Below are 288358 nucleotides of genomic sequence, written 5' to 3'. Positions count from 1 at the left end.
AGGAGTAAAAGACCAAATATTACTCATATTAGCAAAAGATGCTCCTACACCCTTATTGCTTAGGAAATTACAATGGTTTCAGGAGCTCTCTGCTAGAAACCAGGGTGGGGCAGGGCAGAGACCAATATATATTCTCCTATGTCACAGAACCGAAAAGGGCTAAATTCTTCATTTGGGGATTTGGAAGAAGTGAGGATTAACAATGAGGAAAACCAGGATTTATGAGTAGTCCATGGAACATGTATCTGAGACTTGACTACTGTTCCCTGAAGCCCTGGTTTAGCCCTGGGGTGAAAAGGAGTAAGGTGGATAAATCAAGGACATGAAAAAGTCACTGGAAAACGTGAGTAAAGAAGCATTTAAAATGGGTGAGCTAGATGATATGTACTGATTACATAACAGATAAGCAAGTTTCTTGGGATGGGGCCCAGGATGAGCTCAGTGAAAGTTTTAAAAACTAATACTGAGAAAGACATGATAAAGGCAGAGTGAGAGCAGCAATGGAAGAAAGAAAATAATACCCATCTACCTAGTTTAAGAAGAGAGAAGAAATACTCTGTAAGAAAAGAGATTGAAAGCTTAAGAACTTAAGATGAAAGTCTAACCTAGAAATCTACTAAAAATAGTTTAAAAAATGGAGATGCATTCTTATTTGGCTGGTTTAAAAATCAGTCAATTTATACTTATTTATGAATCAGACAGAGTAAGTGGGCCTGAAAATTCAGGTAAATTGATGGATAATGATACATAAATACACAAATAGATAGCAGAAGAGATAATTTAAAAGAACATACTGCAATGACATTCACAAATAGTTATTTGATCCAAAAAAGTCATTAAAAAGTTTAAAGCTAAAAATAGGTATAAAATAAATTGGAAACATACCTTTAAGCCTTTGGGAGTCCTACTGTACAGCTGTATACGATATGGGATAATCCAGCAGGGAAGACCACTGACGAGTGTGGAGGACTTACAAGTATAATTTTCAAAACCCCCTTCAGATGACAGACCCTATTCTGCCCCAAGCTCATGTTCATTTGTGCACCTTACACAATGAAAATAAGGACCAAATGGAAGCTGACATTTTAAAGGTTTTAAAGGTACTGTATGGTGACTAATGTAATGTAATAAAACAAAATTATTTTTTAAAGAAAGGTTCACGGGAGACATTTGTAGGAAGAAAGGAACCATAGTTAGGATCTGGAGATGAGAGCTGTTAATAATGCGGTTTCTAAATTTATGAATTCACAAGAAGAAAGAAACATTTAAAAATACCTAAAAAAAAAAAAAAAAAAAAAATACCTTTGGAGGGGACGCCTGGGTGGCTCAGTGGGTTAAGCCGCTGCCTTCAGCTCAGGTCAGGATCCCAGGGCTCTGGGATCAAGTCCCGCATCAGGCTCCTTGCTCAGCGGAGAGCTTGCCTCTCCACCTCTGCCTGCCTCTCTGCCTGCTTGTATGCTTTCTCTCTCTCTCTTTCTGACAAATAAATAAATAAAATCTTAAAAAAAAAAAAAAAAAAAAAGGGCTCTGGAGGTAATACTACCAGGAGAATAGTTATTAAGTCCAAGTGGATTTTCTGTGAATGGAACACTGTGACAAGTTCTCCTTGCCCATACCTTCTCCCATTCTGGCAACAATACTAAGTCTCTGCCTTGGTCCTGGCCAGCAACAGCAACATGGACTTATTGATTTTGTATTGATAGTGAGTTGACCTACTGCTTTTTGCTCCCATCTGTCACATCTGGTATAAAAATAAAATAATTAGGACTTTTTGCATTTTTCAGTCTTCATCATGTGGATCTGCCATCCAAACAGATCATTATAAACCATATTCTTCAAAAAAATACTCTCTTTTCATGACAGCCATTACATATGACGGTGAAATATCCAAACCACAGCAGCAAATAATTAATGGTTAAGGCACATTTATTACTTTTACTCTATAGGTTACCTATTTTCAATGTATACTGGAAGGAGCCCCAAGATGCTCAAGTGATGAAATAATCTGCATTAAGTCTAAATGAAGCTCTTTCATCTGAGAAAATGAACTAAAAGTTGATAACAGAGGATCTCGGACATTACCTTTCGGAACTTAAATGCAAATTAAAAGGAACTATATTTGTTTGTTGTTGTTGTTGTCATCCCCCACCCCCACTGGGTACTTAATGAATGAAAAGCTACTCAATTGTATGGCACTTGTTGAGACACTTCTCCATGAGTCTCTCATATTCCAGGCCCTCTTCTTGGGTACATTTTGACTTCAAGGCCCAGACTTCTCTTTGTCTGGACCACCATTGTGTTTGTGAGGAGCAACCTTGAAGAATGAAGTAATGTTTCTCTGCAGAAAAGAACAGAATTACTAACAAGGAGGCTATAAAGCAGTGGGATCCCCAGGCTCAATGTTCCCCTGTAATACAACTTACTCCGTGTTTGGGTATATAGCCTGGTGGTACTCAACTAGAATGATTTTGTTTCCCAGAAACATTTGGGAATGTCCGGAGACATTTACTATGGAGGGTTTGGAATACACACACAAGCATGCGCGCGCGCGCGTGCGCACACACACACACACACACACACACACAGTATTCTATATGTACATATACCCACCTGTATGTAACATAATACACACACAGAGAGAGTGATAGCAAAAAGTATATTGTATAGGGGCACCTGGGTGGCTCAGTGGGTTGAGCCTCTGCCTTCGGCTCAGGTCATGATCTCAGGGTCCTGGGATCGAGCCCCACATTGGGCTCTCTGCTCAGCAGGGATCCTACTTCCCCTTTTCTCTCTCTGCCTGCCTCTCTGCCTACTTGTGATCTCTGTCTGTCAAATACATAAATAAAATCTTTAAAAAAAAAGTATATTGTATAGATGGACTCTAGTAATAGCTGTTGTTCTTAAAATATGTAATATTTGGTGACCTGAGTTTGATACCTTGAAACAAAAAAGGACCACACATACTCTGTGCCCAGCCACCAGTAACCCAACCACGAGGCATTTTCTGGAGGCAGTGATAGCACTTGCCTTACAGTATAAGACAAAACAAACAAAACACTTACTGAACTCAAAATAAGATAATTTATTATTCCCTCGATAGTTACTTCTTTTAATTAGCAATAGTCTTAATTTATTAGATTTTATTAAGAAATAAGTGGGGGAAAGGCACCTCCTCCTACTTCCTTGCCATCTTGTCCCCCCTGATATCCAGGATCTATAATGAACTCCTCAAACTCAACACACACAAAACAGACAATCATATCAAAAAATGGGCAGAAGATATGAACAGACACTTCTCTAATCAAGACATACAAATGGCTATCAGACACACGAAAAAATGTTCATCATCACTAGCCATCAGGGAGATTCAAATTAAAACCACATTGAGGTATCACCTTACTCCAGTTAGAATGGCTAAAATTAACAAGACAGGAAACAACATGTGTTGGAGGGGATGTGGAGAAAGGGGAACCCTCTTCCACTGTTGGTGGGAATGCAAGTTGGTGCAGCCACTTTGGAGAACAGTGTGGACATTCCTTAAGAAATTAAAAATAGAGCTTCCCTATGAACCTGCCATTGCACTCCTGGGTATTTACCCCAAAGATACAGATGTCATGAAAAGAAGGGCCATCTGTACCCCAATGTTTATAGAAGCAATGGCCACAGTCGCCGAACTGTGGAAAGAACCAAGATGCCCTTCAATGGACGAATGGATAAGGAAAATGTGGTCCATATACACTATGGAGTATTATGCCTCCATCAGAAAGGATGAATACCCAACTTTTGTAGCAACATGGACGGGACTGGAAGAGATGATGCTGAGTGAAATAAGTCAAGCAGAGAGAGTCAATTATCATATGGTTTCACTTATTTGTGGGACATAACAAATAGCATGGAGGACATGGGGAGTTAGAGAGGAGAAGGGAGTTGGGGGAAATTGGAAGGGGAGGTGAATCATGAGAGACTATGGACTCTGAAAAACAATCTGAGGGGTTTGAAGTGGCAGGGGGGTGGGAGGTTAGGGTACCAGGTGGTGGGTATTATGGAGGGCACGGACTGCATGGAGCACTGGGTGTGGTGAAAAAAATAATAAATACTGTTATGCTGAAAATAAAGAAGAAGAGAGAAAGAAATGGGGAAAACTAGTCTTTAAAGCTCTTATAATAGCTAATTTTATATGTCATCTAGAATGGGACATTCTAATTGTTCCCAGATATATGGACAAACATTATTCTAGGTATTTCTGTGAGGATGTTATTGGATGATACTAACTTTTCAATCTATGGGCTGAATAAAACTGAATGCTCCCCATAATGTGAGTGGGCTTCATCCAGTCTGATGAAGGCTTGAACAGAACAAAGGTTGACCCATGAGTATGAGAATTCTCCAGCCTAAAGATAACTTTTGAACTGGAACACTGGCTCTTCATGTTTCTAAAGCAGCTGCTGGCATTCCTTCAGACTCAAACTAGAGTGTGTGTGTGTGTGTGTGTGTGTGTGTATAAAATTTATAAATAGGATATATGTATCACATATATCATACATATCTGTCTATGTCATATAAAATGCATCTTTGATCCATTTGGTTCTGTTTCTCTGGAGAGCCCTAACAGAGTTCTTTATACATTAAAAAAAGATTTTTTTTTTAAAGGAATGATCTTCTTCCTTATGTTCTATGCTCTCCTTTCCTTTACACTTGCCTTGATATCAGTACGTATCTCACAATATTTTGACTACTTATGCATAAGATATGAGATAAAACTGTGTCTTATTTACTAAAACATTTCCAAGGTTGCTGATATCTGCTGCACATGTGCATTAATGGTTTTAGCATTATGCCAGTATAAATGAATGTGTAATTGGAAACAAATTAATGCCAGGATTATAATTCTTAATTCATTCTTAAAAACATTCAAATAATGCCTATAGTAACAACAAGTATCATCAATGGGTAAAAAGTCATTCCATTCAATTCTAAGCTGAAAAATACGAAATGAATCATACTATCAACCAACATTTTTTTTTTTTAATTTTACCTATTTATTTGATAGACAGAGACCACAAGCAGGCCGAGAGGCAGGCAGAGAGAGAGGAGGAAGCAGGCTCCCTGCCGAGCAGAGAGCCCGATGCGGGACTCGATCCCGGGACCCCGAGATCATGACCTGAGCCGAAGGCAGTGGCCCAAACCACTGAGCCACCCAGGCACCCTCAACCAACATTTTGAGAAACATAGTTTTGCTGTCCACAATTCCAACAAACATAGTGGTCCATGGTGTATTTTTTTTTTTCTTGTTTACTGCTTTCTGAATAATGTATATTGTGAAAACTTAAAAAATAAATTCAACCATTTCTGGGATTACCTTGATTCTAGCCCAGATTATTTTTGCAATGCCTGCACTTTTGTCACTCTTTCCAAAATTTTCCATCCAGTAGAGGAATCAAACCTTTTCACTCTTTCATTTCAAAATCCTAGAAGGAATTTCCATCACATTTTCAGGTAAGAAAAGATGGTCTACACACCCTACTTCAATTTTTCTCAAACTGCATTTATATTAAGATAACCTGGACAGCTTACCTACTCCCCAGACCTATCCAAGATCATATACATTAGATTCTCTGGGGGAAAGGTCAGGGTAATCATTTTGTTTTTATAGCTCCTCAGGGTTGAAAACCACTCTCCTGGCTCTGGCCATGTCTTTCTGAATTACTTCCTTAACATTTTCCTCCTTGCTTAGGTAACTCTAGCCCCACTGGCTTTGTGTGGTTCTCTGAACAAGCCAAGCTTGCTTTCAACTCCAGAACCTTCACCTGGTGTTTGCCTGTGATCCTCACACCCTCATTTTCTTGTTTCTCTTGTGTCTCTGCTCAAGAAAAATTCCTCTTGCTCTCTATCATGCACATTGGTCTACTTCATTTTTCTTTATAGCACTTATCACTCTGACATGCATGTATGGTATACGCTTCCGTCTCTCTCACCGGGACACAGAGTTGATAAAGGCAGGATCGTTTTCTGTCTTTTCCTTGATCACCTTTCAGGCTTAAAACTTTTAATGTTTTAAACTTTTAACATTTAAAATATAAGCACTTTATAAATAATACCAAATGGAAGAACGTATCAACTGGAAGCCCTATACGAAAGATTAGTGATAATATCAGAAAATGTCTGATGACCTAATATACGTCCTTTTCTCAGATTATAATCTACCTGGCAGCAAATATAGGGGCCTCTGAAATCAGAGGGAAAAAAATGGAACCAGGGTATTAAACCGGGAACCAATTTTGTAGGCCTATAGACTGCTTGCTGGTATGGTCCAGTAGCCAGACCAGCTTCTGATAAAGATAGTCTGTGATACAAAAATATTTGACACATAATCCAGCATTTTAGCATTTCATTTTCTCTTCCATCAAGTTGAGAATTAGACTTACTTTCTTATCTCATATTAGTCTTTCATGGAGAGCGGGGGTGGACATTTCAGGAACACTTCTCTCTTGAAGATGTGAATTATACAGAAAACAAATGTACAGGGTTTTGAAGTAGCATGAACTTGAGACAGGGTCTGATTTTTGCTAGTAATTCCTTGGTCAAAAATTCATGGATATCATGATTGACGTACAGCACATCTGACTTATTAGGAATATCATTAATAAGAGGAAAGGAAGAATATGTAACTTTTACTTGCTTGTATACTTCCTACAGATAACTGTGGCTCCCCTCCCTGACACAGTTCCTCTGAGAATCTGTTCTGCTCTTTGTTTCATCCCCAAATGCCTGCATTCATTCATTCTTGTTTCATGTGATTAGTGTGAGACGGGTGCTGTGTGTATTTGCACATGGATTAGCATTTCTAAGTCAATTTTCTCTAAACACTGGCCAATTCGAAGCAATGGAAATCTCTGCTTAGCTCCAGTTATAATCTTTAAGACAGCACCAGCTTCCCTCAAATAGCTTTACTTTTACATGGGTAACAATAAGTATTTCTTTGCTTTCTGTTTCTCTTCAACTGAATCCCAAAAGGTTTTGCTTGCATTTCCGTAACCAAAATTAGTTGTGATGCTTCATAAAGGGGACATTGCATATCCTTTTTTTTTTTTTTTTTTAATTTAAATTCCAGTGCAGGGAGATAGGGGTGCCTGGGTGGCTCAGGTGGTTAAGCGTCTGACTTTGGCTCAGGTCATGATCTCTGGGTCCTGGGATGGAGCCCCCCATGTAGGCTCCATGCTCAGCCAGATTCTGCTTCACCCTCTCCCTCTGCTCCTCCCCCTTCTCATCCCCCTTCTCTCTCTCTCTCTCTCTCTCTCTCTTAACTAAAATCTTTAATTTTTTTATTTCAATGTTGTATAATATAGTGGTTCAAAAATTCCATATATTACTTAGCACTCATCAAGATAAGTATACTCTTTTTTTGTTTGTTGTTTGTTTTTGTTTTGTTTTGTTTTTGTCACCCTGGGGCTTAAACTCACAACACCGAAATCAAGAGTCTCACGCTTTACCAACCTGAGCCAGCCAGGTGTCTCAAGATCAGTGTACTTTTAATCCCCTCCACCTATTTCACCCATCCCCCCCCCACTCCCCCTCTGGCAACCATCTGTCTGTTCTCTGTGGTTAAAAGTCTGGGGGCGCCTGGGTGGCTCAGTCAGTTAAGTGTCTGACTCTTGATTTCAGCTCAGGTCATGAGATATACAGCCCTGCATCAAGCTCTGTGTGGGGTGTGGAGTCTTCTTGAGATTCTCTCTCTCCCTCTTTCTCTGTTCCTCCCCCCGACACCCCCGCCATCTACACACCCCTCACCTCCGCCCAAACATGCTCTCACCCTCTGCTCTCCCTCTGAAAAGATAAAAAGGAATCTGTTTTTTGTCTTGTCTCTATTTCTCTCCCCCCCCCCTTTTTTCATTTGTCTTCTTTCTTAAATTCTGCACATGAGTGAAATCATATGGTATTTGTCTTTCTCTGATAGGCTAAGCATATATTCTCTAGATGCATCCATGTTTTGGCAATGGCAAGGTTTCATTCTTTTTTACATCTGAGTAATATCCCTTTATATAGAGATGGATCTATCTATCTGTCTATCTATCTAATCTCACATCTTTTTTCCATTCATTTATCAATAGCCGCTTGGACACTTGGAGATAGTGCCTGCTCTTGAGGTGTGTGTATTGTTTTCTACAGCTTTGCATTGTGGATTTTAGCTGCAACATCTTCAGCACGTTTGGCAATGTTAAGTTACTTGCTACAGGACATGCTTTTCAGACATGCCACCCTGGACTTGACACACTGATTGGCTACTGAACACCACTTTCAAAACTAGCGTCTCTGATTCCATTTTCTATCAGTCTGAGCTCAATATGAACAAATGTAAGCCTTATATATAAAACATTTCATAAATTGAAGGGGACTTCAAAATCCTCTATGACAGAAATGGAGCTCTTAGAAAATAATTTTGCCCCACTACTTCCACAAAGCCTCCTGAATGCCACGTTAATCACTGTTATTTGCCATATTATGTCAGTGAAGTCAAAACAGAGGTAGTGATTTGCCCATAATCTCTGACTACTAAGTGAAACAGATCTCACTCCAGAATCTCCAGACAACACCCCTCCTCTAAAAACAGTGTTTCTTTTATTCTGGGCTTGATGGAAAATTTCCCCATCTGAACTGACATGCTTTTCATGTGTTTCAACATGAAGCCATACTTATGCCTGGTGGATCACACTTCTGTTTTTCCATAACTATACTCTTTCTCAGAGAAAAAGTGCCCTCATATTCTAATGCACCATATCCCTTGACTCCCTGAATACCAGCTGTTATATACAGAGAGCTATCTTCCATTTTCTTCCTTTTCCTATCTTCATAACATGTGCATATTTCATTGAAAACTCACAAACCAAAATATAAGTAGCCAGTCCCACAAGGCATATTTAAGTGAGGATGATCTAGAGACACCTAATACAGCACAGTTCCACCACATGTCAACTTTGTTACCTTCTCCTACTATGAACATATTTGTGGTTGAATTTATAAATTGTTAATGTTTTCTATAATAGTATGAATAAGACCAAAATTAGCTGCTATAATAATTGGATGAACAAAATAAACTATATATAGAAAATCACAATATTAACCAAAAGCACTTTTAGAGTGCATAGGATGGTCAACTGTCTCAACTGTTGTTTCCACTGTACTTGGAGACTTATATCACAATGCTTTTTATGTACTTTATCTTCTAGCTAGGGTCAGGGCTTACTTCTCACACTACATGGGTACGGTAACTCCTGAAAGATGAGACTTCTCTCCAGATTGGAGCAAGACCTAGCATTATTCTGAACACAAAGGGAATGATCAGCCCTAATCATACACTTCCTCTCAATCACAGAGAATTTCTCATATCCTGTTCCATCTCCTCAGAGCAGCAAAAATCACAAAGTTTGCATATCTCTGGTTTACAACCAAGATGCACTGTGACTGTGAGACCCAGAATTCAGCAAGCAATTATGTCTTCAGAAAAGTACACATGAAGGTCACATAGTTCTGTGAAGTCAGTATTACCAGAACACTTTAAGATTGGAAGAAAATAACTCTGAAGTCGATATTCACTCCAGGTACCTTGAATAAGTGATTTTGAAGAGGTTTAATGTGATGGAACAGGGTTGGGAGAAACCAACCTCTTGGTTGAATTTTAGCTGCTGATTTTTTTTTTTTTAATTAATTGAATTGATCTTCCCTTTGTTCTTCTACAGTACCTTTGTTTCATCCTCCATAATCAAGGGGATTTATCGTGCAGAAGAAACGTTTGCAAAGGCTGTTTTTTGCCTTTGTCTAATGTAAAAAGGCATCACAAGGATTTCAACAGGGCAAACGGAGGAAAGTGAAAGGAATAACAGACGCTTGGAGAAAGCAGTGTGCAGACTACAGAGTAATCTAGTGACCAGAAAAGGAGGAGGCTCCTTACTCATACACTCTTATTTGGCGGAGACACCAAGGATTCTCATTCCTATTAGTTTAAAAACAGTTCCTAAAATTCGAACAGTTCACCTATTAGCCTAAAACCGTCCCAGAAGTTAAAAATAACAACCACAACAAATTTACTCCATTAGATTAAAGCATCTAGTAAAACATAAATATAATATCTGGCAGTTTTCTTACACTGACGCAGACTGTTAGTATGTTATATAAATTACATGACGTTGGCATATTTGAAAAGCGTAGCTAGCTTTGTAAATGGAAAGATCATCATTAGAATCTATGAATTTGAATTTTAAGATAGTGTATTTTGTATGCAATAAGGAAGACATATTTAAGTTCTGGAATTGTCTAAAAATGGGGGGTGAACTGTTGTTTAGGCAAGCAGTAGGCTTTTGTCATTGCAAATGTTCAGTCTGTAATTCATACTGCAGAACAGCCCCGTCTAAAGGAAACAAAATGTGAACCAGAAATGTGAGCCACGTGTGTAATTGTAAGTTTTCTAGTTGTCTCATTAAAAGGGAATTTAGGGCGCCTGGGTGGCTCAGTGGGTTAAAGCCTCTGCCTTCAGCTCAGGTCATGATCCCAGGTCTTGGGATTGAGCCCCACTTCGGGCTCTCCACTCCTCGGGGAGCCTGCTTCCTCCTCTCTCTCTCTGCCTGCCTCTCTGCCTACTTATCATCTCTGTCTCTCAAATGAATAAATTAAATCTTAAAATAAATAAATAAATAAAATTTTAAAAGGGAATTTAAAAAGTAGAAATTAAGTAATGTATTTTATTTAACCTACTATATCCAAAATTTATCATGATACCACACAATCAATATAAAATGAGATTTTTAAATATTTTTACATTAAGTATTTGAAATCCCATGGGAATTTCAGTTATTGAAACTATTGAAAGAGTTGAAATTCAGTATTGAATCAGTCATATTTCAACAGTTACTTATGCCCTGTGGCTACTGAACTAGGCACTGCAGTTATAGAATTTTCCCCAAATAGGACAAAAGATCTATCCTCTAAGGTTATTTGCACTTTTAATATTTATTTTTTATTTATTTTTTAAAAAAGATTTTATTTATTTATTTGACAGAGAGAAATCACAGGTAAGCAGAGAGGCAGGCAGACAGAGGAGGAAGCAGGCTTCTCCCGGAGCAGAGAGCCTGATGTGGGACTCGATCCCAGGACCCTGGGATCATGACCTGAGCTGAAAGCAGAGGCTTTAACCCACTGAGCCACCCAGGCGCCCCTTAATATTTATTTATTAGATGGTTTAAATAGTCAAATTGCATGAGATGGACTTCCAAGTGGGTGGAAGAACTTCACTGAGGGCGTTTTCAGCTGGGTACAGGGAGGAAAAGCTGCATGGAGGGCACAGGTCATTTTTAGGGAAGGAGGACAACAGAAATTGACTTTTTCTTTTCCACAACCTTGAGCCAAAAGAAAAGAAAAAAAAAAGCTGAACTAAAGGAAATTGGTGAGACAAAGAAATGAGCTTACTTCAATCCATATTTATTGGCAATTGGTTTTGTGCACAACATTATAGAGAAATCAAAGTCCATACCCTCACAGAGCATATTATGAAATGTGAGGAGTCCAGACACAGACTCACACAGAAAACTAACTAACATTAAGCAGTGTGAAAGAGTGCCAAAGAAATCCTCTAGGGAAAGAGTCCTATAAAAATTCATGGAACAAAAATCATTATTGGCATTTAGAGGAAGTTTCTTGATGAAACTGGCAGGCCTGAGCTGAGCCTCTGAGGATGGGCAGTGCTCACACAAACCACAAACACAGAGGAGAATATTAGCAGAAGAAATGAAGTGAGAATGTACTAGGAACAAGTTTGGATAAGCAAAAAATAAGGCAGTATGAATTTGCAAGAATATTATTGCTTTCCATTATTGTTCACATGTTATAAGCACAGCTATCTCATTTGGGTGGTGGTACTTTTCAGATTTAATATCTATGAAAAAGGAATTTTTAAAAATGTCCTTTGAGGGGCGCCTGGGTGGTTCAGTGGGTTAAAGCCTCTGCCTTTGGCTCAGGTCATGATCCCAGGGTCCTGGGATCGAGCCGGCTTTGGGCTCTCTGCTTGGCAGGGAGCCTGCTTCCTCCTCTCTCTGACTGCCTCTCTGCCTACTTGTAATCTCTGTCTGTCAAATGAATGAATAAAATCTTAAAAAAAAAAAAAAGGCCTTTGAATCTTGTACCTTAATTGCATTATCTGTTTCTTCCTAATTTCATCCTCACTGACAAAAATGGGCATTTATTGCTGATAATGGGCTACCTGCAAGTTTGGTGCAGGGGGCCTAACTGAAACTGTTCCCTGTACCAAACAGCAGCACTAGATGTGTCTTGGATAAAGGAGAAGAGATCAGGCTAAAAGGGGAGACCAACTAGACAGGCTGTATTTCTAATCGAGAGGATAAAATTAGATGGTTCAAATTAGACACACTGAGTTTAAGATTTCAAATGCTCTTAATAGGTAGCATGGGGTCAAATAGACCATGGGCACTTTAGCTGGCAATCAGATACAACTCTAATAGGGGATACGAGGAAATGCGGGGTATTGAGGAAGAGGTTTAAAAAAACTGAGAACAAAAGATGCTTCTGGTGGTTCAGGTCAAAAACTTTGGTCTTCTTCTTTTTTTTTTTTTTAAATATTTTATTTATTTATCAGAGAGAGAGAGAGAGGGAGAGAGTGAGCACAGGCAGACAGAATGGCAGGCAGAGGCAGAGGCAGAGGGAAAGGGAGAAGCAGGCTCCCTGCCGAGCAAGGAGCCCGATGTGGGACTCGATCCCAACCAACTGAGCCACCCAGGCGTCCCTGGTCTTATTCTTAATTCCCCTTCTTCCTTCATAGATCACACACAATTTACCATCAAATACTTACTTTCAAATGTATCTAAGTGCCGACCTGTTTCACCACCAAATGCTGCTACCACTCTGGCCCAGCATACCTTCATCTCTTACCTTGACAACTAGGTATCAAGTGTTCCAACCAGGTCCTCTTCTGACCTTCTCCCTTTGCAGTCTCTTCCCAGCAGAATGGGATCCTCTTAAAACATGAATCAAATTATATAACTCTTCTTTTTCGTTTTCCCATCTCACTCAAAATAAAAATGCATATGTGTGCTCTAAAATCCCATGGGTGCCTTCCCTTCACCCCCTGCAGCTGCCTCTCTGACTTTATATCCTTTATTCTCTTACATGCTCACTCTGCACGCTGAGATTCTTGTTTCCCAAAAACTCCAGCTACAGCTCACCTACAGGACTTGGAACTTGCTGTTTCCTTTATTTGATATGCCTATCCCTAAGCTATCTGCTTAGCAAGCTCACCTGCCTCATTCTCACCTTCCAGTGAACCCTCTCCAGTCATCACATTTAAAAATTTACCTGATACCTCCAATTCTCATTTGGTGTCTAATTATTCTCTTCTTAGCATGTACCCCTATTTAACATACTGCATATAATTACTTATTTATCATGTTCATTATCTTCCTGTTGACACTGAAAACAGAAGCTCCAAAGAGGAAGAAATTTTTTGCTTTTTTGCATTCTGCTATATCCCCAGTGCGTAAGACAGTATTTGTAACATAGTAGGCATTGAATATATTTGAATGAATGGATGGATGCAGCAGAGAGAGACAGAATATGCACGTGTCTTGTTTGACAACAGTAGACTGTAGAGCAAAAGTAATGAATAAGCGGTAAAAGTGATTATTTTTTTAGCAAGTCAAAAGGTGGCAGAGAAGGCTTCTGGTGATATACAGCATGGCTAGAGGTAACGGAGGGGCAAAGGAAGAAAGTAGGCATCCCTATGAAGAGGAATCTGGGAGCAAAAGTGGAATACAAAATAAATACAGTGCAGATGTTATTTTCACAAGTCACAGACACAAATGTACAATAAGCACGACTTTTTAAAAAATTAGCCTATAGTTCAGATTAACTTATATCTCAATCACTTTTGCCTACCTGAGGGCAGGTAAATGAATCGTGGGCACACTGATCAAGACTCAGAAGTGGACAATGCATTCCATGACACTACTTTAGTTTACCTAAGCTTCAGAGTTAGACTCAATGCAAGTGAAGGGAGTGAGAGCAAAAATAACCTGAATACAAGTGAATTTTAAACCAGAAATGGCAGTAATCAGTGAACCTTAACCATGTTACATGGAATTTACATGGTATAATCTAATTGTCTATATATATATATATATCATCTGTTTGTCTGTCCATAGCTGGACCAGATTTATATATAGGCCCTCAATATCAAGCTTTGGGAATAATTTTTGCACAGGAAGAAGAAGCTGTGTGCAAGAGACCCTCCAGCAGCTGTCCCGTTTACCAGAATAAAGGGAGGTAGGATGTAGTTAAGAGCTTGCCCATGCAAGCTGTAATGCCCATGCATAATGCCCATGCACTGTATAAATGGGCTGAGATGTCCCTTGTATATTGGCCCTATGTTGTTTACTTTTTCACAGCAGTTTAGGACTATTAGCTCAAAAGCCCACTCGTGCCAGACTCGAATTTTTATGCCTCCAAATGCTTTAAAAAGAGCCCAGATAAGTAATTTCAGCCATTTAGTGCCTGCCTACCTTGTGTAAAAAACAAAACTGCACCCAATCTCTGCTAGCCATAAATAAGACAAACCTATAAAAGCCCCAGGCCATACTGACCTCTTCTGAGCTCTCTGACCCATCATGCTGCTGAGTGACATCCCCGAGACTTAAACCCTTCTCTAATTCCACTTTCCCTCACGAGCCCTCTCACCTTTTTTGGGTGTCTCTGGAAGGTCTTGTTATGTCAGGGACTTTCTCTTACATGCAAAGGGAAGTTCCCCTGTCCAAGTTCACCCAAACAACTGTGTGTTTGCTGTGTGTTTCTGCCACCACATAGTCTCATGATTTTCCTTGATAAGCCCCCAAATCCTCCAACTCACTGGACAAAGGAGCATCAGACTGTTTGCTGGTAGGCACTAGATGACCTTCAAGACAGGGAAGCTTATTCTGCTCTGACCTGAGAGTTTTATTCTGACCTGATCCCTCATCCATTCCTGAAATGTACATAAGAGTAAAGCATTTTGTCTTCTTTCTATTCCTCCCATTTGCTCATCTTTCCAAGTAATTTCTTCTATTTTTTTAAAAAATCTCTAAGCCAAACTATGGAAAGAACCTAGATGTCCATCAACAGATGAATGGATCAAGAAGATGTGGTATATATACACAATGGAATACTATGCAGCCATCAAAAGAAATGAAATCTTGCCATTTGCAACAACATGGATGGAACTAGAGCGTATCATGCTTAGCGAAATAAGTCAAGCAGAGAAAGACAACTATCATATGATCTCCCTGATATGAGGAAGTGGTGATGCAACATGGAGGCTTAAGTGGGTAGAAGAATAAATGAAACAAGATGGGATTGGGAGGGAGACAAACCATAAGTGACTCTTAATCTCACAAAACAAACTGAGGGTTGCCGGGGGGAGGGGGTTGGGGAGAAGGGGGTGGGATTATGGACATTGGGGAGGGTATGTGATTTGGTGAGTGCTGTGAAGTGTGTAAACCTGGTGATTCACAGACCTGGGGATAAAAATATATGTATATAAAAAATATATGTTTATAAAAAATAAAAAAAAAAAAAAAATCTCTAAGCATATAGATACTGGTATTTCATTATTTCAATTCATTTTCCTTCCCTTTTCTCTTAGGAGAACACAAAATGATCTCTCAATGCAATTAATATAGAGCAGCAAAGTCAGACCAACTTTTCTCCCAACCTGTTTCCTCTGTTTTGAGGGCATACACAGGATTTATACATAGAATAAACATCAGCCCTCAAGAAGTAAATTTATTAAAGCAAAACAACCAGAAAACTGAAGTTGTATTTTGCCTTCCAGCACACGTTGTGTTCTCAGTATAGCTTATCAAGTTTACCCCTCCCACCCCCAGTCTTTCTCTCCTAGGCCAAGCATGTTTTTTAGTTTCTCTGAAAGCTCTTGATCCCTTACCTGACCTCACTTCTCTATTTTTCTCATCAGGGATACCAGTCTTGAGATATGAGGACCTCCATCATCTATCTTTGTATGTCAAGCATTTCTTTAATTAACTCCCTGTTTATGTAGGTTTATAATCCATTCTCCTTTCTGTTTTTCATATGGATCTCATCGTACCCTTTTTTCTTCTTATTCTTTGACCATACCTATAGCATCACTCAACCCTCACAGGGGAAAAGTCCAAGTAGTCACAGTGAACAGGCTGTATGGTATTTTTCCCCTACAAAAAAAAAAAAAAAAAGACATTCTGGATAACAAAAATATTTTTATCAATATCATTTTCATTTAGGAAAAAAATGGAGTATATTCAAGAATAAAATAATAAGCTATTAAGCCATAAAAATATGGAGGAATGTTAAATGTTTTTTTCTTTTTAAAGATTTTATTTATTTATTTGATAGAGAGAGAGATCACAAGTAGGCAGAGAGGCAGGCAGAGAGAGAAGAGGAATCAGGCTCCCTGTTGTGCGGAGAGCCTGATGTGGGGTTTGATCCCAGGACCCTGAGACTACGACCTGAGCCGAAGGCAGAAGCTTAACCCACTGAGCCACCCAGGCACCCCTAAATGCAAATTTCTAGATGAAAAGAGCCAGTCTGAAATCATACTGTATGATTTTGACTATGTCGCATTTTGGAAAAGACAAAACCATAAAGACCGTAAAAAGATCAGTGGTTGCTAGTGACTCAGGGAGTGGGGGTAAAGGATGAAAAAGTGAAAATGAGGTTTTTAGGGAACAGAAACTATCCTATCTGAAAATTTAATGGAGGATAATAAGCCTTTGTCAAACCCATAGAGCTGTATACCACAAAGCGTGAATCATTTTTTTTTTAAGAGGTTGAGAGGCAGAGGGAAACGGAAAGAGAGAATCCTAAGCAGACTCCCTGCTGAAGATGAAGCCCAACATGGGGGCTCCATCTTAGGGCCCTGCAATGATGACCTGAGCTGGAATCAAGAGTCAGATGGTTAACCAACTGAGCCACCCATGTGCCCAACATAGAGTGGATCTTTATGTTACGGACTATAGTTAATAAGAATGCATTAGTTTACTCATTTTAACAAACCCTACCAATGAAAGATGTAAACAATAGAGGAAAGTTGGGGGGTAATTTGGGGAGATGTATGGAATTCTGTGTACTATCCACTCAGTTACTCTATAAACCTAAAACTGTACTAAAAAATGAAGTCTAGTAATAATTTAAAAAAAGAAAAGAAAAGAAATACCCAGTTTGATATACTCAGGGATTAGAGACTGAAGAACTTTTCCAATAGTAATAGGTTTAAAGACCAACAATAGCCATAGTTAGCATGTTTACTGCTAATGCAATTGTAGCAATTGTAAATTGACTCTTATCACAAATGGCCCTGCACATTGTAAAATAAATCCCATGGCTTTTATGTATGCCAAAAATGGGTTCTTAACATGTAAATGGGCCCTGTATATCACAGTATAAATTCCATAAGATTCTATTGATCTTATAAATCAAGTAGTGCATTATTAGGAAATACTGAAGTTGCAATGGGTTTGTTGGTTTTCATTTAAAAACCTCCTAAAGGAGAGATGTAAAATTAGAGAAATTAATTTAGCCACTGTCCAGGACAGTCTTTCATCCTGTTAATTGCAGCAGGGACTAATGCTGTTGATAGGCTATGAGATAAATGTCCTCTTCCTTCAAAATATAAATCAAAAGTCCCATGAATGAGTCCTCACATGTTTGGATATGTGAGTGAGCAGGCAGCTTGAAAAGAAGGGTCAGTACCTGTTTGAAGGATAAATCTGTACTACTGAGAGTTTGTTTTTCTTCTCTCTGTTCTTGATCCCATTCAACAAAATCTGGTGTTTTTTTTCAAATCACCCCTCACCCAGGCAGAACAACTATAAATAAATAAACAACAAACTAACAAATTTATTAACAAGCAAACACACCTCTACCACGTTGTCTATTTCCTAAGATTAGATTAGGTGTGAAACCCTGCCTCTATAAGAAATATAAAAAAAATATCAAATATCAGTAATGTGGCATTTCTGATTTTGCCACCTATCTGGAGGTTATATAGTACACTTCCAATTTCTAAGGCAAGACAATCTAGATAGAGAAGGCATTACAGCTCGAAATGTTGCATCCTCACACAGGAATATGCTTATGCCCAGATGAAAGCTAGTTACTCTTTCAAAAAAGAGGAAACATAAATTAATCTAACTCCCAACTCGTTACAAAATTTATAAATTAAATAGTAAGAATGTAAATTATTAAAAAGAAAAAGTGCCATAAAGCTTTCGACATCCTTCTGACCAGCCTTCATGTGAACCTCATCAAACAATTCCAGGAGAGTACTAACAGAATGGATACTCTGGAGAATAACAACTTATTTTCTGCCATCTCACCCACAGACATACTTGACCCATCACCCCCCTCTTCTTTATCCTCTCCATTAAAATGAAATTGTAGGCTCTGCACCCCAAAATTAATATATTTTAAAAATTAATGTTATTTCTACCTTGGAACCCTTAAGGAGCTTCCAGTTCTATTAGGATTAAGTACAATATCCTTAGGCTGGCCTACAAGGCTTGAAATGGTATGAGTCTTACTTTCTTTTTCAACTTCAGTGGTAATATTCTGCACCTGTTTTACAATCTTGGTCTCAACCACACCAGTCTATGAAGTTTACATACTGTCTTTATCTCAAGTGCTGTGCACATGATCATTACCTTTGACTGGAATACTCTTCCCAACTATCCTTTTTTTTGCTTGACTTCTTTATACTCTTTCTTCAGATATTATATTAGACACTGGCTTTAATTTTTTTTCATACATTATCTGATATAATTACTTAACCATCTGTGTTCTCCAACTAGAATATAAGCTCCATTAAGAGCAAGACCATTGAATATTTCATTCAATACTTTATCTCTAAAACTTAGAATAGTTCCTGCCATACAATAGTGGTTAAATAAGTATTTGTTCAATGGGTGAATGAATAAAAATATTTCTTAAGGTAATTTTTGCTTGATATTACTGGATTAAGTTAACTCCTCTTTAAAAGTTCATATAGTATGCTATTACTAATCTTGATACTCCCCATCTCCTCACCCTGAATTTATGCATTTCTGTTACTTAAAAAATATCCTATAGATCCTTCTTATAATTAAGCATGCAATAGAGTTTCAAAAGCATAATTAATGAAAATACCCAACTATCTCTCTGTGTATACAAATCTTCTCTCATTGATTTACGTCCATTAACTTTTTTCACTGGCTGAGAAAAGAAGTAGCATTATTTTGAAATCTACAGTACATTTTAATAACTTTTCAAAATGTATTAAGGTGCTTTACCATGTCTTTGTCAAGTCTCTTTCTCATTATGAATGATGTTCCTTTTTGTAGATGGCAACCCTATTCCAGCCCATGTTTATCTCTTTACTAGTATATGTTACATTTATTATGTACACTGGACAATTTTACATATTAAAACAATGCAATAAATAAATGATTTTATATATTTTTTGTATTTATAGTATTAAACTCCTTACCTTGCCAAATAGGTATTTAATTAGATTGTAACTATAACAAGGGCTAGAAGACTAAGAAAGGTCTTAAGATTCCTAAATTAGGGTGACTAACCTTCAGACAAGTTTCTTCTTGATTATAGCTTTAACTTTTTCTTAGAGAATTAACTGTTGAAAACTTATAACTGCAAATTGTTTCTCTACCTTTGTGAGGTGAAATCTACTCTCAATCTCTTGCTAGTTTTAAAACCAAGTTTGTCTTTTTTAAGGACCCGATATGCATCCCTTTGCAGTATAACCATAAAAAAAAAGGTAGATTCCTACCTCCCAGATTCTGTGGGAAGGTAGGAACCTAACTTTGAGCAAGTGCCGGTTAGCAAACACAAATGGCCTAATCACACTGACCAGTCTCCACCTGCCTCAGTGTCTTTCCGTGCACTTGGGCTAGCTCCCCCCATTGCTTAAAACCTCTTTAGCCTTTTGTTTCAGCAGAGTTACATGAATTTCTCTGACCTATTGCAACATTTTTGAAAAAAAAAAAAAAATCTGTCTCACCTATTTACCTGGCCCAGAGATAGTTTTCTTTGATAGGTGCTCTCTTAAGTCTGCACTACATAATCTACGTTCAGGAAAGTCATTCACATTCTAGGGATCACTGACCTTATCATTAAAACCAAACCAAACCAAACAAAACAAAACACCTTGTATTAAATTGCTAGGAGTGAGAGAAAAAATTAGCAAGAAAGATAAAGTTGTGTTTATTGTAGCAACTGCATTTAGTAGAGGAGACTGTTACTAATGCAAGGAAAGAACAAAATTAATTTGGAATGTACTCAGAAATCTGAAGTCAATAAATATTATCAAAATGACTAGTTTTGGAAGATTCTATTTTTGATAGGTATAATGAAGAATTTTAATCTAAGGCACTGATATGTTAGGTAAGTTTGAAGAAAGTGATGGGTCAGTCTAGTGAGAGAATTCTAGGCTAAGAAACACAAGGTCCTGGGTGGAAGATAGCCTAAATTCTTTAACCCGATTCCCAGTAAGAGATGGGATTTTTTTTCCTCTATTTTTGAATCTGGGCAGATTCTGTGATTGCTTTGACCAATAGAATCTGGAAGAAATGATGCTAGCCAGTCTACTGACCAGGCCTATGAGACTGGAATGTTCCATTTCCTGCTTCTTGAGACATTTTCTCCTGGAGCCCTGGGCTACCTTGTAAAATATCAGACTATCTAACAAGAAGGCCTAGGTGGAGAGGCTCTACAACAACATGAAGAGAAAGAGGAACCCAGCACATTTCTGCCAACCATGTCTAGACACTAGACATATGAGTAAAGCCATTGTACACCCTCTATCTAGGACCATCTACCAGCTGAAAACTACCAAGTAGCCTCAGTTAATGCCACATGGAGCAAAAAAAAAACCATCCTGTTGAGTTCTGCCCAAATTCACAGCAAAACATTCCTCAGGTATAATACAGTTTGTGATAGTTTTTTACATAGCAATAAATACTTGTTGAAATTAACTTATCATCAGAATTGTTCAAAACTAGAACTAGATATAGAGCATGAGAGGAAGGTGAGCTGAGACGATACTGGGAGATGCAGGCAGAGGGAAATGATGCTGTTTTTAGTCACAGTAGAAAGTCTGGAATTTATTTAAGAACAATAGGACACTATTAATGAGATTCTAAAAGAGGAGTGACAAAATGTTTTTATACTTTGAAAAAAAAATCCCTCAGATTAGAGGGATGGACAGATTTCAGAAAGATAAGAGTGAAAGTAGAAAAACCAGCAATGCTTAAAATTATGCAGGAAGAAGATGATAGTAGTTTGGCACACGAGGCTGACAGTAGAGACAGAACAGACACACTTGAAATATATTTTGGAACCAGAACTAACAAACATTTTGTAAGAAGAGTCCCTTCATGGCTGCCATTTGGGTGGCAAAATGGTGATATGTTATTAGACACCTCCAATGTTAAAGGGTAAAGGAAGAATTCTACAATGTGACTTGACATGGATCCAGGGACAGACTTGAATGGTGAAACTTACAAAGGATAACAAATGATCTGGATGCAGCACAGCCCATATTGCCTGCCAGCTTTTCAGGGGTGTTTGGGAATACCAACTGCCCAGCATACATTCACCTTGAGAACTACTGAAAATGACAATCCTGTTTAGGAAAGGAAAACACAAGTCCATTCCTACTAGGAGAAAAAAGGAATCTTCATTGGCATATATCTCATTGTCTTGGATATGCAGTGTGAGTGCCTAGGTCATTTTCTGTATTTCTGTTCCATTCATCAAAGTAAAACTTTCTGATAAAATTGATTATAGCATTTTGGTGCTGAAAAGAGAGAAATCAAGGATAAATTCTAAGTGTCTGGCTTGACACCTAAGAAAGCTAGTGCTATCCTTTACTAATGCGGAAAATTTGAGGGATGGACAGTTTTGAGATTTTTCTTTTAAAGTCATAATTTGTTCTGTACAAGATGCATTTGGGACTACCTCTGAAGAATCTAATCAGAAATGTTGATAGCAGGTGTCTGAATATATGAATCAAGATCTCCAAAGAGAGATAAACCATGGAAAAATATGTCTTGGAGTCATTAGTATGTAGATGGAATTTAAGCCATGGGTGCAAATACATTACCAGAATAAAACAAAGAGAAAATAAAAGATCCAGGGTCTCCATGTCAGCACACTCCATATTTCAGAAATTAAAAAGTAAATTAGCCAGTGATCCTAAGATGGACTGTATAATAAGAAAAGAGGGAACCAAAGAGAGTCCCAAGGGTCAATATTTATAGGAAGGAGGGAATGAATGAACTAAATGCTGCTATAGTTCAAATAGGAGGAAGACTGAGAAATGACCATTAGAATTGGTATATGACCCTCATTATCTTTGACAAGAGCAATGCCAGCGGAATGAATGATAGGGATGTGAGACTACAGGGAGGATTGTAAGAGATGAAAGGAGAAGTCTGGGAGAGCACAAGTGTAATGAACACTTTTGAACTACTTTGCTCTAAAGGGGAAAGGACCAATGGCATGCTGGCTCACATATTTATCGTTAATGTTTTCTTATAAAAATGTAAATGCCTTTACATATTCACTAAGAAAGCTGCAGATGCAGGGGGTACTCTGAGATGCTATCAGCTCTAAAGATGGGATAAACTTGGATTATATTCTCCAGTTAAGCACCAGTCTCCAAAATTCTAAAGGGCACTCAATCTCAGTAAGTAAAAAATCATAGTATATCTATCTATCTATCTATCTATCTATCTATTCATCCATCCATCCACGTTTGCTATAGTTTTTTTGAAATTTGCTCATTTTTCTCATCTCTGCATCTCCAAAATCTATTACTATTTACTATTACTAAATATCTATGAATATATCATGCCAGAAAAAAATAATAGAGATAAATGCTATAGGATTTCTTTTTTTAAAGAGACATTTCATTAAAGGATAACATGATAACACAACACAGTGTATTACCACAAGGCAAACATACCATAAAAACTTTTCCCAGGTCAAGAAATACATAAAGGCATCCAAAAGTCTCTACAGTGCCCTTCCCAATCACCATCCTCTTTCTCAGATAGTACACTGACTTCTAATATGATAAATACCTTTTGGATATTTTTTGGCTTTTCAAAACATAAAAAAATACCCAATACATACAAAAGTAGAAAGAAAGACTTAGTGAAGCCTCCTACACCTACCTCCTGGCCTCAATACCCACCACCTCATGGGCACTATTATTACGTCTGTCCAAGGATTCTCAAAATATGGTGCCTGTGCCAGCAACATCAGCATCACCCAAGAACTTGTTAGAAAGGCAAATCTTGGGGCACCTGGGTGGCTTAGTCAGTTAAGTGGCCAACTAGGGATTTCTGCTCAGGTCATGATCTCAGGGTGGTAAGATCCAGCCCTGCATCAGGCTCTGTGCTCAGCAGGAAGTCAGAGCCTGCTTGAGATTCTCTCCCTCTTCTTCCGTCCCTCCCCCTGCTTGTGTGCATACACATACTATCTTTCTAAAATAAATAAATAGGGGCGCCTGGGTGGCTCAGTGGGCTAAAGCCTCTGCCTTCGGCTCAGGTCATGATCTCAGGGTCCTGGGATCGAGCCCCACATCGGGCTCTCTGCTCTGCAGGGAGTCGGCTTCCTCCTCTCTCTGCCTGCCTCTCCGCCTACTTGATATCTCTGTCTGTCAAATACATAAAAATCTTTTTAAAAAAATAATAAATAAATATACATTTAAAAAAAAAAGAAATGCAAATCTTCAGGCTCCATCCTAGACATACTCAATCATGAACTCTAGAAATGGAAACTGGCAATCATCTTGCAGGTAATTTTAATGCATAAAAATGACTGAAAACCATTCATCTAGATTCAGACAGATGCCCTTCCTCTGCTAGATTAGTTTGATGCACATTTTATGTATCTTTAGACATCTTCTGATTTCTGCCATAAATATTTGAACAGGACCCCTAATACAAATAACAATACATTCTGAATATCAATAAATATCCAGTCTGTGTTCAGACTACCTCACATATTTTAAGTTTATTTGCTTGAACCAGAACCCAGATGAGGTCTCTGCATGGCACTTGGCTGAATATATTTATTACAGGTATTTAATTTATGGTTTCTCCCTTTAGTCACAGTCTCTCTTTTCTCTCTCACTCACTCACTCTCATCTATGCAATGGAATTGTTGAATAAAATTAATCATTTGTCTGTAGAATTTCTCAGAGCCTGGGCTTAGCTGACTGCATCTCAGCGAGTATGTGCGTATATATGTGTGTGAGCACACACACACACATATTACAGGCTGATCTACTCCTTGAGTTTCCTGAAAATTGGTAGTCAGATCTAGTGACTTTTTTCATGATTAGATTACATTTTGCTGAAAACATTAAGAATTTTTTTTCCTTCTATGTCCTGTTGCCACTGCAGTTTTAAGGAAAAGGAAGGACCAAAGAAAGAGGTGTTTTAGAAGTTACAGCAAAAATACTATGGGGTGTAGACTGGAATGGGCAAGGAGACAGGCTAGCTGAGAAGCCATGAAATTGGCAAGAGTGCAGTGATTATCCCAGGTTTTGAGCTGTTGGTAGGAAAAAAGGAAAATGGGAAATAATTGAGGGGTAAGATTTAAAAAAAAAAAAAAAGATAGGTTTGGTGACTCAAACAAAGACAAAATCTGGGTTTCAGTTCTGGTAGCTTGAGACTGACATCATTCACAAAATATCATTTGGAGGACATTTGTGAAGTAAAGTTTTGCATTCAATTTATACAAAATACATTTATAATGGCTGTTAAGTAATCCAAAGGAAGCTGAAAAGTTGTCAGGTATGACTGGCTATATTTTCCTTTTCTTTATGTTTTATAACAAGAGTTCTGCAATATTACTTCCTCAATATTACTTCACCTTTATAACCTGCTTAGATATGAAAAAAAACCTCTGAGTCTCCCAGTAGTCTAGAAAGAACAATCTTTCTTCCATTGTTTCGTTACCTTTCATTTGCTTTTTAAATAGTATCAACCTCTTGTTGTAAATATTTTAATGTTTCTATTTTGTACACAAAATAAATTTCAAATTATTAATTAGATTACAGACTCACAGGGTTGCTTTTGTGTCAGACCCTGTCTCAGGACCCTTTTCCTGGGACGAAATGCCTTATTTTATCCAAAGGAGTTCCCCCCTCCTATCCTTCCTCCACTCACATGATACAAGAAGGAGTCTTTAATGAATTATATTGACATGTTTAGGGGGAAAAAAGTAGGTGGAAGTAATCTTAGACACATTTCACTGCTTATCACAGATAATTTATATTTCTGTATGATGTGAAATGAAATGGTTACCTGCTTTGTAGTAATCCTACAAATGGAAGAATAATCATTCTACTACTTGAGGAATAAGTAAGATAACACATTAACAACCTAATATATAATATTAGGTAAATGCATTAAAAAAGAGGGAGATTAAGTAAAGTTTCCCGGCTGACTCTAAGTGAACAATGTAACCTGTACACTTTTTTGGGCATTATCTGCATAGAATGAAGAATTCAGGGAAGGATTCTTTTTCCTCCCTGGAGCTCCATTCCAGAGGTTTTGTAATTTATCTATTCAAAAAGAGTACTACATAGGAGGTTATGGGCTATATTCCCTGGCAGTGTCTCCTGTTCAAAAATTGCTTTCTCCCTCTCTGCATCAATACTTTTTTTTTTTTTTAAGTCAAGCTCTTAGAGAATAATAAACCACTGAAAAATACATTAAGACCAAAGGATTGAAAATACACCTTAATAAGTTACTCATCTGAAGGGGAGCTAATTAAAACAAGGAATGTAAACATCTTTGAAAATAATTTTTAAAAATAAGTATCACTATAGATGCTCAACTCAGATTTGTAACTAACATACTGCAAATCCAAATAATCTCTTATTGAATTCCAGCACCAAGCACATAAAAGTGGCAATTCAAATTAGTTTTTTACATATATCTCAAGAGCCTTGTTCATGGGGAAATAATTCATACATGACATTGTAGACTACAAAAACATTACTCCTGCTTTAGTTTTAGTTATTGGGAAGAATAGAGGAATCTCTTTTCTTCCTATCTTCTTCAGGCAGTTGAGGAAAATGATAGAGATGAAAAATTCAAGCATCAAAATCAAGTATTCATCTCTTATCTTTATAAAGCTACTTGTCACAATTCATAGTAAGTAGAAGGTATTTAATACTTCTACAAAATCAAACATAAAAGTGTATGCTTCAATGGAAATTGTTGTCATATCAGAGCTAGTCCTCATTGCCTTGTATGTTCAAAGTCCGAACAAGTCTTTCATTATACTCATTGACATAGATGCATTACAAATTTCCCCCCGGGGTGGGGGGGGGGGTTGTCTTAGCACCTTTATGTATAAAAGCAGCAATCAAAAACTGAGCATTTTTTAATGAAACCAATGAGCTCACCATTGGGAAAAATATACCTAAAAGGATAAAGAAGAAAGTACCTTTATTCTGCAAATAACATTGATATGTTCGAAGTATTGACCAAACATGGTACATCAGATACGTCTATGTAGTTCAGTAAATGCTGAAAATTAATTCTTCCTTTGGTAGGGATTTTGACACATTAATCCTATTATTTTAAATATTTTTCTTCCTTGGAAGTTGGATTGTATCATCCCTAAACACGTTTCTAATTAAATTTCTTTGAAATTTTAAACCTGGACCTATCAGTAGAAATTGAATAGATTCAAAGTAACAGATTTGTAGGCTGTATAACTAAAGGATATGGAAGTCATTTTTAGTTCCTTGAGAAATGAAGCAATTTTGTGTTCAGCAACTGCAAAGAGAACTTGGAAATTGGTTCTCAAGGTGGAACTAGGAAGCTGCAGTCATTTCTAAATGGGTGTCATTCCTGAATAGAGTTGGTTCTGGTGACTTATTTGCATAAATATCTGACCCATAATACTTTCCCACATACTTTATTGACTTCCTTTTCTATTCTTTCTTCCTTTTGTTTTCAAACCTTCTGAAAAATATTAAGGGCAGGGCACCTGGTTGGCTCAGTGAGTTAAGCCTCTGCCTTCAGCTCAGGTCATGATCTCAGGGTCCTGGGATCAAGTCCCGCATTGGGCTCTCTGCTTGGTGGGGAGCCTGCTTCCCCTCTCTCTCTCTCTCTCTCTGCCTACTTGTGATCTCTCTCTGTCAAATAAATGAATAAAAATAAAATCTTTGAAAAAAATATTAAGGGCAGGGAGAGCAAATTTAGGCAGCTGACCAAAGCCCTAACTAAACTACTCAGGGCAATATGGTAATTAATTTCTATCCCTACCCATTCTATGGTTTCTTCAAGAGAACAATACCAACGGGGGAAAAAAAAATAAAAACAGGCAAGTCATTACAGGTACATACTTAATTTATTTCCTACACTGTTCTCAGCAGTATCTGTGGGAGGAACAAGTGATCGGCAGTACTTAAAAGCTCTCATGAGTTCACTGAACCAAGATAGCTCTTTATATATATTTTGTTCTTTACATTCATTTTATCATTCTTTACTTATAATTTCTCCCAGGATATACTAAGCAGAAATAAAAATATGGACCTTTGTGTTTGCATATGAAATAATAATATTGATTCAGAAGATGGAAGGATATTTCATGTTATTTCACACAGAAGGAAAAGCTTAGGGGAAAATATGAGAAAAGCTGAATATATTCAGGGAATGGAATTTATTATACTGCTCTGGGTAGCACACAGTTCTCAGAGAAATGAGTAAGCTAGAATAAGCCAGACCTAAAATGTCATGTTAACCATCTTTTATTTTACAGCTAACAGAAGATAAGAGACAATGAAGCCATGTACAAAGGCTGGCCAATCAGTTTTCTCTCATGCTCACCACCCTTCTGATGGAAACAGCCTCGCCTAAAGCTTCTCTATCAGGGAGCATCCCTGGCTGATTCCGTTTTTGTAGGAAACCAAGCTGCTTCCAGTGCCCCCAATCATCTAACTATGGCTGATTTGAAGAGATGGGAACTCTGTGTTTATGAGGTGGCTGGGTGGAAAGGGTCCCTTCAAACTTAAGTTGATAAGCAATTCTTTAAAATAACTGAAATGCCTGTGCCCAGAAATATGAAGAGGTGGTACCAGGAGACAGAAAGTTTACAGCAGGCATGGAAAAAGGGAAGACATGGAAGACACTCTGAAGAAGCAAGGACAGGGAGTGACTGAGCCCCATTTCCGGACAGGCACTAGCAGTGGGAATTAGCAGACCTCTGCCTGGCACGGAGCTCTTGAGGCGTCAGCAGAAGTCACAAAAGCCAGGTGGCAAAGCCTACGTTCTTATTCTATCTTTGTGAAAGAAAGAGGAAAATACCCATTCATGTTTGCTTATAATTTCACAAACACTCAAAAGTCCATAAACAAAAAAGAAAAGGATCTATCTCTGGGAGTAAGAAGATGAGGTGAAGTGAAACAGTAAGAATGGAGATGGGGGTGAAAGCTAAATTTATTTTCTCTCAACTGCAATTATTTTTAATATAGAAAGGACTTTATTTCCAGTTATACACACCCTTGTAAGATCGTAAAGCCAAAAAAATTTGTCTCGGGCTTTCCCTGTCTGGAATTCATTCTTTTCTACAGGGAAATCACTGACTGAGTCCTTATGAAATAATTAAGGGTAGGCTTATGCCCTGATGTACTATAATCCCCAAAAAGGGATTCAATTTTCTCCCATTCTTATTATTCCAGTTTCTGTGATAAAATGACCTGAGACAGTTCGAGCTGGAATCAATGGATGGTTTCTGCTCTCCCTTCAAGTTTGCCGTAGGTCCCAGCAAGGGCCTTTGGCAAGAAATAGCATTTTTTGGAAGAAATATCAAAGACAGTCAGCCTTACGGTCTTGATGAAAAGGACTGCGTCAGATATTCTCAGCAAATGAGGCCTCAAGGAATAGACTCTGGGATGCATACTTCCCAGCTATGACTAGCTACTATTATACTAGCCAGCACGAGCAAGCAATCACCTAATGGACTGTATGACAAGCCTTAAGCTCAGGATTTCCAGGAAGCAGGTAATGAAAATAATCACTGTTCCTAGAACAAAACATAATTGTAAATTTTAAGGCAATAAATAATGAAGGAAATCCGATTGTGGATTTTTTTAGGAATATCTTGAATTTTTTTGGAATATTGTGCTTTTTTTACCTTCTTAAAATGAGCTCTTTAAAGAATAGGTTTCATTTTACAGAAAAACTACAAAAATAATGTGGACAATTTCAGTGTACCTCATATCCAGTTCCCTTATTGTTGACATATTACATCCATATGATACATTTGTTAAAATTAATGAAACACTATTGATATATTATCTAAATATAGTTCATTTGAATTTCCTTAGTTACACCATAACGTTCGCCGTTTCAGGATCCCATCCATAAAACCACATTGTATTTGGTCATCCTGTCTCCTTAGGCTGCTCTACCCTAGAATAACTTCTTTCATTTTTTTCTGATGACTTTGGCAATTTTGAGGAGTACTGGTTAGGTGGTTTGTAAAATGTCTCTCCATAAGATTTTGTTAATGTTTTTCTCATGATTAGACTGAAGTTACGGTTCTTAGGAAAAAGACCACAAATGTGAAAGACGATTATCTTTACAACACTCAAAGGTACATGTGATTAATATGACTCATCATTGTTAATGCTGATCTCCGTCACCTGTCCGAGAGTGTTTGCGATGTTATTCCAGACTTTACAATGTTTCCCCCCTTTCCACACTGCACTCTTTGGAAGTCATGACTTAAGACCATTTACTTGTTTGTTTGTTTTTTTAAACTTATTTTGTCATTTATTTAAATCATTATGGAAGGATGAATATTTATTTTATTACATCAGTTACAGTCTAATACCACATTTTTGTTGTTGTTATTTGTATATTCTTCACTTTGTTGTTCTAATGGTTCTTTTTTGAGCAATTATCGCTTTGAACTAGAAATGGCTCCAGTCTATCTTAAACATTCCTTGCCCCAGCCACAGAATTAGCCATTTTTCCAAGAAGATCTCGTTTGTTTGTTTAGAGAATGGAATTAGAAACCAGGTCTTGGGTACTGGATCTTTCCACTGGTACTGGGACACCTTTGCTTCTAGGCTTTCTCAGTGTATATGTGTGTATACTAACCTACATTTAGTAAAATCTCTCCTCTAAAAAGAAATCCCTGTATTTTACCTATTTAACTGTTTTCCCCTCCCCAAACTGCCAAAAACTGGTTTTGTTTCTTTTCTTTTCTTTTTTCTTTTTGCCTTTTCTATAATGTCGTGTAAATGGAATCATACAGTCTGTAGGATTTTCCATTTGGTTTGTTTCACTTTGCAATATGCATTTCAAATTCATCCATGTTGTAGTGCATTTGCATTTTTTTTAATATTTGTTTATTTATTTGAGACAGAGACAGACAGACAGACAAGCAACCCGGAAGAGGTGGCAGAGTGAGAGAGAGAGGAGAAGCAGACTCCCCACTAAGTGTGGAGCCAGACTCTGGCTGTATCTCACAACTCTGAGATCACTACCTGAGCCTGAGCCAAAACCAAGAGTTGGAGGTTTAACCAAATGAACCACCCAGGAACCCCAGTTCATTCATTTCTATCAATGAATAGTACTCCACTGTATGTATACCTATACCACTGCTTATCCATTTACTTACTGAAGGATATCTTCGTTACTTCAATTTTAGGGTGATAAGGAATAAAGCTGTCATAACCATTACTTTCATGAAGGTTTTTGTGTGAACATAAATTTCCAAATCGGTTAGATAAATATCTTTGCAATATGATTGCCACATTGGATAGTGAGACTATAGGTAACTGCCAAATTGTCTTCCAAAGTGGCTATACCATTCCCCATGGAAGGAGCAATGAATGAGATTTCCTATCACTCTGCATCCTTGACAGCAATTGGTATTGTCAGATTTATTAATTTCTTTATTTTTAGGCAATCTCACAGATGTGTCATTATAGTTCATTGTTGTTATAATTTGCATTTAATTTCCATATGAAAAATGGTGTTGAGCTTTTCACATGCTTTTTTTCCATATGTATATGTTCTTTGGTAAAATGTTTGGATATCTTATCAACTTCTTAATTAGGTTGTTTATTTTCCTATTATTTAATTCTAAGAGCAGTTTTCTAACCTTACCCTTTGATTTTAATGATTTCCATAACTTTGCAGACATGACATTATTATTCATCTAGTTTTATATGTTGTCTACTTTTGTGAATAGAGCCCTTAACATATTATAGTTATTTTCAAGTCTATGCCTGAGAAATCCAACAATTGGATCATACTTATAAAAGTCTTGTTCTGGTAGATTATCTCTTCAGACTTTCTTTTTTCTGGTCTTTTCTCATGCCTTGGATTTTCTCTTTCTTTCTTTCTTTTTTTTTTTTACAATTTTAAGTAATCTCTATACCCAATGTGGGGCTCAAACTTACAACCCCGAGATCAAGAGTCACATGCTCTATGGACTGGGGCAACCAGGCACCCCATGCCTTGAATTTTTTTGCTAAAATTCAGACATACTTTATCAGCAAAAAATCTTAATAGGCTGTTGACAGAGAATTTCTATGCATCTGGCTGAGAGCTGAGCTGAGTTTATTAATATTTGTTATAGCTATTGGTACCAAAGACTTCAAATCCCTCTGGTGTCCTTGCTTTCATCTCCCCTTTTTGACTTAGGGCTTCTATAGGTGCATCTGCTCTGAACAAGTTGGTACTTTGTGGCACTTTCAGTTATAATCAACTGTTATCATTCAGGAGCCCTCTTGGGGGGATGGAAGTGGGTGAGAGAAGGGGTGTATTCTATAATCTGATCAAATTTCAGTATTTTAGTGGGAATGTGGGCTTCACAAGTGTTTCTTTCTTTCTATTTTTTAAGATTTTATTTATTTATTTGAGAGAGAGGGAGTGAGTAAGTGAGAGAGCAGGACAGGGAGTAGGCAGAAGGAGAGGGAGAAACAGACTTCCCACTGAACAATGAGTCCTACTCCTGGCTTGAAGCGTACTCCAGAATCATGACCTGAGCTGAAGACAGATGCTTCACAAACTGAGCCGCCCAGGCGCCCCTTCACAAGGGTTTCTGTTCTTCCTTCAGATATACATTTGTGACCTCTATGAAACCACCTTCTATTCCTTTCCCAATTGCAGCAAATTCCCAACATTATTTGCCTGATGTCCTGACCCTGGCTGACAATTTTTTCTTTTCCTGAGGTGAGAGAAGAAGGTGCTGGTTTTGTTTTCAACACGCTCTTGTACTTTTTATTCTGACACTATTTACTTCTAACATTGCTGAAACTGACTTAATGCCACTGACATTATTTTATTGCAGTCAAACTAGATAGTAAAGACAATATAAATACTTATTGTCTGCAATCTCAAAATCCAGATTTAATACCATTTTCTTGCTGTTAATCTTAGAGCATTTTATCTATGATAATTTATTTTTATATGTGGTCATATTATGTATATTGTTTTTTGAACTGCTTCCTTCAACCAAGAATGTAGTGAAAGAACTTTGTGTGTCTATAACTGTATTTCTATACTAGAATTCTAAATTTAATAAAATAAGTTTTATATGTATCTTATAATATATTTAGCAAGTCACCATTTGGTGACTATTTTGGTTGGCCCTATTTTGCTCATATAAAATATACTTCAGTAAATATCTTTATGCATGAATTTGTAAAATGTCTACTATTAATCTTTTTGGATAAATTACCTGAAGTCGTATTTTCGAACTAAAAACTCTTTTTATTTTAAGACTTTTTAAAACATTTAAAATTGTGGTTAAACACACTCTTTAATGGCTTTGATATAAATTGGCAATGTGATGTACTGAAAGTTAGTAACAATTTACTTCCCTACCAACACTATATGGCTGTCTATTGCTAAGTATTTTATATATTAGAAGAAGAGCATATCTCTCCTGGGATGAATTCTCCCAGCAAATTCTTATAGGAGTATAACTCTTTATTCACAGTCCATTTTACAAACATGGGAATCCTCTTAGGAAAACCAATGTTTATATTTATTAAAAGAAAAGGATTGGTCTTCCTGCTATTTCTGGGTCTCTTAGTCTGACAGTGTGAATAGATGAGTAAGTTTTTAAACATCTTATTCTCAGAAGACCACCTTCTATGTAAGTATTCACATGCTTGAGCTCCCACAGACATGACAGATTTTATTTGTTATTTTAGACCAGAGAACCTAATATTCCCCATATGTATGATAGGAACTGGTGCTAACAGAGAAACAGAAAAAAGTAATGAAAAGCTCCAAAGTCAGACTTCCCAGATAATATGGCTAATGAAGATCATTTTATTTTTTTTTAACATCAATTTTCTTCTTGGGAAAAAAAAAAAAGTTCAGCATTTCTTATTGTTTTTTTCATCTGGTAACTGGAAATAATCTCCAAAATTCTCTATCAGTGCTTCCGGAATCCATTGTGAACTGAAGATATTTGTTTAAGTGTCAGCTAATTTAATAGAACATTTAATATTGTAAGCAAACAAATGCCTCTTTTAAATGTATCTAAAAGGCAACTGGAGACAACTTGGGTAATTTGTGCACTTGTAATATATTATTGTTGGCTCTCTGTGTATTTTGGAAAGCAATTTTCCATGAAATTTGCTGTTACCTTTTAAATTTAAGATTGTTTTGTAAAATGCTCATTTAAGGGAATTACCCCCTCTGTATAAATATCATTCAGACTAACTACAAAAAAGGTGCTAACATATTAATAGATTTAAATGTATGGCTTAGGGGATAAAGGGATACTTTTCTATATTCTAAGTAGGAACTGATGATCATTTGGCTTAGAACATATTCCTAGCTGATTTATTTGGGTAATGCTATATTTGACCCCAATGACCTCAGAACATATAAGCCCCATTTCATACACTAGGGATCCCAAATGATAGCTAAATGTTAAATTATCTTGCTAATAAGCATCAAAAGAATTCGAAATCAAAGATATTTCAAATAACATTTTCCTAGAAATTATTTGTGGAAAGGAAGACTATCAAAACTTACTCATTATTATTTCTCTTATAGAAAAGTATGCATTTCTTATTCTTTTCCTGGGACCTGGAATCTTAATATTTCTTTTGGATTTCTAGGCCTTCTGTGGTATATCCCCATTTGAGTTTTCCATCTCATGATTGTAGATAAGCTAATCCTCTTAGCAATCAAGAGACCCCGTTTTCTTTCTTTTTTTTTTTTTCCCTAGAGAGGCTCCACCACAATTTGCCTATAATATTTCCATTCATGTATGAGAAAGTGTGATAAAGAAATCACATCTTTAAGAAGCAGAATCTCAGGGAAATTGTTGATTAGAAACCTGGAGATCACCTGAAATGTCTCCTGTGTTGGAAGGCTTTGTTTACCACATAATTTTGTATGTTATTCTCAGTAGTTTACTCAAAATACTTATATCCCTTTATTTCTCCTATGTTAATGTTCTCTTTAATTTCACAGAATAATTTTTCCAAATCTTTGCCAATCTTCTTATGCTCCCTAAGTAATCAACCTGTACGGTAACAGCGTCACTTTGTGTTGCCAAGGTATTCTAAAACATCACATATGACATATAGTTCAAGTCATTTACTGTAGAATTTGAAGTCTTCTATATAAAGAATGCTCAATTCTACCCCATTTCTTTACTTCAAAAAAAATTGCATTGGTTTTTTATTTTCCTTCTGGTTATTTAAAAACAAACTAGGTTGCTTTTTTTTTTTTAAAGATTTTATTTATTTATTTGACAGAGAGAGATCACAAGTAGGCAGAGAGGCAGGCAGAGAGAGAGAGAGGAGGAAGCAGGCTCACTGCTGAGCAGAAAGTTCGATGTGGGACTCGATCCCAGGACCCTGATATCATGACCTGAGCTGAAGGCAGCAGCTTAACCCACTGAGCCACCCAGGCGCCCAAGGTTGCTTTTTTTAAAAAAAAGATGTTATTTATTTGACAGACAGAGATCACAAGTAGGCAGAGAGGCAGGCAGAGAGAAAGGAGGAAGCAGGCTCCCTGCTGAACAGAGAGCCCGATGTGGAGCTCGATCCCAGGACCCTGAGATCATGACCTGAGCTGAAGGCAGAAGCTTTAACCCTCTGAGCCACCCAGGCGTCCCACAAACTAGGTTTTATATAATTGGGAGGTGCTAAGAAATGGAGTGAGCATTCTGAAAAAGACTGATGATAATTTTTATTTTATTTTATTAAAAAAAATAAAAATAAAATAAAATATTATGCAAAATATGAATTTTTTGCAAAATAAAAAAAAAAAAAGACTGATGATATGTGTTGAATTTCTCTTTAATGAGTAACCATTCCAGAAGGTATATGAATTATTGGAGGGAATATTATGAGGATAGCAAAAGAAAGCTTCAAGTAAGATAACAATGAAAGTTCATGAAAAGACAGACTACAGAAGGAACTTCATTTTATGTGATAAACCAGAATGGCAGGGATGCGTACCATGGCAGTATTAAGTGGGCTCACAATTCAAAGTGGAACTTTGATAACGAATTTTGTAAGCTCATACTGGTCTTGACTTTGAGTTTTGAGGACAGAATAGTTTAGGAATAGTCTGATGGTTCGGTGGTCTCTCTCCAGTTCTTTAACTTGACATCATCATCACTGTCTTCATCAACACTGCCACTCCGGTTAACAGTTTTGAGCACCTAATATTTACTAGAGTTGGCAATCAGTACTTTACACCCACAGTCACATGTGTGGTCAAATACAACAAGACCTTACATGATTTTCCAAGTTTAAAGGCTGAGATTTAAACTTCTGTTCTAAATCACTAGTCCATGTTCTTTCTAAAATATGCCATTGACTCTATCTCACTCATAAATGGCATTTAAGTAATTTACCCATGCTTTTTATTTTTAACCTCCCAACTGCTCCTTCATATTAGATTCTTATTAATGAAGAATAATCTTCCTGTCCTTGAAGAAAAACACAGGCTACACAGGCTATTTTTTTTTAAAGGATTTTGATCACTATCCACCTGACCCAAGGACATTGCTACATAACAAATGCTTACTGGTAAAAGACGGATTTTTAAGCAGCCCTGATGCCACTGTAGTGATTCCAAGCTCTGTCCTTACCCTCGATCTTATTTATGGACTTCTGCTTAAAAGGTGGTATTTTCTTAGTCTTTATTTCATGCTAAGAAGAGTAGCAGGGGCGCCTGGGTGGCTCAGTGGGTTAAGCCTCTGCCTTTGGCTCAGGTCATGATCCCACGGTTCTGGGATGGAGCACACAAGGCTCTCCGCTCAGCAAGGAGGCTGCTTCCCCCTCCCTCTCTGCCTGCCTCTCTGACTACTAAAAAAAAAAAAAAAAAAAAGAACAGTACTTCAGACTAAGTGTACTAAGAAGTATGGATGGTATTCAATGGAAAACATGAGATTTTTTTTTTTTTTTTTTTTTTTTATTTATTTTTTTTTTTTTTTATTTTTTATAAACATATATTTTTTATATACATATATTTTTATCCCCAGGTCTGTGAATCACCAGGTTTACACACTTCACAGCACTCACCAAATCACATACCCTCCCCAATGTCCATAATCCCACCCCCTTCTCCCCAACCCCCTCCCCCCGGCAACCCTCAGTTTGTTTTGTGAGATTAAGAGTCACTTATGGTTTGTCTCCCTCCCAATCCCATCTTGTTTCATTTATTCTTCTACCCACTTAAGCCTCCATGTTGCATCACCACAGATTTATTTATTTATTTATTTGACAGAGATCACAAGTAGGCAGAGAGAGAGGGAGAAGCAGGCTCACCGCCAAGCAGAGAGCCTGACATGGGGCTCGATCCCAGGACCCTGAGATCATGATCAGAGCTGAAGACAGAGGCTTTAACCCACTGAGCCACCCAGGCACCTCAAAACATGTGAGATTTTATGGAGTAAATGAACCAGAACCAGAGGGAAAAATTCTCTTGGCTTATAGTTGCTAGAGAAGAATACTGATTAAATTAGTAAGTAAGCAAAAACACTTAAGGAAACCTTATAATAATACTAAAATGAATTAAAAATATTCTTGTGAGGATGATGTTTATATGAATTTGAACACCATGACTTAATTAGATATTCGAGTAATGTTCAGAGATGTCTAGCATGTGATGAGAAAAGTTCCAGCAATACCTATACAGTTTTCTTTGGGTTCTCTACCAATTCAAAACCCCACTACCACTGCAAATGCTGATGGGGCTTCTGACAGAATCACTGTATAACCTGGAGCCCACTGATGACTCCCAGGCTGCCAAATGAGCTCCTCTGATCTCTCTCTGTTAATCTTTAATAATTAGAGGAATTGTAAATTTGTAGGATTTGTTGTCCATCTAAGGACCTCTCCTTTTCTCCTTATATAGGCCAAAGGAAAATGGAAAGTAAAAATATGAGCTTAACTAATTTAAACATTCCTTGTCCCTACATATAACTAACAATCTGAGACAGCTCTGTCTGAAGGCAAAATGCAACCCGAACAACTGCTATAAACCACCACTAATATTTCCAAATTGTGAATTAGAGTCTCTTATTTCAAAATCACTGATGACTACATTGTATCACAAGCAACAAAGGAACAACATTAATATTTCACTTAAGATCTATTTATTTATAAGTTGAGTATCACCAATAAAACTTGGATTGCTTAAGTTTTGACTTTAAAGTTAGAAAGATAAAAAAAAAAATCAAGTGTGAAATGGTTTACCTCATGCCAACATCCAGTCTTGAAGTTCCTATGAAACACCAATTCCTTCTCAAAGTGGATCTAAACTAGAATCACCTGAAATACTAGCTAACCCGCACATCCCAGTAAAAACATCCCTAGTAAAAACACTAGCTAACCAGATTAAATTAGAAACCCTGGGAGCTGGAACATGGCATCTGTATTTTCACAAGACTCCCAAGTGATTTCAATCACAGAGAGTTGAGAATCATGTTTTAGCACATTCCGGGTGATCTCTCATCAACCTTGTGCTTTTTGTTATACTGTCATGTCTCAAATTCAAACCCACATTTATATACTTGGCTGGTACAGAAACTTTGAAAATTACATGACTTCTCTGCCAGTGGCACCTGTTACACTGTCTTTAGAAGGCAGCAAAGGGAGAACGGAAGACAGAAAGAGGGAGAAGTCACATGCTCCTTTCTCTCTGCTTATTCCTGCCAGCCTCACCCCAGCGAAGCTTTTTTCACTCTGCAGTGGCAGTTTGTTCCCGTGATTTCAACTGATGATTCCCGTCTGCAGTATTTCCAACACTCAAAAAAACAGACTACTGTTAGCTAGGATGCCATGGGAAAGTACTCAAATCAGAGGGCTGAAAGCTGTCAGCAGAAGGTAAGGGGGGAAAGCAGGGAAGAAATGGCTTTTATTTTGCAAAACCAGCAGCTCCCACTAGGGAGACACCAAGTTAGGTGTTCCAACTGAGAGCCCCTAACTAGGTGGTTAGCCTCTGAGCCCCTTCTGTGAGCCAGTCTGAGCCACTTAGGAGCTGAGGACCTAGGCAGAAGCACTCCTGAGTTGTCCCAAAGTTACCTTTAGCTCATACAATTAAGATCTCCTATGGGAAGGACTTCCTGCCACTTTTGTGAACAAATGATATATGCACTAGCATGACCACATGCTAAGCATGAGCATTTGACCCAATAATAGAGCATTTATAAATTCCCTAATGCATATGCAAGCTTTCTCCCCCTGCCCACCCTTCCCCGCCCCAGCGGCATACTGAAAAAGCTTTCTGTACTAGCCCCACTGGGAAACAGGAGTTTTTGAATTATCTATCTCCTTACTTGCTGCAAGTAGTAAGAACTATTTGCTCAGACCAAAAGGACTTGGGCTGATCTACTGGCTAAAGCACCCAAATGGTGAGCCCTTTGTCACTGGTGACACTTCAGGCCTTTCCATGCCTTGCACTTCAATTATCTCTACCTCTTTGCTTGTTTCCTATTGCTCGAGGGATGGCAACTTTTTCTCTGAAAGTGTTACCCATGAGATACTTCTGTCACTGTGTTTTTGTTTCTTTGTCAGTTTCTTAATACTTGATTAAAATTCTTTGATTTAAACTCTGTCAAAATTAATTGACATATTTTTTTCTTCTCCCTAATAGATCCTGGAAAATTCAAGCTTCAAGGAAATAAATTCATAACCCCTCCCTGCATCATGAAAATTCATCACATCATAAGACAGCTAGCTCTCTTTCTTGGGAAGTTTTTCTCCGTAAGGACCAAATTCGGTTTCTCTGCCTGTGCAAGGCATCTTACGTTTTGGTACATAAAGGTGGGCACCTTGTTACAATCCTGGCAAAGGAGAGGCTTAATCATGTGTAACTTGATTATACTTTCCCTGAGATATTTTATTTTCTGTTCCAAAATAAAGTCATATATTATAAATGGGTGAATCACACCAATATAATCCGTTTTTAAAGTGTATGTTACCATTAATCCTTTCAATAAACATGCAAAGAAGGCTCCAGTACACTCATTAGAGATGTACGATCTCAAACCTGTACACATTAAGGTAATAACTAAGTTGTCTAGTGGTAATTTACAAGACTAGCAAATGAGAGTGATGTTTCCACCACACTAATTTTATGCAAAAATGCTTTTATGGCACTTAAATATCTTGTATTTTTATCTTTAATGATCCAAAAAGAAACAAAAAGTGTCTTGGCTAGATTGCTCGTTTTGGCATCTGACTGGTTCCTACAAGGCACTCACCTGCCAAGGGAGGAAGAAAAAAACGACAAAAAATATAGGAAGAAATAGAGAGACATCCTCAGGTTGAATGTTTATAATAGTCCTGCAGGTTTTTAAATGTTAAAATATTATATGATGGGCACCTGGGTGGCTCAGTGGGTTAAGGCCTTTGCCTTCAGCTCGGCTCATGATCTCAGGGTCCCGGGATCGAGCCCCACATCAGGATCTCTGCTCAGCAGGGAGCCTGCTTCCCTTCCTCTCTCTCTGCCTGCCTCTCTGCCTACTTGTGATCTATCAAATAAATAAATAAAATCTTTAAAATATATATATATATATGATAATTTTAGAGTTGGCAGTTTACATGTATATGTATTATATCCCTATTCTTTTTGTTGTAACTATGTTTCTGAAAATGTATCACTTTACTATTACTATTTTTGATAGTATCACCCACTATAATAAAGAATATATGAATCATTTATTTAGGAACATTTATCTTATTGTCCTCAAAATCTATGTGGTCCTATGGTATATAAAAATCAACACTGACAGAGAATAATTTAAACTGTTAGCTTTTCTTTTTGAATATGAATTTGTTAACATAAGCAGTAGTAAATACTGACTCCTCTTTCAACATATGAAATCAATTTTATCCTCTACAAAAAAAAAATTACTCTTTATGAATTCAGTAGAGTAAATAATTTTATATTTAAAAGTAAGTCAAGGGGCACCTGGATGGCCTAGTCAGTTAACCATCTGGCTCTTGATTTCGGCTCAGGTCATGATCTCAGGGTCCTGAAGGAAAGCCTCCCATCGGGCTCTGCGCTGAGCAGGGAGCTTGTTTGATTACTCTCTCCCGCCTCCTCTGCCCCCACCTCTCTCTAAAATAGCTAAATAAATCTTAAAAAAAAAAAAAAAGTAAGTTAATAAGGGCTAATATGTTTTAAATATCCAGGTAGCAGAGAAGTGCAATTTTCACTGGAAATAGCATTCAAAAAGAAAAAGAAAAAGAAAAAAAAAAAAAAACCCTCACACGTACACCCAATCTTTTTCTTCCTAAGAAAATTTATTTTTAATAATCATAGGAAATAAGAAACACTGATTTTGAGTTATAATTTACTCTAAAATTTTTAACTTCTTAGGATTTTCCCAAGCTTTTATGCCGGGGAAAAATATAAATTTCCCTTTAGTTTAGAACGGCATTTTCTGTATTGAGCATGAATGGTATGTTTGTTAATGCTAGTATAAATGAGAAGTGATCTGAGACACAGGCACTCACCTAGGTTTTGCAACTGGTGAAGACAATGTCAGTGTTTTTTAATGCTGAAAAGAAGCAACTTTATTCTTTAGTAATTCCAGTGAAATTTTTCATACTTAAAATTAATTCTAAGTGTGTTGGAAAAATATCAGAGAGCGTGGAGAGGTTACTTTGTTCCTTGGTCTCTCTTGTTTCAGACAGACAACTGAATACAGCAGGCAGGTTCCAGAGGGCTAATAACACTTCCCATCCTATGTTACTTCAGATTTACTGGTGCAGAAGACGCGTGAAATTTTAGTCTTCCAAGATTTAATCAAAGAATGAAAAAGTCTGAGCTCAAATTAATTGTTTACATCTTATTTCTCAATTTGAATGGGCTATAGGTGTTACATAATTCAATTTAGAACTCGGAGCAGAAAGACTGATTATGAATTTTCTAATGGATGATTACCTCACCTTGTTTAACATTTCCAGGATTTAATTTCTAATAAGGAGCCCATTCTTTTGTGATCCATCTTTAAGCTTTAGTCAATTTCTTCCCAAAACTTCCTGTAGTTGATACTAATTTTACCTTTATAACTACAAAGAATAATCTCAATAATTTTTCTCTATTGTATGCTTATAAATGTGTCATCAGCTATCATGCCCTCCAACGCTATGTTTGATTGTTTTGTTTGGCACCATCAAACATACTTCAGATGAGGTTGTTTACACCTCCTCACCATCCTCGCTTTCTTCAGGGAGTATTGCTACTTTTTGCACCACAGTATTATTTAGAAAACCATAAATCTACTAATAAGACAAAAATAGAAAAAATGTAAAAAGTCCAAACTGTGTTTCTATTAACAAGGAATGAAATTACAGGTGTTCTTCCTTATACTGAGTTTTGGGGCTACCAATGGGTTCACATTTTTAATTTATATTAATTAAAAAAAATTTTACCCACATTTTTTAATGGGGTAATGTTAATGCAGGTATTTCTTTTCATATTCTCATATCTGTATATTTTTTATCTAATTATGAAATTAGATAAAGTTGGGGAAATTGATCAATTTAGCATATGATGACGCAGCATGTCATTTAGCAAATGATGCAATTTGTTGAGCACGAAAAACTTTTCTGTAACTGTAGATATAAACAGTATCAGATAAAATAACTATATAGTATATATCTGTTACAGAGGGGAAATTAGAGAAGAAAAATTTTCAACTATACCTATAAGATCTTATCTTGCATTAAATAATACTACAAAGCTCTACAACTCTTTCCATATGAATACTACCCAACCACTATTACTAATCACCAAGTAATGGACCACACATTAAAGAAAGTTTCTTATACACCTTATCACATATGTATTGTTCAAAAGACCTAAGGTAAAGTGTCAGCAGTCCCGTTTAAGAGATGAGAAAGCAGAGCATCAAGTTAAACTATTTGTAAAGAACATGACTACCACAAAGCCAAGTCCAAATTCAAGACCAACTCTTTCTGAGTCCAAAGATAATTCATATTTCCACATCAGAAAAACATCTACTTTTCCTTGAATAAACACTCTAGGTATCACATATATTATTTACTTTGTACCACAAACACAAAGTATGAATAGTTGGTAAAGATGCATTCATAAATTGATATGTGCAGATCCTTCACATGCAAAACAAATTTTTAGAGAGAAACAGTGTCTAAAATTGTTGTACCTGTACTGTGATGTGCCTTCTTAGTAGTGTTCCTGGATCTGCTACTAAGCCATTGATCAAAGCCATGAGATGCTGCATACATCTTGTAGTATCATTACCCTGGTCTTTCAGCCTGGTGCAAAATTTAAATTAGTTCAATAAACACATGGATGCTAGATGTGTCACGCAACTGTGTTCCAGATCTGCACATTACTGCCTCCTTCTCATCATTTAGGACCATGTTCAACTACTTCCGCTTCTCTTTTTTTCTCACCAGCTCCCCCTTCCTCTCATCTATCTTTTATACAAGATGCAACTGTCAGTCATGTAACCCTTGATCTCTTGCTTTTATTTTTCCCCTTTATAATAATGACCACCACTATCTAAAATATAACCTCAGCTGTGTGTGTGTGATTGTTTGTTTTGTTTATATTTATTTTATCAGTTTCTCCACACTGGTCTACCCACTTGCAGAAAAAAGAGCAGTCATCTAGGCTGTTTACCTCTTCATCCTCAGTGTCTAAAATACATGGGAACTTTCAACACTTTAATAGATGGATATACATGTGCACACATATACATACACCGTGAGGTTTCTATTCTATCTTAAGAAAGTTAAATAATCTTTACAATATGTAAAGAACATTACACACAGCTCGATGAAATAACTCCTTCTTGGTAGCATTTCTAAGATTTAAAGATGGAAAAAAGAGTACTTGAAGTTTTAGTAGCATTAATCAATACAACTGGTTTAGGTTTAAACACATGAGGAACATAAACCATCTATTGCTCTTCTAAATACATGATAATAATTATATGCTGGTTATGCACAAATGCAAATATAACTTAGTATATTGTGTGTGTATATATGGTGCAGGGGTGGGGGGGAGAGTAGGGACAAGCAGAGAGAGAGAGGAGAAACAGACAGAGACAGACAAACAGACATTTATTACAGAAATTGACTCATGGTTTTGGAGGCCTAGAAGTCCTATAGTCTGCAAGCTGTAAAACCAGAAAAGCTGGTAGTATAATTCAGGTGAAGTCCGAAATCGTAAGACTCTGGGTGAAGTCAACGGCTTAAGTCTTGGTCTGAATCCCAAAACTCAAGGACCATAAACACCTACGTGTGAGGGCAGGAGAAGATGGATGACTCTGCTCAGAAAGTGAATCACCCTTCCTCTGACCCTCTGTCCTTATCTGGCTCTCATTGAACTGGATAATGTCCATCCTCACTGGTGAGGGCAGATCTTTCTGGGCCTACTGATGCAGATGCTATTCTCCCCCAAAGAGAAGACACATAGACATACCATGAAGTGTTTTACAGATTTCCAGGCATCTCTTTGTCCAGCCAAGCTGATGTATAAAACCGACTATCACATTTAAGGTGAGCAAATTAGTCTCAGGCTGCTTATTTTGTAGTGATATTGGGTGTGGTATTATTTACTACCACAGTCTCTATGCACATGGTTCTGGAAACACTTCAGGTTATATAAGGTCCTCTGCATCCTAATACACTCCTATAATCAAATAGCCCCCAAAATATGCTGATGCTTATAGAGGCTGAACTGAGATTTTATTATTATTATTTTTTGGAAGAAAACATAGTGTGCTAGAGACATAGAGAAAGAACTCTTATAGTTAGTGTTGGACTTGACAACTGACCTGTCTGTAGACGGACAGTGTGGGATAATGGTTATTAATTAATCTTCTCATTAGCATTTCATATTAAATAGTCATTTAAGAAACATTACTCAAATCTCGTTCTATATTTATCTGCCAATTTCATAGCTTATCCTCCAGGGGTCTTCCCTCTAAGTCAAGGATAAGTTCTAGCTACAAAGACTACTGAGTCAAGCTTACATGCAGTATTCTGCTTGAGGAGTGAAGCCTAAATTAAAAGAACAGGGTAATGTTCATTGCAGAGGGTGGGGGGGGGAGGAGATAAATCTTAGGAGGAAAAGAGCAAAAGGAAAACAATAACCGTAATTTCCTCAAATCTAAGATGGAGAGAACAAGAAAAGGGTATGATACCTGAATTCCAAAGATGAAACAAAATAAACAGCTCCTAAATATCAACTTGTTATTTTAAGTATGAAAATCACAAAGTCTTATAGGTAAAGCCCAATGCAAATAAAAAGTGCATGATAAAAACCAAAACACACTATCTCTTTCTCTGAACTCTGGGACCACAAAAGTATCTGCCATAAAATTTCTCTTTTTCATTCTGTCTTTTCTCTATCTCATACACATGTTATTTTTCAACAACTTGGAAAATAATACATGTGTATGTAGTTAATATTTATAGCCACTAATCTTTTATTATCTAAAAATAATGCTATAATGATTATGCTTGAACTTATATTTTATATACATAAGTCATAATTACAGTATGTATCACTTGAGGGTTAAATTGCTGGGACAAATGACACCTACTATAAAATTTCTTCCAAAAGAGTCTATTTTCATTTCCACAAACATAACACGAATCTTCTTTATCTATATGCTCACCAACACTGGATTTTATCAAACTTTTACAATGCTTTCTTCCAAGTCAATCTGGTGAGAAATTTCCTGCTATCTCCTCAAGTGACTTTATCCTAAAGACAGAGAAGAAGAATTCTGTCATTTGTTTACAGAAAATTATTCCTACAAAATCTGTGAACTTAATTGTTAATTCTGACTGTTGGCTTTCCTTTTTGTAATTGTTAATGAATATAATCACAGAATGTATTTTGTTACTAAAAAAGAAAAAAATACATTGTAACAAGGAGTGAAATGGGAGATATAAAAAGTTATAAATTTAGCTTGTAGATATGAAAAACACAATGTCAGAAATTAAAAGAACAAACTCTGAAAGGGTTAAACATATAGATACTGCAGAAGAAAAAACTGGTGAACTTGAAAATACAGAAACGGCCACTAACTAAAAAAAAAAACTGAGGGAAAGATATTAGGAGAATAAATGAAGTGAGGACCAGTAAGCGATGAGCCAACATTTGGCAACCTAACATGCATATAACTACATCCCAGAAGAAGAGAAGGAAGAAGAGGTCAGAATAATTATTTGAAGGAAAAATGGCTAGAATATTTTCAAATTTTCTAAAAATTATAAACCAATAGATTAATAGAGTTCAAAAAACACTAATCAGAAAAAAAAAAACACAGAAAAACACCAAGACACTTCATCATCAAATTGCTGAAATCCACTGAAAAAGGAAATCCTGGTGGAGCACAGAATGGAAGGACAGTCAGTGGCAGAGAATGAACATCTGTCTGCTTAAGTAGGTTTCAAGGCCCTTCTGAGAACTGTTACCCTTGAAAAATGTTGGTGACGATTCTTTCTTGCTAAAAATTACTACCTGAATAAATTTAGAAATATTTTCAAAAGTCTGGTGCCTTATATTTTGGTGATAAATATGTTTGAGTGTTCTTAAATAAGAAAATCTTTCTCAAACAACCAAATTATTACAATGAAAATAAGGCCAGTCTTAGTAGCTTGCTACTTATGTTTTCCTACTTATTTCTTTAACATTAAACCATGGAGGTATCTCACACTGTGCAGATATGCTGCTGCACATATACCCATGCATGCACACATGTGTGTGCAGTGCCACACCACTATATGTGTCTGACTTCATCGCTATTTTCTAGGAAGATCCATTTTATTCTTAAAGATATTATAAAAGACTAATGGTGTCTAGAACAGACACTAGATTCCTTACCAAAAAGGTATCACAAGAATATAAGATAGTATTGTGCTTTTTTAAAACCAAACCTAAAACTCTCCTACCAACTATTTCTACCTTAGCAACCAGTGTTATGTTCACCATTTCTAATAGTTTGTCATTCCAAAAATTTTACATAAATTTAATCATATAGTATGCAACTTTTACACATTAGCTTTCTTCACTCAGCATATTTCCCTGATTATTCATCCAAGTTATTGCATATATCTACAGTTCCTTCTTGGCATTATTTAGTGTTCTATGGTATGAATGTATTGCAGTTTGCTTCACTATTCACCAATTTGATGACACATCTGGGTGGTTTCTAGTTTCCAGCTACTGTAAGAAAACCTACTATGAACATTTGTTTATAGCTTTTTGTATGAACACAGATTTTCATTTATTTGGGATTAAAAACTGGAAGTACTACTGCTGGCTTGTATAGTAAGAGCATATTTAATTTTAAAAGAAATTGCCAACTTTTAAAAAAAATGACTGTATGATTTTATATTTCTACTAACAATGTATGAGATAAAGTTTCTCCTCATCCTTACTGGTATTAATGTTTCCACCTTTTTTTTTTTTTTTTAAGGAGAGGGAAAAGGTGTGGCAGAGGAACCGAGAGAAAGAGAATCTTCAGCATGCTCCATGTCCAGCACAGAGCCTGATGCAGGGCTCGATCTTACAACCCTAAGATTATGACCTGAGCCGAAATCAAGAGTCAGATGCTTAACTGACTGAGCCACCCAGGTGCTTCTGTTTTCACTATTTTTTTTTTAGATTTTTTTTTTTTTTAATTTGACAGAGAGAGGGAAAAAGCAAGTGAGCACAAGCAGGGGGAATGGCAGAGGGAAAGGGAGAAGCAGGCTCCCCACTAAGCAGAGAGCTGATGCAGGGCTTGATCCCAGGATCCTGGGATCATGACCTGAGCTGAAGGCAGCCCGACTGAGTCACCCAGGTTCCCCACTTTCTCTGTTTTTTATTTTAGCTATTCTAACAGGTAGGTGTATAGAAATACTTCATTGTTTTTTTTTAATTTGCATTTCCTTATGGCTAATAATGGTGAAAATCTTCTTACGTGCTCACTTGCTATCTATACATTATCTCTAGTGGAATTTCTCATGTTTTTTTGCCCATTTTCTAATTGGATTGGCAGAAATATTCAACACCTTCACTATGGTGGCAGATACATGAACCTACTACATAGGTGATAAAATTGTGTACAAAAATATACACACTTGAGTACAAGTGAGGCTGAGAAAGTCTGAATGAGATCAGTAGATTGTATTACTTTCAATATGCTGTTGGTATAGCATATAATTTTGCAAAATGTTACCGCAGGGAAGAAGCTAGCAAAGTATACATGGATATCTCTTTATTATGTCTAACAACAGCAAGTAAATTTACAAATACGTCACTAACATTTCAATTAAAAATAGTGTATTATTATGTTATGCCATCAACAGTTGAACATAGTCTCTAGAATGAGAGAAGAAAAATGCAAGCACTGATTTAATTTACCAACTTTTCTTTGCATGACACAAAATAAAATTAAAATGTAGGGTAACCAAGTGCCCCTCCATACCAGCATGTCTAAAGCACCTTTGCAAATTACAATTAGAAATTACTTGTTGTTCCACTTGTCTTCTCTCCTCCACTTCATGCAGGCGAAGAGTATCAGTGAAATAAAAATCCTACATAATTCTTTAGAAAATAAGCCTAATTTTACTCCACACAATTCGTCAAAAGTTATTTATTAACTGAAAGGTTTAGTCTAATAAGGTATTTGTCTTGATCTGACCCTTCTATGTGGCGAAGAAGGGGCTATGCATAAGCACAATAGGAGGCCTACGTTTATTCCACTTGACATGCATACACTCACACCACAATAATGTATATAAAGCATGGGAATAACACTAACACCAGCAATTTAAATCAGGCTGAGACTGGCAAGAATCCACTATTACAGAGGTCAAAAGTGGCGGGGGTGGGGAAGTACATTCAATGGAATGGAGGGTGCAGAGATCATCAGTGACTTTTCTAAGATTAGCTTCTATAAAATGTTGGGAATTGACCACAGATTGCAAGCTGCTGGGTAGTAAATGAGGGATGAGGGAATAGCAAAAAGTTTGAGTGTAGTTTGCTGCTGTGGATAAGAGATTGCGATGGGATCCTGAAAGGAGACTGGTGGTTTCTGGCCAACAAAGCCTATAGTTCATGCATTTAAATGTTCCCTTCCCTTCAAAAATGGCAATGATAATAGTAAATAAAAACGAAGTAAAATGAAATGATATAATCACAAGCAAGAAAAAAAATATATTTCCACAGATCAGAATATGAATAGCAACACGCTGTAGCAAGCAGAGGCTGAAGCTGTGTGCCTGCTGGGATCAAGGGCTGAATACATGAAGGAGGGATCTGAGGCTTGAGTTCCTGGATAACAGGGTCCAAAAGTACCGTAGGCATTACTGAGCATCAAAGTCTGGCTCACCTTGTGAAACCAGAGGTTGGAGCTCCCTACCTATTAACAGAGGCTGGAAAAAACTTACGCCAACTGCCTGAGGTTTGCATACAACTCCCTACCTTCGTTGGCTAGAGAAAATAAAATGACTGACAAAAGCACACGGGCCAACCTGAAACGAAGCTAGCCCCAACATGAGCAAGTGCCTCAGAAAGGCAGCTGACAACTATAAATCCCAAATCTGAGATGTGTACTCCCCGCTAATCTCTTTGAGGATGCGCCTGAGAATGAAAATTTCAAAATAAATGACAGAAACTATTATCAGGCTGATAGCCAACATTTGCCAAAAAGAGTTCTGTTAAGCAAAAATATAAACATGAATTATATTAAATTAAAATGAATTATATTAAAATACATATTTTTATATGTATTTTGTATTTTACTTTATTTATTTTATATGTATTTTATTTTATTTGTATTTTCTATTTTATGTATTTGTTTTATATATAAATAATATTTAATATTTATTTTATTTAAATATTTATATTATTATTAATTATAATATTTAATTATATTTAAATATTTATTTATATTTTCTATATACTTATTATTTATTTATTTTATATATTTATATATTTATTTTATATGTATTTTACATATTTTTAAATCTCTCAAAAAAATAGCTGTAGCAGTGACATGTATTATAACAATATGATCAAGGGAGAAAGATACTGTAAACACAGCTAATAATATGAATTACCAACAGATGTATATGAAAGAAAACATATAAAAAAGAGTAAGATGAACTGGAATTGGAATTAAGAATAATAAGTCATAGTTTGTAGGCTGGATACTCGTAAAGTTGGAATTTAAAAACAGGAAGACAATCCTGAAAAATTCACTCTGAGTCAGTATTAAAGATTTGATGGTTAGGAAAAAACAAAAATACAAAAAACCAAAATCTCTATTCTCACCTGGCTTAGTGATCAAAGGAAGAGAAGAAAAGCAGATTTCATCGTGGTAGGAAGGGGGTGGATATAATGGATTTATGTTTGAAATACTGAGGTTAGCATGAAATGGACAGTGAGATTCCTGCCCCCAACTGTCAATTTCAAATACAGTTGAGTTCACAGAGATTATGATTATAGATGTGGATTCTAGCATAAGAAAAGCTGATGTTGGGATGCCTGGGTGGCTCAGTTGGTTGGACGACTGCCTTCGGCTCAGGTCATGATCCCGGAGTCCCGGGATCGAGTCCCACATCAGACTCCCAGCTCCATGGGGAGTCTGCTTCGCTCTCTGAACTTCTTGCTCACGCTCACGCTCTCTCTCAAATAAATAAATAAATAAAATCTTAAGAAAGAAAAGCTGATGTTAAATGATGGTAAGACCACCCAAGACCAGCTTCTGAAAGAAGGAAGGAAGGAAGGAGAGAGATGGGAGGGAAAGAAGAAACAATCGAGGACTGCTGCACGGATGCCGAACAACAAGAGTCTCAGAAGAAGACAGAACACAAGAGCTGTGCTAGAGATCAAAGCTGTGCTAGAAATCAAATGGGGACAATAACCCCATAGAATGAGTAGTCCTCGATTAGATCAAACAACTGAGTGGATATGAATATGGACCACAGATGAGATGATGTTATGGAATTTCTACTGCTTTTGTTAAGTGTGGCCATGTTACGTTTGGCCACATATGAAGAGTGTGTTAATATGTAGGACACAAGATGAAGTGCAGGGTGCACGATGTTTGTAATTCAAATTAAATATTCGCCAGCAGCATATAGTCTATAGGTGAGAATGGAAAGTAAAACCTTAGCTTGATCTGCTGGGAATTCAGTCAAGATGATCTGAGGATGATTTCTTACTTTCTAAAAGTTCCTCTGTTTTTACATAAAAGAAAGTGGGGGCCTCTGGCAATAATCATAGTATAAAGATCCCAAACAGAGTATCAGAGATGATTGAAAAGTTCCCATAAGCCACATAAATTGCCTCTACTCAATCCCCCAAGCAAATGTGTAGAGTAATTTGAGTGGTTAGTTCTCTGTTTGCTGGGACAATATTGGTCTTAGCGCTGAAAATCCCATACCGCAAGAAACCCCTCCGGTAGCCAATAAACTCCAAGAGGCAGAAATATTATGGGAAACCTTGACTTTTTATGCAATCAGTGCATGAATATACTTATATCTACAACTTTATCTCCATAAATGAACTCTGTGTTCCTAATTGTTTCTATGGCCCATACATCTCTCGCTATTAATTCTCCAATTTTAAAGAAATACGATTTGCTAGTTCACTGACACAAATTATGGCTTAAGTCTTTCTATACACAGCTGCTTTAAAATATAAACTGAACATTAAGTATCTCCATAAGCCAAAAATATTTAATGAACAATTGAAACGTAAAGTGTAATTTCTTGATACTATCTCATATAGACTAGAATCCTAAAATTTCTAACTTTAGTGAAATCCTATATTAATTTTGTTTTTAAAACAGTCTTATAAAATGAAGATTCATATGTAAATTAATATTATAAAGCCCAATTTTAGGGAGAGTTGACTCATTTCATGTGAGAAAAACTAACAAATGTATTTGTACAAACTCTACCAATAACATACTTACTACAACATTCTTTCTTTACTCTTTCATTAAGTTAGATACAACAGTATTTCTTCTTGACAAGAAGTTAGCATTTTGTTAACCCACTATAAATATTGCAAGTAGTAAAATTAAAATAATGTATATGAAAACATTTTTAAGTACAATAATATTTTGCATGTGTTAGTTATATTTTTCTTTCCTGCAGAATTATATATTATATATTATATATAATATATAATATAATTATATATTAATTCCATTTATGATTTATCTAAATTACAACCATTTCATCTTGAAAATTCAGCCTTTTCTCTAGCACTGTACTTAAGTTTGTATAGGCATCATCTTCAATAATATAAACTAATCCAATTTGGCTTGAAAGATGATATGTTTTTCATTGATTTCCCCTTAGCACTAAAAAAATGTGACTGTGTACATATTCTCTCTTAAGAAGATTATAGCATTAAATATAATAAAAATAACTTTTTCTATTGCTCATAAGATGGTAAGTATTGTAATATTTATTATTGAGTTCCCAACACAGGGAAGTAGCTGTTTGTTTGTTTTTTTTTTTTTTCTTCCTGAACTTCTCTATTCTTTGATTCTTCGACTTCTGCTTGTTTCTGTATCTGAAATACAGGAAGTTACGCAGAGAACCAATAAAACTTCACAGGAAAATAATCCCATCAAAACTATTTCCAGCAACTCAATGGACACACCCATTTACACTAACTTTAGATATTCTCATTAGGATCTAATAAAGATAAAATACCTGATCATTATACAGCAAGAGACTATGTGCCTAAGGTATTGTCAAATCTGCCCAATCACGGGATGGAATGAGCACAGGCATAACTTATTTTATCACAGCAATGGTTCATATGAAATTGGATTTAACGATATAACGATATAAACGAGAGAAGTAAATTACATGATGAGAAAGTCCAGACTCCCATGCTGTGTCATCTGTCTCCACTGACCTATGTCATCTCTTCCTCAATTCATGCTATTTATGAGTCTTTACAATGCCTCTTTTCAGACGATACATTGTAAATCCCATTAACTACACAGTATTGGAACCAGCACTCAGAATTATTCTGAAACTGAGAAATGAGGTCCCTTCATGAGGGAGGAAATGACACAAGATGATCAGTGCAAATGTCAACACTAGCTGGGGAAGATATCCTACATAATTACAATCCATTTCAAGCATGACCTAAAACTTAATGATGAGGTGAAACCCAGTATCTGGTGGTAGAGGAGATCTGAGGTTACGGATACATCCTGAATCTTGGGTAGTGGGAAATGGCTACATGGTTTATTTAGAGGCCTAAAAGAAACAAGATTGCAAAAGTTAGGTAAAAGATAACTGAGAAATAGGTACCTATATAAACCTATGAATTTAAGAACAGAAACTACAGCCCTTTTTCTTTTTTCTTTGTGTGTGTGTGTGTGTGTGTGCTCTCCTATCAATGGTCAGTAGAGATAATTAACCACAGATAAATTCCTCAAAAACTGCACTTGCCATGCGTAACTCATGCTGTGGTTGTTGATCGGACTCCTGCCTTGATCATTCCTGTACTTGTACAATGTACTCATGGTCAGAGTAACCACTAGGGAAAGAATGGAATATTTGCATGAGACCCAAAATAGGGTCTTCCTTGAAAATGAGCTAGCTACTGCCACTGTTGAATATTCAACACCAGCAGCAGAGACCACTGATGAAATATTGATATGGTATCATTCTTCGGGGATCTCAACAACCCAAACACTGGCTAGTCAGTCTCATCAAACTGCTTCCATTTTGGCAGAACTAGACACTCAACTATATTAGAATCAACACTTGAACTGGCTATTACTGCCTCTGTGTGGTAACTAAAATACCAGAGAAAGGGGGCATCAGGGTGACTCAGTGGGTTAAAGCCTCTGCCTTCGGCTCAGGTCATGATCCCAGAGTTCTGGGATCGAGACCCACATTGGGCTCTCTGCTCTGCAGAGAGCCTGCTTCCTCCTCTCTCTCTGCCTGCCTCCCTGCCTACTTGTGATCTCTGTCTGTTAAATAAATAAAATCTTTAAAAAAAAAATACCAGAGAAACCCTGGATAATGTGCAGTTACCTATATCACTAGCTCAAGATTTATAGAATGCCCAATCTCCTGACTTGGTATCCCACACTATATCCCCTCTGACCCTTACAGAAAAGGAGCTGTGACAAAGGGCTTATACCTATGGTTTTCAGTGGTAATGTGCCACGTACTTGCTACTAAACAGGAGTGCTAAAATCTTAATTAATGTTCCAAATTGACAGCTACTTTTGAGACTGAACATCCTGTTTTCCAGGATGCAGTTTATGCACTGAATCAATGGTTTGTACAAAGATCTGTGTCCCTAATAAAATACATTGGTAATCAAGGAGTAGCAGCAGGATCAACATCTCACATAATCACTCCCATTTACCCACTTCTAGAATTTATACTACTCTTTCTCCAAATCATAGGATCTGTCAGGTAATTGTTTCTGCTTCCTGAGGGGAACATGGAGCTGTGCTCTTGCCAGGCAATATAGCATGGTAGCCACTGAATCCCCATCTGGAGTTACATTACTATTTTGGGCTTTTCTTTTGTGGGAAATAGTACAAAGGAAGGAGTCACACTACTAATAATCCATTCTGGTTATCTCAAGAGTGATAGTGGGGATATGTTTGCCCCATGGGATCCATCAGGCTTTCTTCTGATGCTGCAGTACACGATATTATATGAAAATGGTCCATTTCACCAACCACATCCACAAGGACAAAGGGCAAAGCACTAAGTGTACAGACCTCCATGGACTGAATTTGGACTACCCCTCCAAATAAGGAACCCACATCAGCCAAAGAGATGGTCAAAGGTGAGGGAAATCTAAAACAGATGGGACCAAAGAGAGATGGATATAAACACTCACTGACACCTGAATTTTGCTTAACCTTTTTATTTGACTCTTTTGGGAATATTTCAACTGGTAGTAACTTGAGGGACTAGATACGTCTCCAAATGAGGGCAACTTTCTTTCCTGCATGGTTTAACTGCATAAGAATGACACAAGAAATGGCTTTTGCTAAACTAAGTTATGTGCTACCCAAGATATGCTCAACCTCACGAATTTCTCCAACCTTGAATAGTATCTTGCTCCCATCGGCCATGCAGATGGTTCGAGCCCGTAATTCTGCATCGCATGCTACCACCACAAGAGAGCAAGAATCTCACCTGTGCAAGGTGACAACTGGAGACAGCTGTGTCTGTGTACTAGTCTCTGTGAATGCACAGAGCCTCTGCCATCCCCCAAAACTTAGGAAAGGGGCCAAGTAATGGATCCTGGACATACCCATTGCTACTGACCTCTGCCTAGGCTTTGATCAACAGGGAGTGGAGACTGGGAAGAAGTCAGCAGGTAACTTATTCTCTCAGACGACCTTCATGAAATTCCCTGAAATGCAGAAATTTTATTTGGGCTTTCTCAAGATGTCCTGTCATCAACCGTGCTTAGTGAGAACTAATGCACCTTCTCGTATTTGCTCTCTTTCTCTGTCACACTTCCTTCAACCTTCACTTTTGCTTTTCTCTGATTACAAACTCCTCTAATGTGATAGCATGGAAACCTTTGCCCTAGGATTTGTTTTCTTTGAAACCTCAAATATTAAATCATTTCATATTTGCATACTACTCATATTTTCCCTGAATATATAGTTCTTTTAACTCACCAATTTGCATGAGAACATTTAAGATGGAAAAATAAGTATGTGCTCTCAATAGTTACCACGAGGCAAAAATTTTGTGTGAATGATTACAACTAATTATGGACAAAATGAGAGTCTGGTAAATATCTTGACATTTCAAGGCTCCTTCTCTTAGTGTCTACCTTACCCCCAAGCTGCTGTCACTTGGTACCTAAAGAAGAAATAGTACATTCCTGTTACTATCACCATCCCATGTAGCATTGGCTCAGTTGTATTCTTTAATGGTGGCGATGATTTAATTAGATAAAATTATACCAAGATAAACTGCTAGGTATCAAAGAAAGAAGGAAAATACTGCAATTTATGAGTCTTTACAACACTTCTTTTCAGACAATACATTGTATATCCTATTAACTACATAGTATTGGAACCAGCATCGAGAATATTCTGAGTATATAAAACTCTGATTGGAATTTTATATGCTAGAGCACAATAATACATTTCCTCTTTGAAAACAAAGAAACACAGATACACCAATATCCTTTACTTGGCAGCCTGTGGATTTCCCTACCTAGGCAATATTCTATTCAAAAACCATAAATTCTAAGGTTTAATCCATGGAGAAATTAAGCAAGAGTGATAAAGTATTTGTCAGTCTCTAGATCCCTCAAAATGTCTCTTTCTTCCTCCAACCACTCATCCCTTTGTAGCATCCATGAGTAGCATTCATTTCTTTCACAGAGTTTATTCAACTAATGAAATCCCTAGAGTAACTCTCCTAAATTCTTCTCTGGCTTAAGCCTATGTCCCCACTTCTGTGGGATCAGTCTATATGGTGAGTGGAAAAAAAAAAAACCCTTACAAAATGAGGTTTTATAGGAACAAAAGGGTAACTATCTTTTATCAGGCAGAGGCATATAACCTTCATTGGCACATCAATATACATCCACTTATTATTCTTCTAGCAAATGCTAATGATTGATAAAATGGATCTTTCTTCTGTAATGTCATTTTCTTCCTTCGGAAACCTCAAATATCTCCATAAAGAAGAATGTATTGGTGTTCAATTTGCACAACACTGATAGATGCCATGAGAGTACACAGAATCACTTTAGGACCAGAATTTAAAGACCAGGCTGGTGTTATTTAGTAGCAGAGAAAACAGCTCCCTCTGATAGATGCCACCAGCCTTTCACTGTGTGTGTGGGTTTTTTTTTTTTTTTTTTTTTCACATTTGATCCTAATCCTCTAAAGTAGGAGTAGCAACTTTGTTTGGGGGGGAGGGTGGTAACATTTTGGGGCTGCTGGAAGGGATATAGCTAAAATAAAGACCTTGAATGGTGCTCCTCCTCACTGTCTTTTCCCAACCTCTTAGTAAATCCCACCACCTGGTTCATAGGCTTTCTATCTAATCCAGCTTCTATCACCATTTTTAGAGACCTTGTTACACAGATGGGCATCCCTTGATCTTATAAACAAAATTGATTTCAACATGATTTCATCTATATAAAATTATGGTTTTAAGATGTAAGACTTGTCATTACATAATACCCATACTACTTCAGAATACCTATACTACCTCAGAAATCTTCAAAGCACTTATTTAGCTTTGATTCACTGACACTGAAACCTCCCCATTCTCTCATTTCTTGTATTTTTTTTTCTTTTTAAATTTCTGGTCTTTTGTCTTTATTCTATCTTTAGTGCTTTGAGTTCATTGTTTTGTTTTGTTTTGTTTTGCATAGATCATGTTGTTCCTTTTTTCTTGTTTCAGACCTATAAGTGGATTGGACACTGTATTTATTAGTTTAATTATTATTAGTTATTAGTTATTATTTAGTTATTATATATTATATATATTAGTTATTATTTAGTTATTATTAGTTAGACATGTGACAAAGTATACAACTTACTGTAACTAACAATAATTGAAATTTAATACTGTGTGGTTGAAGGAATATGCAAATAAGGAACTTTGCTTCATGATTATCAATAGAACTTGATCAGCATAGCGAATTATTTCAATGAAACCCAAACAAAATCCTGTCAGTGAAAAGAACAAAACGATAAAGCTCTTGTCCTTAATTTTTAGATATTTGAATTTTTGGTTAGTCTGTGCAACTATACATGCATTATTGAGTATATCAAGAGTCCAGGAAAGATAAGATCCACTGCCCAGATCAGTTTTAGAGTCTCTATTACCTTACCTTATCTTCTGTTCACTGTAAATGTTGTAGAACTTTACAGATTTAAATCAATATAAATGTTCTGTCATCAATATCCAATAATCCTCAAAACAGAATTCACCATCTGTCTAAGTTCTGATAAGTGCCTCCTCCTGTTCTACTAGTTACCATTTGCAACTTTGCCACTTTCTTCAAAATCTAAACTGTTGTTTCAAATTTCCAATTACCTACAAAATTTTCAAATGTCTGTCCTTGGGGAAGAAAAAAATTCTTTTCCCTTTTACTTCTTTCTCCTCCTTCAGTCCAGATGGAATTTTTCAGTGTGAATGTAATTCCACCAATTTCTGTTTTTTTAGGGAGGAAAGTGTTTTGGCAATTTGTATGTATCTGGCTCCCTTCTATTTAATGCTTTAATAATATAAGCCACAGATGTTAAAACTAATTTAAATTCCAAGGGAGAAAGCCTGACTGGACCAGCTTTGCTCATAAACCCAAGTTTTGCCCAGAGAAGGCAATGCAATCTGGTTTTTTAAATTAAATAAATATATATAGTTGAGTATAGTTAACACATAATGCTACATTAGTTGCAGTTGTACAACATAGTGATTCAACACTTCTTTGTTTTACTATGCTTACCGCAATTATACCTACCATTTGTTACCTTGTAACACTATTACAATACCATTGACTATATTCCTTAAACTGTTCCTTTTCCCCCCCATGACTTATTTACTCCATAACTGAAATTTATACCTCTCATTCCTCTTCACCCATTTTGCCCATCCCTTACTCCTTTCCCTCTTGGAACTATCAGTTTGTTCTCTGTATTTACAGTCTGATTCTGTTTTTTGTTTGTTTATTCATTTGTTTTGTTTTCTGGACTCTACACATAAGTGAAATCATGTATTTGTCTTTCTCAGTCTGACTTATTTCACTTAGCATAATACTCTCTATATCCATCCATGTTGTCACAAATGGCAAGATGTCATCCTACTCTGATGGCTGAGTAACACTCCACTGTGTGTGTGTATGGATATGTGAATCTTTATCTGCTCATCTACTGGTAGAAAACTTGGATTGCTCGCATAATTTGGCTATTGTAAATAATGCTGCAATGAACAGGGGCACATATGTCTTTTTACATTAGTGTTTTCATTTTCTTTTGGTAAATACCCAGTAACGAAATTATTGGAACACATGGTATTTGTACTTTTGATTTTTTGAGGAGCCTCCAGTGTTTTCCATAATGGCTGCACCAAAGGAGACAAGATGGCAGGGAAGTAGGAGGAGGCGCCATTTCAACCTGTACCCTAAAGTGAGCTGATTACCTACCAAAGAACTCTAATCGCCCATGAAATCAGCCTGACATTAGAATTATACATGTCTGGATCTCTACGGGAGCAGAAGACACCAGTGGGCAGTGTTTCTGTGTATTTGTGTTTGTCCTGATAGTATATAAATCTTATACTTGGGGTTCTTTTTGACGAGGTTCTTTTTGTTTGTCTGTATTGCTTTTATAAATATATATATATATTTTTTTTTTTCTCTTGCCATATACTTTTATCAGACTTTTTGTTTGTCTGTTTTTGTTTGTATACTTCATAAATCTTACATTGGGACCCATTTGGGCTGAGCCTTCTCTTTTATCTTTCTTTTTTTTTTTCTGTTTCTCTCTCTCTCTCTCTCTTTTTTTCTTTTGTCTTTTGTTTGGGTGAGGACTCCTGATTGCTCAGAAGCATTCCAGGGTGCACCGTGACTGCACCATGGTCGATACATCCAGCTACATCCGTTCAGCCATCTCTCACCAAGATGACTAGGAGGAATGCCCAACAGAGGAAAAATTCAGAGGATGGGCCTTCTGCAAGAGAGCTAATGGCTATTGACATAGACAATATGTCGGAAAGGGAATTCAGGCTAACAATTATCCAGGCAATAGCTAGGTTGGAGAAAGCCATGGATGACCAAACTGAAAGCCACCAGGGATGATGTTCACAACGTTAGGGCAGAACTGAAAGCCACCAGGGATGATGTTCACAATGTTAGGGCAGAACTGAAAGCCACCAGGGATGATGCTCATAATGGCTATACCAGCTTGCATTCCCATGAACAGTGCCTGAGAGTTCCTGTTATTTCTTGACTTTTTTATTTTCACTATTTTCACAGGTGTAAGGTTGTAGCTTACTTGGTTTCCATTTACATTTGCATGCTGATTAGTGATATTGGACATCTTTTTCATGTGTCCATTGGCCATCAGTATATCTTCTTTGGAAAAATGCCTATTCAGGTCCTCTCTCCATTTTTATTTTATTTTATTTGTTAAGATTTATTTATTTACTTTAGAGAGAAAGACATAGAAATAGAGAGAACAAGCAGGAAAGGGCCAGAGGGAGAAGCAGAGAGAGAATCTCAAGCAAACTCCATGCTAAGTGTGGAGTCTATGTGGGGCTCAATCCCAGGACCCTGAGATCATAACCTGTGCTGAAACCAAGAGTCAGTTGCTTAACCAAGTGAGGCACCTAGGCACCTCCTCTGCCCATTTTTAAATAAGATTTTTGTTCTGTTTTGTTTCAGTTTTTTGGTGTTGAGTTGTGTAACTTCTTTATGCATTTTGGATGTTAACCCCTTATCAGATAATATCTTTCCCAAATATCTTCTCCCAATCAACAGGTTCCCTTTTGTTTTGATGTTTTTCTTCACTGTACAAAAGCTTTTTATTTTGATGTAGTCCCAACAGTTTGCTTTTGCTTCTGCTTCTCTGGCCTTAGGAGACATATCTAGAAATATGTTGCTGTGGCCAACATCAGAGAAATTACTGCCTATGTTCTCTTTTAGGATTTTTATGGTTTTAGCTCTCACATTTAGGTCCTTAATCCATTTTGAATTTATTTTTCTGTAAGGTGTAAGAGAGTGGTTCACTTTCCCAGCACCATTTAGTGAAGAGATTGTCTTTTCCCTGTTATATATTTTTGGAAAGCAATGTACTTTGATTGAGAGTGTTACCCAAGTCACATGTAATCACATAAAGAAAAATTAGTGTTGTGCCAGAAAAAAAAAAAAAAAAAAAGGCTGAGTCATAATTAGAAAGCCTTTCCCTATCCCAGATTGAATGGGGAACTCACCTATGTTTTCTGTTACTATTTGTATGGTTTCATTTTCTACATTTTCCTTCATTTCCTTGTACCAAATTCCGGGGTGGATCTGAGATATCAACAGGGTCTGTCTAAACCCAGAAGTCTATTTGCCATTTCATTAGCATTCATACTGCTTTCGTTATTTATTTTTACTCTTCTATTCACTTCTTTTATAAGTTGTTTTCCCTTACCGTATTTTTAAAAATAGATAAGCACGAATATTTTTTTAAAGTAATAGCCCTGATCTGACCCATTTCTTACATGCATGTACAACTCAAAGCCATTCTACTTCACAGAGAGTTTTGAAATACACCCTGTTTTAAATATCTGTCTATTGTTGCCTTACAATGCTAAGCAAAATTGGTTCCACCCTCACTACCCCAATGACAGGCTCTCACGAAGATCGCTGATTAAGAAATTAATGCTCTTGACCACTCCCTATTTTGAAGTCATTAGAAACATAAACTTTCAAGGCAAAAAGTAGTGATTCTGAAACTTTTGATAAGGAAACTGTCTTCACTGAGCCCCTATATCTTCATTAATAAGAACAGTGATAATAGTAATAGATACCCTGACATTCATGGCCTTTAAACTTTATCTTACTAATCTTACAATCAAACAAAAAGACGAGCTCCAGCCAGAACTGTTTGCTATATGATTTGCACAAGTATTTCCCAGTTTTTTTTTAATGGATTATAGTATTTTAAAAAAATTCCAGTCACTACTACATAGTTATCAACTTTTAATTCTGCACGGTAAGATTTTTTAGACTGTATATTCCATGTTGCTTACTGATGCTCCATTTAACAAAGAGTATTTTATAGAAAACAAACTGATAGTTACCAAAGGGGGGATGCATGGAGGGATGGGTGAAACAGACAAAGAGCATTAGAAGTACACTTACCATGATGAGCACTAAGTAATGTGTAGAATTGCTGAATAACTATATTGTACACCTGAAACTAATAAAAAAACACTGTGTACTAATTATAGTGGAATTAAAATTTTTAAAGAAATTTAAAAATTAAAAAAATAAAATAAAAAGAATATTTTAGCTATAAAAACAAAAACAGGTAATATAGGGGCTCCTGGGTGGCTCAGTCAGTTAAACATTTGTCTTTGGCTCAGGTTGTGATCCCAAGGTCCTGGGATTGAACCCCAGGTAGGCTCCTTCCTCAGTGAGGAGTCTGCTTCTACCTTTCTCCCTCTGCTCCTCCCCCCCTTATGGTCTCTCTCTTTCTTTCTCTCTTTCTCAAATGAATAGTGAAATATTTTTAATAACAGGTTATATATAATAAAATAAAGTCCTTTATATTAAATAAATTTAGCTTTCATAATCTTTTATTAACTGATTAATTTACCCTTGAATAAAATATCACATAGACAAATCTCTAGGTTCGGCATGTAGGTGATCTGTGCTTTTCCACCTGTGTGCCTAAGCGAACACTGTTCCTTATACCTGGGTTAGTCTGTTCATGCTCTGGGCCAGTCCTAGTCCTGCTTTTACTTTAAGGACAACACATAAGCTTCTTTGTGAAGCTATTGCTGAATCTCACCACCAAACTTTCTCTCTTACTCCAATCAGAATTAAAAAATAAAATCTAGATCCAGAGAAACCTTTGACAAAATAGCCTACTCATTTGCAACTGAGGCAACTGAGTCCTAGAGAAATGAAATGACTTATAAAATATCATGCATTCTGAGAATAACAAAATGTGGCCTAATGACCAGTGTTATTGTTAAGTCCAATTCTCTGCTTATGATTATTTCATTTTTAAAATTTTAACTGTCATTTTATTATTATTATTAACATATAATGTATTATTTGCTTCAGGGGTACAGGTCCATGATTCACCATCTTATACAATACACAGCACTCATCACAACATACACCCTCACCAATGTCCATCATCCAGCCACCCCATCCCTCCACCCTCCTTCCCTCCAGCAACCCTCAGTTTATATATATTCCATTGTGTATATATACCACATCTTCTTTATCCATTCATCTGTTGATGGACATCTAGGCTCTTTCCATCATTTGGCTATTGTGGACATTGGTACTATAAACATTTGGGTGCATGTGTCCCTTCAGATCACTATATTTGTATCTTTAGGGTAAATACCCAGTAGTGTAATTGCTGGATCAGAGGGTAACTCTATTTTCAACTTTTTGAGGAACCTCCATATTGTTTTCTAGAGTGGCTGCACCAGCTTACACTCTCATCAACTGTGTAGGAGGGCTCCCCTTCTCCACATCCTCTCCAACATCTCTGGTTTCCTCACTTGTTAATTTTAGCCATTCTGATTGGTGTGAGGTGGCATCTCTTCATTTTTAGGCTAATACAGGGTAGAGATCATGCCCAGGGTCGTCCAGTTGCTAAGTATTAGATTATGGATTCAATCCCTATTAGACCATATTCAATAAACCACTACCACATGTTTCACAAAGATAAATATTTATTTAATACACTGATGTACTACATTTAAGAAGAGATGGAAAGATTCCATTGGGTCATGACGTAATCAGAAATTCCTCTAATTGCTTATGGAATTTGAAGTCACTTTTATGACACTCTGTTCTATCTAACACACACCTAAACACTTCTCTGAAAGGGAAGAAGTGCAGTTCACCGGGAGACAGATGGGTCATTACACTAGAAAGCAAGGGAGGACTGTTAATGAGAAAGTCTGTGTTAGTGGAGGACACGCTCAGCTGTCAGTTAAGTGACTACTTAGGCATGGTATTTCTGAGGCTGTCACTCTCTCATCAAAAATCCAAATATCTAAATCCTCCCAACTACAGTAATACCATGGTCTGTTTGTAAACTGAGAGAATTATGCTTGTTTTTAACCTGGAGATAGGAAAGCAGTTTTCTCCTACACAACCCTGAACACTGTGATTCAACTGCCACTAATCTCCACTTGGGGCATACAAGAGCCTTAATTCTGATACCTTACTTAGTTCAGAAAACACAGTATGAGCTGAATCTCCACGTTGGTACAGGAAGGAAGAGGCCATTTCTACTCTGGCATGCAGGATATTTATGTGGCTGAGCTGGATTTTATTTATTTTTATTTGTCTTAAGATTTGTTTTACTTATTTGAGAGAGAGGGGTAGAGTAAAAGAGAGCATGAATCAGGAAGGCAGTGGGTGGGGGCAGGGAGGGAGAAGCAGACACCCCACTGTGCCCCACATGACTAGATTTTAAAGAAGGATTGAGGTGCCTGACAAGAAGAAGGCAGAGTGTGAGTGTCCCCAGACCAGAAACTTGCTCCGCACAGCTTTCACAGCCTGAGGCCTTGCATTAAATACGGCAAAGTCTCAACAAGGCACCATAATATTCTGAGTAAAGAGAGAATATAATTTAACAGAGCAGAGGTCTTTTAGAGTATTAGAGAGAAAAATTTAGTTAGAACCATCACTGCCCAGGTTTTTGCAGTTAATCTTTTCTTGAACTTTAATTTTAGGCAATCTTACTAGGTACAACAGATAAGGAAGGCAGAGCCGCTTTGCTTCAACAGAATAGGATCCTATAACCCTGCCCCTTATTTCCCTGATAACCTCCTGATGCTTCTGTGCAAAACCATTCAGACCCTTTGGACCACAGAGTGAGTATATATAAGCAAGAAAGAATACCTTAATCTTGAATGTCAGACTGAGAACTTTTTGAGGGCAGCTAAATAATATGTGAGAAAAATCCTAGTCTATCCCTAAACAAACATAGTTAATCAGATTTGTAGGAATCACAGAGCTTGCATTGGCAGAAAAACATTTTTCAGTCTACAGATAAGAGAGACTGAATAAAATCCTCTGGATTTCCCAGCTCTCAGCAGTAGAGATCAATGAAGTATAAAAAGCCAGAGCCACATAGGTAGGTCTGAGTTATAAGAGGTCACTCTATGGACATGATAATTGCATTCTCCATATGTGAATCAAGTCCCAGGCCCTTTGTACATAACCTCTCCTCAAATAAAAGAAATAGATATTATTTTTCCACTTACCTTTGCTCATTTCAGTAGGACAGGCCCTATGCCATGGGGATCTTCAATTGGAATCGGGCTGCTCACTGTCCAGAAGTCAGATATACTTTTATGCACAGCAATGAAAAAGAAGCCACTCTCTGGCATAAGGTAAGAATCAATGAAATAGAATCCTGTCCTAAATATATTCCCCTATAGAATGTCCTATTGCTTGACTTCATGATATCTGAGAATAATTCCTTCAGCTTTTAACATTTTGAAATGCATTGTTCTAGTGTTTCTTTGGGGTATCAGGAAATTTATGTCAAGACATAATCTCCCTGGGTTTCCACAGAAAATAAAATTCTTGCTCTTGGAGTGAGGATGTGATGGTTTGATGACAAATTCTTAGAGACTTTTTGCCAAGGACTCTATCTCCTTCTGCTTTCAGCTATTACAAACTCAAGAGAATAAGACCCAGCTGTAAATATGAATTCATACGAAAAGAAAATACGCTTTGTTTCTCAAAAGTGTTAGGCATTGGAGAAGAAAAATGAACTTTTCTGATGGTGGGACAGCAAACAAAAGCCCAGATTCATTAAAAGTTAATGATGTAGGATGCAGATAATGAGAAATAGAAATGGAATTCAAAGAAACATATTATCCTTCTGACGCATGGCAAAATTTAATGCATAATCAACATTACTCAACAGTCCCATGGTTTATTTTTATTCCAGTGCCTTTAAACCTCAAAATCCATTAAAGATTCATGATCCCCAAGCCATGTGTTCTCTACAGTTAGAAACAATTAGGTCATGTGAGTAAACTGGTTGCTAAGAGAAACACTTGCTCTTTTGCATTGTAATAAAGACAACACCGTTTTGTATAACATCACTCACTTTTTCATTCTGAAAGCACTAAGTGAAGGATACTAAAACTTGGTGTGCAAGAAAAGCAAGGGCCAACCTTAAGAGACTTGCATCTACCTTGAAAAAAAAGAAAAACATTCCGTATCATGTTAAATTGGAGAATACTCAAGGTTAAGAGAAATGCACTCATCAGCTGTCTCGGTCTTCCCAGTTTTATGGAAGAGGAAGTAACACTTTCACTGTCCCAGGGCCCGTAAGCATCAGAGTCCATGCATATCTGAAGTCGGCTTGTGTTCTTTATACCACATCCCATTTTATTTGCCATCTGAGAGAATACAGAGTATAATTTCAAGTTTGATGTTACACTTCTGCCAGAATTTCTGTATACATATTCAAAAGCCTTCTCCTCACAGTCTCAACTCCACAAAACATAGAGTTAGCATGGAAAATAATACCAGTATTGTTTTTCATAAAGCACCAATAATCAACAGGCTCCAAAAACTCAAAGTATGAGCAACACATTCTTTTTTATTTTTTTTTTTTAATCTGAGTTTTTCTCTCTAACTTCCCTCTCTTCTCAAGACCAGATGAGCATGTTCTGTTTTTCACTGCTATGATCATTTGGCTACTGTTTTTGTTCCCTCCATTAGCCTGGAGGACATTACAGCACACAAAGAAGCCCTTACTAAATTCACCCAGCAAGCCTTAAACGATAGCCAACAAAGCTTGTTTTTACTGAACACTAAAATATCCCTAATGAGAAAAGCTATCCTCCAAAACAGGATGGCCCTGGACTTTATAACTGCCTCACAGGAAGGCACCTTGCTGTTACTCAAACATAATGTGTTCATACCTGATGAGTCTGCTAATGGATCATCGTTATTAAATCACAAGAGAACAGAAGTGAACACCTGTGTATGGGACTTCATAAATCAGTGGTTCAAATCAGGGGGCTGGTAACGGAAAAAATTGTCAGTGACTGGGAAATCACTGTCTTAATCTGTGTTTTCTCTTGCATGCACCTATATTGTTGCTGTGGCATCCACGCCCCAATGCAGCAGAAGAGCCACCAAAGGAGCCACCTCCATGCTGGTAAAAAACCCCTGCTGACTACTCAGGCCATGTTGTGGAAGAGAGGAGCATGTGAGATTGTAAGAACCAGTCCAGGGGTGGGGGGGAAGTCATCAAAAGGATGTGACCAGCAACTGACCTCTGAGCTGCACAGAGTCGACTGGTAGCTCCTCTCCTACTCCCCGATCCTTAGTATGTGCATCCCACTTGCTTTCCCTCCTCTCAGAAGCTCTCCCAGCGACACAGTCTTGAGATAGTAATATGATGTTGAGATCATGTGGACAGTTTATGTGACTGAACCCAGTTAAGGCCTCTATAAATGTTTAAACTCTATAAATCTATAAATGTTTAAGATTCTGGTCTGCAGGTGTAGAGATCTACTCATTTGCAGCTGCCCATCTAAGCCTAGCATATAAGTTCCCTTGCTTATTAAACAAATAAAACAAGTAGCAAAATGGCAATAAATGTGTATCTATCAATAATCAGTTTGAATGTAAGGGACGAAATGTTCCAATCAAAAGACACAGGGTAAAAGCGGATTTTTTTTAAAAAGGCCTATTATAATGCTACCTACAAGATACTGACTTCAGGACGCCTGGGTGACAAAGTGGGTTACGCCTCTGCCTTCCGCTCAGGTCATGGTCTCAGGGTCCTGGGATGGAGCCCCACATCGGGATCTCTGCTCAGCAGGGAGCCTGCTTCTCCCTATCTCTCTGCCTGCCTCTCTGCCCATTTGTGATCTCTCTCTCTCTCTCTCTCAGTCTGTCAAATAAATAAATAAAATCTTAAAAAAAAAAAAAGGCACTCATTTCAAACCAAAGACATCTGTGGATTGAAAGTGAAGGGATGGAGAAATATTTATTATGCAAATATGAATGTCAAGAGAAAGCTGGAGTACCAATACTTAACATCAGACAAAATAGACTTTAAAACAAAGATTGTAATAAAAGATTAAGAAGGATAGTATATAATACTATATAATAATAACGAGGACAAACGAGGATATGACAATTGTAAATATTTATATACCCAACACGAGAATACCCACATACATAAAACTGTTAATAGCAAACATAAAATAATCAACAGCAATACACAATAATAGTAGGGTTCTTTAACAACCTACTTAAATTGATAGATCATCCAAACAGAAAATGTTTGGACCAGATGGATTTAACAGACATATTCAGAACATTCCATCTTAAAACTGCAGAATACACATTCCAAATGCACATAGAAGATTCTTCAGAAGAGATCACTTATGAGGCCACAACAAATCTCCACAAATTTAAAAAAAAAAAAAAAAAAAAAAAGTCAAGTAATACCATGCATCTTTTCTGAGCAAAACACTATGAAACCAGAAATCAAGCACAAAAAAAAATCTAGAAAGAGCACAATACATGGAGGTTAAATAACATGCTATTAGGGGTTCCTGGGTGGCTCAGTTGGTTAAATGTCTGACTCTTGATTTCAGTTCAGGTCATGATTGCAGGGTCATGGGATGGAGTGCTGTGTTAGGCTCTGTGCTGAGCATGGAGTCTTCTTGTCCCTCTCCCTCTGTTCTTCCCCCTGCTCCCACTCTCTCTTTCTCTTTCTTCTCTCTCAAATAAATGAATAAAATCTTTAAAAAATAATATGCCATTAAACAGTGAATGGATTAACCAAGAAATCAAAGAAGAAAACAGAAATTACATGAAAATGAAAATACAAAGGTACAAAATCTTTGGGATGCAGAAAAAGTGGTTCTAGGAGGGAAGTTTATAGCAATATAGGCCTACCTCTGAAAAAAAGAAAAATTGCAAAGAAACATTCTAAATTTACATCTAAAAGAGAAGAAGAACTAAAAAAATCCAAACCCAGCAAAAGGAAAGAAACTATAAATATTAGAGCAGAAATGAATGATATAGAAAATAAAAATAAAACAACAAATACCAATAGTAGAATAGATCAATGAAAGCAGGAGGTAGTTCTTTGAAAAAAATCAACAACACTGATAAACCTACAGCCAGACTCATTAAAAAAAAAAAAAATGAAAGAAAGAGAAAAAGAACCCAAATTACTAATTAAAGAGGAGAAATAACAACCAACACCACAGAAATACAAATGATTATAACAGAATATCATGAAAATCTATATGCTAACAAACTGGACATCTTGGAAGAAATTGATAAATTCCTAGAAACATATAACCTGCCAAACTAAAGCAGGAAGAAATAGAAAATTTGAACAGACTGGCTACCAGCAATGAAACTAAATCATTAATCAAGAAACATAAGTCTAAGACTAGCTGGCATCATAGGCAAATTCTACCAAATATCTAAAAGAGAGTTACTACCCATTCTTCTCAAACCATTCCAAAAAAATGTAAGAGGAAGGAAAAATGTCCCAATTCATTTTATGAGGCCAGTATCACCCCGATAACAAAACCAGATAAAGACAAAACCAAAAAAGAGAACTACAAGCCAGTATCTCTCATGAATACAGATGCAAAAATCCACAACAAGGGACACCTGGGTAGCTCAGTCAGTTAAGTGTTAAACTCTTAGTTTCAGCTCAGGTCATGATCTCAGGGTGGTGAGACTGAGCTCCAGGGTGGGCTCCACGCTTAGCATGGAGTCTGCTTATCTCTCTCCTTTTCCTCTCCCTACTCACATGCATGCTTGCTCTCTCTCTTTCAAAATTAAATAAGTAAAATCTTAAAAAAAAAAAAATTCCTCAACCAGGGTGCCTGGAAGGCTCAATCACTTGAGCCTTTGACTCCTGATTTTGGCTCAGGTCATGATGTCAGTGTTGTGTGATGAAGCCCTGTATTGAGCTCCCAGCTCAGTGCAGAGTCTGCTTGTCCCTATCCCTCTGCCTCCCCCCCACTTCACTCACTCACTCTCTCATGTTCTCTTTCTCTCACAAATATATGAATAAAATCTTTTAAAACATCCTCAACAAAATACTAGCAAACTGAATCTAAAAATATATTTTAAAAAATCAGAAACCACAGTCAAGTGGGATTTATTCCTGGGATGCAAAGGTGTCTCAATAGTCACAAAATAATCAACGTGACATATCACATCAATAAGTAATGATTAAAAAAAAACCCTTATGATCAGGCGACTGGGGTGGCTCAGTTGATTGAGTGGTGGACTCTTGATTTTGGCTCAGGTCATGATCTCAGGATCCTGGGATCAAGCCCCACTCTGGGCTCTGTTTTCTGCAAGGAGTCTGCTTGAGGATTCTCTTTTTTTCTCTCCCTCTGCCCCTCTCCCTGCTCACACACTCTCTCCTTCAAATGAATCAATCTTTAAAAAATATAAAATAAAATTTTTTATTAGTTTGCAAAATAACACACATATGATCATTTCAACAGATGCAGAAAAAGTATTTGACAAAGTAAATCCATTCCTAATAAAAACCCTCTGCAAAGTAGGTTTAGAGGGAACATATCTCAACACAGTAAAGGCCTTACATGAAAAATCCAAAGGCAACATCATATCAATGGTGAAAAACTGAGAGCTTTTCTTCTAAGGTCAGGAAAAAATAAAGTATGTCCACTCTTACCTCTTTAATTCAACATATTAGTGGAAGTCCTAGCCACAGCAATTAAGCAACCTTAAAAATGAAAGCCATCCAGACTGGTAAGAAAGAAGTAAAATTCTCACTATATTCAGATGGCATGATACTATATATAGAAAGCCCTAAAGACTCTGACAAAATACTACTAGAACTGAAAAATTATTTCAGTAAAGTCACAGAATACAAAATCAATGACAAAAATTTGTTACATTCCTATACACCACTAAAGAAGCAGCAGAAAATGAAATTAAGAAAACAATCCTATTTACAATTGCACCAAATAAAATACCTAAGAATGAACTTAACCAAAGAGGTGAAACATCTGTACTCTAAGAACTATAAAACTAATGACAGAAATTCAACACTATGTAAGGAAATGGAAAGACATTCCATGCACATGGGTTGGAAGAATAAATATTATTAAAATGTCTATATTACCCAAGGCATTCTACAGATTTAATGCAATCCCTATCAAAATACCGACAGCTTTTTTTCACAGAACTAGAACAAAGAAAACCCTAAAATTTGCACAGAACTACAAAAGACCACAAATAACCAAAGCAATCTTGAAAAAAACAAAACAAAACCAAAAACCCAACTGGATTATCAGAATTCCAGATTTCAAGTTATATCACAAAGCAGTTGTAATCAAAACAGTATGGTACTAGCATAAAAATAGAAAACATCAATCAATGGAATAGAACAGAAAATTCAGAAACAAACCCACAATTATATGGTCAATTAGTCTTCCACAAAGGAGGAATGAATATCCAATGGGAAAAAGACAGTCTCTTCAACAAAAGGTGCTGGGAAAGCTGGAAAGCTACATGCAAAAAAATGAAACTAGACCACTTTTTTTCACCATACACAAAATTAAAACTCAAAATGAATTCAATACAAAAGTGTGAGACCTGAAATCATAAAAATCTTTGAAGAGAGCACAGGCAGTAATCTCTTTGAAGTTGGCTGTGGCAACATTTTTCTAGAGATGTCTCCTCAGGCAAGGTAAATAAAAACAAAATAAACTATTGGGGCTACATGAAAATGAAAAGCTTCTGGACAGCAAAGGAAATAATCAACAAAACTAAAAGGCAACCTACAGAATGGGAGATAGCATCCAAAATATATGAAGAACTGATGACTCAATACCCAAAAAACAATTCAATAAAAAAATAGGTAGAAGATATGAACAGACATTTCTCCAAAGAAGACATACAGATGGCCAACAGATTCACAAAAAGATGCTCAACATCACTCATCATTAGGGAAATGCAAATCAAAACTACAACAAGGGTTACCTGGGTGGCTCAGTGGGTTAAAGCCTCTGCCTTTGGCTCAGGTCATAATTCCAGGGTCCTGGCATTGAGCCCCGCGTCGGGCTCTCTGCTCAGCGGGGAGCCTGCTTCCCTTCCTCTCTTTCTGCCTGCCTCTCTGCCTACTTGTTATCTCTGTCAAATAAATAAATAAAATCTTAAAAAAAAAAAAACCACATAAGATACCACCTCACACCTGTCAGAATGGCTAAAAACAAAAACACAAGAAACAACGGGTATTGCGGGGGACATGGAAAAGGGGGAACACTCTTGTACTATTGGTAGAATGGAAACTGGTGCAGCTACTCTGGAAAACAGCATGGAGGTTCCTCAAAAAATTAAAAATAGAACTAGTCTATGATCCATGAGTCATACTATTGGGTACTTACCCAAAGAATACATAAATATTAATTCAAAGGGATATATGCAACTCCTGTGTTTGTTTATTTACTTTTTTAAGATTCTTTTAATTTGAAAGAGAGAGACAGCAGGGGAAGGAGCAGAGGGAGAGAGACAAGCAGACTCCTTGCTGACAGTAGAGCCTAATGTGTACCCCCGTCTACCCCACACCAGTGAGGTCATGACCTGAGCTGAAATCAAGAGTCAGACACTCAACCAATTGAGCCACCCTGGCACCCCTATGTTTACTGCAGCATTACTTTCAATAGCAAACTATGGAAGCAACCCAAATGTCTACCTATTCATGAACAGATAAAGGAAAAGTTATGTATATATATAATACACACCTCATACATAAAGTGATATATTCAATATATAATAAAGATAATGAAATATTTCAAATATATACAAAATATATGCAATGAATTATGTATAACACATATCATAAAAATAATGAAATCTTGCCATTTGCAACAAAATGGATAGAGTATAATCATAAGCAAAATAAAGACAAATATCATATGATCTCCCTCACATGTGAAATTTAAGAAACAAAACAAATGAGCCAAGGAAAAACAAATAAGAGAGACAAAGAAACAGACTCTCAGCTACAGAGAACAAACTGATGGTTAGCAGAGGGGAGGTAGGCAAATAAGGTACTATTTTGAATAAGATACTTTTTTTGCTCTCTAACATACTTCTGTAGACTTTGTCTTAGGATTTCTCAGAGTATAAGAGCTATTAAATTGAAAAATCCTAGGTTTACCAAAATCAAGAATGATTTTTTTAAACTGCCACCTAATATCTCCTTCTTCAGTTGAATAAGATCACCCAGTAATTTTTCCTACCAGATTAATTGATAAAGTAGGTCTGGCCTCAAAATTATCTTGCCTTACCAATCCGATATGACCTCAAGTCTAACCTCATCTTGACTTAAGTAATGATTTCTTGATAATTTTCCTTAAAAGAAATATCTGGAGTTTATCTTATAAAAGTGTGTTTGTCTGAATCTTATCCAGTAACTCTGAATACTTTCTATAATTATTACTGGTTTTCTTCTCAAATATATCCAGATTATCTAAATACTACCAAGTTATTTACAGTAAACTCTAAAGTCAAAATATCAAATCATCTTGAAAATTAAAGTTTAAAAGTTCCAGGAGGACAGTCCACCTCCTCTTACTACAGAATCCTATGTGCAACATTAATAGTATTTTATTTTGGTTTATTATATGGACCGAGAGTATAATTAACAGTAAAGTCTACCTTGTAGAGCTCTTGGCTGGCGGAGGGTGAAGTAAGTCAGTGAATTTCCTGCTTATCTGGGATCTAAGTCATGTATCTATTGTTACGAGACTCAGTTAAGTGTAGTTTTCTTGGTAAATGCAGTGGATGCATGGGTGAAGTCCTTTGTTAACCTTTACTAACTCTCCAGATAGAATTGAACATCCTTGTTTTTGTGGCTTCCAAGAAACCTGAACACATATCTGTCAGAGCACCTATAATAAGTTATTATATTTATTTTCATGTCTTTTTTTTAAGATTTTATTTATTTATTTGACAGAGATCACAAGTAGGCAGAGAGGCAGGCAGAGAGAGAGGAGAAAGCAGACTCCCTGCTGAGCAGAGAGCCTGATGAAGGGCTTGATCCCAGGACCCTGAGTTTGTGACCTGAGCCTAAGGCAGAGGCTTTAACCCACTGAGCCACGCAGGCGCCTTGATCTCTTTATACTAGTGTCTGCTGTGTTAAAAATATCTAAAGGTTAGTATCAAATAGTATTAGAGTTCCTACTAACTCAGTTTTACAAATAGCAAAATATCTAAACTTACCTTGAGTCAATAATTGATCTATGATAATGTATTTATATAATATAAATTATAGTAATATATAACATATATTACTATATTATAGTAATATATGTTAATATAATGATATGATAATGTATTTTATATTTGACATATACATGAGTTATGAAGTTATGAAGTTTTTTTTAAAATTAGGTTTCAGGTTATATGTTAATATAAATGATATGATAATGTATTTTATATTTGACATATACATGAGTTATGAAGTTATGAAGTTTTTTTTAAATTAGGTTTCAGGTTTAAAGAAAACATAAGCATTATAACACATGTATCTTTGATTTTAGTGGTAAATGTTCAAGTGTATACTGGTATCAACACTAGCCTTTTCTGGATAAATACCCAGAAGTGGAATTATTGGATCATATGTTAGTTCTATTTTTAATTTTTTGAGGAACTTCCATTCTGTTTCCACAGTGACTACACCAGTTTACAATCCCAACAGTGCATAAGGATTCCCTTTCTTCCACATCCTTGTGAATATTTGTTACTAGTCTTTTGGATAACAGCCCTCATTGTGTTTTTAAAAATTTTTTAAAAATAGATTTATTAATTTTTAAATACCAGTATAATTAACATTCCCAATGTGGTTCTGATTTGCATTTCCCTGATGATTAATAATGTAGAGAATCTTTCCATTTACCTGTTGGCCCCCATTAAGTATTTTTTGGAAAAATGTCTATTCACATCATCTCCTCTTTTGGTATGATCATTCCTTCTTTCTACTGAATTGTATGAGTTCTTTGTATATTATGGATATTAGCCCCTTATTAGATATGTGATTTACAAGTACTGTCCTATATTCAGTTGGTTGCCTTTTCATTTTGTTGACAGCTTCCTTTACTGTGCAGAAGCTTTTTAATTTGACACAGTCCCATTCATTTGTTTTTGCTTTTGATGTTAGATTAAAAAAATCATCATCAAGATCTAGGACAAGGAACTTACCACTTATATATGAAGGTTCCTCAAAAAACTAAAAATAGACTTACCACATGATCTAGCAATTCCACTTCTAGGTATTTGAACAAAACAATCATATTATTTGAAAATGTAGATGCCCACCTATGTTTACTGCAGCATTATGTACAATAGCCAAGATACGGAAACAACCTAAGTGCCCATCAATGGATGAATGAATAAAAAAATCTGGATACATATACAATGGAGTATTATTTAGTCATAAAAATAAATAAATCTTGCCATTGGCAACAACATGGATGGACCTCAAGTACATATATGCTAAGTGAAATAAGACAGACTGAGAAAGACAATGCCATATGATTGCTCTTTTATGTGGAATCTAAAAAAAAAAAAAATGTAAAAGATAAACTCATAGATACAGAGAAAGACTAGTGGTTGCCAGAGGTGGGAGGGCACAGTGGGGGAGAAATGAGTAAACTGATTACGTTTTGTCTTATTTAAATAAACTGTATTCGCAACAAAACAAAACAAGTCAAATCAAACCACCATCACCACCAGAACAAAAATACTAGCCCCTTGCAGTAGATAGCTAAAGGAAGGAAATGGACTGGTAACTCTCACATTCTGTATGTCATTTTCCCTAACTACAGGCCACAGAGAGTACCTTGCTAATTAAGGATATCAATAACATATTTTCTGATATTTGTTATAGTTCCACTTTCCTCGAAGGGGTTCTGAGATAAATAAGTGGCTAACTTCTGTCCTTTCCTTTACAATCCGTACTTTTGGGTCATTTTTAAGAAATCACTGCATATTCCACGTTATAAAATATATTAACTCACATTCTCTAATAAGAATATTCAAGTTTATTTTAGCAATGAATTCTTTAATTTTTCTGAGGAGGGGATCACCTGTCATATTATTTAAATATAAATACTTTTTTAACTCTTTTACTGAAAAAAAGGTTTCTTCCCCTAACTAATTTTACATTCTGCTTTTGTCCAAATACCAAAATCCAAACCCCGTACAGGTCTATTTTGAGGCACTTATTCTAAATGCACTTATCAACTTGGTGATAGATATACTAACATCACACTTAATTTATCTTAATAAACACAATTTCATGATGTATTTGGCAGATAAAGTCTTGCTTTTCTTCTTCAGATTTTTGTCAATAAGATGGGCTTTTAAAAAAAAAATTAGAATTATGTAACTAAGTTCCAAAATCTACTGGGGATATTACTGAAATTATATTGAATCTTGTTATCGATTTGACATTAAGTAACAACTTTATAATCCTGACTTATCATTACTAAACTCTGTGTATCTTTTCAGTTAAAGTTGTTAATGTCATTTATTTAAGTTCTATACTTTCTGTACATACAAACCTTGAATATCTTGGGTTATAGACATAGATAACATATTTAGTGCTACTACTAGAAAATGTGTTTTTTATACTATTTCTTAATGTTTATTTATTCATTTAGGAGACTGCATGTACAAGTGCGGACAGGGGCAGAGGGAGAAAATCTTAAGCTGACTCGCTGAGCATGGAGTTTTAAGCAGAGTTCAATCATGACCCATGAAATCACAACCTGAGCCAAAACCAACAGCTGGACGCTCAGCCAACTGAGCCACCCAGTGCCCCTCTTTTTCTATATTATTTCTTGGACTTGTTAGCTTTCCCACTACATTTTCTTCTTTTTTTTTTTTTTCCATTTTATTTTTTTTTTCAGTGTTCCAAAATTCATTGTTTATACACCACACCCAGTGCTCCATGCAGTATTTGCCCTCCATAATACCCACCACCAGGCTCACCCAACCCCCACACCCCACTCCCCTCCAAAACCCTCAGTTTGTTTCTCAGAGTCCATAGTCTCTCATGGTTAGTCTCCTCCTCCAATTTCCCCCAACTCACTTCTCCTCTCCATCTCCCAATGTCCTCTGTGTTATTCCGTATGCTCCACGAATAAGTGAAACCATATGATAATTGACTCTCTCTGCTTGACTTATCTCACTCAGCATCATTTCTTCCAGTCCCATCCATGTTGATACAAAAGTTGGGTATTCATCCTTTCTCATGGAGGCATAATACACCATTGTATATATGGACCATATCTTCTTTATCCATTCATCTATTGAAGGGCATATCTTGGTTCTTTCCACATCTGGTGATTGTGGCTATTGCTGCTATGAACATTGGGGTATAGATGGCCCTTCTGTTCATTACGTCTGTATCTTTGGGGTAAACACCCAGTACTCCACTAATTTTTTTAATTTATTTTTTAATTAATTAAACCTATTTCAACACTTTTCTTGGGACTGGCTCTGCCAAATGTTTAATATTTTTGAAGTATTAACGTTTAAATATGTTGTATCATTTAAAAGCTGCACAGTAAGGCAAGCAAGTTTTGGAATTTTAAAAATTAACTGCATTACGTAGAGCATTACAAAGATTTTCTTTGGCCTTGAAGATAATGGTATTAAACACAGGCTAATTGGAATAATAATGTCTCTATATGTGCTTGCCTCAAATGTACTTTCTTTCACCCAAAGATACCAAAATGTATTATTGATGAAGTTCTAGAACCTAGGCGAGCTTCGGTAGGCTGACGTCCGGAGCCGATGACCAAGAAAGAATTCTTGAGACATCTTTGGTGCAAAATGGTGGTTTATTAAAGCATGGGAACAGGACCCGTGGGCAGAAAGTGCTGCTGCTGCACCGGGGTTATGAGGGATGGCAGGCTATGTACCCTGTGGTTGGGGGAAGGTGAGGGAAAGGGAGGTTTCAACGGAGTTTTCATATGCTAAAGAGGGCCTACAAGGTGCCTGGAGACCAATGTTGTCTTTTAGCAAGCCATTAACATCAAGATAGTTGGGAGATTCCTGTCTTGCAGGATTGTGATCTCTGCAAGTTAACTATTTTATGGAGGTCAGGAGTGGCTGAGGAATGCTATACATATTACCGAAGGGAGCGGGTGGAGAGGGGGTGCAATGTGCCAGTTTTTGCTTTGTCCTCGGCCAGCCTCCTGCTCCCTCATCATTATGAATATCCTTACTTCCTCCTGCCTTCCTTATGTCATTCCTTCATTTTTCTTTTTTAAATTTTAAGTTGCTTATTTAGAAGCCAGATAGATGGCAGAAAAGATTATAATTACCATCATTAGTATTTTGAATTTAAGACAGGTTTTTTTCAACCACAAGTTACTCACTTTGAGTAAAGAAATTAATTAGAGCTCATTTAATTTGGTAGAAGCTATTATACTTTCAGGTACCTTGGTGGCTTAGATGGTGAAGCATCTGCCTTCAGCTCAGGTTGGGTTGTGGGATCAAGTCCCACCTTGGGCTCCCTGCTCAGCAGGGAGCCTGTCTCTCCCTCTCTCACTCCCCCTGCTTATACCTTCCATCTCTGTGTCAAATAAATTTTTAAAAATATTTTAAAAAAGAAGCTATTATACTTTCTATCTAAATAGCTACTAATCAGTGTTTATAAATATTATGCAAACTATATAATAAACATCTTACAATTAAATGAGTAATGAGACAAAGTAAGATATTTATGCATATTGTCTTTTCCTTGAAAATCTTTTATACTTTCAAAATTATAACTTCAGCTTCTTTGCATTTATCAGATTTCTAGAAGGGAGGCTGTAACAATAAGGCTCACTGAGCTTATAAGAAAAAAAAAAATCACTGAGTCCCTAAATCCTCTTCTCGGCCCTTCCCTGAACTATAAATAATGGACTTTATCTTTCAGATGTAATGTATTAGATTAATTCAGAAACCTAATCAAAATTCCCATTAGATTATTTGCATATAATAAATCATAACATTAATTTGTAGTATATAGGTTACATCTTTATGATATTTATATTTACAAAAAAACCACAAATGATTATTCTTTTTAAAGGATTCCACAGCTTAACTCTAGTCTACTGGAGCTCTTTGTCTATGTTTTTCTCCTTACTAAAGAAACATCATTATAATATTCATATCTGAACAATTTAAAAGAAATATAATCTCTCCCTAAGAAGAGCACAATTATAAAAACAAAAGTAAATGAAAAGCTATTTCCCTGAAACTTGGTCCCATCATCCTCCAAGATGCAGATGATTTGGGAGGGAGAGAAATACAGCAATTCTCTTTAGCTCTATCTAATGCAAAGTCAATGCCAAAGTTATAAAACCTCTGTTTCTACTAATCTTAACATTTCCCAGTGGATTATTCTATAAATTAGGTTGGCCTCAAATCACGTTCAGGGATAAATACAGAGGATTTATATTGGGTTTAGGGAAGATCTGGATATGCCTATGATTTATTAGGAAGATATAGTGTGCCTATAATAAACATTTTTTAATCTGAACATTTTGATTGTATAGTGAGAACTGTAACCATCTATACTCAGTTTACTGTCTATATCAATAAAATTTTAATCTTTAGCTCTCTTTAACACCATTTTACAGTCTTCATCAGTATGACTTTGCTGTTCCAGGAAATTCTTGTCCAGCAAGATAAAAGTTATAAATAACATTCCTGTTTGTTCCAGAGAGTTTCTGAATAACCCATCTGAATATACATAAGATTGTTCATTTTTCAAGAGATGACATGAAACAATTGTTTGCTTCTGAAATGAGTGCCTTGTTATTCTAAAATATTATATCATGTTCCTTACTCAACCTAAATCCAATTCCTTCACTAAATTGAAGACAGATTCCCAAACCTTATAAATATCCCCTACTGATACTGAAACTCTCTCAAGGTAGGACTCTACCTTACTGCAGCATTTCATGAACCCAGCTTTGACTTATCAACATGTTGCCTTGGTGGTATTTCTCCGAAGGAGCATTTGACAAAAGACTGCTCTCTTAACATTTTCTCTTATTATGTGTATAACGTATGTTTGAAGGTTAACAAAAATTTTAGATTTCAGGGTGATATTTCTCCTAAGACTCATGTCTACAGACAATGTCTATAAATTATCATTAATTTTTTGTATAATAGTTTGACTTGCATGTTAAGCTTCAAGTCAGGAATCATAATAGGCAGGGAATATTTTAGGGAATATTTTATTATCATATTATCTTCATAATTTAATGGAGAAGGCTGATCCTGGGCAATAGATATTTTTCTCCCCCCAAGGTCACAAATCAAGCAAATCAAGAAACAAGGACTTAAACCCAGGTGTTTGGACAACTGTATCAGTTGTCATCTATCTTGAACAGGTGGTAGGCATTATTTCCATCTGTGGAATTAGTCACCCATGAAATTACTTTTGTCCATTTAAAACATTTAATCATCAAAAAGATAGACTCCTGTATTGCACAGATAAAATATAAGAATTCTCTCTTTTAGATTAAAATGTCTGATCCAAGGACACCGTGTCACTTTAGGGATCTGAAACTTCGACTGACTTTACCACTTCATTACAAATTATAAAATAAGAATAGTAAAACCCTGCATTTTATTGATTTAATTTCCTATTTGAGGCAATTTTTATTTGTTGACTTCTTCTTGATAGAAAATACATTGCAAAATAATGTCCAGCTCAATTAAGCTTGACTGTATCATTTTTCCACAAAAGATCATATTGTTTAATATTTGCTAAACTTAACTTTTTAGGAAATCATTTTTAGTTAAGCAAAAAAAAAATACCATCTTGTTAGAAAATAGCAAAAAATCTTTATCTTAAATTATGAATTACAGCTGTATGTCTGGCACAAGTCATGAAAACCTACAGCAGTTAATTTTTGGTAATTGTTAAATGAAGGGTGAAGAAATCTGGTTGTAGCTCTTCATAATACTAAGTCTATTTTTTAAATTATTAAAACCAATAAAATAATGATTTATCTTGACAAGGCAAGATGAGATAATGAATCTGGCAGATAGGTGGACTAACTATATTTGAGAAGGGGAAGAATTAAAAATGGATACTGAGATATTAATTTTTTTCTTTATTTTGTGTGTGTCAAGAGCATGCCTGCTTGTATTTTAATTTCTTAGCGTTGTGTAGTTACAAAGGCACTATCTGAGATTTGATGACAGCTTAAAATGTAGCTGCCCAGACTAGAAAATTGTTCAACTCAAGATATCTCTGGCAAATGAGTGCACTATTAAGGCTGAGCTAATTAAAATGATTTGTATTACTGAATGAGAGTAGAAGGAAATGACAATTCCTCTTACCTGTTAGTGGGACAATGAAAGAAACTGAAGATAAATTACAAGTCAGAAAAAGATATATTTAGTGACAATAGTCAGCAAGGTAAAAAGTTCCTTTAAAAATACCCCCCCCCAAAAACTAATGATATACTATCTGTAGGCTAATTGAATATAATAAAGAAAAATACCCAAACATTTTCAAATGTTTCCTCTATTGAACAAAAATAAGAATACCTTGAAAAATTCCACTCTTTAAATGACATGCTCCTCAAGTTTGATATTTCTTCAGTGTGTTCAGATTGTAAAGATGAAACAAATCTGAAGACAAAGAGTATGTTTGTTTGTTTTTTCCTCCCGATTTTTCTCACTGTGGCTGTAGAGCATCACAACCTATGAAGTAATATTTAGGCTAAGTTATATTCCAATTTTAAAATCGGCTTATGTACCTATTCTTCCCCAGCACAGCATTTTTCTCTACCTTCCAGAAAGAAGAGATGGCTCTTTTGTGGCTAATATAACAGACCTACTAATGAGCAGCACAGCTCATGCAAGGAGAGGGAAAAACACCACAAGATGGAGCTTGATAGGGAGTGAGGATCCAAGGCTGAGGACCTAAAAAACACTGCAGGAGCAATTTTGGGCTGACACTACAAATTTAAAAAAAAAAAAAAAAAAAAAAAGTGCCTGTGTTTGTGGAGTTATTGGTTATAAGTGTTAAAAACTATCCTGGTTATCTTAAACTAAAAACAATAAACTGACTGTACATAGCCCAGACTCCCAGAATGGGTAGTTGCCTGAAGAACCAGTGTTGGAAAATAGGTGGGAGGCAAGTAACCCTGGAAGGTCAAGAAACAGAAAGCTCTATAACTATCTCACATGTGAAACAAAACGTTTAAGCAATCCTATACAGACCTAAACAGAAGCAAACGCACACACTGAGCTTATTTGTTAATGCAGTTTTCTCTCTCATGATGACTTATTACAATTCCTTCCTCCCAGGTCTGGTCGACCTCTAATGCTTTCTTTTTCCATTGGCTACATAATATTCCACAGACCAAAACTTATTAATCTACTTCCTTCAGATGGGTATTCCTATCTTTTTGGCCTGTACTAAATTGATGTAATAAACATCTCTGTACATAAGTCTTTATAAATTGGTTCTTTTACTTCTATGGGCTAGATCCCCAATAATGAAGTCATTAGAATTAGTATTATATACATTTTAAATTTTCAGTATTCACTACATTAGTTTCTGAAACTTGTAACACTTTATATGACTACCATTAACTTACAAAAATATAAAAATATGCTTTACCTAATTCCCTCCCCTCCCCTGCCCCTCAAGCACTACTAGAACCTCCCTGGGTAAAGTAAACAAACACTTTTTGTTTCTTATCACCTAGAGTTCCAGAGTCTGTGTCTTGACTGCACCAGGTACCAGCCTCTTCTCTGCTAGGGACAGGAAGCATTTTTCTGTTTCAGCTTTCTTATTTTATAGCAGGTATTGAATCTCATCAATATCTATAATATATAACATGATGCAACAGATAGGAAGCTAATTTAAGTTCACCAATAGTGTCCAGCGAGGCTCTATCTGTTTAGAAATTTCAAATTTCCTAGAAGTTAAAATGGTATGTACCTACACCCAAACACCTCAGTCCTAGCACAGGGAATGTCAGTCCTTGAATTTTGTACTGAGTAAATCTTTAAAAAGATTTGAGGTAAGTAATGAAAATGTGCAGATACTGGATATGGCATGATCTCAGAGTTTAGTAAAAGCTGAAGCCACTGAGACAGCTGTGCTATTAAAAATAGCAAAATTTAGTTTAATTAACTGACCCAACTGACTCAACTGACTACAGACATCATGATTACAGAATTCTTCTGAGGGAAGTCCTGTGTATTACAGGCTATGTAACAGCAGTCCTGGCCTCTGCCCTCTAGATGACAGTAGCAGTCCCTACAAAGTTGCTCCAGACTAAAATGTCTCCAGATACTACAAACATCCCCTGGGGAGCAGGATTTTTACCTAATGGAGTACTACTGCTTATTCTAAATAAAAAGAGAAGATTAGAGTTTGAAAATTTGTCCTATAAGGCTAATCTATCTCACAATATGTCAGAGTTCAGTTATGAATATTGCTATATTTTGGGGTGGGGGTACAGCTTGTTAAGTGAAAATCTTACAGCAGTGCACTGATCTTTAAACAAGACAAGTGAAACAAACAGGTAATGATACTGCCTTGATTTTGTAAGGATTTTTATTTTCAACCATTTTGTTATTTCTTCCTCTGCAAGGTATTTGACAGGAAGATTCAGGTTTAAAGCATCATCACAAGCATGAATAATCTGAGCAGCTTTGGCTTGAAAGATGGCCAAATCTGAAGGATTTATAGTTACAAAAGTCAGAAGAGTAGTAACTCTAAAGTCTATTGTCAGCAGAATTTTATTAAAACTTGGCAATACATCTTGCCAAATACCTGAAGGGGTCGATTCTGTTGTAAGATGAAGACTCTATAGACAGATATTTATACAATAAAAAGTTGATGAGGAAGGCTAGGTGTAAATGAGAATAGTTTATCCCATAGTTTATCATTTTATATTTAAAGACATGCAAAAACAAATTTTAGTGTATACACACACACACATACACACACACACACACACACACAATTAACCAACCAATAGTTATTTACTAAAAACCTCTAGTAAAAAAAGTTCAGATCAGTATGATACCTACTGTTCTTGAGGGGTATAGGTAAGGGGCTCTAAGAAGATCTAAAATATCACATAATAGAATGTTTCCTAGTTACATATACACTGTCAAGATGATGTCAAATGTGTCTAAAGATAATGTATACTAGCCTTTACCATTAACTGTCAAATGAATGTCATCCAAAATTCTGATAGGTGGCTGATCTAGACTCCTTTGCAATTTCTTTTAAGTAAACATTTAATTCTTAAAATTTTTTTCTTGTAAGTAAATATTATTTAAGAAAATAAATGTGACCACTACATACGATCTATAATTACATTTACGTATCAGAAATTTTAGTTTTGTTATCACTAAAGCATTTGCCTTATCAAGTTTAAGTATTCCTTTATAATTATATTCTCCAACATAAATGCAATCAACTGGTAAATTCATAAACATATATACATACCTATTTGGTAAAATAATATATCTATATATGTAAAATATATATAATATTCATATGTTATACATATAATCACCTGATCTCCTGGTTTCCTATATGTACATTAAATTGTTAAATGCATATAGCCAGGCTCTTAATAATACCACACTTTTAATGAATTCAGTTAAGCGAGTTTGCTCACATGCAAACTTAATATCTTTTGGATGTGAGATGTCTTTCCTTTGTTTTATTATCCAAATTTTTTATTAATATATGTGTTAAAATCTATTAATAGGGTCCTTGTTGGGAAGATTATTTCAGAATCTGTATTACATTATTCTGAACTTTTATACTTTTCCATTCAAACACATTGGATAAATTACTTAAGAATGATGAGGCGGGGCGCCTGGGTGGCTCAGTGGGTTAAGCCGCTGCCTTCGGCTCAGGTCACGATCTCAGGGTCCTGGGATCGAGTCCTGCATCAGGCTCTCTGCTCAGCAGGGAGCCTGCTTCCTCCTCTCTCTCTCTCTGCCTGTCTCTCTGCCTACTTGCGATCTCTGTCAAATAAGTAAATAAAAAAAAAAATGATGAGGATAAAAATAAGACAATTATATAAGAGAAAATCAAATAGCTGGGGAATAAGGTAATAAGTGAAAAACTGACTTCTATTAAAAACATCACTTGGTTTCTAGCCAGGAGCCCCCACCATATTCTTTTTTAACTTCTCATCAGATTTTATATAGAGATGATATACAAAATGAAAATCCATCACCAGCCTGAACTAAAACTAGTTAGAAATGTATCATCAAAGTTCAGCAGATTATAGTATACAGTCTACCTGTATTAAACACTATGTGAAATGGTCTGTCAGATTAAGAAGTATGGGTGCCTGGCTGGCTCAGTTGGTTAAGCATCTGCCTTTGGTTTAGGTTGTGATCTTGGGGTCCCAGGATTGAGCCTGGAATCTGAAGTCCCTAGGGCTCCCTGCTCAGCATCGAATCTGCTTCTCATTCACCCTGTCCCCCTGGCTCATGCGTGCTCTCTCTCTCAAATAAATAAATAAAATCTTTTTTTTTTTAAAGAAATAAACTAGAAAGTAGTCCATTCCATATCCCCCCATCTACCACCTGGTTCAGAAACACAAGTCTTAATGGAATCGCATAGCTCCGAAATTGATTCCTAGACAAAAAGGCCTTTGGCCACCAGAAAGCCATCTTCCTTATCTCCTCACATGTGGAGCTCAGACAGTTGGATCAATATCCGGAAAATTGTAGGAAAGAATGTGTATGGGTCTATTTAGGACTGCAGATGTATCACAATCTGGGTAGTAAAATTTTTACAATTGCCACAAGCCAGGAAGGACGCATAACAAGAGTTCTGGCAGAGAATTAGTGACATTAATTATTGATTTATTTGTATGTTCAGAGTTAAGCAGTAGAAGTCTATATTTCAAACCAAGAGAATTACATTAGGTCAAAGACTGCTATAGGAACTTGGAACAGGCATAAAGTCATTAAATATCTGCCTGTCATCTCTCTGGATCTAATAAAGAGATCTGATCAGAACTTACTAATCAGAATTGTGCCAGGAGCAATAATCAAAGCCTGTTTATAGGCAAAATTGATGCAGAGGGTTGATTATCTTACTGAATGATGAAGAAACACCAAAAAAACCTACCATTTTAAGGCTCACTAAAAATGAATACAGATTGAGAAAAAAGTCATGTCACCATATACTAACCAGACGCAGATAACTAAAAATAATTTACCACAAAAACGAAAAGAAACTGTCTTAAAAAATTAAAAGTAACCTGGGCGTCTGGGTGGCTCAGTGGGTTAAAGCCTCTTGTCTTCAGCTCAGGTTGTGATCCCAGGGTCCTGGGATAGAGCCCCATATCAGGCTCTCTGCTCAGCAGGGAGTCTGCTTCCCCCACTCTCTCTCTGCCTGCCTCTCTGCCTACTTGTCATCTGTCTGTCAAATAAATAAAATAAAATCCTTTAAAAATTTTTTAAATAATCTAAAAATAATTTACTACAAAAAACAACAAATAAAAGACATATGAAGGCATCACCTTTGAAGAAAATCGCAAGTTGGAAACGAGAAAAAAAAGTCAAATAGGTGAAATGAAAAGATAAGAATAGCAAATTACAAACCTCAAAATCAAAATATAAAAATTTCTTTTCAACGCAAATCAGGAGTAAATTGTAACTAACATTTAGTAGTTGAATTTTGATTTAAAGAAAGATTCATTTTTGATGAATTTCTCCAGAAAATGAGCAGCGTGTCCTTGGTATGATAATTAACTACAAAAAAACAAAAACAAAAACAAAAAAACCCTAAAATCATCATCCTCATCAGTAATATTACTAAAAAACTTTCTTACAATTCCTGACTGTATCAACTAAAAAGGATTGTTCAAAAAGGATTGTTGAGAAAAATAATAAAAGAACAATATCTTATCATACCTCAGTGTTTTCAAAAGCCATTATTACAAAGATAAATGCCTTTAGATATCTGGGCATTAGAAAAAGAAAATCATCAAGTGGCTCATAAAGAAAAGAAAAAAAAAACTCAGCTGACATCAGACTGCTGATTATCACTCCATGTTGGGAAGTAACAAAGCATCTGCAACAGATTCATGGAGGAAGACTGTTAGTGTACCAGTAAGTTTTCTATTGAGTGACATTCTCTTTCAAGTATGAAATCAATAGAAGTGAATTTCTCAAATGACAAAAATGTGCCCTGTGTGAAATAAATTCTCAACGAAGTGAATTAACGTGATACATATGATAATAAAACAATACTGGAGAAACTATGAAATAAAATTTATCGCAGAAATGCCTCTTTTACTCCATTACTTAATCATGTCTTTAATATCCAAGCGAAAATGTTTAGAATGTCTGACATTATGCTTATAAAAGACCCCTGTTCACCTTATCTGCCATCAAAGTAAATGCGCTTTCTAAGGTAAGTTATGCCCATTATCTACATATAACCAAGCAGTCCCCACATCTCTGGAAATAACTTGCAGAATTTTCCCTTTTTGTCAGTATACTGCTTAACATGCTGTTATAGTCTGTATTAGAGTTCTCCAAGAAAACAGAACCAATAGGACTTATGGAGAGAGAGACTTATTTTAAGGAATTGAATCACATGATCTGGGAGGTGGGCAAGTCTGAAGGTTGCTGCACATGCTGCAAATTCTGCCAGCAGTCAGTACTGCAGTCTTGAGTCCAAGGCAGTCTGGAAGTTAAATTCCTCCTTCCTTTTGGGAGTCCCTCCGTCTTTTATGTTAAAGCCTTCAACAGACTGGATGAGACCTACTCATGTTATGGAGATTAATCAAATTTACTCAAAGTCTACTTATTTATGTGTTAATCATGTCTAAAAAGTACTTTCACAGTGACCTCTAAATTAGTGTTAGAGAAAAAAATAGGTACCACAGGCTAGCCAAGATGACACATAAAATTAGCTATCACATAATTAAATGATTCATATGGTCAATGTAAACTTGATAAAAGCAGACCCTGAGCTGGTTTGTTTTTAACACTCTACCCCCAAATTTGTATATCTCACATAATATGCTATAAATAAATATGTGTTGGTTGACTGAATAGACAGAGGTTAACTAAATGTATTGTCAGAGTATTTTCATTATGCTGTAATAAATTCATGGTAGACAAATGAGGATGAGTCTCTGAATGTAATTATATTTTCAATGCAAAAATTTAAACTAGAAAAAATTTTAAAATCAAGCCTCCAGCTTTGTCCCTATAAGCAAGAGAAGTCATATGAAGTGGGGTTTATTTTATATAAAGAAAATATACTCGTACACACACAACACACACACAATTTCCCTATATTTCAATTTGTGATCATTCTCAAACATTCATCTTGAGATATTGGCATTCTTCGGTATGTTCCATTTTGATGGTAGTCTTGGAAACAAGTTTACTTTTGGTTTCCATGAATTAAATTGAAGAATAAGGAAACTTGTGTAATATTTATCCCACAACTGTTACTGAGTGCAGGAAGAACAGGAACTGGTTTAAGAAAGAAAGCTTTGTGGTTTTTTTTTTTTTTTTTTTTTTTTAAAGATTTTACCTATTTATTTGACAGAGAGAGAGAGAGAGAGATATCACAAGTAGGCAGAGCAGCCAGCAGAGAGAGAAGGGGAAGGAGACTCCCTGCTGAGCAGAGAGCCCTACATGGGACTCAATCCCAGGGCCTTGAGATTATGACCTGAGCCAAAGGGAGATGCTTAACCCACTGAGCCACTCAGGCGTCCCTTTTGTTTTTTTTTTTTTTTTTTTAAAGTAGTCTCCATACTTCACAGAGCTAAAACTCACAACATGAGATCCAGAACTGAGTCAAGGTCAAGAGTTGGACACTCTATCAACTGAGCCACCCAGGTGCTCAAGAGAAAGGAAAAATACTAATGTGAATGTGGATACCTAGAATGTCTAGGAGCTTAACTGCTGGATCACATGGGAAGAGTATGCTCAGCTTTATAAGAAACTGCCAAACTCTTCTAAAACAGTGTATGATTTTACAACCACACCAAAAATGAATAAGGGCTACCACTATTCTGTGATCTCTTTGGCAACTGATACCACAGTTTTTAGAATTTTAGCCATTCTAATAATTAGGTAGTGGTACCTCATTTTAATTTGCATCTCCCTAATTGTAAATGATGTTGAGAATCTTCTCTTATTCTTATTTTTCTATCTTCTTCAGTGAAGCATATATTCAGATATTTGCCCCTTTTTTAACTGAATTTTGTTTTCTTATTGTTCAGTTTTAAGAATGGTTCGTACAGTTTGGGCACTAGTCCTTTATTGGGCAAATGCTTTGCAAATACTTTATCCCATTCTGTGGCTTCTTTTTTCATTCTCTTGCCTTACTAGAGAAGTTTTTTGGGTGTTTTTGTTTTGTTTTGTTTTAATTATTTATTTGACAGACAGAGATCACAAGTAGGCAGAGAGGCAGACAGAGAGAGGAGGAAGCAGGCTCCCCACTGAGCAGAAGCCCTGATGCAGGGCTCAGTCCCAGGGCCCTGGATCATGACCTGAGCCAAAGGCAGAGGCTTTAACCCATTGAGCCACCCAGGTGCCCCTGTAGAGAATTTTTTTTTTAATTTTTTCAATTTATTTATTTTCAGAAAAACAGTATTCATTATTTTTTCCCCTATAGAGAATTTTTTAATAAGGTCTCATTTATTAACTTTTAGGCACTGCATTTTCATGACAGATTTTTTTTTTAAAAGATTTATTTATTTATTTATTGGACAGAGAGATCACAAGTAGACAGAGAGGCAGGCAGAGAGAGAGAGAGAGAGAGAGAGAGAAGCAGACTCCCTGCTGAGCAGAGAGCCCCACGCGGGACTTCATCCCAGGACCCCGAGATCATGACCTGAGCCGAAGGCAGCGGCTTAACCCACTGAGCCACCCAGGCACCCCATTCATGACAGATTTTTAAATTCAAGACCAAGCCCAAGATCATACAGATTTTCTAATTTTTTTTTTATAGAAAGTCTATAGTTTGGTGTTTTACATTTAGATCTAGGATCCATTTTGAGTTCATTTTTGTGAAAGGCATAAGCTCTGTGTCTAGGTCTTTTTTTGCATATGATTTCCAATTTTTCTACCACTATATGTTGGAAATACAATCCTGTATCTATAGCATTGCCTATGTGCCTTTGTCAAAAATCAGTTCACTGTGTGTGTGTGTGTGTGTGTGTGTGTGTGTGTGTGTGGCTCTATTTCACGGTTCTCTATTCTGTTCCATCCATGCATGTATTCTTCCACTAAAATGGTATTTTGTTTGCAGTAGTTTTATAGTAAGACTTCAAATCTTCAAATCTTCTAGCTTTCTTCTTCTAATCAGTAATATACTAAGTAAGTGCAGATCATTTTTTAGAATAATTTATTGACATCTATGAAGGGTCTGAGATTTTGATTAGAATTGCACTGATGCCTGATGCCATTGATTGAGTCAGAAAAATTGATTCCTTAACAATACTTGCAATATATGAACTTAGAACATATCCCATTTATATCTCATTTATTTCATCAGTCTTTTACTGTTGTTTCTGCATACAGATAGATCCTGCACATATTTTGTTACATTTACAGCTAAATATTTTAGTTTTGTGCTGTTACCATAAATGATACATAGCTTTTAATTTCAAAGCCAACTTGCATACGGATTGCTGGTAAATAGGAAAGTGATTGGCTTTTGTATATTGATCTTCTATCCTGTGATCCTAACAGTCATTGTTTCCAGGAGTTTTACTATAGAATCTTTGGAATTTTCTACATAACCAAGGATGTCACAATTAACAAAGACAATTTTATTTTTTCCAATCTGTTTACCTTTTGTTTTTCTTGTTTTATCGTGCTAGTTAGAACACGCAGTACAATGTTGAATACAAGTACTAAAAGATAATTTCTGTGCCTTTTTCCCTGTCTTAGATGGAAATGTCTAGTCTTTCACTATCAAAAATGATGTTAACTGTAGATGATTTTACAGATATCCTTTATGAAGTTGAGAAAGTTCTCATCTATTTCAAGTATGTATATAATTTTTATCATAAATACGTGCTACATTTTGTCATGTGTTTTTTGCCTGCATCAACTGGAATGATCATATGACTTTGATTCTCTAGATATGGTATATCACAGTAATTGATTTCAATGCTGAACCAGCCTTGCATATCCAGAATGAATCCCACCTGGGGTATATAATTCTCCAACATTATTGGATTCAGTACTATTTGTGTGTGTGTGTGTGATTTTGCATCTATGTTCATGAGGAATACTGGACTGTAGTTTTCTTGGAATTCTTTATTTGGTTTTTGTTAGTTTTCTTGGAATTCTTTATTTGGTTTTTGTTAGGTTTATTTCCTCTATTTTCTGGAAATGACTGTAGAAAATTCATATAATTTTTTTGATAAATGTAGAATTTATAAGTGAAATCACCTTTGTTTTATGAAATGATATTAATTAGTGGTTTAATTTCTTAAATAGATACAGCATATTGAGGCTATCTATTTCTTTTTGTGTGAGTTTGGTAGTTTGTCTTTAAAGGAATTGTTCTATTTCATATAGGATATAAAATCTGGATACAGTTGTTCATAATATTTCTTTATTATCCTTTTAACGGCCATGGGTTGCACAGTGATGGACCCTCTTTCACTTCACTTTTTTTTTCCCCCCTTTGGTTAATCTACCAAGTGGATGATAGATTTTTTTCACTTTTCAACAGAATATCTTTTGGTTTCTTTATGTATCTCTGTTTTCCTGTTATTTATTTCCTGTTTTCAGTTTTATTGATTTCCTCCATAATTTTTACTATTTCTTTTCACTAACTGCTTTAGGCTTAATTTTCCCTACTTCATTAGAATGCTTAAAAAATCTTTATATATTTGGATTTTTAAGATATTGTAGGAAGGGGCACCTGGGTGGCTCAGTGTTAAATGTCTCTGCCTTTGGCTCAGGTCATGTTCCAGGGCCCTAGGATCCAGCCCTACATGGGGCTCTCTGGCGGGAAGCCTGCTTCTCCCTCTTCCACTCCCCAGCTTGTGTTCCTTTCCTCACTGTCTCTCTCTGTCAAATAAATAAATAAAAATATATTTTTTTAAAAAGTTACTATAGGGAATGAAGATTATTTATATTGATTATGGAAGAGCCTATTTTCTATTTTCTCTCTTGATGGAAATTGTCTGATTTTTAAACTACTGAATTTCAAATTTTTCTAAGACTTCTATTTTGAAATTTTAATTAATGATATCAAATTCTTTTGGATACTTGATCTTTTTTCCCCCAGCAGCTATAAAGTATTCTATACCCTTCTTCAAAATGTTAAGATGGGAGGAGTCAAGATGGCGGAGAAGTAGCAAGCTGAGACTGCTTCAGCTAGCCGGAGATCAGCTAGATAGCTTATCTAAAGATTGCAAACACCTGAAAATCCATCGGCAGATCGAAGAGAAGAAGAACAGCAATTCTGGAAACAGAAAAACAACCACTTTCTGAAAGGTAGGACCGGCGGAGAAGTGAATCCAAAGCGACGGGAAGATAGACCCCGGGGGGAGGGGCCGGCTCCCGTCAAGCAGCGGAGCAACCGTGCACAAAATCAAGACTTTTAAAAGTCTGTTCCGCTGAGGGACAGCGCTCCAGAGGCTAAACCGGGGCAAATCCCACGCGGGGTCAGCATGGCCTCAGGTCCCACAGGGTCACAGAAGGATCGGGGGTGTCTGAGTGTCGCAGACCTTGCGGGTATTGGAACGGGAAAGCTGGCTACAGAGACAGAGCCGACAGTAAGCTCCCAGCTCGGTGTTACCTTGAGCGGGTCGCAGGCTCGGTGAGCTCGGAGCGCGGCCGGAGGTCAGGCAGACAGGAGTAACTGGGCGCTGTTCTCTGAGGGCGCACTGAGGAGTGGGGCCCTGGGCTCCCGGCTCCTCCAGGCCGGAGACCAGGAGGCCGCCATTTGTATTCCCGTCCTCTGGAACTCTACGGAAAGCGCTCAGGGAACAAAAGCTCCTGAAAGCAAACTCGAGCGGATTACTCACCCCGGCCCCGGGTAAGGGCGGTGTAATTCCGCCTGGGGCAAAGACACTTGAGAATCACTACAACAGGCCCCTGCCCCAGAAGATCAACAAGAAATCCAGCCGAGACCAAGTTCACCTACCAAGGAGTGCGGTTTCAATACCAAGGAGAGCAGCAGAATTCCAGAGGAGGAGAAAGGCAAGCACGGAACTCATGGCTTTTTTCCTGTGATTTTTTTTAGTCTTGCAGTTAATTTAATTTTTTCTTTTTCATTTTTTTTTTTTTCTCGCCTTCGGGTAAAATTTTTTTTTTCAACTGTTACCTTTTTCTTTTTTAACGATTTTTTACTAGTTTATCTAATATAGATATTTTTTCTTTTTTACATTTTTCTTAGGTGTTTTCTTTTTTTAAAAATTCTTTTCTTTTATTTTCTTTTTTTTTTCTTTTCTTTTTGTTTTTTTTTTTCTTTCTTCCTTTTTGAACCTCTTTTTATCCCCTTTCTCCCCACTCACGATTTTGGATCTCTTCTAATTTGGTTAAAGCATATTTTCCTGGGGTTGTTGCCACCCTTTTAGTATTTTACTTGCCCCTTCATTTACTCTTATCTGGACAAAATGACAAGACGTAAAAATTCAACACAAAAAAAAGAACAAGAGGCAGTACCGAAGGCTAGGGACCTAATCAATACAGACATCGGTAATATGTCAGATCTAGAGTTCAGAATGACAATTCTCAAGGTTCTAGCTGGGCTTGAAAAAGGCATAGAAGATATGAGAGAAACCCTCTCGAGAGATATAAAAGCCCTTTCTGGAGAAATAAAAGAACTACAATCTAACCAAGTTGAAATCAAAAAAGCTATTAATGAGGTGCAATAAAAAATGGAGGCTCTAACTGCTAGGATAAATGAGGCAGAAGAAAGAATTAGTGATATAGAAGACCAAATGACAGAGAATAAAGAAGCTGAGCAAAAGAGGGACAAACAGCTACTGGACCACGAGGGGAGAATTCGAGAGATAAGTGACACCATAAGACGAAACAACATTAGAATAATTGGGATTCCAGAAGAAGAAGAAAGAGAGAGGGGAGCAGAAGGTATACTGGAGAGAATTATTGGGGAGAATTTCCCCAATATGGCAAAGGGAACGAGCATCAAAATTCAGGAGGTTCAGAGAACGCCCCTCAAAATCAATAAGAATAGGCCCACACCCCGTCACCTAATAGTAAAATTTACAAGTCTCAGTGACAAAGAGAAAATCCTGAAAGCAGCCCGGGAAAAGAAGTCTGTAACATACAATGGTAAAAATATTAGATTGGCAGCTGACTTATCCACAGAGACCTGGCAGGCCAGAAAGAGCTGGCATGATATTTTCAGAGCACTAAACGAGAAAAACATGCAGCCAAGAATACTATATCCAGCTAGGCTATCATTGAAAATAGAAGGAGAGATTAAAAGCTTCCAGGACAAACAAAACTGAAAGAATTTGCAAATACCAAACCAGCTCTACAGGAAATATTGAAAGGGGTCCTCTAAGCAAAGAGAGAGCCTACAAGTGGTAGATCAGAAAGGAACAGAGACCATATACAGTAACAGTCACCTTACAGGCAATACAATGGCACTAAATTCATATCTCTCAATAGTTACCCTGAATGTGAATGGGCTAAATGCCCCTGTCAAAAGACACAGGGTATCAGAATGGATAAAAAAACAAAACCCATCTATATGTTGCCTCCAAGAAACACATTTTAAGCCCGAAGACACCTCCAGATTTAAAGTGAGGGGGTGGAAAAGAATTTACCATGCTAATGGACATCAGAAGAAAGCAGGAGTGGCAATCCTTATATCAGATCAATTAGATTTTAAGCCAAAGACTATAATAAGAGATGAAGAAGGACACTATATCATACTCAAAGGGTCTGTCCAACAAGAAGATTTAACAATTTTAAATATCTATGCCCCCAATGTGGGAGCAGCCAACTATATAAACCAATTAATAACAAAATCAAAGAAACACATCAACAATAATACAATAATAGTAGGGGACTTTAACACTCCCCTCACTGAAATGGACAGGTCATCCAAGCAAAAGATCAGCAAGGAAATAAAGGCCTTAAACGACACACGGGACCAGATGGACATCACAGATATATTCAGAATATTTCATCCCAAAGCAACAGAATACACATTCTTCTCTAGTGCACATGGAACATTCTCCAGAATAGATCACATCCTCGGTCCTAAATCAGGACTCAACCGGTATCAAAAGATTGGGATCATTCCCTGCATATTTTCAGACCACAATGCTCTAAAGCTAGAACTCAACCACAAAAGGAAGTTTGGAAAGAACCCAAATACATGGAGACTAAACAGTATCTTTTTAAAGAATGAATGGGTCAACCGGGAAATTAAAGAAGAATTGCAAAAAATCATGGAAACAAATGATAATGAAAATACAACGGTTCAAAATCTGTGGGACACAACAAAGGCAGTCCTGAGAGGAAAATATATAGCGGTACAAGCCTTTCTCAAGAAACAAGAAAGGTATCAGGTACACAACCTAACCCTACACCTAAAGGAGCTGGAGAAACAACAAGAAAGAAACCCTAAGCCCAGCAGGAGAAGAGAAATCATAAAGATCAGAGCAGAAATCAATGAAATAGAAACCAAAAAAACAATAGAACAAATCAACGAAAGTAGGAGCTGGTTCTTTGAAAGAATTAATAAAATTGATAAACCCCTGGCCCGACTTATCAAAAAGAAAAGAGAAAGGACCCAAATAAATAAAATCATGAATGAAAGAGGAGAGATCACAACTAACACCAAAGAAATACAAACTATTATAAGAACATACTATGAGCAACTCTACGGCAATAAATTTGACAATCTGGAAGAAATGGATGCATTCCTAGAAACATATAAACTACCACAACTGAACCAGGAAGAAATAGAAAGCCTGAACAGACCCATAACCAGTAAGGAGATTGAAACAGTCATTAAAAATCTCCAAACAAACAAAAGCCCAGGGCCAGACGGCTTCCTGGGGGAATTCTACCAAACATTTAAAGAAGAACTAATTCCTATTCTCCTGAAACTGTTCCAAAAAATAGAAATGGAAGGAAAACTTCCAAACTCATTTTATGAGGCCAGCATCACCTTGATCCCAAAACCAGACAAGGATCCCACCAAAAAAGAGAGCTATAGACCGATATCCTTGATGAACACAGATGCGAAAATACTCAACAAAATACTAGCCAATAGGATTCAACAGTACATTAAAAAGATTATTCACCACGACCAAGTGGGATTTATTCCAGGGCTGCAAGGTTGGTTCAACATCCGCAAATCAGTCAATGTGATACAACACATCAATAAAAGAAAGAACAAGAACCATATGATACTCTCAATAGATGCTGAAAAAGCATTTGACAAAGTACAACATCCCTTCCTGATCAAAACTCTTCCAAGTGTAGGGATAGAGGGCCCATACCTCAATATCATCAAAGCCATCTATGAAAAACCCACCGCAAATATCATTCTCAATGGAGAAAAACTGAAAGCTTTTCCGCTAAGGTCAGGAACACGGTAGGGATGTCCATTATCACCACTGCTATTCAACATCGTACTAGAGGTCCTAGCCTCAGCAATCAGACAACAAAAGGAAATTAAAGGCATCCAAATCGGCAAAGAAGAAGTCAAATTATCACTCTTCGCAGATGATATGATACTCTATGTGGAAAACCCAAAAGACTCCACTCCAAAACTGCTAGAACTTATACAGGAATTCAGTAAAGTGTCAGGATATAAAATCAATGCACAGAAATCAGTTGCATTTCTCTACACCAACAGCAAGACAGAAGAAAGAGATATTAAGGAGTCAATCCCATTTACAATTGCATCCAAAACCATAAGATACCTAGGAATAAACCTAACCAAAGAGACACAGAATCTATACTCAGAAAACTATAAAGTACTCATGAAAGAAATTGAGGAAGACACAAAGAAATGGAAAAATGTTCCATGCTCCTGGATTGGGAGAATAAATATTGTGAAAATGTCTATGCTACCTAAAGCAATCTACACATTTAATGCAATTCCTATCAAAGTACCATCCATCTTTTTCAAAGAAATGGAACAAATAATGCTAAAATTTATATGGAACCAGAAAAGACCTCGAATAGCCAAAGGGATATTGAAAAAGAAAGCCAACGTTGGTGGCATCACAATTCCGGACTTCAAGCTCTATTACAAAGCTGTCATCATCAAGACAGCATGGTACTGGCACAAAAACAGGCACATAGATCAATGGAACAGAATAGAGAGCCCAGAAATAGACCCTTAAATCTACAGTCAACTATTCTTCGACAAAGCAGGAAATAATGTCCAATGGAAAAAAGACAGCCTCTTCAATAAATGGTGCTGGGAAAATTGGACAGCCACATGCAGAAAAATGAAATTGGACCATTTCCTTACACCACACACGAAAATAGACTCAAATTGAATGAAGCACCTCAATGTGTGAAAGGAATCCATCAAAATCCTTGAGAAGAACACAGGCAGCAACCTCTTCGACCTCAGCCGCAGCAACATCTTCCTAGGAACAACGCCAAAGGCAAGGGAAGCAAGGGCAAAAATGAACTATTGGGATTTCATCAAGATCAAAAGCTTTTGCACAGCAAAGGAAACAGTTAACAAAATCAAAAGACAACTGACAGAATGGGAGAAGATATTTGCAAACGACATATCAGATAAAGGACTAGTGTCCAGAATCTATAAAGAACTTAGCAAACTCAACACCCAAAGAACAAATAATCCAATCAAGAAATGGGCAGAGGACATGAACAGACATTTCTGCAAAGAAGACATCCAGATGGCGAACAGACACATGAAAAAGTGCTCCATATCACTCGGCATCAGGGAAATACAAATCAAAACCACAATGAGATATCACCTCACACCAGTCAGAATGGCTAAAATCAACAAGTCAGGAAATGACAGATGCTGGCGAGGATGTGGAGAAAGGGGAACCCTCCTACACTGTTGGTGGGAATGCAAGCTGGTGCAGCCACTCTGGAAAACAGCATGGAGGTTCCTCAAAATGTTGAAAATAGAACTGCCCTATGACCCAGCAATTGCACTATTGGGTATTTACCCTAAAGATACAAATGTAGTGATCCAAAGGGGCACATGCACCCGAATGTTTATAGCAGCAATGTCCACAATAGCCAAACTATGGAAAGAACCTAGATGTCCATCAACAGATGAATGGATCAAGAAGATGTGGTATATATACACAATGGAATACTATGCAGCCATCAAAAGAAATGAAATCTTGCCATTTGCAACAACATGGATGGAACTAGAGCGTATCATGCTTAGCGAAATAAGTCAAGCAGAGAAAGACAACTATCATATGATCTCCCTGATATGAGGAAGTGGTGATGCAACATCGAGGCTTAAGTGGGTAGAAGAAGAATAAATGAAACAAGATGGGATTGGGAGGGAGACAAACCATAAGTGACGCTTAATCTCACAAAACAAACTGAGGGTTGCCGGGGGGAGGGGGTTTGGGAGAAGGGGGTGGGATTATGGACATTGGGGAGGGTATGTGATTTGGTGAGTGCTGTGAAGTGTGTAAACCTGGTGATTCACAGACCTGTACCCCTGGAGATAAAAATATATGTTTATAAAAAATAAAAAATTAAAATAAAAAAAAATGTTAAGATGAACATTTCTTCCCATTGAATATGTATTGCTAAATAAATAATTCTATCATTTCCTGACTGATCTACTTGTATATATCTGTCTCATTATTCAACTCTGTCTTCAACATTCCTGCCAAAGTTAGGTCTACAATGAATTTTTTATTGTGGAATGTCTTTCTAACCTCTGGTCTCTGCCACACAAAGATTAATATCAAGTATCTTGTTATTGTATTGATATGTTATTATGACATTTCTTTTTAATATGTACCAACTACTCCAGTGTTGCCTCCCACTGCTGTGCATCATATACTGTTCAGCTATAATGAATGAATCACAATGTATACACTTGACTTTCACTTTTTTGACATTTCACATGTAAGACCTGAGGTATAGATATCTCTTCTACCCTCCCCTCATCAGCGGGTTGAATTTCATCACTGAAGAATTACCTCAAATGTTCCCTTATTTGTAAAGTACTCCCTAATCACTTTCTTCTTTGGGAAAAGTACTTCCTTTTCCTGATATCCAAAATATTTGTGAAAAATGTTTACATCTCATAGGAAAGCAAGCTCTTGTTTTGTTTCTCCTCCTTAAAGTGATAACTTCATTTCTAAAGTATGAATACTATGTGGCTAGTGATCATGGTACATATAATCACCTGTATTTAAAGTGGAATATTCCCTGAGTATTCATTCTTTCAACAGTGGTATTACTGCAATTTAGAAAGGCCTAATACAAATGATGACACAGTTTTATTACATGGGATATAATTAAAAGCTCCAGAAGGTTCTACTTTCCCTGAATCCTTCTAAATTCCTGATCAGAGTGAATGGAAAATCTATGTAAGTCACAAAACTATCTTTCAAGGATGGTACAGTAGTTAAAATTACATGGAAAGAGGGACTGCATTGACCTAATTGTGCATTAATTGGAAATTACCACTATAGATTCTTTGAGATAGGATACAGGGAAGAGAAGTAAAAACAAGAACTCCTGCAAGTAAGTGCACATATGGGGCACCAAGTATTTCTAGGTGATAAATGAAATAGTGAATCAGAGAGACAAAAGTTTACATGGTAATTTCATTGGTTATATCAGAAGAACCAAGGCTGAGAAAGAAGAAAGTATAATAGATTTTTTTTTTCTAATGGATTCTAATTCTTTTTTCTTTTAAGTACACATATGGATAATAAAAAAAGAAAAAACTTGGCCTAATATCAACATTCTCATTTCAAAGTATAAGAAAAAATGTTCAAAGAATTTAGTTGTTTTCCTTTTTTTAATAATAATGAAGTAACTCTTTTATTCAAATGAATTCTACACTTGACAATACAGCTCCTATTTCTAGTTATAAAACAAATGCAGAATTAGTGTGTGGTCATTTGTACCTCATTAGATTAGTCACTAATGCCTGTCCTTTAAATTAAAAGCCATATAATTACTGTTACCATTTAATGAAGTCACATAATATGTTAGTCATTCAATTAATATGCTTTCTGTTAAAATCACCAGGGGTTCAACATAAGGTATTCTGTCTCATTTATTGGAGAGAACACATGGTTTTAAATGGACAACTGTGGAGGTATGTAACTCAATGACCCTCTGTGTGGTCAATGAATTATTCATTGCAGTGGAAGAGATTACTTTAAATGTATATTAAATCCCATGGAAGGGAGTAAGGTTTTCAAAATACTTCACAGATGAAATAAGACTTCCTATCATGTCACTGGCAATGGCTGATTTACCAAGTGGCCTAAGAGATAAAAGTTGTCTTCATTAATTCAAGAACTCACTATAATGTAATTTCTGAAAGAAAAAATAATCCTCTTCCTGTTTTTGTATGTTTCTCATTACTCCCATCTAAACTCAGTTTCCTACATTTACAACATAAACCACACATTCTACAGATATTAATAAAAGACCTCTTCTCCATTCCTTTATAATTCCATTACTTGATAGTACACTATCTTCCCTCAAAACATAGGTCACCCATTGCCTTCATGATAAAGATTTCCCCATGAATACAATCAGTTTCCTGTCTTGTATATATAGATATGTTTTACATGTCTTAATGCATGACACATTGTAAGGGATAAATAAATGGTTGATAAAGGATTTCATCTACATTTTCTGCCAACTTCATACCTGTCATCTAAGGCATCACTTCTTTTTTTGTCTGCTCTTTGTGTCCACCCATTACAGTTCTATTAAATATACAAAGTTCTGGGGCACCTGGGTGGCTCAGTGGGTTAAACCTCTGCCTTAGGCTCAGGTCATGGTCTCAGGGTCCTGGGATCAAGTCCCCACATCGGGCTCTCTGCTCGGCGGGGAGCCTCCTTCCTCTTCTTTCTCTCTCTGCCTGCCTCTCTGCCTGCTTGTGATCTCTCTCTGTCAAATAAATAAATATAATCTTAAAAAAATATATACAAAGTTCTCTCTAATCATTAAGTCTTGTAAGAGGGAGGATGATCTAAAGAAAGCAAATGGTCTTTGAAACAAAACAGCAGACTGAATAATTTGACTCTATCCCACTTAATTCAGGAACCATGGTTCCTTAGATTTTCTGTCATTTATTGACCAATTGATCGATTTATCTCACCAGATATCCATATCTATCTATTACCTATCTACCCATAGAATAGACTTATAAGCATTCAGTATTTTAACTTTACCTTAGAATCACAACTCTCTGCAGAAATTAGGCTGAAAAAGCTACAAATCCCCCAAGAATGGTAATTTTCCAGTAATTCAGTAATTTTTAAGTGATCTTTTATCACAAAGAAATATAATGAAAAAGCAAGGATCTCTCAGAATGTAAAGTCAGAAGCATCAGATAATAAATTAATGGAAACTCCCTTTCAGAAAACACAAATACAATCTAATCAAGGAAACTTCTTACCTAAGATAAGGCTCACAAACTGCCCACTAAAAATCAAGAATTACTAAGGAGCAGTTACCAACTTATGTCTCCTATTCGTTTTTATAGGAGTGCATGCTAGAGTCATCTATGCCTATTATCACCATTGTGTATCATGTATCTGGGGAGGAGACCATATACCTTTAAAGAATTTAAGTCTCTGGATCAAAAGGAGCCACATTTAAAATTGATATGAAGACTACATCATGTCTAGACTAGACGAAATATTTATTTGCTGTTTTGAGGAAAGGACGAGCACATTTGCTTACAAGAAGAATAGACTTAGGTGATTTCTAAACTTGGAGTTAATGTATAATCACGTGATTTTCTTGGCTTGATAAAATGTTAACAAACATATGGGATTATACGGTATTCCTGTTTTTAATTTTTTGAGAGCTACCATACTGTTTTCCGTCAATAGTGAACAGGAAGTCCTTTTTTCTCCACATCCAAGCCAACACTTATTTTATCTTGTCTTCTGATTCTAGATATTCTGACAGGTGTAAGGTAATATCTCATTGTGGTTTGGATTTGCATTTCCCTGATTAGTAATGTGAAGCATCTTTTCATACATCTGTTGGCTATTTCTATGTCTTCTTTGGAAAAATGCCTATTCAGCTTCTCTGCCCATTCTTTAATTGAATTATTTGCGGTTTTTTGGTATTGAATTATAGTTCCTTAGATATTTTGCATATTAACTTCCTATGAGATAAATCATTTGCAAATACCTTTTCCCATTCAGGAGGCTACCTTTTTTGTTTTTAATGATAGTTTCCCTCATTGTGCAAAGGTTTTTTATTCTGATGTGGCCCCAACAGTTTATTTTTGCTTTTATTTTCCCTTGCCTTAGGAGACATCTAAAAAAAATGTATTTATCCAAAGAAGGCAAAAACATTAATTCTAAAAGTTAACTAAACCTCTATGTTTATAGGAGGATTACTTACAATAGTAAAGATACAGAAGCAGCCCAAGTGTGCACCGGCAGATAAAGGTATAAAGAATATATATATATATATATATATATATATATATATATATATATATATGTATCAGTCATTAAAAAGGATGAGATCTTGCCCTTATGACAACATGGATGTACCTAGAGGGTATTATACTAAGTGAAATAAGTCAGAATATGATTTCACTTATATGTAGAATCTAAAAAACATAAATGAAAAACAGAGAACTTATGGTTGCCAAAGGGGAGAGAAGTAGGAAGATGGGTAAAATGAATAAAGGGGAGTGGGAGATACAAACTTCCAGTTATTGAATGAATTAAGTCATGGAAATAATAGGTACAGCATAGGGAATACAGACAATGGTATTATAACAGCCCTGCATGGTGACAGATGGTAGCTACACTTACGGTGAGCACAACATGTAGAGTTCTTGAATTACTATGCTGTACATCTGAAACTAATGGAACATTGTGTATCGACTCTATATCATCTATCTATCTATCATGTCTGCTGATCGATATCTGTAGACATAAAGATAGACTGGATAGATATAAACAGATGTATTATGTTACCCCATGCAAATGCTTTAAAAGTTGGGGTGCTATGTGTCTCACTCTCACTCTTGTGCTTACATTCTCTGTCTATTGTTATGGTAATTACAGAAGCACAAGTCAAGAGGAAATCCAAGTAGGCTGAATCCTTGATGGAGTAAAATGAACAGAGCTAGAGGGTCAACTGCTGTTCAACTTGTGGTTTGAGTGGGAAATATATTCTGTAGTATTGTGGCAGTAATATTTTGTGGTCATTTGCAACATAACTTGGCTTACTGAGACAACCTCTTATACTTTTACAACCTGATCCTATCTATCTCCCATCCTGTTTTCTTTTCTCTTTAGCAGTTAACAACTTTATAACATATGAAGGATTTATTTTTAATTAAAAGTTTGCTTATTTGCTTCCCATTCTCCCTCTAACAGCAAAAAGAAATTGAACCAGAGGGTACACAGGCTATAAGGAAGTATTGGCATATAGGGAAATATATAAAATATACCAGGAATCTGCATAACTACTGACTGTAAAATAAATTTATATTTTCATTTAGTTTTTTTTTCCTCCAAAGAAAATAAAACTAAAGTTCAAGGCCAGTGGTGTCTAATAGACACACAGACAGAGACAGACACATGTGACACAGACACATGTGACAATTTCCATTTAACTACAACTAAATAAGATTAAATTAAAATTCACTGCCTCAGTCACACCACATTTCAAGTACTCAAGAGCCACATGGAGTCAGTCAGTGTCAACTCTATCAGCCAGATTGAAGATACAGACTATCTCCATCATCGTAGGGCATTCTATTGGACAACAAGTTCATGATAACAATAGAAGAGAGGAGATAATGCTTGGTCAGGAGTTGAAGCACCTTCATCATAAAGGGGGTGAGGTGTTGTAAGTATTAATACATTAGATTTCTACAAAATAAAATAGTTACTATAAAAATTGAGTACTGACTACCAAAAGAACAGAAATTACTTCCAAAGTGACAAATCCTCTTAAAATCAGAAACTTTAGAGAGATAGCATAAAACAGTGCTTAAACCATAAAATCTACAGTTATGAGTCTAGATACCAGCTCAATAATCTTTGGAAATTATATTTCTAAGCCTTGACTTTTTGTATGTAAACTGTGATGACGACAGTACCTATATCATAGGTTCATGTGAGGATTAAATGAATAACTATATGCAAACTCTTAACCAACTGAGCCACCCAGGTATCCCCTATATGCAAACTCTTAAAACTGAGAGCATCTTGATCTCTGAAGAAGACTGAAAGTTGTATATATCATTGCAACAGGATTAATAGATTTTTGATAGCATTAAATGGTTAATTCACTTTCCTCTGACTTTGTCCAAGCAACCTTCTTACAATATGTGAATGGTGAGTTGGTGTGATTATTCATGGCCCCAGATGAAGAGAGGCCCCTGTATTTATGAGGTCAGCAGATGATTAAGTGCACTGGGCATATCTAAGTGAAGAATAAAGAAGATTTAGCATGCAACATTGCAGTATTACCCATAGGAAGAGTGAAACAGAGACATACTAAGAATTTTGTTCAATCTTCGCAGTTTTCCAGACTACCATAAACTGAAAATACCACTCAATCTATCTTTTGAGCCAGTCAAATGATTTTATGAATCTATTTTAAGAGTTTTAAATAATTATCTCATTCATTTACTAAATACACAGGTGAATACTTCTGATTTAAAATGCATTGTAGTAAACACCTATAATTCCTTTATGTGAGCTTCTGATTCAAACCGATTTAAATTTGGAATAGAATCCTATATGTTTGGATAAATATGCTGTTTTGCAGTTTTTATTTTAGTTATTAGAGAGACTGGTACATTTTCTGTAGAAATTTCATTGTCCCTAGAGCTACACTCATGCAGAAATTTATTTCGTAGGTTATTTATATAGGGCAAACCCTTAAAAATAAGCACTGCTATTAAAACTAAAATTCAGATTTGAAAGAAATGTAATGTCTTTGTGTAGAAATCCTTATTTCTGTTGAACATAGGGGATAAAATAAAATAAGGAGCTAATAGTAGAATAAAATCACAACAGGGAATGTTGAATAGAGGCTGAATCTCCTCTGGAGAAAAAGTAGACAGCTTGAGGAAATATCTTATTTATCATCTCCTATTGACTACAAGAACATAAAAGCACACATAGTTTGTGATAATCACTCCTGCTTCCCACATATTTGGCTTACAAAGCACAATCATGGAGGGCAAATATACCCAACAATATATGTTTATGTCACACACTTCTTTCAAACATCTTTTGATAATGTGTCCATGTATGTAGAAGTCAATAATTTGAAATTGTGCATTTGTAAGCCTGGGTTGATACTAAAATTTTATATTTCCAGAGATTCCCAACTGAATGAGTTTTAGAATAGAATTACTGAATTTTATCACCCAGAAGGTACTGAAGAAAGACTACAGCTACTGCAGAGGAAATGTAAAATGCTTGAAACTTCTGGATATTCTGAACTCTATCTTTCCTGTCTATGATTGTCCATGAAGTACAAAAGAAAGACTAAACATTTATCAAGAATGATTCAAAACACACACACACACACACACACACACACGTACACTTACACACACCAGAACCAAAAATACCTATTATATTTCTAAGGAGAAGAAAGTTACTGGTTTTGATTATTCAAGTTACTCATCTGCACAACACACAATTGTTAATAGGGGTCCCTCTCTGTTATAGTCCACTGATATAGACATAAGTCTGAAATAAACAACTTTGCTGTTAAAACATATAATTATGTCTTATGGCTCAAAGTGAATTGACTTATTTCATATCCATTCTGTAATAATTTCTGGAAAATCAGACAAAGGTACAAATATGGGGAAAATAACACCATCAAATTATCTCAATGACTTAACAAGCATTCTGTCAAGTGCCTTTGTAGTGAACTTCAATTCTTGGTGAAAATATATTTAATTTAGTATTAAAATAGGAGTCCATCTGTTAGATTCTCCTGAGGAGTAAGACTAGTTAAGGTATAATGCTCTTTGTGTCAATGTTGCCACAGCTCTGGGGATGCTAGACATTTAACAATTTTGATGATTATGAAGATGAAGACAATGATATATCGAATCATAAAAGCAAATTTTGAAAAACTGTGTACATTTGTACATGTCAAAAGGACAAAGCAGTGCACGTTTGATTTGTGTAATCAAATAGTCATCAAATATTCCACAAATCATCTAGTTTTCCATTTCTACCAGGTATCTTCAGGTTATATATGACTCAGTAAAAGAAAAAAAAAGTCAGGGAAAGTATGTATTATGCTGCTAGAAAGAGAAGAATAAAATATAAGAGGAAAAGGATTGTATTTGGAAAGACCACATGTTAAAGGTAGTAGATAATGTGAGAAGTTTTAGAGATAATACATTACTGTAATTTCTTTTTTCTGAATACCTGTAATAATAAAATAGAATCTAATAGAAAGCTAAGAAATGAAAGAAAACAAGGTATTGGCTTCAATAAAAAAAAAAAAAGTTGAATAAACAGACTCAAATGAGTAAAACTTACATAGTTATAGATCTATAAGCTAATAATTAGATATTCAGAAATTATTATTTCCATAAGAATTTTGAAAGAAAGAATGTATATTTGGGGGGAAGAGGATCAGTTACAAGAGCTAAGTACCTCGCATGAAATAACAGTGACATTGCTTACAAACACTGAAGTAAGTACCATAAGCTGTCAAAAATATTGAAAGCTATACACGAGGATTTAGCTGCCAATTTCACTGCCTCCACTTCTACCCTCAATCTTTCTTTGTCCTATCATTCCAAAATAAGAATATAAACTTATCCATGTTGTCAATTGTAACTAGATTGGGAAGGAATATGGAATTCCTACTCTGATTTTGTACTTCTTACTGTTCTGCAAAAATTCTACAAAATACCTTAAAAAAGTAAAGACAAAAGAAAAAAATGGAATTTGAGTGTGGTAAATGTAGGCAGCCACGGACCCAGCTAGGGGCGAGGGATCAAACCAAGCCCTGACTCGTGCCTCCTGAATATCAGTTGAGTCGCGCTTGAGAAAGAGCCTAAGCTATGGACCCTAAGACTCGCTGACGTGACTGCCGGCCCGTGTTAGAGGCAAAACCAGGTTGCACATTTAACTGTTACAAGATTACCCTGTACTTGCACGGATTATAAAGTGCATCATTGTAAGCTCGTGAATTGCTAGTTAAAGATTAGCTAAGTAGACAAAAGTTACTTGCATTGGAGGGTCTGCTACCAACGCTTGGGAAATGAGTTTCATAAAAGCTTGAGAGGTTTCATGTGAATGTTACGTGTGTATGAGCAATCAACCGAAAATAGATACTTCCTTATAATTGTTTCTGTTAGCTATATAATGCCTCACAGCCTTGAATAAAATTGGCACTGCTTGGACATCCTCCACTGTGTCCCTCCCGTCCCCATCTCTTTATGTCTCGTCTTCCCCTCTCGACCCTGGTCGTGGTGTCGCACCAGCTGCGACAGGTAAACACAGTGTAAAAACAGCAAAAACATAAACAGTGAACGAAAACTGTAACTTCTTTTTAATAAAAATGAGTGCTTTTTAAGAAAATTTCATCAAAGTGAGTTCATGTGTGATTTAGAGAGGGGAACGTGCCAATGAAAAGAACAAGGAGATGACGTAAGCCAATCTGTAGAGTTGAAAAGTTAATAGGATTGATGGATGTAACTATCAACTCTAATAGCTGGTAAAACTCAGAGAAAGAAGACTATTTGAAGCAGCAAAGTCTGTGAGGAGATGAGAATGGAATGGCATGGTTGTAGGAGGATGAGTGGGTGTGCTGCTCACTTGGCAAAATCGGAGGAACAGAGACACAATATACTTAAGGCTGTAGGAGGACTGGCAGGTTGTTGTCTAGAAATTAGGCTGATATCCTCTATTACTCTTCTGGGACATATGTTTTGGAATAGTTTCTACAATAAGAGAGGAACATGTGATTATGAATGCCAAGAGAGGAGACAGAATCTGAAGACACCGTGCAGGCACAACTGTGGCCATCCTATGCTCTGTGCTCTGTTGTATCTCAAGAGTGTTACAGCTTATCTTGCATATGGATGTTCAGTAATGAATATGTAAAAGACCAAAACTCCTAAAGAAAAATAACTAAATTTGTCTGTGTAAACCCCATGGTCTGTTGACAACACTTCTTTACTTCCTCCATGATATTTGTTTCTATCTTTATATAGGTCTTTCAAATGTTCTGAAAATTAGAAAGAGAGGCTTGTCATTGCGGACATGCAATGTGTACACAGCTGTCCAGGATCCTGTGTGTGAGAAAGACTAGAACTTGATAAAATGTTCTGCTACTGCAGTCCTAAAATTCTTTAAAAGTGTTGTTGGTGGTGTTTTGTTTTGTTTTTTTTCTTTTGAACCAGAGGTCCCACATTTTCATTTTGCACTGAGCCTATAAACTATGTAGGCATTCATCATAAAGGGTTCAAGAAGAAACAAGTTTCTTGGTGCTCCTTGGGGTCTCAGTATGTTAAGCCTCTTATTCTTGATTGAGGTGCTAGTCATGATCTCAGGGTCATGAGATTGAGCCCTGGGTCAGTCTCTGCCCTCAGTGCAGAGTCCACTTGTCCCTCTCCCTCTGTTCCTCCCCTCTCTCAGTGCTCTCTCAAACAAATAAATAAAACCTTAAAAGAAAAAAAAAAAAAAGAAAGAAACAAGTTTCCTGCCATTAGAAGCTTCTTTCCTTATTGTCTACAGTTTTTTTTTTTTAAATACTATTTATATTAAATTGCTTAAAGATTTTTCTTTGTATACTTACCATTATCTTTCATTCTTGTTAACAAGAATAGAATGAATACTATTATCATCAAATGTATTTTTCTCCATTATAATGATGTTATATAATTAGAGGTTAAGGTCCTTCACTTGAACAAAGAGCACAGATATACTTGGACAATGTTTGAAGATTTCTCATTTTCTTCTTCCCCATCCATTTCCCTTACCTACCCAAAAGTTTGAATCTGTGTATCTGGACTTAAATTTTAACGTTTTGTTTCATGAGCCCTTTTGAGAAGAGGATTTAAGATAATGAGCATCTCCCTACATAAGTATGTACATGTATATGACTAGTATATACAGTTGACAGATCATATGGTGAACCCAAAACATGAATTCACATTCAAAAATTTCTAATCAGAAACATCCTTCTGATTAATAAGGATCTTCTGAAGGATCCTTATTCCTTCTCATTATGTGTTCTGCCCTATGCCATATTCACTCTAATTCTGTATTAAACTGAAAACAACTAATAAAATTGTGCCTAATACAGAACTTAATGAGAGGGGGACAATTCAGGTTATAGAATTGTTTCAAGTTATGAATCACAATATGCTGACTCAAAATAAAAACTGACAGGCGCCTAGTATCTATACCTTTTACATCTCTCTAGTCACTAACTTTTCACCACTTGTAAACAACTTCACTGAGTATAAATACACTTCTCCCCAAGAAACCTGAGACTTGGAACTGCTATTGTCTTGTAAAATATATTTCTACAAAGAGAATAAATTGGGGGGGGAGCTAAATCCTTTCTGAGGAACTGCATTTTGTCACATGCAATGATTTATTCTGTCAGGAAAATAGATTCTATGAAGTACTATAAACCCCTTTGGCAAGAAAATTCATTTAGTCAAAAACTTTAATCTATCCTGGTGACAAAATTCTCTTTTTAGTTTATTGCTTAAAAATTGAGTTTTATAACTTCCATGCACTTTTATGAAAAAAAAAAAAAATCTGCCATTTTATGATAATCTTACAGTGATCTTTGTCCATACAAAAGGAAACTGATCGCTATGTAGGAAGTGAGATTTTGTGTCTTAAAAAGGAGTGATTAGTTTTGGGGTAAATATGCATCTTTCTCCAAAATACGTGAGCACAGTAATTTATTTCCTATGAAGTCTTCTTTAAGTCTGCAGATCTCAAAACAAGCACAATGTCCTTAAATGGCATAATTGTCATTAAAGTTTTGTATGCTAAAATTAAGTCATCTAATTTCCCTAGAAAGAAAGAAAGAGAGAGAAAGGAAGCAAGGAAGGAAGGAAGGGAGAAAGAAAAGCTAGATTCTTTGTCAGAGTCACTTCTGTCCTGTATATCATAGTATTTTTATCCACAGAGTAACTTTCAAATGTCTTGGTCTGGGATTCTAAATTGGGTACAATATGTGAATCCTTTGGGAACTCCTGAGAGGATACTCACTTCACTACCTATCTCCAAGCTGTTTTAGCAAACTTGTTGCTCTTATCTTGGGGATTAAAATATATCTTAATATATTGTGTTCCTTTATAATCATACATTATTTTATTTGAAGCATTTTAAAACACTGAGAATAAGGGTCTGCAGGTTTTACCAAACTACTAGAAGAATCTATTTTAAAAAAATGATTAAGGACTGGAACTAAGGACTCTCTCTTGAGAATTAAGTGTATGACATGGCAGCTCTGCTTGTCCTTATACGGAGATAAAAGTCACTTACACATTGCATTGGGCTTATTTTTTCCCTTGGGCTAGTCAAGACCATATTTTTATGTGTGATATTATAAATCTATTATTTCCTTTTGGGATTTATAGCAATAAGCCTCTTGATCTTCAGTATTAATCTCCTAACTACCATCAAAACTCCCAGAACCCTAATAGCATACTCTATTTGCAGATGTGCCTTCTCCACTAAGGGAACTGTGAGATACCAGAAAAATACCAGCTCCAGACATTATTTCTGACTCCAAAGAAATTTCCTATGGCAGAGATAACTCATCATCTTTTTTGTAGACAGGGCTATATTAGGACACACAAAGGATCAATTATAAAAAGGACCATTATGTCTATAATTGTTTATTTGATAGAGCCCAGAAAGAAAGCAGTAAATTTTCTGTGGCTTTGTGGCCCACTGTTTAAAAATTGCACAGACAGCAAAGCCACTCTAAACCCCATGTTAGTTTAACTTAATTGCCTAAGTCTACCATAATGGTCCACAAACTCTGCTAGAGCTAGGCCCAATGGCATCCCCTTCTCTGGTATGTTGGATCCTTACCTGAAAGCTGAAATAAAACACGGGTATTTGCAACACCAGTCTTTGGGAAACTGTTAAGAAATTTTCTTCAAGATGAACTGGTAGAGCTTTTTCCTCACCCATAACTTCCACATTTTTTAACGCCAAAGGGAGGCTTCTGAGTGATATTAGAACCATCTAAAGACACAGAAATGTGCCCATCGCATGGTAATAATATACATACCACTTCTGATAGTTTGGCCTTGATCTAGCTGAAATTCTATCACCTAGCAAACCACAGAGGGATCATTTACTTTCATAACATTGACCTTCTAATATCATGTTTACCAATTTTTCCTTTGAGACAATTCATACTTGTCACCTATCTGTGACTATTATTAGATGAAGAGTTGCATTCACACTAAAGAAAGAGACTGATTTCTCTGGCACCTAGTTTTGTACCAAGTTTAATGGAAATTCAAGACTTCTGGGAGCATCTTTACCATAGTATTAAAAAAGAAATTCTAACATAAAGGGTTCTCAATTCTTTGTCCATACACCCAAAAGGCAAGGCGGCGGTGGATTTTGATTCTTTTGGAACTCACAACCTGATTACCACTGTGTCTCCATTTCCTTTGTAAACTGGGATAATAATAAATACCTAATAGTAGGGTTCCCCTAAGCATTAAATAAACATCTATACTAATTTTAGAGGAGTGCCTGAAACAAATCAAGTGCTTTTAATTGTTGGTTTTGTTGTTTCTGAATTATCGTTGCTATTATATTGTTTGTTATTTTTCTCCATTGATATGGGACATCCTGGACCAATATCATATATTCTACATGTTATAAATTCTTCAGAACACTACAACCTTGTCCATATCAAGAAACCTGGCCATGGCCATCCTAACTCACATGGTGTGACCTTTATCTTAGGCAATGTTCTGGCTATCCACCAACTTTGATTATGAATACCTTGGGTGGCATTTCAGACACTTCGTATGGCCTACTGACTCTCATTGGGATCTACTTTCTAAATAATACTTTTATAATTCTTGGTTTTGAGAAAAGTTTGAATACATCCTGTAGCATTCAGTTCATGATAATAAATTTAGAAAGGATAATATGAGAATCAAGAAAGAGATGCATCCTGTACTCATGTTAATTGAAGAAATACATATTTCTGTTCTTTAACTACCGCTGTTGATGTGTCCAAAAAAACCCATAGTTTATATGCCCATTTTTAGATTAAGCCTGGGATTTGTATTCTTTGAATAGTCTGTTTAAATTTATAAACATCTATTTCATTTTTTCGTGTTCTCTCAATCTTACATATTCCTATATTTTCTGTCTTTGTGTAGTCAGGATTGCTTACATTTTTTTTTAATGTCCATTAATTTGGAAGGCATTTTGTCCTTGTTTGCTGACACTAATGCTTAGAGCTTTATATAATACACATGAATCTACATATTTATATTTATGTACTTCATTTATGAATCTGGTGATATATTTTATAACTTAAATATTTTAAATCTCCCTTTCTAAAAGAAACTTCAATAATGACATATATTTGGACACTACATATGAAGAACAAATTACCGAATGCTCACATATCCATATTTTATGCTCACTCTCAGTATTATTTTTTTAACCCATTTATTCTGGTGCTTTGGCTTTGGTATATTACTGTCAAATAATACAGTTATATAGTTATATAGTCAAATAATACAGTTATATTTTTTGATTTGGTATCTTACTATATCATTATGATAACTATACCAAATAATTTTTTTGTTTTTTAATAAAAATCTCACAAATCAAAATCATTATTTAAAATAAATTCTAGGAGCACCTGGGTGGCTCAGTCTGTTAAGTGTCTGCCTTTGGCTCAGGTCATGATCCCAGGATCCTGGGACCCAGCCCTGCATCAGGCTCTGTGGAGAGTCTGCTTCTCCATCTCCCTCCTCCTCCTGTCATTCCCCCTGCTTGTGCTTTTTCTATCTCTATGTCAAATAAATAAATAAAATCTTAAAAAAATCATACAAAATAAACTGAAGTCCATCTTTTGCTACATTAAATATACTGTTATTATTTCATACAAAAGCTTCACCATTTGTTGATTTTTTTTGTTTCATTTTTCTTTATCTAGACTCTCTACAGAAGAAGTAGGAGTTACACATTTCAAAATTACTTGTGTCTCTGGTACTGGATAACTGTTCATTTTATGTAAAACAATTTGGTCAGATATATTTTGAGAACTGACCTCTTTTTTTTTCTTTTTGTTTTTAATTTAAATTCAATTATCCAACATACAGTACATCTACAATTTCAGGTATACTGTTGGTAATTCATCAATTGCCTATAACACCCAGTGCTCATCACATCACATGCCCTACTTAAGGCCTCCTTAAGGCTCATCACCCAGTTACCCCTTCCCCCCATCCACCTCCCCTCTAGCGATCTCTCAGTTTGTTTCCCAGAGTCGAGTCTCTCATGGTTTGTCTCCCTAATTTTTTCCCATTCAGTTTTCCCTCCTTTCCCTTACGATCCTCTGCACTATTCCTTATATTCCACATATAAGTGCAACCATTTGGTAATTGTCTTTCTTCAACTGTCTTATTTCACTTAGCATAGTACCTTCCAATTCCATCCACATCAAGTTAAATGGTAACTATTTATCTTTCTGATGGCTTAGTAATATTCCATAGCATGTGTGTGTGCATGTGTGTGTGTGTGTGTGTGCGTGTGTGTACAGTTTGACTATCCAGTTTGACTATTGTGGACATTGCTGCTATGAACATTGGGGTGTAGGTGACCCTTCATTTCACTACATCTGCATCGTTGAAGTAAATACCTAGTAATGCGCTTGCTGGGCCACAGAGTAGCTCTATTTTTAACTTCTTAAGGAACCTCCATACTGTTTTCCAGAGCGGCTCTACCAGCTACCATTCCACCAAAAGTGTAGGAGGGTTCCCCTTTCTCCACATCCTTGCCAACATTTGTTGTTTCTTGTATTGTTTAGCAATTCTGACTGATATAAGGTAATATCTCATTGTGGTTTTGATCTCAATATCCTTGATGCCAAGTGATGTGGGGCATTTTCTCCTATGTGTTAGCCATTTGAATGTCTTCATTGGAGAAATGTCTGATCACGTCTTCTGTCCAATTCTTGATTGGATTATTTGTTTTCTGGGTGTTGAGTTTGAGAAGTTCTCTATAGAAATTGGATACTAGCCCTTTATCTGCTGTGTCACTTGCAAATATCTTCTCCCATTCCATAGGTTGCCTTTTAGTTTTGTTGACTGTTTCCTTTGCTGTGCAGAAGCTTTCTATCTTGATAAAAGTCACAATAGTTCATTTTTGCTTTTGTTTCCCTTGCCCTTAGAGATGTGTCTTGCAACAAGTTGCTGTGGCTGAGGTTGAAGAGGCTGCTGGCTTTGTTCTCCTCTAGGATTTTGATGGATTCCTGATTCACATTTAGGTCTTTCATCCATTTTGCGTCTATTTTTGTGTATGGTATAAGGAAATGGTCCAAGTTCATTCTTCTGCCTGTGGCTGTCTAATTTTCCCAACACCATTTGTTGAAGAGACTGCTTTTTTCCCACTGGATATTCTTTCCTGCTCTGTCAAAGATTAGTTGACCATAGAGTTGAGGGTCCATTTCTGGGTTCTCTATTCTGTTTCACTGATCTACGCATCTTGTTTTTGTGATAGTACCATGCTGTCTTGATGATTACATCTTTGTAATACAGCTTGAAGTCAGACACTGTGATGCCCCCAGCTTCAGTTTTCTTTTTCAGGGTCTTTTCTGGTACCATATAAATTTAAGTATTATTCGTTCCAGTTCTGTGAAAAAAGTTGATGGTATTTTGATAGGGATTGCACTGAATGAATAGACTGCTCTGGGTAGCACAGACATTTTAACAATATTTATTCTTCTGATCAATGAGCACGGAATGTTATTCCATTCACTTTGTGTCTTCAATTTCTTTCATTTACGTGTTCTGTAGTTTTTAGAATACAGATCCTTTATCTCTTTGGTTAGGTTTATTCCTAGGTATCTTATGGTATTTGGTACAATTATAAATGGGATCAATTCCTTAATTTCTCTTTCTTCTGTCTCATTGTGAGTGTAAAATGCAACTGATTTCTGTGCATTGATTTTATATCCTACCATGTTGCTGAATTCCTTTATGAGTTTGAGCAAATTCAGGGTGGAGTCTTTTGTGTTTACCATATAAAGTATGTCATCTTCAAAAATAGAGAATTTGACTTTTTCAATTTGAATGCCTTTTATTTCTTTTTGTTGTCTAATTATTGAGGACTTATAGTATTATGTTGAATGACAGTCATAACAGTAGACAATCCTGCTGTGTTCAAGAAATTAGGGGAAAAGCTCTCCATTTTTACCCACTGAAAATGATATTCACTGTGGACTTTTCATATATGGCTTTTATGATATTTTGGTACGTTCCTTCTATCCCTACCTTGTGAAGAGTTTTAATGAAGAAACAATGCTGTATTTCGTCAAATGCTTTTTCTGCATCACTTGAGAGAATCATATGATTCTTGTCCTTTTATTAATGTGATGTATCATGTTGACAAATTTATGAATGTTGAACCATGCTTGCACCCCTGGAATACATCCCACTTGGTCAGGGTGAATAATCCTTTTAAGGTACTGTTGGATCCTACTGGCTAGTATGTTGGTGAGTATTTTGGCAACCATGTTCATTGGGAATACTGGTCTATAATTCTCCTTTTTGATGGGATCTTTATCTGGCTTGGGGTTCAAGGTAATGCTGGCCTCATAGAAAGAGTTTGGAAGTTTCTATTTTAAGAAACAGCTTCAGTAGAATAGGTAATATTTCTTCTTTAAAAGTTTGGTACAATTCCCCAGGGAATCCATCTGGCCCTAGAATATTGTTTTTGGGAGGTTTTTGATTATTGTTTCAATTTCCTTGCTGGTTATGAATCTGTTCAGATTTTCTATTTCTTCCTGTCTCAGTTGTGGTAGTTTATAAACTTCTAGAAATGCATCCATTTCTTCCAGATTGCCTAATTTGGCACACAGTTGCTCATAATATGTTCTTAAAATTGTTTGTATTTCCTTGGTGTTGAGACCTGAATTCTTGAAAGATACTCTGTTGTCAATTAATTGTGTAAAAGAATGAAAATTTATTCTAATTTTCTCCTCATTTATAAAAATAACTTTTTTTCTTGTAAGTCCTTCTTAATTTAATCACATATAATACATTTCCATTCCAATTGTGGCTTGTTAATTGTTCTAGGGAGAAGAGCTGCAATTTTGAGGCTGCTAATACACTTCTTGCGTTTGAGAAAAATTCATATATTCATATATGTATATATGGTTTTTTTCCACAAGTGATTATTATTTTTCATCTGATAACAGAACTTCAGTATGAAGGATTTTTACCTCTGTCCTCCAGAGATATTACTTACCTTTTGTTAGTAACCAGATTCCTAGTCATTTATTTATTAATCGTTCCATTTATGGACCATCTTTTTGGTGTCAAGTCTAAAAACTCTATCTAACTCTAGATCCTGAAGACTGTCTCCTGTTTTTTCCTACAAGTTTTATAGTTTTATATTTTACATTTAAATCATGATTGATTTTTCACTGGAACAGGACAGAGAGCCCAGAAAGAAATACATAATTACACAGTCAATTAATTTACAACAAAGGAAGCTAGAATGTGTAATGGGAAAAAGACAGTCTCTTCAACACATGGTGTTGGGAAAACCAGACAATTAAATACAAAAGAATGAAACTGGACCACTTTCTTACACCATACACAAAAATAAACTCAAAATAGATTGAAGACTTAACTGTGAGATCTATAACCATAAAAATCCTAGAGCAGAGACCATAGGCAGTGATTTCTCTGACAATGGCCACAGCAACATTTTTCTAGATATGCCTCCTAAGGCAAGGGAAACAAAAGCAAAAATAAACTATTGGGACTACATCAAAATAAAAAGTTTCTGTACAGCAAAGGAAACAGTCAACAAAACTAAAACAAAACCTATGGAATAGAAGATATTTGCAGATGATAAGGGGTTAATATCCAAAATATATCTAATAAGGGGTTACTATTCAAAATATACAAAAAAATTTACACAACTCAACACAAAAAAACCCCAAATAATCCAATTAAAAAGATGCATGAAAAGATGCTCATGCTCATCATCACTCATCATCAGGGAAATGCAAATCAAAACCACAATAAGATCTCATTTTAAACCAGTTAGAATGGCTAAAATCAGAAACACAAGAAACAAGTGTTGTCAAGGATGTAGAGAAAAAGGAACCCCAGTGCATTGTTGGTAGGAGACCAAACTGATACATTCACTGCAGAAAACAATATATAGGTTCCTCGAAATATTAAAAATAAAACTACTATATGAATCCAGTAATAATTCCACTATATATCTATATAAGATACTATATAAGATACTATATATCTTCCCAAAGTAAACAAAAACACTAATTCAAAAAGATATATGTACCCCTATTTTTTAACTGCACTCTTTTATTTTCTTTCTTTTCTTTTAATTCCAATACTCCGACATTTATCGCTGCATTATTTACAATAGCCAAGATATGGAAGCAACCTTAGTCTCCATCAACAAATGAATGGATAAAGATGTGATGTACATATATCATACACACACACACACACACACACACACACAGAGGAATATTATTCAGCCATACAAAAAGATATCTTGCCATTTGTAACAACATGGATGCATGTAGACGGTATAATGCTAAATGAAGTAAGTCAGTCAGAGAAAAACAAATAACATGATTTCACTCATATGTGAAATTTAAGAAAAAAAGAGACAAAAAAAGTTTCTTAAATATAGAGGACTGGTGGTTATATGGCTATACTATAGCTATGTAAGTCTTAAATGTGGTAGATGATACCTTATACTTCATTCTTCTATTCCGAAATTATTGTAGATATTCTAGAGTTTTTGCCTTTAAATGTAAATTATAAAATATACTTGTCTATTTCTATAGATTGCATTGATGGTTTTAAAATACTGAGTGATGCTTGCAACCCTGAAATAAATCCCAGTTGGTAATGGTATATAATTATTCTATATATTCCTGAATATGGTTTGCCAATATTTTATTAAGGTTTTTATATCTACATTATTGAAATACATTGGTCTGTAGTTCTCTTTTTTTAATCATTCCTTTCTCTGGTTTAGGTATCAGTTAAATGTACTGGGGAGTATTCTCTTATATTTTCTGGGACAGATAAGGAAGACTTTATGTTAAGTCTATTAAATATGTGCTGTAATTCTCCAGTAAAACCATTTGGGCCTTGAGATTTCCTTTTTATTATAGTTTTCTTTATTCCAAAGTCTATTTTATCTGATACTAATACACTGAGTCTTGCTTTCCATTTTCCGTATGGTATCCTTTTTCTCCAACTTTTTACTGAAAACCTATGTATATCATTATATTTGAATTGAGGCTCTTGTAAACAAACCTATACTTGGCTAATTTTTTCTTGTTTTGCTTCTATTCTGACAGTCTCTTTTAATTGGTATATTATGACTCTCTACATATAATGTAATTATTAATATGGCAAGGAATCTGTCATTTAATTTTTTGTTATTGTTTCTGCTTGTTCTTTTCCTTTTTTTCTTTTTTTTTTTTTTTTTGCTTGTTCTTTTTCATTTTTTTCTCCCTTTTCCATCTCCCTATAGATTACTTGGACATTTTTATAATTCAATATTGGTTTATCTATAATCTAGTTCAGTGTTATCCATACACAGCACTTCGTAGTGATTGCTCTAGGAATTTATTATACACAAACAGCTTATGATTCTATTGACGTTAAGATTTTACCAGTTTAAGGGAAGTTCAGAAAACTTACTTCCTTTTCTGTCTCTTATCCCCTTTCCACAATATATTTTTTACAAATGTTTCCTCTTTATATGTGGAGAACCACAGTAGACAATCTTAAAATTTTTGCTTCCATCTTGCAATCCAGCGAGTACAGTGGTTAACTAAAGGTTCTTGAATTAAATAGCCTACTTTGGAGTCCTGGCTATACCACCTATTATTTTCATGGCATTAGAGACATAATTTAACCTCTCTGCTCTTCAGCTTTCTCAAGTGTAAAAGAAAAACAATATTACAACCTACTTCATCATGTTGCTGCAAAGATCATGATATACATGAACAGCTACCACAATGCCTGACATATGTAAGGGTTCAATAAATATTTGCTCTTCTCCTTCTGTTGATGTGTAGTTTCAAAGGACCATTTCTTCCCCTTTAGGGGAACAACAGATTCTCACATGGTTATCTACATGACATGGAAATGGATCAATGGAACCAATGTGGGGCTCCAGAACTTTAATGTTTCATATGGAATAACAGGGCAATGTTCATAACATATGATGGAAAATTGGTGCCTGTCATGCATGAGTAGCAGGGAGGAGGAAGCTGATCCAGAACAGTGCTTCATCACCTGTAACAGTCTTTGTAGCAGGAGATCTTCATAGAATCTCTGTTGATTAAACTAACAGAAGTCACAGATGAAACAGGAGAATAAATTATTCCACTGCATTCATTTTCTGTAGCTGCTATAACAATTTATTACAAACTTAGTAGCTTAAATAATACGAATGTATTGGCTGATAGTTCTGAGGACTAGAAGTTTTAAAATGGCACTCACTGGGCTAGAGTCAAGGTGCCAGCTGGGCTATATTTATTTCTATCTAGGCTCGAGGAATAAATCCATTTCTTCATGTTTTCCAGTTTGTAGATAACCACCCCTATTCCTAAGGTTATAGCTCTTCTCCTGAATCAAAGCCAGCAACAGTGGGTTGGGTCTGTATCACATCACATTCTCCTGACTCCTCTTCTGTTTCCAGGTTCTTTTAAAGAACCCTGTGATTACACTGCACCTACTCACATATGCCAGGGTGATTTTCTCATTTCCAGGTCAGCTGATTAGCAACCTTAATTCTATCTATAACCTTAATTCTTCTTTGCCATATAACTTAGCATCTTCACAGTTTCTGGGCACTACAGCAGGACATCTTTGGGATACCATTAGTTTACCTGCCTGTTCACTGCCCCCAGGGAATTACAGGAGGATAGGCAAGCCTACTATAATTATACCCTAATCTTAAAAATTTAGTTTTTCTCTGAATCACTTTATAAACAACTGTTAACTTGTGGGAGCAAAAAGGCACATATCCAATTTCAAATTTCAAATTTCAAAACAGATTAAGGAAAAGAGAGTGGAATTTTTTCTTATCTTTTCATATAGCTCCTGATGAGCAAACTCATTATCAAGCTAGTCAGGGCATTCAGAAAATCACTGACCTACCCTGCAGCCTTAGGGAAGTCAACTGACACTTCTGAGTCAGTTTTCATATCTGCAGAAGAAAAACAAGTACTGCCTTACAAAATTGCAGTTTCCTCCTATGCATTTATGGGGAGAAATCTCACAGTATGAAAAGATCGATGCAAATACACAGCTGTATAATTAATATTGGCACCTTGTGTTCTTATGGATAAAGATGTGAGGGAGTGGTTCTTTAATACTCTGTCAGTCATACTGCCAGAGAATGCCAGCAAAGGATGCTTTTATTTCCAATTGACTCCAGTTTACTTTAGAGCTAGCGAAATCTTTATTGTATACAGTCCTCCCACACATTCAGCAGATTCAGGTAATGTTGTGGGCTGAACTGTATGCCCTCAACATTCATATATTAAAGTCCTAACCACCAACACCTCAGAAAGTTACCTTGCTTGGAGACAGGGTCTTTGAAGAAGTGATTAAGTTAAAATGAGGCCCATTACAGTTGGCCTTAATTCAATATGAATGGTGTCCTTATAAGAAGAGGAAATTTGGACAAAATCACTTACAGAAGGAAAACTATGAGAAAACAGCCATCTACGATCCTGGAACAGATCCTTCACTCATGGCCTTCAGAAGAAACAAACCTTGCTAATACCTTGGTCTGAGACTTCTACCCTCAAAAATGGAGAGAAAGTAACTATCTATGGTTTAAATTACCTACTCTACTGTACATTATCTCAGCAATCTTAGGAAACTAATACAGATATTATCAAGGAGGCTGTGGTAGATGTGCACCTGCACAGGACAGTGAGCCCTGCATTTATTGATGATTATTTCCCTCATGTACCAAACAAAGTGGTGCTCCAACAGTGGTTAATTTCACGTGTGTATTTATTTCATGTTAGTATGCTTAGTAAGTATTGAGGGGATATTGATTATATTCATAGCCAGCTTGTACTTTGAAGAGGCTTACAATTTAGTATATTGAATCAATGTATTTTTCTCTCTTCCCTTTATCTCAAAATGAAATATGAGAGCTTTCTATTATAGATAGTGTCAAATAGTCATTGTTCACTGAAAAGTTACACACATCGACACTAATGGCATCCAGAACACTGAGAGGGGATGGTTGGTATTACTTCCTGCCCCTTATTTTCCTCTGAATATGACAATTAAAATTATTTCTTTTTTTTTAAAGATTTTATTTATTTATTTGACAGATAGAGATCACAAGTAGGCAGAGAGGCAGGCTGAAAGAGAGAGGAAGAAGCAGGCTCCCCGCCCAGCAGAAAGCCCAATGTGGGACTCGATCCCAGGACCCTGGGATCATGACCTGAGCCGAAGGCAGCGGCTTAACCCACTGAGCCACCCAGGTGCCCCAAAATTATTTCTTTTTTTAAAAAGATTTTATTTATTCATTTGACAGAGAGAGACACAGCAAGAGAGGGAACACAAGCAGGGTGAGTGGGAAAGGTTTCCTGCCAAGCAGAGAGCCTGATGCAGGGCTCGATCCCAGGATACTGGGATCATGACCTGAGCCAAAGGCAGATGTTTAACCGAGCCACCCAGGCACCCCTGAAGTTATTTCTTCAGGAGATCTATCAATAGCTTCCCAGTATGCATTGATCTTCCCTATTAATGCCTTCTTGCAAGCATTATTTGTGAAGGACACTTTTTTAAAAAAGTATGCAGTATCCAACTGGAGCAACTGTTTCTATTTTGGCATATATTAAGTATATCTTCATAAGTTATAACTTAAATATATGTAAATATATATTATAATATATAATAATATGGATATCTATATTAAATATATGTTATATAATGTACATTAAAGAGATACAATCATTTGCTGGGAAGTGATACTTTATTTATTTATTTATTTACTTATTTATTTTCGGAAGTGATGTTTTTAAAATTTAAATCCAGAGAGAAGAGATTTTTCCTTTTTAAGTGTTTGGTGGTAAAAGAACTATACCCTAAATCAGAATATAGTAAGTGCCATGGAGAGGCAAAGTAAGTTTCAGAAAGTGATGAAGGAAGAAGCAATTTAACAATTTCAGTAGAGATGATTGGGGAGACCTTAGTGGGGATGTAGGGGTTAGAACTATATAATGAAAACTTACTGAAATACTATGATAAAAATGAATTGGATTCATTTTTTAGGATGTTTTAGGATTTGGGTGAACTTAAAGTAAAATAATAAAGTACAAGAATCTAGTTAATCAAAATAGTGCATGTTAGGATAAAATTCAGAGTTAATAATTATTCTTTCTCTTTGCAGCTATTAAAGCTCATAACATATCCACACAAAGGTGATATGAATATTTATAGCAACATTATTCATAATAGCCAAAAAGTGATGTGTTGTCCATTAAATGATGAATGGATAAACACAATGTGGTCGTTCACATGATAGAGTGTTTTTCAGCAATGAAGGAGAATTTTGTACTGATATCTGCTATAACATGAATGACCCTTGAAAACAATGTCCTAAGTAAAAGAATCCAGTCACAACAGATCACATATTATGACCCTATAGAAATATGAAGCACCCAAAATAGGCAAATCTATGGGGAAATAGAAAGTAGATTATTGGCTGCCAGGATCTGGGGGAAGGGAAGACTAGAGATCATGCCTAAGGGATACAGGATTTGACTTGAGGGTAACAGAAATGTTGTAAAATTGATTATGGTAAGGAATGTACAAGTCTATGAATATATTAAAATCCATTTAATTATATACTTCAAATGAGTGAATGATAAAGAATTCATATTCTGTGAGCACCAAATGGTTTTAGATGACTGAGAAATGTTAGCTCTTTTGAACTTGATTACAACACTATGATACATATAGTCCTATTATCCCTTTACACATACACAAACACACACACATGCACACACAAATACACTGATACACAGAAGGTTGCTCATTGGCCACACATTAGGAAGTGATGAAATGTGCAGTTGAACCCAGGCAGTCAGCACACAAATTCCACGCTTTTCATTTTTACATTATGCTGCTTCTATCACGCAGTAATACTATTTACTCCTTTCAATAACAGCGAGAACCATCTGTCTACTCAACATCATGTGAAAAATAGCAACTGGATGTGTGTTTTGTTGTTCAGAAGGTGCAAGAGCATTAGGTATACCAGGCCTTGCTTTGGTCACAGTGTAAACCCAAAGGAGCTGTAACATGGAGAATAAAACCTTGCTTTCCCACCACTGCATGTTCCTCTTTTAATCAGAGTTTACTGTGTGCATCAATGACTTGAAACCAACAACAATAAGCAGTCATGCCTGCAACTGTCATCTCCTGGGCTTGCCTGCTCAAAGCCACGGTTTCTTTCTGTTGACACATTGCTTAGCTGCTGGCATGACAAGTTGTTTTCTCACTGAAACTCCACAAAAACACTATTGATTTCATCTGAATGGCTAAAAAAAAGAGTCACTATCTTGTTATCTCCCTTGCATTGGCCTTGGGACTGTCCTTTTCCGACGTCAGCATAATACAACTAAAAATACCTTCCTTACACGTTAAAAAAAAGGAAAAAACACTAACATTGCTTCTTTTCTCTTTTATGATTTTTAACCCAGTGAATGCAAGGAAATAAGTCTTTTCTTCTCTTGGGTGCACCTCTTAATGATGAGTTATTCAACTGCTTCATAAAGTCCTTCTCAGCCAGAGAAATTTCAGTTCTGGCTAAAGAGAAAAACAATCTACTGAAATATAAGTGGAAAACTTCAGAAAGTCAGTGACAGTCACAGTAAATATTCTACCTTATACTTTCACTTCTCTTTTCCTTCCTGCCTTTTTTGAAGATGATAAAGTAAGTCCCTCAACCTTCCGCACAGATATCTATTTATCTCAAGGGAAGAACAAAACGTGAATGGTCACAATTGAACACAGTCATTTTATACCAAAAGTCATGGTTACTGTGGAAGAGATTTGTACATCGTAGTGACGATGATATTATGAGTGTTTTCCTCCCTGAGAGACTACTCAGCAAGATGTCTCTATAATGAGAGCTGAAATCCAACATCAGTTATCTTAGATGCCAACTGAAGAGCAGGAATAGAAAAGAAAAAGAGGAGAAAACGCAGCTAGTGAAATGATTCCCCCACTATCACTGCAGATGCCATGATTGTAACTTTCCGCTTGGCCCCCTCCTTAGCACACCTGTGCATGATCTTGTATATTCCCTACAGAAACACTGTGAGATATATTTTATTAACTTCATTTCATAGATGAGAAGACCCATGTTCAGAGAACTTAAGGAACTTGCTTTGAACTGCTCTGAAAGTATGTAATATATGACAAACTGAACCTAGATCTATCAAATTTAAAACCTGTAACCTTTAAACACTGTGATATAATCCATGACCCTTCTCTGCTCAGTTTCTCTATTCCTAAATTCTAAGCACTGGTCAATTACTGACATTTAAGGTAAGCTTACTTACCTTACAAATGAAAACAAGAGAAGGCCTCCTAAACTCAGAGCAGTGATAGGTTAAAAAACTTTTAAAAGGCATTTGCTAGAGGGACTATGCAATTTTTAGATATAGCCCATTATTTCAGAGCACAGCAGTAGGCGGATGTATATAACATAGAAGGTGTTCTAGGAAAAATAGGGAACTTGACCCAATGTAACCAAAATATTTCTTCAGAATTTTTCTCAATACAGCTCTCTCCAAAATTAACAATTGTTCGGATTAACACATGACTTGAACATTGTCTTCCTTATAGAGGTAATTCTGTAATGATGAATCACAGTAACTACTAATCTAAAGCCTATTACTTACTCCTTGAGGTAGTAGGGGAAGAAAACTGAGATTATGAGCATAGTTTATTTGTTTTCAATTCCCTGTTCAAGACTGAATAAAAGAGGGTTTTATCTATCTGACATGATACTTTTTTCTATTATCAGGTCAGAAATCAATAAATAGTAAAAGAATACAAAGTGAATTTTGTCTAACACATATCACTGGGCATATTTTAAGTATACTTTACTTGTGACATTTACTTCAGACAATACTGAAATACATATTTGAAACTAATAACAGCAAATAAAAATTTATTTAATCAATATATCATAAAATTTTGATGAAAAATCTAGTGAAAATGAGATTATAATTCAGAAAAAAATAATAGGCAATGAAAGTACTGGGGTCTACAAAATAAGACAAAACAAAAACAAAATAGAAATATTGATAATAAACAGAACTAGGCAGGAAGCATCATATGATAGTCAAAATAACAAATAATGATGAAGGGACGAAAGGATCTAAAAGGATATAAAGTTGTACAAAACTTGAATGCCTATATATATCATAACTATTAAAAGTTTCTTTATTGAATTTAGATTTTAAAACTTCTCATCAAAATAACATCAAATCAAATTCAACATATACCATGACCATGTACAATTTATTCTAGGCATGCAAGGTTCACTCAGTAGTCAAAAACCAATTAATGTCATTCCCCCATACCAAGAACTAAGGAAGAAAAGTCATATGGGAATATCAACAGAAAAAAATATTTGACAAAAATCCAATATTAATTCATAATAAAAAGTCTCTGGAAATATGGGAGAACCTCCTAAACTTGATAGAGAACAGCTTTAAAAAGCTTATAAGCTAACATCATACCTAATGAAGAGAAACAAAAATTCCCTACTAAGATTGGGGACAAGATGGGAATATCTCTTCTTGCCACCCCATTCAACAATGCATTGTAAATCCTCTTAAGAAAAGGAAACAAAATATAGAAAGAGAGATTTGAAACAAACAAAAAAAATCTTAATGCCTTTGTTTACAGATGATGACCATGAATAGCATGAAAGTCTAAATAAAAGATCTCAGAGAACTGTAATAAATGATTATAGCAAGGTTATAGTATATAAGGTTATTATACAAAAATCAATCACTTTACTATTTGAACAACTGAGATTTGAAATTTAAAGCAGTACCATTTACGGTAGCACCAAAAAATAAAATAAGTACACAACTAATAAGTTTTATACTGCATTTATATGTGGAAATTATAAAACTGATAAAAAGAAATCGGAGAAGAGCCAAACAAATGGAGAGATATTCTATGTTCATGAATTAGAGAGTTCAATATTGTTAAGATTTCAGTTTTCCCAATTTAATCTGTAGATCCAAAAAGTGATTCTAATCAAATCCCAGAAATCTATTTTCTGAATGTACACAAAGTGATTCTAAATTTATATGGGGAGGCAAAACCCAGAAAAAATAACATAGTATTAAAGTGGAAAAAACTTGGAGGACTGACATACCCGACTTTAAAGTTTTACTCAAAAGACACTGTATTCAATACAGCAAGGTACTGACAAAGAACCAAAGAGATCAAAAGAATCAAACAGAGTCCAGAAATAGACTCACCAAATTAAAATTACCTTATTGCTGCAGAGTCACAAACTCTGAGAACTGACAGTCATTTCAAAAACAGTGCTGGAATACTGGAAATACACATGCAGAAAAAATAAAGGATTCTAGATGTAAATCCTACAATTTTCATAAAAATAAAAAAATTAATTCAAAATGGCCCACAGATCTAAATATATCAAACAACACTGTAAAATTTCAAGAAAAAAGAACAGGAGAAAATCTGTTTTGAGAAAATTTGGTGTTGGCAATGAGATTTCAGATACAATACTAAAAGCCAATCCATCAAAGAAGAATTCAATGAAATTAGACTGTTTAAAAATTAAAAACTGTTCTAGGTAAAAAGCACCATTAAAAGGATCAAAAAACAAACCATAAACTAGGAGGAAATCTTTCAAAATACGTATTTGATAAAGGACTTACCTTCAAAACACACAAAAAGAACTTAAAACTCAACAATAAGGGCGCCTGGGTGGCTCAGTGGGTTAAGCCGCTGCCTTCGGCTCAGGTCATGATCTCAGGGTCCTGGGATCGAGTCCCACATCGGGCTCTCTGCTCAGCAGGGAGCCCGCTTCCCTCTCTCTCTCTCTGCCTGCCTCTCCATCTACTTGTGATTTCTCTCTGTCAAATAAATAAATAAATAAATCTTAAAAAAAAAAAAAACTCAACAATAAGAAACCATATATGTATATAAAAAATATATGTTTATAAAAAATAAAAATAAAAAAAAAAATAGGCAAAAGATTGGGAAAAGCACCTTGCTAAAGATATGTAGATGCAAATAAGTATATGAAATAATGCTCATTATAATCTTCCATCAGGAAGCAAATATTAATAAAGTAATAATCAGAAATCACTATGCACCTAACAGAATAACTACCCACCCACCCACCCCCTGAATTAGCAATGTCTGGTGAGAATGAAAAGTAACATGAACTTGTATTATTGATGAAGGGAATGAAAAGTGGTACAGCCACTTTAGGACACAGTCTGACAGTTTCTTCAAAGCTAAATGTGAGAAACCATGTACATAAAAACTCAGATATAGATATTTATAAAAGCTTTATTTATGATCACCAATATCTGGAATAATCAAGATATCCTTGGTAGCTGAATGGACAGACACACCGATACATCCATACAATAGAATATTATTCAAGGGGCACCTGGGTGGCTCAGTGGGTTAAAGCCTCTGCCTTCAGCTTAGGGCATGATCCCAGGGTCCTGGGATCGAGCCCCACATCGGGCTCTCTGCTCCGCAGGGAACCTGCTTTCTCCCCTCTCTCTGCCTGCCTCTCTGCCTACTTGTGATTTCTCTCTCTCTGTCAAATAAATAAAATCTTAAAAAAATATATTATTCAATAATACAAAAGCTATTAAAAGACCTGAGTTGGGGGAAATCAGAGGGTGAGACAAACCATGAGAGACCGTGGACTGTGAGAAACAAACTGAGGGTTTTGGAGGGGAAGAAGGTAAAGAACTGGGTGAGTCTACTGGTGGGTATTAAGGAGGGCACATATTGCATGGAGCACCAGGTTTGGTGCATAAACAATGAATTTTGGATCACTGAAAATAAAATAAAATTGAAAAAAAAGACATGAAAAAAAATATTTGGTGATCATTGAGAGAAGGCAGTCTGAAAAAGCCACATACTATATGATTTCCATTATTGGAATTTCTGGAAAATGTAAAACTCCAGAGACAGGAAAAGGACCAAATGGTTTCTCCCCTGTGCAAGAATAAATGATACCATGTCAAGATGACTGCACCTTCACTACGTGGTCCAAGGTGTGCTCTGCTCCATGAATTATGAAAGCAGACAGTAAATGGTGACAGCTCACAAGAAAAAGTGAGAACTGGTGCCAGGATAATGACCTGTACTCTCTAGTGGAAACAAAGTATGTCCTTGTGATGTATTTATTTGTATCTCAACCATATGGATACTGACCAGACTGCATTCTTCTGGAAGGCAGAAGAGACACGCAGAGAGGACTGCAGGTACAAGGAGATAGCAAAAATGTGGAGGAGGCATGTGCTTCCAAGCAATAGCCTCCTCTGATAAGAGCGGAAACCTGCTGACCCTTCCCACTGCAGCAGCTCTGGAGATGATGAGGAGTGGAGGAGGACAACACTGACACACAGTTGAGAAGGTCTGTCCAAGAATAATTTGTTCTACTCCTCTTTTGTTGGTAACACACTGCCTCTGAAAAATATGGATGTATTTAGAAAAAAAAAAGAAAAAGTCCAGGGATTCAGGGAGTAGGGGAAGGGATAAATAAAGCACACAGAATTGTTTGCATAGAAACATCTTTCTCAGTTATATTGTAATGGTGGATACAAGACATTAGGCATGTATTAAAAAAAACATGAAGTGGGGCACGTGGGTGGTTCAGTCAGTTAAGCGTTTGCCTTCGGCTCAGGTCATGAGCCTGGGGTCCTGGGATCGAGCCCTACATTGGGTTCCTTCCTCAGTGAGGAGTCTGCTTCTCCCTCTCTCTCTGCTCCATGTTCTTTCTCTCTCTCTCTCTCAAACAAATAAATAAAATCTTTTAAAAAAAACATAAAAACTCCTCACAAAGAGTGAACTGAATGTATGCACGTTAAAAAATATATATATATATATTTAGAAGGGACCCAGGAAGGAATGCAGACTGTAACAGTAGAACTAAATGCATGATAAATGCATGAACCCACTTCACTGAAGGGAATGGAGGGAAGAAACAGTGACCTGAGTATCTATAGAAAGGAGTGGAATCTGTAAAAATAAAGGGAAAAGGAACTAAACATAGATATTTTACTCTAGTTGATAAAACTGCTCCTTTCAGGGTATGGTATACTACCATATATGCATACTGGAATGAAATAATGAAATCAATAGGTGACAGATAGCAAAAACCAACTGTCCTACAGGTGGAGTGGAATTTATAGAAAACTAAGAGGAGGATGCAAGAATCATTCACAGGGTAATGAATCAAGTATGGACACATTAGTGTGAACTCATGTTTAGCTTACCCTTGGTACAGATAGTTACATAATGAAATATTTCTAGATAGTCTTATATATACAGGTTGATAAAAACATATTTTTTGCTCTGTCAACTGAGAGATGCTAAAGAACCAACACTTTAGTAGCAACAACCAACTATAGCACCCATATCCTGGTTTTGAACACCATCCTGAAATAACAAGAACCTGGGATCCTTGGAGAAATAGCTGATTCTAGGACTGTGGCAGGAAATATGTAAGATAAGATAAAACTGAAGTATCTTGATGAATCAGAAAGTGAGAAAGTAACCAACACCCCTGTCACACACATATATTGATGGGGGTATGTCAAAAGAGCATAGGAGTTGACTGAAATAGCTCCCACTAGCCAAATCTGAAGCAATTTAAGCAACATAACAGAATATTCTTAGATTATTACCAAAGTATAAAATAAATATCCATGTGTCCATTTTAACTTAAATAAATGATTGAACAAATTAATAGAGAAGGGACAAGTCTCCCATGCTGAAGGATTTCAAATAACACTCCTTAGATGTTAGCTGCATAGTCTAACTTCATTCCAAAGTAGAATGGAAAAGGTAGAAAGGGAGAGAAAGGGCATTTTGCAGTGAGGTTAACGTGACAAACACTAACAAAGACAGGTTAAAATCATGTTGATTGTATGTACACTTCATATGATGAGATGAACATGACATTTTACCTCTGTGGTTTTCCTCCCAATAATTCATAACCACAGTACTATCATGAGAAAAACATTAGAGAAATTCTAATAGTGAGCCATCCTTCAAAATACTTGACTAGTACTCCTTAAAACTGTCATGGTCATGAAAAACAAAGAAAGTCAGAAAAACTGCCACAGCTAAGACACATGCCAACAAAATGTAGTATAGCATCTTGGGTGGGAAACTGGAACAGAAGAAGGACATTAAGTAAAAACAAAGGAAATATAGACAGACAATGGACTTCTGTTAATATTTTTTTAAAGAGGTAAGTTGTGGGGCACCTGGGTGGCTCAGTGGGTTAAAGCCTCTGCTTTCAGCTCAGGTCATGATCTCAGGGTCCTGGGATCCAGTCCCACATCGGGCTCTCTGCTCAGCAGGGAGCCTGTTCCCCCTACCCCCACCTGCCTCTCTGCCTACTTGTGATCTCTGTCTGTCAAATAAATAAAATTTTTTAAAAAATGATTAAAAAAAAAAAAAGTTGGTGGGGTGCCTGGCTGGCTCAGTTAGTAGAGCATCTGACTCTTGATCTCAGGGTCATGAGTTTAAGCCCCACACTGGGTGTGGGCCTACTTAGAAAAAAAAAAAAAAAAAAAAGCTAAGTTGACTTCATTAAAAAAAATTCAGAAGTGTGACAGTATTAACAAAATAAAAAATTTTAACAAACAAAATACTAACAAAAAAAATTCAGAAGTGTGACAGTATTAACAAAATAAGTCAAAGCCACAAAATGGGCGAAAATATTTAACACACACACACACGTTTATATATCTTAGGTGTAGTACATATAGATATATATCTGACTAGATAGATATCTGACAAAGTGCTTGTATGTAATTTGTTTTAAATTACATTGCAAACTTAATAATAAAAACCATACCAAAAAAAGTGAGCTTTATAGTTTAGCAGATTTTTTCAAAAGGATACATATAAATTGTGAATGAGTACTGGGAAATACTCTGAACATGATCAGTAATCAGGAAAATGCAAATGAAGAGTACATATAGTACTATTTGGACATGAGAAGATGGCAGACAGAAAATCAGGAATAAGGAATTGGAAATAATCCCTTACCAATGAGTCCTTCTGTCACAAGACAACACTACACTTACAGTAGCTTCAGATTTCTCATCTAAAAATTAAAGAATTGAGTAGGATTATCTCTGAAGACACTTTTAATATTTTGAATATTTCTAGTCACATATTTTAAGAAAGAAAAATAAATAGGTTTCATATTTTTCTTCCTTTTTTTTTTCCTCCTGATAGCTGCATTAATTTAGTTTCTTTGGATAATTTCTGCAAAGTGGAAAGTTATCAGAATAGAACAATGCATCAATAATTTGAGCAATTTTCATTTGTATTCTGTAGTGTGATCAAAGTGCTATTATCTTCAAAAAAGTATTATCAATAGGTGGCAGGGATACAGTATTTTTCTAACACGGACTGTTAAAATGTCACTGTTATTAATCTAAACATTGCAAATGGGCAAATGTATATCCTGAATGTTACTGTAACTTAAAATTTTTGCCTAAAATACATCCCAGAAAATTAAATTCACCTCTGGACCAGGCCCTGGGGCAATGATTGATTTAACTATAAATTTTACAGTGAAGATATAAAACTCTGAAATTGCTATTTTGTAATAAAAACACTGACGGAACTTTTAAACTTTATTTCTCTATCCATGTTGTTATGCAATTACAAGTTCCAGTCAATATCAGAAAGTTTGGGTAGTAAAAAGAACTTCCTAAGGTTATATTAGTGACCAATGCATATCAACGAGATAGAATGTTTTTAATCTCTGTGCACACAGAACTGTTCCTCCCAGAGCAGAGCTGCAGATACTGAAGCTGCTCCTGAACAGCCTAGAGGGAATGAAAAATTCTGCACATGTAAGTTGTTTTATGACACCAACATTACCTAAACGAAGCACAAACAAATATAAATGTACACAAAAGCAGCTTTCCAAACACCTGTTCATGAAGACCTGAGATAACTTACAGTGAAATACCTATTTTTTTCATGATATTAAAACTGATTTTAACTCATTAAATCTGCATCATTTGCTTATCATCCATCCCAAGAAGCTGGATCCATTTGCAAAGGAACCTTTGCTGGGTCACGTTGATGTAGTTTACTGTAACAGGTTGTGGGGTATGACAGAGGCTAAAGCACACAGATCAGGAAGCACTAGGAATATGAAATATACAAAGAAGCTAAGGGAGGCTAGGTAGGTTAACAGTGGTAAAAACTAATACCCATCGAATGATTACAAGGCTAAAAGAATTCAGAAAGTGCTTATTTTTTCATTTTTATCTCATAATCCCATGAGGCAGGTACTGCTGAAATCCCGCTATTCAGATGTAGTAGACCGACTTTTAGGATGCCCCTTGAAAATTCCCACCCCCAAGACTGACAACTTGTGTTATCCCCTCCCCCTGAGAGTGGAGTGGGTCTCAAAACTTATTTCTAATGAACAGGATATGGAAAAGTGATGAGTTGTCACAGCCATTATTATCTTAACAAAGACTGTGGCTTCTATCTCACTCATACTCTGTATTGGCTTCTCGGATTGTACACTTTGATGAAATAAACTGTCATGTAGAAGCCGTAGAGGCCCACATTGGAAAGAAATGAGGAAGCTGCTGGCTGACAGCCTAAAAGGCCCTCCATCCCAGACTGCAGGGACCCGAACCCTGTCAACAACTACGTGAGTGAGATGGGGAGAAGATCCTTTCCCACTTGAGCTACCAGATGAGACCACAGAACTTTATACCTCTGTGAGAGACAGTAAAGCAGAGGACACAATCTATGCCTCAATTCCTGACCTTCAGAAAATGCCCTAAGAAATTAGATTATTGTCAATTATTGCTAATGGGAAACACAGTATGGCCATCCAGAACAAGAAGAGAACTAAAGAAGAACGCAGGCTAAAGTGGTCTAGGCTTTTGAATTAATCCAGATTTTGCACAGAATCTCCTGCATCTATGTGAGTATGGACTGTATTTGAAGTAGAGAAACTGAGATGACTGATAAATGCCACTTGGGGGAAGGGGAAGAGGAATAGAGGCAAGTCAGTGAAAATACCAGAAGTTTTATATTTTGAAATTGTTACAATTACTACTTTAATTCAGGTACTCCAATTAGAAATTATTTAGAAGTATCTAGTGGGTTTCTTAATGCATTCTCCTCTCTCATAATGTTGGGTAAACTGTGTCAGACTATGTTATTTTCTTAAAAGTAAATCTGTAAAAGAAATGGAGTCTATCAACACCTTAGTCAGTAGTGCATCAGTAAAAACTGAGCACTTTCTATGCCAATGCCTGCCAAGTGGAAGTATAATGGACTGCAAGTAAAAGTTCCCAGAATCTTGCAACAAAATAAGTCATTCCTAAATTGATACCATTTGTTATGGTTTTGTTTTGTTTTCTTTTTAACAATCTATTGTTTCTATTCTGCCTAGCTTTTAGTATCTTGCACCCTCTAACTTGTTCCTATGATTTATATGTTTTTATTAATATTTCATATTTGTATTTAAATTAGTTGACATACAGTGTGATATTAATTTCAGAAGCAGAATTTAGTGACTCATCACTTACATTTAATACCCACTGCTCATCACAAGTGCCCTCTCTAATACGCATCACCCATTTGTGTTCTAACTTCAGCATTTCATTTTCTCTCTTTTGGCCTGACATCACTCAGTTCAGTGACAAAAGCTCTGGTTTGGCCTCAGACCCTGCTTCTTGAAACTCTCCACTGAGGCTGTCACAACCTTCCAGAGTTTCAGATCCTCCACATGCAGGGTTCTGGATATGATTCTTACTCTGGTCAGAAGTATTAAAGAAAACCATATATAGAGCAAAATTAGGAAGACAGATTCCTCATTGAATATAGAGCATCTCTTCCCCATCTTTCTCATTGTGGGTAGTGGCGATCGGCTCAAAATGTCATCCAGGCTGGTTAGTAGCAGCTGTGTTACATCCCAAGTAAAGAGTCTGGTATACTCTGATCCTAGCCCCCTGCTTTGAAATCTACTTTCCCTCATTTCTCTCTCTTCCTCCATTTTTCTCTAAGACTTCGAGCTGTTTCCTATAAAATGGGAATAACCACCCCCATAGGACTTACTGTGTGACAAAGTGAAGATATGATGTCTTTCACGTGAATTTATCTCGTGTTTCTAATTAGGTTAAAAGACACTGATTTATTATTTACTTATTTTTTACCTCCTCCTACACTCCCTTTACCTCAAACCAATGTGAATATATCTGAATATCATGGATACTAACTAACCCAATCTGATGGAACTAATATAAAATTCTTGTGATAAACTACACTACACATTGTTATAAATACAAACATTTGATTTCTTGTTATAATTACTTGGTTAAGTTTTTTGTTGTTACATTGTTTTGTTTTCAATGTACTGGTTTTAGCTTTTTAGTTACCTACAATTGTTTGGCATCTGAGAGAACATTCACTAGTGTCAAGGAACAGCTGATGTCACAAATGAATTCAGTTCAATATTTGAAAACATTTTCCAGAAAGCAGCTAAGTTCTACTGTAAAAATACTGTGTTCATACAGATAAGAAAGAGTTGTTTTATGAAAGAACCAGTCTTTTTCTATTGATAAGCATGCCCTCAGGAGATTTGATCCCAAATACAATGGTTTTCCACATACACTGCTACCATAGAGCCTTCAGGAAATTTGTGTTATGCAGGATTGCAATGATGCATGAATGGCTGGGAATTAGAAAAGAAAATGGAATTTTGATTCTTTTTTAGAATTCACAATTGCTTTTGAAGCTTTCCCTGCCTCTCCTGATTTTAAACCTGAAGTCATGAAAATAAAATTTAGCTTATTCAATTTCTATACAATATACACGAGGTATTCTGAAACTTTTAAATGTTTTCTTCCCTAAAGAAAACAATATTAAAAGTTTACAATATTATAATCCTGAATGAATTAACAGTCCATAAAAGCATTATGTAAATCAATGTTAATAAATGTAGCATTAAGTATTTATAACCGTTGAAGTAGTATCTTATTAAAAAACTTATTTTTCTTTGATCATGGAAATCAGTTTTTCCTCATTTGTTGAGATGCCAAAAACAGGAAAGTCATATCAGATACTGTTAATATGGGTTAGTCTAGCCAGAACTGACTGGAGTGTAATCTACTAGGATTCTAAGACATCACTGTTAATATATCATAAGGAACAGCTAACTCCACACTTCCATGGCAATTCCTCACAAAACTGTAAAATGTAAATTAGTCTTTCTTCCTCACATAACTAATAAAAGGAAAAACAAGTGAATTTAAAACAGTAGTAAAAAGCACACCCACGTTAACACAGACAAAATCACCTATTGAATCCATTTCTGTATAGTGTAGTTCTTTGCACACATACACACTGCAGAATCCGTTGTCGGTAGTTACAGGTACCTGATATTTTGCCTTTGAATGTCTAACATAGTGTTCACTTAAAACTAGAGATCTAATTTTTCAAAATCTTAACCTTTTAGTATTACAACTCCCATGCATTTATCTGCTTCTGATAGTTTCAAAAAAGTATTAAAAAGTAGGAAATATTTTGCCAACATAAGATTTAGGGGGAAAATGCATATATGGAACCAGACTATCTAATTATATTTATATAAATTCTCGATTTTTATGCAACCAGATTTTGAATAATGCTTATGTGTGGATACTGATTGTTGTCAACCGAAAAAACCTACTCTCTCCATCTCAGTAAAACCCTACTTTTCTTCATGTCTTGTCTCTTCACAGAGAAGATTTATGCTTCAGGGTTAGGTTCTGATAGGTCTAAACTTACCCCAGTGGTCAAGTTCACCTTTCCACTGATGGTCTGGGCATGGAAATATGATTGGATTTGGACCAAAAGGATGTAAGAGTGAGTATCTGGGAGGAGGGTTTCTCTGAAAGGTTTCCACTCTGATCAGTAGCATATAAACAATATGCAGGGATAGCAAACTTCTCTTATTCTGCTTTACATTATCATGTCTGTATATGATTCCTGGCACTGTGACAGCGCTTTGCTTTCATATGAGAAACCAGCATGAGGATAACAGAGCTGAAATTTGAAAAGAAACCAGATGAACTTGGAGATGATTTACATAAAATAATAAAGTGAGAGTTGTAGCATGAACAATCAGAACCTAGCATCCCAGAATAAGAAGTTAGAAGGCTGTGAAAAAGAAAATAGTAACATTCATGCTTTAAATTTAGAATATTCCCAGCAATTTTTTCCCTTCTTTTTGGGGAGGGAGGGACAGGGGCAGGGGAGAGAGAGAGAGGGAGAGAAAGAATCTTAAGCAGGCCCCATGGCCAATGCAGGGCCCAACATGGTGCTCAATCTTAAAACCCTGAGATCAAGACCTAGCGGAAATCAAAATCAGACACTCAACTAACTGAACCACCCGGTGCCCTGTTTTTAGCAATTTTTGAAGTGTTTCCATATATGTCATTACATTTTATCTTTTTTATGAACTTCACATATACATATTTTCCCCCTTCCTATTGGTGAGGAAACAGAAATTCTGAAGTCATATAAATTCCCTAATGGCATACAAATTGGAAGCAGTCCAGGCTGGAGCCCAGAGTTTCAAACTCTGAACATGATGATGCTTTTTCTAATTCTCTACGATGGGTCATCTCAAGAATAAATAAAAGGATTTAGCTTGACATTACTGATTCTTAGTGAACACATTCTCATGTCATAGAATCAGAAGGGGCAATGAGAAAAAATAACCAAAAAGAAGAAAGTATCGGGGTGCCTGGGTGGCTCAGTGGTTTAAGCCGCTGCCTTCGGCTCAGGTCATGATCTCAGGGTCCTGGGATCGAGTCCCACATGGGGCTCTCCGCTCAGCAGGGAGCCTGCTTCCCTCTCTCTTCTCTCTGCCTGCCTCTCTGCCTACTTGTGATCTCTCTCTGTCAAATAAATAAATAAATAATCTTTAAAAAAAAAAAAAAGAAGAAAGTATCATCTTATGTTTTGTACTGGGGCAATTCTTTGAGCAAGAGAACCCCATCTTTTACAGTCAGTTTAACAGGTTAAACAAGCTTTTCTAATTCACTGGACTGTTTTCATATTTCAATCAATCCTTTACCTTTTTTTTTTTTTTTAAGATTTCTTTCTTTATTCTAGAGAGAGAGAGGGAGAGACAGAAGAAGACCCCACTGAGCGAGGAGTCCCCAACATGGGCTCCATCTTATCACCCTGAGATCACCACTTGAGCTGAAATCCAGAGTCAGACACTTCACTGCTTCACTGAGCCACCCAGGCACCCCAACATCTTTTACTTTTTAATATCTAATCTTCCTAGATTTCCCGAACATCTCCCCTATGCCATTGCATATTATATCTTATTTAGTATTTAAATTGAAAAAAAAATTGTATTTTCAAGCATTCAACCTCCCCTCTATCCACTTTATTTTTAATATATAATTAGTTCAGCTACTTCAGAAGCCATTTTCTATGATATATGTGACATGGACATCTCTCAGTGTAGTTTCTCAGACAAGTATATTCTGTTTTAATAACAGACATCTCCGCCTGCCTTTGATTCCCTATTTGCCTCTGGCTATACAACACAGAGACTCCATATTCCTTCTGTCATTCCAAGAAGACACAGATAGCTGAGCGCCGGGGACTGCTTTTGAGTAACTGTTAACAGTCTTGTCCTATTAGTATGCCACAAGAAGGGCTTTGTAGAACGAGTCCTGCGGTGAGAGGGAATCGTGTGATTTAATCAGCTTTTGCTTATGGGCCAGGTGAGACTCCTCTCTCAAGGAAGTCATGCAAATTGTGCATTACTCAAGCATATGTTAATTTTTAGTAATAAAAGAAAACTCAAATGAGTCTCTTCTATAAAGATAAATCTGGGGTAATACTGAACCACAAATATTTCCTATCTCCCAAATCTTTCCTTTTCTATCTTGCACATTAGCCTTATTAGGCCGTTTATCAGTTACGCCCTTGGAGTAAATCCAATCAAGGGCAATTTTAATTTAGTTCAGGGATTCCCATTTCAGCTACTGTCCTTTACACATCGCCAACAGGGTTTGCTTCTAAGCCTCATCTCCTTTCAATTCCATTCCTACCTTTATAGGTTTTCCCTGTATTCCCTAACAGAAATGAGAGGGTTTTTTTCTCCTTAAGGCCTCGTTGAGGAAACACTGAAGGAAACAGGATCTTTTATGACTTGTTTCCTTTCTATCTCTCCGCCAGCACCAGTTTTGGATTCCCACATCCAATGTAGTTTCTTGTTTTGTTGGAAACTAGTCTGCCTGTGCCCTAGCCAGCTGTTACTTCCCTCAGTCTGGATAGCAACGAGAGCCATTTAAGTTTTTGTGGTGAAGCTGGTGGTCTCTGAGTCACACCTTGGACACACACTCATAGTTTCTGAAGTCAGAAATTCTGCAGCAGCATAGTAATTGTCTCCTCCTCTATTGGGTTGTGTATACTTCAGAACATCTCAGTTGGGTCCCTTTACCTGTTAGGTAGTCCTTCACTAGGAGGGACTGAGAGCAACCATGACACTTCTGCCTATTTCCTACAGTATTCCCTAGACATACAAAGAAAAAGGGAGTCCTTTACTCATGAAACTTGGCTCCTTTGGAAAACTTTATGCTTTTGCCAATTCAGTAAGTACTGCCCCCCATCCCATAGCTCTTTACTTAATAGCCAGTGGTACCAGAGTCTATCTGCATGTTCCGATACTCAGCTAACTCTAGTTGGGGGGGCAAGATGCTAATTTCCCCTATTTCTACGATGACCAACTGATACACTGGTCCCTAGACTTGGGCAGTTCATGGGATGTGGGGCTATCAGTCTTATAATCAGGAGCATCCCAGGAAACATGGGCACACTTGTTCACCCTACTTGCGTTATCCTTGATCTTCACAGACCCAAGCACCTGAATAAGCTGTGCACAGGCTCTCCCAAACATTCTCTCACAAAGCAACTTTCCCCCTTTCAGTTGATTTTGAACTCCCTAATGGCAAAATACACCAAACAACTTCTGAGATTCCAAAGTACTTTGGAGATCATATGATAGTTGTCTTTCTCTGCTTGACTTATTTTGCTAAGCATATGATCTCCCTGATATGAGGAAGTGGTGATGCAACATGGGGGCTTAAGTGGGTAGAATAAGAATCAATGAAACAAGATGGAATTGGGAGGGAGACAAACCATAAGTGACTCTTAATCTCACAAAACAAACTGAGGGTTGCTGGGGGGAGGGAGGTTGGGAGAAGGGGGTGGGATTATGGACATTGGGGAGGGTATGTGCTTTGGTGAGTGCTGTGAAGTGTGTAAACCTGGTGATTCACAGACCTGTACCCCTGGGGATAAAAATATATGTTTATAAAAAAATTAAAAATTAAAAAAAAAAATTTACAAAGTACTTTGGAGAATCTGCACCAAGAATAATTTAGGAGCTGAAGAAGTACTGCTCTTTATTCTCAGAGATGAGTTGTCTTTAAATCACTTTAGCTTTTGGGAAAGTAGGAATAGAAAGGAAATCCCAACCTCACCTTACTTAACCTTTAACCACCTTCACTTTCAGTTTTCTGGTCTCCCAAATGTATTATAATCCTTTTAAGGGAAGACTGCATTCTTGATTCTCTACTGTTATTGTTGAGTTTTTTTTTTTATTTTAATTTTACAGCCTATGTATATTTGTCAAAACCAACTTATGAACACATATTTTTTTTTACCCACAAGAATCCACCCAGATTGAGCTTCCTCAGGAGTCTCATCTCTGAATGCAAAGTACAGTGAATTACAGAAAGAGTGCCTTCATATGCACAGAACAATTTATTCTCTCTCATTTTTTTCTTCTCTCATCGTACCTCCTTCCTTTGCCAGAAACAAATTTTGCTGCTTCCATTAATCTATCACAAACATTTTTACATATTTCTCCCCACAGCGGCCTTGCTTACCAGGCTCTCAGGACGCTTTCTGATAAGTGGTCTGTTTCTAACTGAAATGTACTGTGTTTATATTGGTGACTGCAACTGCCAGTGCATATCCATAAATAAACTGTAATTTTAAGTATATTTCACTGGGCGATTGATGTTTTATTTAACCTGGACAAGACAGACACCTGCTTTGTTACTGAATAGCACTGTGCTATAGTCAAAGCACTTTTGTTTTTAATTAAAAGATTTTGTTTATTTGAGAGAGAGACAGTGAGAGAGAGCATGAGAGAGGAGAAGATCAGAGGGAGAAGCAGACTCCCCATGGAGCTGGGAGCCTGATGCAGGACTCGATCCTGCTCCTCTGGGATCATGACCTGAGCCGAAGGCAGTTGCTCAACCAACTGAACCACCCAGGTATCCTAAACATAAAGTGATCCTGTGTGAGAAAAATTCTTTCTTTTCTTTTCTTTTCTTTTCTTTTCTTTTCTTTTCTTTCTTTTTTTCTTCCTTTCTTTCTTTCTTTTTTTTTTTTTAAGATTTTATTTATTTGACAGAGATCACAAGTAGGCAGAAAGACAAGCGGGGGGGTGGGGTGGGGGGAGGAAGCAGGCCCCCTGTTGAGCAGAAAGCCCAACACAGGGTTCCATCCCAGGACCCTGAGTTCATGACCTGAGCCAAAGGCAGAGGCTTAACCCATTGAGCCACCCAGGGGTCCCTACATTCAAAGTACTTTTGACAGTATTATCTCTTCCTTTGCATTCTTTCAACTACCCCATCCCCATAGGCACAGTACCGTACATGTATTTTCTGAAAGTGAAGGAAAGTACAGATTTTCAAGCAATAGTGGGGAAAGTATGTTACCTATTAAAGTCTTTCCCAATACAGATTACCCAGGCAGCATCTCTCTACTTTTGCCATATATGAGGAAAATCCTGCTAGGTTGAAAATATATAGAGAATCCAAGGACAAAAGAAAGAAGGCAGGAGTTGGATATATTTTAGACATATATATAGCTGATTACTGGCTGATTAGTCTGCACAAAACCTTTGCCCAAAAGTCACTTTGCATGGATTTGGACGCCTTTTGAAAATTCTCTTGTTTTTCTTGAAGCCCAAAGGATTCAGTCTATTTTCTTTTGCATTATGACACTGCTATTAAGCACCTCCTTCCTCAATACAGAGAGGAATAGTCCCTTCACTTTACCCATTCTTCTGTTTCTAAGCATAGGAATGCAAACATGTGTTTTGCTATAACTGTCAAGTCCTCATGCTATTCAATGCAGGGATAAATGGCAACACAATCATGTAGAAGTTATAAGGCATAGGAGTTTCCACAGTTTATCTCAGTACCAATGGTTCTTGGTACTATTTCTGTCACAACTCAACTTCTCATCTCCATTTTTTTATTTTTTTGCGAGGGCAGTGGGGGTGGGCAGTGAGGTTTACCTGCCAACTACTTAATTTTCAAGCAATGCTATTTTCTCTTACTTTTCTCTTACTTTTCCAGCATGTCATGATGTATCTCAAGGCAAGATTATGCTTATGTTGAACTCCTCTGCTTATAATTTCATCTCCTATCCTACTGGCCTGCATACTTGTCTTAGTCTATTTGGGCAGTCACAGCAGAATACTATAGATAGCTTATAAATAACAGAAATTTATCCCTCACAGTTAAAAAAAAAAAAAAAAAGCCTGGAAATCCAAGCTCAAGATGCCAGCCTGTTCAGGTTCTGGGGAAAGCCCTCTTCCAGGTTGCAAATGACCAACTTCTTCACTTTGCCTCGTATCGTAGGTTAGAGAACTCTGTCAGCCCTCTTTTATAAGGGCCCTACTTCCACCTGTGAAGGTTCTACCTTCATGACCTAATCACCATTCAAAGACCCCACCTCCTATCAGTACCATTTTGAGGGTGAAGTTTCCAACATATGAAGCTGGGATGGGGAGAGACTTAAAAATTCAAACCACCCTACCTAGTTTTTCAAGAATCAGTCAACTCTAAAAGAACTTTTCTTTCCCAGTGATAGGCTAAATGTTCATGCGTATATGACCATGTTGCATTATGCACATGTCCCTGTTCTTATTATATACTGAATTTTCTCCCCACTAAACTAGAACTCTTCGATGGTAGGACCACAGATATATTTATACTATTATCTCAAGGCCTCAAGTAACTGTTACACTTCAGTGTCTATGACAGTATTTTTATTTATTCTCTCATATGAGTTCTATTGGCTCACTTAGTAATCCTGCTGAACATTCTCCTAGCTCTTTCTTCACCTTCCTTTACCAGGTGCCTGTAGAAAAAATGATCACCCTTCAATACTAGAGAGGAATTGCTCCTAACCCCCTACACAAAATGAACCATATTACCTCCTCTCTATTTACAATTAGAGAGACTATTACATGCAACTGCTCTAAAGTTTCCTTTCTATGGTATATGAGATACCTTAGAAAGCTTGGGATTCCAGCGTTCAGTGGATTAGTAAAAAACTGTCCATCTTATATGACTTTCTCTATGATCCTTTCCTCTGATTTTGACCCTCAAATTCAGCTCTTCTAAATTAAGAGCCCCACTCCAATCATACCAAGATGAAATTTCCCCCCTTAATAATACTGAGGTATTTGTTACCTTGCTACCCTTTGGAAATACAGCAAATAGCCTCTTTGACAAGACAGCTGGCCAATTATTTCAAGGCAGAAAATATGTATCTTGGAATCTTTTCCAGAAGTAAACATTCCTATTTCCCTTCAATATTCACTTTAAGAGATACATGATTAATTTACCAGGTGTGTGTCTGTGTGTGTGCGCGCCTCTGATTTCCTTAAGATAAATCCCCCTGGTATAATACAAACATGTATTTTTTCTTCATACCCTCTGACACAATGCAGTTTAACTTTTAGTTATGGGACTTTCTGATTAAAGATTCTTCTATCATTATACTATAAACTCCAAGAAAGCTGGGGTTATTGTAAATGATAGTTTAGCACATAATGTGGTACAAATATTGGTTGAAGAAAAACAACTATGGGCTCAGTGAAAGAGAATTAATGTTTTGAATCTTTATGCTATTCTCAAAATAAATCTCCATCCTCTCTGTTTTCCCCTTAAAGGACGGGACCCATTAAACATGTTAAAATGGAAGTGACATGGCAGGTACAAAGTGGCGCATAAGCCTCTTTCTTTATAAGACATAGACCATCCCAACTATTTCACAGAAGATATTCCCTGTACAACTATCCCTTAACTCTAGGATCATTTTTCAAAGCTTCACCAATAATAATTTCTATAAAATGCAACTCTTTTCAATCCTTAGCCTGACTTAAAAATTTTAATCAAAAATATTTTGTTTTAAAAAGAGTGCTGTGAAGTGTGTAAACCTGGTGATTCACAGACCTGTACCCCTGGGGATAAAAATATATGCTTATAAAAAATAAAAAATTTAAAAAAAAATCTTTTTTCTTTCTTTTGTTTTTTTAATTTTTTATTTATTTTTGGCATAACAGCATTCATTATTTTTTCACCACACCCAGTGCTCCATGCAATCCATGTGCTCTATAATACCCACAACCTGGTACCCCAACCTTCCACCCACCCGCCAATTCAAACCCCTCAGATTGTTTTGAGAGTCTATGGACTCTAAAAATCTTCCTTGACTATTTTTTCATTTATCAGAGAAAGAAAACCCTTCACAATTGGTCCCAGCCTTCCCAGAAGTCTCATCTTCTGCCCCATTCAAGTTCCTTCTCATATCACACCCCAATTTTAGAAACCACCAATTGCATGAAAGTCCCCGGAATGTCACACTTCATGTGACCAACACTTTGCTCACACCTTCTATACCACAGTTTGACTTTTCTGAAAATGCCACTATATATGTTTCACAGTTTCCTGTTCTTTAGCTAAGTGGGACTTTTGCTTCATGGCTTTCCATAAAAAGTTCCATATTTCTTTCATAATACTCCTTTCTCTGAGTTGTAACTGCTCTTGTTGCATACCTTTCTCTACAACTAATCTATGAGCTCCTAAGAAACAGGACACAGTGTTCTTTATTTTCTCAGATCCCTAATTTAGTAGCTGTAGGATGGAGTTAACGTAAATATCTTCTCCAACAAAGAAAATAGGAACAAAAATTATATTGAGTAAAATAATTTTCTCAGAGCACTCATATCATTGGGAAAGTGGACATTTTAACTCCTGGCCCCTTATTATCAATGTCAGGCTGGGTTCAAGCATTATATTAAGCAATACTAAAGAGCTATGCAAAGGGTAAGTAATAAAATTGGTCCAATTATATTTATTATCATGTAGTTCTTTGTTTAAAACTTTCCAGGGGTGCCTCGGTGGCTCAGTGGTTTAAGCCTCTGCCTTCAGCTCAGGTCATGATCTCAGGGTCCTGGGATCGAGCCCCGCATTGGGCTCTCTGCTCAGCAGGGAGCCTGCTTCCCCCTCTCTCTCTGCCTGCCTCTCTGCCTACTTGTGATCTCTCTCTGTCTATCAAATAAATAAATAAAAAATCTTAAAAACTTTCCAATAAGCTATGGGTGAAAGCCGTATTCACAGGACAGGGAAAGTAAAGCCAGTTGTTGTGTGGAGGCCCTCACAGACAGGAGCTGTGTTGCTCAATTCTGGCTGTGATAGTGCTGCAAAGCAATGCATTCCTAAAAATTTCACTGGCTTGCAACAAATAACATAAGAGTCTACGGGTCTCATGTGGTGGTTCTTCCCCAGGTTATACATCAAGGTGAGCTCTAGTACTTGTGTCTTTTATTCTGAGACTACGCTAAAGCAACAATCCTTCTTTCACATTCCAGTAATCCACTCCAGTCACATGGTCAAACCAAAATAATATAATCTAACACAAGGGCTTTAACATTCACAGTGCATTGAAAACGGTAATATGCCTTTTTCGCACTCCTAGTTTCACTGTAATTGGGCCTGAAGGCTTCCTAATAAACATCCTTTCACTGTAGATATAGTTAAAATATTATTAAACTATTTTAATTAAACAGAACAAGACAAAAGAAGAAATACAGTGCTTTTTCTGGTTAAATTCTTTAACTTAGGAAATCTAAGGACTTAAGGTTGATGCATTGTGTACAATAACACTGTATGTATTACTAATGTTTGGTGAGGGATAAGAATATGGCAGATCCTACTCATACAGAGCTTGAAGAATTTGACTTTTTAACTAGTTATTGGTCAAGAATGTCTTGAAGCCAATGGTCCACATAAAAGAACTGTGTTTTTGCATACAGAGAGTCATGTCTATAATAAAATGAACACATCATCACAACACTTCTTTGTGAAGGGAACATAACTAAAAATACATATAAACCAGGGACACCTGGGCAGCTCTGTTATTTTTAAGCATCCAACTCTTATTGATTTTGGCTCAGGTCATGATCTCAGGTTCTTGAGATTGAGCCCCACCAATCTTGAGATTCTCTTTCTCCCTCTCCTCAGCCCCTCTCCCAACTCACTCTCTCTCTCTTAAAAAAATACATACAGGGGCGCCTGCATGGCTCCGTGGGTTAAGCCTCTGCCTTCAGCTCAGGTCATGATGCCAGGGTCCTGAGATCGAGTCCTGAATCGGGCTCTCTGCTCAGCAGGGAGCCTGCTTCCCACCCCCCCTCTCCCTGCCTCTCTGCCTACTTGTGATCTCTCTTTGTGTGTCAAATAAATAAATAAAATCTTAAAAAAAAAAAAAAAGAGGTGAATTTGTTCAAATAAGTCCCTGGAGTGTTAGCAAATAATTCTTTTATTTAATATGGCTTGTTTTATTGATGTTCATTACTCTTGCTCTTCCTTAAGATTACCTCTGTGCTAATTAATTTGGTGGCTCAATTCACCAAACAACATTACTCAATTCTGGGTCTGATTTGGATTATTGAGGGAAATGAAGTGAAAGGGAAGTTGAAAATGATAGGGAAAAAAATGGCTTCATGCAATAACTAGGAGCACATTTGGGGGAGAATCATTAAGTAATGCCACTAAGAATGTTTAAAAATAAGTACAAAGAAATTTAAGTATTTAGAATTAAAAAAATATATAAGAAATTGGAATTGATTTTTTGATAGAGCAAAAGAGGCAGACAGAATTTTAAGTCTTATAAATGTCATTTAAAGGAGAAAGGTGAAATGTGGATAGAGTCAAGTTAATCAGGAATAAAAAGAAAAGAGCAGGGTGCCTGGGTAACTCAGTCAGTCTGTGTCTGCCTTCAGCTCAGGTCATGATCTCAGGGTCCTGGGATCCAGCCCTGCATTGGGCTCCCTGCTCAGGGCAGAGCCTGTCTCCCTCTCCTCTCCATTTGTGCTCTCTCTTGCACGCGCTCTCTCTCTTAAATAAATAAATTAAATCTTTTAAAAAAAAGAAAGAAAGAAAAGAAAAAGGAAGGAAAACGTATGAAGTTACAGAAACAGAGTAAAACAGAAAAGGCAGGTAGGAAGGCAAAACCAGTCAAAGGGCACGGGGGGAGACAAACAGAGCTTACTACTGACTGAGGCAAGTATTATGGGAATGAGGTTTTTGTCACTTTTACCTCTTCGCCTGGGCTACTATAATATCATAGTGGTAAAACTTAGCCTATTATCTTTAAACTTTGAAATCATATATAACCCAAAAACATCTTCCTGTTTCAGTAACTTTACAAAAGTTACCTGAAACATAGTTTCACGGGATTTTGGATGTTCTGTATAAACAGCAATTTTTTTTCACATGTTGGAATTTTAAAATTCTGTCCACTGGTAAAGTTAGAGAAATGACAGCTTGGCTTATTTGTAAAACCTTCCCTGTAACTTTTAATTTGGCTTGAAAATTAACATCACCTATACTTATTTGTCCTTAGATGCAAATAAAATTTCCCCAAAGGAATTTGAGATGAGAGGTTCTGCCCCCTAGCCTAGATCTTTTCCAGCTCCTCTGAGCAGATCATGTGAAGAAACTATGTTTGGGGGTGGTGATCTGCATGCATCAAACTGACTGGACAGTATGTGGATTCTGTTTCTTGTTAACCTATGTTTCCTGGAATCTTAATCACTGAAGTCACTGACATAATTTGCTCATGGTTGTTGTTCTTAAAATTTTTGGTCCTGTTTTTTTTTTTTTTTTTTTTTTTAGATTTTATTTATTTATTTGACAGACAGAGATCACAAGTAGGCAGAGAGGCAGGCAGAGAGAGAGGGGGAAGCAGGCTCCCCGCTGAGCAGAGAGCCTGATGCAGGACTCCATCCCAGGATGCTGGCATCATGACCTGAGCAGAAGGCAGAGGCTTTAACCCACTGAGCCACCCAGGCACCTGGGTCCTGTATTTCTGAGCAGATGCTACAGTAATTCTACCCACAGAAATTTTCAAAGTCATTGTAGAAGAATGCCCAACCTGCAGGCTTAGGTATACCTCACGCTTTAATTTAATCCTGATATCCCACCAAATTTTCCTGATTTCCCCTCTTAATCCTAATTAATAGGATTTTGTGGAGATAGTTTTTCTGCCTATGAAGACCTCAGCTTTCTGAATCTGCCTTCTGGGGATCTCCTTCCCTGGAACTGGATTCTCACCAGCATTTCTACCTCACTGGCTTGTAACATGCGGTGGATGAAGGGCTGCTCATGAATGCTGCTTCTCTATGCTGAATGGGCTTGCGAGGCAGTGCCACCTATGACAATAGACACCAATTCTGTCTTGAACCTTCCTAAGCTCACCTCAGCACCACCTCATGCCCTACAGCCATGATTCTTAAACTCTGGGTGGTAAAAAATCTGTCCTCCCCCCTAAACATCACTGGTCATTTAGGAGTCATTTTTGCAGAAAAGACAAAGTTACTATTAAAATGAAAGACAAAAGACAAAACTAGAAAAAATGTAAGTCCATTTTTCCTATTATTAGATTCATTACATATAAGCTTTTGTGTCGAAGTGCTGTAAAAACATGTAAATCTTTAAATATCAGTCTGTGGTTCAGCAACGGTTTATAGATGAAACTTTATTAGATTCATTACATATAAGCTTTTGTGTCGAAGTGCTGTAAAAACATGTAAATCTTTAAATATCAGTCTGTGGTTCAGCAACGGTTTATAGATGAAACTTTAGTAGGAATGCTGATATAAGCTGAAGCCCTTCCTGAGAGCTCTAAAAATGTACTTATTTGAAACACGGAGTTTGAATTCAGTCATGCACTTCCACTTAAGTCTAGTACCTGCAACTCTATTCTTGGCTTCCTTATAACCATCTTTTTAGCACAAGGGGCTTAAGGAAAACTTTCTCCATAAAGTATAAATGAGTTATAATTACAGGTAAAATTTTTGGGGTGCTTGCTCTATGCCAGCTATAATTATCACTACTTATTCAATTTATCCTTATAACAACACATGTCAGTCATACGAAGAAATAAAGATTTTTTTTAAAAGATTAAATAATGTATACAAGGTTGCAAACTTAGAAGTGGTTGACATAGGACTTGAGTGCAAGCTTTATAGGCAGATTTTATGACTCCACCACTGATATACTAAGATGTCATATTTCCCAGGCCTATCTATACATTTAGAGATTACAAGATCTTAGCAAAAATAATATAAAGGCTTATTACTAAATACTTTTTTTTTATTTCAAGCATAGAAATGTAATTCAAGTTCTTATTCAAGAAGACAAAAATAAATAAATAAGAGGAAAAATTAGCTTAAGATCTAATTGGATCCAGGATATACACATCTTTTCTTTCCTGTTTTATGGTTTCTATCATACAGGGGAGTGTTTCAAGGAACTGTATCCTTTCATTTCTCACAAAATGTAGTTCTACTGTATTTCTTAAATTTAATAACAACTTCAAGAACACCCTGGGGATGACTTGACCCAGTACAGATTATATCGCCATTTCTGCATTACTCACTGAGAGTCGGAGATGAGAAATTCTGATTGGCAGGATCTGAGTCATATAACTCCATTCATTCTAAAACTGCTTCAGTGCCCTGGGAAGCATGTGAAGACCTGAAGACATTCAGGATACTGAATGATACATTCAGTACCATTTTTTGTGGAAGATGTTCATTATCATAAAGAACTGTTATCTGTATAGAGCTATGTTTTCAACATAAAACAGCATACCAAACAGCTTTAATATTAAATAGTTACTCCAAAGAAAATCAGGTAATAAAGGATGGTTAATGGAATATAAAAACACCAGATAATACATGCATTCATAATGCATGATCTTTCTAATAAAGAGAACTGCTTGCTTAAAATTCATCCTGCTTGAAAAATGAAATTGGACTATTTCCTTACACCACACATGAAAATAGATTCAAAATGGAAGAAGGACCTCTATGTGAGAAAGGAATCCATCAAAATCCTTGAGGAAAACACAGGCAGCAACCTCTTTGACCTAAACCGTAGCAACTTCTTCCTAGAAATATCGCCAAAGACAACAGAAGCAAGGGAAAAAATGAACTACTGTGATTTCATCAAGATCAAAAGCTTTTGCACAGCAAAGGAAACAGTTAACAAAACCAAAAAGACAACTGACATAATGGGAGAAGATATTTGCAAACGACATATCAGATAAAGGGCTAGTATCCAAAATCTATAAAGAGCTTAGCAAACTCAACACCCAAAGAACAAATAATCCAATCAAGAAATAGGCAGAGGATATGAACAGACATTTCTGCAAAGAAGACATCCAGATGGCCAACAGACACATGAAAAAGTGCTCCACATCACTCGGCATCAGGGAAATACAAATCAAAACCACAATGAGATATCACCTCACACCAGTCAGAATGGCTAAAATTAACAAGTCAAGAAATGACAGATGCTGGCGAGGATGCGGAGAGAGGGGAACCTTCCTACACTGTTAGTGGGAATGCAAGCTGGTGCAACCACTCTGGAAAACAGTATGGAGGTTCCTAAAAAAACTGAAAATAGAGCTACCCTATGACCCAGCAATTACACTACTGGATATATATCCTAAAGATACAAACGTGGTGCTCCGAAGGGGCACGTGCACCCGAATGTTTATAGCAGCAATGTCCACAATAGCCAAACTGTGGAAAGAACCTAGATGTCCATCAACAGATGAATGGATCAAGAAGATGTGGTATATATACACAATGGAATACTATGCAGCCATCAAAAGAAATGAAATCTTGCCCTTTGCGATGATGTGGATGGAACTAGAGGGTATTATGCTTAGCGAAATAAGTCAGTCGGAGAAAGACAACTATCATATGATTTTCTTGATATGAGGAAGTGGAGATGCAATGTGGGGGGCTGGGGGGTAAGAAAAGAAAAAATGAAAGAAGGTGGGATTGGGAGGGAGAAAAACCATAAAAGACTCAATCTCAAAAAACAGACTGAGGGTTGCAGGGGGAGGGGGGAGGGGAGACGGTGGTGGGGATATGGACATTGGGGAGGGTATGTGCTATGATGAGTGCTGTGAAATGTGTAAACTTGGCGATTCACAGACCTGTACCCCTGGGGATAAAAATACATTATATGTTTATTTTTAAAAATTAATTAATTAAAAAAGAAAAAAAAAAACTCATCCTGCTTTTTCAAAATACATTTTAGAGCAGAGACTGACAAACCATGGCCTCCAAGCCAAATCTAACCCACCAAATATTTTGTGAATAAAATGTTATTAGAACACACCATACTCATTTGTTTACATAAGCCATATGCTTGGCTTTTTCTACTCTTCAAAAGCAGAGTTGAGTAGTTTTATGACACAGAAACTATAGTACCCACAGAGCCTAAAATATATCCCATCTGGCCTTTTATAGAAAAAAAAAAAAAGTTTGCTGACTTCTGCTTATGAAACAAGTTTTTAAAATGTTAAACTATAAGAATTTTTGATAGAGGCTTAAACATACAGCAAATATTAGGATTTCAGTGGCAATGCCCTATGAATGTAGAAAAAACTGTATCAGACATCCTGTGATCTATTGCTGTTGTACATCCAAATAAATGATCCTTTTCCTTCACTCATGTCTGTCCAGCCATCGGGTGACAATGATTTAACTTCCATAAAGTTCCACCCACAGGGTAGAAACTGTTCATTGTACAGTTATGGCTATTTCAGTCTTCCTTACAGTTAAAATTTTCACAGTAAATTTCTTAACAGGCATCCTGGTGATACATTTTTTAAAAGAGAATCTTGAAGGAAACAAAATCTGAGTATCATTTTTATGTTGCATACATGATTTCCAATAATTATAAGCAAAACAAATTGAACTTTATTATGGAACATGAAAAGTGTGAGACAAGGCAGTTAGTAGTGGTTGCCAGAGCAGAAAAAGTGAACTGATTGGAGAAAGTGGAAAAAATGAAGAAGGAAACTAGCATTTAATGATTGCCTGCTCTGTGTCAGGCACTTTTTATGGCATGTAATTTATTTTTCACAGTTGCTTAGCAATAGAAGACATTTTCTTTCTTTTTCTGAAAATAAGAAAACTGAGATTCATGAACATTAAGTTACATGTCACAATGGTAAGCATTGAGCTGGGCCATGTGAGAACAAAGCTCTACTTTCTCCATGTCTGTAATCTGAGAGAATCAGTGCTCAATTCTCTTCATCTTTGATTTTAAGAGTCTGAGCTATGGGTAAGGACAAAGAAAAAGAAAAAAAAATATGCAAAGAAACCAAAAATAGGCAGATTAAATGTTTGTCCTTTTTGAACAAATATCACACCTTCCAGGAAGCTGTTTTTAGATCTCATTAAATAACAGAGGTTTCAATGACACCTAATTTTGCTAAGTATGTAATACACAGAGGTGGCGGCTGTTCCACGTACTGAAAACAACAAATGACAAACACAACAGTAGTGTAATAGTTACATTTAAGAACTTAGCGTGTACCATCTTTTAAAAATAAATAATTAAGCATTAGTATTAGGCACTTGCTTAGTGCAATGTTTTATGGACCTAATATTCATTTAATCCTGCAAATGACAATGAAACAATATCTACTAATATCCTCAGTTTACAGATAAGAAAATAGTCTGTGAGAAAAGCGAGTGACTTGTGTATGGTGGAAAGTGCTTGGTAAGCAGGTAATAAGAGGCTAAATTGTGTGCCTTTGTCTCTGAAACACTCTATTACACTGCTTTACCTGTGAAGGCTTTTCAAGTAATGTATACATTTATTTTAAAATATATATTCAGTGTAAACTGTGCACCACTAGGAAAACAGTATGGAAAATTAAAAATAGAACCACCATATGACCCAGTAATTGCACTACTAGGTATTAAACACAAAAATACAATAAACACCAATTCAAAAAGATATATGCACCTCTATGTTTATTTCATCACTGTTTATAAAAGCCAAAGTATGGAAGCAGCCCAAGTGTCCACTGATAGATGAATGGATAAAGAAGATGTGGTATATACATATACAATATAATATTCAGCCATAAAAAAGAAAGAAATCTTGCCATTTGCAACAACATGGATGGATCTAAAGGGTATAATGCTAAGGGAAATAAGTCAGATAAAATACCATATAATTTCACTCTTATGTCGAATTTAAGAAAAAAAAACAAAGAAAAAAACTAAAAACCAAAAAACAGACTCCTAACTATAGGGAAGAAACTTGTGGTTACCAGAGGGGAGGGGTTTGGGGGAATGGGTGAAATACGTGAAGGGGATTAAGAGTATACTTATGGTGATGAGTACTGAGTAACGTATAGAATTGTTGAATCACTATATTGTATATCTGAAATTAATACTGAATGTTAACTATACTGGATTTAAAATTATATAATATGTACTCGGTTTCTACTTTGGGCTATGGGTTCCATTGATAATAGAGATATAATAGTGAGAATAAACAATTCTAAATTCTTGCCTTCAAGAAGTTCAATAATGTATTTAGGATCTGGTAGACAGGATAGGGGGGTATTCAGAGAGAGAACTTCATTTATTCCTGAAATAATATATACATACATACATATGGATCACATATATGTATGCACATACAACATATATATTAAAATATATTTTATATTACTATTGCATAAATAAATACATAAGTAACATCTTTACAATTCAAAAGAAAAGGGAGGAAAGCCACAGCTAAAGCAATTTAAATATTCAAATAGAAGCTAATTTTAAAACACTGAAAAATGAAATCATTCAATGTACAGAAGCCAAACTACATGGAAGAAAATATTGATAATTATAGGGTTTTGCCCCCATTTTTCTCTTGCAGGTTCTCCAAAAAGTGTAATTTGAGTATTTGGGTCATTAGAAGAATAGCAACTGGCATATCCCCTTAAGTGGTCATGTCTCTAAATTAGATCTTGTAAGTGATAACAAGTAAAATGTCTTTAAAGTATAATGGACACTGGAAACATTATCTTTGACTTCAAATAGTTTCAACTGTACCAGACGTTCACATTTTCTAGTTTATTTTCTCACTAGATCACCAAAACTCTTTGAAATCATCACTAAATATTCCTTCCACTCATCTGTCTCCTTTTTATTAGGCCACTAAGTCATTAGTTAAAATGAGTTTCAGAAGATTTTTATGGTCATTTAGAGGTAAAATCAAGATCTAAATTCTATATTAGTGAGATGCATATGTGCTTCTGCTATGTGTGAATATTGGAAAATTTTAATACTGTAATTACAATGTAAGTTGCTTATTCAAATAAAAAAAGAATAGCTAGCAACTAACAAAATTCTAAACATGAAAACTCGTTTTTCATAATTAGAGTCAATGCTATAAAATCAACCCCATTTTTTCTGCAATGAATTGCCTGTCCCCAAAATATATGTAAAAGTCCTAACCCCTGGTACCTGTGAATATAACCCTATTTGGAAGCAGTATCTTTGCAGATGTAATTAAGATGAAGTTATACTGGAATAGGATGTACCCTTAAGCCAGTATGACAGGTGTCATTACAAAAACAGGAGAGAGACACAAAGACAGACATGCACACAGAAAAGAATGCTGTATGAAGACAAAGACACACAGAGCAGAGAGGCTGTGTGGTCATGAAGGCAGACTAGAGTTACACAGGCACAAGTCAAGAACACCAAAGATTGCTGTCAATCACCAAAAGCTAACTGAGAACATGGCTCTGCAAACTTGATCTCAGAGTTCTGTTTCCAGTCATGTAAATGACAAATTTTTGTTGATTTACAGCATTCAGTTTGGGGTTGTTTCGTACAAAAGCCTACAAAAGTAATACATATGGCTTTCTTGGTTCAGTGTTCAGAACTATTCTTGTTTGCTAAGCATCTTCATCACTGATTCTTACCTGTGAAAGTATAGAACGTTTTGCTCACTAATGTAATTTTCTAACAAAAATTTATTTTTTAATGATGTATCTTTGTTTGGGACTACATTTTTCAAATTTGTCTGCTCACTCTGTTGCCTCGTCTTAGAGTTTACATGGTTCATAAAGCTTCCAACTTTTCCACAAAGTGACAAAGTGTCTGTGACATCATTGGGTTTATTCTTTTCATTTTTCTTAGAACTATCACTTAAATACAGTGGTTTTGCTGTTACTGATATCAATAAATTAGCCATCCCCAAATGTTCTATTCCCCACATTCAAAAGATTTAGAAAATGAAATAATCAAAGCTGAAAATTCTCTGATAAGTAAGTTCTTACTTGGTGCTGCTCTTAAAGGGAAAGTTCTTGGCATACAGAGAATAAACATTAGAGAATAAATTCCAGAAGAGAGTTTTCCATTCCTAATTAATATTTTTAATATTTTAAAATAATATACACTCATAAAAGTACAATTGCATATACATATTAACAAATAATTTAAAATCTAGTATCTATGTAAGTAACACTCAGATTAAAAAACTGACATAATTCCATATGTGCCAATAAGCATCTCTTGGCTACTGCAACCTACTCCCACTCTCTTATTAATTACTAGCCTGAAATTAAAAAATATTGTCCAGTATAGTCAATATACAGTGTTACATTAGTTTCACGTATACAACATAGTGATTCAACAATTATACACCTTATTCAGTGCTCACACTATAAATGTACTCTTAATCCTGTAATACCTATAATACCCATCTCCTCACCCACCTCCCCTTTGGCAACCATCAGTTTGTTCTCTATAGTTAAGAGAATATTTTTTGTTTTCTCTTTTTTTAAAATTCCATGTAAGAGTGCAATCGTATGGTATTTGTTTTCTTTGACTTATTTCACTCAGCATTATACCCTCTAGATCCATCCAGGTTTTTGCAAATGGCAAGATTTCATTCTCTTTTATGGATGAGGAATATTCCATTTTGTGTATGTGTATATATATAGACACACAGGAAAACACACACACACACACACACACACACACACACACACACTTACTTCATCCATTCATCCACTGATGGACATAGGTTGCTTCCATACTTTAGCTACTGTAAATAATGCTTCAATAAACATAGGGGTGCTTATATCTTTTCAGATTAGTGTTTTCACATACTTTGGGTAAATACCCAGTAGTGGAATTACTGGAGCATATGGTAGTTGCATTTTTTTTTTTTTTTTGAGGAATCTCTATATCTTTGCCACAGTGGCCCTATCAGTTTATACACCCACCAACAGTGCACATCCTTGCCACACTTTCTCCATATCTTTGTCAACATTTGTTTTTTTTTCTGTGTCTTTGACATTAGTCATTCTGACAGGTGTGAAGCAGTATTTCACTGTCTTTGATTTGCATTTTCTGATGATGAACGATGTTAAGCATCTTTTCATCATGTCTCTGTTGGCCATCTGTAGGTCTTCTCTGGAGAAAAATGTGTTCATGTCTTTTGGCCCTCTTTAATTGGACTATTTGGTCTTTTGGATGTTGAGTTGGATTAGTGCTTTACATATTTTGGATACTAACCCTTTATCTGACATGTCATTTGCAAATATGTTCTCCCAGTCAACAGGCTGTCTTTTAGTTTTGTGGATTATTTCCTTTATTGTGCAGAAGATTTTTATTTAGATGTAGGATAAACAGTTTTTGTTTTAGTTTCCCTTGTTTCAGGAGACATATTTATAAAGATGGTGCTACAACTGATGTCAAAGAAATTACTGCTTGTACTCTCTTAGATTTTTATGGTTTTAGTTTTCCCATTTAGGTCCTTAATGCATTTTGAGTTTATTTTTGTGCATGGTGTAAGAAAGTAGTCCAGTTTCCTTTTTCTGCATGTGACTGTCCAGTTTTCCAAACACAATTGTTGAAGAGACTGTCCTGTTGTATATTCTTGCCTCCTTTATAAAAGGTTAAGTAACCATATTATCTTTGGTTTATGTCTGAGCTCTCTATTCTGTTCCATTAACTTGTGTGTCCGTTTTGTGCCAATACCATTGTGTTTAAATTACTAATGCTTTGTAGTATATCTTGAAATCTGGAATTAGGACACCCCGGTTTTGTTCTTCTTTGTCGAGACTGCTTTGGCTATTCAGGGCCTTTTGTGGTTCCATAGATATTTTAGGATCATTTGCTTCAGTTTTTTGAAAAATGCTGTTGGCTGTATATTGCTTTGGGGAGGATGGTCATTTTAATAATATTTGTTTTTCCAATCCATGAGCATGGGATATCTTTCCATTTGTTTGTGTCATCTTTAATTTCTTTCATCAGTGTTTCACAGTTTTCAGAGTACAGGTCTTTCACCTCCTTGATTAAGTTTATTCCTAAGTATTTTATTCTTTTTGGTGCAACTGTAAATGACAGTTTTCTTAATTTCTCTTTCTCATGCTTCATAATTATTTCATAGAAATGCAACAGACTTCTGTATATTCATTTTTGTATCCTGCAGGGTTTTTTGTTTTGTTTTGTTTTGTTTTGTTTTTTTGACAGACAGAGATCACAAGTAGGCAGAGAGGCAGTCAGAGAGAAGAAGAAGCAGGCTCCCTGCTGAGCAGAGAGCCCCATGCGGGGCTCGATCCCAGGACCCTGGGATCATGACCTGAGCCGAAGGCAGAGGCTTTAACCCACTGAGCCACCCTGGCACCCCTCCTGCAGCTTTTCTGAATTCATTTATCAGTTATAGCAGTTTTTTGGTGGAGTCTTTAGGATTTTCTATATATAGTATCATATCATCTGTAAATAAAATTTTACTTCTTCCTTACTGATTTGGATACTTATTTTTTCTTTTCTGATTATTGTAATTGCTAGCCTGAATTTTAAAATGATAATTCCTTTGCCCTCCTTATAATTACATCACCTATATATGTATCACGGGGCAGCACCATTTATTTTATAGCAGATTGCCTCTCTCAATGATTATGTAACATTTTTTCTTCTCCTAGCTGCTCTTCTACAGTACAATTTTTACTACTCTATTATCAAAGGCAATAGCTAATTCCCCTCCTGTAAATGTGGGCTAGCCTTCCTAGTTCATATGTAATCAAATGATGCTATGTTTATTTCCCAGGGTTTTTTGAGAAGTCTTGTAGCTTCAGCTTGGTCATTTTATGTATTTTATTTTTTTTTAAAGATTTTATTTATTTATTTGACAGACAGAGATCACAAGTAGGCAGAGAGGCAGGCAGACAGGGGGAAGCAGGCTCCATGCTTGAGCAGAGAGCCTGATGTGGGGCTCAATCCCAGGACCCTGAGACCATGACCTGAGCCAAAGGTAGACACTTAACCCACTGAGCCACCCAGGCGCCCCCAGCTTGGTCATTTTAAACATGTTTCCAAATAGACCCCCTTGCAAGACTTCCTCTCATAACCCAGCACATTTTGAGAAGCCTAAAGCAGACGAAAAGGGCAAGTGTTTTGCTACAAATGAGCTCAGCCTTCAAGTATGCTGACCACCTGTATGCCCAAGAGGTCCTGGTGTTGATACAGAGTCCTGCATCTTGGGAATCCCCTCAGTTCCAGGCAATCTAGAAGAGATGGTCAATTTATTTTAGACTCATCCCAGCCCAGACATCAAAAACTGAGGAATAATCCTCTAGATTATTATAGATGCAATCATCTAAATTACCCACAACTCTTCAAACCTTCTCAGCTGAAGCCTCAGACATAGTGAAGCAGAAAAAAAATTCATCCTCCCACACTCCTTCTGAATTACTGACTTACAGAATTTATGGGAATAATACAGCAGTTTTTTTTTTTTTTTTTCTAATGTCACTGAGTTAGGAGTACTCTGTTACACAATAATACATAAGAAAAATATTTTAAACGGTCCTTAACATTTTTATAAATAACATGATTTGTATTATTTTGCCCTAACTTTTTTCTTGCAGAGAAAGTAATTTTAAGTTTGAAGATAAAAAAACAGAAATTTAAGAAAATTTTAAGAAATATACATATATATGATACTAAATAAAGACAGAAGAGTTACTTATTCAAGAAGACATAAATACCCTAAATGTTTATGCACTCAACAACTGTCTAAATGAAAGAGGCTAAAATCCATTAGAACTGAAAGAAATAGACATATCCAAAATATACTTGGAGAATTCAACACCTCTCTCTCTTTCAGTAATTAAATACCCAACAGGAAGAAAATCAGTGACATAGTTGAACTATGTTATATATAGCATAATTTATAGCTTAGTTATACATAGCATAACTGATAAACTGGATCAAATTAACATATATAGAATGTTCTATTCAACAACAAAGCAATGCACATTTTTCAAGTTCACATGAACATTCACCAAGATAGATCACATGTTGTATCATAAAAATCAACAAGTTTGAAAGAATAGAAACCATACAAAATATGCTCCCAATTAACAATGAAGTTAAACAAAAGCTCAGTAATATAAAAACTCTGGAACCCTGATATCTGGAGATTAAGTGAAACACTTATAAATAACAAATGGATCTAATAAGAAGTATCAGAAGAAATTTTAAAATATTTTAAGTAAATGAAAATTTAAAACATCACAATATTTATAAGATGCAAGGAAAACAGTGATAAAATGAAATTTTATAGTAATAAATGTATGTATTATAAAGGAAGGATCTAAAACAAAAATATTGTTTCAGTCACTGTACACCACATAAATAAAAAGTTGGGCCTAAAGCTAGCAGAAAAAGTGAAACAATAAAATATAAAGCAGAAATTGATGAAACTGAAAACAGTCAATTAAAGGAGAAAATTAACAAAACCAAATGCTAGGTTTTTGGGGTTTTGTTTGTTTGCTTGTTTGTTTAATAGTAATAAAATAATAAACTCCCCAGTCAGGCTAAACAAGAAATGGAGAAGAATTACCAATATAGTAAAGAAAAGTCTTCATGACTGATTCCACGTATATTAAAATTGTACTAACAGAACGGTACAAATAACTTTAAGCCCACAATTTTCATAACTTAGATGACATAGTTCAATTACCTGACAAGCTATCAAAAATCACATAAGGAGAAATAGATAATCTGAGTAAGTTTATATATTTTAAGTAAATGAAATCAATAATAAATAACATTCTGAAAAAAAAAAATCATCAAGCCCAGATGATTTTAAGTAGTGAATTCTCTCAACCATTTAAAGACATTATAGAAAGTTTCCATATTCTCTTCTAGAAAACAGAGGAATACTGCCCAATTCATTCAATGAGTCCAGCATTATCTAATTATTAAAACCAGATAAAGACATTAGAAGAAAGAAGAAGAACTGGCCAATATCCTTCATAAATATAGATAAAAATAATCTCAACTAAATAGCAGGAAACCAAAATCCACTCTTTAAAAACAATAATTATACATAATGGCAAATGGGAATTATTCTAGGTTTGCTAGAGTATACTACATCATTTAAAAGTCAATGTACTGGGGCACCTGGGTGGCTCAGTGGGTTAAAGCCTCTGCCTTCGGCTCAGGTCATGGTCTCAGGGCCCTGGGATCAAGCTCGGCATTGGGCTCTCTGCTCAGCAGGGAGCCTGCTTCCTCCTCTCTCTCTGCCTGTCTCTCTGCCTACTTGTGATCTCTGTCTGTCCAATAAATAAATAAAATCTTAAAAAAAAAAAGTCAATGTACTACAGCATGTGGACAGATCACAGAAGAAATAAGTGTATGATCATATTAACTGAAGCATAAAGAACACCTGACAAAATCCATCACCTATTTATGTCCAAAAACTCTTAGCAATGTATGCATAGAGCCTAAAATTCACAAATTGATAAATAACATCTATGAAAAACCTATCGCTAATTTCATATTTAATTGTTAATAAAGGGACATTTTACCCCCACGTTCGAGAACAAGACAAGCATGTGTTCCCTCACCACCCTTTCCCATACTACACTGGATTTGTTGACTAAAGCAATCATACAAGAAATGAAAGGTATGTATACTGGAAAAATAAATAAAACTGATTTTATTCACAGAAGAAAGTATTATCTAAGTAAAAAATTCTAAGAATCAACATGAATAACAAACAACCTCTTAAAACCAGTAAGTGAATATAGCAACACAGGATGCAAGAGTAATATAAAAAAATCAATTGCTTTCCTATATATCAGTAATGAAAAATTGAAGGAAAAAAAAGCACATAAACAATGCCATTTACAATGGTTTTAAAAACAAGGATAAAATTAGGGATGAATCTATCAAAATATGTAGAGAAACCTATGCAAAAAGCCACAAATGCTTATTTAGAAAAATTGTGGCAGGATTTTTAATTAATAAATCTATATTTTACAGCAAGTCTAGGTTTAGAAAATATTTTAGAAGGAAATACAAAGTTCTCATATATACCCTCAAACCCAAAGAGTCTGCTATTATTAACATCTTGCAGTAGTATGGTATATTACAATTAATGCACCAACATCAATATATTATTATTAACTAACAGTCACAGTTTACATTTAAATTTACTCTGAGCTGTACATTCTGTGTGTTTGAGAAATGTATAATGACACGTGTTCACCATTACAGGTTCAGAGAACAGTTTCACTGCCCTAAGCATCCTCTCTATTCCAAGTATTCATCCCTTCTTTCCTCTGTTGTGTGTGTGTGTTTTTTTTTTTTTTTTGATTTTTTATTTTTTATAGTGATGCAACATGGAGGCTTAAATGTGTGTGTTTTTTTTTAAAGATTTTATTTATTTATTTGACAGACAGAAATCACAAGCAGGCCAAGGTAAGCAGGCTCGCCACTGAGCAGAGAGCCCAATGTGGGGCTCAGTCCCAGGATCCTGGTATCATGACCTGAGCCGAAGGCAGACAGGCTTTAACCCACTGAGCCACCCAGGTGCCCCTTCTTTCCTCTTTTTAAACCCTAGGCAACTAATGATATGTTTACTCTCTCCTTAGCTTTGCCTCTTCTAGAATGTCAAATAGCTATAATCATACAATATGTAAACTTCCAAAATTGGCTCTTTAACGTAGCAATATACAATTTAAGTTACTGTTGAAGGTACAATTTAAGGTACTGTTGAAATGAAGATTTTTTACATATTCTGCACTGTACTCTTATCAGGCATATGATTCAGAATATTTTCTCTCATTGCGTGGGTTTCACTCTCTTGACTACACACTTTACAGCTCAAAAGTTTTTAACTTTGATCAGGTCCAATTTATGATTATATGTGTATATATTTTCCCCCTTGATTGTTTGTGTTTTAGGTGCCATATCCATAAAACTGTTGCTTAATACAAGGTCACAAGGATTTATACCTATGTTTTCCCTCATGAAAGCTTTATGGTTTTAGCTCTTGTATTTAGATCACTGATCCACTTTTACTTAATTTTTGACCATGGTTATAGACAAAGGCCCAGACCAATTCTTTTGCATGTGGATATTGAGTTGACCAACCATCATTTGCTGAAAAAAACTGTTTTTTTTCACTAATGAATTGTCCTGGTCCTCTTGTTAAAAACATCAATCCACCATACAAGTATAGGTTTATTTGTATATCCTCAATTCATTAATCTATGCCCTTAATTTCTATGTCAGTGTTGATTACCAGAGTTCTGGTATGCTTTAAATTTTAGAAGTGTGAGGTGCCCAATTTTGTTCTTTTCCATATTTGTTTTCACTATTCCAGGCTTTGCATTTCCATATTAGTTTTAGGACCAGCTTGTCTATTTCTGCAAGGAGTCAGTTAAAAACTTGAAATATAGCACAATTTGGAGAGCACTAGCAATAACAAACCTTCCATCTCATAAACAAAGGAAACCTTCCCATTTATTTAGATCCTTTTTTATCCCATTTATTTATATCTTTAATTTTTTTCAACAATGTTTTTATGTAGCTAAAGTGTCTGTCTTTACTTTTTCGAATTCATTTCTAAGTATTTTTTTTAACAGAATTGATTCCTTAAGTTCATTTTCCAACTGTTAGTATATAAAAATACAGCAGATTTTTCTATGTTGGCCTTGTATCCTACAATTTTGCTGAATTTCTTCATTAGCTCTAACAACTTCTTATTCTTTGGTTGGTCTCTGTACAAAATCATTTTCAGTGCAAAAAGGTTTACTACTACTTTTTCAATGTGGATGCCCTTTATTTTATTGCCTAATTTACCTGACTACAATCTGTAGTGCAATGTTACATAGCAGCAGCAAGCACAGGTCTCTTTGTCTTCTCCCTGATCTTTTACTATTTCCATATTAAGCTTGTTCTTAGAAGCTGTGGATTTTTCATAGATGACCTTTCCCAGATTGTAGTTATTCTCTTTCTATTCCTGTTTTATTTTTTATTATGCAAGGGTGTTAGGTCAAATGCTTCTTTTGTCTCTACTGAGATAATTATGAGTTACTCTCCTCTTTATTCTATTAATATGATATATTGATTTTAGTATGTTGAATCAGCCTTGAATTCCTGGGATAGATTCCACTCAGTCATGGAAGATGATCCTTTTACTGTGATACTGGATTCAGTAATTCCAATGTCTAGGATTCCTTAGGAATGATTTCTGTCTAACTCTTTTATATCTTTTCAATGGGTCATACTTTTCGGAAGTCCTAAAAATTTTCCCTTTTATACATTTTCCTTTTTATACTTTTCTATGAGACATTTAAATATAGCTTTAAACATACTGGTGTTACATTAACCAGCTTACAGGCACCTATTTATTTAAAAAGACCATCTATTTTCCCCTCTCTGCAGTGTCACTTCATTCATCTGTCAACAGTTTATACATACTTGTGTGTATATATCTAGGTTCTTCACTCTATTTTATTGATGTATTTATAAAACTTCGCTACTACTATATCAGTTTTTACAACTTTTCTAAATGGTGGATACTTTATACTATTAGTATAATAATGTTTTGGCTACTCTTAATCCCAAGCATTTTTCAAAAACTTTTGAATTGAAATTATGTATGCTATATACCTAAACTTACTGAAGAAGACAATTTCTGAGGGCATTCTTGGAAAATGAAATTTCTGGTGCATTACATGTCTATTTATTGGCTTTCCTTAATGCCTATCAGTGAATTTTTCTAAAGTTCCACAAATAGATCTTGTATTTATTAGTTTCCAAGCCAACTGACAACTTTTCATTTTATTGTAAATTTTTCTCCTGTCTATTGGTGGCATATAGAACTACAATTGATTTTTGGATATTGACTAAATATCCAGAAACTGTGCCAAAACATCTAATACATTATTTAACAAGAGTTTTAAAAGCTTTCTATGTATAGAGTGCTATCAAATAAATTGATATAAAATTCTTTTTCAATACATATATAGCACTATTACCTTAATTATATTATCAAATATTAGCAGACACTTCAGGCATCTTTAACTATTTCTTTTTTTAATTTCGGAAGGAGAGAATTCAGATCTTTAACATATTTCCTGTAGGAATTTATTGGTTGTTGATATTTTAAAAAACACTCTCTTCTTCACCTAATAAGATATTTAATCACAAATAAATATTGAAATGTGTGAAAAATTTTTTGCAGCAATATAAATGATCAAATACATTCTTCCAGTTTTATTATTAATATGGTAAATTATGCAGATATATTTCCTAATGTTACATAGCCTATCTATTGCAATAAACTCAAATGTCCATAACTTATTATTCATTTTATATCATGCTATAATGCAATTTCTTTGAAGTTTTGTTCAGAATGTGACATTCACCCACAGTTTTCCTTTCTCTTAATGTCCATTTCAGATTTTGTTATCAGCCTCATAGCATAAATTGGGACATATTACTTCCTCCTCTATACTCTACCTAATTTTGTGTAAGGCTAAACCTAAATAAAAACAAAATTGAAATTTTGGTGTAATTTGCTAGTGAAACCAACCAGGCCTGAAGTCTGTTTATGTCTTTCAGTGTGTGTCTGTGTGTGTCTCTGTGTGTGTACACCTGTGTGCATTATTTTTTAGGGAGAGGGAACCTCTTAAAAGTTCATTTATTGGGAAGTCTGGGTATCTCAGTGGGTTAAAGCCTCTGCCTTCAGCTCAGGTCATGATCCCAGGGTCCTGGGATCGAGCCCCACATCGGGCTCTCTGCTCAGCGGGGAGCCTGCTTCCCCTTCTCTCTCTGCCTGCCTCTCTACCTACTTGTGATCTGTGTCTGTCAAATAAATAAAATCTTCTTTAAAAAGTTAATTTATTATCTTTAAGGTTATAGAATTATTCTGGTTTTGTTTATTGTTGAGTAAAGGAAAATATTCATTTCAACTAATCTTTCAATGTTGGTGTAAAATTTTCCATACTGTCCCAATAAAATCTTGTTACTACATGAACTACTTATTTTGAAGTATCTTTTCTATTTCTGACATATATTGCCTTTTTTTATTGTTTTCTTATTGCTTAGGAATTTTTCAATTGATTTATATTTGGCTCTATTAAGTGTATTACAGGTTTACTTTCTACTTTGTTAATTTCTGCTTTAATCTTTATTTTTCCATTCTTATATATTCTTTGGATTATTTTTCTAACCACTCTTGAAAATATGAACACTTAGGCTATTTTATCATCTTCAGAAATAGTTTGTTTTGTTTTGTTTCTGAATCATATGGATATATGTCAGCTGCTAATACAGTGTCCTTTAAATCTGAATAACTTACTTTGTAAGCCTTAAAAAAATTTTTCCTATATAACAATATGACTATCAAAAACACTAAAACTTCAGTAATGCATTAAATTCCTATCATCTATGGTCCTCATTCAAGTTTCACATGTTGTCTTAATCATGCACATTGTAGCAAAAGCATCCAGTTACAATCATTTATAACATGTCTCTTTAGTCTTCTTCCATCTAAAATAGTTTCTCAGTGCTCCTTTACATGCTGCTGCTTAAGACTCTAATTCAATTATCATGGATACTGCTTCTCAATTGTGTTCTTCTTATGATTCATCATGATTATGTTATGCTATACATTTTTTCACAAGGATGTCCTAGAAGTGAGTGTATTCTCATTGCATCCAATCAGGTGTCATAATAGTTTTGATTTGTCCCACAACTGGTGATGTTGACATTTTTATCCTTACATACACAGTGTTTTCCAAGTTTTTTCTCTGTAAGGTTATTCATTTCTTTTTGTTTTCCAGGTTTGGCTAGTAGTGATAGTAAGGGACAATCCTATTTCCATTCATTAGCACCAGACCTGTGTATCCTAGCTACTGAGTGTATAACACTTCATATTAGCCATTGGCTTAATGCCTCATGAAGAAGCAATATGAAAGCCGAAATCTGTGGATTCGACTTAGAAAAGCTTTTAACAGATCATTCCTCTTTTAAGACTCACTGTCTCTGTAAGTCACAAGACCAGTGGGTCACAAAGTTATAAGCCTATTATTTATCTTTTTTTAAAAAAATAAATCCTTTAGTCTGAGGCAAATAATTGGAAACATCCTATCAACAGACAATCACTGCCCTTGGATAAGACTGCACTGGCACCTGCAACTGGAAAGGTATGCCCATTTCCAGAATAGGCCCTATGGAAAAAGGAGATCTGATGTGATCAAGCTGTCTTTCAATACATACTTAACTAATAAATGTTAGAGGCTATATTCAGGCAGGTATAGGTTTTTGTTATGTGAGATGTGGTATTCAGTCATTCTACTGTGCTCATGTATAACATCCATTCCTCCAACCATGTCTAGTTTGACCAAGAGGGAAAAGCTAGATAGGTATTAACATGAGATGAAGAGAAAAACATTTTGCAAGCTTTTAGTATATACTCTGAATCAATCTATACTTCTCTAGACTTATTTATTCCTAACACTTTTCTTTACAAGGTTATGATCAGCTAGTCCAAATATTTCCATTTTCCTGGAATATATATTGGTATTCCAGGCCATATTTCCTATAAAAAAGAAAAGAAAAAAGCAAAAAATGAAGTGAAAATGCCAGTAGGAGCGCCCAGTGTGACAACTAAAAATGTGTCTAGATATTGCCAAATGTCCTTGGAAAAAGTAAAACCATTCTTTGCTAAAAGTTATTCTTCTAGGGAAAAAAAAAATCATCTACTAGTCTGCTGCTTTACAAGGTATCTTTTAATTTTATTCTGCATAAAATTGTAGGTATGGAAATACTATGAAACATGATCTGCCTAATAAAAACAATAGCACTAATCTTTAATGTTATGCAAATGATGTATCTAAGGTCCAAAGTTATTAACCAGGGATGGGGAATAGTTAATGGGGAATGAGTAGGTAATAACTTGGCAGTCATAATTACAATGATGCATTTTATTTGAATGAGGAAAAAAAATGAATAGTATATGTCTGAAAGGTTCAAAAAATTTTCTTATTTAACACTAAAACATTCACTTATTTAAATTAGGTACAAAATATGTAACAGCACTGAAATAAAAACAGTATTATCAAAATCCTCAAAACTGAGGACTCTGAATGAACATGTCATTCTAGTGAATGACAGTGAATGCTGATTACCCGCAGTTCAGTGCACACAGAAAAGCAAAAAACAAAAACAATTACAAAAACCAAAACAACAACCCTAAAAAAAAAATCTCCAGAAAGGAAAGTAAAGAAGCTGTTATCTAGAATCTAGCCACCAGCATTGTTACAGAAAAACAGTTGCAAAAGAATTCATTCTTTTCATGAAAAATGGCAATACTGCTTCTTTCTAATGAGGAGATAACTATTTCAACTAATGACAAGTTACAGAAGAATTAATAAAATGCAACTTACATCAAAGTGAAGTATGAGCATGTCACTTGTTTTATGATCTAACAGAATGTTCCATGTGAACTTGGCAAGACTGTGCATGATGCTCTTGTTAGGTTAAAGGTCTGCTAGTTCCAGTTAGTCTGCATTAAAGAAACTGCATGAAAAATGTTGTTTAAGTTCTCTATTTCCTTGTTGATTTTCTGCCATTCTACTACTGAAGAGAAGGTCTTGAAGTCTCCAACTATTATTATAAAATCGTCTATTTCTTCCTCTAAGTCTGTTAGGTTTTGTTTCAGACTTTTGGGGACTTTGTTGTTAGGTATGTATAGTTTTACAATTGTTAGAGCTGCCATGGTGGATTGGCACCTTTATCAGTATATAATGTTGCTCTTTGTTTCCTATAATAAATTTTAACTTAAACTCTATTGTCTGATATCTGTCCCGATGCTGCACCTCACTTTTGGTTAGTACTTGCATGTAATACCATTCCACTCTTTCACTTATGAACACTTGCCTTTCAATCTAAAGAAAAACTCTTATAGACAATACAGAGGATCATTTTTTTTTTAAACCATTTTGCCTATCCATGTCTTTTAATTAAAGCTTAACCCATTTACCTTTAATGTGATTACTAATAAAGATAACATGCTTCTGCCATTTTGCAATTTGTTTTTATCTTGTATGATTTTTGTTCCTCAATTCCTCCACTGTTGTCTTCTTTTGTCTCTTTTTCTTAGTATACAATTCTCTTCTCATTTCATTTATTATATATATTTTTTAGTTTTCTCAGTGATAAATTAGAGGATTACAATTAATACTGTAATTTATATAGTAGTTTGAATTAACAGCAACTTAAGTGCCTGAGTACACAAACACCTGGTTTATATAACACTACCTTATATTGTTGTCATAAATTATCTTCATATACTGTCTGTTCATTAAGAATGATTTATAATTGGGGCGCCTGGGTGGCTCAGTGGGTTAAGCCTCTGCCTTCGCCTCAGGTCATGATCCCAGGGTCCCGGGATCGAGCACCGCATCAGACTCTCTGCTCAGCAGGGAGTCTGATTCCTCCTCTCTCTCTGCCTGCCTCTCTGCCTGCTTGTGATCTCTGTCTGTCAAATAAATAAATAAAATCTTTAAAAAAAATAAAATAAATTTTTTTAAAAAGAATGATTTATAATTACTGTCTTATGTATTTGTCAGGTGAATCATGTAGGAAAAAAAAGGAGCTAAAACCTAAACACACAGCGGATTAACATTTACCTATGCAATTACCTTTAATGGTGTTTTCCCATTTTATAGCTCTGAGTTACAGACTAGTGTTCTTTATTTCAACCTGAAGGACTACCTTTGTCATTTCTCACAGGGCAGTTCTAACAACGGACAAGTTCTCTTTATCTAGAAATGTCTTAATTTAGGATACATTTTTAATGACAACCTTACTCGGATATAAAATCCTTTAAGCACTTTACAGATTTTATATATGTTAGCAATGCCTCTGGCCTAGATGTTTTATAAAAAGAAACTGGCTATTAATCTTGAGGATTCCCTGTACAGACTAGTTCCTTTTCCCTTGCTGCTTACAAGATTGTCTCTTTGTCTTTGAAATTCAGCAACTTAATTATATGTAGCTGCAGATCTCTGAGTTTATCCCCATTGGATTTTGTTTAGCTTCTTCAGCATATAGATTAATACATTTCAACATATTTGAGAGGGTTTTTTATTATTTCTTAAATATTATGTATCTATCTCTTTTTTCTCCTCCTGGAACCCTCATTATGAATGCATTGGTATTCATGGATGGCTCCATAGGTTTTCAGGTTCTGCTCATTTTTCTTCATTATTTTTTTCTCTTTACTCCTCAGACTGGAAAATTTCAGTTGATCTTTTTCAAACCCATTAATTCTTCCTCTGATTCCTCAAATTTGAACCCTCTTGAATTTTTCATTTCAAATATTATACTTCTATATACCAGAATTTCATTTTTATAATTCCTATTTTTTATTGATACTTTCTATTCAGAGAAACAACATTCACCTGTTCATTTGGTTTTAAAGGTTTTATTGATTTATTTGCCAGAGAGAGAGAAAGAGAGAGAGAGAGAGAGAGAGAGAGCATGCACAAGCAAGGGGAGCATCAGGCAGAGGGAGAAGCAAATTTCCTGCTGTGCAGGGAGCCTGATGTGGAACTTGATCCCAGGACCCTGGGATCATGACCTGAGCCAAAGGCAGAAGCTTAACCAACTGAGCCACCCAGGCATCCTTCCTAGTTTCTTTTTGCTCTTTGTGCACAGGGGATTTCTTTAGCTCTCTAATCATACTTAAAACAGCTTATTTTAAATGTTTCTCTAATAAATTCAATACCTGGGCTTCTTCAAGGACTATTTTATTAAATAATTTTTTTCCTATATATAGGCTGAACTACCTCTCTTTTCTCTTTACATATCTTGTTTTTGTTGTAAACTGGACATTCTGAATATCACGATACAACAATCCTAAAAACCACAGTTTCCCTGGTCTCTCTGATTTGTTTATCTGGTTTTTGTATTTGTATAGTATTTTGTTGTTGAACTAATTTTGAGAAGTCCACATTCCTTGTCATGTGTGGCTATAAATGTTCTTGTCAGTCAGACTAGTGGTTTGTGGTTTCAGTCAAACTAGTGATTCGACAGAGACCTTATCAAACATTTGGAACACCTCATCCCAACAACCCTGATCCCCCAAGTAAAAACATTCTTGCATTCTTCAGATTGGCTTTGTACTGGGGCATTACTTCAGTGCTTTACCAAGCAGTTTGCTTCTCTGTCTAAACCTTCATTTCTTTAATAGGTGTGACCTGAAGAATGGCTACAGGTTGATAACGATCTCTCCTGAGCATGCATGCATCCATCCCTAGTGTGCATTTTGTCTCCAGATTCCCTGACAGGAGCTTTTTAAAAATCTCTTATTTCTCCAGTATCTTCTTCTCCAACTTCTTCCTTCCCAGGCTTCCATCTCTGTTTATTGTTGGTCTCAACTTGTCTCTTTTGCCCTGGGCTTTTAACCAATGATGTCTGAGAAGCCTCTGGGACATGTGAAACAAAAGAATAATCCTGAACTGATACTTCAGGGATCCAAACACCCAAACACAACTCTTTAAGAATGAGATCACTATGTCTCCCCCTAGTACCAGCAACCTCTACCAGGAATGAAAGTCACATTCATTAAAGCTGCTACAGAGGTAAGGAATTAAAATAGTAAGAAAAAGTGCCATAGAGCTTTGTTGCAAAATTTAGGTTTTTCTTTCTCATTAATTGTTCTCATTAAGTGTTGACTGTTCTAAATATTTTTTGTTAGATTTCAGAGTTTCTAAAAAGTTTATTCTGACATTTTAAAAAAGATTTCATTTATTTATTTGACAGAGAGGGACAGGTCACAAGTAGGCAGAGAGGTAGGCAGAGAGAGAGGGGGAAGCAGGCTCCCTGTTGAACAGAGAGCCCAATGCAGGACTTGATCCCAGGACCCTGAGATCATGACCTGAGCCCAAGGCAGAGGCTTAATCCACTGAGCCATCAAGGCACCCCTATTCTGACATTTTCTTTGTAAGCTTATTTACTGCATTTCTGGAGTGACAGAGTTCTGGAGTTTCTTACTCTGTCATATTAATTGACAGGGCTCTAAACATTGTATTTTAATGATAGATTTTGTTTTTTTCATTAAAGAAAAAAAGTATTTAATCAGGGCATATAATTTCTCTTACATCATTCAGCAACTGTGACAGAAACAAAAAGATAATTATGTGGCATTGAATTCACCTTTTCTCGCTTTTTGATTGATTGCTTTATCACTAATGGGTTTTTTTTTTTTTTTGAGGCATTCTAATACTCTTCATTATACTAATAAATTTTTGAATATTTAATTTCCAACAGTAACAGCACACAACTGACATAAAATTTTCCCCTCTTAAATATTTAACATTTTATAAAGACTGAAAAATTCAAGAAACATGGTATTTTAAAATTAAATAATTATGTTTCCTAATGCCAAATGAAAAAAATACAAATGTGAAGGTAATGCATAAACATTATTTTACTCTTATACTGAAAAACATTCACTATCTGTATAATCCTTTCCGGTTTTATAAAAGGAAAAAGGTATTTTATTAATGATATCTTAATCATACATATAAAATGGTTTAGTGCCATGACCTCTCAACCAATGATGTCTGTAGAAAGTATTGTAAAACCAACTCTAGAATCACTACAATAACTGCCTTCATTAATGTAGTTTCTAATTTGGAATTTTATTTTAAATCAGGAATCAGTTTGTCTTTTCATAACATAATCACCTATTCCTTCCATAAAATTAATTGAAAACTGAACACAATAGATTTTAATTGCACTATTATAATGATGGTTTACTAGGGGCTTATTATACACTGACAGATCCACAGACAAAAGGCTCACTAAGGGTCTCAAGTTATATTTTCTAAAGAAGAAGTACCTCCAGGGTGATATTCAAGATCTATAAAGAACCTCTCAAACTCAACACCCAAAAAACAATCAAGTAAAAAAAAAAAAAAAGGGCAGAACACATGAACAGACACTTAGCCAAAGAAGACATACAAATGGCTAACAGACACATAAAAATATGTTTATCATCATTAGCCATCAGGGAGATTCAAATCAAAACCACACTGAGATACCACCTTTACACCAGTTAGAATGGCAAAAGTTAACAAAGCAGAAAACAACAAATGTTGGACAGAATGAAAAAACAAAAAGAAAAAAAGAAAAAAAACAAACAGAAATTAAAGGCATCCAAATCATCAAACAAATAGTCAAACTATCACTCTTTGCACATGATATGACACCAAATGTGGAAAACCCAAAAGACTCCACTCCAAATCTGCTAGAACTTATACAGCAATTCAGTAAAGTGTCAGGATATAAAATCAATGCACAGAAATCAGTTGCATTTCTTTACACCAACAACAAGACAGAAGAAAGAGAAATTAAGGAGTCAATCCCATTTACAATTGCACCCAAAACCATAAGATACCTAGGAATAAACTCAACCAAAGAGGCAAAGAATATATACTCAGAAAACTATAAAGTATCATGAAAGAAACTGAGGAAGACACAAAGAAATGGAAAAATATTCTATGCTCATGGATTGGAATAACAAATATTGTGAAAATGTCTGTGCTACCTATAGCAATCTACACGTTTAATGCAATCCCTATCAAAATCCCACCCATTTTTTTCAAAGAAATGGAACAAAGAATCCTAAAATTTATATGGAACCAGAAAAGACCTCGAATATTGAAAAAGGATTATTGAAAAAGAAAGCCAAAGTTGGTGGCATCACAATTTCGGACTTCAAGCTCTATTACAAAGCTGTCATCATCAAGACAGTATGGTACGGACACAAAAACAGACACATAGATCAATGGAACAGAATAGAGAGCCCAGATAGACCCTCAACTCTATGGTCAACTAATCTTCAATAAAGGAAGAAAGAATGTCCAATGGGAAAAAGACAGCCTCTTCAACAAATGGTATTGGGAAAAATGGACAGCCACATGCAAAAAAATGAAGTTGGACCATTTCCTTATACCACACACAAAAATAGACACAACATGGATGAAGGACCTCAATGTGAGAATGGAATCCATCAAAATCCTTTACCAGAACAGAGGCAGCAAACTCTTGGACCTCAGCCACAGCAACTTCTTCCTAGGAACATCGCCAAAGGCAAGGGAAGCAAAGGCAAAAATGAACTATTGGGACTTCATCAAGATCAAAAGCTTCGGCACAGAAAAAGAAACAGTTAACCAAACCAAAAGACAACTGACAGAATGGGAGAAGATATTTGCAAACGACATATCAGATAAAGGGCTAGTATCCAAAATCTATAAAGAGCTTAGCAAACTCAACACCCAAAGAACAAATAATCCAATCAGGAAATGGGCAGAGGACATGAACAGACATTTCTGCAAAGAAGACATCCAGATGGCCAACAGACACATGAAAAAGTGCTCCACATCACTCGGCATCAGGGAAATACAAATCAAAACCACAATGAGATACCACCTCACACCAGTCAGAATGGCTAAGATTAACAAGTCAGGAAATGACAGATGCTGGTGAGCATGTGAAGAAAGGGGAACCCTCCTACACTGTTGGTGGGAATGCAAGCTGGTACAACCACTCTGGAAAACAGTGTGGAGGTTCCTCAAAAAGTTGAAAATAGAGCTACCTTATGACCCAGCAATTGCACTACTGGGTATTTACCCTAAAGATACAAACGTAGTGATCTGAAGGGACACGTGCACCCAAATGTTTATAGCACAATGTCCACAATAGCTAAACTATGGAAAGAACCTAGATGCCCATCAACAGATGAATGGATCAAGAAGAGGTGATATATATATATATATATATATATACAATGGAATACTATACAGCCATCAAAAGAAATGAAATCTTGCCATTTGCGATGACGTGGATGGAACTAGAGCGTATCATGCTTAGCGAAATAAGTCAGTCAGAGAAAGACAACTATCACATGATCTCCCTGATAAGAGAAAATGGAGATGCAAGTGGGGGGTTTAGGAGTAGGAAGGGCAGGAGACAAACCATAAGAGACTTTTAATCTCACAAAACAAAGTGACGGTTCCCAGGGGGAAGGGGTTAGGGAGAGGGTGGTGGGATTATGGACATTGGGGAGGGTATGGGCTATGGTGAGTGCTGTGAAGTGTGTAAACCTAGTGATTCACAGACCTGTACCCCTGGGGCTAAAAATACATTATATGTTTATAAAAAAATTTTTTAAATAAAAAAACAAAAAAAATAAATTTTTTAAAAAAGATGTTGTCCATACATACAGTGGAATATTACATACAGTGGAATATTACTCAGCCATCAGGAAGGATGAATACCCACCATTTGCTTCGACATGGACAGAACTGGAGGGGATTATGCTAAGTGAAGTAAGTCAAGCAGAGAAAGACAATTATCATATGTTTTCACTTATATATAGAATATAAGGAACAGCATGCAGGACATTAGGAGAAAAAAGGGAAAAATGAAGGCGGGGGGGAAATCAGAGGACAAGAAAAACCATGAAAGACTATGGACTCTAGGAAACAAACTGAGGGATTCAGAGGGGAGAGGGGTGAGGGGGATGAAATAGCCCTGTGATGGGTATTAAGGAGGGCATGTGTTGCAATGAGCACTGGATGTTAGAGGCAAACAATGAAACATGGGAACACTACATCAAAAACTAATGAAGTACTGTATGGTGAGTAACATAACATAATAAAGGAAAGGAAAAAGAGGAGAGGGGAGGGGAGGGGAGGGGAGGGAGAGAGAAGGGAAAGGAAGGAAGGAAGGAAGGAAACTTCCAAGTAATAAAAAATGTTTTATACTAGCATAAGTTAACAATCATAGGCAAAAGAATGTTCTTTGCTTAAAGAAAAAATTCAGTCTGGCTGCCGATCGGTATGCACAACACTGTTACCACCAAAATTTTATTTTAGAACTTAATACCTTGTGTTTCTTTTCATGAGAGACAAAAGAATGTATGGTAAAGATCCTGGGGTTTGAAGACACAGGAGATCAAATTGTGACTCTGTCATTCTATTCCCTTCATCTTCCAACCCTTGATTCTTATAACTATTAGAGTGGAACTAAATGTATCTTCCTTGCACAGTTGATTTAAAGATATCTAAGGGAAATGCATAAAAAGTTTATGAATAAAATGTAACAAAGGAGAAGTTATTATCATAAAAATAGGGTTAAAGTGCCTAATTCAGTGAATCCCTACTACTGGTGAATCTGGGGGAAAAAAATATCCAAATTGGCCAGATAAAGATATTCTTAATAAGGAAGTCTTTTATCACATTATATGATCATCATCTATCCCAACTATCCAGGCCTAATCAGACAAAACCACATGGAAAGTTAAAGTAGATTCAATGTAAAATTTTGGTTGGAATAACTCCTCTCTTATCAACAATATTTACTGTGGGTCATTGTTTCTGCATTGTGGTCTAATGGTCACAAAAGTAACAAAAGTACATCTTCACCAACACTTGTTATTTCTTGTATTTTTTATTTTAGCCATTCTAATATGTACAAAATGATACCTCATTGTGGTTTGAATTTGCATTTCCCTCATGATGAGTGATGTTGAGAATCTTCTCATGTGTCTGTTGGCTGCCTTTCGAAAAAATATCTATTCAGGTTCTCTGCCCATTTTTAACTGGATTGTGTGTGTGTGTGTGTGTGTGTGTGTGTTGAATTATATAAGTTCCTTATTTTAAAATATCAATATTTTATATTCTTATAAATTATATAAAATAATAAATAGGGGCTCCTGGGTGGCTCACTGGGTTAAGCCTCTGCAGACTTCGGCTCAGGTCATGATCTCAGGGTTCTGGGATTGAGTCCCCAGCATTGGGCTCTCTGCTCAGCAGGGGGCCTGCTTCTCCCCTCTCTCTGCCTGCCTCTCTGCCTACTTGTGATCTCTCTCTCTCCGTCAAATAAATAAATAAAATCTTAAAAAAAGTTTTAAAATAATAAATATATATCCTATATTAGCCCTGTATTCAAATATATTATTTGCAAATATTTTCTCTTATTCAGGAGATTACCTTCCTTTTTTGTTGATGATTTCCTTCACTATGCAAAAGTTTTATATTTTGCTGTAGTCTCAATAACTTAATTTTGCTTTTGTTTCCTAGCAAGAGACATATCTAGAAAACATATTTTCATAGTCGATGTCAAAGAAATTAATGCCTATATTTTCTTCTCAGAATTTTATGGGTTCATGTCTCACATTTAGGTCTTCAGACCATTTGAGTTTATATTTGTATGTTGTAAGAAAGTGATCTAATTTCATTCTTTTGCATGTGGGTTCCTCAAAACATTAAAAATAAAATTACAATATACTCCAATAATTCCCCTACTGAGTATTTACAAAAAGAAAACTGAAACACTAATTCAGAAAGATACAGGCATCCCTATGTTTACTGCAGCATTATTTACAATAGCCAAGACATGGAAGCAACCCAAATATCCATCCATAGATGAATGCATAAATATGTGGTACATATATACAATGGAAATTACTCAGCTTGAAAAAAAAAAAAAAAAAAGAATGAATTCCTTCTACTTGCAACATGTTTAGACCAAGAGACTATTATGCTGAGCAAAATAAGTCAGTCAGAGAAAAGCAAATGTTGTAAGACTGCACTTGTATGTGGAATTTAAGAAATAAAACAAAGGTGGAAAACAAGAGACAAACAAACAAAAAACCAGACTCTTAAAATAAAGAACAGACTGGTGATTACCAAAGGGAAGGTGAGGAGGAAAGGATGGGTGAAATCAATAAAGAGGATTAAGAGTAAGAATACACCTACTTATCTTGATGAACAATGAAAAATGTATCGAACTGAGTCATTATATTGTATCCCTGAAACTAATATAACACTGTGTTTTAATTATATTTGAATTAAAAAAAACATAAAAAGTAACAAAAGTAATTGGAGAATTTTGAACTATAAAAATGGCAATTTCATATGGTTTGATCTAATACTTTACCTTCTTAATTGTAAAATCTTTTTAAAATTTCTTTGATAAAAGTACTTTTACATCTACTGTAGCTAATGTGCTAATCTTTGTATTACTTTTCTCTGTTACATCCTCACCAAATGGTCATCCATTCTAGACTTGAATACACAGAATGTGTTAAAGGCCCAGCTCTGTCCCCCTACAAGTTCGTATGTTGAAATTCTTGACACTCCAAATCTCAGAAAGTAACTGTAGCTGGAGATAGGACTTTTAGTGAGGTTATTAACATAACAGGAGGATTAAAATGAGCCCTCATACACTTTGCCTGATGTTCTTTCTAAAAGACAATTGGGTACACAGAAACCTCAAGGATGCCTGTGCAAAATAAAAAAAGAAAAAAGAAAGACCATGTGAAGACATAGCAAGAAGGCAGTCATCTGCAAGCCAATATGAACAGCCTAAAAAGAAATCAAACCTGTTGATGCCTTGATATTGGACTTGTGGCCTCCAGAACTGTGAGAAGATGTATTTGTTATTAAGCCACCCAGTCTGTGGTATTTTGTTATGTCAGCCCCAGTAAACTAATATAGTGCCAGAAACTCATAGTTGAGAAAACCAAATTAGGTTCATTAAGGGTCAGTTGGATTTTAAGCATAAAGCTTTATGAATCTTAAGGTTTAATTTTTGTTTTTGAGCTCTTAAATTCTGTTGTATTGTTAAACCATATCACAGAACCTCTGAATAAGCTCTGAATTTATTCAGCAATTACTGAGTGTCAGAATACACAATCAGACTCAAAAGATACAAGTAGGGTTCACTCTAATCTGCATTTCCTCAGTTTTATGGAAAAGAAAGGGCAAGAGAAGTGGCAAATAGTTTTTAATCTCATGGGGCTTCTGGCTAAGGGGTGAACTTCTTTTACCCCTTAGCATGAGTACGTAGGGCTGACATGGACACATTAAGGACCAATGCACAGGTAGGTCATCTTGACAAAGAGAGGCTACAGTCTCAGCTTTTCACCAAACTACACAGACCTATTAGTTTGTATGCAAATTTAATTTGTTAAATCCAAGTAAATTTTACAGATCAGAGGATTATACAGTAAAAGAGACACAAAATTCTACCTTAGTTTCACATGTCGTTTTTAAGAAGATAAACATTGAGAGTATTCACCACCAGGCCATTATCAGACCAATCTAGATGTTAACTCTCTGCTCCCAAGCCCATTAGAAAAGTTTGAAGACAATGCACAAAGAAATGAGGAGGTGTAATCCTGGGAAGCCTCCCAGACACTGTAGTGTTCCATTTATTCTAAACATGAATTCACCCTTTTTTACAGTCTTGCAGGCTCAAAGATTTAATTTGGCTATTCAATTTTGCTAGTTTCCCAAAGTTGGTAAGACTCTGGAATGTTAAATTGGGATAAGGATGTATGTAAGTAACATTTGCATAAAAATCAGAATTCATTAGAATACAATCAGCAATAAACCAACAGCAGGACAAGAGAGTCACAGTAAATGGGCTAATGCATTCCCTCCATGTGAAAAGCTACACAAGCCCTAAGACAACATTCCTTAGAGAATGTCAGACAGTATAGAATCAGATAAAATCTATTACATAAATCACACCTTTGGAATTAGACTCTTAAGGATCATGCTTATCTTTATGCCTTTATGTCCTCCACATCTGTGAGGTGTGCTGAAAGTTTATGTCAGTCCTAAAGTACCTTGTTCCAGTTCTCTAGAGAAAATTATATAAGCTTTATAAAAATTGATTTCACTAAAGGCTATCTCTGCCAGCCTATCAATGTCGTATATAAACTGGTATGTATGAATGAATGTCATTGGAAGTATCGGGAAGTCAGCTGTGTATTTACTTTTATTTCCAAAGACATAGCCTTTCTTAGGTCTTCTCTATGTGGAAATTTGCCTTCTCTGATATTCCAGTCACTTATTTTCTAGAAATTATTCACACCTCTGCTCTTGATTTCACCTTAATCTTGTCCACTGCCACATGCAGAAACTCAGTGTGCAGTTCTGTTTTAAATCATTTTGGCCAGAGATGCAGGTTCTGGACTCACATGGCTACTGGGGTCCATCCTGGTTACTAATGAAGTTCTCCAAAGGAAGAATATTTTGGGAGGTCAGCAATCACTCTAATGATATCCACTAGTACAACCATAAGTAAATTTCATTTTGTAAGTTTTAGCACAGCTAAATTTCAATTTCTTTTCTGGATACAGGCTAAACCAATAAATATTTTTTAGTATATGTTTCAGCAAAATTTTACTTGTAAACGTGAAAAGCACGTCTTCTCTAACTATGTATTTTCAAATGGAAAGACTTCCAAAGATTCATTAGGAAATCATTCTTCAGCCTGTCACTAGAGATTTCTCTCTATGCTGTCATAGATTAAGTGACTGTTGAGATTATGGAGTTTTGGGTCACTATTCACATAGAAGCAAGTACACATTTATTTTAGGTTAGCAATATTAGTTGTCGTTTTTCACAATGTTCTTTTAAATGTTTTAATATTTATAAGCTGTTGCAGTATCTAGTCTGAATTTTGTTAAAAATGGCATTCGCATTCATCCCTTTCTTCCATGTATGGTACTCAGCTTTGTCATCTTTAAAAAAAAAATACTAGTAGACTTAAAACAGATATGTTCAATATTTAAGGTAGTCTAGAAATATCGTATGTTTGTTCTTGACCATTACATAATATCAGTGATGTGCTTGCTTTTGAAACTTGCAAAACTGTCCAGTACTCTCCTATTTATCTACAAATGACATTTCATAACTGGGTGTGCTTAGCAAGTGTTAAGCTCTTTTAAACTGAAATAGAACCCCATTTGTTTTGGAGTATGATTTGTATTACCCAGTAATTGAACTGGTTTATTCTATTTCTCTCTAGAAGAATGTACACAATTCTTTTAAATGCTAAAAATAATTGCTATAATAAAAACAGCTACTGCCTCATTGTATTATTAACTTAGAAGTTTATATTGAAGCACCTGGGTGGCTCAGCGGATTAAGTCTCTGCCTTCAGCCCAGGTCATGATCTCGGGATCCTGGGATCAAGCCCCACATCAGGCTCTCTGCTTGGCAGGGAGCCTGCTTTCCCCTGCTCTCTCTACCTGCCTCTCTGCCTACTTGTGATCTCTCTAGCAAATAAATAAATAAAATCGTAAAAAAAAAAAAAAGTTTGTATCTTATAAAAGAGCTATATTCTACTACCATATATGAAAATTAGAGGACGGAACTGTGTCTCAAGTGGCTGGCTTTAAAACTGACCCTTCTTTACTTTGTTAAGATTGATACCAAAGACAAACACATTCAACTGTCTAGTGGAGACACCACTTGGGATACTGCACAGGCACCTCAGTTCCACCATGTCCCATTTACATTCATACCACCACCATCAACAACCCTTGCCTGCAAACATAAGCAAACAGATAAACTGTAACTTCTGCTGATCATTCATTTACCAATTTATAAAGCAGTTCTTAGGAGAAGTAAATGTTAGCATTCTCACCAATGGGAATGAGAACACTTAGAAGGTGTAAGCAACAACTTACTTTCAGAGTCAACAGCAGTGGAAAAAAAACAAGAAACTGTTTAATAAATATTTCTTTAATGAACTGCTTTAATCACATAGCTTTGAATGGTTCCTTGAACCTGCAGTAATGATCTGGTTACTTGATTAAAAAAAAAAAACTATATATATGTTTGTGTGTGTGTGTGTGTGTGTGTGTGTCTATGTGCAAATTAAAGTATTTCTCCATTTGTGTGTTCTGTACAGATATTTTACTACTTTTTCTAGTATGCAGAAAATGTATCTGGTTATTTAGTAAAATGAAAAACCTATATTACCTGCTGTGACATATAAATTTAAATGCATTATTCTTCTCTCTTAATTTTACTTTTTAATTGCTACAGAAAAAAACAAAAGTTTATGAAGTTGTATGATTATTTCTACCTAACTTTACAATAAGATGTTCACTTTTTGTTCCATAAATTTTTGACATACACAAAGATATGTGACCTCTTTGTTAAATAGTGTAGATAATTTCTATCTACCTCACCAGGAGCACGCAGGGAATAATGTGATGATTTATATGCAAAGCACTGCAAACTTGCCTAGAGCAGAACAAATGCCAAATGTTTACTAAGAGGATACCATGTTTCTGAATCTTGATAGAAGCAAGATCATGGAAGAAGGCTGTGCCTGTGGCCATTTGGCTATTAAAGCTTATGGAAGTCTCCTTTGCAGTTTCCATATGTGCTTATGATATGCAAATTAAAGGTACTGGAGAATTTTATAATAAAAGTTTTGGTAGCTTTCTTGAATTCAGACATTTTGAATAAAGCAAATCAGTGTAATTTTTCCAACATATGCCAGTAATCAGTACAATGGCTTCCTTGGAAATGTGGTGCATGTGCACACGCGCGTGTTTGTGTGTATGTGTGTAACTCAGCCTATTCAGTGTCAGATGCAAGGCTTTCGAGATGCACTAGAGGAAATACCAGGAGAATAATGACAGATGACTATGGGATAGATTTCTCTTGCTATCAACACAGCAGAGAATTGAAACATGGTCTATTATATGAATACAATAAAAAAAACTTGAGAATCAATGATAAAGAGGAAAACTCAAAAGAAAAAGCCTATTATGCTCTGTATGAAGCAACTGTCCTTGGTTTTAATTTCTTTTCCTTTGGTGAAGGAAAGAAATCAGCCTATATGTCTAATTCATATTCCCAAGCCAAAATTACTAATTCCTAGTAGAGCTTGAAAGAGGATGTGACATATTCACACTTAAAAAAACTTTCCATAAAAATAAAATATAACACTACATTTAAAAATCATGTTAGATATCAGCGGAGTTTATTTTGGGAAAGGAAGGATGGGACAATTTTATTAACATAATCTACCCAACCATGTATTTCTTTTTTTCCAATGGACTGAACTTTATTTTTTCCAGCTTTATTGAGATGTAATTAACAAATGGAAATTGTATACACCTAAGGCATACAATGTATTGTTTTGATACATGTACACACTGTTAAATGATGACCACAATCAAGCTAATTAATATATCCATCACCTCAAATAGTGATTTTTTTTTTTGGTGAAAATCTGTCAGATCTACTCTCTTTACAAATTTCAAGGATACATTATTATCACATATCTTGAAGTACAGTAGTATTCACTGTCCACGGTTTTGCTTTCCATAGTTTCAGTTACCTGTGGTCAACTGTGATCCAGAAGCAGATATCCTCCTCCTGACACAACCCCAGAAAGTCAGTAATAATCTACCATTATTTCACATTGCCTATGTCATTCACTTCACTTCATCCCAACAAATAAGCATCTTATCTTCTCACATCATCACAAAAAGAGTGAGTACAGTTCAGAAAGATTGCTTTGAGAGAAATCACACTCATGTAACTTTTATTACACTCTGCTATTATAATCATTCTATTTACTGTTGCTAATCTCTTACTAAGCCTAAGTTAGAAATTAAGCTTTATCTTAGTATACTATGCTTAGTATACTATGCTTATACTATATATAGTATATATACTACGCTGAGGAAAAAGTGTAGTATGTATAGTGTTTGGTATACTACCCATGGTTTCAGGCATCCACTAGAGGTCTTATAAGGAATCGCTTGCAGATAAGGAGGGATTACTGTCATCTCTTTCTCTGCCTGCCTTATTTTACTTAGCGTACTTTCAGGTTCATGCATATGCTTGCAAAGTGCAGGATTTCTTTCTTTTTTAAGTTTGAGAAATATTCCAGCATATATGCATGTGTATATATGCATACACATATATCATATTTATCTATTCATCCACTGATAGGCATATGAGTCATATATCTTGGGTTTTTTTTTTAATATCTTAAATTTTGTGAATAATGCTATAGTGAATATAGGAGCACAATTATCTCTTCAAGATAATTTCTTTTGAATATATAACCAGAAGTAGGACTGCTGAATCATATGATAGTTCTGCTTCTAACTTTTTAAAGGATTCTCCATACTGTAGCAATTTATAAGATTCCCCTTTCTCCACATCCTCACAGCTAAACTTGTTAGCTTTGGTTTTTTTGCTTTTGTTTTTTATACTAGCTATTGTAACAGGAGTAAGGTGATATCTCATTGTGGTGTTGATTTATATTTCTCTTGAGATGAGTAATGTTGATCATTTTCAAATGTATCTGCTGACCAACTATACGCCTTTTTTTTAAAGTGTCTGCTCAAGTCCTTGATCATTTTTAATCAGGTTATTCTCCTGCTACTGAGCTGTTTCAGTCATTATATATTTTGGGTTTTAACTCCTTATCAGAGGTATGCTTTATAAATATGTTCTCTCATGCCATACAATGTCTCTTCACTCTGTTGTTTCCTTGTTATGCATAAGTCTTTTTGTTTTTTGTAGTCCCATTTGCCTATTTTTGCTTTTGCTGCCTGTGCTTTTAGATCATATTTTTTAAAAAATCATTGCCAAAAATGATATTGAGAAGCTTTTCCCCTGTATTTTATTCTAGTGATTTAACAGTTTCAAATATGACATTTAAATCTTTAATCCATTATGAGTTTTTACTTATGATGTGAGATAGGGCAGTTTCATTCTTCTGCATGTTATACCTAGTCTGTAAACACAATATATTAAAGTGATTATTCTTGCCCCAGTGTGTATCCTTGGGAACTCAGTGTGCTTCTTTAAGATGATTATTCTGAATTCTTGTCAGGCAATTCACAATCTCCAATTTTTTCAAGTTGGTTACTAGATATTTTTTTTCCCTTTGATGAGGTCCTGTTTTCTAGATTCTTCATGCTCCTTGTGTGTTTGCTTTGCTGTCTATGCATTTGAAGATAGAGACTTTTGTTCTGTGCCTCTTCAGTCTTGTATATCAGCATCAATTGTAAGATGCCCTCCCTTTTATTCTTAGCTGTTCCAAGGGCCCAGCTCCACAGATTGCTCCATCCTTAGTATAAGGCAAAGCAGAAACTGGCTTCATGGAGGGTGCTCTTAAATTTTGGGGATAAAACTCCGTTCACTTCATTCTCTCTTGTGGAGGAAAAAGCCTCACTTATGTACCTTTTCCCAATCTCATAGATTAGAACTTGCATTAAGGGGATGTCCTCCTCTTTCCTTTGTTCCCTGCTGCTGCAGGGGATTGGACTCTGGAGATTGTTCACTGTTTGGAATGAGGGGAGACAGAAAGAAGCCCAAAGGATTATGCCTTGAGATGCCAAATGCACACTCCGATATCACATTCCCCACAATGGGAGAAATCATGGGCTGAGGTAATCTTGGTATTCAACTAAACTGGTTTGAGGGAGAGACTGACCTGAGAAAACTGCTCCTCTTACGTGGGTAAGTGTAAATGTGACTGCTCTCAGTTTGTGCTCCTCTGGATTATAATGACTTTTTATTCTGTGTTCTGCATTTCCTTTCAAGGTATTTTGCTACCAAAATCATCATCACATCAGTGATTTTATTGAGGAACAAGAGTTAGGGCTTCCTACTCTGCCACCTTGCTAATATCACCACCTCTAATCATGTATTATCCACTCATTATTAATTTTGGTACACTGAATAGTAAGCTTCTCTCCATATGCAATAAAAATCACACTGAAGCAATTCACTAATGGCAAGGACACATGGGAACTTTCAGAAAATCCAGATTCATCTGGTCTTGGATAAATTCAACAAATGCAAAAAATGGCATAGGATATTAGTAAGTTAGAATAGATAGATATTAGGAGTACCCAAGTAATTCAGTCAGTTAGGCATTCAACTCTTGATTTTGGCCCAGGTTGTGATCTCAGGCTGCTGAGACTGAGTCCTGCCTCTGCCTCACTTCATTCCAAACACTGAGGCGAGTAAAACAAAAGCAAATATAAACTACTAGGACTTCAAAATAGTCTTAAAAAAAAAAAAAAAAAAAAAACTTCTGCACAGCAAAAGAAACAATCAGCAAAACTAAAAGGTAACCTACAGAATGAGAAAAGACACTTGAAATATTTCTGATAAAGAGATAGTGTCCAAAATATATAAAGAACTTATACAATTCAATAGCCAAAAACCAAATAATCCAATTAAAAATGGGCAGAAGACATGAACAGACATTTCTCCAAAGAAGACATATGAATGATTAACAGACACATGAAAAGCTGCTCAACATCACTCATCATCAGGGAAATGCAATTCAAAACTATAATATTACTTCACACCTGTCAGAATGGCTAAAATTTAAAAACACAAAGAACAACAGGTATTGGCAAGGATGTAGAGAAAGGGGAACTCTCTTGCACCTTTGGTGGGAATATAAATTGGTGCATCCACTATGGAAAACAGTATGGAGATTCCTCAAAAAATTACAAATAGAACTATCTTTTGATCCAGCAATTGCACTACTAGGTATTTCCCCCAAAATACTAAAATACTAATTCAAAGAGATACACACACCCGATGTTTATAGCAGCATTATCTACAATAGCCAAATTACAAAAATTGCCTAAGTGTCCATCTTCTGATGAATGAATGGATAAAGAAGAAATGCCATATATACAACATAAATATTACTCATCCATCAAAAAGAATGAAATCTTGCCATTCATAACATCATGGATGGAGCTAGAAAGTATTATGCTAATCAAAAGAAGCCAATCAGACAAATACAAATACCATATGATTTCACTCTTATGTGAACAAACAAAGGAGCAAAAAGGAAAAGAGAGAGAAGGGAAAACCAAGAAAAGGACTCTTAAAACAACAGAGAACAAACTGACGGTTACCAGAGGGGAGGTGGGTGCAAGGATTAAGTAGAGCCCTTGCGATGAGCACTGCGTATTGTACAGAAATGCTGAATCACTAGGCTTTACACCTGAAACTAATATTACACTCTATGATAATAAATGGAATTTAAAATCAAAATAAAGAAAAAAGGAATTTATATTTTATTGTCAGAAAAAATATCTGAAAGCCTAATTAAAGCCCATATTTTTGTAATAAAATATAAACTACTGAAAAAAAACTCACTTTACAAAATATGGCCTTCAGGTCAAGAACATTTGTGCTTCTTCTGAGATATGGGCATGATTTCTTATTAAGGATATTTGAATCGTCAATGATTCAGTTTTCTTTTTTGACTGAAATTCTTATCATTTAAGGTCCAAAGTGTAGTGTGTCTCCAGGAATCAGATAGGATGTGATTTTTTTTTCACATCATCTTCCCTCATGGCTATAATCTATGACTTTAGACATTGACTTTCTTCTGTTTTTCTAATATGCAGTCCATTTATTGTAATACAGTTTATAGATCCTTCTAAGTCAGCTTAAATGTGTTTTTGGAACAAGACAGGATATAAGTAAGTAAATATAAGGAATAAAAGGAGACATAAATACTAAACATGGCTTAATAAGAATAGTCAACATCTTTTCTACATACCTAAACTATTACAAAAATGAGGAAACTTTTAGGTTAAATTTATATATAAACAATCTCTACATCGATCCCAATCTGTATCTGAAATGTTCAAACAAGAACTCATCCTAGAACTGAGGATCCATGTCATGTGCCCACGGCATTGCCATTATGACAAATTTCTTTCTGCATGTACAATTGATCTTAACTCAGATTCCAAACTCTGTTTCTGACATTAAAGACTTTCCTTTCTCTTCTTCTCTGCTGATGAAAATAATCATTGTAAAGAAAGGTAGTGATGAAGCAGAATTTACTACAAGCAGTCTAACATTAGAACTTACACTTCTAACCATCCACATCACACTGCCTAATCAGGGATAAATTAGGAGAAATAGGTACAGGAAGATTAGATATTTTAAATGAGTATGTAAATTTAATTATGTAATACATATTGCATGGCACAGGCTTATTACCTTAACAAATATATACAATAACTTAGTGTGCTGTAAAATAAAAACATCAATTAATTAACGTGAATGTCATTAGGAATTAATAGCACTATTCATTATTTGTTAAACATTTATTGTGCTCTACTAATTTTTTAAATCATTAAGACCAATATAAACTTTGCTATAGTAAACAGCCTTAAATCATGGATTTTCTTATCTTCATGTTTACAAATGAGAAAACTGAGGTTAAAAATGGTTAAGTGACACTTTTCTCCCCTAAGAGATGCTTCTATTAATTCCCTCACACAGGCTTGGCTTCTCTCACCTAAACTAAGCACATATTTATTTTTTTCCCCCTCTCTCATAGGAAAAGAACATAAATTAACACTTTGTGACTGCTTAGTACCTTTCTCAAATAAGTCTCAACCAATTACTGTTTTTTCTCAAAAAACAAATTACATATTAAAGCAAAACTAAAGCATGCAACACTTGCTGATCTCCATTTTAGGAAACTCTTTTTAGGTGTCTTCTGAAAACTGCTACTAAACACTAGCTATACTTACCAACCAAAGCCATCTCATAGGAAGTACAGAATTATGATTCCTTGTCTTCTCTTCCTACCATCATGCCGAGAAAGATCCTATAAGCAACCAGAGCATCCCTTTTTAACACTGGACATGAATGGAAACTTCAGTCCAGAACCTGTATTTTAGAATTCTAAATATTATCAGATATATATGGAATATATATATATATGAAATATATGTACATATCTCACATACTATATGCTTAAAGTTATTATAATAGCTAAATTTTAAATTAGGAATGATTCTTTTTTTTTTTTTTTTTTTTTTTGTTATGTTCTTTTATTTTATTTTTTTTTTTTTATTTTTTATAAACATATATTTTTTATATACATATATTTTTATCCCCAGGTCTGTGAATCACCAGGTTTACACACTTCACAGCACTCACCAAATCACATACCCTCCCCAATGTCCATAATCCCACCCCCTTCTCCCCAACCCCCTCCCCCCGGCAACCCTCAGTTTGTTTTGTGAGATTAAGAGTCACTTATGGTTTGTCTCCCTCCCAATCCCATCTTGTTTCATTTATTCTTCTACCCACTTAAGCCTCCATGTTGCATCACCACTTCCTCATATCAGGGAGATCATATGATAGTTGTCTTTCTCTGCTTGACTTATTTCGCTAAGCATGATACGCTCTAGTTCCATCCATGTTGTTGCAAATGGCAAGATTTCATTTCTTTTGATGGCTGCATAGTATTCCATTGTGTATATATACCACATCTTCTTGATCCATTCATCTGTTGATGGACATCTAGGTTCTTTCCATAGTTTGGCTATTGTGGACATTGCTGCTATAAACATTCGGGTGCATGTGTCCCTTTGGATCACTACATTTGTATCTTTAGGGTAAATACCCAATAGTGCAATTGCTGGGTCATAGGGCAGTTCTATTTTCAACATTTTGAGGAACCTCCATGCTGTTTTCCAGAGTGGCTGCACCAGCTTGCATTCCCACCAACAGTGTAGGAGGGTTCCCCTTTCTCCGCATCCTCGCCAGCATCTGTCATTTCCTGACTTGTTGATTTTAGCCATTCTGACTGGTGTGAGGTGATATCTCATTGTGGTTTTGATTTGTATTTCCCTGATGCCAAGTGATATGGAGCACTTTTTCATGTGTCTGTTGGCCATCTGGATGTCTTCTTTGCAGAAATGTCTGTTCATGTCTTCTGCCCATTTCTTGATTGGATTATTTGTTCTTTGGGTGTTGAGTTTGCTAAGTTCTTTATAGATTCTGGACACTAGTCCTTTATCTGATATGTCGTTTGCAAATATCTTCTCCCATTCTGTCAGTTGTCTTTTGATTTTGTTAACTGTTTCCTTTGCTGTGCAAAAGCTTTTGATCTTGATGAAATCCCAGTAGTTCATTTTTTCCCTTGCTTCCCTTGCCTTTTGCGTTGTTCCTAGGAAGATGTTGCTGCGGCAGAGGTCGAAGAGGTTGCTGCCCGTGTTCTCCTCAAGGATTTTGATGGATTCCTTTCGTACATTGAGGTCCTTCATCCATTTTGAGTCTATTTTCGTGTGTGGTGTAAGGAAATGGTCCAATTTCATTTTTCTGCATGTGGCTGTCCAATTTTCCCAGCACCATTTATTGAAAAGGCTGTCTTTTTTCCATTGGACATTCTTTCCTGCTTTGTCGAAGATTAGTTGACCATAGAGTTGAGGGTCTATTTCTGGGCTCTCTATTCTGTTCCATTGATCTATGTGTCTGTTTTTGTGCCAGTACCATGCTGTCTTGATGATGACAGCTTTGTAATAGAGCTTGAAGTCCGGAATTGTGATGCCACCAACGTTGGCTTTCTTTTTCAATATCCCTTTGGCTATTCGAGGTCTTTTCTGGTTCCATATAAATTTTAGAATTATTTGTTCCATTTCTTTGAAAAAGATGGATGGTACTTTGATAGGAATTGCATTAAATGTGTAGATTGCTTTAGGTAGCATAGACATTTTCACAATATTTATTCTTCCAATCCAGGAGCATGGAACATTTTTCCATTTCTTTGTGTCTTCCTCAATTTCTTTCATGAGTACTTTATAGTTTTCTGAGTATAGATTCTGTGTCTCTTTGGTTAGGTTTATTCCTAGGTATCTTATGGTTTTGGATGCAATTGTAAATGGGATTGACTCCTTAATATCTCTTTCTTCTGTCTTGCTGTTGGTGTAGAGAAATGCAACTGATTTCTGTGCATTGATTTTATATCCTGACACTTTACTGAATTCCTGTATAAGTTCTAGCAGTTTTGGAGTGGAGTCTTTTGGGTTTTCCACATATAGTATCATATCATCTGCGAAGAGTGATAATTTGACTTCTTCTTTGCCGATTTGGATGCCTTTAATTTCCTTTTGTTGTCTGATTGCTGAGGCTAGGACCTCTAGTACGATGTTGAATAGCAGTGGTGATAATGGACATCCCTGCCGTGTTCCTGACCTTAGCGGAAAAGCTTTCAGTTTTTCTCCATTGAGAATGATATTTGCGGTGGGTTTTTCATAGATGGCTTTGATGATATTGAGGTATGTGCCCTCTATCCCTACACTTTGAAGAGTTTTGATCAGGAAGGGATGTTGTACTTTGTCAAATGCTTTTTCAGCATCTATTGAGAGTATCATATGGTTCTTGTTCTTACTTTTATTGATGTGTTGTATCACATTGACTGATTTGCGGATGTTGAACCAACCTTGCAGCCCTGGAATAAATCCCACTTGGTCGTGGTGAATAATCTTTTTAATGTACTGTTGAATCCGATTGGCTAGTATTTTGTTGAGTATTTTCGCATCTGTGTTCATCAAGGATATCGGTCTATAGCTCTCTTTTTTGGTGGGATCCTTGTCTGGTTTTGGGATCAAGGTGATGCTGGCCTCATAAAATGAGTTTGGAAGTTTTCCTTCCATTTCTATTTTTTGGAACAGTTTCAGGAGAATAGGAATTAGTTCTTCTTTAAATGTTTGGTAGAAAAATTAGGAATGATTCTTACTAAGATCTGAAGTAATCCAATCAAGAAAGTTTTCTCTGATTTGTCAAGTACCTAAAACATATACCCCAAATGACACAACTAATACATGTCTGAGTCAAGTTTCTAAAACTCAAAATGACACAAGTTAAGTAAATATGTACCATTAAAGTAATTTACTGCATGTTGGACTATGAGTAAGTTAGTTCTCCTCTCTTGGCTTTACTCATTTTATTTATTTATAAAATTTGAAACATGGACTGGGTGTTATTTCAGTAGGACAGCATTTTATAAGTTTATAATTCTCCATATGGAAGCCATTTGTTCTCTTCAGGAGTTTAACTCCCAATTTATTATCCTTGACATAGTCCATCAAAGCTGTTTATGCTCAAAATCCACATAGCAATCCTCTCATACATAAATACTGCAAGGGTATATTTTAGTCCTGTTGTCATGAAATCTGAATTAATGAATTTCCAAAAGTCCTATGCTTTATAGTTTTCATTTCTATGCTCAAAAATGATTTATTTTCTGAGGTAACTTCGCCCTCTGCCTGATGTAATACCGCTCTGTTAGAGTAAAATTTTTCAACTTGACTGGAACAATGGGTGCATTTCATTGTTTCCTTTCCTCTATAAAAATATAAAATAAATGCTACTTAAAGTTACAGTTTCTCACTAACTTTCTAATAATATTTTCTACATCTTCATGGGTATTTTGAAAATATTTGATAAATATTTATAATTCCAGGGCCAACTGACAAAAAAGTAATAATCATTTGGGAAATAATGGGAGGAGATTTGAGATGCTCATCACACAGGCTTATAAAAGAATATTTCTCCAACTCAAAATGAATTGCCAGAAAGGCTAAAAAATCTATTATAATCCGCATGCCTATGTATGTCTGCTCTGCCTCCTCTACCTCCTTCCCTTCTTCTTTCTCCCTTCAATGGTTTGTCTACTGGAACATTCCCAATGTCATGTTGAACACATTTCCTAGACATAAGTGGAGCAGAACAACGGTATTGCTAGTAGCATAACTTCATTTTTTACTCTTTTTTCCTTCTGGAAATATTTGAAGTATATTTGAGGAAGCATTGTAGGTTAGAGGTAATTAAGAATGACATTTACAAAAAAGAAGAAGTAACAAAAGTGAAGAAAGGAGAACCACTGTTGGTGGGGTTGTGGATTGGTACAACTACAATGGAAAACTGTGGAGTTTCTTCAAAAAATTAAAAATAGAACTATTTTTGCATGTATATACCATAATCTCTTTAGCCATTTAACCATCCATTGGCACTTAGGTTGTTTTCATGTCTTGAAACAACCTAAAACTCCGTAACTTCAAAACATACTATCGTCCAAAAGCTCCACTTCAGAAAATACAGGTATACCTTGGAGATATTGCATGTTTGGTGCCAGACAACTATAATAAAGTGAGTATCAGAGTAAAGCAAGTCAAATGAATTTTTTTGTTTTCAGTGCATATAAATTATGTTTATACCATTCTGTAGTTTAGTCAGTAAGCAACAGCATTATGTCTACAAGTAAAAGTATATATCCTAATTTTAAAATGTTTTAATGCTAAAAAAAATGTTAACCATCATCTGAGCTTTCAGTGATTTGTAATCACTAATCACAGATCACTATAACAAATACAATGTTAATGAAAAAAGATTAAAATATTACAAGAATTACCAAAAGGTGACACAGAGACCTGGAGTCAGCAAATGCTATTTTCTCATTGGCACTGTTAGATTTGTTAGACCCAGGATTGCTACAAAACTTCAACTTCTAAAAAACACATTATCTGGAGTGCAATGAAGTAAAATGTTAGGAGGTATGCCTATATAAAGGAAATGAAAACACTAACTCAAAAAGCTCTCTCCTAGGTTCACAGCAGCATTATTTACAAGAGCCAAGACATGAAAACAAGTGCCAATGGATGGTTAAATGGATAAAGAGATTATGGTCTATATATGCAAGGGGAATATTACTCAGTCATAAAAACAAAGAAATTCTACCATTTGTAACAACATGGATAGATCCTGAAGGCATTAGGCTAAGTGAAATAATTTGGACAAAGACAAATACTGTATAATCTCACTAAAATATGGACTCTAAAACCAATAAAACCCCACTAAACTTACAGATAAAGAGATCAGATTTGTGATTACCAGAGGTATAGGGTAGGAAACAGAGGAAGGTAGTAAAAAGGTACAAACCCCCAGCTCTAAGATAAATAATGTAGAACATGATGACTATAGTTAGCACCACTGTACGATATGCAGAGAAGTTGTTTAGAGAGCAGATTCTAAGAACTCTCAACATAAGAATAATTTTATTTTCTCTCATGAGATGACTGGATGTTAACTAAAGTTGATAATCATTTTTGATTATCATTGATAATCATTTCACTATAGATGTAAATCAAACCCCCCAAACAGTAGGATTAATTTACAACATCTAACAGTATGTTAAGGAATAAACACACACAGTATGTGAGGAATAAGCACATGCACGGACCTGAAGCTGTATATTGTGCTGAAGCAGAGTCTGTTAGATTGGTCTTTACGGCCTTGGTTGGTGGATTATGGAGCATTTCCTGGGAGGGGAGATCTGGGGTGGCATCAGGGTGGGTGAGAGCTTCAGCATGAGACATTTATTAAACTTGTATGAGAAAACTAAATTTAAACAATCTATAAGCTGCATCAGTCACCTTTGGAAATCAGAAAGTCTATATTTCTTAGTAAGTTCAAAGTATATTGTGGACTTTGGGCCCAAACTACAGAGATTTAAAATGTAATTAATTAAGGCATAATAATGTGGAAAGGACTGAAAAGTCTTAAAGTACCCAAATATTCTTTAAGCAGAAGCTAGAGGAGAAGAACAGAAAGGCTTTTTGATCTATTTTTCTTACCACAAAGATACCATGTGTGATTAAATTTGAAATTACATTTAGTAACATTTCTTTCCCTTTACATATTAGAGGAAATAATCTTCATGAATTGAAAAATATTGCAACTTTATCTTATAATAATTAAAGTCAATCCATTAAATAAAAACAAGGGCATCCGTAAGCTAGGAGAATTTGGTTACAGAGCTATACCAGCCAGACAGAAATCTATCTTTTCACCAATAAACACCACCAATCCTTGCAATTCTTGAGATTCTGCTATTAGGTGCAACAGTACAAAAGTATGTTTTTTCATTCTATTTTAAACTATGTTTTTCTCAATAAAACATTGGGAAATAAAATTATAATTAAGGATTTTATGGTCTAAGCAACATATGCTTAAAGAATTTTAAGAAACTTGAATAATACCACCACCACCATCACAACAAAATACATTTCTCAGGGAAACAAATCTTCCATATACTCTGCTTCGAACCATTTGCTTTATAGAAGCCACAAAGTCAATCTTATTTCCAGTCTGAATAATTGGCGAAACTGTACTCATTAACTGAATAAATGAGACTGACATTCCTTTACATCTTCTAAAATCTTTTAATATTGATAAAATAATGAATTTGTTCTCCCTTAAACGTAGCTTCTACTATAACTCCTTAACTAGGATATTCAACCCAGACTTTCTTTTTTATCTTTCTGAATGTTATCTATAAAGTCTTACTTTTAAGCTATTTTTCTCTTTTTTAAATAATAATGTTGCTCAAATAATTTTATCAAATTTCTTACCATTTCAAAGAAGTCTTTTATAATCTCCAAAAGTTCTAGCATTCTTTTATAATTTACCTAGCATTCCTGTATATGTTTTCATGTTTATATATGTTTACATTCATGTGTTGCTATGCATACATATAAATACATATAATACACACATATTATGCATATTTATAATGTAGTTATATGCACACCCAGGCATACATATATAGAAAGACATGCACATACATATTTATCAGGTATTGATTACTGACACAGGAATTTTAAATTTTTTTGTCTTCGTAAAAACCAGGAATTGTAATTTTTTTATGTTTTTGTTTTCATAAAAACCAGGAATTTTAAAATTTTTTTATTTTTTGCCTTCACAAAAAACAGGTTGAGTTATATCGTAATTTATTCATTTGACATATAACAGCACAAAGTTTTAGTGATACTTCACTCTTTATCACAAATACTAGTGGGAGAACTGATTATAATGAACTCTTACCGATCAAATACTCATTCAACTATATACAACTTTACTCCCAAAGTCCCTATACGGCAAGTAAAATCAATGTGCTTAGCATCATTTTATTGATGAGCACATAGGAGAATACCAACATTAACTGTCCTACAGCCTAAGAGGAAGTTCAAGATCTGAAACTAGGACAGAATCTTTCAAGCTTCCAAAATCAGTATCTACTATATTACCTTATATAATTAACTATATGCATAGAAATGGAATTCCTCCTAAGTTAATGTAAACTTGTTCCTATGACCGAATATAGGGACCTGTTGTGGAAAAGCTGCAAACGGCCCTTTCTAGAACCTGTCATTGGCCTAAAATAGAGATTTGATTTAAATGGATTTGTTCTCATTTTATCAGTACAAACTGGACACTTTTTTGGTGGGGAGAGACTGAGCACAAATTGGTGGGGGGGACAAACGGGGAGGGAGAGGGAGTGGGGGAGAGAGCGAATCTCTCAAGCAGACTCCAGGTTGAGCAGGGAGCCAGATGCAGGGCTGGACCCCACAACCCCAAGATCATGACCTGAGCCAAAACCAAGAGTCAGATGCTTAAACAACTGAGCCATCCAGGTGCCCCAAACTAAACACTCTTAACTCCTAATTCAGGATGGATACTAGGAGGGAAAAAAGAATCATTTTAAAGCTGTTTTATAATGGGGAAAAACAGAACTCATGCTTAGAAACCAAAACTCAGCAAACCAAACTTATTTATTATTTAAGGTACAGCTAAAAACAATAAAGTATTTATGAACATATCCTCTTATGCCCACTGCATTTGTGAGGAATTCAAATAGGAACTGCTCTTGACATCCAAGAGGAGTCTGAGAGAGAATTCTAACTTTGTGAGCATAAAGGCATTTCTTTCAAGAGATGACAGATGTCCAACTTCTGTATTATAGGTCCAGGATAGTTTCAATTGGCCAAAACAGGGTGAAAGGGGGGGAGGGAGGGCCCTGCGTGTTCAATTCACAAGTGAACTAAGGTTTCATAAGAAAATATCTTAATTGCTATTACACTTTCTTCAAAGTGTTCTAAATTGTCTGAGTCTACTTTATGGCATTAGGTCCAGTTAACACTAATGAATGTAAAAGCATTTGAAGATGAGGATCAGATACCCAAGAAAAACATCTGAGTATCTTCACTGGAGTCAGAATCATGACTAAAAAGGAAATTCACTCTGTAACCTGGAGAATGGTTATTTACCTGTGGAGATGTGCATTTTACCAACTTAAAAAGAAACAAGCAAACAAACAAAGAACTGAACCAGATACTCGTAGAGTCTTTACTGAAAGGAAAAGGTGACTTTGAGTGATATTAAGAAAGAAAAATAATATCATAATGAATATTGTTTATGTTTCTAAAAGCCTGAGCTGAAACACTTCTCAATTATTTCTAGAAATACAGAAACCCCATTGATAGTTAATCCACTGTCTGGCTGATTCAGTCCCATCTAAAAGGCTAAAATGAATGGAACAAAGATTTTACCACAGTTTTTAGAAAAGTTATTTTGAATAACTTCAGCTACTAAGGAGAATGCTAAGAAAGTTTTTGTTTAAGAATCCTCTAATGCTCCAGCTGTGCTCAAAGAAAAATGAAATTGAAGGATTTCACATGCAACTGCTAATAATAGATGGACATTTTTCAGAATAATAGACTGTGAAAATGATAACAGCATTTTCTATGACTGCCTTTTTAGGAAAACCGAATTTTAGCAAACTTAGAAGCCATTATTTAAAAAGAAGAATATATGTAAAGAAACTCACTATTTGGCTGCTTAATACTATCATAAGGGCTTTTTTTTTTGAACAAGATTATGTCTTGTTTTGCTAATAGTATATATGTAATAATTATGCTATTTTTAATAATTTATAATATGCAAAAATATTTCTTAAATAAAATTAGTTTGGTTTTTAAATCCAATAAATTTTACATTATCTGTCCCTTGTTTCTGAGGAGAATCCAGTGATTTGTGAGTTTGGGGAGGTGACAATACTCCTTTTTCAAGTAACTAAAGGAAGATAATGAGGAAATTTTGTTTTGTTTTGTTTTGTTTCTTTTTCTGTTTTAATTGGTACTAATGGGAATCTTTAAGGCAAGGATGGAATTGAATTAAAAATTACAATAAAGTGGAGAAAGATTAGAAAATATTGTTTGAGCCAAATAATGGAATATCTTTTACTGAAAGAAGCTAAGATCACCTGGGCTCCTTACCTGATAGTAGCTCATTTGCAGAGAGAAGTGTTCTGCCCAAATTCCAACTTAGAGTTGATAACAGACCAGCTATCCAAAAAAATTAACCTCCCTGGACTCCTATCCAAGTCCTTATTCTATCATCAAAGTTCAAAACCACCTGAGTGGCTCGGTGGATTAGGCCTCTACCTTTGGCTCAGGTCAGGATCTCAGGGTCCTTGGGATTGAGCCCTGCATAGGGCTCTCTGCTGGGCACAGAGCCTGCTTCTCCCTCTCTCTGCGCCTGCTTCTGCCTACTTGTGATCTCTCTCTCTGTATGTCAAATAAGTAAAATCTTAAAAAAAAAAAAAAAAAGTTCAAATCTTATTTTTTTTTTATTTAAATTACATACAACCAAGATTGCCTAGTAAAAATTAATACTACTGACATGCTTCTTCATTACTAATACCAAATCTTTTGTTCGAATCACCCTTATATATTAGAAGAATATATTGATGCCTACATAATGATTGTGTAATCATCAGTATCCACCCCCCGCCCCACTTCCCCTACCCCACTGTTAGAAGTATTTCCTGTTTCTCTGGAGAATCCTGGCCAATACACAAAGCATGACAGAATATAACTAGCTGCTCTGAAGGAGTACAAGGGCAAGATAAGGAGGCCTGAATAATTCTCTGAACCAGAAGGCTCTTCTACTCAAAGCAGAAAGTCTAGTAAAGAATTCTTTACGCTGCCATGAGTGACAATTCTTTGGAGAATTAAATTAAATGGAGAAAAGGGCTTAATTCTTAGTGACTAGAAAGAACAACGATATTCAAACTTTGCAAAAAGTAACTTTTTCTTATCACAGTTGATAGTATTTTTTAACTCAATATAATTCAGGAAAATATCTAGGCTTTAGAGTAATAGACTTCTAAAATCTAACAAGATACACATAGACTCTAACCAGACTTTACATAGGAATGCAACTCCAAGAAGATGTTGATTGCTGAGGTTGTTAATATGACTACAGAAATGTTAATACTTAAAAGATAGAACAAAGAAGGGACAAACCTAACCCAATCATCTGAAAATGTCTCTGATAAGCTTGGATATTAAAATGAGAAGTGTATAAGATAAATTAAGAATCACATATTGGAGGAGAAAGACTTATATAAGTATTATAAGAATATCAAAGGGTAGTGGTTGGAAAGCTTAAACCCAGAATAAGGTAAACCAGGACAAAAAGTGCTGAAGGGAAGAAATCAAGGGGACTCTGGAAAGGAAGTAAACTAATAAAAGTAAGATACAGGGACACTGTGGAGAAAATAGTTTTCTATTAGCATACATCAAAATTTTATTTTTAAGGTATTCAGTGATTTGGGCACAGGAGATAAATGAAAGATACATGGAAAGCAATTAGTCATCAATGAGTAGGTACTGTACATCAGTTGTTTTATATTGTTAAGTCTTTAATATTTTGTATGTGTATATAGTTGCTATACAACAAGAACCTTGGAGGCTAAGATTATTTTCATTTAGGACGGAGGAATTGAAATCAATTAATTGTCCAAGGTCACACAGTTCAAGGATGCCAGGACTGACTCTGAGTCCAGCTTCATTCTTACAGTCTTAGAATTAGACATTACAAATTAGTGCCACAGTAGATTGAGAACATCTTTGAAATGACTAAGGGCAATTGATTGAAATTTGTAAGAAATATCACTTGTCTATTTACGTGGAGACAAGGTTTGAAATGTCAAAAAATAGGAGACGTAACTGTTGAAATAATTCAGATGAGATAATATCTATCAGCCTGCAAGTTCAGAAAGACCATCTTGTCCAATGCTTTGTTCCTGGGGTTTTATCTGCTTTGAGTACATAGTAACTGCTCAGTAAATATTTGCTGGGTAAACTAATACGTAACCATTTTACAGATAATTGGCTCACTGGTTATAAACAGGAAATGGATTTACTTTTCCAAAAATAATCCCTAAATATATCCCACCCAGACCCACTTTGATCTACTTAGCTATACTTTCTCAGTATCCTTATGTTTTCAGCCATTCCTAAATATGAGTCTCATCTGGGCTCCTAAAACTATTCTGTACAGAGCTGTAGTTTTACACTCAATTCAAAATTACTCTCTGTTCCCTAGAACAAGCTAGAGCAGGAACAAGATTACCTGTTTCATTCTTGGGGGAAAATAAGAAAAAATGACAAAAGATGCGATCAGTTATCATACTCGAATGTTAGGTAGCATTTCTCCCCTTGGGAGGTGACTGCTGTACTCCAGCTGATGTAATTTTTTAAAAGATTTCATTTATTTTTTTGAGAGAGCAAGAGAGAGTGAGAGAGACCATGAAGGGGGTGGGGGAAGAGGAGGAGCAAGAGGCTGACTCCCTGATGAGCAGGGAGCCCAATGATGAGCGACTAGATGCCAGGACCCCAGGATCATGACCTGAGCTGAAGGCAGATGCTTAACCGACTCAGACACCCTATCAGATATAAATTTTGTACTTGGTGTGGATTTGGCAGTAAGGTGGGGGAAAATTCCTAAAAGCAAAGTGCTCACTCCTGAGCAAGCACCATGCCTAGCCACATCTTACCAGCCTCCTTTCAGATCCGATGATCCCCACTAGCTATCTCTCTTCAGATACTCTGTTCCTGTTCTAAAAGCACCAGCATGCATCAACAGGTCTCCTGAACAAAATCCATTTAAGGAATAAAATGATGGCCTTCGTATTTCCCAGATACTCTTCAGTCTTCAAATGATTCTACTTAGACTCCTACTTTTGGCCAGAGGAAGAGAAGTACCAACACCTCTGAAAAGGGTATGAGGAGAGAGTAATTGACCAGTGTAATCCTGCAAAAGCCAGATATACTCTCCTTATTCTCTGAATGTGGGACTGAAGATGAAGACTGGTTCCTAAAGCTGAATTTCTATATACCCTTGGAGAGAGAGAGAGACACACACACACACTATACCAGCTGCTCTTCATTTACTTTCATAAAATGAAAGGCAAATGAAATACTTATCTTCAGTACTAGCACTTTATCACAATTCCAGGACAAAAACAATGATTCTTTTGAAAATTCTTGTCAGAAATTATTGAAGGAAGCACATTAATTAATGCAGTTATTTTGAACTCTGTCAGAAAACTGAGAAATGTTTGCAGAAGGCCACCGAGTGGGGTTAGAATAAGGAGGAAAGCAACAATTCAGTGAGACTGGACTCTGGATGCGTAGTTCAAAGATTCTAAGAATGCACTTGATTTTAGGAAACAGCTGTGCATAATGTAAGGTGTAGGATAGTATTCTGAAAAGGCACTGGAGCATATTCAGTTGTGAAGACATTTTATTGTGTCTGTAATCAAAATAGAACACTTACATAAGCATTTAACTTAGGACAGAGTGAAGGTACTATCTCACATTAGGGAGATGCTATAGTATTTCAGGAAAGAACTAACAAGGTTAATGTAATCACAAAAAGACTGGAAATTAAAAACAAAACAAAAAGAGCAGATTTTAGAGCAATACCAGATGCAGAGAATCTATTTCTCATTAGGTGTAGTGGGCCAAAAGAGAAGACGTTGTCTCCAAGATTCTTCTCAAAGATTAGGAATAGGTAATTATAACTAACTAAGATAAGAAAAACAATAAAAATTAAAAAAGGTTTTCTTTTAATAAGTCCAGAATATGAATTAGAATTATTTATTTTTATTGGCTTAATATTTCTGAATATAGAATGCATGGATTCTGAAAATAAAGATAACTTCAAGTTTGGGGAAGCACTCGTACACCTACTTTGAGATGTAGTTTCTATAAAACAATGGAAGATTCATGGTATGTCTTCAACCATTTTGAAAATGTAGGGGATAAATCCTGATTATTTGCCCTTGAAAAAAAAGCATAAATTCTTTGTCTCAGTTAGAACAGTTCAGAATTTAAAGATGTAGCACCACAAATAATGCAGAGACAAGAATCTACCCTTTTAAACCACCTTTGGCAAAGCTACTTTTATAAATTGAAGTCTGACCTGTCATGCCTATTTATTACTCTGCCAATTTTTTTATTGCAATTCATTGCCTTCCTTGTTCTTGTTTTTTCATGTTAGACATCCCAGATGAATTTTTAATGGAATGACTTCAAAACACTATAGAAGTAAATGATGTTTATATTTTGTTTGCAAAATCAGCACTTGAATCACTTGCTTACAAATTGACCCTGGTTAAGTTCTTAAAAGATAACCTCATGTAAACTTTCAGATATGAAAAATTGGAGATATCCTGCAGAAAACTCAGGCTTCTTGTATGACAATGATGGTTTGGAGGCAAAATATAAATAGTAAAGGGGAATATTGTACCTATGGATTTTTCTTAGGAATTCCACTATCTTTGAGTGATGGAAGTCATTACTTTTGTCAAATGTGCAACAGACATCTTTGTTTTGAAAATTTTGGAATCACTATTTCAGGTTTGGATACACAACAAAAATTCACAATATTTAATGTTTACTGCTTTATTATAACCCAGTATCTGTTGTTCAAACTGATTATGTCATGAATCTTTCCAGGTTCTTTTGCTGATGAAATCAGCATTTGTGGGCCATTTCCTTGACTGAAAGTAACAGGCCCTATCATTGAGGCAGTTATTGTTCCATTAAGGAAATTAGGTATTAATCTGCTCAGAGTATGTGGTGATAAATACAGGCTAAGAAGAGGCGACACAGAGAGCTTAAAGTGTCAAACGGGTTAGTCAATAAAGACATGTGAATAAAGGTTTTGGAAATCATCATCCACAAAGCAAGAGAGATGGCTTTACATTAAAAGTTTGATGATTATGAAACCAAGGACAATGTCTTTTGAGGTACACATCTTTTTTTTCTTAATTTCTTTTTTAATTTAAATTCAATTGAGTTAACATATCCTGCATTATTACCCTCAGAATTAGAATTTAGTGATTCATCCGTTGCACAGAACACCCAGTGTTCCTTACATTCAGTGCCCTCCTTAATGCCCATCACCCAGTTACCCCATTCCACTCCCACCTCTCCTCCAGCAATCCTTAGTTGGTTTCCTGTAGTTCAGTGTCCCTTAAGGCTTGCCTCCCTCCCTGGCTTTATTATTTTATTTTATTTAGTTTTATTATCTTATTATTTTATGATTTGATTTGGTTTGATATTTCATTTTTCCTTTCCTTCCCATATGTTCATCTTTTTGTTTCTTAAATTCCACATAAGTGAGATCATATGGTATGCATCTTTCTCTAACTGATTTATTTCACTTAGCATAATAAAGACAATCTGAGGGTTTGGAGGGGAGGGTGGTGGGGGGTTGGGTGAGCTTGATGGTGGCTATTAAGGAGGGCATGTATTGCATGGAGCACTGGGTGTGGTGCATAAACAATGAATCTTTGAATACTGAAAAATAAAATAAAATAAAGTCACCAAAAAAATCCAAGTTAAAAAAAAATAAAACGAGATTAAGTATGGTATATTATTCAGACATCAAAAAGAATTAAATCTCTCCATTTGCAATAACACAGATGGAAATGAAGAATACATCTTTTATTTTTTTAATGATTTATTTATTTATTTGAGAGAGAGTATAAATGAGTTGAGGAAGGGGCAGAGGGACAAGCAGATTCCCCACTGAGCAGGGAGACTGACCCAAGGCTTTATCCGAGGACCTTGAGATCAGGACCTGAGCTGAAGTCAGATGCTTAATTGAATGAGCCACCCAGACACCCCTGAAGTACACATCTTCTAAAACTAGAATTTTAGAAGCTATCTCATAGGTTCATTTAAAAAAAAATGTGGAGATACCCAAATATTTCTTATAATAAGTATTTAATATGTTCTGTTGGCATATCACCTATGGAAGATAGAATATAAGAGAACAGGCATAGGTGCTAAAACGAAACATACTTAGATTCCAATCATGATTTCCCTTTTATGTACTCTGGGATCATACGCAATTTGATTTCTCTAAGCTTTAATTTCATTATCTAAAAAAAGAGAGACAATGCTTGTCTCAGGGATCTTGAAAGAATTTAGTAAGAAAATGTGTATAAAGTCCTTGGTATTGTGGCTGCTGGCACAATGAATATAGCAATATACATCTGCTTTTCCTAACCTTCAGATGTACATTTTTAAAATTATGTTCCACAGAACAAAGGCTTATTAAATGCTTTGTCAAAGATGCTTAATTTTGTAACCTCACTCTTTTGAGTGCCACAGTGCACTCTAACAATACAATTGGAATTGAATGCTATTTCCTCCATTACTTCCATTTCTCAATGAGAGCAGTAAGGTACAAAAAGAAATTAAAATAAAATTGGAAGTAAAATATTTAACTGTGGAAATGCAGGGTTTAGACAATCCATTACATAGTATTGAGCCTCTTATTATTTCACCTGTAAAATCCATTCAGATATGCACTGAGTCAAAGTTTATTGAATACTGACCCTGCTGAAGATGCTATTAGAGGTTGAGATGTAATCCCTGAATTTAAGAAGAACATGAGGGAGACAAATAGTTAACTATGTAGGCAGGTAGACAGAAAGACAGACTGATCCAAAAGAAAATAAAGAGTGACGGAGTTTGTAATAAGCAAAATTAGATATAGTATACCTCACACTGTGGTTCTATGGGATCAACACGGAGGACAATCTAGTTGTATTCAGAAAAGCCTCAAAGAGGTTAGGGCCTCATAAGGGCTTTGGTTTTATGAAATTAATGTATTAGTGGATAGTCAAACAATACCCAGAGAGATAAATACTATAAAAATCAATCGGAAAAGGTATGGTATAAAGGGAGTTGCTACAGCAGACAAGAGTAGATAGGAAAGCCCCTTTTTAGAAATCTTTTTTATTCCACTGGTTTTATTTTCCTATTATTAACCAATACCTGATTTATAAACAACTGTATTTATGGGTAAGTTATATAAAATAAAATGCACTGATTTTAACTGCATAACTAGATGCAGTTTGAGAATGATATATACCTGAGTAACACTACAAATAATATATAGGACATTGCATCATCTCCAAAAAATGACTTCATGCAATTTTGCAGTCAACTGCCTCATGTCTGGCCTAAGACATTTACATTCGCTGATTTGGTTTCTGTCACTACAGATTCATTTCTCCTGTGCTATAGTTTCATAAGAATTAAAGGAGTAGCATTCTTTTCTGACTTCTGTCAGCATAAGATTGTTGAGATTCATCCATGTTATTTGTCTTGGTTGAGGTAGGCTCCAGGGCCAGTGTGGAGTCCAATGCGACGCTTCAATTTACGATCCTGAGATTAAGAGCTGGATGCTTAACTGACTGAGCCACACAGGCACTCCTCACTCATGGTTTTATGTATCAGTGGTCGACTCCACTTTATGGCTAAGTAGGACTTCTTTTTATGAATATACTATAATTTTCCATGAATCTAATGATGGACATAGGACTTGTTTCATATTTTTGTATTACTATGAATAAAACATAGGAAAATTTGTGTAAGTCTTATAATGACGTATGTTTTCATTTCTTTTGGGTAATACCTAAGGGTGAAATTGCAAGGTCATATGAAAGGTTTATATGTAAATCAAGGTTTTCCAGCCTCAGCACTACTGCCATTTTGGATCATTTGATTCCTTATTGTAGGGGGCTGTACACACACTGTACAATGTTCAGCAGTATCCCAGCCTTAATCCAACTAGATTGCAGTAGCACTCACTGTCAGTCATGAGAATCAAAAATAATGCTAGATATTGCCAAATATCCCTTGAGAAGCAAAATCAGCTCCCAGTTGAGAGTTACTGCTTTACTTTATAAGAAAATACTAAATAGTTTTTCAATATGTTTACATCTCTGACAACAATATATGTGTTGCTGCTGCACGTTTAATACTTGATGCTGTCAGACTTCTCAATTCCGTTCATTAAAGAATGTGTATAGTGGTTTGCTCTCAAAGTTAGAATTTGCATTTATTTGATTTCTAATAATTAAGCATCTTTTTAGAGCCATTTTTCTTCTTTTTTGAATTATCTCCAAATCTTTTACTGTTTAAGATTTTGTTTATTTATTTAGCTATTTGAGAGAGAGAACATGCAAGCATGCACTAATGTACGTTTTTTAGGATAGAGGGGGAGAGAGCATCTCCTCGCCCAGTGTAAAGCCCAACACAGGGCTCGATCCCACAACCTGGAGATCACCACCCAAGCGAAAACCAAGAGTCAGATGCCCAACTGACTGGGCCACCCAGGTGCCCCTCTTTTACTGTTTTTTTGTTTTTTAATAAAATTTTTATTGAGATAATTATGCATTCACACAGTTTTTAAAACTATACAGGGAAGTCCTATGTAAACTACCCAGTTTTATCTGGTGACAAAATTTTTCAAAACTATAGTATAATATCACGTACACTTTACTGGGATAGATACAGCCCATCTATCTTAAGCAAATTTCACCATATTTACTTGAACTAAGCTATGGTATGCATGTGTGCGCCTTTATTTCTCAACAGACGGAAAAGACGTGTAGGTTTCGACACCTGCAACTGCTGAATAAACCCATCAAAGAATCCCTGGTGCCCTCTTATTACCACATCCACCTTCTTCTCTCCTGCTCTACTTCCCTAAACCCTGGACACCACTAATCTCTTCTCTTTCTAAAATTTTCTTATCTCAAAAATATTTCACAGGTGAAACCACACAATGTGTAACCTTTTAGGCTGGCTTTTCTCATTTAGCGTAATTTCCTAGAGATTCATCTGTTTTCTTTGTATCAATATTTCACTCTTTTTTATTGCTAAGTGGTATTACATTGGAGGTGTTGCCAGTTTTTTTTCTCATTCACCTGTTGAAGGACATCTGAACTGTTCTGCATTTTAGGACTATTCCAAATAAAGCTGCTGTGCACATTTGTGTATAGGTTTTTGTATGAAAATAAGTTTTAAATTTCTTGGGATAAGTGCCCACAAATGGAATTGCTTATTTATATGATAATGGCAACTTTAATTTTATAAGAAACTGACAAAATACTTTCCAGAGTGGCTGTACAATTTTACACTCCCATCACGATATATGGATGATCAAATTCTTTCACATCCTTAAAAACATATAGTGTTGACATTTTTTTTTTTAATTTTAGCAACTCTGAGAGATGTGTAGTGATTATTTCATAGGGTCCTAATATATACTTATCTGGTAACATATGACACTGAACATCTTGCCATGTGTTCTTTCACTATCTATATGCCCTCTTCATTATTTATATCTTTAGCCCATTTTCTTACTGCATTGCTTTTTTTTTTTTTTTCACTCTTAGGTTTTAAGAGATTTTTATTGTATTAGTCTGAGTTCTTCTGAGAAATAAATAGGGTATTAGAGATCTATATAGAGAGATTTATACTGAGAGACTGGCTCACAGTTACGGAGGCCTATGATCCATTGTCTATAAACTGGAGGCTCAGGGAAGCAGGTGGTGCAAGTCCAGTTCAATCCTCTTTGCCAGAGAACCAGAAGAGTCAATGGTGTAAGTCATCAGAGAACCAGGAGCACCAATCTGAGGGCAGGCGAACGTCCCAACTAAGCCACTGAGCAAATTCCTTCTTCTTCCACTTTTCTTTTCTATTCATGTCCTCAGCCTATTAGTTGATACTCTACCTGGTGAGGGGGACCTCCCTGACTCAGTCTACAGATTTACACACTAATCTCTTCAGGAAACACCTTCACTGACACACCCAGAAATGTTTTCACTATCTGGGCACCCTTAGCCCAGTCAAGTTGACACAAAATTAACCTTCACACATATCCTCTAGACATTAATTCTTTGTCAGATATATGGTGTGAAAATATTTTCGCCCATGTGTAGCTTGTCTTTACATTCTCTAAACAGTCTTTCCTAGAGCAAAATTTTGTTTTGTTCTGACAAATGTTTTATTCCTAAGACTGCTGTGACAAATTACCACAAACTTGGTGGCTTAAAACAAGAAATTTATTCTCTCACAGTTCTGCAGGCCCAGGGACCAAAATCAAGATGTTGGCAGAGCCGTAACGCCCTCTGAAGGCTGTACAGGAGAATCCACCCTTCTCTGTGCCAGTTTCTGGTAGCTGTAGGCTTTCCTTTGCTTGCAGCTCATCACTTCAGTCTTGGCCTCTGTCTCCTCTTGGTCTTTTTTTTTTTTTTTCTTTCCCTCCCTCTGTCTCCTCTTTGTGCCTCATTTAGGGACATTTAACATTGGATTTCAGACCTACCTACACAATCTAGGATGATCTTGTCTCAGTATCCTTAACCTAATTACATCTGCAAAGATATGTATATTTTTTTCTAAATAGGATTACAATTACAAGGTTCAGGGAGGTGAGCACATTGCAGAGGGAAGTGCGAGGCGGGCGGGGGTGGGGGTGGTACTATTTAGCCAAATACAATTAAGTCAAATTTATCAATTTTCCCATTCGGTTCTTTTTTTGTAATTCTTACTTATTTTCTATTTTTCTTTTTTTTTTCTTTTAACGATTTTGTTTGTCAGAGATCATAAGCAGGCAGAGAGGGAGGGAAGCAGGCTCCCCACTGAGCAGAGAGCCCGATGTGGGGCTCGATCGATCCCAGGATCCTTGGATCATGACGTGAGCGGAACGCAGAGGCTTTAACCCACCGAACCACCCATTTTTTTCATTTTTTTAAGAGAATTATAACTGCAACAACCTTTTCTCATTCTAGTTGTTTTCTGTTTGGGGTGTTATGTTAGGAGACCCTGGGTCCAATTTAAATCTTTTATTTTAGCAAATACTGACCCTGATTAGTTTTAGCACATAGGTTTGGCCTATATTTGTGAGCTCTGGATCCAATGGCAGTTTAATCGTATAAGCCTTTTATGGTAATTTTTTGTGTGTTTGGTTTAGTTGGTGCTGCTGGAGCCACCGACTTCTGATATTGCTGTCTGAGGGAAAGAAAGGAGCTCTCCTGGATTCTGGGCATCTTACAGTCAGGGAGAAGAGTCGCAGGCCCGAGATGATAAAGAGGCTTGGTTGGACAGCTTTTGTGCTGGTATTCCCTTGCTCACAATCCCCAGATTTAATAATATCTCCAGGCAGATAAGGGGTATTTCATGTCCCTGGAACAAAAAGACCCATGGTATCCCAAGCCCTGGCAGCTAATTGAGGCTGAGTTGTTATAGGTTCTGCTCTCTCATATCACTATCTGTCTTGTGGGAACTTGGGGCATAGAGGGGGAACAAGAATACTTCCTTTGATCACTTACTGTTCAAAGAGCTACTGAAAGGTCCCTCCTTTAGCTGACTCTTAGATTCAACTGTTGTCAAAAAGATACATGTTCAACCTTGGGGAGGGATGCACCTGTTTGTGCTTCCTTCTGCTGTTAAGCTGGAGATGGGAAATGCCAGGTCTGGGTTGCCTGCTTCTGTTGGATGGGATATGCAAAACACCCTGTTGCTGCGTCACTGCTCCAGTTCTGACATCTCCAGTAAGGTTTTTGTCTGATCACCATTCACAGGTCTTTATCAGTTGCCTCTTGTGTTGTTTCCAGGGTTTATAGTTGTACTTAGCAGAGAGGAGTACAGAGAAATAGGTCTCCATTATCTTGTCTGGACTTAAAAGTCCCAGTTATATTTTAAAGCAATTAAAACTAAAACATAAATTTTATTTTACATTTATTCCATTTTCACAGTTTCACTCATTTCTGTCTTAGCAGAATTTCCTTCTATTTAAAGAATTTTCTTCAATATTTCTTAGAGTTGTACTACTGGAATTAATCATTCTCATAGTTTTTATCTGAAAATTTAAAATTCCATCTTCCGTTGTTACTAGATATTTTCACTGGGTATAGCATTCATAATTGACAGGGATTTTTTTTTCTCTTTTATCACTCTAAAAATGTCACTATTTTTTGTAGACTACATGGCTTCTGAAGAGTCTCATTCTCACCATTGTTCTTCTCTATGTAGTAGAGGTATTTTCTTTTATCCCTTTTTCTTAATTTTTATCACCTTAAAAATGACATGTTTGAATGTTTGTTGTTTTGAGGTTTTTTTGTTCTGTTATTACTATTTTTGGAAAAATTTCAGCTACTCTTATCTCAAATATTTCTTCTTTCTTCTTCTTGAGATTCCAATTAATTGTTTGTCCACCTGGTATCATCCCATAGTTCTTCACCCAAAGCTTTAGAACCTCTGTTCTTTTATCTCTTGTGTTTATTTTTTGGTAATTTTTGCTGACCTGTCTTCAGAGTCACTTGTTCTTTCATTTGGTGCATTAAGTTTACTAGCAAGCTGATCAAAGACAGTTTACACCTGTGTTGATTTTTATTTGTACCCATCTTATCTTGCAAAGTGTCTACCTTTTCAGTTCAGGTCCTTAGAAGAGTTAACCTAATTGTTTTAAAATTTCTGTCAAATATATTCAACATATGTGTCCTATGAGCAGATTCTGATGGTTGTTGCTTTGCCTTTTTGGAATTCTTCTTTTGTATGTTTTTATTTCTTGACTTTTCTCATTTCTCCTAACTTTTGCTGAAAGATCGGCATTTTATGTAGAACTGTGAAGACTAAGGTAAATCATCTTTATGCATGGTAATTAGTACTTCTTTATCTCTATTTCTGTGTTGGGGCTTCTGTCAATCCAAACAAGAATGGAGTTGGCATCTTGCTAGGAACACCTTAAGCATACTGCAGGATGCAAATTCCTCTACTGATACTTAGTATTTAGGGTATAAACTTCATGCCAGAGGTTTTCTTCTCAATGTCTGTTCAACTCTTTGCTTTTTTTTTTTTTTTTCATTTTTAATTGCACCTGAAAAGAAGTAAGTCTCCTGAAGCTCTCCTCAAGACTGATTGACTCCGAGAATGACTGTATTTGACAGTCATTCTATTCAATTCTTATTATTCTGGAACTACAGATCAGTGTGGGGAACTCTTCTCTGATGTTCTGATTTAGCCTTGGCCAGATGCAAGGGCCTCATGAGTGGGCCCTTCCAATTACCCCTGCCCCTTCCCCATTTGTAATTGTGGGTTTGGCACTCATCCATGCCAAGAGAGTTGGAACAGAGTTTTTTTCTCTCTTCTTCTTTTCCCTCACCTTCAAGAGGTGACTCAGTCCCTTGAAAGAATTAATTTCTCTTTTACCTGGGCAACAAGACTTTTGTCCCATCAAGGAAAAATATAAGATGCATCAAGTCAAATTTAGCAGTTTAAGCTATTCCCCTCCTGTACCTAGCTAGCAACACGAGGGAAGGCTTCTCAGAATTTTCTCCAATCTTCCCTGTAAGGACCTGGTCAAATTCACCAAGAAAAAGCCAGTAAGAGGTCTGAACATTCTCCAAATCTGTAATTCCCAGTGGATTTACACTTTCATATAAACTACAACTGACCTAAATAATAATAATATGTGCCATTTCAGCTGAATTCTTACTGGCTTATTTAAAATCCAGCTGCACCTGCCCAATTTAAACAAGGACTCCTATCACTTCTCCCCCTTCAGATGCCTGGCTCTCCCAGATCTGGGGTTAGCTGGCTGCCATGAGAATTCAGTTCTCTACTGTGCTTCAAAAACTCATTAATTTTCAGTACATCCAGCTTTTTCTCCTTTATATTGGTGAAAACAATGGTCCTTTCATCTAAATTCTTTGAGCTAAGAATCAAAAGCTTTCTTTTTTAAATTTTATATATGTATTTATCTAATAATATAATGGATTTTAAGTGAACCACTCAGCCTACAAACTAGCCCATTACAAATTATGCTTCTCTAATAATGTACTCTTCCCTCTCATGTTTCTATCTCCTTTTAGTTGAAAACAGGTAAATTATGTCTTGACCATTTTGTGACCTCCTTATTTTTAGTTTTAATACACACACATATTTTAGCTATGTATCTCATTTGACAAAATTTTGCTTTTGTTAGTTACTTTCATTATTCTACTTAGAAAAACACTGGTTCTTTGTCTACTCATCCAAGATGTCTTGGATCTATGGCTTAAAAACTTCTAATCTCCCCTCTAGCATCAATAATGGTTTCATGTAAAATAATAAGAATGGTTTAATGTATAAATATAAAGGAACAGAGTTGTTTTCAAAGGAAGTCATTTAACCAATTTTCTCATAGACTGATAGGAATATATGGATTATTTCACCTTGATGAGTCTCAAATACTCAATTTCTCGAACTGGCACGAATTCAGAATACCAAGAATTAATTTTTCTCATTCTAATTAATCAAAATAAAAAAATGTTAATAATTAATTTAAAAAATCTTCTAGGCTAAGGGCTGTGCATGGGGTCATGTGCACTGTCCAGCCTGTGCCCCATACCCTCTCTGAGGGTAGCACACCCTGGACCATACCTTGGGGCTGGGTGGGCCAGTTATAGGCCTCCGAGCCTGCCTGGCCTCACTGGCTGGCCACAGAGAGTAGGGAATGGGTCAGGACTACCCCAATCCCTGGGCTGAGCAGGACCTAGCACCTGGCCCAGCAGCAATAAAGAGTGGGTGCACAGGGAAAAGAAAAAGAAAAAAACAAAAAACAAAGACAAAAACTTTCCAAAACAACAAGTTGCAAAAAGCTACAATAACATTTGATATGTTATTCACACTTGAAAATTTAATAAATGCATAACTTTAACATCTCCTTTTTAAAAACCCTAAACAAGTGGAGTTGGATGCATTTAAATGTGATTCTTACAACATAGTTTCCATGGTTTGGTAATATAGAAATAAGTTGCTTTTGAAGATACTCTTTTCATAGTTATATATAGGTTAATACAATTTTTTGGAATAATTTTGTCCTTGGAAAATTTGGACATTTTTTTTTACTAATTATTTTAATTAACATATAATGTATTATTTGCCCAGAGTACAGGTCTGCGAATCATCAGGCTTACACACTTCACAGCACTTATCATATCACATACCCTCCCCAATGTCCATAACCCAACTACCCTCTCCACACCTCCCTTCCCCCCAGCAACCCTCAGTTTGTCTTGTGAGATTAGGATTCTCTCATGGTTTGTCTCCCTCCCAATCCCTTCTTGTTTCATTTATTCCTTCCCTACCACCCCGACAAGCCCACCACTCTGCCTCTCAATTATCTTTCTCTAATTGACTTATTTCACTCAGTATAATACCTTCTAGTTCCAACCATGTCATTGCAAATGGCAAGATTTCATTTCTTTTGATGGCTGCATGGTATTCCATTGTATATGTATACCACCTCTTCTTTATCCATTCACCTGTTGATGGACATCTAGGTTCTTTCCATAGTTTAGCTATTGTGGACATTGTTGTTATAAACATTCGGGTGCACATGCCCCTTTGGATCACTACATTTGTATCTTTAGGGTAAATACCCAGTAGTATGATTGCTGGATCACAGAGGAGCTCTATTTTCAACTTTTTGAGGAACCTCCCTGCTGTTTTCTGGAGTGGTTGCACCAGCTTGCATTCCCACCAACAGTGTAGGAGGGCTCCCCTTTCTCCGCATCCTCGCCAGCATCTGTCATTTCCTGACTTGTTAATTTTAGCCATTCTGACTGGTGTGAGGTGGTATCTCATTGTGGTTTTGATTTGTATTTCCCTGATGCCGAGTGATGTGGAGCACTTTTTCATGTGTCTGTTGGCCATCTGGATGTCTTCTTTGCAGAAATGTCTGTTCATGGGATGCCTGAGTGGCTCAGTTGGTTAAGCTGCTGCCTTCAGCTCAGGTCATGATCCCAGAGTCCTGGGATTGAGTCCCACATTGGGCTTCTTGCTCGGCAGGGGGCCTGCTTCTCTCCCTGCCTCTACCTGCCTCTGCCTGCTTATGTGTACTCTCTCTCTCTGGCAAATAAATAAAATCTTTAAAAAAAAAAAAAAAAGAAAAGAAATGTGGGTTCACGTGGACAGAGTTTTATGTTCAATTTTACATACACACACACACACACATAATTTATTCTACTTAAGGGTTTTAGTTCCAGTAATGCTCAACAGTATATCCTAAATAATATCAGAGAATTCTGCTATTCTCCTTTTAATGACTCTGGGCTCTGAGACTACTATGGCTATTATATACAGTGTTCTGTCCTTGTATGCAAAGATTCACATAGCCTTCAATCTAGTTAAAACATTTTAAATTACTTTAAAATATTTTTTTCTGCTGCACAGTTGGAGACTGTCATTCCACAAAGCTAGGTGCTACACGTATCTGAAAACCACTTAAGTTAGAGGAGATCCTATTTTTGGAATTCCAATACATTATCCATCACATATTAAAAATAAGCATACCACATATACATGCAGAGAAAATTAGTAGAATCCCCTGGAATGTATAAATGACTGGCACTGTCAATTTTACATACTGTATTACATAGAAAGAGAGTAAAAAAAAATCCACTTAAGGAACTTACTGTGATTTTATTCTGAATTACGTACAATGTTACCTTAAGCACTCACTTTCTCTAATGTTTAGTTAAATCAAATGAAACCCAAATAAATAAAATTGGCAAGGCATAAGGCACTCACTCTTGAGCAAACACTGGATAATGTCAAGTAACCTAAATCTGTGATCTGTAATAAGGGGGTAGTTGACATTCCAAGCACGTGCTAATGTGTAACAAAATTAGACTGAAAATATATTAACATTGGAGAAGTGTCAAATCTCTGAAATAAAGTCACTCCAACTTGGTGGAATTTGCAACTCCAGCAGGGAAAAAGGAGCTCCTCCTGTGCTGCATTATGCCTAACAAAATAAAGAAGGTTCCTTTAGTAAACCTTGAGTTCCACAGAAATCAGAAATCAGGCCTTGGCTGGCAGAGTAATTGCATTCCTCTCCTGGCCATTGTGGAGATAGCAAGATACTGATGAAACATAGGTGGCAAAACAGACACCATGGAATGATTTTGCATGTTTCTGGAAAGGGATGATTGGTTTAGAATTGGTGAATATTTATGAACCCTAGTTTCTCAGCAACGTTTTAGAGATACTTTCAACAAAGATTTATCTAAATATAACAAAAATCAAAGTCATTTGTTTGAACAAAAATCTTGCTCAGGAGACACCACAGGAATGCTAGGTAGGGGAAACAAGCCATTAACATTTTACCTACCTTCTACCTTTCAAATGGTTGACAAAATCATGAAATGAAAAATGCTTAATTAGATAAATACCTGAGATATAAAAATATTCTAAAATATATGCATCCATTTGAATATTTTAATAACTAGAAACAAGTTAATAAAATGACATTTTGAGCACCCAAAACAATCCTTGCCCACTAATTTCTAATCTAATTAATTATGAGTTCCTTACTGATTCTCAAAACTGACCTCTACTTTTCATACTGTCATGGCCTTTAGTTACCAAAAATTTCAATAACGTCCACAGGAATTGATGTCAACATTCCCTCATTAAATTACATGATTTACACTGATAGCATAGAAAGCCATGTCCTAATACCTACACATACACACACAAACACGCTCAAACTGTGATTGAAAATTTTAAAATATTAAAACATCTATTGTACTCAGAATGAAGCCCAAAATCATTTGCATATTACATAAGGAAATTTCGGTTTTGGCGTATCTTACATTCCAGCAATACCTGCCCCTTCCTGAATTATAATTTTTGTTTTAGTCTAAGTGAATTATTTTCATTTCTCAACATATATAGCATTTCTCACATTTGTTCATTTGTTTTGCTTCCTTTGCCTTAAAAAAATCTGTATTTCTTTCTTCTCATAGCTCTTCACTAAATTCTGTGATAAATAAACATTAGGGAATCTTTCTTGGACTTTGTGTCCTCAGGATACAATATACTTAACTGTACTTATTATTTATTATAATCTGTTTACTTGTCTGAATTTTCTACTAGACCATGAGGCTCCTTATGGGAAGGAACTTAAATTATTGGTACTTAGTATAATGCCTGGCACAGAATAGTCCATATATAAATGTTTGCTAAAAGCATGAATGGCAGGGTGCCTGAGTGGCTCAGTTGGTTAAGCATCTGCCTTTGGCTCAGGTCATGATTCCAGGGTCCTAGGATCAAGCCCTGCATTGGGCTGCTTGCTCAGTGGGGAGTCTCCTTCTCTCTCTGTTCCTCCCCCAACTTGTGTTCTCTCACTCCCTAAAAAACAAACAAGATCTTAAAAAAAAAAAAAAAAAAATGACTGGATTGGAAAATGAGCTTCAATTCCCATAGCTTACAGAAGATCTAAAATCAGATTCTCCAGTTCATTCTCAGCTCTGTTATTAATAGCTGTGTAGGCTTAAGCAAGTCACATAACTTCTTTAAGACTCAGCTTCTTCATCGATAAAATGGAATACTAAGAAATTCTAACTTAATAAATTGTTGAGAAAATGTAAAAAGATCATAGTTAATAAGTGCAACTTGGTAGTATTATCATTTATTTTCAGGAAGATTAGTAATTTCAGGAAATATATTTTCTAACATGAATGTTAATTTCTTTTTAATTATCCAAAAGGTAAACTAGACATAGAAATCGCATATATTGGGTTCATTTAATGAAGATAACTAAAAATAAGCTCAATTATCAGCCTTTCAAACCTGGAAGCCTAATGACATAAATACAAGAATGAAAGGCAAAACTTATTTCTGAAAGGCAAAACTGAACAAATTCACTTTCTACCAGGTAACTGTAAGTATCATCTACTTCTTAAGAACTCCCCTTTACTTTATAATATATACCCACACACATGTACAAACACATTATCCAGTATTTTACACAGTGCTATAGAATTAATTGATTCTCAACATTAACACATTGGTCAATTTCTCTTCGCTCCATTTTGAAATGGCTTTGTAAAATTCAGTGGAAAAAAAAATTGACTGACCAACTGCTAAATGACCATAGTAGAACCTTCCTAATCACCTTAAATGAACTTTACCCATCCACACAAAGGCACTACTTGAAGACAGCTAAAAATCAGTAACAAAAATTAATCAGCTCGTTCTATGTTTTATTTGGCCCTTAAGGATTTCCTACCCAATAAACTTTTGTTCTCATTCTCTTCATTATGCTGACAAGACATTTTCTTCCTACCCTCTTCAATAAGTAGGAGAAATAATTTAGGGGAGAGATGCTAGTCTCTTTGTGACACTAGAGACTTTGTGACCCAGTTCTAATACTTGAGTTACTCAATTAAGTACAGATTTACTCATTCATTTATTCATCAAGGAATGTGGAATTACTGAAATTACTGAGAAACCATTGCAACCATGAGCCTGTTTTGCAGTGAGGACGTCATTTTCAAGTTTTCTTGCTACTATTCTTTACTGTGATATAGCAAGAACAAACTTTCAGAAACGTAAATTCAGGTATACCACATCCCATTCAAATATTTCAGTGCCTATACCATTCAGAATCAAACACGAACTCTTAAGCTGACAGAGAAATCTCCCTTTTGTTTTAAACTCTGGTGTGCCCTTCTCTTTTATTACCCTTCTTTACAGAATGTTGTTCTTTTTTTCACCTCGCTGGTATCTTCCTATATAGTGTCCCCAAATACAATCACTTCTGGCAAAATTTCTAGAGCCTTAAAAATTTCATTGAGCTGTCCCTCTTTGAAGCTTTATCATATCACAAATCACATAACTGTATTTTATTTAATGTCTCCAATATGCAGTGTAAGTTTCTTTTTTTAAGTTTAAGTTTCTTAAGGGCAGAGGTTATAGCTCTGCATTTCCTACCTAGTTCTGAGTACTGCATATTGCAAATAATAACTGATCAGTGTCTATATAACAACTTATAGTTTTTACAAAATATTCATATAGACATTAATTAATTTTATTCATTAGCAAATTTCTAAGGGGAAATATAATACATGTTTCTATCCCCAGCTTTTACCCAACAAAACCCAAAGGACCTGTAACTTCCTCTTAAATTTCTGGACTTAAAATCTGATGCAACTGCCGTTCAATTTTATCATATAAAATCAATCCAAGACTGGATTCCCACAATATTTTCTATTCCAGTGTCATAGCTTTGACAGGTAAGTTACTTCAGACAGACATCCATTATTCAAGCATTAAATCATATGCATAATGTATATGCAAAGGAATCAGAAAAGAATCACCAAAGATATACAGACCTATTCAAAATCTTATATTATGGGAACAGCATTATCTCAGTTACTTATATCAGTTTTCTTTTTTTTTTTTAAAGATTTTACTTATTTATTTGACAGAGAGAGATGACAAGTAGGCAGAGAGGCAGGCAGAGAGAGAAAGGGAAGCAGGCTCCCTGCTGAGCAGAGAGCCTGATGCGGGACTCGATCCCAGGACCCTGAGATCATGACCTGAGCAGAAGGCAGCAGCTTAACCCACTGAGCCACCCAGGCACCCAGTATCTCAGTTAATTATATCAGTTTTCAATTGAAAACTGTGTTCTGCTGCTTGAATAAGTAAAATGTATTTTAAAGTGACTTGTCATGTGCATCTCCAATATTAATCTGCTACTTTACTTACTTTTTCACTTTTTACATTCTGTTTTGTTTTGATCAGAAACATTTTCTATCAAAGTTCAGTCATTATGCTGATTTTGAACTTCCTCATATTAAGTAGCAGGCATTCTAATAAAAGGTCAACACCCATCCTAGTGATTTAATCAGTATAAAGTAAAGGAAATATATTTTTCAAAGCTCCCACAGGCATGTCCTCCTGTTTCCTTCGTTTTTTCATATTCACTACAGACCTTGGCTTTGCATTCTTAAAGCCTACTGGAGAAACACTAACCCTAGTCAACAAGCATGGACATGCCTACTGTGTATGCTGTATCTGTTGGGACTTTTAGACAGCTAGTCCATACACTGAATTACATTATCTGGGCATTTTATTCATCTTTAAAATAAGTTGCTTTTAACAGATTAACTCTAAGGCTCTTTCCAGCTCTAATATTATGCTATGTTGGGGTGAGGCATAGATTTTCATATTGAGAAATAAATACTTAGGACTTAACTATTTTAAGTTAACCATAAGGTTGGGCATGGCAAGCAAAATATAATCCTATTCTCAGGCTATATTTGTAGAGATAAATTATTGAGGAAAGAAAAAGGCTACCCTCCTCTATAGTTTTATGGAAAGTGTTGGTTTCTATACTTAAAATAGTATTACCACTCCTTCCTTCTGCTTTGAGTTGGTCGGCTCATCATGAAGAGAGGACTGGGAAGCAGTCTTCTACTGGATGCCAAACAACTTTTACCAAAATCAAATGATTATTTGATTCAGTTCCCTGATTCCTGTTTGGATTTCCAGATTCCTTGCCCTGAAGCTTATATGACAACTGTGAGTTTGACAGCCCTAGAATCATCATTTTTCTTCAGCATGATACTTACTGGCTTGCCATGTATCAATTTGGACCTCTGTTTCACATTTTCAACATGCATTTTTTCTTCTTTCCTTCACTTTTTTTCTTTCAGTTTTTGCCAATCTATAGTGTTTCCTGTGCCAGTTTCCATAGTTATTTTTCATTAACCCAACACTGTTCAGTGCCCTGTGTCCATGATGGGCATCTTTTCTCTTGAAAGTAGTTTCTTTCAAGACACTGGCAATACCAAGTTCCTATGTATTTCATCATTCTCCTCATGTATTTGCTCACTGTGTTTCACTAGATATGTTAGGGTCACAATCATTATTTCTCAGTATCTCTAGGTTCTGACCCAAAAAACAAAGCGCCCATAGGGTAATCATAGAGAAAAGGATACCAAGTGTTCCTTTTACTAAATGAGATCCAGTAACTGCCTAAGTAAAGGATCTTGAATAAGGTAAATTGCAGAAAAATGTGCTACTTTACATCCTAACGGCGTTTCCCTCTACTTTCTACATATTTTGACCCACTTAAAAGAAATATGAACTTTCAGACAACTATTACAACACATTCGTCTCTTCCTGTAGTATAAAAGGTTGACTTCTAGAAATGGTCTTTGGAATAGGGAAATGCAACAGAAGAGAAAGCCAGTTAGTGCTTTCTTAAAATAATATGCCTTTCTCTATTAAAGATGTCCAGTGAAAGCCAGTTTTTCAGCAACCAAAAGTATTGCCCAAACCAGCCTTAATATTACCTTCAGTTTGACGAAACTTTAGACAGTTTTCTTCCTGACTATAGGCCCTTGACCTTCTTTTTCTTAAAACTTTTGACCTGATTACAAATTCTTTCTCTAGCCCTCTGAGATGCAAATTTTCTCCCAGACTCCTGCCTGTTTTACAACCTAGGATTGTCCTCCTCAAAAACCTGAGAATCGCCCCTTTGAAATGGAATCATCAAGAATAACATAACCCCTATCTCCCAGTCTCTGTGAGAGGATAGATTGAAACTTCAATCAGCAAAAACAGATATCATAATCACATTAATCAATTTCCCCCTTAATGTCCTGAAGAATTTTCCCACTAGCACAGACCAGTGCCTAAAAATGTCCCTGCCTTATATGTCAGTGAAGTTTAATTCAATCTCCCTCCAATTTTGCAATAGTCTTTACTCCTATGTAATGGTCCAATACAATTTCTCTTTGACGGTATTAACCCTTCTTTGAAAAGAACCCAATAAATGAATGGAAGGGAGCAACTGGAAGTATTCAGTAAATACCCACTCCAATCCCTATGGGAGAAGGGAAGAACACATAAATGCTTGCAAAAGCAGGAGAAGCAGAATGATCAAAATTTTATCCCCCTGCCCAACACTCAAAAGCTCTGTTTATACTTTATTTTCCTGGAGTAGAATACAATGAATGCCCTGACATATATGAACAAAAGCACAGTGAGAAAACTAACAATCATGACTTTTTACAAAATGTCTGAAATTGTACTGGGGTTGGGAAGGAGATTTATCATGGTGCATGCTTGCAAACATCAAATATTTGAAAGGTGTGGAAAGAGACAGTCACATGGAAAAGGGATTCAGATTTCTTTTATGTGGTTTCAAACAATAGTGCCAAGATTAATATATGTAAGTTAAAATGAAAAATGTTTCAGTTTAATGTAAAAAGAACTTTCCAAAACCTTCATGTGTTCGAAGATAGAATATGCTCTGCAAACCTGGAAGGTAGTGAGTACACTATCAAGAGATATAAGCCACAGTGGTTTTCGAAAGTCTTGACTGAAATGCTGAAGAGAAATTTCAAACACCACAGGGGTGTGTGGGAAGCCAAAGGTGTAACTTTTCTCCTGGCTTTGAATTTTTCCCGATTTTTTATTCAAAACATGGAGAATTTTTAATTTAATATATAGAGAATAAACTCATGTAAAATTGACAGGAAGAACACAGTATTGGGGCACCTGGCTGGCTCAGTCAGGGGAGCATGTGACTCTTAACCTTGGGGTTGGGAATTTGAGCCCCACAATGTGCACAGAGATTACTTTACAAAATTTTAAAATTTAAAAAAAAAATCTTTTGTATCAAACAAAAATATTAAATGATTTAAACACACACATGCACACACACACATGGCAACTTCCCTTGCTAAAGAAGTTTTTCTGAAGACACTTATTAGGAATGAGAAGAAGATATAAAAATATTATGAACATAAACCCAGAGAGCCATATTACTATGCATCCTATTAGCAACCTGTGGTCCCTTAAAGGAAGAGAGAAATATTTTGTTGTTGTTGCATCCTTTAGTCATTAATAGCCTTTAAAGTTGAAAGTGCTGCATCTCAAAATTATTTTCTTCACTCTGCTTTCTTAACTGCATCTTTCACCTCCAAGCTAGATTAGGCGATCTATCACAAGAAACATAAAGCAGACCAATGACCTTAAATGGTGGGATCTTTGATTTTCAAAATAGATTAAAAATAGAACAATTTCAGATGGCCATGTTGAATGACTGCTCTGGGAAGATCAGTCTGTGACTATTAGTGTGAATGGTCTGCTAGGCTTGGCTGCAAGATTGCCATATAGCATATGCTTCACAGAAACCTTCTCTGAAATGTATAATAGCTTTCGCAACTGGGTAAAAAAATTACCATCTACTTCCGGTCACCTAATAGAAGAGGTCAGATACAATCATGATATGAAATGAAGGCCCAAGGCAAGGTTATAAACCCAAGCTAAAGAAAATTCTAAAATTCATAAGATTTCCCAAGATTCACAGGCATAAACTTGCCCCATGCATTCACGGAATTGCAATGAATGAACTGGATAAAACAGACTTACTGGCATTTCAAACACCTGATAAAACATATATTACACATCCAATAATAGATTTTTATTATTCAGTTATTCTGTATATGATGCTATGAGAATATAAAATTATAAAACAAAAGAAGTAGAGGATCTTAACATTACAAAGTTTATGTGGTTTTCTAAACAGACAAGACTATCACCATGAAACCACAGTGTGTAATTTTAGTGTAATATATGCATGTCCTAAAACCTTGTTCAGACGGTTTTCCATTTAAATATTATTCAACTGATCCAATAAAAAAGTTGATATTTTAAAAATATAGGTAAGTAAAATGAGTTATTTTCTTCTTTGAGGATCTTGCCCTAGATGTTTTCTCATTTCTTTGCGACCAAAATGAAAGTGAATGTACATCCCTCTTCATGATTCATGACTGACATCATGAATCAAGACTTAGAAAGGAATTTTAAAATATATAAAGTGCTTTTAAAATAACTAATCAATAACATTAACCAGTAACATTAATACTTGGTAGTCTTGTCTGATTCTGTAGAACTTCAAGATATGTGCCTCTTTTTGTGTGCTAAGCAGTTTATCCTTCTCAAAGTAAATGACCCAGATCACTGAGTATGTCAGCCTACACTTCCAACTGTCTCTAGCACTGGAACTTCTCCTTTAAATTTAGGTGACAATCTGATTTCACTTGGGGTTACAAATCTTGCTCTTCATATACTTAAAGAGAATTTCCTCTAATTATATTGTGTTAAAACCCAAGGACAAATTGAAGTTTTCAGCATATCTATCTCTCTAACATCAAGAAATTGTTTTTTTTTTTTTTTAAGAAATTGCTATTTTCTAATATCAAGAGGCCGAAGTGAGGAAGAAAAAATACATATGGCACATGGGTGGCTCAGTTGGTTAAGCGTCAGATCTTGGTTTCCACTCAGGTCGCAATCTCAGGTCCGTGAGATCAAGCCCTACCATGGGCTCCACACTCACTGGGGAGTCTGCTTGAGCCTCTCTTCCTCCACCTCTGTCCCTCCCTACCTCCCACTCTTTCTTTCTAAAATAAACAAATATTAAAATACATATATATGCATATGCATGTACATATATATATATATATGATGTATATGGTGGACTACATAACCAATGTAAAAGCCCATGATTTTTCTCAAAGTTGTGTAATTTTCTCTTATTTAGCAATTAGGTCTTTCAACTTAAATAATCTTTTTCATTGCATGATCTCGTAGCAACATTACATAACTCAGAATGGATTTTTAAACTGTATTTTCTTAGAGTTTTGAATTAGAATTTCTAAGGATACTCAAGATTTTTTAATCCAGTATCCAGCACAGAAAACTATATCAATATATTCATAACAATAACAATCCATAACAATTTCCTTGCTAGAAGGTTATCATCTCTGATAAATTAGGTTGGATTTAAGTTTGTACTAAATTGACAAGCATTGATATTTCTTTATAAAAGTTCTTGTATGTGTGCATTTTTGCCTCAGAAAGGATAATTCGAATGCCCTGAAACAAAACCCCTTTATTTTTTGAAGATTTATTTATTTATTTCAGAGAGAGAAAGAGAGCAGAGAGAGGGGTCATGACCCTGATATCATGACTTGAGCTGAAATCACAAGTTGGACACTTAACGAACAGAGCCACTCAGACGCCCCCCGAAAAACCCTTGTATTTATGATAAAAACTCTCTTGAGTTAATTATAATAGCATTTCAGATGCAGGAAGTGCGTGCACATTGCTCACTGACAAACCAGCTACTGAACCTGGACTCTGAAATTACTCTAATGAGCAGAGAGGATACATAAGATAAATGAGGGGATGCTGAAAGTTCCTAAATTTTACTGAGAAAGTCAAAGGGTGCCAAACCTGGGAAGACCATGAAAGAAATGATTATTGCTTTTTCTATAGTGTTGAGGATTTAAAGATAATATAGACCTGTGCTGTCTAATTAGTCAGTAGCCATATGTGATTATTTGAACTGGAATTAATGAAAATTAATTAAAATTTGAATTTCTGAACTGCACAAACAAAATTTTAAGTGGTCTCATGTGGCTAGGGCTGCCATATTGGATGGTGCTAACAGATAACAGTTTTAGTAATGCAGAAATCTCGACTGGATAACAGTGATAAAGGCACAATTGAATATATTCTTTAAATCAGGAATCTCTTCCCCGATATGCCCACTTAAAATATAAATTTTCACACACTGTTTAAGGTCATATATGAATGTTCCAGGAACCAAGGAAAGACCTACTCTAGTGAAAAAAAAAAAAAAAAAAAAAGTTATCTTCCTCTGTCTTCCCTTCCTCTGGTAAAAGGTTTCTCTCTCACTCTCCTTCAAATGTGCTGATACTCATTTTTCTACTACCTACACCAAGCCCAGCTTTAGGAAAAAGAACTGCTTTTAGGCACTTAAAACACAGGGTAAATCTCTTCCTTCCTTGCTTCACTAAAACATAATTGTGTCTTTTATACACAGTATGCATAATATACATGCATACATACATAACACAAACACGCATACACACACACATATATGTCATCACATTCTGTCAGGAGATCATCTCGGGGAGAAAAAGATTTTTTCCAATAGCCTTAATTAAAACAGATATTTGCCTATTTACATAGCTGGGAAAAGTGCTAATTCTGTAGCTTTGAGAAGACTATAATGGAAATCTGTCTACCAATTAGTTCTGTTCTGCATAGCAACATCATGCACAGTGCACAGAAACAAGAGCAACCTAAATGAGTTATTCATTCATATCATTTATTCATTCAGTAAATAAAAATTATCTACTCCATGGAAGACATTTGGTTATTCCAGGAGTGCAAAGAAGCTTAAGAAAGCTTTTCTATACTTCAGGAGCTTACACTCTAGAAGAAAATATCCTCTTAAATATAACTGAAACCTGAAGTAAAGGTAGGTATGTCTTTTCTTCTTTAGCTACATGAGGTGGGGACATGAATTCGAATAAATTATTACAGCTATCACTTACTGATTGCTTAGTATGCTGCAGGTGCAGTGAGAAATATTCTACATACAGAAACTCAATATTCCCAACAATTCTCTGTATTCTGAGGTATCATCATCTCCATTTTACAAATAAAGGAAAGAAAGCATATGATGTTTCAGTTAGTGCTTCAAAATTAATGTCTAGAATGTGGAGGACCATCATGCAAATCCTTTTATCTGATAAAACAAGACCATGGTATATTCAGAACCATCGTGCAGAATGTACATGTTACTGAAACCTGGAAGAAAGTGCCATTCCAATGGTACTAACAGGGAGGGCTTCACAAAATAGGTAGTATAAGAAGGGCATCTTGAAAGTGGTAGTGGTATTTTATGAATGGGGAATTGGGTTATACCAGCCAAGGAAGTATGTGTGCAGAATCATAGGGAGCTGAAGGAGTGACAACAGTTCCAGTTTACCTGAGCAGAGAGTATTAGAAAATGAGGGGGAGGTTGTAAAGCCGGGTTGGGGAAAGGTAACAGAGGGCCTTGTAAAGCTAACTAAGTAGTTAAGACTCTACTGTAAAATTAATTGTGAAAGTATGAATGTCTTAAATATAGGGCAGTTACCATTACAGAGTTTACCTTTCAAAGAGAGGCGGGAGCTGGATGGTGACCCCAGGAGGCTCCTGAGGCTTCCCTGCTCCCACAAGTGCGCCGAATGTACCCACGCACACGGGGTAATTCCCTCGGAGATAAATGCAGAAACTAGCTCAGAGACTCCTATGGGCTGAGTGAAAGAGAAAATAACCACATCAAAACAGGTAGGAAAGGCTGAGACACACTTTCCCATAAACTTCATCGAACACAGTTTCACACAACCGGAAAACCTACAAGTTCTGTCTTCTCCCTTGGGAGTAAAGGGTCTGAACGGCACACCTAGCAGCGCAACTTTTAAGGCCACTCAAAGGACAATTACCCTAAACACCTAGCTCTAAAAGCCAAGAGGACAAGTCCCACAGGACTAGAGCAAACAAAGAAGCAGTTCTTAAACGGGGACACGAGCTCTCATTATGACTGTACGCCATGGATCAGCAAAGAGGGAGCAGGGGAAAACATCCATCCCCAAGTCTTTCCATTGAAGAAGTTTGACTGCATACTTGCTTCTAATAAACATGCAGTAGGGACTGGTTATAATCCTCACTGGAGCCTAGGGAAGCTAGTGGGCACTTCTCACACCTTTTCCCTCCAGCTCACTACAACAATAAAGCCAAGCTGACAGCATTTCCCTGGAAGAATCTTGCCCACACCCCAGCACTTCAATTTTATGGCTGCCACCCAAAGCATGGTCTCTGAATCACACAGCTATGACAGTTCATGGATTACATTCACAAGTCCTACAGGCCTATAGCAAACTAAGAAGCAGTTTTTAAATGCCTAAGACTCCTACATCTAATCAGTATGGATCTAGTACTGAATCCAATCCTTCCCTCTGAGATATAAACAGATATTCATAAATCCTCAACTACTGGAAGCCACTAAGAACAGATATGGCACCTTGTACCAAATAAGGTGCTCCCATGCTGACTGATGCATTAGTCACAATAGCCAAGATACGAAAACAACCTAAGAGGCCATCTACAGATGTATGAATAAAGTGAGATACACACACACACACACACACACACACTATTCCGTCTTAAACTGAAGGAAATTCTGGCATTTGCAACAACATGGATTAACTTGGAGGACGATATTCCAACTGATATAAGCCAGAGAGAGAGAGAGACAAATATTACATACTATTAATTATACATAAAATGCAATAAATACATAAAGTTGAACTAGTAACTCAGAGTAGAATGGTGATTTCCAGGCACTGAGAGGTGAAAGACATGGGAAGAAGCTGGTAAAAGGGTATAAATTTTCAGTTATAATATAAATAAAGTCTGGGGTTCTAAAGTATAACATGGTGTCTCTAGCTGATAATACTGTATTGTTATTGCATCATTGAAAACTGTTAAGACAGCAGAATTTAAGTGTCTCCCCCCCTCCCCCAAAAAAACATGTTTTAAATAACTTGATGGTTGGGAATCCTTTTGCAATGTATATCAAATCATCATACAGTGCTTTCTAAATACATTTTTATTATATCTCAAACATGAAAAAAAAAATTTACACTCGTATATTTATATCCTTCAGATCATTTGCTGTGGTGAAGAACTGCAAAAAAGACCATGAATATTATTACTGACAGGACAGACACACTGCCACCCAACCACAATTAACATGGTCAATGTCAGAGCTTGGATAGGGCTACGGCTTCCCTTGTATGACTTTCTTCCACTTCAGAAGCAGGAAGCTATTCAAAGATCAATCAGAACTTATACTTGGGGTGCCTGGGTGGCTCAGTGGGTAAGCCTCTGCCTTCGGGCTCAGGTCATGATCTCAGGTTCCTGAGGTCAAGCCCAGCATCAGGCTTTCTGCTCAGCACAGAGCCTGCTTTCCCCTTTCTCTCTCTCCCTCTCTCTCTCTCTGCCTGCCTCTCCACCTACTTGTGATCTTTGTCTGTCAAATAAATAAATAAAATCTTTAAAAAAAAAAAACCCATACTCAAGAAAAATAAAATTAAAACAACAACAGGGTATTATTTTTACTAGGCAGTTTACCAAAGTTAAATAAAACAAAAATCCAGGATTAATGAATTTGTGAGGGAAATAAGCACATTTTTATGCCATCAGTGGAAATAAAACCAATAAAACACTTTCTTTTTTTTTAATAAAACACTCTCTTAATGACAATCAAGTATATGCACATACACAATAAAGAAATTGAAAAATAATACCTCAGATTTAACAAAACCTTTCCTAAAAATGTGTCCACAGAAATATTCTCATAAATTTGAAGAGATTTATACAAATGCCCATTTCAACTACACACTCCATTTAACTAACCACTGAGAACTGAAATACCCAACCATATGGAATATTTGACTCAAAATTAAAAAGAATTTTAGCTCTGTATGCCCAAACATGAAAAGATACATGTGATACATTTCTAAGAGGAAAAGAAAACAATGAAATCTAATGTTCATAATATAACCAAAATTTTGTTTTAAAAAAAAAAAGAAAAAACATAATAATGTCAGTAAATTTACTAAAATTATTGAGTAAAAATTCATTTAAGTATGGTTATCTTCAAGTGATGGGCATCCTTCAAGTGAACTTTAAAGAATTTTAAAATTTTCTATATTATATAATACTATATTATTTGAACTTTCATAGCTCTGATTTCACTTTTCATGTAATATTTATAAAAGAAAAGTAGTATTTAATGTACTGTTGAATCCTATTGGCTAGTATTTTGTTGAGCATTTTCGCATCTGTGTTCATCAAGGATATTGGTCTATAGCTCTCTTTTTTGGTGGGATCCTGGTCTGGTTTTGGGATCAAGGCAATGCTGGCCTCATAAAATGAGTTTGGAAGTTTTCCTTCCATTTCTATTTTTTGGAACAGTTTCAGGAGAATAGGAATTAGTTCTTCTTTAAATGTTTGGTAGAATTCCCCCGGGAAGCCGTCTGGCCCTGGGCTTTTGTTTGTTTGGAGATTTTTAATGACTATTTCAATCTCATTACTGGTTATGGGTCTGTTCAGGCTTTCTACTTCTTCCTGGTTCAGTTGTGGTAGTTTATATGTTTCTAGGAATGCATCCATTTCTTCCAGATTGTCAAATTTGTTGGTGTAGATTTGCTCATAGTATGTTCTTATAATCGTCTGTATTTCTTTGGTGTTAGTTGTGATCTCTCCTCTTTCATTCATGATTTTATTTATTTGGGTACTTTCTCTTTTCTTTTTGATAAGTCAGGCCAGGGGTTTATCAATTTTATTAATTCTTTCAAAGAACCAGCTCCTACTTTCGTTGATTTATTCTATTGTTTTTTTGGTTTCTATTTCATTGATTTCTGCTCTGATCTTTATGATTTCTCTTCTCCTGCTGGGCTTAGGGTTTCTTTCTTGTTCTTTCTCCAGCTCCTTTAGGTGTAGGGTTAGGTTGTGTACCTGAGACCTCTCTTGTTTCTTGAGAAAGGCTTGTACCGCTATATATTTTCCTCTCAGGACTGCCTTTTTTGTGTCCCACAGATTTTGAACCGTTGTATTTTCATTATCATTTGTTTCCATAATTTTTTTCAATTCTTCTTTAATTTCCCAGTTGACCCATTCATTCTTTAGAAGGATGCTGTTTAGTCTCCATGTATTTTGGTTCTTTTCAAACTTCCTTTTGTGGTTGAGTTCTAGCTTTAGAGCATTGTGGTCTGAAAATATGCAGGGAATGATCCCAATCTTTTGATACCAGTTGAGTCCTGATTTAGGACCAAGGATGTGATCTATTCTGGAGAATGTTCCATGTGTGTCGTTTAAGGCCTTTATTTCCTTGATGATCTTTTGCTTGGATGATCTGTCCATTTCAGTGAGGGGAGTGTTAAAGTCCCCTACTATTATTGTATTATTGTTGATGTGTTTCTTTGATTTTGTTATTAATTGGTTTATATAGTTGGCTGCTCCCACATTGGGGGCATTGATATTTAAAATTGTTAGATCTTCTTGTTGGACAGACCCTTTGAGTATGATATAGTGTCCTTCCTCATCTCTCATTATAGTTTTTGGCTTAAAATCTAATTGATCTGATATAAGGATTGCCACTCCTGCTTTCTTCTGATGTCCATTAGCATGGTAAATTCTTTTCCACCCCCTCACTTTAAATCTGGAGGTGTCTTCGGGCTTAAAATGAGTTTCTTGGAGGCAACATATAGATGGGTTTTGTTTTTTTATCCATTCTGATAGCCTGTGTCTTTGGACAGGGGCATTTAGCCCATTAACATTCAGGGTTAACTATTGAGAGATATGAATTTAGGGCCATTGTATTGCCTGCAAGGTGACTGTTACTGTATATGGTCTCTGTTCCTTTCTGATCTACCACTTGTAGGCTCTCTCTTTGCTTAGAGGACCCCTTTCAAGATTTCCTGTAGAGCTGGTTTGGTGTTTGCAAATTCTTTCAGTTTTTGTTTGTCCTGGAAGCTTTTAATCTCTCCTTCTATTTTCAATGATAGCCTAGCTGGATATAGTATTCTCGGCTGCATGTTTTTCTCGTTTAGTGCTCTGAAAATATCATGCCAGCTCTTTCTGGCCTGCCAGGTCTCTGTGGATAAGTCAGCTGCCAATCTAATATTTTTACCATTGTATGTTACAGACTTCTTTTCCCGGGCTGCTTTCAGGATTTTCTCTTTGTCACTGAGACTGGTAAATTTTACTATTAGGTGACGGGGTGTGGGCCTATTCTTATTGATTTTGAGGGGCGTTCTCTGAACCTCCTGAATTTTGATGCTCGTTCCCTTTGCTATATTGGGGAAATTCTGCCCAATAATTCTCTCCAGTATACCTTCTGCTCCCCTCTCTCTTTCTTCTTCTTCTGGAATCCCAATTATTCTAATGTTGTTTCATCTTATGGTGTCACTTATCTCTCGAATTCTCCCCTCGTGGTCCAGTAGCTGTTTGTCCCTCTTTTGCTCAGCTTCTTTATTCTCTGTCATTTGGTCTTCTATATCACTAATTCTTTCTTCTGCCTCATTTATCCTAGCAGTGAGAGCCTCCATTTTTGATTGCACCTCCTACACTGTTGGTGGGAATGCAAGCTGGTGCAGCCACTCTGGAAAACAGCATGGAGGTTCCTCAAAATGTTGAAAATAGAACTGCCCTAGAACCCAGCAATTGCACTATTGGGTATTTATCCTAAAGATACAAACGTAGTGATCCAAAGGGGCACATGCACCCGAATGTTTATAGCAGCAATGTCCACAATAGCCAAACTGTGGAAAGAACCTAGATGTCCATCAACAGATGAATGGATCAAGAAGATGTGGTATATATACACAATGGAATACTATGCAGCCATCAAAAGAAATGAAATCTTGCCATTTGCAACAACATGGATGGAACTAGAGCGTATCATGCTTAGCGAAATAAGTCAAGCAGAGAAAGACAACTATCATATGATCTCCCTGATATGAGGAAGTGGTGATGCAACATGGGGGCTTAAGTGGGTAGGAGAAGAATCAATGAAACAAGATGGGATTGGGAGGGAGACAAACCATAAGTGACTCTTAATCTCACAAAACAAACTGAGGGTTGCTGGGGGGAGGGGGTTTGGGAGAAGGGGGTGGGATTATGGACATTGGGGAGGGTATGTGCTTTGGTGAGTGCTGTGAAGTGTGTAAACCTGGTGATTCACAGACCTGTACCCCTGGGGATAAAAATATATGTTTATAAAAAATTAAAAATTAAAAATTAAAAAAAAAAGAAAAGAATAGTAGTATTTATGAAAGCTATGGATTCCATTCTTACTCTATGTAGGATAACAATAAGAAGTCCTCTCTTGCCAAATTCATAGATCTGTAGTTAGGCTGAAATAAGATAACATATGAAAGTTCTTTGGCAAGTGTAAAATGCTCTCTACTACCATATGAGGAGGCTCTTTGCTAGGAGACAACAATGCGTGTGTTCTTGGGAACAGGTAGAGCTCACTGCCATATCACATCTAGCTTTTTATGGTTACAGAATATAAATCCTTATTTCTGGATTGGTATTACCTACTGAAAATTGTAATGATTAAGAAAAATTAATAAATTGTGAAGAATCACTAAGATATAATAAAATGCTACAAAAAAATGACAGTTTAAATCATGACATCAAGATGAACTACATTGAGAGCTTCCATGGAAGAGACTCTGAGAAAAATCTTACTTCCTTTGAATAAATCTGTAGCCATATTTAAGTTGCATCAATTTCTTCAATGAAGGTGTTTTTTTTTTTGTCTCTTTTATTCCTTTCTTCTTTGTTTCCTTCTTTCCTCCCTTCCTTCCCCACCCTTCTTCCCATCTATAATTTGGTTATTTCTATTTCCTTTCTTCAAGTTGATATGCAATGTCATATTAGTTTCAGGTATACAACATGGCGATTCGATAATTCTATGCACTACTCAGTGTTCACCACACTAAGTATAGTCACCATCCATCACCACACCATGTTATTACAATATTATTGTCTATATTCCCCACACTCCACTTTTAATCACCATGATTTATTTATTCCATAAAAGGAAGTCTGTACCTCTTAAGCCCTCTCATCTATTTCACCCATCCCCCGTACCCATCTCCTCTCGCAACTACTAGGTTGTTCTCTGTATTTAAGAGTCTATTTGCATACTTGAAACTAATAACACTGTATGCTTATTATACTTCAACAAAAAATCATAATTAAGAGAAAAGTCTTTTTGGGGGGGGGGGTACCTGGTGGCTCAGTTAGTTAAGCATGTGCCTCCAGCTCAGGTCACGATCCCAGAGCCCTGAGAGGCAAACCCATGTGGGCCCCCTGTTCAGTGGGGGTCTGCTTCTCCCTCTGCCCCTACACCCTGCCTGTGCCTGCGCTCTCTCTCACATAAACAAATAAAATCTTTTAAAAAATAAATAAAATAAAAAGACTTTTTTTGATTGTTCATTTATTTTAAGATTCCATATACACATGAAATCAAAACCATAATGAGCTAGCACCTACCACCAGCCAAAATGGCTAGTATCAAAAAGATAAGGAATAACGAGTGTTGAGAGAGATGGGGAGAAAAAGGGAAACTTTATGCATTGTTGGTAATATAAACTGGTATAACCACTATGAAAAACTGTATAAAGTTTCCTCAAAAACTTAAAAAAATAGAAATACCATATGATCCAATAGTTCCAATCCTGGGAATCCTACTGAAAGAAAATGAAAACACATTAATTTGAAAAATATATGCACTCCTGTGTTTACTGCAGCACTATTTACAAGAACCAAGAAACGGAAGCAACTGAAGTGTCCATCCATAGATGACTATATAAAGATGTGGCATACACACACATACAATCACACATACAATGGAATATTACTCAGTCATTAAAAAGTGAAATTTTAACATTTGACAACATGATGGACCTAGAGGTATTATGCTAAGTGAAATAAGTCAAAGACAGATCTGACTGAAGTTCTTTATAGCCATTTTTTAATCCAGGATCCAATTAATATTTAATTATTTCATTTAGTTATCATATCTCTTTTATATTTATTAATCTAGGATATTCCCCTATTTTTAGTTATTATTATCTCTTTTTATGTTTTTTCCAGTTTTTTTATTACATTGACATTTTCAAAGAGATCAAGCCAGTTCGTTTATAGAACTCCCTCACTTTGAACATCTCTTTGTTTTCCTTCATTCAGGCTGAACACTTTGATAATGATATTACATAGATAATGATATTTCCTTCTCAGTTGACTTATATCAGGGCACACATGACATCATTTTTATTCATTATAGATGATGTTGAATTGAATAATTTATTAAGATGATAACCATATGCTTTCTCTAATGTGAGAGAAATTTATTATTGTATAATTAATAAATGTTCTGTGAAACTTTTTTTATAATGAGGTATCAACATGAGAACATGAATCAGTGCACTTCTCTTGTAATTAATAAATAAGTAAATATACATACATATACTCATGGCAATAGATGAAATAAATTAATACAGAGAATATTTAGAAAGACTGCCCAGGATCTTACTTTGGAAGAATTTTTAACCTTACTTTAAGCATTTTTTTTTTAATCTGGTAAAATGGTATGTTGAGGCATTAGGAATACAGCACTTATAGTATGGCATAGGGTAATAATATTTTACAATATCTGACATTAGGCAATTTATAAAGTAAGCATGTGATCATTGCTGCTGATATGAGAAATCACTTGCAATTAAATTTTAGGACTTACGATGAGTCAACAGGCAGAAATAGATATATAATTTGAAGTCTGGATAACCATTAACAAAGAAATAATTTTAAATTAATAGGAAGAGGATTTAAGAGGAAAATGCTTACTGCTCAGTTTAAGTTGAATAACAGATAACAGATACCATATGCCATGCATGCTGAAGATGTAAAGTTTAAGTGGTTACTCAAAACTAGAACAATAGAAGTACAGAGCCATAAAAATAAATGTAAGTGTAACTCAAATGAACATGAACTGTGGAACTATGGATGTTTGAAGCAAGAATGAAAAAAAAGCAGCATGGAGATTCCAGCACTGGCCCCTGGGCACTAACCCTCAGGGAGGCACTGTTCGGAAAGAACAGGAACATACGGAAGCAAATGGAAAAAGAAGGAAAACTTAGAGAAAGGAAATATCCAACCACATTGTGTTACTACATAGTAATGTAACAAAGGAAGCTGGGAATTTCAACAACTATGGGGCTGACTGATCAGTGTACCAAATGAAGAAAAGAATTAAGGAAGAATAATGATGGAGACAATTTAGGCAAAAAGGAGATATTGTTGAGTTCTGAAAACCCATTTCAATAGTGGGAGCAATGGGAAGAAAAGCCAGACTCAGACATAATAAGGACGTAATTGATGGTACAAAAATCAGGGTGAGCGGTGGGAACAGTACGTACCCTGGAAAGAATTTTTCAATTTCTAGCATCATTTATATTAAAATTTTATGACTAGAAATTGAAATTGCTCAAAAGATATAAATATATCTTTTTTCATAAAGCTTTATTAATCTAGTCTATAAAAAAAACATACAGAAAAAATTGGTATGTCAATGTACCCTTGATATATATATATATTCAAGGGTCAGTCATATTGCCCTTCATGCCCTCACTCAAAACTTTCTTTTTTTCCCTCAAAACTTTTTAAGCTGATCTCCCTCTTCATTGTCCAATGAAACCCAAATCTCCTCATTTGTTATTCTGTCTTAAGCATCTATGGTAGTTATCATACATGACTATTAAGGCTTTCCCATAAAATGTACAGCTTGCAATTTTAGGGTACAAAATGGGATTCCAGGAAGGAAATACAAATTATTAATCCATGCTTATAGAACATGAAGTTTAGCTGGCAATCTTCATCTGGGTATGAATTAGGCATCTTCAAGTTTAGCATATGATATAGGAATAATGATGAGGCTCTACAATTCCCAAAAGCTTTCTGCAAATTTTATCTCCACAGTTCTAAAATGTTAACAACCACTTTCTGTTCTTCTATTTTTTAATAAATTTTTATTCCCAATTTCTCCACTTTTCTTTTTTGAAAAATTCTGAACATGACTTGAAACAAGCAATGTTTTCAAAATGAAAGCCTGTGAATATTGTCTGATTATAAATGGAAGGCTGTTGTCAGGTTTCTTCTCCATATCCAGGGGCAGAATATTTAACTCCTTAAAAATAAAAAATCTGTGCTAAATGAAGAAACCTGTATTGATATACAAAGAATTACTAAAAATGGAGCTGAAACCATGAAAATACTCCAAGTAGGCCTAATTAATTTAATTAGAAAGAAGAGGAGCAGGGCTATTTTCTCTAGAAGAGAAAAATGAAAGAAGGAAAAAGATTCACAGCATAGGTCTCTGACCCATGTCACTTTCAGCCTTGTACTTACTGAACATCTCTTTTACACTGGTGAGAGAGTAGGAATGTAGAGATACAAGACACATTCTGGGCTTGGAATCTGCATTCTGTGTGCTTAGAATTTAGTTCTGATAAGTAGCATGAACCAAGAAGCAAACATAGCTTTATGGAATATTGTGCTGCTTGGTCTTTTGAGAATACTATTTTACAGGGGTGTTAGAGGCAACATGTCATCCTGGATTTATATATTCCAAGGAGTGGTGACTACAGACTCTGGGGCACAATTGTGATGGCACTGGAGTTTGTCAGCATTGATGAAAGCCAAAGAAGGACAGGCACCTGTTAGTCATGGAGGCATTGACAATTCTGTACCTTCATTATAACCACATCACATATAGGAAGGTATTTTCATGACAGTACATATGAAAGGGAGACACCCAATTACAAAAGATTAAAGAATGAATAAGAAGAAAAAAAAACATTTTTGGAATCATCTAATCCTAAAATTAGCTGATAATTAAAACTACCATCAGTTTTCATTATTAATATGTTCAGTCACCAATGATCATGCATATTCCTCCTTGTCTTAAACATATTTGATTAAATTGCCTAGAAATTCCTTCCTGTTACCTAAGGATCTACAGTATATGATATAAGCAGAGAGTAGAAACCATTAGTTGAATTGTACTATTGGGTATTTACCCTAAAGATACAAACGTAGTGATCCAAAGGGGCACATGCACCCGAATGTTTATAGCAGCAATGTCCACAATAGCCAAACTGTGGAAAGAACCTAGATGTCCATCAACAGATGAATGGATCAAGAAGATGTGGTATATATACACAATGGAATACTATGCAGCCATCAAAAGAAATGAAATCTTGCCATTTGCGACAACATGGATGGAACTAGAGCGTATCATGCTTAGCGAAATAAGTCAAGCAGAGAAAGACAACTATCATATGATCTCCCTGATATGAGGAAGTGGTGATGCAACATGGGGGCTTAAGTGGGTAGGAGAAGAATCAATGAAACAAGATGGGATTGGGAGGGAGACAAACCATAAGTGACTCTTAATCTCCAAAACAAACTGAGGGTTGCTGGGGGGAGGGGGTTTGGGAGAAGGGGGTGGGATTATGGACATTGGGGAGGGTATGTGCTTTGGTGAGTGCTGTGAAGTGTGTAAACCTGGTGATTCACAGACCTGTACCCCTGGGGATAAAAATATATGTTTATAAAAAATAAAAAAATTTAAAAAAAAAGAAACCATTAGTTAAACGGTATCAGTTGAAAATATATTAATTAAAACTATAAATATTTCTCAAGTAAATATTCCAGGTGACCTTTTTATTAAAGATATCCATTCCTTTGCTATTCCATCAGGTATTTCATTTTAAATATATTTTTGACTTTTCTTATTTTTTCACAATCTGTACTTGTTCATTTTCATTTTTTTGACAAACACTTGTCAGCACTTATTATTTACCAAATACACTATAGATTGACCATTGTCTTTACAGACACTTGTAGAGATTACAAACATTAATTTAACAATCACATAAATGTAAATGTACAACTATGACAATTTCTCCCATCCAAGTACTAACCAGGCCCAACCCTGCTTAGCTTCCGAGATCAGACAAGATCGGGAGTGTTCAGGGTGGTATGGCCAGAGACAATTTCTGTGAAGATGAAGTTCACTGAAAACGTATGCCTATTAAGGGTGGTCATATAAAAATAACTTCAAATTTGAAGAACAGCATTTAATTAATAAAATGTACTTACACATTTAGAAAACATGACGGAAATACCTTGTAAAAAAAGGAAGCTTGTTGAACAATTACGATATTAATGAAAAACACTCCAGAATAGAGAAGAAAAAAAATTTAGAGATGAGCTGACAATATAGGTAAGATGATCTTAGAATACCATATATAATTTATATGTTTCTACTCAGTATGTTATTATGTTATTTTGCTCTTCAAAATATTTACTCCAAAGTCAGGATGGTATTTTGTCCACTTACGTATCTGTCATATATCCCATTAAGTACATATGTATATACACACATTATATACACATAAACATACACCCCCCCATACACACATACCCCTAAACTTCTAAGCAGCGTTTACAGAATCTAATAGCACTCCATATCTCTGCATTGCCAAAACGTAATGGCATGCATCACATTCAGAAATAAAGCTACAGAGAATAGAATCTGACGCCTCTATTTGGAATCAGCTTAAGTTTTTGCTTTAATAATACAATGGTGTGAAGACCTATTAGTAGTAAAAAGGAATCTGCCAATAAAATTGGGCAGATTATTATAGTATAAACTGAAGCCACTACAGATTCCAAAGTTATTTCCTCTATACTCTATTTACAACCAAACATACATACTATTGCCACCTTAATGTTTGTGAGAGCTTGAAAGTAAGTTTGAACTTTAAGATCTCTTTCAGTTGCTCAATGCTTTCTCTTCTGTCTTCACATCAAGCAAACTTACCTAATGCAAATTATTGTAAGATATACTGGATTGTAACAGCTTGTGTTTCCAGGCAAATTTGAACACTTAAATAATTCTGATCACTCAATAAATTTTCAATAGTTCATCTTTCTTCCTGTAAATACATGTGTGTTATTCATGTTTAATATTTCAGTTATAGCCATTCTGATTTCTCTTTCACTATCTCTATATCCTACAATTCTCCAAAACCTATCTGATGTTAGCTAGACCTTGGAGACCTTGCCAAAGACTACAGTGGGAGATAATTTGCTTCACTTTTAAACCTGATTCCATTTTAATTTCTCTCAGGGTACTTAACTACTGCATTTTGTAATCGTGGTGTTTACTGTTCAAAACTCATTAAAAGAAAATTGTTTTAATTGTCAACTCTAATATCAAACATCCCAATAGTGTTTTGTACTGAGTGCTGAATACATATTAACTGACATTATTAAATGGTAATCTAAAACCAAGTACAGAATACTCTGTATTAAGTCAGAATACTCTCTATTAAGCCACCTCTTATTTCACAGAACAAAATTATAATGTGACATTATGACCTTATAATATGACATTAATGTGTAATAGTATCCTTAGAATATGGGATCTAATACAAACTGAAAGTATGAATACTAAATACTAATAAATAATAGTAAATACCAAAGAATAAAGAACTTCTAAGAACAGTTAAATAATTTGAATGCATGCAAAACCAGCCTGCTAGATGGTCTCAATGAACCTTGCCTTCTAGCCCAGTGTGTTAACTCACTCTCACATTGAATAGGACAAATATGTAACAAATAAGATACTGCAGATATAACAACTCTTAAGGTGAAGTCATAAAGAGACATTATGGACTGTGCTTTGTTCTCTTTTGAGCTGTTCCCTCTGGGAGAAACTAACCACCATACTGTTGGAACACTGAAGCAGCCCTCCAGAGATTTCCATAAGGAGTGCCACTGAGCCTTCCATGGAGAACTAGCAAACAACTGAAGCCCTCCTACCTCTACAGACATGTAAGTGCATCATTTTGGAAGAAGAGTCTCTGGCTTCACTCAAGACTTTAGATGACTGTAGTCCCTGTCAACATCCTGACCATGACTTGTAACAGATCCTGAGACAGATCTCTCATCCAGTTAAGCCACTTCTATATTCCTGATTCTCAAAAACTGTGTGGGATGATAAATATTTGTTGCTTTAAGAAGCTAAATCTTGGGGTAAATTGTTATACTGCCACAGATTAACTACTGCAATAATTAATCAATAAATACAGCTAAATACTGAGTATTTGCGAAACGCTAAGTGCTAAGCTAAGTACTTCCTTTGCCTTCTACCATTAGTCCTTTACAATCCTATCTGGTATTCATCATATTTCACAGATGGAAGTTCTAGATACTTAAAACTGTGCCTGAAAACACTGTCAAGTGATAACTAAAATCAACAACACAACAAATGACATATATTGATGAGGATGTGGGGAAAGGGGAACCGTCTTGGTAGGAATGCAAACTGGGGCAGCCGCTGTGCTAAACAGTACGTGGGTGCCTCAAAAAGTTAAAAATATAACTACCCTATGATCCAGCAATGGCACTACTGGGCATGTACTCAGAAGAAATATAAAAATACTCATTCAAAGGGATACATGCACCCTTATGTTTATAGCAGTATTCTTTACAATAGCCAGATTATGGAAGCAGCCCAGTGTCCACCAATTAATGAATGAATGAAGAAGATATGGTAGATACATAGACAATGGAATATTATGCAGCCACCAAAAAGTGTGAAATCTTGTGATTTGCAAGCACATAGATAGAGGTAGAGAGTATAATACTGACTGAAACAAGTCACTCACAGAAAGACAAATACTGTATGATTTCACTCATATATGGCATTTAAGAAACAAAACAAATGAGAAAAGAGAAAAAGAGAGAAACCAAGAAATGACTCAACTACAGAGAACTGATGATTACCAGAGGGGAGATGGGTAGGGGGATGGTTGAAATAGGCAATGGGGACTAAGGGGTATACTTGTGGCGATGAGCACCATGTAATTAAAAAAACAAAAACAAAACAAAACAAAAAACCCAGGAAAACCCAAACAAATAAAAACAAAAAGACTGTGGCTTTTGTATTTAGGTATGTCTCTCGCCCACTCACTGACTTTAGGGGATGCAACTGCCCTGTTGTAATTAGCCAAAGAGTGAAGCCTTCATAGCAGGGGACTAATAGTTCTCTCCAGCAGCCAGTGCGCACCTGAGAACTGAAAAAAGCCGTATCTACAAGTTTGAAACTACTGGATCTTTTGAGGCTTACCAATTATGATTTGAGTGAACTTAAAACCCAATTTCCCCCAGTCTAGCTTTGCAATGACTATAACCTAAGATAACATCCTGATTGCAGCCTTGTTAGAGACACTGAGTGAAAGGACCCAATGGAGTCACACTTTGATTCTTAATTCACAGACGTGTAAGATAACAGATGTTTTAAATTTAGGGATAATTTGTTACAATGTAGATGATAACTCTCTCTCTCTCTCTCTCTCTATATATATATATATATATATTTATTTATTCATTCATTTATTTATTTATCTACACTGAAGTAACTTGTATTCTTTGTTATGGGTGTTCATAATAGGGTCTTTTTTGTTTACTGTTTCACCATCATACATCGACAAACATGAAAGAACACTTAACATTTAAAAAAACATTAAATAACAAGAAAGACACCATGGATGTCTTTTAAGAGAAAGTGAAGCCTGAACTAACATTGACTTGTTTGTTCAACAAACAGCTGAGGGACTTAAGTATGTTCATCACATTAGGTTTTTGGTGGAGACAGATGGAAAATGTAGTTCATACTCTACTACAGAGAGACTACTACCGTTCAAACTCAGAACAAACTTAGTGCTAAATAGAAGCACAAGCATGTATTCTCAAGACACTAAGAATCTCTTGGAGTTGATGCAAAAAATATACAAACTGGTATGTTATAAAGATACGTTATCTTTGAAAAAAAGGCATAAGGAAATTACAGATGAAGTGAGCCTATAATCAAGGGAAAGAGAAATGAGAGTTGCTTGATAAAATCAGGTCATGAATAGGGAAGAATGGTGAGAGGCAGCTGATGTTAAAAGAGTGTCCCTTTCTCCTATATGCTGACTTCATTTTATTGACCCTAGAAGACAACTATCAGGAAAATGCTAAATAAAAACAGCATGGCTGAGGCTGTATTTTTAGCTCTGAATAGCGTAAGTCCAAAATGAAGAGGTTTGGGTTTTTTTTTTTCTATTTGCTTAGTTTTTTTGTTTTGTTTTGTTTTGGGGTTTGTGTTTTTTGTTTTCTGGTTTTTTGTTGTTGTTATTGTCGTTGTTGGTTTTTTTTGGGGTGCTAGAAAATATTTTGCTAAAGATTGTTGTATGTAAAGAAAAGCTTCACCATCCTTGTATTTGAAAGAGCTGCCAGGAACTTCACTGTATGTGTGTGATCAGATGAACTTTAGAGAAAAGAAGTGAAAAATTTTTTTAAAATGCAGCAATGTATTTTTCTTATATCTAACAAATTTATACATTAACTTGTAACATAAACAAGCAAAATAAAACCATACAAAGACACCACCATTTTTTTTTTTACTGCTTCCATGTCATTCCTTTATATTAATACTCTTCTTTTCCTAGGTGAGATTTTGATAAAGAATAAAATCACATCATTAAAATAGTAATGAAACAAATGCTCAATCAAAGTAAAGTTACATTTGCTAACTATTGCTGGAGAAAAGCAATGTCATCAATACAACCATTTGCTGGATAATTTTAAGAGCTCAAATATTGGCAAAGGACCCAAAAAAAAAAGTGGTAAATGCAGACCCTCTCAATATACCAGATCACTTCTATGAGGAGGAGACTGGAAACAACTGCCACAACATCAAAACTTATGAACAGTACAATGGATGCAGCAAGTGAAGCAAAGATGACTTGAGCTGAGGAGCCTAGGATGTAAATAAGCTGGTTAATAATGAATTAAGAGAGGAGTCAACAAATTAGAAGAAATACTGTGATTCAATCAGGTGCTACTGGAGTCTGTCAAAAACTAGTCCAGTGGAATAAGTCCAAAGCACTGCTAAAACTAGTATAAGCTTTTTGAAGTAAGTACTTTCCTCTACTGCCTGACAATCTGTTGTATAAGTTTACCTAGTCATAAGGGAGCACCACCCCTCTACAAAGGATAGTTTGTTTAAATAACTGGTGATTGACTACTGAGCATTTTAAATAGAAAATCTTAATCCAGTGTGTTTTAAACTAAAATATAAGGAACTCTGGTGGTTGACAGATATATTGCTGGGTAAAGCAATTTCTAAGAATTTTTTAATTAGGGGATCTGTATTCCAATAATAATTTGAACATATTCTAAACAATCTACATCACTACACTAACATAAGTATTACTTTAATTGCATTGGTTCCATTTGCCTTTAGATTTTATGATCTGCTTCGCAATAATTATTTAAGGAAGGCTCTTAAAATGTAATGTAATGTTCTGCACACTGGTGTTCATATAACCCTGGAAGTCTATCAACATAATCTCAGAAGTTTATAATTTCTCATGTTTGAGAAACTCTCAATTAGACCCATTAAAAGGAAATGTGAAAGAACCCAACCATATTTTAGGAGTAATCATTAAAAGCTATCTGTGCGTTTGTTTTGTGGAAATATCCATAATCACCTCTGATAGGATCAAGAATTGCCAAATGAGAGGTTTCTCTTATTAAACTTGGAATAAAAGCTGAACACGCAAGAAAAGCAAATCGCTTAGACACTTTTCAGTATCCCAGGCTCCAGGCTTTTCTTCTACCTGAACAATTCATCCAGCTTTCTATTATTTATAAACCTAAAAAAATGCCTCCTCTTCCATGAAGTATGCCCTAACAAAACCATCACTACAGAATAAGTTTTCTCCTTTTAATTTATGAAAACTATAAGCCATATTCTTTTGAAAATTGTATCTTGGATTTTCTGACCTAGAAATAAAACTAATGATAATTCCTTTGTTCCCAAAAGCAACTCCTAAAGTCAGGCAGTGATTATATGTAGTTTATTTGGCAATGATCCTATGAAGCCCAAGGAAGCAAATGAAACAGAGAGAGATGGAATACAATAAAATGTCTGAAAGGTAACTATGATAGGAAGCTAGGTCTCGATCACACTGGTGAATTTTGAGAGGTAACCTAGACCTATATGGAAAACATACCATAGAGTTATTGCAACCAAAAGCAAGAGAGATAGAGTATTTAGCCAGCTCCCCATCTACCATTAGAAGAAAGCAACTTGGGACAATTGCTCTCCAACATTTCAGATCTGTGCAGGAACAAACCAGCAGCCTCGTGAGATTAGCCCTTGAGCAGAGCCTCAGGTTGTTACTGGAAGCAAACCTAGACATGCGGTGCTAGACTATATGAACAAGGCAGGCAGTGTGTCTGGTAAAACAGCTCACACTGATAACAACTCATAATAGGTTACGAACTACAGCTCTTGCCTCATGGTCATTGTGTATGTTTCATCCCTTCACTAGATTAGAAGAGTCTTCGTATGAATTAGTGACACCAATTTTGGAAATATAATAGTAGTGACATATACAAAATAATGTGGAGACTTCTTAAAAAGATGTTAGTAAAACAAAACAAAAAAATGTAACACATTATTCTTTCATTAAAAGTTCTTGCATGTAATATAAACCTATTTTGGAAAAACACTAACAAACTAAAAGATACACCTTAAATTCAATAGGATATTTCCCCAAAAAGTTTATATAAATAAAACCTAACATGAAATAATGATGCCACTGTATTCTAAACTAAGTGGTAAGATCTAGCCAATCTGATGTACCCAGAGTCAAACAATAAAACAGACACAATGTAATATATTTGTCAATAACAGCACAAAGTAATTGAGAACAACATAGTAGTGGGCTAAGGAATGACACCATTTTAACTCAAATTCACAGAACAAATGAAGAAAAATAAAAATTGCTAATAAGAAGGTAAGGTTAAATAATAAATCTTATAAGCATATACTTTCCTTCTATTGACTTTGTTAAAAGATATAAAAATAAATAATAAATACGTATGGTAAAATGATGCTTATAACAATGTATTGTTTATACACACATATGTATAATACATATACAAGGATTCCACAAAAGAAGAGAGGGAATAATCCTACATAGGAGTTTCATTTCTTTATCTTAGGGGAATTAGTATAAATCTGAAGTAGATTCTAAGATGTACACAGTATGCCCTAGAAAAATCAATAATAATCTAAATATATATATGATAAAATTAAAATGTTGATTAGAAAATATTCACTTAATAGAAAACAATGTACTACAGAGAAATAGAAAACAAGATATGATGCATAGAGAAAACAAAAAACAAAATGGCAAAAATAAAGCCAACTATGTCAAAATAGCATTGGATATGAACGGATTTAAGAACTCAAAGCAGTGTCAATTACTGTATGACAGAACAACAGCAATGAAAAAAGATCATAATACATGCTGTCTATAAGACACACATTTTAGTTTAGAAGATACAGATATATTCAAATAAAAAGAAAAAAGATACAACAGCAACCCTAATTTCCTATGGAGTAGCTACAGAATATCTGAAAAGTAGATTTCAAAGCAAAAATATGTAACTAGAGATAAAAAAGCCACGCCTTATAATGAGAAAATAGTCAACGGACAATATAATAATCATAAAGATATACGAAGTTACAAACCGGGCACCAAAATATATGAAGGCAAAAAGAGATACTTCAACAATAATAGTTACAGATGTACATACCTCACTTTCAGGAATGAATAGAAAAACTAGGCAAAAAATTGATGAAGAAATAAAGATGTGACAGCCAAATAAACCTAACAGACATCTCCTGAAAACTGTATCCAACAAGAACAGAATATATATTCTTCACAACTGCACACAGATCATTATTCAGGGTAGCACATTATTAAAACACAAAGCAAAGGATATTCTCTAAAGACAATGGAATTATATTTTAAAAATTAATCTCAAAAATAATTTGGAAAATTCAAAACTGTATCAAAACAAAAGAACACACTCTTAGATAATCCAGGGTTTAAAAAAATCACAAGGAATAAGAAAATGCTTATAGCTGAAAAAATATAAAAATACAATATACCACAATTTATGGGAAGCAACAAAAGTAATGTTTATATGAAAATTTATAGCTGTAAACACTTATACTAATAAAAAACTCAAATCAGTAACTCTTTAAGAAACTAGAAAAGAGAAAAATAAACAGTAATATACAGGAAGACAGAAATAATGTGGATTAGAGGAAAATATGTAAAAGAGAAAAGAAAAATAGAAAAATACAACTAAAAGTTGGTTCTTTCTGTACCCCTGGGGATAAAAATATATCTTTATAAAAAATTAAAAATTAAAAAAAATCATTAAAATTTACACATTTTTAGCTAGACTGACCAAGAAAACTAGGAAAGAAAAGTTAAAACATCCAAATTCAGGGATGGAATAAAGAATATTTCTCCTGACTTTACAGAAATGCATATAGAATGAACAATTAAACAACCATGACAACAAGGACAAATTCCCAGAAAGGAACAAAACACTGAAACTCAAATACAAAATCTGAAGCCCAGTAAAAGCTAAAGAGATAGTGTTTAAAAACAAAACAAAACAAAGAAAATACTGCCAACAACAAAAACTACCCACAGAAAGAAAAACCTGGAACATATGGCCTCACCAATGAATTCAAATGAACATTTAAAGAACAAATAGTAACAAATACCCATAAACACTTCCAAAAAGTGGAAGAGGGACTGTGATACCTAAACCAAAGTTATCACAAAAAATAGAAAACCATAAACCAGTATCTCTTATGGATATATGCATGGAAAAAAAACAAAAACAAAAATGTTAGCAAGTTAAATCCAGAAACATAAAAGAAAGAAAATTAAAAAAAAAAAAAATAAATAAAGACTATCTACCATGACCAAGTTGCAATTTAACCCAGGAAGCAAGGTTGGTTTAAAATTCAGAAATCAGTTAGTGCAATATACCATATCACTTGGAAAAAATAAAAAAAGTGACCATCTTAATAGATGCAAGAAAAGAATTTAATAAAATCCAACACACTTTCATGATCAAAACTCTCAACAAACATATGTAAAAGACATCTGTGAAAATCCACCATTGTGGGTATACTTGATAGTGAATGACTTGGCAATGATTGCATGTATATTTCAATTAAGACATTTCAGTCAAAGCTTTAGTAATATCCAACAGCCTTTACCTTCACTTCCTAAGCAGATTACACTAAAGGTAAAGGAAAACCTTTTATAATCTCTTAGAGAAGAACAAATATCTAAGAAACTTTGTGATTTTAACAAAAAATTAGACACCAGTATCAGTACATTACTGAACACATGTGATACAACCCTTATAACTTTATTCAATATTGGCCAGATTTGACTTCATGATAAAAATTTTCTTGTCCACAAACCTGCAAATTTCTTTATCCATTTAGCTTTTGACTTCTTCTTCTTTCTTTCTTACTCTGGAATAACTGGTCATTTTATTTCAGACATTACTCTGTTTTTCCTTAATAAAAAATACAACCTATATTTTTTATATATTCTTCATATAAAAACATATCCCATTTTCTTCCCATACCTTGCATATAAAATTGTTATCCTTTTCTTGTATTGGTTCTAGTTTTGTTTTGTTTTTTAACACACTGATTATAAATTTTAACTATTAGTAATCTTTGCTTTCCAGGAAAAACTAGAAATCAGGCAATTGTGAACCACCATATAATCCTGTAATAGGTTAGCAAATTTATAAAGACATAATTATAAAAATATGCTTCTTAGGGGCACCTGGGTGGCTCAGTGGGTTAAGCCGCTGCCTTCGGCTCAGGTCATGATCTCAGGGTCCTGGGATCGAGTCCCGCATCGGGCTCTCTGCTCAGCAGGGAGCCTGCTTCCTTCTCTCTCTCTCTCTCTGCCTGCCTCTCAGTGTACTTGTAATTTCTCTCCGTCAAATAAATAAATAAAATCTTAAAAAAAAAATATGCTTCTTAGACACATTGTTTATTTAATAGTACAATTTTACTATGGCAAAAAATACTTATTGATAGACCCAAATATCTTTTGTCTCTCCTTAAAAAATTAAGCCAAAAGTATCTAAACATACCAATCAAAGAATGCATTCCATTATTTCTGAGAGATGTGTGATCCTCTCTTTTCAAGGGTATAAGTTTCCCTAAGGCACCACTACAATTCCAAATTATCCAAAGGTTCATCCATTTCCCAAAAAGAAGATTCTTTTCCACAATGGGTATACATATAGGAAGGAACAGTTTTTCAGGGAGGTGGAGAAAATGATTTAGACCAGGTGGCACCCACCCTTGCCTTTAGAGTCTCTAAAACATCTTAACTCTGAGGGGCCCTGTTCTTAACAGCTGTTCTTTAATACAGGCAATCACAGATTTTCCCTTTTGAACAAAATTGAGCGACTTACCAATAAGCCCCAACAAGCAAGATAAAGGTGTGCACAATCAAGTTGGAGAGCTCAAAACTCAGAGCAGAGCTGTAATCCATGAACACCCATGAACTCCATGGTGTTCTCTATCGTGAGAAAAGTATAAGCTCAATGGATGAAATGAATACCACCTCTTGATTTGTTCACTATCATAGAGTGGTCAGAGGTCTTCTTTGGATCCCAGTTGTGATGCCAAAACTTCAAAAATCCAGAAATAGCAAAAACTTAAACCACTAATGAATAAATAGTATTTAGTAAGAGTTTAACTGTAACAGTACGGGAACTGGGAATATTTAAATTAAAAAACTATTCTGAAGTTCAGGATAGTCTTACCTTTCAGGATGAATTATAAAGAGGAAACTGTTTAACTATTACAATGATTGGTTACCACAACGGGAGCTTCCAGACTAAAGAACATGGTTGAAATGATTCTTCTACCATTTCTGGAAGATGACTTAAGTCTCATGCTTACCCAAGCCATTTACATGAAGCAAGTTTCTCTTTTTTTTTTTTTTTTTTTTGCAGAATATGTGAAATTACGGAGGACTTACATAGTTTTGTCTACTAACAAAATTTTCGAATCTAGTATCTGTTTTGTATTTTAACTAAACGGCACCCTGGGCTCCCCATTCTGGACACTGCTCTTGTTAAAGCAAATTCTCAACCTTTATTGGTTGTGGGCCCTCTTTCTGGGCTCCCAGGGAAGCTATACTTTAACACGTAAAAGGTCAAAATGACTCCACAAAACCTCAAAGCTGGGATTCTCTTTATCCTAAGTACAAATTGTAACTCTGCTTTCTTAAAACAAAGCTGCACTTCATACGTTAAGATAAGGGGACGGGGGACCTCCCTGGTCCCATTAAGGTTAAAGTCATACAGCCTTGCACACACTAAAAACATAAGTTAAAGTCTATAAATTTCTGGAACGCCCTTCATCACGATAATGTGTAACTCTTCGTGTAAAAAACATACATAACTGTGCACCACATGTTCCCTTTCCGGAGCATTCTCTTTTTTATGAAGATCGTATATTGGGGGCAGCTGTCCTAACTGAAGCTAGGACAAAACTCTTCTCCTTCCTCTTTAAAAAGTTTGTTCCTTTTTCGTGGATGCTCTCAAGAACAAAACCCTTTATCATATCACAGCACGTGAAATAGTGGGAAGAGAATAAAAAAGAAACAAATGCATGCAAACACACACACTCACGCACATTCTTGGGGTTCTTTGCTCTCCCAGCAGCTTCGAAGGGTCTGGAATCCATACCAGATCATCAGCGCCAGTTTCTGGAAACTTTCCCATGAAGAGAAACCTTAAGGCAATGCAGTCTCTTTCTAATCCAGTCCAAATGCCAGCACTCTGCTACGGGGGGGAGCTGGCCCCTTCACACAAGTCCCTCCATCTGGAGATGGTCTCCCCTTTAAAGACCATGGAGGACGCCAGACACCAGGGTAGGGCCTAGTCTGGTCGAATGGAGTTTCCTAGAAATCAAACAGCGCGCAGCTGGAGCCAAACAGAGTGCGCTCTGTAACTCTGGAGATGTGGGTGAAGTAAGTGAGGGTCCTGACGGAGGGGCTCAGGGAGAGTGGGCTGGCATCCACCAGGTTATTAGGAGCCGCTCCCACAGTGGTGGAAACAGCCTCCACAACAGCAGCCACGATTTCTGGTCCAGCTGAAAACCCGATATCGTCAGATCACCGGAGCTTTATGCGTGCGCAAGGAGGGAAATCCTCCGAGGAGAAACACTGGGATACCGGGCATCAGAGGCCCCTGTTGCCAGATTCTTCCTGCGCGGTCAGGCTCAAACCACCCACCATGCAAAATCCAATCGTCTTGGACGCCTAGCCTATTCCATTCACAGTCACAGTGCAGAGGCGCCTTGTCCTAGGGACCCAGAAAGTGACTGTCCAAAGGCTGTGCAGGGTCGTGCCACCCCAGGCCAGCAGCGGAGAGCATACAGCGCATGCTCAGGCTGCATTTTGGCCTCTCTGTGGGTCTCTCCGTGGGCCTCTCCGTGGGTCACTCCCTAGTTGTGGGCATGCACTCTTTCTATCTCAAATAAATAAAATCTTTTAAAAAAAGAATACAATTATTAGGAATAAATTTAACAAAAGATATGCAAAGCTTGTACCCTGAAAACCACAAACCACTATCGGAAGAAGTAAGAACAAAATAAATGGAAATCTATCCCGTATTTATGACTTGGGAGATTTAATGTTGTCAAATGGCAATACTACGCATGTTGATCTTCAGATACAATACAGCCCCTATCGGATTCCCAGCTGGCTTTTTTGAAGAAATGGACACTCATTTCTAAAATCTGTATGGAAACTGAAGGACCCAGAAGAGCCAAATCACCAGACAAAACATGTTTTAAAGGAAGAACGAATCTGAAGGACTCATACCTCCCAGTTTTAAAACTTACTACAAATCCACAGTAATCAAGACAATATAGTACTGGCATAGGATAGATAAATAGCTCAAAGGAATCAGATTGAACCCAAAAGCAAACCCATATTTATGGTTAATTCATTTTTGAGAAGTGTGCCAAGACCACAAATGGGAAAAGAACAGACTTCAACAGATGGCATTGGGGCAACTGTATATGCACATGCAAAAAAAAAAAAAAATTGCATTCCTGCTTCATACTGTATGTAAAAATCAAATCAAAATGGATCAAAGACCTAAAGACAGCATCTTGTGAACTACAAAATACATAAAAACACATTTGATAAATCTTTACGACGTAGGAATTGAAAACGGTTTCTTAGATATGACACAAAAACTATAAGTTAACAGATTAAAAATATATATAAATTAGACTTCATCAAAATTAAAAACATTTTTATTCAAAGGACATTATCAAGGAAGTAAAAGGACAACCCACAGAACCTGAGAAAACGTTTGTAAGTTATATATCTGACAATGGTCTAGTATCCAGAATACATAAAGAAAACTCTACTCAATAGTGAAGTGACAAATAACCCAATTTAAAAATGGGCAAAATGGGTGGATAGACATTTCTCTAAAGAAGATATGCAAGTGGCCAATTAGCACATGAAAATATGCTCAACATCATTAGTCATCAGGGAACTACAAATCAAACCCACATTTTACTCCTACTAAGATGCACTTCACACCCACTAGGTTAGCTAGTGATGTGGGCATGGGTGTAGAGAAATTGGAACCCTCATGCACTGCTAGCAGGAATGTAATGATGCAGCTACTTTGGAAAACAGTCTGGCAGTTTTTCTAAAATTAAACATAAAGTTACCACATGACTCAACAATTCCACTCCTAGATGTGTGCCCAAAAGAAATGTAAACAAATGCCCACACAAAAGCTTGTAGCACAAATTTTCATAGCAGCATTATATATAGTAACCAGAATGTGAAAATAAGCCAAATACCCATCAAAGATGAATGGGAGAAAAAATAAGTTTATATAATGCTGTATTTTTTAGCCACAAAAAGGAATGAAATAAGTAAAAAAAAAAAAAATCACAAAAGACTATGTATTATACCATTATATGTCTATTAAATGTCTAGAAAAGACAAATCTATAGAGAGAAAATCTATAGAGAGTAGATTAGTGGCTGCCTAGGCAAATGTGGTGAGGGCACTGGGGGACTGACAAATAAATGATCTCTTTTTGGAATATTTAGAAAATGTTCTAAAATTGATTGTGATGATTGCACAATTCTGTGACTATTCTAAAAACCACTGAATTATGCAGTTTAAGTGGGTGCCTTGCAGAGCAGCTGAATTATATTTCAATAAAGCAATTAAAATATAACAAAGACTTTCTACTCTCAAGAGCTGCTTTTTCCTGAGTATGTCCTTTGCCAATAAATTGATCATCAAGCACACTGGCTGGATAAGATGCTTAAATGAAAATACCGTTACATGAATATGTTCCAATATAAAAAATGAAAAGCAGAATAAGGCAACAGAGTGTGACAGGAGTTAATAATTTAATAAAGGATATTCACCGAGGATTCTTGTAAAAGCAACATTTCTCTTCCACTACACAAATAATTTTACGTGTCATATAAAATTTTTAAAGATTTTACTTAAAACTCACATAACATTCGCTAATGTGAATATGGGCTCAAACCTCATCTTTGACTCTTCATTGACTAAATGGAACTTAAGACTAAGGAGCTGGGTCTTGTACTAATTTATCCCCGTTGGCTGAGTTGTTTACCCTCAGCTAGAGGTCCTGACTGGTTACAGCTAAAATGGATGAAGATGAAGTTCACTGGTAAGAATTGCCAAGCAAAAAGCCTACCTCATTCCTTCCATAGCCCCCTTCATGGGGTGCTTTGTATCTTCAAGTTGTATTTAGTTCACCCCTTTCCTTCACTAGGACTCCTTCCAAACTACAGCTATGTTGGTGCTGATATTGGGTCAAAATTTTAGGAGATTTGTGATCGGTGAAATAAGAGCATGGTGACCACAGAAGAAAGAGACAATTAAAGCATATAACTGTGTAGTATCTTTTGTAGGGGGGAAGGTGGTGCTCAGAGTCTCTAGCAGAAAGATGATAATGTGTTATTTCCCATGCAAAATTAGGTTACATCAAACCTAGAAAGCTCAATTCCTTGTCTTTTGTATCTGGAGCTTGTATCACTATTACCACAGAATTTACATTTGAAAATCTGTGTTTCCCTATTAAGGGGTTGTTTATAAACATTGGCATTTCTCACTTTGGAAACAGAACTAGCATCGGTAAGGCAATGTCTCCACCATTTTCATTTTTTTCCATTTTTATTTTTAGCAAATGCTTATTAGCGTTCTTTCCAGAAAATACCACCTGTACTTTAAAGATCCAATGAAAAGGACTAATTTATGGTATGAACAGTAACTGTATTATGAATTACTTCTATCTCACAAGGAAAAAAATACTGTGTTCCTGATTTTAAATTGTAAATGAATGTATGAGGACTTGGAATTACTGTCAGTAAAAATGCTCATGGTAAATGTAGATGATTTTCTTACAAATTCATCTTAATACTGGGTAACTGTTGACTATTAATATACCTCTGATGAAAATGAAGAACACAATATCTAAAAAGAAATAAATAAATAAATTCTGTTTCTTCTCACACACAGTATGTAATGCTCCAAAAAAAAAACCAGGAGCCTTCCATAGCATATATATATATAGTGCATATAGCTATGTATACACACACACACACACATACACATCTCCTTTGCAAATTTATCTATAATTATTTCCATTTGGACTATGGTGTCAAATATCAAATAATGTGAGAAAAAGAATATTATCTGCAGAGAAATCAAATAACTCTGCAATTATTTTTGGTTTTATAAGCAATTATTGATTAAACAGTTTGTAGACGGAACTGGATTATGAACAGAGATACTTGAAAAAATATGATACATTACCTTGTGTTTATTAAATACACTGGGGGAATATTACAACATGGTGAAATATATAAAATAAACAAACAATATAGTTGTACATATAAAGTATGGAAATGTAACCATACCACCATGTATATTACCTCTAAATAAATTTTTTTGATGTACAAAGTTTTAAAATTAGATCAGTTAATGCTATTTCATTACGTACTTCATTTTTTAAAATTCTCAACTTACAATTTAGAATAGCGTTCATCACTTAAGAGGCTTGAATTCTTCTAATGGTAGTGTGTCATAAAAATCTCTCCATCCTGTACAAATAATTGCATGAAGTTTCTACATCTATGACATAAATGGTTTCAATGAGATGATATTTAATTCCATGATAATAAAATATTCATGAATCTGTCACAAATATAGTTCCCTACTGAGTTTTTTGTTTGTTTCTTTACTAATTACCTATTTTCTTTTTCTTTGCCTGTTGGTTCGGGTCAGTTATATTTAATCATTACTCTCTCAACTTTAGCTTTCACTCTTAAAGTAATGTGGTGATTTACTATTAATGGTATACAATTGTGTGAGACAATTTTGTGCTATAAAGATCTTAAATATTGAACTGGCAGCTATACTTTCTTGGTACTATTATGCTCGCGTGAAATAAAGAACAGTCTAAGATTTATTTTGATTAAGGTATTTCTCTTCATATAATATTCAGCAAAAGGATAAATGAACTTTCAGATAACTATAACACCTTTCCACTTTTCTTTCAGTAAATTCCTTCTCACCTATGGAGGATTCTATTCTCCCATTGCCTCCTCTTATTTCAGATTTGACACAGTCAGTTTCCTTTGTTTCAAATTTGGCAATTCATATTTGTAACTAAACTTTCTCATTCTCCTCTAGATATTTGGAGGGATAATAATGATGCTTCTTTTCAAAAGACATTCTCTTAAGAAGATAAAACAACTCTTGCTTTGAATTTTTTTTAAATAATTCAATAAGGGAATAGGATGCTGTCATATTTTAAGCAATGCCTACTGAAAGAGTTACCTATTGTTATCTTCCCATTGATTTTACTTTTAGCAATAAAATCATTCCAAGCAACTTGTATTATAGTGAAGGCAATTAGATAATAGTTGGCATAAAGGACATGGAATAATATGAATATTTTTAAAGTTTTAATCAGACAGCCCAACTGTAAGATCTTTGTTTTTTTGGATATTGAGGTCAAGGTTATATTTTCTGTATTTGTTCAGACGTGCTTAACTTGTATCTTCTCTGTGATGGGAAATTCACTTCCCATCAGACATTGTGAACAAAAGACTGGATACCTAACCATACATATTTGAAGACAAAATCTCTAGAGAATGACACAGAGGCATGACATGAACATAGAATGCAGACCAGGAGCTCATAAAGATTTTTGATGAGAAAACATATTTTTCTATATTCTTAGGATATCTATGTAGTTATGGTTGGGATAATTAAGTATAAGGGATGCATTTAGTGTCCAATGGTCAACATCAGTTCTTTGCAAAGAAGAAAAATTAACCATTTCTATGGGATGATTCCTGTGATGACAAAAGGTTCTACCCAGGTGTACCTCTTTATGATACTGAATCTAAATGACTTTGTGATCAGAAAGTCTGATAAAGCATTCTTTTTTTAAAGACCTCATTTAAAAGGAAATATTTTAACTGGTAAATTCAGTTAAATATTTTACTTGATTAACTTGCATTAGTTTCTATCAGTTTACTGCATTGTGGTCAAGCACATTCCCTAAAAAGGATGAGTCTGAAATGTGTTAAGTTCTAAGATAAGGGAATAGTAATGACTTGAAACCTAGAACTTCTAACCAGAAATCTGTCCATTTCTCCTAGTTACCTGACCTATGTTTTCATCCAGAGTATATATCCAAGAAGCAGAAGTCTATAATTTATACCAAGTACATAAACATTAATTGTAGGTTTTTACTTCTGTGAATTAACTGATTATACACATACAAAAAAAGACCTCAATGTAGAAGCTACAGAATGATATAGCCATTTCAAGTCCCATTGCTGTCCGTTAAGTAATATTACGGCATCTGAATAATTCCGAGAAAAGAGCATGGAATCATGGAATTGGCAATATTTGGATCTAAAATCTGATTCTAAGCACACTTCCTGCCTCTGTTAAATGAGAATAATAATAGCAGCTTTTCCAGGTATTTTGAGAGGATTAAAATGAGATCATACACAAAACAATACTTGGAGAAAAACTATAATTACATTACTTCCTTTTTCCTTCTGTTCAATGTGTTAAAAAAAAGTAGGGCATAGACATGTTGGGAGATAATTCTCCAAATGTCTTGCATTTTTGGACACTTTCCAAGAGAAAAACAACAAAAAAACATTAAAAATTTTAGTTCCAGACTAACTTTTCATTACTGTTATACAGCAAAATATATTGTAAAATAATGATAGTATTTAACTTTTTGAGTAGAGGGCAACTTTGTTTTCCACCAAATAAAATAAAGATAATGTCCTTTGAGTAAAAACTGAACAATTTTTTTTAAAAATGGGGGAGGGAACCAGGGTGGCTCAGTCCTTAAGTGTCTTCCTTTTGACTTGGTTCATGATCTCAGAGCCCTGGGATCAAGCCCCACATCATGCTCTCAGCTCAGCGGGGAGTCTGCTGCTCTTTCTCCCTCTGCCTCTTCCTCTGCTTGTGATCTCTCTGTCTCTTTCTCTCAAATAAATAAATATAATCTTTTTAAAAAATTGGAAAAATTTTCTAATAGCTAAGCATGCAATTTCTCTCAACTTGAGTCAAATCTGCAGTGAACACAGCATTATCTAGGTTACTGTGGAACATGGAGGGAACAGGAAACATATGCAAACATGAAGTTCATGCGGCCTGGGCTATAAGAACCAGAAGTCTTGTGCCTTCTGGCATTCATGAAACTACCATGGCTACTTATAAACAGAGTAAAATCCATCAATAGTCCCTGACAGGGGAAGAGAAACTCAATGACTAAGTGAAAGCAAATTGATAGATTCAGCCATGGTGACACCCAAGGTCATAGACTTGGAAAAACTGAAATCGTAAAAAGAACAAGGTAGGCAAAAGGACACCTGTGGCAAGTCTTACAGGAGAATGTCAGTGAATGATCTAAAAAGGACCTAAGGTGATTATAATATAATGCCAAGTCAGGCAGACCTAGTCCAAATGTGATTTTGATTTTCCAAGTAGGAGTGGAGCCTGACATGGGAGAAAAGAACAGAACAGTAAATCTCCTATCAAAGAGTTTGTTCTAGAAAGTTGGAGTCTCTCGGTACCTGTCAACTGTTGAAGGAGGCATACTCAAGGACAATTGTGCACAACTGGCCCCACACAGGTGTGGGGATTGGCATGAATGGCAACAGAGTGAAGGAGGATTTTTTAAAAGAAGATTCAAGACAGCTGAATTTCAGCATTGGGACGTTGGGCTGGATGACCCATGAGGTGACTCACAGATCTGGAATTTAATGGTTTTTGAAACACTGTCAGTTGCTGAAGACGTGTTTAATGTATGCTCCCTAAGGAAAAGCCATTCCATTTGCAGCTTGATAGTCTGCAAGGATGTTGGAAGAAACATCCACACCCACACAATCTCACAGTTCAGTACAATAGGACTTGTATTGTTTTTAAGGTCTATTTATTTATTTTAGAGAGTAAGCATGTGACACCAAGTGGCAGTGTGGGGCCGGGGGCGGGGGAGGGGGGCAGAGGGAGCGAATCTTCAAGCACACACACCACTGAGCCCAGAGCCCATCACAGGGCTCCATCTCAGGACCCATGAGAGCATAACCTGAGCAGAAACCAAGAGTCAGATACTTAACCAAGTGACCCATCCAAGAGTCCCTAGTACAATAAATCTTTTAGTTGCATTATCTTTTATTCCACGGGTGGTGAAATGGGAGAGAGGGGAGACTTGCTGCCAGACTCCCTGAGGGAGAGGTGGGTTGTGGCATTCATTTCCTGAGAGTAGCATTGGAGGAATGAAGGCTGGGTGGTAAGGAAAGCACTGTTAAGATCCAGGAGAGTTTGAGAACCTCTAAGGGATATGAACTCTATAAGGGGATACTCTTTGTAAAACTAATGTATGCCCTCAAGGAGTTGTGGAATGGGAGTGTTTGCCTAGATGAAGGTGGCAGTGATCACATGGGCAGGGGGTGGGGTTTTCTAAACCAGAAAATAAATTGCTTTTGGCTGAAGGTATTCAGAAGTTTGTTGGTATATTAAAGGGAAATTGTGTAGAAATATTTAAATGAGTTAAGCAGTACAAAATACATAGTTAGCATTAAAACTCGTAACAGAAAGGGATTGATAAATGCTAAATTTCACGTTCAGATACAACCTTTATTGTTCATTTCGAATCAACTTAAATGCTTCACTGTACAAAGGTATGCTTATATACTGAAACACATACTTAATCACCCCAAAAATGAGAAAAAAGAGACCAGATAAATAAAATCAATAGTTAACTCAATTTAACAATTAATTTAAACCAGGTCTCTGAAAAAAATGCTTAAGAAACACCACGTAGAAATAATAAACCACATCTTCTTTTTAATACTGTAGTCTTCTAGAATATATTAATCAATGCAATAGAGACATTTCTATGAATAACATAAAATAAATATAGGAAACCTATTTATATAATTATGCTGAAGAAGTGCTATAGATTCAGCTCTATCTTGCTTTTCAATCTACCCATATCTATCATCTACCTACACATCATTCTAAAAAAATATTCTTCTGTTCAATATTTTCCCCACGACCCTGTGAAATCATCTGAAAAGGTTTTTTTGTTGTTGTTTTTTTGTTTTTTTGTTTTTTTTAATTCCCATACTTTGGATATAAGGAAACGAGAACCTGGGCGGCTCAGTCAGTTAAGTGTCTGCCTGCAGCTCAGGTCATGATTCCAGGATCCTGGGATCAAGCCCCAAGTCAACCTTCCTGTTGAGTGGGTAGTCTGCTTCTCCCTCTGCCCCTCCCTGTCATACTCGTGCTCTCTCTCTCTCTCTCTCAAGTAAATAAATAAAATCTTAGCAACAACAAGAGGATAAGAAAACTGAGAAATACAGAGTTTAACTGAGTTCCTCAAGATCACAAAACTAATATATGATAAAACTTGCACTAAAAATTTGCTATACCGACTTCATTGTACTTTATTTCCACTAAAATATAAGAAAATACAATGTGCTCGTTTAAGATCAGTCCTGGTTTGGAGGTAGGAAAATTATGCATTCTAACTTGTTATAGCTCATATTCAAAAACTGAATCTCTTCAACAGCTCTCAAGATTCAACAAAACATATTAGACTCATAAATACTATCCCCAATCCTAGCCTCTGTGGGAATTTATAAAAACAACTATTTCAATGACTGATTTTGGTTAATGTTGGTAACACTAGCCAATGTTGAAGAATAGATGCCTGATTACTTTTTTTTTTTTTTACTGTAGAAGATATTAAGATAGTCTTGGGGAAAATTTTACTATTTCTTTTCACTTTTTTCTTTCATTTTTCCCTAGGTCTTTCCTGATTCTCACTTCCACTTATTTTGAATTTCTTCATCTGTTATAAACATTGCTCAAATGCCAACCAATAAAGTTAATTGGTTGAAAATGAAAATTTTATCACTGTCACTGATATTTAAATTTCCCTATGGATTTCCTAAAAATCAAAAGATGGTAAAATGCTAAGTCCACTAATTTTAAAATTTTAAACAAGAGTTCTGTCCTGTGCCCTTCATACTACTCCAGTTGTACAGCTTTCCACTTTTCCAGTAAGGCTTTCTTCCCAGAAGAGAACTGCCACCTCTTCTGCAAGTTAAAATATTTAACCATCAATAATGGTTTTGAATAGCCACTCTGTTTCTTTCTTTTAGATATTATTATTTTTTACTTTAAAGCATATAGCAACATCACATATATTTGCTGTGTCAATTCAACCTGGGAAACCATGCCTGGAAATAGGCATAAAAATGACATGTTAAATTTTCATCTGCAAGTCAGTGAAGTGTTTTCCTATTTGACACGTCACAGTGTGTAATGAAACATAATGGTAAGAAACTACTAAGATGAAAGGAACCATATGTGGCCTTCTCAGAATATGAAAAAAAGTCTGCTTTACAATATATGAATCATAGCTAAAAGAGGACTGATATGTTTTGGGACTGTTTTAAATAGAAGCATTTATATGAACTTTTATACCTTTGGGCTATTGATTTTTAAGTATGTATTTTTACATATCCTGGATTAAAGTCCCATTTTCAATAATTCATTATGGAACAAAAAAACAGGTAGTTTCCTGATAAGAAGTTCAACTCTATTTGAACAATGATTTAGAGCAATTATTCCTGAAAACAATAACAACAAAAAATCTGTTATACCAGAAACTGTTTTTTTAATATATTATTTAACTTCCAAAAGTGTAGACCTCTTACTCAGTTATCCTCATTTCCCAAGTGAAGAAACTGAGGCTTTAAAGAAATTACATGATTTGCTATTGATATACATGAGTAAGTTACCGAGCTGGGGTTCAGTGTGCCTCTTTTTGTCTCCAGAAACCACACTCCCTACTTCAAATAATTCACTGTCTGAGTTCCTTAAAATTTATTGCAAATAATAGAAAGTCAATTTGCCACAAGAGTGATACAACATGTCTTTTGTTTTTTGTTTGTGAGGTGTCAGCAGAAACAAATACTTTGTATCCTTATAGGGGATGTGGCACTTCAGGTGTGGGTTGAAGGATCCTATAATGGAGATTGGGAATGGAGGGTGTAAAAGCAATGGTTAGCACCCTAGAAGACTGAGCAGGTGGCATGGCTTCAGATCAGGGGCATTTTGTCCTGATCTAAATCAGCCTGCTTCATATTTGCAGACTGGTAAAATCAACAGAGTTTTCAAAGCCTGAATTATAAATTGTCAGTTTCATAATACTGAATACTAAGATGGAGGCTCTTTTAGACCCAAAACAGTTTCATTTCAGCACTGAATGTAGATTGTACAATGCTCTTCAATCAATATTTTGCCTGAGTACCACCAGTATTTATCCTCCCTGGAGTCAAGAGGTTCTGGAGTATTGGGTCCTGGGTAGGCATTAACTTTGCCATTTGACTCTGCGTTCAGAGTAGTGGTATAGATCCTTTGTATCATAGTATTAGGTCAAACTGAGAGCTCTACTGACCTCTCCTAATTTTGAGCTCAGCTTTTGAACATCAAAATATAGGGATTCTGGAAGATATGAGAACATATTGCCCAGAATCATAGTGTCTTAAAAGGAATTTCTAAGGTTCTTTGACAAGTGATTATCCATGCCAGCCATATTCTAGCCAAACCTAGAGCCTGAAAGCAGTTTTCTACCATTTTATCTTTTACATTTATATACTGAAGTTTGACTTCATACACTGTTCTCATTGTTTTTTTTTTTAAAGTCTAGTTAGCTTTCTCTTTTTATTTGTATTATATGCATGGTTAGTTTTTTAATGTTTAATTTTAGGCCTTAAATAATAAATACCTAGATTTTTGTTTTTGTCCTTTTCTTGCTGTTGTTGTTATTGTTAATTTAGTTATTTTATTTTTACCAAATAATGTTTTTGAAACAGGAAGTTAAGTTGAATAGATTATATAAGGCTGTCCCATATATTAACTAGGCCCCATAACTAAGATTTGTGTGCAAGCTGGACATTTCCATGAGAAACTGAGAGCACCAGAATAATAAAAAAAAATATTTATAATATTAATAATTTAGTAATAAAATTTATTGGGTATTTATTAAATTCCAAGTCTTATGGCAAATTAATTTTATAATTTTATCAAAAATCCATTGGACTATGTATTGCCATTACTTCATTTTTACAGTACTGACCAAATGGCCTTAACATTCTTCTCAGATTGATTAAGACTAAAATAGTCTTCCTGACTCTAGGTCTCTGACCTCCTTTTTCTTGGATCATTTCCTTTAGAATGCTTAAAATTAAAAATTCTCTCTCTGCCCCCTTAAGTTGTAAATCTTTATAACATAGCCTCCTGACAGTTTAAAACCCAGGAATGTCTCTTTCAAGGACCCTGGAGTCATCCCTTTGAAATGTGACCACCAGGGAAGACAATGTCCAGATCTCCCAGACTCTGAAGAAGAGTAGGAAACTATGGGCACTAAGTAGTAAACAGATAGCTTAACCACGGAGAAAAACATTTAAATTTAGGAATAGCTCAATCCCACTGATCATCCCTGCTTAGGCCCTCCAGCACTTTCCACAAGCCATCCCAACACTTAAAAACACTCCACTTCCTTTGTTTCAGCAGATCTGCGTCCATGCTGAATTCTACTCTCTCTGCTCCATTGCAATGACCTTCAATCAAGTCTTCATTGTTTAATGTTGTCCATCAACATTTTTGGTACAAAAGAAGTAGAAAAGTAACACAAGTAGAAAGTGGAGGAGTCAGTTTTAATCACAGTCTTTGTGAGTACTGAAAATTCTCTCATTTCAGCTTTTTTTTTGTAAATAGAAGTTACATATGTATCACTAGAAGTTGGTGTTTTTCCATTAGTAATAATAAAAACAATAGTGCTGATTAATTAATAGCAAGAATAATGTTAGTAAAAATAAAACTCTCAGGGTGCCTGTTAAAGTCTCTGCCTTTGGCTCAGGTCATGATCCCAGGGTTCTGGGATCGAGTCCTACATCGGGCTCTCTGCTTAGCGGGGAGAAAGAAATTAAACAATGAAGGAATGAACAAACAGATGAATCGGGGAAGGATATGATGATGGTAGTAGCTTCCACTAGTCCTGACATATTGAATTATTCCCTTACCAAATTTATAATTTTTCACTTGCATACTTTAACTGTTTTATGGAAAAACTAATTCAGATTGTTTCTGAAGAATGAGCTATGGAAATAACATAAGATTTATTCTATCCACTGAAATAAATATAGAAATGAAGGGAAGGAAACATAATAGGAACAATTCTAATACAGATGCACCAAAAACAAAGAAACAAAAACAGGGGCGCCTGGGTGGCTCAGTGGATTAAGCCGCTGCCTTCGGCTCGGGTCACGATCTCAGGGTCCTGGGATCGAGTCCCACATCGGGCTTTCTGCTCAGCAGGGAGCCTGCTTCCCTCTCTCTCTCTCTCTGGCTGCCTCTCTGTCTACTTGTGATTTCTCTCTGTCAAATAAATAAATCTTTAAAAAGAAACAAAAACAAACAAGACTAATTTCTATTTTCCCCTTTATATGGTAGTGTACCAGACTTTCATCCAGTCCTCTAAAACAGAGTTTATGCTGGATGATTACTTGGTCTGAGCATCATATGTGAATAATTTTCACATTATATAAACTCATTTTTTGATTCACTGGTTGTCTTCTAAATATAAAATTATTAGATCAAATATCATTTTTAGCAGTTTATTTATAGGCTATAAAGTACCATAAGCACACGTGCGCGCGCACGCACATGCACATACACACACACACACACAGCTATATATATATATATATATATATATACATATATATATATATAACTATATATAGTCTAAATGCATCCCCCCTCATTGAATTTATTAGCAGTACAGCTGGTTTTATATCTTATAATCGCACCGGAAGTCATTATTTAGAGCATAGTCATTATTTACAAACATTAGCAAAGACTAGGAGCAGTCTATCTCCAATGACTGCTCCCAAGACAACTCCAAACTCCAAGAGATAAAATACAGCAGAACCACAGAGTGAAAAAGGAGTGTTTTTAACTGAGCACTGTATTCTCACCAAAAATTGCACTGGGTGGAGAATAAGAGTATATAAAATATCATTTATTCATATCAATGGTAGGATATTAATGATCTAACAATTCCTGTTTTCAATATTGATATGATTCATTTCTTAAAACATTTAAATACTTTTTAGTGTATTATGTTAAAAATTAAAATCCATAAAAACGGAATACTACCACTTTGTTTTTATGAGCAAATGACTGTCAGCAGTTGCTTGTACTTCTTTTCAGTCACAGTAACAGCTACTTAAGTATAAATATGTACATTCACACATTTTGACTAGGTTTTTTTTTATTTTGTACATTAGCAGTATTATGACCATAATCACTAGTCTGTGGCTTTTTCTTTGTGGTTAGCATTATACCCATGAAATTTTCCTCAGCACATGCTCTTTTAATGGCTTTAAATTTTAAAATACAGTTCTAGAACAGCCTCTTTTATTTTATTCTATTGTGGCTATATTTTTACCAGCATAGCCTTTAAAATATGAACATTTTTTTAAAAAAATTAACTTTGAGCATTTCCTTCCAAACTAAAGCTGAAGTTTTCTTTTTAAGTGCAGTTGGCCCCTGAAAAATATGAAGGTTGGGAGCACCAATAACCCACAAAACCAAAAATCCCTGTATCACTTTTGATTCCAAAAAAAAACAAAAAACAAAAAAAAAAAACAAAAAAACACTGAATAGCCTACTGTTAACTGGAAGCCTTACAGGTACCATAAACCATTGAATACATGTTTTGTGTGTTATATGTGTTACATACTGTATTCTTACAGTAAAGTAGGCCAGAGAAATGAAAATGTGGCTAAGAAAACCACAGGGGGGGCGCCTGGGTGGCTCAGTGGGTTCAAGCCTCTGCCTTCGGCTCAGGTCATGATCTCAGGGTCCTGGGATAGAGCCCCATATCGGGCTCTCTGCTCAGCGGGGAGCCTGCTTCCTCCTCTCTCTCTCTCTCTGCCAGCCTCTCTGCCTACTTGTGATCTCTGTCTGTCAAATGAATAAATAAAATCTTAAAAAAGAAAAGAAAAGAAAAGAAAAGAAAAGAAAAGAAAACCATAAGGGGGGGGCGCCTGGGTGGTTCAGACTAAACATCCCACTCTTGATCTCCTCTCAGGTCATGGTTTCGGGGTTGTGGAATTGAGCCCTGTGTCCGGCTCAATGCTCAGCTTGGGATTCTCTCTTCCCCTCTCTCTGTCCCTCCCCCCTGCTTGGACTCTTGTGCTAAGTAAATAAATCAAACCTTTAAAAAAGAAAAGGAAAAAATCATAAGATGAAATACCTTTACAGTACTGTACTATAAAATAATCCATGTGTAAGTGGACCCAGATAGTTCAAACCCATGCTCTTCAGGATCCATTGTACTACAGTAGCTGTGGCACAGTTTTAATGTCATAGTCCTTTTGTTATTATTAATTTTAAATATTGTTAAACCTACTAATACGTAGAACATTGATAGTACAATAATTTATTAATGACTGCAAAAAACATATTCCATAAAATTTTCACTCTTGCCATGAACTTCACTTTGTCTTATTATTCCTTAATACAGAACTTTATTTAACAATATTTTATTCAAAACTTTTTCAGTAATATTAAATTTTTTTAGTTTTATAGGTTGTTTTCAATACCATTATTTCTTCCTAAGAAAGTATTTGTAGATCTTGGATATCAGCCCTTTGTCTGTAGTGTCATTTGCAAATATCTTCTCCTAGTCCGTGGTTTGCCTCTTTGTTTTGTTGACTGTTTCCTTTGCTGTGCAGAAGCTTTTGATCTTGATGAAGTCCCAAAAAATTCATTTTCACTTTTGTTTCCTTTGCCTTTGGAGACATGTCTTGAAAGAAGTTGCTGTGGCCAATGTCGAAGAGGTTACTACCTATGTTCTCCTCTAGGATTTTGATAGATTCCTGCCTCACATTGAGGTCTTTTATCCTTTTCGAGTTTATCTTTGTGTATGGTGTAAGAGAATGGTCAAGTTTCATTCTTCTATACATAGCTGTCCAATTTTCCCATTTATTTAAGAGACTGTCTTTTTTCCACTGGGTATTTTTCCTGCTTTGTCAAAGATTATTTGACCATAGAGTTGTGGGTCCATACCTGGGCTCTCTACTCTGTTCCACTAGACTATGTGTCTGTTTTTATGCCTACCGTGCTGTCTTGCTGATCACTGCTTTGTAGTAAAGCTTGAAATCAGGCAACGTGATGCCCCCAGTTTTGTTTTTCTTTTTCAACTATTTCCTTAGCAATTCCAGGTCTTTTCTGGTTCCATACAAATTTTAGGATTGTTTGTTTTAGCACTTTGAAAAATGTCGGTGGAATTTTTTTTTTTTAAGATTTTATTTATTTATTTGACAGAGAGAGAGAGATCACAAGTAGGCAGAGAGGCAGACAGAGAGGAAGGGAAGCAGGCTCCCTGCTGAGCAGAGAGCACCATGTGGGGCTCAATCCCAGGACCCTGAGATCATGACCTGAGCCGAAGGCAGAGGCTTTAACCCACTGAGCCACCCAGGTGCCTCTGTCGGTGGAATTTTGATTGGGATGGCACTCAAGGTATAGATTGCTCCAGGCAGTATAGACATTAAACAATGTTTTTTCTTCCAATCCATAATGATGGGATGCTTTTCCATCTTTTTGTGTCTTCTTCAATTTCTTTCTTGAGTGTTCTGTAGTTCCTCGAAGAAAGGAGAGCCCTCTTACACTGTTGGTGGGAATCCAAGTTGGTGCAGCCACTTTGAAAAACAATGTGGAGATTCCTTAAGAAATTAAATATAAAGCTACCCTTTGACCCGGCAATTGTACTACTGGGTATTTACCCCAAAGACACAGATGTAGTGAAAAGAAGGGCCATATGTACCCCAATGTTCATAGCACCAATGTTCACAGTCGTCGAACTGTGCAAAGAGCCAAGATACCCTTCAACAGATGAATGGATAAAGAAGATATGATCCATATATACAATGGAGTACTATGCCTCCATCAGAAAGGATGAATACCCAACTTTTGTATCAACATAGATGAGACTGAAGAAGATTATGCTGAGTGAAAAAGTCAAGCAGAGAGAGTCAATTACCATATGGTTTCACTTACTTGTGGAGCATAAGGAATGACACGGAGGACACTGGGAGAAGGAGAGGAGAAGTGAGTTGGGGGGATATTGGAGGGGGAGATGAACCATGAGAGATTGTGGACTCTGAGAAACAAACTGAGGGTTTTTTTTGGGGGGGATGGGAGCGCTGGGTGCATAAACAATGGTGCATTAACAATGAATCTTGGAGGAATGAAAAAAATAAAATTTTTTAAAAAAGAAGTATTTAGAAGTTTACCATCTTTTATAATGCTTCAAAGTAAGTAAAAGAGTAACTTTTTTCCTCAAATAATTAAAGAATACAGCCATAATAATATTCTGATTTGAGTCAGGCATACTTTTTCCTGTCACATTTTGGTAACTTTTTCATCTGATGCCCCTATTGGTCCTCCAGGTATTTACTCTTTAAGCTTTTCAAAGCAGTCAGCTGTATGATAGAGAATTGTAAGCCTGGCTTTAGTCTTCTCTGCATCACTTTCTAATAACTAAGATTTTTTTCATGTCTTTCACAGTGTTAAGGGAACAATGTATTGACTAAGAATATTATGGCTTACAGGTTTTTGTTTTTGTTTTTGTTTTTGAATTCATGGATAAAGGTAAAAGACTTAAGAGTTCGAATATGGGAATGGTGAGGATTCTTAATTATAATATCCATGAGGCATCCTCGGGGAAAATAATACAAAGCAAACTTGATGTTGAAATTCTAATATTGATGGCTGAGAAGTGGATAGAGAAGCTGAATAAAAAGGACTTGGGATGAGCAGTGGATTCAAAACCAAATGTAATTAACAAATTCGGATGAATGGAATGTTTGAGAAGAAATGTAAATTTGTTAGTTTCCTTGTTTTTCTAGTGATTTTTAAATCTATTTTATACTGGTAATTAAGATTTTAGATACATTAATCTAAATTACAATGGGAGAAATAAATAAAAAATATATAAATGAATTGATTGTTAGAAAAATGAAGGAGTAGTGGTAAGAAAAGTAATTGTTTCCTTTCTCATACTGCACTGAAGGGATAGGGACACATCTTTGCTTCTCCCTGTTCCCATATTCAGGTAAGGAAACTAACCAAGTTAATATCCAGGCAAATAGCAAGTGCAGTTTTACTATTAAAACTCAAGTCTTCCCTAATTTCCTGTTCATGTTCTAAAGTCCTCCAATCTCTGTTTTAGGAGTTTCCATATTAAATAGTTTATCCAATAAATCAATGTTTCCCATTCTCTACAGCATATTTATGAGAGTCTATCACTGATTCATAATTATAATCAAGGTAAATTAAGTAAAACTAACTTGAATCATATGGTGTTTAATATGCTTGGAAAATTAAAATAATCAATGACATTGAAGCAATAACAATACAACAGCATAGAAAGTATTTGACTACATTTCTACTTACTGAAAGTTCAAAGTAAATGGATTGAGAAGTACATTATCATTACTTGAGGTGAATTGTTCTGAATTTATGTGGTGTATTTTCCATGTTCTCAAACAACTTTCATACTTACAATCTCCAAGTCAAACAGCAATTGTAGGCAGAAAAAACCTACTCTTTAGCTTCCTCACTCTGGTTTTAGACTCTTGGCATTTTTTTTCCAAAATTAGGAAGCTGATAATCATCCTCTTGTCATGAGTCTGATTAAGGCTGTGTTGACAAAGACTTATTGACAAAGAGGCCCTTCCTCAGGAGTCTAAATAATCTCCCACTACGATAGGAAAAAAAAAAAAAAAAACACCAATCATAAGAATCCATTCATCTATTCCAACAATCAGTCAAACATTTTGCATCAGATAGACAGAGCCAACCTCATCCTGATGTTAGGATCATTCTAACTTACTATGTATGTTAATATCCTTTATATTATTCTTCCCTGACTCTTGCTAATCTGATCTGGATATACTAACATTCATGGTGACCATTCTGCTGCTAGTATTTAAATTGAAAAGCAGAAGTTAAAATACTTTAAAAGAAAACCGTTTAAAGGAGAAATTAAACTCATTTTCTCAAAAATATTAGCTAATATGCTAAAATAATTCTAATGCAAAAAAAATGTTTCAAAGTCAACCAGAAAACTACAGAGACATGAGATGAGACCCGTACAAACTACGTACTATTAGCCTACACCCAAAATAAATAAGTGAAAAGGATCTTAGAATATTTGTTTCTTCTCATCCAGGTATAGCCCATCTCTCTGCACGTGTTAGATTCAAGTCGTTCAGTTCAGAAATGAAATACCACACTATTCTCAGCTTCTTCATATTTGTTGTTGCCCATTTCTCAGAATCTCCATGGCTTTTTACAAAGAATGTCTCCCTAGATCTTGAAACTAGAATTACAGAATGGCATGTCAATCCTGGTCTATCTTCTTAGCAAAGTGGCAGGGTTGATTCTACCTTTCCCTTTGCTCTTTTCAACTCCTTGCACCTTAAGCAATTTAAAAACTTAAAACTCAAGTTTAAGTTTTAAAACTTAAAACAATTAAGTGGGATAACAGCCACCAACTCCCCAATTACCACTGAACACAGCGCTGTAAATATCTGAAAGGGATCTGGGCAGTATGAGAGAATGGCTGCTTCAGACACTGGAAGTGTGGTGATACCCGGATGGTCTGCCGCTTGCATGGATGAGTTCACGGAAGGCTGGCATCCAGGGAGAAGAAAATAAAAGTTGCTTTTTATTATCAGGAGAAGGGGGCATTCTGAAAGGTTAATAATTACTAGTGGCCAGCGCCAGGCAAGGAATTTGTGCAATCAGGTGCAAAATAAAAATGCCAGAACCCTTTTTCAGAATGGAAAAAAAAAAAAAAAGTACTTTCTTTCTTGACCTTTCGCGGCGTTTTGTACTTGCTATTTAATTCTTGCACACCCTCAGGCACAGGGATATTTGTGCCAAGTGCCGACCCTCACAAGCATGCCAGGTCCTACCCTCTGGATAAGTGGGTGCTCAGAACATGCACTGACCCTATCTGCCCTTTGTCCAAGAACCCACCTGTGCAGGGAGATGCGCCTGGTGTTGGACAGAGCCAGGAAGCAGGCAGGTGAGAATCGACTGTCCCATTGGACTAAATTAAAGGATGAAATTATGAATAACTCCAAACCAACAGTCAGAAAGCATCAAACCCGGAGTATGGCCTTTCCTCTGTGACAATGGTCTCACTTGATGAGACCAACCCTGCTGATGATATTTATTAGCAAATATGTAATTCCAAACAATGTACATTTTCTACTCTCATAACTTAATTTATACTTATTTGTACTTATTGTAGCAGTTTATACTTGTTTGATATTTTTGTTCTCATGAAATGGCCCATGTATCCATCCTTGACCATGGCTTATCCAACACTTAATTTGTCACGATTAAGTTCTGGAAATAGTCTGGACATAATCTACTTACAAACTCTATAGTTGAGTATATAAAGATACAATATATGTGCAGATAATGCTATCTAAATATTCTTATACAAACATATGCAAGAATATACATTAATGTATATTTTAATGTGTATATTTGTATCAATGGCATATATCCCTATAAAATATAGAGGCACACATACACACAGATCCACATTCTATGTAATTTTACCACATGTGTTTTGTATGTTTATTTCTACTGCGATACTCCCTTTAAATGTTTTATTATGTTTTTAAATACTATCTCTTTCTATATGCCAACTTTAAAGAAATAATGTTTTATTTCCTGCTCTGAAGCAGTGAAAGTAATGCCTCAGAAACTTTTCTATATAAATCAAACACCTTCCTTCCGTGTTTTCCTTAGTATCTTATTTAAATGCCTACTCTCCCCCTCACCCTCAACTATGTCTCCCCTTCTTCCTCCTTTATGGTGAAGTTAAGATCTTCCTTGGTACTACATGCCTCTCCCAACACCCAAATCATGAATGAATCTTAAATAACAGAAGGGGTTTTTGCCCACTCTGAGTGGGTTCTGATAATAATTTTTCTGATAATAACTCCACTCTATATCCAAAGAGTAGCAAAATAGCCTTAGCACCTGAGGTCGAGTTCAAGAAAAAGTTGTTTAAGTGCATAAATCATTTCAGTATTCACGACGCTTAACCAGGCATCCTACTTCGCTTTCCTTCTTCTCATGGAGAAGAAGGAAACTCTTCGTGGAGTTAGTTCATTAAATAGATCTCTAAAATCTATTGATCTAATTCTTGCAAGGTACTTATATTAGTCAATCAATTCAGAATGGACAGTCATTTATTAATTAATTCATTTATTGTTTTATTCTCTATTTATCTCTACGTTATGTCACTGGAATAGTTTATGGAAATGCATTCTTTTCCTCCTATTATTTTATTCTTCTCTCATTCTGAAGACACACTGGGACATCTGGTTTAAACCTTCTTTTAGCCAAAATTTCTATCTCATTCCTGCCTTGATTTTCTTATCTCCTCCCAGCAACTTGCTTCTTGTTGCAAAGCTGCCAGACATAAATTTTAAGCTTCCTATTTGTTTACTTTAAATATGGAAAATTAATTGAAAATATGATTCTTATTACACTAATTGCAAACTAATTTAAGTTAGCTTAACCCATGTGTAAAATGGCAATAACACTTAAATGTGCAACCTGGTAGTTAAATAAGACTTGTGGAGATTGATTATATATAGTCCTCCTTGACTGGCCTAGGACAGCACTTTACTTATTTATTTTTTCATGGAACTTGGACCCAGACACAACTTCTTATTTTAAGAGTATTCTGTTTCTGCTTATAAAATTTCTTAAATCTATATATAAGCCAAATGTGTAAGATCTCTCTTGTTATACCAATAATTTCTCTCCCCTGCTGTATCCGGTATTACTTCCAGTTCCTTAGTAGGGAGTTTTAAAACATTTTATGTTCTTGTCTCCCTTATTCATAACAGGACAACACATACTACCGATAAGGTTCTGAACCTTGCTCAGAAACCTGGTTCTGAACTGTCACTAGATCTAGTCACAATTACAAACAAAAATGAGTTCCAGATTTGTCCCTTCGTAGTATCCCCACTGTACTGAGTAGGTCAGACCCTCTTTATTTACCAGTTAGAATATTTTCTTAGACTTCTAACCTATGTTTGGGTTCCCCCTTTACCTTTGTAGGGCAACAGTCATTCAGGGCTGGGCAGTCAATCACCTCTTCTAAGTCACTGCTCCTGAAGAATTTAAAGACTGATCTTAGCATTGCCTTTCAGAGTCTCCACAGTGATCACACAAATACTCTATCATTCCTCTCCCCTTACCCCCACAATATTTTCCATGATTTTTTTTTTAATTCCTTAACAATCTTGACTGTTTGCCAGTGGATGCTCTCTAGCACCCCCATACTTAGGTAATTCTGCCCTTTAAGGAATTTGTTGACGACTGCATTTTACTAACCCTAGCAAGCACCAGGTACCATCAGCTGTTTTACATCAAACATCTTTCTTCTTTGAAGTAATTCTGCTCAGTGTTAGTTTTCTTTTTCTTAATGATCAACTGACACATAATGAAGATAGGATCCGTACTCCGAATTTTTGGACTCAAAAGTCTATGCTTTTAAAGTTAATGGTTGTATTTAGATATGTCAAGGAAAACATTTACCTTTCTACATTTTAAAGGCATTTGCATAGCTTTAATTTTAGGTATACTTACTTTCAAATTTGTTCATCAATGGCTTATTGGTTGGTTCTAGATGCTGCTGCTCATGTGGTCCTTATACACAGATTTCTCCTTCCCAACTTTCGGAGGATTTCCTGGATGATATCTGTCCTGTATCCTGTTTTTAACCATCACTTTCACCTAGAACATCATCTTCACTTAAGCACCTGCAACTCTTCACATAACAATCAGTGGCATTTCTATGGACACCAATATGTTGCCTACATCCTTGAAGGTGTTTTTCTAGAAACAAATTCCTCCAACACGGTCACTTTCTACCACCTTCTTTGCCTTAACTAGAGATCTATAGTGACCAGATGATAAGCATACAAGGCGTTAGCTCTTCCAGCATATAATGGTGGGGGAGGGTAGGGAAGAGGACAGCCCAGCCCAGCCCATCAGAGGAGAATTTTATCACTAGTGCTACCAGAATTTGATGATAATTAAACAACAAAAACAAGGCCGTTTTTAGTTAGTTTTATTATTGTTTTTAAATCCTTTGACAAGGTATCTCTTCCTTGCCTCTTACCCAAGGTGAAACTTCACCTACCATCTTCCTCAGTAAGGCTGAGTCAGATTGACTATAATACTTGACTTGTTAAAAAATATGTTTTTTAAACATTTTCTTTTCATCCTGGCAGTAAGGGAAGGGCAGCCCAATCTATGGCACCGGACACTGGACAAATTAAATTGACAATTGTTTATTCATCATTTTCACAGTCTGGGGGAGAAGGACACCGAATGCTATAGAGGGACACATCAGGCTCTTGGAGGTGCCCCCCCCACCCCACCATTTCTCATGGAGGATGTAATTATCTAGTCTGGATGATTCCACAGGTTCACAGGAAACTGAAACCTGCTCCTTAGGAGTAATCAAGGACTGTACTTGGTCCCTTTGATAAAGAGCTTATTTGGCTGGAGACCTTATCCATGAGAGCAGAGTGGAGAAGGAAACTTCTGTTTAGAACATTCAAAGCCCTCTTGATTTTATCAGATATAAACTGAGCTTTAATTTTAGCACTTACATTGCAGTGAGGTATCAAATGTTTTCTGAAGCTTAAATCCTGGGGAAGCTGCGTTCCAGTTAAACAATATCTGAGTAACAAGTAAAAGTTATATCTTCTATTAATGTTATTATAATGGGAAGTTTATTAATTTATGGGAATTAACCTATTTTTATCAAAACAATAAATATTACACTCATGGTTTCATTTAACTGTTACCTAAAAAATAAGTATCAGGGCGCCTGGGTGGCTCTGTGGGTTAAAAGCCTCTGCCTTCAGCTCAGGTCATGATCCCGGGGTTCTGGGATCTGGCCCCGCATCAGGCTCTCTACTCGGGCAGGGAGTCTGCTTCCCCTCTCTCTCTCTGCCTGCCTCTCTGCGTACTTGTGATCTCTGTCAAATAAATAAATAAAATCTTTAAAAAATGATTAAAAATATCTTAACAGGAAAGAAACCAATCACTGTGAGTAATGTTGATGAACAGAGTGGCAATCAATATTGTGTAAAACAAGATCCCATTTCCCCTATGTGTTTACAAACAATTAGACAATGACAGTAAAACAAACTAGTTTAAACCAAGTATGATGGCTATATAAGAGCTTTGAAAAAATTACTATGGGATGCTAAATAGAAACGACTAATTCTGCTTCGTATGAGAACACAAATCCTTCAAACTGTTTAGGTTTATCTCCCCCAAGTATTGGGTAATATTGGAAACCTTATATTTACCTTCTTTGCTTTTGTTGATTAAAGGTCAGTGAGGACTAAGGGTCTCCTTTTGCATGTATCATTTTTATCATATTGCCTTGTATCTCCTCTGGTACTGAAATTTTTTAAATGCAAGGAGGGCATGTTTCACATTTCGACTCCCGATTCCTAACACAGTGACTGCCATTCCCTCCATAAACGTTATAAGTTATATTTATGCATGATGAATAAATATTAAAAAATAGATGAATGAATGGCTAAATCCAATATTGTGCTGTTCCATTATGTTTTAAAGATGTATCTTAGAAAATGTTATCTTCATTTCAATGTTCAGTAAACCAGATTTTATCATAACATAATATATACAACACTATAATAACACAATAACACATGGAGAAAAGATAGTCTAAATAAAGTCTAAAGACTGTCTATAAACCTCATCGGTTTTCTAACTCAGTCCATAGACTTTCAAGGAGGAATGCCAGAGTGGACTGGCTCAGTTATAATCTGAATATATTATTTTCAATTGGGACATAAATTTGTATGAAGACATAATGTCTTCTCTTTGTGAAATACTATATATCAGAGGGCATTTGGGGAGCTCTCTTGAAGTGGATACCAAAGCAATTAAGTATGTCTAGAAGATTTTCCTCTTGTCTTCTCATTCTTCTTTCTTGAAAACTTGCTTCTTACATTCTGGTCTCGTAAACTTAATACATCTCAACTAATGTCATTAAATAGTATGCATAACTACATACAAGTTATGATTTGATTTTCCACATATTTGGGTTTGTTTTTGGCTGTCAATGAATTTCGGTAATTTTCCAATTTTATTTTGTTTTCAACTTATATAATGCAAAAGCAATTCATGCACATACAGGCAAAAATCAAAAAATGATAAATTGTATAAAACCAACATACCTCCCGACCTGATTGTCTTTTACCATCCCCATTGACAACTACTGGTAATGGTTTTTCATTTTGTTACTATAAAATCCTCGAATGTGAGAGAAAAAGTTTCCATTGTTTTAAGCCGCCCACATTATGGCATATTGCTACAGCAGCTGAAACTAATACAGATTTTGGTACTGGGAAATAACATCTTTTTGCAAAAAATACATCAAATAGTATAAATGGTTTGGAAATTGAGTAATCAAAAGAGACACAGATTTTTGAAGTACACATTATAAAGAGCCTAGATTAAAATTGAAGAGACTGTTGATGGAAATAGGGACATTACATTTGATGGTAGTGAGGGAAGTGATGGAAATGAGGAGCATGCTATTGGAAACTGGAGGAATCCTTATCATGACAGGCCAAGAACTTGGCTGCACTGTGTTCAGTTACGTGGAAAATAGAACTTGGAAGCAACGGGCAAGAAACTACAGGACAGGATCACCTAGAGTTTGCAAAATTCGGGAAGAGAAAGCAGATGAAGACTATGCCTAGGAGTGTAGAACCCATTCTCCTTGTTTACAGTAATTCTACCCAGGGTGATCACTCAGGAAATGGAGCCATTTTCTTCCTTTCCAGTTGAATTTGCCCAACAAAGAAAATTAGGAGCAACTAAATTAAAACATCCTGGAGACAGTATGCAAATAAAATAATCTGTTTCTATAAAAAAAATATAATGTATTTTTATAGAAACAGATTATTTTATAATAAAACAGATTATCTTATAATAAAAATACACATAATGTATTTTTATAGAAACAGATTATTTTATAATAAAACAGATTATCCTATAATAAAAATACATATAATGTATTTTTATAGAAAAAGATTATTTTATTTGCATACTGTCTCCAAGATGTTTTAATTTAGTTGCTCCTAATTTTCTTTGTTGGGCAAATTCAACTGGAAAGGAAGAAAATGGCTCTGCCTTCAGCTAGGGTCATGATCTCAGAGTCCTGGGATCGAGCCCCTCATCGGGCTCTCTGCTCAGTGGGGAGCCTGCTTCCTCCTCTCTCTCTGCTTGCTTCTCTGCCTACATGTAATGTCTGTCTGTCAAATAAATAAACAAAATCTTAAAAAAAATACATTATATGTTTATTAAAAAAATTAAAAATTAAATTAAAAAATAAAAAATAATAAAAAATAAAAATGAATGCCATTTCACACACACACACACACACACACACACACAAAAATAATAATCTGTTTCTGTGGAGGCAGAAAAGAAAGAGCTAGACATTCTTATCTTCTTTCTCTGTCACATGAACCCGGAGAGAACATCAATAACAATAGGACAGAAATTATATTGGAAAGAAATATTTGACAACGAATAATAAAAAAAAGAAGACGACTTGCAATAACACATACATAAAAGTAAAAGATGGCTAAAGGAAGAAGTAAAAAAAGTACCACTTCACAGGAAAGAAAACTCACAATAATATTACTGCCATGGAGCAAAATAAAAACTGTGGCCAAATATTTCAGCATGAATTATAAACAAAAGTGCAGGTAAAAATAATGCAATATATAAAATATTGAAGTTCCCAAAAGAAAAAAATAAAATAATGGAAAAGGGCTAACATTTAAAGATATTGATACTTCAAAACTCAGCTAAATTTTGCCTCCTAAAGGATGGCATTCATGATTCCCTTGTTCCCAGGTTTTTAAGATGTTTTCTCATCATTTGACACACATTTTCTTAATCAAATATGAAGTTGTTTCATTACATATATATGTCTCTGTCATTAAGCTACAAAATTATTCTGGGTAAGGGACTGTTTTTATTCCTTTTTAAAAAAAAATATGTTATTACTATTGTTGTTGCTCTCATTTTTGGATTCCTGGTGTCCAGGCACATGTAAGAATTTGGTACAACATCTGCTAAATAAATAATAGATTGGACATATGAATTAATTAAACTAAAATTTCAGAACAGTAATAAACTAGCTTAATATACTAGAGTAATTATGAACATCTGAAATAATGTATGTAAAAGGAAATAATAAAAGTGCTATAGAGTGGAAAATTAGTATTCCTCTCCAATGCTGAGGTTCAGTTATCTCTATAAATGTAAATATTACCCTGCTATGTTGATAGCTTAGAAAAAACATTCTGGCAGTATTTGTGTAAAAATCCTAAAATTGTATCCAAGCAGCAGTTACCAGCATACTTGTTTACTGAAGTAGATGGAACTTAGAAACCTTCTAGGCCAAATCAGCAGCTTGGCAAACCAACCCTGGCTTGTTTGGAAGATAGGTGTTCTAAGGTCACCAAAATGTAAACCACCCACACAACACTCACCAATTTTGTGTTAAAAAAAAAAAAATCATGAACCACTTGCAGGCCAGTAATTTGTGCAGTTATTAAAGATCTTTTAGATTTCATTTTAACAGGTGATGTTATGCTATTTGCTCATTGAGTTTGAGTAACTCAAAAGTAATTAGAAAAAAATAATTAGATAAACGTGAAAAATCAAGAACTGGATTTTCAAAATGAGGCAGCTGAAGTAAGTGAGGACATCTTAAAATCAATATGAAAGGTCATTTGGAACTCCTAACATACAATCAGAGCTTATCATATGTCATTACTAACACTTAACTTTTTAATTTCCACCCCAGAAATGAGTTACAGTGCAACAGATATATTATCCCTCCTTAAAATATATCTGCATCTATAATATTCCTGAAATAATTAAGTCATACAATTTAACCATGCCTTTCTGTTACTTTCTGCAAGCAATCATTTGTATATTTTAAAATAATTGCCATCATAGAGCACCTGGGTGGCTCAATGGGCTTAACATCTGACTCTTGGTTACAGCTCAGGTCCGGATCTCAGGGTTGAGGGATCCAACCCCATGTGGGACTCTATGATCAGCATGGAGCCTATTTGAGTCTATTTGAGATTCTTTCCCTCCCTCTCCCCCTGCTGCTCCCCACCACACACACACACACACACACACACACACACATTCTCCCCTCCTCCCGACTCTCCGTTTCTCTCTCTAAAGTAAATAAATAAATAAGTAAAATCTAAAGTAACAACCAACATGGTTTGGATTCTCATGTTTGAGCCATTTTCAACACCCTATCATAAAACAACAGATTTTCCAGAACATTGGACAAATGAGTCATCAGCACACAAATATGTGGAAAGATGCAAACTATTTTTTACCTTAGTATAAGAGAAAACCGAATCGATTTTTCGATGGCATGCACCACTACTGAAAGTCGGGTGAATGCAGAAAGTCAACTTCAGATTATATGTGCTCATCATGAGTCCTCTGTCCCTGACTAAGAAGGTCGATTTAACTATTTGAAGTGAATTACTTAGTATCTAAAAAGTCAGTAATCAATTCCAAATGACCTAGAAATCCATCAGAAATCCATTTTTAACGAATGCTATAATATGGCCAAATTATTAAAAACTGAGAAAGAGACAGAGAGAGAATGAGAAAGAGAGAAAAAGAATGTGTGTATGTGTGCAAGTGTGCATGTGTGTGTGTTTTGAGGAGGGTGTAGGCTGTCAAAATTTTAGCAGAACTTTCCCAGTACTCATTTCCCAGTCAGAAAGTACTACTGAACAACAATTTTTATTTCCAGGTGAAATCAATTAAACTTAATTTTGTTTTGAACATCTTTTTTTATCTTAATTATGTGAGCTCCTCTGAGATCATCACTCTATAAATTTTGGTTTATATATTCAGATTACAGTATCTCTTCATCTGCTATTTATTCATTTTTACGTCCATAGCTTAAATGCTCCTAAACATAAGCTCTCAGGTCTTACTTAATATTTGGGATTCCTTCCTTTGCATTCCTTTCCTAAAATTACATATATAGGGCTGCCTGAGTGGCTCAGTCAGTTAAGCACCCAACTCCTGGTTTTGGCTCAAGTCATGATCTCTGGGTGATGAGACTGAGCCCCATGTTGGGCTTCATGTCCAATGCAGAGTCTGCTTGAAATTCTCTCCCTCTGCTCCTCCCCCCATTCACACACACTCTCTCAAGTAAATAGATATTTAAAAAAATACAAATAAAGACAGGTAGGCAGGTAGACAGGTCGGTAGAGAAATTAATCGAATTTGTCCACAAAAATGTTAGTCTTATCATCTCAGTTTCTATTTGGTCATTTCTTTATATCTCCATATGAATATATCTCTTGATCTAATTAATTGTTCTACGTATTTTATCTTTTCTGAATTAATTTGGCTTATTACCACCCTGCTATTTGCTAAATATGCAAGTAGAAAATATTGAAAAGCACAAGCATTTTCTCTGCAGTCAGAGTTCACTGTGGAGTGGAGGAAGCAATTGCAAGTCCAGATAAAGTGTTTTTCATCTTTCTTCATTTTATTCTTATTTTCCTAGCCCAAATCTCTTCTGTCTATTCTTGATTGTCCACCTCCACATTTAATATATTTTCTTCCTACCCCAAAACTTTATTCCACTGGCAGTACCATTGAATGGCAAATCATATGCTGCTGTTTGCTGACTCTTTCACATTAACATAACTGAGCTATTTCACCTTTTTTTTTTTTTTTAAAGATTTTATTTATTTATTTGCCAGAGAGAGAGAGAGAGAGAGAGAGCACAGGCAGGCAGAGTGGCAGCAGAGGCAGAGGGAAAAAGAGGCTCCCCGCCAAGCAAGGAGCCCAATGTGGGACTTGATCCCAAGACGCTGGGATCATGACCTGAGCGAAAGCAGCCGCTTAACCAACTGAGCCACCCAGGCATCCCGCTATTTCACCTTCTCATCTTCATTACCCTGGTCAGTCATCTGGCACCAAGTTAATATTTAGAGATTCCTTCTCCAACTTGATTGTAAGGGCAGAGGTTGTGCCTTATAATTTCTAACAGATGACAGAACATGAAACATATGACAACTGTTCAGAAATGAACTTCCACAGAATGTAACAATTTTAATCTAATAAATAAATAAAGGAATGAGCAAACAATAGATGAATACTACAGACCTCTGCTACTCAAAAAGTGGTCCATGGACTTTAACCAGGCCCTGGTTCAGACTTACTGACTCTTAATCTACATTTGAACAAAATCCTCTATTGATTTGTCTATCACAGTTTAAGAAATACTTTAAGAAGCCATGCTGTGATGAATGGATTCATTTAATCCACTACCAACAAGTCATGCAGGTGTTCCAGATAAGTAATGATTTCCTGAAGATGGGATACAGTTGGTTAGAGAGGAGGAAGTCGAGGAGGGGAAGGAGAGGGGAAAAGAGAAGTCCAGCTGTCCCAAAGTTGTCTCTCTTTATTAAGCTGAGTTGGGTTCATCTCCAAATGAGTCAGACAAGGAGAATCAATCAAGAAGTTTTTCAGTCTATTTAGTCTTAGAATGACCATCGCTTGTGTCCTTGATCTCTTAATTATCAATTATTGAAATTATTGAAATGAATTATTTAATTATTATTATTGAAATGAAACATGTAGAAATGTCATGTTTATTTTCTTTTTATTTTTTTCAATTTTTCTTTCCAGATTACAGGTATTTTATTTTGTTATTATTATTTATTTTTTTGAATGGAATGGCATTTAATTCTTTTTTTTTTTTTTTTGATGTAGTGTTCCATGATTCATTGTTTGCATGTAACACCCAGTGCTCCATACAATCCGTGCCCTCCTTAATACCCAGCACCAGGTTCAACCATCCTCCCACCCCCCTCTCATTAAATAGTAATGAGATTGAAAGAGTGATCAAAAAACTCCGAAAAAACAAGAGTCCAGGGCCTGAAGAATTCCTTGGGGAATTTACCAACCAGTCATTTCTTTTTCTACTCTCTTACTCTTTCTTACTCTCTTACGCCACAGTGAACACCCAAGGGAAAACTCTTCCAGGCCAACCACCTGAGATCTATTACTCTGACAAGTAGAAATGATAAATTCTTTCCCTCTGCTTTTAAAAAAAAAAAATGTATTTTTATTTATTTTAGAGAAAGAAAGAGAGAGTGGGCGGGGAGGCCAGAGGGGGAGGAAGAGAGAGAATCTCAAGTCAACTCCATGCTGAGCATGGAACCTGACTCAGGGCTGGATCCCCGACCCTGAGATCAAGACCTGAGCTGAAACCAAAAGTTGGCTACCCAAAGGACTGTATCACCCAGATGCCTCCCCCACCCTAGACATTTTTGTATTATTATGATTTTTAGAGTTCAGTGATGTTGGAAATATGACATTTGTGAATTGACAGTCCAAAGTGGAAAGTAAGAATATTTAGCTGGTAAAATCATATATGTCCCAGCTGAAATCTGAAGGAGAGCATTTCACAATGACATTTTTTTTTTTTTTTTTTACCAATTTCTTTCAACATAGTTTATTCCAGAATTACAATGATATTTTTTAGGCACAATCTGTCCAAATGAAACCTGGAGATTTTGTGTTAAGTCAGTTCTTGGCACTCTAGGGCCATTCTGTTCCAGCTCTCAGCTTTAAGGCTTCTTGTGATTTTATGTTAGCTTCTTACAGCCTGATGATGACCAAAAATAAGAGAAACAGAGCAAAATAATGATTACTCATGGCAACAAATCTAGACTCATCAAATTACCAGCAATTTTAAATATTTAAAAATTGATGATACCACACATACATGCACACAGTAGCACATACACACATATCTTTCAATATATAGAACAAAGGAACTGTCCTGTATCCACTGCCAATCTTGAAGAATAACAGTATCTATATAGCTATTCTAGAGCCATGATAAGATTTTCATCCAGTAAAGAATGAGTGTCATGCTTCATGACATCAATCTGCTGAGTTACAGCAATTATCTGAAACTTCTAAAGAGTTATTTTTATTCATTTATATATTTTAAATAATAACTAAATGATGTGGTTTATGAAGTCATCCCTATGAGTAAGTTGAGAAGGCAGTTTCTTGCATTTCAGGATATAACTGATCCTGAAGATAGCCTTGTTTATCCCCAAATAGGCAATATCAACAATCAGTATGAACAACAACAACATTTTGGCAACTTGTAAAGCTCATAAATTCTTAAATTCACTTGTTGAATTTCTTTCTTCTTAAACATAATAATTTCTTCTTCCTTACATTGTAGTAGCTATTAACTTCAGAAAAATTACTATATAAATTTAAATTATAAGTCATAAATGTCATTCCATTATTTTATTTTTAAATAAATGCATGCAGGTAATATAAAATTGTATAATATATAATTTATACATATATAAATGGCTTTACAAATTTCTGGAAGTATATTTCTATATTAAATAGCACTTCATGTTAACAAGTATACATTGCTAAATTATTTTGAATCTGTAAGTATTAATTGTATACCAAGTATATGTTACGCATTGTACTAGTATACCAAGTATATGTTAGGCATTGTACTAGGCATTACAGTGTGATAAAGATAAAATCTCTACACTTAGATTTACACAATTGAGAAGGAGATCAACAATGAAGAGGAAATGCCCTTAAAGTGCATTAAATGCTGTGAAAATGAAAGCACAGAGAATTATGGTATCAAAAAGTGAGACACTGGATATGGATATAGAAGATATGGGGAAGGCTCCTTGGGTGAAGATAATGCCCACGTTTGATCTCAATGCTATCTAAGAGAAGAGAAGCAGGAAGAACATTACATAGTATCTCCAGCAGAAGAAAGAGTATGTGAAGAAGTCTGGGACTTATAATGAAATATGATGTGTAAGGATAATAATAAATTGCTCTACATTATTTTTGAAACTTCAAATCTTCAAAGCACGTATTTCTGGAAGATCAATGTTCTGAACAGGGTTCTGTCTGACACAGACTCCAAGACATGTGTTGATGTGCAAGGAATTTAAGGAAGAGCTCACTGAACTGGGTAAATGTTAAGTCCAGGAAGCAGGAAAGGGTTCATTTCCTGACAAAGATTCTGGAAAAGTAACTTCAGCCTTATTAGAACATAAGTTATAGTCCAGAGTATGTCCCCAGTAGAGGGAAGGAAGCATTGTCTCCATCCTCAGCTACCAGTCAGTAACTGGCTAAGGCCACCCTGGGAACTATAAATCCTCTGGCTCTCTGAGCTCTCCACCAGGTGAACAGAGAAGGTTCAGTAGCCCAGGGTAGTTGTCCAGAGAAAGTCTCAGATATAAGCTGTGAAGAAGCACACAGAAACAAATAAAAAGACCTAAAGGAATCACAAAGAATACTGACATGTTCCTTATAGGTGGACACAAATTAAACTTGTCTGAAATGGGATTACATCATGACTAACGGGAAAGCCAGACAACACTGCTCATTTAGAAAAAAAAATCTTTATTAAGGTATAATTCATATACCATAAAATTCATATATTTTAAATGTATAATTCAATGACTTTTAGCAGATTTACTGAGTTGTGCAACCTTCCCCATAATCCTGGTTTAGAACATTACCATTGTTCCAGGAAAATCCTCATTCCATTTTACAGTTAATCCCCATTCCCACTTTCAGCCCTAGGCAATCATTAATCTACTTTCTCTATAGATTTGCCTTTTCCAGACATTTCTTATAAATAGAATTATAAAATATGTGGTCTTTGGGGCATGGCTTTTTTCAATATTATACTTAACATAATGTGTTCAACTAGTTTTATTGAGCACCCACTTTATGCCAAGCACTAAAAACCAGGCTACTGGGGGCCCAAAAGAGGCACGGATCTTATGGTCTGATAAAGAAAATGGACAGTAACAAAGGAATCATACAAAAATGTGAAAGTTTCATAATGCTCTGGAAACATGAATGGGAGTCAAGGGAAGGCTTCCCTGAGGAAGTAACACCTGACTGACACTGAAGAATAGGAGTTAATTAGGCAAAGAACAAAGTAGTCCAGAGAGAAACAGGACATGTCCACCCCAACAAGGGAAGACATTTATTACAAGTGACTGAGAGAATGTTACCTGGTTGGAGTTTTGATAGGGAAGAAAACATGGTGAGAGGTAAATCTGGAGAGAAAGGCAGGGACCAAATTAGACTGAAATTTATATTAAAGCAGGTTATAGATTTTCATCTGTTTTAGGACCAATAGAAGGAAACTGAAGTGGTTTTGGTTGAGTTGTGGGGGAAGGTAGCTCATACTACAGGTTTTTTGTTTTGTTTTGTTTTCCAGAGACACTCACTCTCGATAAAGGAACAATTTTTTTTTTTTAATGTTCTCAAAGTACATTCTCTAAACATCTCACTTTACCTGCTTCAGACTTCTACTTCACGACAAATGAAGGCTATTCTAGATGTAAGTGCATTTAACAATTACAGGATAAATATCCACTCATGGATATTTCTGAACAGTCTATAGTTCACTCTAGCATTTTCATTCTGATTCCCTAATGGAAGAGGGACATATCATGTGCATCTGGGCATTATTTAACAACCATCTATTCTGATTAAATGGTGAGTCTTGGCCTCATTTCTAAGTTAGTTCATTATGTTGTATGAACTATGTGGAGAACTACTCATAGACCTCACTATATATTCATGATTTTCTGGGTTTTTTTTAGCACTGAAGTGGAAACTCAAAAAGATTTTATTTCTCTAAGTCACACAAAATCTATTTACATAGAAAAAAAATAGCTAAGGTAATTATCTAGACCATTTGAGCAAAAAGTTGACTTTGTTGGCCTGGATGATGGTACTGTATTATTTACATGGATCCAATTTACCAGATAATGGCTTACCAACACCTTACAATACTCCTGAATAGATAGATACTGGATGATTTACCTAAGATATGTCGTAAGGTGGGAAAAAAGTGTTACACTAAAAATGGAAAACTCATGGTCAATAAAAAAGAGAGAATGTCTGATGAGTATCAAAGCGAACATTATGTTGCCTGTTTCCCATACTTTATAATAAATGTGAGAAAAAGACAGCATAAATGAAGTAGTAATATCGGAACATAAACAGATGTTAGAATTTAGGGCTTAAAAATATGCACATGCTAAGACACACACACGTGTGTGCATGCCAGGTTCTAAAAGCACTGCATGAATGACCATTTGGAAGATGTGAAATTGATTATCTTTCTAGAAATATGCTAGACATATTTAATTCATTGGGACTCTTCTAACATGGCAACCAGAATCAATAATAACTGTGTGTACTTTGCTTACAGAGTGTTTACTCTGGATAACAAGATACACAAAACAAAACAAAACAAAAAAACACACATATTGTCAGTACATACATTATAACTCCTTTTGTCCTCAGACCCCTACACTACAGGTACTTTATTGCCACTATTTTACAAGAGAAGAAACTGAGAATGAGGGTAAGGCATTTGCCCAAAGCCATATAAACATTAAAGATCTAAAAATTCAATCCCATTTCTGTCTGATTCTGAGTTCCCATAATTTGTTTCTTCTGTCTGTAAAATATTTACAGTTTATCATTCTGTAATTTTACTCTGAGTTTGTTTTTCTGCTTTAATGATCATATTAACTTATTCACTGAAAAAATGCTTCTATTTTATAACATAAAAAGTGGTGTGAACAATTGCAGATTCAGTTATTTAGAGGAATGTTTTTCGTTAATTTCTTAAAGTAATACAAACTTGTGGAAATAATTATGATTTAGACAGATTTGGGCATCAGATAAACATTTCAGTTGTAATAACTAGAAACCTACAAATACAGGTGACTGGCACATTTTACCATGTTCGTAGTTAGGAGTTAGCTTGAGGGTAACTCAGACATCTGGACATGTGGCCTTTTTGAATTAAGTATTCTTCACAGGGGAGGATTGAGGCTCTGTATTACCAACTCCTAAGCTTATATGCCAAGCCTGGGTCTGTAGAATAACCAATACTTGGACAACTCATTCAAATGACAACTTGCTTTGTAAAACAGGAAACAAAATTAGTCAGATTAACAGAAATGGCTGACATCAGCATAGAAAGTTGTTGGGGGTTGGGAGAGGTGGCTCTTAACCACATTGTACCAGAGGCTCAATTAATTTTCCATATTCTCTTGCAGCTGATTATATGTGATTCTGAAACAGAGTGAAGTGGATTTCTAGGAGATTAACAATGGTCTATATAATCAGTATATTATGCGAAGTGCATTGAATTATAGAAAATAATTCTATTGCGAGGGTAAAAGGGCTTTTGGGGGTGGCAGGAGAGGAAGTAGGGAGGCTTGTCTACAGGGAGATCAAGATTTCTATAGATATTTTCCAAGTGCATGGCCCCTCTCTCCTCCTCCACACTGCTCTACCCCAGCCATTGACGGACACACATGTACACATACATCCAGTTACTTTACGGTTAATATTAATAACAGAGCGTATTACATGCCTTCCAGATTTTGAAAGTGTGAGGAGGGGAGAGAATCAATGATGTAGAGACAATGGCAGAGTGATGGTGGAGTGAAGGGAGGACACCAGAGCACTGGGTCTCTGCTTCTATCTGTATGAACTAGAGCTAGTTAATGGTGCATCTTGCTTTTATTTCTCTTACCTAAAGAATGATGAATTTGAATTCAGTGAACTGTGGCTTTTTGGGTTTTTGTTGTTGTTTTTGTTTTGGCATCTCTTGAATTTATAGACAAACACAATTACAGGTGATTTTAACACATTTTTCTCAGTAATTGATAGAACAAATATAAAAATCGGTAATAAACTAGATTTTGAGCAACCCATTGTAACTTAACTGACATTTATATAACACTATACCCAACACCGGTATACATTCTTTTCTTTCTCTGTTTTTAAAGTTTTTATTTAAATTCTAGTTAGTTAATTATAGTGTAATATTGGTTTCAGGAGTAGAATTTAGTGATTCACCACTTACATATAATACCCAGTGCTCATGACAAGTGTCCTCCTTCATACCCATCACCCACTTAGCCCACCCCCCCACCTCCCCTCCAGCAACACTCAGTTTGTTCCTACAGTTGAGGATCTCTTATGGTTTGCCTCCTTCTCTCTCTTTCCCCCCACCTTCCCATATGGTCATGTTTTTTTCTTTAAATTCCACATATGGGAACTCAATGAATTTTAAGGGCCACTCCAAATCCACTGTCTTTTATTATTGTATCCTTTATAATTAATCCAAGACTTGGAGGCCTGCAATTTTAATACAGTTCAACAAGGTCAGGTTAGACATAAACAGATATATTCAAACTAGACTTTTGTTTTGTATTTGAACATTTTTGGAAAAGATTTCATTTGTTTTGTCTTATCCTATTCTACCTTATTCTATTCTCTACCCTAAACCTTCTACTTAGAAAATATTTTACTTTAAATAGTATAATTTCTATTTCATTCTTCATTATCATATCAGTCATATTCTAGGTGTCATTGTCAGGTGCTTTTATTTTTAAGTGCACACTTTTAAAGGTTTTAGTCCAAATATTTACTTTGCTGCCCAGAATTATTACTTATCAGTTAATACTCCCCTCCCCAAAATCCAGAGGTTAAGTGCTTTTCTTTTGTCTACTTTTATTAAGTGATCAATTTTTTTCCCCCCTTAAGCAACATTCATTCTTAAACACTACAGTGCTAGAGACACTTAATATGTATTCTGGGCAGAGATTCAGCTTTGGAGAAAATAATAGAGTATTTTCAACTAGTTCAACCAATGTTAGGAAGTGTGCATTTTACGGTACAAGCATTGGTCAGCCACCATTAAGAGAAATGTTTTATTCTGAAAGTATCAAAACTTTCACATCCTTGAGGAAGTTTTATTATTTGATTCAAATTAATGTTCCATTCATTTATACAAAGTAAAGCATGATCAACTTAAAATCATGATCAAATAAAATTCCTTCCTTAAGACTCATTGTCATAGAGTAAAAGCCTTTCGATTAAGATTTCAAATGAAGTGTCAGCAAGGCTTATTGTCCAATAAACTACAATGTGCAAGCACCAAACCATGCAAATGGACTTCGATTCTTTACAGTGGCTGCAGCTTTAAAAGAAAGGGACAATTTGCTGGGAAGTAAGCACATGCTGAGCAAAATAGCCTACCTACAGACAACGCACTAGGCTCACAAACGTAGCTGGGAATTGAGCACAGAAAACGGGTTTAAACTGATTTTGGTCATTTCACATTCAGGGCATGTCTGACCTTCAGACTTACCCTGAAACGCACTGTGTTTCAGACCCTGTGGATTATTCCACTCACGTCTTCTGCTATTCTCCGAGCACCTAGAGCCACTGGAAGAGCCAAGGTCCTGCCTTTGTAATGGAGACTCGCCCTTCGTATGCTGGGGGACCGATGAACTAATAAAATCATGGAATCTTTGTTTGCAGAAGCCTCAGAGAATCTCTGTATTTGTCCATCCAAAGGAGGAATCCATACTCAAATATCAGTAACAAATGACAATGCAGGCTCCACTGGATAGTTTGTCACAGAGAGAAAACTTTGATCTTTGGAAATCTTTTCATGTTAGTTCTTCCTGGTTTTACTGGAGGATTCAAATGTATCTTCCAAGTCAACCTGTTGGCTGTGTTTCTACTGTCTAGGCAAACCACGATCTTTTCATGACTATATTTAAAAAGTTGTAGAAAACAGACATAATCCTATTTGCTTGCTTAAGTTCTATGTTTAAAAGGCAATTTTCTTTCTACTGTTTCTCATAAAACCTCGTATTCAGATCTCTTGGCAGGATAATCAATTTCCATGTGGTGTTGGGAGAAGCTAACTCCCAGCTAGATATTGTGTCTATAATAGTCAAAAGAGAGAGAGCAAAATCCTCGCTGATCTCTGTAACGTAACTACAGGTAGTCTGTTATATGGTTATTACTTTAACTACACACTGCCATCTTTTTAACTTATCTTTCCCATTGCAGAAACAGACTGCTGATTACACTGCTTTCATTGACATTCAAATGTTGTTTTAGGTGCCTTCTTATGTCTACCGTGAGAACTATAAAATAAATACATGCATCCATAAAACCAAACAGAACTAATTTGGGAAGCTTACCTTCAAGTTTATCCTAATTTAAAATCTATTTTAAGGTAATGCTTATGAAAGATTAATGAATATATGTGATAGTTTTGAGCCAAGTGAAATTCCTTTAACACTTCTCTTTTACAAAGGAAATTCTGATTTCCATAGATGCAAAAACTCTAAAGAATTAAATTGATGTATTTTATTCCTATCAAAAGTAACGGATGGATTTTATTTCTGTCAAAATCTTGTTGCAATAACAAAATATATTTTAAGAACAGAATATAACATCCAAGCAGACCCAGGTTCATGTACAAATACTCCCACTTTCTAATTATGCAACCTTGGAAAGTTTATTTCAGCTTATTACCTTCCTTAGTTTTCTCATGTGTAAAATGACTGTGGTAACTATATGTACCTCATTGTGTTTTTGTGAGGTTCTGGTAGAACACACTTAACCTGTGACCGGTAAATAGTAAGGTTAGCTTGATATGTTCTAATTATGCTGGAGTGTTGATAATGTGAACATACTAATGATGATTAATCTGAAAGTGGTAACTGTGATGACATTGGTATGTCCAATTGATACAAGATCAGGAATGGCAGAACTAAAGAAAAAAATAATCTGGAATCTGTTAACATTCTTTAGACTGGGGGTAGTGAGGGAGAAAGAGAGAGGGAGAGAGAAAAGGAGGAAGAGAAAGAGAGAGAGAGAGAGAATCATTAGTAGAATGACCAACTGCATGGATTATATTTCTTTCCTGTGGCAGGAAGAGTACAAGAGTACAAGATCACTGACTTAGGTTGACAAATGTGTAAAGTCAGGGTTAAGCTTGACAATGACAACTTAAGCACAGTGAAATAACCACCTGCATTCACCTTACATCAGAGGAAATAAAATGGAACAAAATAGCCCTGCTCATACAAAACAAACAACAAAAATGAAACCAAGGCAAACAAAAACAAGATATAGCCATGGAATACAGATCAAACATTTTTGTAGAAACAGAGGAATACTAATAACTTTTTCAAGTGGAAAACTCATTCCAGGTGCCTACAGAACTAACCACAGACTCAGTGGGGTCTTAGGCATCAGGCAGCACAGAGGACACTGCTGAAACAACAGAGCGAATGTTTGAAAGTTAATGCACAAGCATTCTAGATTCCTGTTTCTTTTGCAGTCCTCCAGACAACAGGTTGCTAAAAAGAAGAGAGATTTAATCTCTTGTGAAAATGAATCTTCCTGACTCTGAAATGGAGTTGTGGCTTTGATATGCGGCTGGGGACCGGAGGATGAAGTTAAATACTTGTGCATAATAAAATTATTGAAACTTAAAAACCACAAGGAAACTTAGCAGACGTATATAGAAACCAAGTGACTGAAGAGTAAGGATATAACTAGAGGTCAATCCAGAAAGAGTAAGGTTACTAATGAGCATAGGTTGGATTTTTAACACTGAATCTGCTTGTGGATCCTCTTCTGCCTGACTGATAGATAGAAGGTTAACTTTTCCAGGTCTGGATCTCCTTCCTCCCCACTGGATTTATGTGATCCTAGAGGCACAGATGTTGTCTCCCAAACATATCATGCTGGGACAAGGAACTAAATGATTTTGCATTGTTACTCATGCTGCCATTTGGATTGTTGTTACTTTTTTTTTTTTTTTAAACTTTCACTGGAGTTATTTATTCTCCCTCAATAATGTGATGGTTTCAAGAAAAAAAAAATCACAATTTCTTTTTTTTTTTTTTCACAATTTCTTTTAAGAACTAATGCTAAGCTTGTGTTGGGAAATGCTAGTATAATTTTTTTTATTCATTCTCAGTCATCTTGCAGTTCTGCTAATAGTGATGGGGATTGTACACCTAGTTTACT

The sequence above is a fragment of the Mustela lutreola genome, chromosome 9 (genome assembly GCF_030435805.1).
Source record: "Mustela lutreola isolate mMusLut2 chromosome 9, mMusLut2.pri, whole genome shotgun sequence".
NCBI lineage: Eukaryota > Metazoa > Chordata > Mammalia > Carnivora > Mustelidae > Mustela > Mustela lutreola.
Note: the sequence above shows the minus strand (reverse complement) of the source record.